This window comes from Chanodichthys erythropterus, chromosome 9 (assembly GCF_024489055.1).
Source record: "Chanodichthys erythropterus isolate Z2021 chromosome 9, ASM2448905v1, whole genome shotgun sequence".
Taxonomy (NCBI): Eukaryota; Metazoa; Chordata; class Actinopteri; order Cypriniformes; family Xenocyprididae; genus Chanodichthys; species Chanodichthys erythropterus.
The window spans coordinates 27,703,043-27,987,092 of record NC_090229.1 but is presented as its reverse complement, the minus strand read 5'-3'; the positions used below and the strand labels follow the sequence as shown (position 1 = coordinate 27,987,092).

The 284,050-nt window shown below is 38.9% G+C and overlaps 5 protein-coding genes across 9 annotated transcripts; 4 read left to right on the top strand and 1 right to left on the bottom strand.

The window, feature by feature from the left end:
- The first annotated feature begins 1,932 nt into the window (after positions 1-1,932).
- LOC137027244 (HLA class II histocompatibility antigen, DP alpha 1 chain-like) lies at positions 1,933-20,241 on the top strand. Its single transcript, XM_067395203.1, has 5 exons — positions 1,933-2,052; positions 6,065-6,310; positions 9,932-10,222; positions 14,430-14,480; positions 20,158-20,241. The coding sequence occupies exons 1-5, from the start codon at positions 1,968-1,970 to the stop codon at positions 20,226-20,228; spliced, it is 744 nt and encodes a 247-aa protein (XP_067251304.1). The 5' UTR covers positions 1,933-1,967; the 3' UTR covers positions 20,229-20,241.
- Positions 20,242-49,860: 29,619 nt separating this feature from the next.
- Positions 49,861-51,266, top strand: LOC137027245 (rano class II histocompatibility antigen, A beta chain-like). Its single transcript, XM_067395204.1, has 5 exons — positions 49,861-49,930; positions 50,145-50,411; positions 50,668-50,949; positions 51,037-51,150; positions 51,244-51,266. Exons 1-5 carry the CDS (start codon positions 49,861-49,863, stop codon positions 51,264-51,266), a joined length of 756 nt encoding a protein of 251 aa, XP_067251305.1.
- A 24,981-nt stretch (positions 51,267-76,247) lies between these two features.
- On the top strand, positions 76,248-158,199 carry LOC137026575 (transmembrane protein 132D). The gene is made up of 9 exons (XM_067393963.1): positions 76,248-76,320; positions 97,550-98,462; positions 115,784-115,921; positions 119,434-119,623; positions 132,396-132,539; positions 150,230-150,435; positions 154,055-154,319; positions 154,442-154,633; positions 156,817-158,199. The coding sequence occupies exons 1-9, from the start codon at positions 76,248-76,250 to the stop codon at positions 158,197-158,199; spliced, it is 3,504 nt and encodes a 1,167-aa protein (XP_067250064.1).
- Positions 158,200-160,091: 1,892 nt separating this feature from the next.
- glt1d1 (glycosyltransferase 1 domain containing 1) lies at positions 160,092-200,175 on the bottom strand. 4 transcript variants are annotated; one of them, XM_067395200.1, is made up of 12 exons: positions 200,064-200,175; positions 198,477-198,628; positions 197,560-197,665; positions 194,005-194,056; positions 190,925-190,958; positions 190,780-190,836; positions 177,926-178,024; positions 177,752-177,801; positions 169,237-169,280; positions 168,811-168,931; positions 167,106-167,204; positions 160,092-161,327 (listed from the first exon to the last, which is right to left on the bottom strand). In XM_067395200.1, the coding sequence occupies exons 2-12, from the start codon at positions 198,544-198,546 to the stop codon at positions 161,181-161,183; spliced, it is 879 nt and encodes a 292-aa protein (XP_067251301.1). In that variant the 5' UTR covers positions 198,547-198,628; positions 200,064-200,175; the 3' UTR covers positions 160,092-161,180. The 4 variants fall into 4 exon arrangements, with proteins under 4 accessions (XP_067251301.1, XP_067251299.1, XP_067251302.1 ...); XM_067395198.1 differs by having other exon boundaries at positions 199,909-200,117; XM_067395201.1 differs by lacking the exon at positions 200,064-200,175 and adding an exon at positions 199,807-199,903.
- A 3,458-nt stretch (positions 200,176-203,633) lies between these two features.
- On the top strand, positions 203,634-276,967 carry slc15a4 (solute carrier family 15 member 4). 2 transcript variants are annotated; one of them, XM_067395196.1, is made up of 9 exons: positions 203,634-203,830; positions 204,092-204,715; positions 208,620-208,912; positions 210,357-210,498; positions 214,150-214,227; positions 227,596-227,776; positions 240,844-241,002; positions 252,940-253,098; positions 273,309-276,967. In XM_067395196.1, the coding sequence occupies exons 2-9, from the start codon at positions 204,143-204,145 to the stop codon at positions 273,458-273,460; spliced, it is 1,737 nt and encodes a 578-aa protein (XP_067251297.1). In that variant the 5' UTR covers positions 203,634-203,830; positions 204,092-204,142; the 3' UTR covers positions 273,461-276,967. The 2 variants fall into 2 exon arrangements, with proteins under 2 accessions (XP_067251297.1, XP_067251298.1); XM_067395197.1 differs by lacking the exons at positions 252,940-253,098; positions 273,309-276,967 and adding an exon at positions 243,867-244,640.
- Positions 276,968-284,050: the final 7,083 nt, after the last annotated feature.

The window sequence follows — 284,050 nt, the reverse complement described above, 5'->3', positions numbered from 1 at the left end:
TCTTACCTCCGAGACTATGTTATGATCTATGACCTTATTATTTTTAAAGTAAGTATTAGGCTTATCATTATTGCTGATCACTGTTGTTGTGCTATGATATTGTAATATTTAACATTATAGGCCTATAATCAGAGGAGCAGAGAAAAGTTTATGAAAGTGTCACTCCACAATACAATAGCAAAATGTATAAATATGTATAGTATTTTTATGTTACATTAATCTAGCACTTCTTAAGAAAAGGATATGGACCAGAAGACATTGCAATTACTAAATTATATTTAGACAGACTTAAAGAAGTTTCAGATTTATACTTGTGCTCTTATTATTTCAGTTATTGCCTTTAATGTAAATAAATGTGCTAACAATATACTTGCTCTTGTGAATTTATTTTGATGTTAATTACATTTACTTACAAATTCCCACAGCAGCATGTGCATCAGTGTGTATACAAAAGTCATTGTGTATGAAATTTGTTATATAAATAAACTTGCAATGAAGCTAAAAATATAAAACTCTTACAACAAACATGTCTTCTAATATCTTCAATTGTTGCGTATACCGAGCTGCAGCGGGCACATTTGTAAACGACTTTACTTGGACCCATTGTGCGAGCTGTCTCTTTAATACTGCGTGGTTTATATATATGTTTCTGCTGATTGGGCTGACATTTTTGACAAACCCACCAAACAAGAGAAAACGCATCTCAAACCCTGTTGTACACCATTTCCAGGAAACATGTTGTTCCCACTATACTGCATAAATGCAAAAGAGAGTAACTGGCCATATGCCTAACAAAATACCAGGAGCTCTTCTGAAAACAACCAGCCAGGGGCGCTCGAGAGCACTTTGGAGGTGCAACGATTTTCCAGATGAGACGCCTTGGTGGCTACAATATGGAACATCCCTGGCAGAATGTGTTTTTAGTATCTGATTTTGCAGATAGTATGTTTTATAAACAATTACTGAATATAAAAATGCAACCAGCAACATTCTTCACATATATCAGATATTTTTCAACAGCAGTTTCTGACAGATGTTAAAAGACCCCAACCTTCCCAGAAAATATAGTCTGCTCTCCCTTTTCCTATAGAGGGAGTCAATGCTTTCAGACCAGTCAAGTCTATCATCATGCAACAGTCCCAGGTATTTATATATAGGTACTCATCTTAACACTGACCCCCTCATTGATATTGGTTGTGAGTGTGGTCCACCACCACCTCTTTGGTCTTGAAGGTGTTCAGATATAGATTAGCCAAGTCACAAATTCCTTCACTAAGCTCTTGTATTCCCCCTCCTGACCATTCCTAATACACACCTCAATTGCAGTATTATCTGAGAACTTTTGCAAGTGGCAGGACTCAGAGTTATATTTAAAGTCTGAAATGTAGGGTGAAAAAAAATACTGAGGTCTCCCTATGAGGTCCATTACCTAGTTCACCATTTTTTTTTGTACTAACATTTTAAAAACATGAACACTTTCATTAATCCAAATTTATGCCAGAGCAGCTTTACAAGCGATTTACTGTACACTAAAAATTTGTTTGGCTCGTGTTTCATTAATGAGGCCATTGTATTGTAGAATCAGTAGTGTTCTCTATTGTATTTCTTTTTTTGACATAGAAGATCCTCCGGGTATGCCATGCATACAAAAAATTGTCAATAGTGAACACTCACATACCTTGTATAGTACAGCCTTCATACTATTGTGCATATCGGAGTAAATTGTTACTGAAAGTTTTTTTTTTTAATGATTTATATTTCTAATCCAAAGTTCCTCAGATTTTTTTTTGTAGTTAAACAACATTTTGTTACTGCGGTTTTGTTAGATAAGATTATGAAAGAGGAAACTTCTGTTCCTCCTAGATACAGTGATGTCACTGTGTTAGTCAAACTCTGAGTGGATGATGCAAAAGCACTAACAGAGGAAAAAATACCTGCTTGTTTGACCTCAGTTAAACATTTCTCAGATGACTGTTCAACACTCATCTATCAAGATGGAGCTGTATATAATCATTTTCACCCTAACCATTGTTCTTTCAACTAGTGCTGAATGTAAGTTGAAGTTTTTAAATTGCTTAGGTACTATATTCATAAAAAATAGCAAATTTGTAAAATCATTTGTAACACCTATCGTTCATTGAAAACCTGTTTTTGTGCTTTTATTAGGGTCGAATGTTTCAATAAATGTTTCTGATACACAGCAATTGTTTAAATATTGTGTAAAGTAATCAGTAGACTTGTTTTTTTTTTTTTGTTTTTTTTTATTGCTTTGGTATTACCGACAAGTAAATTTTAAAACTCAGTACAAAATGTCTGAGAACTATGTAATGAGAACATTTGACTTAATCAGCAAAACCAACTTCACATCAATCCAAATTAATTCATAAGCAATGTAGTAATGTGTTTATATCACCTTTAGAGGTGCTAATAAGAAATTTTAACAGTAAATAAACAAACTGTAAAAAAAAAAAAAAAAAAAAATCCTGTAAAAGTTATGGTAAAAAAAAAAAAAATAAATAAAAAAATCTGCATTGCTAGAACTTTACCATAAAATATACTGTAGCAACATTTTTGGTTTTACAGGACAGAATTTAGTCTACTGTCTATTTTACAGTTTAAAACCATATAATATAAGGTTTATATTGTAATAAGTATGGCTCATTACTTTATTATACACACTGTAAAATAAATAAATAATTCTGTTAAATTTATGGTAAAAAAAAATATATATATATATATATATATATATATATATATATATAAATATATATATATATATATATATATATATATATATATAGCAGCTGTGGTTGCCAGAAATTTACCGTAAAAAATATGGTAGCAACATTTAAGGTTTTACAGATTTAACTTAAATGTACAGTATATATATAAAAAAACATATTTCATTAAGTGATATAATGTTAATTTACCAACCTATTGAAGTACTAATATCTGTTTTGTACATTTTTAATACACTGAAAACCACCAAACACAGTGGTGATGAGAGTCACATTATGAATCAAAATTCATCACAAGCAGCTTTTCCACATGCTGAGAAGGACAATACTAATATATAGAAATATATAGAAGGTGCACACAGTGTCATTCACACAAACACTAAACACCATCATGGTAACACACATGTAATTTTAAAAATGCAATAAACATTAATTTAACAACATTAGATGTAACATAATATTCTAATGTACATATAAGTACATATACACTATATTGCCAAAAGTTTTGGGACGCCTGCCTTTACGTGCACATGAACTTTAAGGACATCCCATTCTTAATCCGTAGGGTTTAATATGGAGTTGGCCCACCCTTTGCAGCTATAACAGCCTCAACTCTTGTGGGAAGGCTTTCCACAAGGTTTAGGAGTGTGTTTATGGGAATCTTTGACCATTTTTCTAGAAGTGCATTTGTGAGGTCAGGCACTGATGTTGGATGAGAAGGCCTGACTCACAGTCTCTGCTCTAATTCATCCGAAAGGTGTTCTATCAGGTTGAGGTCAGGACTCTGTACAGGCCAGTCATCACCAAACTGTTCCCACAAAGTTGGGAGAATGAAATTGTCCAAAATGTCTTGGTATACTGAAGCATTAAGAGTTCCTTTCACTGGAACTAAGAGGCCAAGCTCAACCCCTGAATAACAACCCCACACCATAGTTCTCCCTCCACCAAATTTTACACTTGGCACAATGCAGACAGGCAAGTACCGCTCTCTTGGCAACCACCAAACCCAGATTTTCCAGACAGAGAAGCGTGATTCATCACTCCAGAGAACACATCTCTACTGCTCTAGAGTCCAGTGGCAGTGTGCTTTACACCAGTGCATCCGACGTAAGATGTAAGGCTTGAATGCAGCTGCTCGGCCATGGAAACCCATTCCATATAGCTCTCTACGCACTGTTCTTGAGCTAATCTGAAGGCCACACAAAGTTTGGAGGGCTGTAGCTATTGACTGATGACAGTAGCTCAACAATAGCTATTGACTCGGAATTTAATGACTTCTGCGCACTGTGTGCCTCAGTATGCGTTGACCCCGCTCTGTGATTTTACGTGGCCTACCACTTCATGGCTGAGTTCCTAACAACTAAACTTTTATTTTTCAACTATTATCTGCACTGTACATGACACAGAGGCACATGCGGACTCACTCTGTGTATGCACATTTGTGTGTGAGACAGAGGGAGAGAAAGAAAGAGCATGCACACTATCTGCCACGTGACATAAGAACACAACACTTTTAATAGCATAACTGATGGTCTGCTTTAAAGTCTGCATTAAAACTGAAATTGTGATAGTCTTTTCTTCCCTAGTATTGCGGTCAAGTGGAACAGCTTCTCAAACAAGAACATTTTGGAGGGACTTGATTTAGTCCAGAAGAGAAGAGAAGAGAAGAGAAGAGAAGAGAAGAGAAGAGAAGAGAAGAGAAGAGAAGAGAAGAGAAGAGAGTGTGAGAGGGAGATATTTTGATTAGATTATGAGGGAGAAATAAATAAAAATAAAAAAAAGATGTGCACAGCTAAATCATTCCTAATAAATACTGCAATATTCCATAACAAAATAAGAATTTTCAGTTCATGATTACTTTAAATACAAAATAAAAATGTGTAATTAGTTACTTTAGTTATCGTTCACACAATAATGTAACAAGTTTTTCCATATTCGTGCATAGACGTACAGAGGAAACTGTCTTTACAATGAAAACCACTAGAAACAAGGAACAACAGAAGCCAGGCTATGTGTCAACGACAACCACAAACACAAAAGAAAACACAGGGCTATTTATGCATGAGGGCAATCAAGGAACTAAACGAGACACTGTCAAACCATTACCTGTCCAGCAGAGGGAGACAGGGAGCACAAGACCAAACTCTGGGCCTATACCATGAAGCCGGTTTAGGTGGACAGCTATGAAACTAGGTATGTTTCATTTTAGTTTGTGCCAACCCTGGGTTTTAGGTGTGAATTTGGCTTGGCTTTGAGCAGTGTTCATCACCATACTAACTTATGTTCTGCGGTTAACCTGCTCCAGGGCAGGGTATGTTCAGGGTATGTAAGAGACCTCAAACTGAAATTGGACTAATCAGCTGTAAGCAAAGTGACACATGCCTGACACAATCACTCCCACAGATTCTCTTGCTCTGTCAAGTCTCATGTTGACTGTTTAACAGTTCAGCCCAAGCCTCCGTTACTAATTCTAAAAAATCACTTTAGAACTAACAATGAACCCAGTGAGCAATTGATGTTGAAAAGACATCAAACTGACATCAAACAGTGATGTCAAAAACAGGTAAAATATTCTAATCAAACTGATGTCCTATTCTTGACCAAAATAACAACACAAAATGCTGAAAAGATGTTTAACAAACGTTTCTTTTTTATTTCCTATAATAACAACATTGGCTGACAATCATTCAAAAATAGTGAAAGTTAAAGACAAGTATGGTAACCCATACTTAGAATTTGTCCTCTGCATTTAAGCCATCCAAGGGCACACACATTAGAAGTAGTGAACACACAAGCCGCAAACCATGGACACACACGGAGCAGTGGGCAGCCATTTTGCTGTGGCGCCCAGGGATCGATTGGGGGTTAGGTGCCTTGCTCAAGGGCACCTCAGTCATTTCCTGCCGTTATTGAAAATCGAACCCGCAACCTTCAGGTTACCAGTCTGACTCTCTAACCCTTAGGGCACGACTGCTCACATCCTGTACATGTTTTAAACTTATATCTAAATAGGTTATAGTTTAAAAGAATCTTCCCCCGTCTTCCCCCTAAACCTTTCACCTAGCCTACATCCAAGTCATATGGATCTATGTTATATTTCAGGTGTTTGGTCAGTGTGACCCCCAAATGAACAATACCAGAGGGCTAACTTTTAAATAACATCCTGTTATTGTAGTATTTCAGCCTTGAAAGCTGCACAATATTTACATTGCAATATGGATATGGAAAATCTCTATCGATTGACATCAGCAATAAATAACTAAATTGTTAACCTCAAAAATTAAGCTTATTGTATTTATGTTTTATGATGCTCAATCTTTTTTCAGCTGAACATGAAGCTTTCGAATACGCTGCATGCTCTGATATAGAAGAAGAGTATTACATTGGATATGATGAAGAAGAGGTGGGGCATGTCGACTTTAAACAGAAGAGAGGAGTACCTACATTACCTGATTTTGTGGGAAATATAACATTTCCCGGAATTTATGCAATTGGTGCTGATGCAATAGTAGGATGCAAACGTGACTTGCCACGATTTATTGATACGTTCAAGAGTCTACCACTAGAAATAGGTAAGTCATGAGAATGTGCTATGAACTTTTAAATGTTTAAACTTTAGATGCTATTTCAAAAAAATTGTCCAAACCTCACTGTCACTATCACTAATTTGAAAACATCATGTTAGAAACAGCAATGATGGATTAAGTTGTTTCTAAGAAGTAACAGAAAGCAGAATGTGTTCTAATAAATCAGATATTTGACAAATTCAAATTCAATACAATAGTACTGAATACAGTAGAAGACAATAGTGTCATTATACAGTCAATTCGCTTGTCGCTTCAGTTCAGTTCAAAACTGGGTAAACTGTGTCAACTATATTAAAAATAGCTCTATAGAAAACAATAGTGCCATTACTCACTTTAAGTGAATTCAAAACAGATTCATTTCAGTTTATAACATTTAAACTCATGCAAAATGTGTACAAAAACAAGATAGTCTGTAAGTCTGTAATCTATACTTGGGCTACCAAGTCATATGGATCTATGTTGTTAATAGTCTTTATTTTGTCCAAATACCATTGCTTGGCATTGACACTGGCATTTAGTCCCAGTATAGGGATAAACTAAACATGGAGCAGTCCCTCGAGAGCCACACCTGTGGATTTTTACATTAAGCATGCTGCATTAACTTCCTGGACAGCTGTCTGTGCGTTTTATTATTATTATTATTATTATTATCCCATGCCTTGCACGGAGTGAATGCCAGAGCCCACCACAGATGGAGAGCTCAAGCTTACCAAGATGCACGAGTCAGCGCCAGAAGTAAAGAGGACTAAGCCAAGTAGCCAACTATCGGCCTGGGGCCCAAGCCCCACAAGAGTCAGAGCAGGTGTGTGATCTGGCAAGGAGGAAAGCCCCACCCACACTCCCACAACTGGCCTCTGTAGATATTTATGAGATATCTGCTGCCCTCCATAACTCCATTCCCTCGTCTCGGCCTTCCCTCCAGCTTCACCTCGGTCCTCATTCCCACTGGTTCCACTTCAGTCCTCTGGCACCCTGGCTCCATTAAAATTATAAAAAATATTAGAAGACTACAAAATATTTTTGACCTTTCAAACTGTATTTCTATTCATAAAAGAATCCTGAAAAAATGTATCAGAAAAAAACAACAACAAACAAATAAAAAGGAATATCACAGGAATAAATTACATTTTAAAGTATATTCAAAGAGAACATTTACTTTAAACTGTAATAATATTCTACAATAATCAAGAATAGTGTTGGTTCTGGCAGATCTCAAATCAACTGACCCATGTTTACCTATAGGAAAATGACATTAATCACAACATCCAAGTGTAGTCATTTTTACTTTGTCCATCCAAGGACGCGAAGTAAAATAGGGATTGGTACTCACGTCACCGCTGACGTTGTGATTTTTGGATCACACGTCTCTTAAGGTGTGGTTATGAGTACATCAGATGACCAATTCCCCCTTTTTCCCTAGTTCAGGGCACCAGTCAAGGTCTTTTACCTTGGCAGTATGAGAACACTCCCAACAGGGGCTTTCATTCATTTAGAATTAATGTAAAGTGGTCAGCTGATTTATCTGAAAGATTGGTGATATTGCTAACTTGTAGAACCTCTTCTGTATTATCAGCACAAGGAAGACACAAGTGTAATAAAATAAATGTTATTAACAAAAAGATAAACAAGAATAACTAACACAACTACTAAATGAATACCATGAATGATGAAGGAATAAAGTGCATAAGATACATAGAATACAAGTGATTAAGTTGGGTGTGGCTATGGAAGAGTTACGTTATCTTATGGAAAGATAAACTGTTTCTCTGAAAATAATAAGGTGGAGAACCTTATTATGCACCAAACAAATAAACAAGAGATTATTTGTTATTGACTAACATCAGCTATATTGAATCTAATAGGAATTAGGAAACTATATACTGATAATATACAACAATACCAAGGTCTCTGGAAAGAGGTTTGGTTAAGTGATATTTACGTTCCACTTGGTTGAGTCCGATGACGGTGACGTCTTCCACTGGTTGTGCTGGGTGACAATGCAGTGGGGAGAGGAGCCAGAATCTGTTTCAACAGTCTTGAACACGAAGCTCTGTGGGATGCTGATCTCCTGGAGCACCAAAGGGTCCTAAAATCTGGAACACGCAGATGAGGCCCTGGTGTAGGTGCAGAAGGTCCTTAACAATCTGGAACACGCAGACGAAGGTACCTTGGAGTGAAGGTTTGCTCTCCTGAGCTTAACCTTGTTGCAGATGTCATCACTGTCTCACTGGACGGAAAATCTGGACGTAGTGTTTGTTGATGTCTCTTTCCTCACAAGCTGGAGGCTTAGAATGTGGTCATCTCTGTTGTTGCCTCACAAGCTGTAGACTCAGGTCGTAGGACCTTTTGTTGTCTCTCCGGATGAACCAGAGGCTCAGAACGGTGTTGTATCTGTTAATGTCTATCCCTGTGCAGGACAGACTCAGAACGGTGTCTGTTAATGTCTATCCTCGTGCAGGACAGACTCAGAACCGTGTATCTGTTGTGTCTCAGCTTCGCAAGCCAGGACTCAGAACAATATCTGTTATGTCTCACCCAATGGGAGACTCAGAACAAGGAGTGTCTGTTGAAAGGGTACCTTTATCCCTTTCCGATGAGGAGGAGATTGCATTTTGGCACTTCTCCATTCGAGTGCTGTGATTGGCTGCTGGCATCAGAGGGGACACACAGAGTGTGACCCACCCTTCTTTCTCCTGTGGAACTCATTTGCATAAAGCACAAAGTTGGAAGTCTTTACAGTGTCTTTAAAGTTTACCAATGCATTTCTCACTTTCCAAACCACCACCAGAATACCTTTGGCAATATTCTAAACAAATAGAGACTAAACATGATGGAAAAAGATTGAACTGTCATTCACTTGTACATTAACAGCTGAATTTGTATCAGATGTTGCACTACAAATAGCTGTCAATGAGAATACTTATTTCTGTGAATAAGTATGAAATGGATGTGTAGTTTGCATCAGTTCTAAGGTTTTCAAACATAGTTTTGAATGGATTTGGATGGATCTTTGTGATCTCTCTTTGTTTCACCCATTGCTGCTAAGGTCCCGAGGAATTTTTATGGTGGGTCTGTGGCCAACCTTAGGAAGTAGTCTCTAGATGGGTGAAGGGCCAATGAGGACCAATGAGAAGTCCTGTCCTTGTCAGGCTTGGTACAAGAGGTCTTCTTCTTGCCCTCTAAGAGAGGTCTGTATGTTGTCCTTACATCTTTATCTGATGGCGTTGGACAGTTTGTTTGTGTTAGGCCACCAAGATACAATCAATATGTAGCAAACCTTTGTCCGCTGTTACGACAGAGAGGGGCCCGGCCATAAACTGGGCCCTAGAATGTGCTGTTCACTACACAAGCCATTCGGTATTATCAGCCACATCTTTTCATGTTTCAGTGTTGCACAGGAGCTAACTGAACATCAAATTTCTGCGGAAAATCACTATCTCACTCAATGCTATTGGGGATATCCACATGAGGGACACGTTCCCCATGCTAAATTTGCATCAGAAATTCACAAACTTGTGCCTCAAAAGTTTATATAATGCATAATAAGATATATTTGCTTACTTGACTGAACTAAAAAAATTAACAAATAATGTTATCTGTGTTTAGATCTAGATGCACCCCAGACTTCAATCTATCCAAAGGATGATGTGCAGCTGGGTGTTCAGAACACCCTTATCTGTCATGTGACCGGCTTCTATCCTCCATCTGTCAACATCTCATGGACTAAGAATAATGTTAATGTGACAGAGGGCATGAGTTTAAGTCAGTACCGTCCAAGGACAGACAATAGCTTCAACATCTTTTCCACTCTCAAGTTTACACCTGCTGAAGGAGACATTTACAGCTGCACGGTGAACCACAAAGCCCTCCAAGGGCAACCTCAGACCAAAATATGGGGTGAGTTTGATTTTCAAATAGAATGAAAATTAAACAGTGCTACGGTGGCCGAGAGAGCTCAACGCGCTGCAACTGAAGAAAACACATGCAAATAGAAAAAAACACCAGCAAATAAAGATAACATCTTCACAGTTTGACAACACATTTGCTGCAAAGGTTCACAACACATGCAAATACAGAAACGCGATGGAAAGTTCACAACACATGCAAATACAGACATGCGCTGCAAAAGTTCACAACACAACCAAAATCAGAAATGTGCTGCAAAAGTCCACAACACAACCAAATACAGAAATGTGCTGCAAAAGTTCACAACACAACCAAATACAGAAACGCGTTGTAAATACTCACAACACATGCAAATACAAAAAAAGCGGTGTAAAAGTTCACAACAATATTGTTATGGTATGCTGGTGTAGAGAAGAGGCAGATACGGATTTCCACAATTACACGTAGTATTTAATACATAGAAGGCAAGGAGAACCAAACATACACGTTATACAACATTCAAGACGGACGAGGAGTGAAGGGAGTGAGTGCAATATAAAGGGAGTGCTAACAATAGAGTCCAGGTGCAGGTGATGAGTGTTGATGAGGAGCTGACGAGGGAAGTGAGTGCAGGTGTGGAAACAGGAGGATACTGGGAAATGGAGTCCAGGGGAACAAGGGATCTGTAACAGTACCTCCCCCTCCCGGTAGGCGCGTCCTCGCGCCGTAGATGTAACAACCGGGAGGGGGGCGGGCGCCCTGGAGACCTCATGCCGGTGCAGGGGGAGGAGTAGACTGGAGTGGAGGTCTCCAGGGCAGGTTCAAAAGCCATGGCGGGTCAGGGACTGAAGGCAACCATGGCGGGTCAGGGGCTGAAGGCAGCCATGGCGGGTCAGGGGCTGAAGGCAGCCATGGCGGGTCAGGGGCTGAAGGCAGCCATGGCGGGTCAGGTGCAGCGGGCAGCCATGGCGGGTCAGGTGCAGCGGGCAGCCATGCAGCGGGCAGACATGGCGGGTCAGGTGCAGCGGGCAGACATGGCGGGTCAGGTGCAGCAGGCCGCCATGGCGGGTCAGGGACCGAAGGCTTCATGCCGTTGTGCCCAGGCGGCGCTGAAGGACCGGCGGGAGATGGCGGAACCAGCGGCTCCGCCGACCGAAGCGCAGCCGGGGCTCCAGAAGGCCGCAGTTGAACACAGACGACAGACAACAAAGTGAACACTAGGGGGAGTGAGGAAGCCAACTGGAAGCGAGGGACGGAGGGACGGAGCGGAGACGGAGGAGTGCAGTCCAGAGGGGAAGGCAGGCTGACGAGGGACCAAGGTGTGAACGGGGGCAGGATGGAGACTTGTGAGGCTGGAGGACTGATGGGCAACGGTGGAGCAGAGGGAGGTTGGAGCCAGGGTGTAGGTAATCGCCCAGAGGTCCGAGGTGGAGATCTGGGCGAGGGGGCTTGAGGTGGAGGTTCAGTACAAACACAAATGGATGGAGGTGGGAGAGGGAGGCAGGGAGGGTAAACAGTCTTAGGGCTGTATGTTGTTTCAACCACAAAGTTCATAATAGGGGCTGGCTCGGCGGCGGCTGGAGCGGCTGGCTCGGCGGCGGCTGAGACTGGAGCTGAGGTCTCGGCGGCGGCTGAGACTGGAGATGCTGCTTGCTCGGCGGCTGAGACTGGAGATGCTGCTTGCTCGGCGGCTGAGACTGGAGGCGCTGCTTGCTCGGCGGCTGAGACTGGAGGCGCTGCTTGCTCGGCGGCTGAGACTGGAGGCGCTGCTTGCTCGGCGGCTGAGACTGGAGGCGCTGCTTGCTCGGCGGCTGAGACTGGAGGCGCTGCTTGCTCGGCGGCTGAGACTGGAGGCGCTGCTTGCTCGGCGGCTGAGACTGGAGGCGCTGCTTGCTCGGCGGCTGAGACTGGAGGCGCTGCTTGCTCGGCGGCTGAGACTGGAGGCGCTGCTTGCTCGGAGGCGGAGACTGGAGGCGCTGCTTGCTCGGAGGCGGAGACTGGCGCTGCTTGCTCGGAGGCGGAGACTGGCGCTGCTTGCTCGGAGGCGGAGACTGGCGCTGCTTGCTCGGAGGCGGAGACTGGCGCTGCTTGCTCGGAGGCGGAGACTGGCGCTGCTTGCTCGGAGGCGGAGACTGGCGCTGCTTGCTCGGAGGCGGAGACTGGAGAACTTGGCTCGACGGAGACTGGAGAACTTTGCTCGGAGGAGACTGGAGAACTTGGCTCGGAGGAGACTGGAGAACTTGGCTCGGAGGAGACTGGAGAACTTGGCTCGGAGGAGACTGGAGAACTTGGCTCGGAGGAGACTGGAGAACTTGGCTCGGAGGAGACTGGAGAACTTGGCTCGGAGGAGACTGGAGAACTTGGCTCGGAGGAGACTGGAGAACTTGGCTCGGAGGAGACTGGAGAACTTGGCTCGGCGGAGACTGGTGAGGGCCAGTTCATCCCCTCAAATACAATTAGAATCCCCACAGGCACTGGAGCTGGCTCTGTGGGGACTGGAGCGGGCTCTGGAGATACTGGAGCGAGCTCTGGAGATACTGGAGCGGGCTCTGGAGATACTGAAGCGGGCTCTGGAGACACTGGAGCGGGCTCTGGAGACACTGGAGCGGGCTCTGGAGACACTGGAGCGGGCTCTGGAGACACTGGAGCGGGCTCTGGAGACACTGGAGCGGGCTCTGGAGACACTGGAGCGGGCTCTGGAGACACTGGAGCGGGCTCTGGAGGCACTGGAGCCGCTTTCTTCCTCCTCCTCCGCTTACTGGGCCCAGTAGAGGAATGTGGGTCCAGCATGGGGCAGGCAGGGAGTTTGCTGGAGGGGTATGCGGAGGAAGACGGAGGTTGACTGACTGGCCCGGCCAACCGTGTTTCTGGATGGACTGGACGACAACACTCATCCTGAACCTCATCTACAAAGAATTTGGAGCCATTTAACCACAAAATTAAATTGATAGTTTCACTTAAGGAGAAACAAAAAACAGGTTCATCAAAACGGATAGTGTCATCATCCAATCCATCCAAAAACAGGGAGATCAAAACTGCTTCAGGCCAGTCAGACAAATAAGCGATCTCAACGAACTCCTCCACATACCTCTCCAGCGAACGACCTACCTGCAGGAGCCCGATAAGGCGATCGCTGGCTGTCAGGGTGAGAGGTGTTGGAGGAGCTGGATCCAGGGAGCTGGGGAAAGTCTCCATTTTTTTTTTCTTGTGAAAATCCAACTTCTTTGGTCCGTCTTTCTGTTATGGTATGCTGGTGTAGAGAAGAGGCAGATACGGATTTCCACAATTACACGTAGTATTTAATACATAGAAGGCAAGGAGAACCAAACATACACGTTATACAACATTCAAGACGGACGAGGAGTGAAGGGAGTGAGTGCAATATAAAGGGAGTGCTAACAATAGAGTCCAGGTGCAGGTGATGAGTGTTGATGAGGAGCTGACGAGGGAAGTGAGTGCAGGTGTGGAAACAGGAGGATACTGGGAAATGGAGTCCAGGGGAACAAGGGATCTGTAACAAATATACACATGCTACAAATACTCACAACACAAGTAAATACAGAAACACGCTGCAAATAGCACATACCAGGCCCGGCGATCTCAAGCCCCCCTCTGCAATGATCTGAATGATGATGATGATGAGGCTACTTTTAGAATTAAATTAATATATTAATTTGCGCTGTAATAATTTATAGAGCATCACACATAAACGATACACTGTAATAAGATTAGCTAACTCCTCATTTAAAAACAACAACATGTTTAACACCTACACCTTTTCTCATTTTTTTTTTTTTTTTACTATGTATGGGCCACAAGAGAAATATTAAGAATACATTAAGGTTAAATAGTGTTATCAGAACATGTTAAAGTAGAGTTCTCATCACTGAGTTTATAGTTTCTCTTTCTGCAGTGAATAACTGACTGGGATTTGAGACATAAAATCAAATAAATTATTTAAAAAAGATTATTTATTATTAATAATTTACTAATAATATTTTTTACACAAAATAATAGCACATTTTTGTATTTGCATGTGTTGTGAACTTTTGCAGCGCATGTGTTGTCAAACTAATGAAGATGTTTTCTTTATTTGCTGGTGTTTTTTCTATTTGCATCTGTTTTCTTCATTTGAGCTCTCTCGGCCACCATACAGTACAACCTTTTTTTTTCTGCTACAAAAAATAACCTGTTTTTATCCTATGTATGTATTTTTCAGATGTTGATGTTGCCCTCCCAAGTGTTGGTCCAGCTGTGTTCTGTGGAGTAGGTGTGTCAGGCAATAACACGGATTCAGTTGCAGGTAACAGAAAAGTTTATTTCTGCTCTCACTGAGCGCAAGGGGAAAAAGAAAAACAAACAAAAGAGAGAGAATGTCCAAAACAAGGTCCTAGCGTCGCTTGTGACGCAGCGTGGAAGTCACTCTGCCCAGAGCGTTGACAGTGACGCAGCGTCGAAATCTCACCAATTCTCCAGGAGAGAGCGTTGAGATTGCTGAGAGGGGCTGGAGCGATACATCCAAGTCTCAACTGACATAAAGATAGTCAGGGCAGGGAGAAGAACAAAAATGTCTGGCAGAATGAGAAACAACTGAACAAAACAAAATAAATAAAACAAAGCAGTACTTGGAGTCTAAATACACGATACAGCAAGACTAGACAAACAAGAGAAGGTCAAGAGCGAAGCGTTGGCTCAAACATACAACAACGGTCTGACAAAAGACTGAGCACAAGAGGATCTAATATAGGGGAAAGCTAATGAGGGATAAGTGGCAACAGGTGTGACAGAGAACACAATAGAAGATAAGGTAACGAGTGGGAGGGGAAAAACGCCACACTGACAGCAGAGCACATGGAGAGCTGTCAAAACAACAGATCAGCATGAAGACAACAGGGCACGCAGACACAGGACAAAAACAACAAAACTGGGCAAATCAGACCGAAGTCATGACAGTACCCCCCCCCCCCAGGAGCGCCACCAGGCGCAACCGGGAGGGGCTCACCTCGTCGCCGACGGAAGTCCTCAATCAGAGTCTGGTCCAGAATGTCCCGAGCCGGAATCCAACTCCTCTCATCAGGGCCATAGCCCTCCCAGTCCACCAGATACTGGAAACCCCGACCACGGCGTCTAACGTCCAAAAGCTTTCTCACAGTATAAACTGGGGAGCCATCCACTAGACGAGGGAGGGGGGGTTTAGGGGAAGAAACAACAGGATTAAGAGTAGACCTAAACACAGGCTTGACCCTGGACACATGAAAAATAGGGTGAACCCGACCAAGAGTGTGAGGAAGCTTGAGCTGTACTGCCACCGGACTCAGGACCTTGGTGATGCGATATGGCCCAACGAACCTGGGTGCCAGCTTCCGAGAAGGCACCCGGAGAGGCAGGTCCTTGGTGGATAGCCATACTTTCTGACCGCAAACATACTGGGGAGCCGGAGTCCGGTGACGGTCAGCCGCCTTCTTGGTCCGTCTGGAAGCCCGGGCCAAGGCCTCCTCAGCCCTTCTCCAGGTGCGTCGACACCGACGGACAAAGGCCAAGGCAGACGGGACCGCGGCTTCGGGTTCCTGTGCAGGAAAAAGGGGAGGTTGATAACCCACAGAACATTGAAAAGGAGACATACCCGTAGACGCCACCGGAAGGGAGTTGTGGGAATATTCGACCCACGGTAGCTGCTGACTCCAGGAGCTCGGACTATGTGATGCTAGGCAGCGGAGAGCTCGCTCGAGATCCTGGTTGGCTCGCTCAGCCTGCCCGTTGGTCTGAGGGTGAAAACCTGAAGACAAACTCGTTGAGGCCCCGATCTGTCTACAGAATTCTTTCCAAAACCGGGAGACAAATTGTGGTCCTCTGTCGGAGACCACATCAACCGGAAGACCATGGATCCGGAAGACATGGTCCACCACCACCTGCGCTGTCTCCTTGGCGGAAGGGAGTTTAGGTAAGGGAATAAAATGGGCCGCCTTGGAGAAACGGTCCACCACCGTCAGAATCACGGTGTTACCTCTCGACGGGGGAAGACCAGTGACGAAATCAAGGGCCAGGTGTGACCATGGACGAGAGGGAATGGGTAAAGGCTGTAACAGACCAACAGGAGACTGGTTAGACGTCTTATTTTGAGCGCACACTGAGCAAGCCAACACGAACTGCCTGACATCTTGGGCCATGGATGGCCACCAAAATCGCTGACGGATGGCAGCCAGCGACCTCCGAACCCCAGGATGACAGGCTACTCTGGACTCATGCCCCCACCGAAGGACCTCAGGGCGCAGCGCAGCCGGCACAAACAATCGACCCCCTGGACACCCCCTTGGAACTTCCTCCCTCCGCACGGCCTCCCCCACCCGCCGCTCGACATCCCAGGAAAGGGACCCCACCACCATCTCCCTCGAGAGAATGGCTTTAGGGGCCGCCTCCTCCCCAGGATCCTCGAACAAACGAGAAAGGGCATCAGGCTTGACATTTTTGGAGCCTGGCCGATACGAGAGGGAGAAGTTAAACCGGCCAAAGAAGAGTGCCCAGCGGGCCTGGCGAGCATTCAACCTCTTGGCCGAACGGACGTACTCCAAATTCTTGTGGTCCGTCCAGACCAAGAAGGGCTGCGCTGCTCCCTCCAACCAGTGGCGCCACTCCCCCAGAGCCAGCCTGACTGCCAGCAGCTCCCTGTTACCTATGTCATAATTTCGCTCGGCAGGGCTCAAACGGTGAGAAAAGAAGGCACAAGGGTGCACCTTCCCATCTCTGGGGAACCGCTGGGACAGGACCGCGCCTACCCCGACATCGGAGGCATCCACCTCAACAATGAATTGCCGTTCAGGATCTGGAAGACAAAGAACAGGAGCAGAAATGAAACGGGACTTAAGATCATCAAAGGCCTCCTGAGCCTGGGCATTCCATCTGAACGGTACCTTAGGTGAGGTGAGTGCTGTTAAGGGTGCAGCAACCAGGCTAAAGTTCCGGATGAATCGCCTATAGAAGTTGGCGAACCCCAAGAACCGCTGCAGCGCCTTCCGAGAGTCAGGGGTTGGCCACTCAGCCACGGCCCTTACCTTAGCAGGATCGGCTTTGATCCCCTCCGTTGAGATTATATGCCCCAAGAACGAAACAGACTTAGCATGGAACACGCACTTCTCCGCCTTGACGTAAAGCTGGTTCTCCAGCAGCCGTTGGAGCACCTGACGGACATGTTGAGTGTGTACCTGCAAGGAGGGAGAGAAGATGAGAATATCATCAAGGTACACAAAGACAAATCTGTTCACCATGTCTCTCAACACGTCGTTCACCAGGGCCTGGAAGACAGCTGGGGCGTTGGTGAGCCCAAAGGGTAGAACCCGGTATTCAAAGTGTCCCGTTGGGGTGTTAAATGCTGTCTTCCACTCATCCCCCTCGCGTATGCGGACTAAATGGTAGGCATTGCGGAGGTCTAGCTTGGTAAAGACCCTGGCTCCCTGCAGCAATTCAAAGGCTGATGACATCAGAGGCAGAGGATACCTGTTCTTTATGGTGATGTCATTAAGACCCCGGTAGTCAATGCAGGGTCGCAGGGAGCCATCCTTCTTCTTAACGAAGAAGAACCCAGCCCCAGCGGGTGAGGAAGAGGAACGGATGAGGCCGGCATTTAAGGATTCCTGAATATACTTGTCCATGGCCTCTCTCTCAGGACCAGATAGGGAATACAGACGACCCTTGGGCGGAGAAGTGCCTGGGAGGAGATCGATGGCACAGTCATACGGTCGATGAGGAGGTAAGGATGTGGCCCGGGACCTACTGAAGACCCGACAAAGATCACGGTACTCCTCCGGGACTCCGGTGAGATCGACCTCCTCAACCTGAAAAACAGAAGACACAGAGACAGGAGACAAGGCAGCACCCAAACATGACGCAAGACAAGACTGGCTCCAAGAGAACACAGAATTACCAGACCAATCCACGTGAGGGTTGTGCTGCACCAGCCACGGGTGTCCAAGAACAACGGGAGCGCCCGGGGAATTTAGGAGGTACAGCTCGATCACCTCACGGTGATTGCCAGAAACAATAAGACTTATGGAAGGTGTGGTGTGGGTAATGGAAGAAATGAGGAGACCATTGAGGGAGCGGACAGAGATAGGAGAGGAAAGTGGAATGGCAGGAATACCCCACAACGCCGCAACAGAGACATCCAGGAAGTTGCCTTCGGCGCCCGAGTCGATCAGAGCAGAACAGGAATGGACAGTGTCTTCATACTGAACAGAGACCTTTAACAGTGTATGTGAGATGGGGGAGTCATGACAAGGAGTAGTGCCCACCAGGATCCCCCGGGTTACTGATGGGCTCCGGCTTTTAAAGGACACCGGATAGCTCGATGGCCTGGCTTCCCACAGTAGAGGCACAGGCCTCGAGTCAAACGATCCTGCTTCTCCTTAGGGGTGAGTCGAAGACGCCCCACTTGCATAGGCTCAGGGTCCACTGAAGGAGACGAGGAACAGGAAGCAGCACCGGAGACACCCTCCTCCACCATCCAGGAAGATTGAGTTGTCCACCGCTGGCGTCGACGTTGAAGACGCCCCTCCACACGAAGCGCCAGCTCCACAAGGGTGTCGAAATCATGAGGCAGGTCGTGAGTGACGATCTCATCCAGGATGTCATCATTCAACCCCTCCCGAAACCTTGCACGTAAAGCCGCCTCGTTCCAGTCACAGGCGGCCGCAAGAGTTCTGAACTGGATTGAGTAGTCGGTAACAGAATGTCTGCCCTGACTCAACCGTGCCAACTGGGAGGCTGCCTCATCGCCCTGAGCAGAGCGGTCAAATAGCTTTATCATCTCAGCTCGGAAGTCCTTGAATGTTGCACAAAATGAAGCTCGAGCATCCCACACAGCCGTTGCCCAGTCACGGGCCCTTCCTTTCAAGAGGGTGATAACAAATGCTACCTGGGACTCCTCTGTAACATAACGGCGAGGCTGGAGTGCGAAGACAAGAGAGCACTGGGACAAGAAGGCCCGGCAGGAGTTGGGATCCCCGTCATAGGGTGGCGGATTGTTGGCATGGGGTTCAGGCTCAGCATGAGATGGAGCATGGCTAAAAGTAGCAACTGACCTGCTGGCCAAAGCTTCCCGCTGGAGTTCATGTATCTGTTGATTGAGATCCGCTACTTGAGCTGTCAGGCACTCAACCTCCCTTGAAGTGGCAGTTAACTGACTGGAATGCTGTCCCAGAAGAATTCCCTGTTGACTTACTGCAGTTCGGACTTGGTCTGCACCTGCTGAATCCATCTTTGGTCAGACCGTTCTGTCAGGCAATAACACGGATTCAGTTGCAGGTAACAGAAAAGTTTATTTCTGCTCTCACTGAGCGCAAGGGGAAAAAGAAAACAAACAAAAGAGAGAGAATGTCCAAAACAAGGTCCTAGCGTCGCTTGTGACGCAGCGTGGAAGTCACTCTGCCCAGAGCGTTGACAGTGACGCAGCGTCGAAATCTCACCAATTCTCCAGGAGAGAGCGTTGAGATTGCTGAGAGGGGCTGGAGCGATACATCCAAGTCTCAACTGACATAAAGATAGTCAGGGCAGGGAGAAGAACAAAAATGTCTGGCAGAATGAGAAACAACTGAACAAAACAAAATAAATAAAACAAAGCAGTACTTGGAGTCTAAATACACGATACAGCAAGACTAGACAAACAAGAGAAGGTCAAGAGCGAAGCGTTGGCTCAAACATACAACAACGGTCTGACAAAAGACTGAGCACAAGAGGATCTAATATAGGGGAAAGCTAATGAGGGATAAGTGGCAACAGGTGTGACAGAGAACACAATAGAAGATAAGGTAACGAGTGGGAGGGGAAAAACGCCACACTGACAGCAGAGCACATGGAGAGCTGTCAAAACAACAGATCAGCATGAAGACAACAGGGCACGCAGACACAGGACAAAAACAACAAAACTGGGCAAATCAGACCGAAGTCATGACAAGGTGTGACTCTTGGACTTTTGGGAGTAGCTGTAGGAACGTTTTTCCTCATTAAAGGACACAACTGTAACTGACTATGAAGAAATATGGAAGCAAACTTTGAAAATATCTATTAATTTTTCTATTACTGAGCAATGTGACAAAAATGCTAAGATTAACATAAGTGTCATTCTCCTTGACAGGTTGACCATATTTTAGTTTTCAAAAAAGAGGACGGGGGAGGGGGGGTTGTTTGGGGGGGCTAAATACTTGACAGATGCATTCACAACAAATGTTATTGAACTTTAATATGTTAAGTAATACATTTTTTTTACATTCAACGTGTGGCCCTTAACAATAGAATAGGCTAATAACAAACAAATCGTTAAAACGTTTTTTGCTTTGTTTTTTTTGCGCAAATTTGGAATATCTTATAAAACATTTGCAAATAAAGCAGTGTTTCCATCCAGTGAGTCAAAGAGAACAAAACTGTCACTTCCTGACAAACTGACGATAAATATCAATAAAAAAAAAATGGAAGTTGCTGCAGTAGAAGCCAAAGTATATAATCATTTTCATATATAATATGAAATTTATATGATAAATGATATATTATCCATCATACCATCGTGTTTTCTTGCATTCAGATTCCTGGTGTTTGTGAATGCAATCGTGTGAGATGCTTCTGGTAGGGATATCAAACCACTTTCACTACAGACTTTGCTCAGGCATTACAAAATGACCAAGCATTTCAGATGCTGTGCAACAAGATCGGTTTGCAAAGTCACATTTTTTGATGCGCATCAAGGAATTTATTCTGTAAAAGTGTTTCCATTGTACTTAATGCGCAAGTTTCGCATAATGTCGCATAATACATTTATTTGACTTAGCTGAGCGCGTAAGTTTTTTTTATTATGTGCATTTTTAGATTGTATGCGCATCATGGTCTTCTTGGGGTCCATCCATCATTTTTTGTATGCGATATCCCAAAATGCTTATAAAATAGAAGGATGGTAACATAGCAGGGGCTTCTGTGTACACAATAAAACTTTAAACATATGTCTTGCAAAGACTTTTATGCCTACTTGATTGGTAATCAAGGACTGTTGGGAAAGATTCATAAGATTAATAAGAAGTAATCTAAACTCTTATCACAAAGTCATAGTCAATCTCATTGTGACCTTATGTAGTTTTTTTTTGACAATCTGCCTTATTAGCATAGACACAGCCCTGAGTGAGAAGCACAGAGTTCGTCATTTCTGTATCCTCACTTTAGCAGCTGGAGTTGTACAATGCCTGCACCAAAGAGGCATTACCATAGACTCACAGAGGACATCATGGCTGAATTAATTTTCGAAGGAAATGTCCTGAAGAAAGTTGCTAGTATTATACGTTTGCGCTAATCATTTTTGACTACTTCACAAACAAGGGGCTTTTCAAAGCAGAATTTTCAAAAAGTTTGATTCTAAAAGATGGGTCAATACACTTTGTGTGCAAACTTCAGATCCAGACTATCACATGTCATATATTGTGAGTCCTTCCAAATTGCCTTTCTGGAAGAGCTTGTTGGCACCCTGTATGGCAAATGTGCTAAAACTACAATTGTCTCTGCCTGTTTTCATTAATGCTGCCTGTCATTATAATCATGTGCTATCGGGATTATCTTAAATACAAGTTTCCTAGGTAAAAATTGCACATGAACGCCCTTTGAAGTCTCCCTTGAATGCAACAAGCTCATAATTTTCTGATAGCACGTGAAGGCACCAGGAGACCAGAGCTATGTTGTTATTTTTATCCTGCCATGCTCACCATCAGCATAATTCATAAATATGTATTTATTATGCACAGTACAGTCAGATGACAGATGACTGAACATGTAAGGCTAAAGAACACCGCTACTTACAATTTGTGACATTTTCATTGCATGAGATTGTCCTGTTTTGTTGTTGCCGGTATGCCAGAGCATGAGCTTTTGAAACTCCACCCTCTTCTTGATAGGGGTCCGGGAGCACCAGCTCATTTGCATTTGAAGGGACACACACAAAAATGGCACATTTTTGCCCCCAAAAAGTGGAAATTCTAACATGCTATAAAAATTATCTGTGTGGTATTTTGAGGGAAATCAGAGACTTATTTCACATCTTGTAAAAAGGGACAAAATAGGTCCCCTTTAAATTTTTCATGCAACATGAAAAGAAAAAAAAAAACATATATAAATTAAATTAACAACATATATAAAACATATATAAACATATATATAAAACATATATAAATTAAATTAAATTAAATTCATTTACAACTCATTTAAAAATGAGTTGTAAATGAATTTTCAATCACATTACAGTGTAATTATTGTGATTCTTTGCTGCTGTAAGGGAAAATATGTGTTTTGGTTTGTTTCAGCGCATGGTTTTTATCTGTTTCTATGTTTTTTCATATAGTTTGATTCATTTGCACATTCATTGCATTGATTGGTTAAGAATGTTTATTTAAATTTTGTGTTTTCATCAGTTCATGGTCTGTCTTTAATGTGATACAGTTAGTTGTTCTGTTCCAGTTTTTGAAAGTTTTTTTGTTTGTTTGTTTGTTTGCCATATTGTTTCTTTTCATTTGTTAATAAACATTTTACTGCTGCACTTCACTTCACAGATGCTATTTTCAGAAGCTAATTATTATCCTCTGATAAAAAAAAAAAAAAAAAACCTTTTTAAAAAAAGAAAGATGGGTGTTGAATAACTAAGACAAAATTGACTAAAGAAACAGAGACCTTTTGGAGAATTTGTGCCTTTATTGGATTGAATTGTGTGATGTGTGGCATCAGTGTTTCCGTTATAATTGCTCAAAACATCATAAATCCAAACCTATTTTGAACTGTCTTTAAAAATAAAGGACCCACTTTATATTAAGTGGCCTTAACTACTATGTACTTACATTTAAATTAATCATTTAATACAATGTACTTATTGTGTACATACATGTTATTACATTGTACTTATATTTTAAAAACACCTGCATGTAATTACATCTGTAATTAATTTCTGTAATTACATTTATAATTACACTGTTGACCCATCCCTTACACCTTAAGCCTACCCATACCAGCAAAGCTTTTCCTAACCTTACCCATATCCCACCCCAAAAGCTGCAAAAGTGTTTTGCAATTCAATATGAACCTTACTGTACATTGTACTTATTTTTTGATGTTAGTACATAGTAGTTAAGGCCACTTAATATAAAGTGGGACCAAAATAAATATACTGGAATTCAGATTTTTTGATAAATTAATCTAGGGGCTTATTCTTTGGGTGAACAGCATAAATGATGATGAGGCCAGGTCTGGGAATATAAAATGCTAAATAAATAAATAAAATTGTACTTTGAATTCAGACAGGCTAAATCATTGTTTGGAAGCATCCAAATATGCATGTTATAGCAAACTAAGAAACATTATTGTGAAAAGAGTATAACACAGTATGCTCAGTATCCGCCAATTACTGCTCCTTTTTGCACCACTACCAGGGAATGCTGGATGCTTTATGTGAGACCTTAGGTGATGAACTGACCTCTTTTACTTGTAAGCATACTCAGTCTATCCAATCTTCGACTAACTTTACCTTGACAAACCCCTTCTTAATTAGTGACACAATACAGAAATCCAATTATTCTTCATACTGGTAAGATCCTGCACCCACAGATATTTTTTTCTGACACAGTCTAACTCTGAGATATTGGCATATGTAACTGAGATAAATCAGACACAAATATTTGTTATATTCAACAAATATTATTTAAACCCCTCACTAAATGCTACCCCAAGGTGTCTGACCAACCCCCAATGTAATAGAACTGGTTGCCATGGTTTTACGAGCTGAAACAATGCAGGCCTCTGCATAGTTTAGTCATTGTAAGTCAGACTACATAGGAAAAACTCATAGCCCTCAAAACAGACTTTCCTGCATTCATTTATAGTGAACTGGTCTATAAATGAACATGTGTTTATGATATGACTGTTTTGTGCAGCATCTTTTGTATGGTATTTGTTTTATGCATATTTTATGATAATAACCAATGGTTAATGTAAACTAACCTATGCCAAGTTTGATGCCTATGAGTTCGTATTTCGAAGATTTAAATGTTTGTGGATATGATATGTATACATGATATGTATATACCTGTGCAACATATCAGTATTACAAGAATCTTTAATAGTTTCTTCTTCATCTGACCAACCCCCAAGTTACATGCACATAATCTGCTCAAGACAATGCATCGTGAACATTTCTAACTCATCTACCCTAAAGGTAAAAATGCCATTTATCAGCATTATTTATTAACAAGGCATTGATTTGGGCTGTAAACATAATTCTAAAATGCAAACCATCTGAACATTAACAGATATGTTGTTCATGTTTATATGCACTTTACTATCATTACTTACATTCAACCAAGCATTTATTAATGGAATTTGTGAACCTTATTGTAAAGTGTACACTATTTCATCATTAACTGATGTGTTACCAACATTTGTAGACCCTTTATTAACATGACTTACCATTAACAAAGCATTTATTAATGGAATTTGTAAACCTTATTGTAAAGTGTACACTATTTCAACATTAACTGATGTGTTACTAACATTTGTAGACCTTTTATTAACATGACTTACCATTAACAAAGCATTTAAATGAAAAAAAAAAAAAAATGTCTGTAATTGTTTACCCATTTAGTTTGCTTGCTGTGAGGCATTTTCTCCTATGGAGTGACTGACAATGCCAAAAAGACACACCAAAGCACAACATAAATTCACAAATCACATCAACTTTATTTGTTCGCTGCTCTCCAAATCTTTGTAAGGAACATATCCAAATTCTGCACTTTTTCGGTGATCTTCATCTTCATTCTCAGCAGCGACCGTCATAGTCAAAGTCCGCGCTCGCTATGATTCAAATTTGAAAGTCGTGCCCACGAGAACCGTTACGGCATGGTTTACGGCACTGATATCGAACGATTGGACATGCCATGTTTCAGTGTAGACATTTGAGTGGATTCAATTCTCATCATATTTTCATGGATTAATATCTGAAATTCTGCTCTGTACCCTATAAAAACTATCACCGCCATAGAGGACTGCAACTGCAACTCATCATCATTTGAACTAACATACTTTTGGTACCACTTATAAAAAAATAAAAAAAATAATTGTGATTACACTTGTCTCTTATTCTTTTATTTATAACTAGTTTTAAGAAATTGTTATGGGTATAGGTTTAGGGGTAGGTGTGGATTAGTGGCTCAAAATATCGTTTAATTCCATTAATGGAATTCTGTGGTGCTGTCCATTTCTTCTGATCATCCTTGAGATGGTTCTACACCTTCATTTGAGTCCAGCTTTGTTTGATTATACTGATTGGACTTGATTAGGAAAGCCACACACCTGTCTATATAAGACCTTACAGCTCACAGTGCATGTCAGAGCAAATGAGAATCATGAGGTCAAAGGAACTGCCTGAAGAGCTCAGAGACAGAATTGTGGCGAGGCACAGATCTGGCCAAGGTTACAAATAAATTTCTGCTGCACTTAAGGTTCCTAAGAGCACAGTGGCCTCCATAATCCTTAAATGGAAGACGTTTGGGATGACCAGAAACCTTCCTAGAGCTGGCCGTCCGGCCAAACTGAGCTATCGGGGGAGAAGAGCCTTAGTGAGAGAGGTAAAGAAGAACCCAAAGATCACTGTGGCTGAGCTCCAGAGATGCAGTTGGGAGATGGGAGAAAGTTGTAGAAAGTCAACCATCACTGCAGCTTTATGGCAGAGTGGCCCGACGGAAGCCTCTACTCAGTGCAAGACACATGAAAGCCCGCATGGAGTTTGCTAAAAAAACACCTGAAGGACTCTAAGATGGTGAGAAATAAGATTCTCTGGTCTGATGAAACCAAGATAGAACTTTTTGGCCTTAATTCTAAGCGGTATGTGTGGAGAAACCAGGCACTGCTCATCACCTGTCCAATACAGTCCCAACAGTGAAGCATGGTGGTGGCAGCATCATGCTGTGGGGGTGTTTTTCAGCTGCAGGGACAGGACGACTGGTTTCAATCGAGGAAAAGATGAATGTGGCCAAGTACAGGGATATCCTGGATGAAAACCTTCTCCACAGTGCTCAGGACCTCAGACTGGGCCGAAGGTTTACCTTCCAACAAGACAAGGACCCTAAGCACACAGCTAAAATAACGAAGGAGTGGCTTCACAACAACTTAGCCAGAGCCCTGACTTAAACCCAATTGAGCATCTCTGGAGAGACCTAAAAATGGCTGTCCACCAACATTTACCATCCAACCTGACAGAACTGGAGAGGATCTGCAAGGAGGAATGGCAGAGGATCCCCAAATCCAGGTGTGAAAAACTTGTTGCATCTTTCCCAAAAAGACTCATGGCTGTATTAGATCAAAAGGGTGCTTCTACTAAATACTGAGCAAAGGGTCTGAATACTTAGGACCATGTGATATTTCAGTTTTTCTTTTTTAATAAATCTGCAAAAATGTCAACAATTCTGTGTTTTTCTGTCAATATGGGGTGCTGTGTGTACATTAATGAGGAAAAAAATGAACTTAAAATATTTTAGCAAATGGCTGCAATATAACAAAGAGTGAAAAATGTAAGGGGGTCTGAATACTTTCCGTACCCACTGTATATATATATATATATATATATATATATATATATATATATATATATATAGAAAGAATATATATATATCTATATATATATATATATATATATATATATATATATATATCGCTATATATATAAGAAATAGGCTACATGTGTCTTCTTTGAAACACAGCGTTAATCTGAAGTTAAACCTGCCTCCTGGTAGGTTTAATTTAAGCCTCCGTTTAGTCCTGGAGTAGCTCTAGTCTTCCTCCAGGAAATCAGTTTATTAAACTCTGGACTAGACTAAGTCTAGGACTATTTTAAACCATGACAGAGAAAGCACATTTTTGTTAATCTGGTTTAAAGGGCCATTTTATTCTAGGACTAGGCCTAATCTCTGTCCGGGAAACCGCCCCATTATGTTTTATGTCTTATTTTAAAAAATTAAACATTTTCAATCTTCAATATTTATTTTTAAATAATATTAGAGCCATATCCCAGACGGAGAGACTGAAACTAAATGGGGCCGTGGGGACAACAATATTATAATTTTTTTTTTTTAAATCATCAGTATAAAACTGCACAATGAGAGAAATAAACAGCAGATGTTGGCTATTTCAAAAGTAGCCTCAAATACTTTAACTGATCTCTGTTTTTTTTTTTTTTTAACTAAAGCAAATACTGGTAGTACACATTTAGTTAACAAAATGAAACCATAAACATTTTAATGTTATAAAAGTGTGCACACTGAGAGAAATAAACAGCAGATGCTGGCTATTTCAGACAGTTCACATTGGCAAGTAGTCTATATGGCTAATAATAAACACCACTTTAACACAATGTTATGACAGAGACACCGGAGGCAGAGATGGAAGCAACGTAACAGTTTATTGTAATGATCAGCAGTGAGACAGGTGAGTAGATAGATGAAGGTGAAGATCTTGAAGGTGAATGAGAGGGAATACTGTCCTTTTCTTTATGATGCAGATGGAACTGGAGGGAGACGCTGGAGCTGGCAGACGAACACACTCACACACAGGCAGGTAAGCACACGAGGAGATCCGAAGACGATGGAGACGAAGGAGACAATGGAGACAGGTAAGTATCACTTTGGAGTCCTTGAAGGTAAGCGTACAACTGGTTGTAACACAAACGAGACCGGACGATGAGTGTGTGTGAGTGTGTGGTATTTAACTGTGTGCTGATGACTGCGGTGATGATGTGCAGGTGGCGGTGATTAGTAGACTGGTGATTGAGTGCGTGGATACGGGAGTGAGGTGGAACCTGACGTGTCTGTGACAGTACCCCCCCTCCCACGGCCCGCTCCAGAGGGCCGTGGACCCCGACGTCGTGGTGGTCGTCCTTGAGGTCGTGGGGCAGGTCTGTCTGGGTGGTTGGTGTGGAAGGTCTGTAACAGAGCTGGATCAAGGATATCATTCTTGGGAACCCATGAGCGTTCTTCGGGACCGTAGCCCTCCCAGTCCACCAGATACTCTAAAAGACCACCACGGCGCCGGGAGTGCAGAATCTCACGTACAACGTAGGCTGTTCCATCATCCAGAATGAGTGGAAGGGGGGGCTCGACGGCTGCCACGTCAGGTTCTGTGGGAGGAAGAACAGAAGGGTGGTGAGGCTTTAATAGTGAAACATGGAAAGTTGGGTGAATTCTCTTATATTGTGCTGGGAGTTGTAACCGGTAAGTGACAGGGTTGATCTGTTGGAGGATGGTGAACGGGCCAATGAAGCGGGGACTCAGCTTCTTGCAGGGCAGGCGCATCTTGATGTCTCTGGTGGACAGCCAGACCTTCTGCCCCGGTTGGTAGTTTGGAGCGTGGGAGCGCCGAAGGTCGGCTGTCGTCTTGCGCCTGCGCAGGGCTCTCTGCAGCTGGTGGTGAGCTGAGTCCCATACCCTCTCGCTCTCCCGGAACCAGTAGTCGACAGCAGGAACGTTGGAGGGTTCCCCGTCCCAGGGGAACAGTGGGGGCTGGAAGCCGAGCACGCATTGGAAAGGTGTTAATCCTGTTGTGGCTTGGCGGAGGGAGTTCTGGGCGTACTCGGCCCAGCCCAGGTACTGGTTCCAGGAGTCCTGGTGGCCGTGACAGAAGGTACGCAGGAAGCGGCCAATCTCCTGGATCTTCCGTTCCGTCTGCCCGTTCGACTGAGGATGGTATCCAGACGACAGACTGACGGTCACACCCAGGAGTGAGAAGAAAGCCTTCCATACCCGTGAGACGAATTGTGGTCCTCTGTCTGAGACTATGTCTTCGGGGATTCCGTAGTGACGGAAGACATGGTTGAACATTAATTCTGCTGTGGCCATAGCTGTTGGTAGACCCTCCAGGGGGATTAGACGGCAGGCTTTAGAGAAGCGGTCTACGACGACCAGAATGCAGGTGTTACCATCAGACTCGGGGAGATCTGTGACAAAATCTACTCCCAGGTGTGACCAGGGTCTCTCAGGAACGGGCAGAGGATGGAGCTTGCCTGTGGGAAGATGGCGTGGGCTCTTGGAGATGGCGCACTCCCTGCAGCCCTGCACGTACCTCCTGACATCGTTGGCCATGTTTGGCCACCAGAAGCGCTGTTTGAGCAGCGAGAGGGTTTCATTGACCCCCGGGTGACCAGTGCCAAGTGAAGTGTGAACAGAGTGCAGAAGTGGAGTGCGTCGTGTCCTGGTGATGTAGCGCAAGCCCTGGGGACAACCCGGCGGAGTGCGTGGGGATGCATTGGAGGAGGGTAAGGTCTCTTCTGACCATTCGATGGGGCTGACGAAAATGGATTCAGGTAGGATGGTTTCGGGTTCTTCATTCTTTTCCTCCGGGGCGTGGAGACGAGAGAGAGCATCGGCTTTCAGGTTTTTAGAGCCAGGTCGGTATGAGATGGTGAAATGGAATCTTGAGAAGAATAACGCCCATCGGGCTTGGAGAGGGCTGAGTCGTTTGGCGGCTGTAACACAGTTAAGTTCGTAGTGGGGGAAGGAAGAGGACAGGGTCGACGAGCAACTGCTGACTGAGACTTTTATTAGCTTTCCACAAAGATCAACAGAAAGACTGTGCAGCGCACAACAACGAAAATAAACAATCCACAACGGGCTTCACTCCAGGTTTGGTATACACAATCCACAAGGGCTTCACTCCAGGTAACTCGACACGACTCAGTCAGCAGTTCCCCTCTCTCTCTCACACTCCTGCTTCTCACGGCGTTTTATCCTGTTTCCGCGCCAATCACTGGAATGAGAAACAGGTGTTCGTGATTTGTATTCAACCCACTCACTTACCACGCGTCTCCCGCTATTCTCTCCGGTTGCAGACCTCGCTGAACCACGCCCCCCTCGCCACATACCCCCACCGCCCGACTCAGGCCGGGGAGCCGTCCGGCCTGCAGCCCCCCCCCCCATTTCTGGAGAGGAAATCGGCCACAGCCATCCGAACACCCGGCCTGTGGACCACCTTGAACTTAAAAGGCTGTAGAGCCAGATACCAACGAGTGATCCGCGCGTTGGTATCCTTCATGCGATGGAGCCACTGCAGGGGAGCATGGTCCGAACAGAGAGTGAATTCCCGTCCCAGGAGATAATAGCGGAGGGTGAGGACAGCCCACCTGATAGCCAAACACTCTTTTTCTACGGTACTGTACTTAGCCTCTCTCTTAGAGAGCTTACGGCTAATGTACAGTACCGGCCGCTCCTCACCCTCTACCTCCTGGGACAGGACAGCACCCAGCTCCCTGTCCGACGCGTCAGTCTGCAACAGAAAAGGGAGAGAAAAGTCAGGAGAGTGAAGCAATGGCCCGCCACATAGAGCAGCCTTCACCTGGGTAAAGGCCTGCTGGCACAGCTCCGTCCACTGGACCGTATCTGGAGCATCCTTTTTAGTTAGATCAGTCAACGAGCTGGTGAGGGCCGAATAATTAGGTACAAACCTTCTATAATATCCCGCCAGCCCGAGGAACTGTCTAACCTCCTTTTTGGTCTTGGGGCGCGGACAGGTCGCAATCGCTGCTGTCTTGTCAATTTGGGGACGCACCTGCCCATGCCCCAAGTGGAAGCCCAGATACCTTACCTCCACGCGCCCAATTGCACACTTCTTCGGGTTGGCCGTGAGCCCGGCTCCCCTCAGCGATCTCAGGACGGCCCTCACATGCTGCATATGCCGCTCCCAATCATTACTATAGATAATAATATCATCTAGATAGGCAGCGGCATACGCAGCATGGGACCGGAGAATCTTATCCATGAGTCGCTGAAAGGTAGCCGGCGCCCCGAACAGCCGAACGGAAGCGTAACGAATTGGTGTAATCCAAACGGCGTCGTGAAAGCTGTCTTTTCTTTGGATAAAGGCGACAAGGGGATCTGCCAGTACCCTTTCGTTAAGTCCAGTGTCGAATAAAATCGAGCCGCACCTAGCCAGTCAAGCAATTCGTCCACTGGCATTGGATACGCGTCGAATTTCGACACTGCATTCACCCTGCGATAGTCCACGCAGAAACGGACCGAGCCGTCGGTTTTGGGGACCAAAACTATCGGGCTCGCCCAGTTACTGCTGGACTCTTCTATTACTCCCATTTTCAGCATTGCTTCTAATTCGTCCTGAACTACCTTTTTTTTGTGTTCAGGTAACCTGTACGGCCGGCTGCGAACAACCACGCCCGGCTCCGTCTCGACGTGGTGCTGAATGAGGTTGGTACGTCCCGGCAGGGGAGAAAACACGTCTGCAAATTCTGTTTGCAATTTCGATAAATCAGTGAGCTGGGAGGGCGAGAGGTGATCTCCTCCCGGGACCAGAGCGAAGGATTGCGTTTTTATATTCGCCTCTGGCCCGAGATCATCCTCTCCGCTAATCACCGTCGCCAGCATCACTGATTCTGCCTCATTCCATTTTTTCAGGAGGTTGAGGTGATAAATTTGACGTGCCCCCCTCCTGTCGGACCGTACCACCTCATAATCGAGCTCGCCCACTTGCCGTGTGACCTCAAAGGGTCCTTGCCACTTTGCAAGTAATTTCGAATTTGAAGTAGGGAGCAATACAAGCACTTTCTCTCCCGGTGCAAATTTGCGTAAATTAGACCGTCTGTTATACAGTTGGCTCTGTCTGTGCTGGGCTTGTAACAAATTCTCCATTGATAGCCGCCCCAAAGTGTGGAGTTTTGTTCTCAAGTCCAGCACATACTGAATTTCGTTCTTGGCCTGAGATGGTCCGTCCTCCCAAGCCTCCCTCAGGACATCCAGCACCCCACGGGGCTGGCGTCCAAAGAGAAGCTCGAAGGGGGAAAACCCAGTGGAGGCTTGCGGGACTTCTCGCACTGCGAATAACAGAGGTTCTAACCACTTATCCCAATTTTTGGCGTCCTCTTGAACGAACTTACGAATCATGGATTTAAGCGTGCGATTAAAACGTTCGACCAGCCCGTCCGTTTGTGGGTGAAAGACGCTGGTACGAACCGATTTAATGCCCAATAATTCGTACAGTTCGCGTAATGTGCGTGACATAAACGCCGTGCCTTGATCAGTGAGGATTTCTTTTGGAATCCCCACCCGGGAGATTAAACGAAACAGTGCATCCGCAACACTCTTAGCGGAAATGTTGCGGAGAGCCACAGCTTCAGGATATCGCGTTGCATAATCAACAATGACTAATGCAAAGCGATGTCCTCTGGCTGATCGTTCTAATGGCCCGATGAGGTCCATACCAATTCTCTCGAAGGGAACCTCTATTAATGGAAGTGGGCGCAATGGCGCTTTTGGGGTGGCCGGTGGGTTTACCAACTGGCACTCACGACAAGACGCGCACCACCTGCGTACATTCTCGTGAATGCCCGGCCAGAAAAACCGGGTCATGAGACGATTTAGTGTCGCCGCCTGTCCCAAATGCCCTGCCATCGGATTAGAATGAGCCGCGTGGAAAAGCATTTCCCTGCGGCTCTTTGGCACTAACAACTGGGTTGTATCTTCTTTTGTTTGAGTGTCTTGGGTCACTCGATACAACCTATCTTTTATGACCGCGAAATATGGATAAACAAGCGGACGTCCAGGCTGGAGAGGCTGACCATCAATTACGCAGACCCTTTCAAACGCATGCTTTAGCGTCTCATCGTGAGACTGCTCCAGGGGGAAATCATCGCGTTCCGGAAGAATTAGTCTTCCGGCTTCACTCAGTTCCCCTGCAGCAGAGCTCTCCGGTCTCTGATCAGTCTACCTGCACGCGCGCCTGTTTACCCCGCGTTTCTTTCCCCCAAGAGGCATCCGAGCATAAACATCCCAACAATTGTTTGAACGCAGGCCAATCCGTTCCCAAAATTATCGGATGCCGGAGGTGCGGGTTAACTGCCACCTCAACACTATGCTTTTGTCCCCTAAATTTAATGATGACGGGCAAAAGAGGATATCTCACCACATCCCCGTGCACGCACCGAACCCCAACCATGCGGCCTGTATCCAACGCCCCAGATGAAATCAGGCTTTGATGAACAGAGGTTTGGTTGCAGCCCGAGTCCACCAAAGCCTGATAGGTACCCCCCTTGATACTCACAGGTATTTGGTACCCGCCAGCTTGACCAGGGGCGGCCTGTGGATCGTCGGGGACCCGGATCATTGTCCCGACCTCCATAACCGGACATTTATCCACAAAATGATCCGGATCCCCACACCGCCAACAGGCCGGCCCAGACCTGCCCGCCGCTCCAGTGGCAGAGAGTGGGCTGAATGGTTGGCGCGGAGAAAGGGGAGAAGCAGGAGTGGGGTCCGTCCCGGCAGCAGAGAATCCCGCCCCCCTGGGCGGGGCTCTGGGTCCGTAGGAAGGTGCCTGTCCAGCCCTCGGGGCGGAACACGAGGTAGGCCGGGCGGACGAGACCTGGGAAGAGGTACAGGTCTAGAGAGAGAGGGGGACAAAAGAGAGGGAGAGAGAGAGGCAGCTGGAAGGGGCTGCCGGGGAACCTCCCGGTCAATTCAGCTCCGGAACGCCTCGCGGTCCTCCTGCTGGGTCTGTAAGATGGCTTGAAAACAGCGCTCTTGGTCGCTTCGTAGCTCCAGCAGGGCCTGTTGTTGTTCGCGGTGCAGGACCGCGAGGGACGCGATGATGTCCGCAAATGGGGTGGAGGACGATGCTTGCATGGCGACGTGCTCCCGTCTTCCTTCCCGGGTTTCGGCACCAGTGTAACACAGTTAAGTTCGTAGTGGGGGAAGGAAGAGGACAGGGTCGACGAGCAACTGCTGACTGAGACTTTTATTAGCTTTCCACAAAGATCAACAGAAAGACTGTGCAGCGCACAACAACGAAAATAATCCACAACGGGCTTCACTCCAGGTTTGGTATACACAATCCACAAGGGCTTCACTCCAGGTAACTCGACACGACTCAGTCAGCAGTTCCCCTCTCTCTCTCACACTCCTGCTTCTCACGGCGTTTTATCCTGTCTCCGCGCCAATCACTGGAATGAGAAACAGGTGTTCGTGATTTGTATTCAACCCACTCACTTACCACGCGTCTCCCGCTATTCTCTCCGGTTGCAGACCTCGCTGAACCACGCCCCCCTCGCCACAGCGGCTTTCAGATATTCGAGGTTCTTGTGGTCGGTGAGTACTTGGAAAGGGTGATTGGCCCCCTCCAACCAATGCCTCCATTCCTCAAGGGCGAGTTTTACAGCCAAGAGTTCACGGTCCCCGATGTCATAGTTCACCTCCGCCGGGTTGAGCTTGCGGGAGAAGAAGGCGCATGGATGGAGCCTACTTGGATTCCCCTGCTGCTGTGATAGGACCGCTCCCACTCCTGTGGTGGAGGCATCCACCTCCACGATGAATGGTAGGTCCGGGTTGGGGTGGACGAGGAGGGGAGCGGTGGTGAAGGCCTTCTTGAGCGTCTCAAAAGCTTCGGTGGCAGGTTGGGACCAGGACAGAGACTTGGGCTGCTTACGGAGGAGGTTGGTGAGTGGACTGACGATGGTACTGTAGTTCTTTATGAATCGACGGTAGAAATTGGAGAAACCAAGGAATCGTTGGAGTTCTTTTATGGTGCTTGGAACTGGCCAGTTCTGGATGGCAGATACCTTCCCCTCGTCCGTCCGGATGCCACTGTGATCAATCACATATCCCAGGAAGTGGACAGAGGGTTGGTGGAATGAGCACTTCTCTGCTTTCAGGAACAGATGGTATTGCCGTAAGCGTTGGAGGACCTCCGCAACGTGGTGGCGATGTTCGGCCAAGCTCCGGGAGTAAATCAGGATGTCATCGATATAGACCAACACGAACTTGTGGAGGAACTCCCGGAGCACCTCATGGATGAAATCCTGGAATACGGAGGGGGCGTTGACCAGGCCATACGGCATCACGAGGTATTCGTAGTGACCGGTGGGCGTGACGAAGGCGGTCTTCCACTCGTCCCCCTCGCGTATCCGGATGAGGTTGTACGCGCTGCGGAGGTCCAACTTTGTGAACACAGTGGCACCGCGGAGATGTTCCAGGGCCGCTGGGACGAGGGGAAGTGGGTACCGGAATTTGACGGTGATTTTGTTCAGTGACCGGTAATCGATGCAGGGCCGCAAGCCTCCGTCCTTCTTGGCCACGAAGAAGAAGCTTGAAGCAGCAGGGGAAGTAGACGGGCGGATGTATCCTTGGTTAAGGGCCTCTTTGATGTATTCCTCCATGGCCTTCTCCTCCGGCACTGATAGGGGGTAGATGCGTCCCCTAGGCACTGGCTCACCCGGTAACAGATCAATTGCACAGTCCCATGGCCGGTGTGGAGGAAGCTTGGAGGTGCGTTGCGGGCAGAAGACGTCGCTGAAGGGGGCGTAATCGGGAGGTATGTCGATGGAGCGTTTTTCCACAGGGCTCTCGATGGAGGTAGCATTGATGGAGAGGTTCTTGGATGGAGGAGATCTTGGAACAGGAAGGTCTGGAAAACAGCTGGAGAAACAGTGGTCGCCCCACTTCAGGACTTCGCCCGTGCGCCAGGAGATGGTAGGATGATGGAGTTCCAGCCACGGGCGCCCTAGAACCACGTCAGCGGTGGACTCCTCCAGAACCAGCAGATGGATGAGTTCTTGATGGAAGATACCCACTTGTAATTGAAGGGGTCCAGCGACACGGCGAACCGTCTTACGGCTCAGGGGTTTGCCCGTGATGGAGTTGATTTGATAGTGAGTCGGAGACGGCGAGGTCTTGATCCCGAGGTGTCGACAGAGGGCGCCGGAGATGAAGTTTCCTGCTGACCCTGAATCGAGGAGTGCCACCACTGGAATGGAAACATCAGCAGCAGTAAGGTTTACAATGGTAGTGAGTGGTTTCATGTTCTGGATAGAGGGAATGATAGCACTCACCACGGGTCGAGGAGGACGGGTTGGGCATGCAGAGATGACATGCCCAGGTAATCCACAATACAAGCACAGATTCAGGGTCAGCCTTCTTTGTCTTTCTGTGGGTGACAAACGGGAGTTATCCACTTGCATAGGTTTGGTGGCTGGTTCTGGAGAGCTGACGGGTTCGGACCGACGGAGGAGAGTGCTGGCTAGTGGCTGGCCCTGGTGCTCACGGAGACACGACTGCATACGAGAACCCACTCGGATGGCGAGCTGGATGAAACGTTCGAGTCCTATGGAGTCCTCGTATGCAGCGAGATGCAGCCGCACGTTGGGCTCCAGACCTTGTCGGAAGGTGGTGATGAGGGCTTGTTCGTTCCATCCGCTGGTTGCGGCGAGCGTTCGGAACTGCAGGGCATAATCGTTAACAGTATTGTTACCTTGTTTTAAATTATACAATTTCTCACCAGTGGTAGAATCAGTCAGGGGTTTTCCGAAAACTTCTCTGAAGTGAGAAACGAAAGCAGCATAGGATCTGATAACTGGTCCTTTCTGAGTCCAGAGAGAATCCGCCCATTGGAGGGCCTTACCCTGCAGTTGAGAAATCACGAACGCTATTTTCGCCGTGTCGGTGGGATAGAAGTGCGGCTGCATCTCCAGGACCAACTCACACTGAAGGAGGAATCCGCTGCAGTCCTCCGCCGATCCTGAGAAGGGCGCCGGTTTGGCCATGGGACTGGCGGTGTACATTGGAGAAGCAGCGGTGATGGTGGATGCGGAAGCAGCCGCGGTGGTGGATACAGGTGACGGTGACGGTGGTTGTGGAGTGAGTGCTCGTCGCAGTGCGTCCACGAGCTCTTGAAACGGGTCGTGATGGCTCATGCTGATCGATGGTTGTTATGGTCCGGTCTTCTGTTATGACAGAGACACCGGAGGCAGAGATGGAAGCAACGTAACAGTTTATTGTAATGATCAGCAGTGAGACAGGTGAGTAGATAGATGAAGGTGAAGATCTTGAAGGTGAATGAGAGGGAATACTGTCCTTTTCTTTATGATGCAGATGGAACTGGAGGGAGACGCTGGAGCTGGCAGACGAACACACTCACACACAGGCAGGTAAGCACACGAGGAGATCCGAAGACGATGGAGACGAAGGAGACGAAGGAGACAATGGAGACAGGTAAGTATCCATTTGGAGTCCTTGAAGGTAAGCGTACAACTGGTTGTAACACAAACGAGACCGGACGATGAGTGTGTGTGAGTGTGTGGTATTTAACTGTGTGCTGATGACTGCGGTGATGATGTGCAGGTGGCGGTGATTAGTAGACTGGTGATTGAGTGCGTGGATACGGGAGTGAGGTGGAACCTGACGTGTCTGTGACACACAATCTCTAACTTAAGCAAACGCTTTCAATAAACATTTAGTTAACACAATAAAACCATGCACATTTTAATGCTAGTAAAAGTGTGAATACAAGAAAACGATCCACCATTTCTCTCAGCCGTGGTGCTTTCATCTGTGCTGATCTGGGTCTCGGGCCAATGATGTCACTTGAAGGAGATGTGGCCAGGCCCGCTGAACACGCCCCATGTCAAAACAGTGCCATGAAGTGAAACGCCCAGATAAGTGAAGCGCAGAGGGAAAACAGTTTTGCGAGCACATGCTTGACTGAAATGCAGAATAAAAGAAGCATTGCAAATGAATTATAGGTGTGACTATGGAAAATATGCTGCAGAGATAAAAAAGGATCAATGATTTTTGCAACTAATTATATCTTTATTTTTACACTTTTTACACTTTATTTTTCTTTTGCAATTCTTTATTTTTGTTTGCAAAACGTTTTTCTCTATATATACTTTATTTTTTATTTTTCAATTCTTTATTTTTTACAGAACCCCACACATGACATGCAAGAAAAAAAAATTTAATCGTGTGCACAATTCACTAATTCGTTCCCTCGATTTACTAAATCGTGTGCATGTTTTAGTAAATCGAGGGAACAAAATGCTAAATTGTGCACACGTTTTAGTAAATCGAGGGAACAAATCAATGAATCGTGCGTACGTAATTTCCGTAATACGCCATAATTTTTGATTGTAAAAACTTTTTTTTTTGCTCAATACTTTATTTTCCATTGCAATACTTTATTCTTTTGCAAATATATGTGGCTTTAAACTGACTCCATAGAACTCAATTCTTTCTATATTCTGTGCATCGTGTGTGTGTGAGGACATTCCCAGAGATCGAGTTCTCGATTGGCATGCTTGAATGGTTTAAAAGCCTTTGCATGAATGAGAGGTAAGAGCGTGATCATATATTGTAACGCTCGCCAAAGGACAACAGAAAAAAAAAGAATGCTACGTTAATTGCCTTAAATATTTTTAACACATTAAAGTCCATGTGAACCGGAAGTTGCAAACGACTTTTCTCCAGTGTTGTGACATATTTCCAAGTGAAAGGTCAATTTTGATTTCATGTGTACTTTAAACTGAAAAAAATAAATAAATAATTGCATGCGTTAACGCATTGACAGCACTAATTTTAACTCTATGTGCATTTTTTGTGTAGGTTTTGAAATGATGGTTCTTTCAGCTAGTTAAATGACTCTTTTCATAGCCCCATTCCTCTGTTGTCCTCTGCTTATAAATCAATGTTAATTTAATGATTGCAGCTACATACATCACAGCTACATGTTAAGAAAGAGTTACTATATGTACAGTATATACTGTATGTTTGCTGGACAAACAGATTAGTTGATAGTAATATAAATTCAGCTACATCAAGTTAATTCAATTAACTGATCCAAATATTTATAATTAATTATAACAAGTTAAATAAGTTATTCATATTTCCCTTTTGAGCTAATTTGCTACATCTGTGTCAGTTTCTGGTTTCAGTTGCCAGTGTGTAACGTTTACTATAGCTGACTGAGTGGATCAGGTAGTTGGAGCTGCTGTGATTGAGAGGAGGCAAGAACTCATTTGCATATTTATGGTCAATGATGAGTTTTAAACCTCTGGCCCTCTTAGTTTAGGAGTCACACTTGACTTCTTTACGGTCAAAAGTGACCGAAGCCTTGAAATGTAACTTTTTTTCAGGAAAACCAATGTAATATATTTTTGTTCAGTAATATGTTTTTGATTATTGTATTAAATATTGAGGGTATTTTATGATGCTATGCAATATTTATACAATTTTTATTTGCTATTTTTCCCCATTTAAAATAATTTAAAATAGTAACATTTTTTTCTAATATATTTTTAAAATTATTTTTCAATTAAAACAGTATTTCATGTTAAAATAGAGACAAGGCATTTAAAATCATTTCCCTTTCGAAGGGAATTTCAACTATGCGTTCATGACGCTTTGGGAAATGTCACACGTGACCCGGTGTCTGAAAGCCAACTATCCAACAACTTCAATCCTTATTGGTTGTCACAGTTCCAGTTATTCCCGGACTTCATTTCCCATAATCCTCCCTGGCAATCACCTGCACTCACTCCACCAATCACTAATCACCACACCCAGCTGCAGCACATTACCCGGACTATTTAAGCCATTCACATCCTCACAGTCATTGCGAGGTCTTGTTTACTACGGTTACAATTCTGAGCGTTGATCATTCTGTCTGTCTGCCTGCCTGTTATTGAACCTGTTTGATCTAGTGGTGGGCAGAGCGAGGCTTCGTGAAACAATGAAACAGTTGAAGCAATGTGCCATATTGTGTCGAGGCTTCGAAACTCTACCGACACCCGTCTCCACCTAGTGGTCAATTTCACATGTTATCTGAAACAACCTTGACAAGCCATTTAAAAAATAAAAAAAAATGTGTTTTTGTTAATGTGATGAGTTTTTAACATCTGTCTGATAACTACATGATGTTGGTTATGTAACCCTCATCACTGTGAATAACTAGGTTATTTTGGTCATGAAAAATGAAGAATAATAAAACAAATCAAGCCACAGTGGTCTCACATTTTTACAGATTTTTATTCAAGAATATTAACTGCTCTGCTGTGGAAGGACTTAGCCTACTTCTTTTTTTACAGATAATTTCTCCAGCCTTTGAAAAAATCCTCTCACAAGGGACACTTGTTGCTGGCATACACAGATATTTTTTAGCAAGGACATACAAATGAGGGAAAATTACAGCTCTCTCTTTCCAGTAACTTAGAGGATCATGAGTTCTGGGCAAAAACGCATCTTTGAGGTACTTTTTCACTTCTACTGTGGCATCAGCTGTAGCACTGTGTATCGCCTGGGTTTCACGGATACGATTATCAAAAAGTTCCCATAAACTGTCCTGGGTTTCTGCTGGTGTTGATGGTGATGATGGGCCTGATGTTGACTGTGTTGATGATGATGGGCCTGATGTTGACTGTGGCTCTAAATGAAAATAAAAACAAGAATTAGTTACAAAGCATAAACTGACAGCATATATGAAGTATAAGTCACATCATTTTACAGATGACATAACTCCATAATGTCAGATGAAGACTGAAAGTGCTCACCAGGAGTTGCTGTGTTTGAACGCATCAGTGAAGCACACTCCAGGGTAATGTGCTTTTCATCCTCCTGGGCTTTGGCAGGATTTCCAAAAGCCACATTTTTGAACCTTGGGTCCAGCAGTGTAGCCACTGTCAATGCTCTGAATGACTCATACCCCCCACATCTGGAGTGCAGACCTTCTTGCAGGTGTGTGCCTGTTCAAAACACGAGCAAACCATATTAATTATATTGATAAAAAACAATGTGACAGTTGTGGCCAATTACATGGGTAGTATGGTTATTGTGGCCTACCTAATTGTACAGTTGATTCCTGCGCTGCATGTCCCTTTTTCTGTGCAAGCTTGTGCTGCAACATCCTGTAAAGTGGTATAAGTTTTGAAGCAGACACTCTGTTCCTCTGACATCTCTGTTGTTGCTAATTTAAACGGTTGCAGTAGTGACAATGATTCTTGAATAATGTCATACTCAAAACTTGTCAGCGGAGCAGTATCACTGTTTAAATTGGATAGCGCAGCACCCACTGGCTCTCGTTGCTCATACAAGCGTTGCAGCATGTCGAAAGTGCTGTTCCATCTCGTCTCAATCTCCTGTACCAGTTTCAGAGTTGGTCTGCCCATCAAGCCCTGCATCTCCACAAGCTTGTCCTTTGCTTTGCAGCTGGATCTAAACAACCCCACTATCTTTCTGGCTTTCTGCCGTATTTCATTGATGACTGGGGTTTGATCTAGGGCCTTTTTCACAATTAAATTTAAATTATGTGCAAAACATGGGACATGCCGAAGGTTGAGTAGCTGGGCACTTAGGATCATGTTGGATGCATTGTCAGTCACCATACACTGAACTTTGGAGGTTATTCCCCACTCAGCCATTAGCAAAGCTTTAGCCTCCATGAGATGTTGTGCTGTGTGGGTTTGGTAAACCAGTACAACAGTTGCCAACTTTGCCTCTGGTGTTATGTAGTGGCAAGTTACACCAAGGTATCCGTCCATATTAATGGAATACCACATGTCAGCTGTAAGGCTAACAAAATCTGCCTTTTTTAGGTCCTCCATTGTCTTTTCCTTAGTGTTGCTGTACCTTTCAGTGACCATTGTTTTCAGCACCTTCCGGGATGGGAGGAGATAGCTTGGATCAAGTTTGATCACAAAGGCCATGAAACCCTCATCCTCCACGATGGTGAAGGGCTGCAAATCCTTTACCACCATGTTTACAGGAGCCTCATCCAATTTCCTCTGTCTGCCTTTTAAAAGAAGATAAAGATAAAAGATTAAAACTACTTTCATAAAATTAATTGAAAAAACAATATAGCTTGAAAAATTGCACAGCTATTAAGACTAGACTACTGGTTCATTATTTCTAAACAAACAAGTTTGGAAAAGTTTATGCTCAGTGTGCAAAGACAGATCAAACTGAATATAGAACTACAACAATTAGGAAAACCAAAATGGTGTCTTCAGGTGTATAAAAAATGTATATGTAATACAGTGGCTAACTTTGTGAGATGTTATATTTACATATTCAGAGTGAAGCTTTTTTTAATGATTGGGAGTTGAATTGGACATAGGTTGTAAGGCTGGTTGACACAAGCCTAAGCCTATTTAAAACTATGGACTTTCTAAACAGTGTTATCTGAAGTATATATTATATCAAACAATGTATACCTTGCTTAGATGGCCCAGCAGTGTCAGTAGCAGGCCTAGGTACAGGGGGAATGTTACCATCCTCTGCCCCCCACCAAAATGGCAGGATGAGTGCTCCTCAAATGGCGCATCATGGATGATGTATTGTTGAAGTAGGCTAGCTGCCTATCACAATACATACATCTCACTTTATTAGGGGTTTATTAGCTTTATTAGCGTATACAGATGTACGGCATCTCTTACGTGGAGCCTCCATTTCTATCTGTTCTATTAATGTCTATCTATCTATCTATCTATCTATCTATCTATCTATCTATCTATCTATATATATATATTTAGATAGATAGATAGATAGATAGATAGATAGATAGATAGATAGATAGATAGATAGATATAAGAAGTTTCGTCTGCTCACCAAGGCTACATTTATTTAATTAAAAATACAGTTAAAAAACAGAAATATTGTGAAATATTATTACAATTTAAAATAACTGTTTTCTATTTGAATATATTTGACAAAGTAATTTATTCCTGTGATGGCAAAGCTGAATTTTCAGCATCATTACTCCAGTCTTCAGTGTCACATGATCCTTCAGAAATCATTCTAATATGCTGATCTGCTGTTCAAGAAACATTTAATGTGTACAATTGTACAAAATATTTTTGTACAAAAAATTTTTTCAGGATTATTTGATGAATAGAAAGTTCAAAAGAACAGTGTTTATCTGAAATCTAATCTTTTGTAACATTATAAATGTCTTTACTGCCACTTTTGATTGATTTAATGCATCCTTGCTGAATAAAAGTATTAATTTCTTTAATTTCTTTTCAAAAAAATAAAAATAAAAATTCTTACTGACCCCAAACTTTTGAACGGTAGTGTATAATGCTACAGAAGCTTTTTATTTCAGATCAATGCTGTTCTTTTGAACTTTCTATTCATCAAGGAATCCTGAAAAAAAAGTACACAACTGTTTTCAACATTGAAAATAATCATAAATGTTTATTGAGCAGCAAATCAGCATATTAGAATGATTTCTGAAGGATCATGTGACACTGAAGACTGGAGTAACGATGCTGAAAATTCAGCTTTGCATCACAGGAATAAATTACTTTGTCAAATATATTTAAATAGTACAGTTATTTTAAATTGTAATAATATTTCACAATATTACTGTTTTTTACAGTATTTTTAATTAAATAAATGTAGCCTTGGTGAGCAGATGAAACTTTTTTTAAAAACATTAAAAAGTCTTAGTGGTTCCAAACTTTTGGACTGTACTGTATATATATCTACGAATCTATCTATCTATTTATCTCTCTCTCTCTCTCTCTCTCGCTATATATATATATATATATATATATATATATATATATATATATATATATCTACGAATCTATCTATGAATCTATCTATGTTAATCTATGAATCAATCAATCTATGAATCTATCTATCTATCTCCTATGAAATTCTATAACTTTAACTACTATGCTATCCGTCAATATCTAACTTAGCCTATATGAATGTGTCACTATATCTATCCTAACTATCTGTCACTGTCTCTAGTCTATCACTCAATATATAAATTTAAATCTAGCCTAATTATAACTAACCAAATCGCACTATAAATGTCACTATATCGCAAAAACTATCTCAAAATCTCTCTCCTCTCACAAAAACCCACGAGGTGAAGGTGCATGAACTTCTCTTTTAAACTTTGTGGGAGTTGAGACAGATGTGCGATTGTGTGGTTTGTTCCCACCCATCAATCAAACGCAGACTCGGCAAGCACGCCACCTGTCAAAACACTTGTGAAACGCGCCGAGGCTTCGTTTAGCCATAGTCACGTGACATCGGTGTTTTGAATCACAGTTCGGAGCAGTGTTTCGAAACATCTACGCTTCGGGATCTCGACACTGCGTCGAAACGTCAGTTTTGCGTCAGCCATCCCTAGTTTGATCTTCGTTTATGATTCTCTGCTGCCTGCCCTTGGACTGTGTATTGTTTATTGGACTTGTGAGTGACATCTGCCCGCCCTGACCTATTGCCTGTTCCTCTACTACGATTCTGCCTGCTCTCTGCCATACCTGTTTGCTGTTGTTCTACCACTGCACATGGATCCTACCCTGAGTCCCGCCTCGTTACAGACGTAACAAAGCTACTGTAAGGTAAGCCTGCAACCTTTAGCCAAAAAAGCGTAACGGCTAAAGCTAACGCTCTGCCCCCTGCGATACACAGGGAAGGAGACCAGAGGCTGGTTTTTGAATGAAAGTCAATGGACGAGAGGCTTCACTATGCTGATTCAACAGCTTTTGTGGGGAAATAGCAAAACATTTAATTAATGGACAGCCTGTTTGCCAATCTTCAGAATGTTTAACACTAAACAATACTTTCATTGGGAAATATATGTAGATTTTAGCTTGATAAAAATGTACTTTTTTAAGAGAAGGCAGACTAGGGAATGTTGCGACTGATGTCACTGCCATTACATGATAGGCTGAGAGGCGCCACACGTGATTAAGTTAGCCATTATGCTTTCTCCAATGGCAAGAGATACAGACCCTCTTATCTCCCAATTATATACAATCTCTGGACGTAATATGGTGCGACCCAGAAGTTTAAAAGGAGCGCCTGGAGAAACAAAGTTGATGGTGCTAGCTTTTAGCCTTCGTCCTCTAGGGCTTAGTACAGATTTGAGAATATGTATGGAAAAAATCTTTATCCTCGTTGGAAACAGCATGTAAAAGCATTACCTTTGCTTTGAGTTCTAGACTTTTGCCCTACATTTGTATGTGAGCTTACTTATGCTGCCACAGGTTAGCACCTGTTCTCATAATAGCAGGCTCTTTGATGTTAGCCTCTATTGGAGAGTTTGGTGACTATTATATTCCACGGTTGAGGTTTATTTGTGTCACTGAGTGCATCACTCAGGGTAGTATAGAACCACTTTTTGAAGCTGGTTTCTATTAGCTCCCTTTTGTGATCTTGTTAACAGCTATATTGCATATAACTTTGATTGTAGGCTCTTATGGTTAATTAGCCTCCTTCTAGTTAGCAATTGTATTTCTAACAAGTGCTGTTAGTTTATCATAGTTTGCTCACATAGTTTACACTGCCACAGACTTTTGCTACCGTGTCCATTTGAGGTAGTAGGCCATACAGGCCTCCCTTAGACCAGGTTGGCATTGTTTGGTTCCCTTTAGTCACATATGATTTAGGGTACATTGCCTGCTACTCCTTTTTAGCTGACTTGTTGGCAGGATGCCTGGGAATCCAAGAACCCATACCACCATCGGCCATGCCCCACCTCTGTTGAGTAGGCTGAATGCATGGCCTTTATGCATGGCCTGATGGTTGGTATGGTCCTGGACTGGCTGATACGACGTGTTTACTAGGGTAGGCCCTAATAAGACCTCCTTTTAGTTTACATGTTGGCACAGTTTCTGTTTATATGGACAAACGGGCTGAACGCCACTTGTTGCTGAACTTGAAGGCCCCATAAGGCCTTATGGTTGCCACTAGCTGATGCCATGTGTTTACTAGGGTAGGCTCTATGGGTCTTCTGTGCAGCATGTTGGAGTTCAGTTATGTACTCCTCTCACTTTGAAAGTAAAAAGGTGTTTACTGAGTACTCTTCTAAGTGGCTGACCTCTCAAGGGTGAGTTTTTGTGGTAAAACCGTACTGTGGTGTTTGTTTTTAACTACATCAGCCTCCCTGAGTCTGGGTTTCTACTCTAGTTGAGCTAAATAGCTACCTAGTATCTAGGTTGTCTATTTTTGCTCCTAAAACCCTATTGGCCAGTGGTCTTAAAGGTTTTTAGGCCTGAGAACTATCAGTACCCTACTGAATTCACTTCAGGTTGGCCAAGGCCACAGATGATAATTTAACCTCCTTATGATTTGGTTATTTATCCTTCCTGGTGCTTTAAACACTGCCACAAGCTGATGCCATGTGTCTGCTGAGGTCACAGGCCCATCAAAGGCCTTCCTTAGTGCGTGTTGGTGTACGTTGTACTCCTTGCTTTAAAGAGTAAAAAGGTTCTTTTACCGAGTACACTGCTTGTTGGATTGTGTTAGGTGGATTGTCATGTGGGCACTTTACAGTTTAACTACTGTTACTAAGTCATATGTCCTGCTCCCAGCAAGACAGGGGTTCAAGGTGGCCCTCACAAGCCACCACTGAATATCCTTCTAATATGGCTAAATGCTTTTCATATGTGAGTCATGCTCCATATAAAGCTATTATCATGATGTAGGCCCCTTTCTGGCCTCCATGATTATGTGCCACAGTATGGTCTACCTGTTAGGATGAGCTTTGTACTTCCCTGCTAGTGTTGTCTGTGTAATAGTGCTTAGCTCCCTAAGCTGATCATGGGTTGTAAGCCTTCATGAGGCCTCCTCCTGAGGTTCAGCCCTAGGCTGGTTTGTGCTCCCCTGTAGCAAGGTTTCTAGCGCACAGCCTCCTCAGTGCAAATAATCAAGCGCTGACTAGATCCTAGGATGAGCGGATTATACTCCCCCCAATACAAGGGTTTATAGCACTCAACTGAGTTCTGCTCTCCAGGATGCCCATCTCTATGTGGCCACTAGACTGAAGCCGTATGTTTTACAGGTATAAGGCCCTCTTTTGAACATACTGGTATATGTAATAGTGTACTCCTCTCACTGAGAGAGTTTCAAGTGTTTCATTGAGTACACTTCGAGTTGGCCAGGTCCCAGGTGATAATTTAACCTCCTTATGGTTTGGTTATTTGTCCTTCCTGGTGCTTAAAACACTGCCATGAGCTGACGCCACGTGTCTGCTGAGGTCATAGGCCCATTCTTTGGGGCCTTCCTTAGTGCGTGATGGCGTAAGTTGTACTCCTCTTGCTTTAAAGAGTAAAAAGGGTTCCTTTTTACTGAGTGCACTGCTTGTTGGATTGTGTTAGGTGGACTGTTATGTGGGCACTTCTTATTTTGCTGTATACTGAAGTCATGTATCTTGCTACCAGCAAGACAGGTGTTCAAGGTGGCCTCGCAAGCCACCATTGGATGTCCTACTGTTGTGACAAAGTACTCTAGCTTATGTGAGTCTTACTCCACATAGAACTACTATCATGATGTAGGCCTTTTCTGGCCTCCATGGTTATGTGCCCACAGTATGGTCTACCTGTTAGGTCGAGTTTTGTACTTCCCTGCTAGGGTTGTCTGTGTAATAGTGCTTAGCTCCCTAAGCTGATCATTAGGTGAAGGCTTCCATGAGGCCTCCCATTTAGGATCAGCCTCAGGCTGGTTTGTGCTCCCCTGTATCAATGTTTCTAGTGCACAGTCTCCTCAGTGCAAATAATCAGGCGCCGAGTAGATCCTAGGATGAGCGGATTATACTCCCCTCAATACGAGGGTTCATTGCACTCAGCTGAGTTCTGCTCTCCAGGATGCCCGTCTCTACGCGTGGGTTTGAGTTGATTACTGATTACTGATTACTGCGGTCTTGCAGTCAGTCTTACGTGCTCTCTTCTCTGAAGAATGCATTATGGAGATTCTGTATTCAGACAGTGTTGGCCAAGACTAAGTTTGTCCTACATCAGACCAGGTTGGCCTCCCTGGTAGCATTGGGGGTGACATCGTTCCCCTCTAGTGACTGGCCAGGGCTCCTTTCGGTTCCCTGGCCACATACCCTTTAAGGGACCACTTTTCCTCAGAAAAGTTGGTCCCAGAAGCCTTTAGCGGCCTTGGTTGGCTTTCTATGGTAGGCCTCTTTGAGGCTCAGCTTGGGCAGTTGGCCGTAGGGAATGCTGTCACTGACAGCCTTTGTGTTACCCGAGGGTGAGTTGCTATCTGGCGTTTCATTCGAAGCTGTTTGACGTTTGTCTTGCCATCTTTTGGCATGCATTCAGCTTAAGCATGGCGACCATTTTTACGAACCTTTAACATGTCCGAATCATGTCCTTGATTTGTTTTGTGTGTGTTCATATTACTAATGTGACACAAGTCAAAAATAGTCTATATAGAGCCTATATAGTATAACCTACATCACCAATAAGATGTCTTTTATATCACTGTACGAGTCCATGCTGTGTTAAGCGTTTTATATGTCCTGATGGCAGGGGAATCCTATGACGTATGAGGGAAACCCTATTACAACACAGCGCCACGATATAAAGTTAAGGAAACTAAACAACAGAGAGAAATATATGTCTACCTCAGATTTAACATTTGATCTGTACACCAGCATCGGGCAATAACGTTATAATCTTGTTCACTGGAGAGAAAGCTGTAGCCTACACAGGGAAAGTAACCGTAAAGACACTGAATTAAACATAAATGCAGCTTTTGTGTCTTTATCAGCTTTTCTGCATTTATACTGGCCCTGATAATCATCACACATTCACTTACTCATGCTCCATTTCTGTAAATCCGTTTTTATGAATGAATGATGACTTACTAGCCGTTGCTCATCTTTGTAAACAGCCTCTAGCGGCACCTGCTGGTGAAGTCGACTAACAGCAGATGGAGATCATGCATCGGCACTCCACTGCTTTTCCTGCAGTTCCCCGTATGTGAACTGTTGAATTTTCTGGCGAATTTGAACCACTGAATTTGTGGAAGTGAATTTTTAAAGTGAAATTAAATGGACTGAAAATTGCTAGTCGAATTTGATAGGTTATAGATATAAATATTTTGGAAGTGAAATCTGAAAGGTGAATATAAATTATTGAATTTTTAATAATGAAAATGTGTGTGAAATATTTTTAATTGAAATATTCACATCTTAAATATACGACCATGTTGAATTTCAGCCCATAAAAATGCAAGCTTTAAAAATACAATGCATCTAAATGCAAGCACAGCTAATGTAATGCATTTTTTTTTTTTTCAATTAGTGCAATTCAACAAGCTTTTTATTTCAAAAACATTTGGCATTAATTTACTTCCATACTCTACCATGTGCCATAACGTGGATCTCATGTACCTCAAACCAATCACATAATAGCCTTGAATTCACTGAAATGCTTTAAAAAGTCAGTTACAACAGTCAATCACTGTTTGCGGATACTATTTAAATGAATGTGTAGTGCTGTAAAATGAAACCTGATGCAAAACTGTATGACTTTCTTTATACACAGTGATTTATTGTGACAGTGATTTATTTGATGCAGAATCCAGTCTAAACTGAATGTCATGCAGTCATTTTCCCCACAAAAGCAATTTATTCAGCATACTGAAACATCTGCTCCACTGACATTCATAATTTAAAAAAAAAAAGTTATTGTCTCCTTGCCATTGGCATATTACAGCTCCTTACAATTTGTAGTCATAATGAAAATAAAAAAGAAAGAAATTTGATTCATTTTTGGAAACCTGCTTTGTTAATAACCACTAGTTGAAAAGTCACTGTATACTACCTTAGTATGCTATTATAGTTACTAATGTCATACAGTGTGCAGTTACTGAAGGTTGTTTATTAGGGAAGTTTCTGTAAAAACAAGCAAACCAACAAACAAAACAGTGTTTGTGTTGATAACTGAAAGCAGGATACTACCTAGTAACATCTGATATTTATACGTGGAGTAACTGGTTGGACAGTCATCTTAAAAATCCACCTGACATGAACATAAATCACTGGCAGCAATCAGCTGGGATTCAGTGTAAGTGAAAATGTCATTGCTAAATCACTTGAGTTGTCATCTCATTTTGATATTGTTTGTATTGACTGGAGCAGATTGTGGTAAGTATCAACAATAATTGCATTATCAGTAGTAGTAGTAGATGTATAATTATTTAAATTAAATACTGCAGCATTTTTTAAGAAGGGTGACTTGTTTGACAGTCCTCTGAGGATGAATATTCAATATATTACATTAAAGTTCTTTTTTTTTTCTTTTATGGTTGACATGTTTATCTGAAAAATAACAGTGTACTGCCTCTACATTCTTTTTCAGCTGATGACTATTACATGAGACGGTCAAGATGCATCTACAGCTCTCCTGATTACAGTGACATGGCATATATTGACAGCTTTTACTTAAATAAATTTCTGTTCACACAGTTCAACAGTACTTTGAGTAAGTTTGTGGGGTTTACTGAAATTGGAATGGGAATTGCTGAGCAATGGAACAATAGCCCATTCGTTCTAACAGAGAGAAATGGGGTTAATTTATGCAAATTTATTATCAAGTCTGAAGACACACCAGCCCGTGTTAAAGTAGGTAAGTGGGTCAAAAACTCTTCTCTGATCTTTACTGTTTCTCATGGACATCTTCTTCTTCTTTTTTTTATTTCTACATGAGCATATGCTACTAACTTATTAATGGAAAAAAATGTTTTAATGTTGCCATAAATGATCAAATCTAGCAACTAAGAATTAAATTATAAAAGCCTATTGGATAAAAATAATCTATATGTCTCTGATTTCTTCAAATTTTTGGAAAATGAGTATGTAGGATGTTGCTTTCTTTGATTCAGTGAAACCGAAGGTTAAGCTCAGTTCAGTGACACGGGCTGGTGGCAAACATCTAGCAGTGTTGATGTGCAGCGCATATGAATTTTATCCTCCACACATCAAAGTGTCCTGGCTGAGAGATGGTAAACTGATGACCTCAGATGTGACCTCCACTATGGAGCTGGCTGATGGTGACTGGTTCTACCAGATTCACTCTGAGCTGGAGTACACCCCCAAATCTGGAGAGAAGATCTCGTGTATGGTGGAGCACGCTAGCTTCAATAAACCCATGATTTATGACTGGGGTAAGAGGAGATACTCACCTTCTGTCATATTAAAATTGTGTTTGTGGTCAGCAAAATTTCCCCATGACACATGATTCTACTCCACAGATCCATCTCTCCCTGAGTCTGAGAGGAATAAAATTGCTATTGGAGCTTCTTGTCTGGTGCTGGGAATGATCATAGCAGCTGCTGGACTCATTTATTACAAGAAGAAAATAGCAGGTCAGTGGATATTAGAATCATTCAGAATATTATTAATGTGTACATCATCCCTGTACATGCATGTAACTTGTTATTCTTTTTTTTCTTTGACAGGAAGGATCCTAGTACCTCATTAATGATGATAGATTTTTCACTAAACTTTGATAGCTCACTTGTCAAACTCAGTCACTTGATAAATAATTATCCATTATGACTAAAGGGACTAATAATGAATAATGGACTATGTGTGACAATATCTTTGTGACATGATCACGACATACTAGTATACGGTTATGTATGTTTTCAATGTGCTGTGATCCTGGGGTTCCACCGCTCTGCACTTTTTCTATGACTCTCTTATCTGACACACTTAGGGTATATTTACATGACAATGATGTAGTAAAAATGGGGGGAGAGTGAAATTATTATAAGGGACAGTGCCTTATTAGTACTTGCACTAAGTGCAAATTGTCATAAGCCGTTTATACTATGTTTAAAAAACATGAAATTGTCTTCTAGCAAATAGTGTTATTATACTTAGTGTAAATAGTGGTCAATAATACTACCAGGTATACTTGTTTGAGAACTTACAAGTGTCTTCGTGGAAGAGTAAAGTAACATCTCAAACTCTGTGAGATCTGTGAAATTCGTTTAGTTTATGTCTCAGTTGTTGAATCTTTTTGTGTTTATTTAAATGTTTACACATGACATTTGCTGGAAAAAAACTGTTGAAAGTTATAGGACATTTACATGAGTTAAACTTTAAAAATACAGTGCATGATTGGTGTCTCTGGGGTTTCAAAACTGGTTTAACATGATTGTTGTAAAAATGCAAAACATACAAAAGTTTTTTTATGCAAACTATGAGGAAGTTTTGCTCCAAAACTTCCTCATAATCACAACAATGGCCCCTTTATACAGACTACTTTGTGGTAAAGTGGCACTAATGAACAAAAAACGTCTCGGGTTACAGATGTAACCCTGGTTCCCTGAGTAAGGGAACGAGACGCTGCGTGAAACGCATTGGGAACCTTCTGCGTGATATCGTCATTGAAGCACTCCTGTATCCAACCAATCGTGTAACGAGACGTCAGAGACGGGTGACGTCACGGACCAGGAAACTATAAAGCATGCCCGGATGCAGAGAACACTAGCTTCTGTGGAAAATCTGAAGCAAGCACTCGCAAGCATGCAGGGGTACGGCAAGAGATGCAGCGTCTCGTTCCCTTACTCAGGGAACCAGGGTTACATCCGTAACCCGAGACGTTCCCTTTCGTGGGAACTATCGAAGCTGCGTGAAACGCATTGGGAACGCAATCCCAACTGTGCCGTACTTCAAATGCTTGTTCATGTTAGCTCGAAAGTACGGAGGACCCTGGAGTGGGGCCCACATCAAGGTTATAATATCTGATAAATGTATGCTGGCTTAACCATCCAGCTGCATCACAAACGTCACTCATAGAGACGCCATACATCAAAGCTTTCGATGCCGCCATACCCCTTGTGGAATGAGCGCGGACGTTAAAAGGAGAGGACTGTCTGACCGCTTTATATGCAAGTGAGATGGCCTCAACCACCCACTTGCTCATCCTCTGCTTGGACGCCGGTCCACCTTTATTAGGAGAACCGTAACAGACAAACAGTTGCTCTGTTTTACGCCACAGGGCAGCTCTGTGGACGTAAGCATCCAAAGCCCTTACTGGGCAAAGCAGATTCAGTTTTTCCTGATCCGAAGACATAAATGGAGGAGGATGAAAAGCTTGAAGCACAATAGGACCCGGGACATTGGTGGGGACCTTAGGCACATAGCCGAGTCTAGCATGAAGAAATGCTCTCACCATTCCAGGAGCGAACTCCAGATATGAGGGGGCCACTGAAAGGGCCTGAAGATCTCCAATTCTTTTCAGAGACGTAATAGCAAGTAAAAATATCGTCTTTAGAGTCAGGAACTTTAAAGACACCTCCTCCAGTGGTTCAAAGGGAGCCTCAGCTAACCCACGTAGAACCACTGATGGGTCCCAGACCGGGGTCCTTGTGCGCACTGGAGGCCTCAGCCTCAGTGTACCACGGAGGAAGCGTGACACGAGGGGGTCTCGACCGACCGAGGAATCCCCCCCAACATGATAGGCTGATATAGCCGCAACATAAACCTTCAAGGTTGAATAGGATAAGCCCTCCGAGAATTTTTCTTGGAGAAAAGATAGCACAAAGCTAATAGGAGCACGGACAGGGTCCGTTTCATGTTGTCTACACCAGGTAGAAAATAAATTCCACTTATAAGAGTAAAGCTTCCTCGTGGAGGGAGCCCTGGAGCTAAGTATGGTTTCAACAACCTCAGATGAGAGACCAGCCTCTATGAACCTGTCCCCCTCAGAGGCCAGGCCCATAGTTTCCATAGTTCTGGGCGGGGATGTATTATCGCGCCGCCCGCCTGAGATAGAAGATCCCGTCTCAAGGGGAGCTCCATCGGAGCGCCGTCTATCATTGACACCAAGTCCGAGAACCATATTCGGGTCGGCCAGTATGGGGCCACCAGTATCAGGCTGACCCCTTCCTGGCGTACTTTCTCCAGGACTCGTGGGAGCAGAGCGAACGGGGGAAATGCGTACAGACGTAGCCTCGGCCATGTCTGTACCATGGCATCCAGACCCAGGGGTGCTGGATGCGTGAGGGAGTACCAGAGCGGACACTGGGTTGACTCTCCCGAAGCAAACAGGTCTACTTGTGCCTGACCAAAGTTTTTCCAAATGAGATCCACCACTTCTGGATGGAGTCTCCACTCCCCGGGCCTCGGCCCCTGCCTCGACAGGGCGTCTGCCCCCACATTCTGACTCCCGGGGATATAGGCTGCCTTCAACGAAAGCAGTTTCCCCTGAGACCACAGGAGGATCCGACGGGCCAAGTAATTTAGTTGGCGAGACCGTAGACCCCCCTGATGGTTTATATAAGAGACCACTGACATATTGTCTGTGCGGACCAGCACATGATGGTCTCTCAGGTCTGGGAGAAAGTGTTTTAGTGCTAGAAACACCGCCATCATCTCCAGCCGATTTATATGCCAAGAGAGTTGATGGTCCTCCCAAAGACCCTGAGCTGAGCGACCGCTCATGATCGCTCCCCAGCCCGTGAGGGAAGCGTCTGTCGTAAGCATTGCGCGACGACCAGAGGCTCCCAACGTGGGACCCTGGGACAAGAACCAGGGGTATTTCCACACGGCTAGAGCACGAAGGCATCGCCGTGTGACTTTGATCATTCGAAAAGGGTTCCCCCTCGGGGAAAACCCCCTGGTCCTGAGCCACCACTGTAGGGGTCTCATATGCAGGAGGCCAAAAGGAACTACGTTGGACGCAGCTGCCATTAGACCCAACAGTTTCTGAAACTGTTTCACAGTGAGATACTGGCCTAACTTCACCCCTTTTACGGCTGACAAGACAGAGCTCACACGGGCAGGAGTCAGACGTGCCCGCATTATTGTGGATTCCCACATAACACCTAGATAATTGGTGGTCTGAGCCGGTATCAGCACACTCTTTTTGGCATTGAGCCTCAGCCCAAGCCTTTTCATGTGAGACAGAACAACATCTCGATGTTGAACTGCTTGTTGCTCTGAGCGAGCTAGAATCAACCAATCGTCGATGTAATTCAGTATGCGAATGCCCTGGAGTCTCAAAGGAGCCAGGGCTGCATCCACGCACTTCGTGAATGTGCGGGGTGATAATGATAGGCCAAACGGAAGAACCTTGTACTGGTAAGCTTCGCCCCCGAAAGCAAACCTGAGAAGGGTGGATGGACACATGAAAGTATGCATCTTTCAAGTCTATCGTCACAAACCAGTCCTCGGACCTGATTTGGGGAATGATCTGTTTGAGTGTAAGCATCTTGAATTTCAGTTTTTGTACAGACCGATTTAACACCCGTAAATCTATGATAGGACGAAGTCCCCCATCCTTCTTTGGAACTATGAAGTAGCGGCTGTAAAAGCCTGACAGCTTGCTGGGAGGAGGAACCCTTTCTATAGCTCCTTTTTGCAAAAGTGTCATAACTTCCTGTTCCATAACCAGAGACTGCTCGGGGGTCACCACTGTGGGAAGGACCCCATTGAACCTGGGCGGGCGAGACGCGAACTGGATTCTGCACCCCTTTTCTATCATGAGCAGCACCCAATTTGATATATTCGGTAGAGTTTTCCATTCTTCCAGAAAATCTACTAAGGGAACCAGTCTCTCGAGACTGGCCTCTGGTGTTTTTTGAGCACTTGGCTCGGCGCTCTGAAACGGGGTGCCGGCAGAAGTCAGCCGAATCAAGTGCAGGCCAACCCTCCTCAGAGGATTGGTGGGGACCCAACGCACACTGGATGGTGAAGATAGCGTGGTCCCCGGAGGGCGCTGGATGGAAGCGGGGGCCAGGTGTTTCAACACCACGCTTCCTCCAGACGGGGGCCGCCCTCCTGGGTCCTGATCCACAGATATCAGGACCGCTTTTTAGAAGCCTTCCGCGCCACAATAACAGCCCGCAGGTCTGTCTTGGGCTGAGAAGGCTTCTGTGCAGCCCGCCCCTGTCCCCAGAATCTACGTGGGGGAGCACGGGCGGCCACACTAATGGCGCTCTGTGGTGCGCTGAGGAGCTCGTTGCGGGCCGAGACTGCTCCCGCTCAACAGTCTCGGCGGGGATTTTAGACCGGCGGGGGAGGAACCTCTGAAACGCCGCAGATTGTTTCTTGGTCTCCTGGAACCTCTCGACGACAGTTGTGACTGCGTCGCCGAAGAGGCCCACAGGAGACAGCGGCGCATCCATAAGGGCAGCTTTGTCTCTGTCCCTTATGTCAGAGAGGTTCAGCCACAAGTGCCTCTCCGTGGCCACCAGGGCTGCCATAGAACGGCCCACTTCTTTAGCCGTTTCCTTAGTGGCACGGAGAGCCAGGTCTGTCGCCATGCACAGTTCCTGGATGCACTCGAAAGTGGCCTCCACGCTGGTATCAATTTCCCCCAGCAGGTCAGCCTGATAAGCCTGCAGCAGCGCCATAGTATGGAGACACGCTGCTGCCTGACCTGCCGCCGCATAAGCCTTGCCCACCAAGTTAGATGTAGTTTTAAGGGGCTTGGTGGGCAGCGTCGGTGCTTTTAAGGACGATGCCGATGCAGGCGAGAGATAGCCCGCGAGCGTCTCTTCTACCCGGGGCATCGCCGCATAACCATGCTGTTTCAGCCCCACGATGTTACTGTAGATCGAGGTCTGGGGGCTGAAAACCCGATGCTGAACGGGTCTGTTCCAAGATCTAGACACCTCAGTGTGTAGATCTGGAAAAAATGGTAAGCACCGACGTGGGGGTAGTGACCGCGCGGGGAGAAAGCGTTCATCAAGCTTGCTTTTTGGTTTAACGTCTCCCCGCTCTGCTTCTGGCCAGCTGATATTCAATTTGGCTACAGCTCTGGTCACTACCTCCAAGAGCTCCTCATGTGCGGGGGAAGAGGATGGCGGTTCCTCTTCCCCTGCTTCGACGCTCATCACATCAACCTCCTCAGATGAAGATAGATGAAGCGCCGATGTCTCTCCCCGCGGGGAAGAAACCGCTGAGCGTGCTTCCACCACGGCAGGAGAGACACTGGGTCTGGCGGCTGAAGGGAGAGATAGGGCGGGGCCCGTCTCAACCCCCGCCGCCAGATCCATCTGTGAACCCCACGAATGGAGTCTTCGCTCTGCCTCGGCAGCAGCGGGACCCGATCCGCGGGGAACACCAACCGAAGCACCCTCCTTATTATCAAAGAGTGCCCGGCGAGATCTCAACACTCTCAGGGTGAGCTTCTCACAGTGCACGCAGACAGCCCCCTCGAGAGCTGCCTGCGCGTGCTCAACCCCTAGGCAAACGACACACATATCGTGTGTATCCCCGTCAGGAATATAACGAGTGCAGGGAGAAGCACACTTCCTGAATCGCTTGCCTTCATCCGCCATTTTATATATACATATATATATTGTGTCTAGTGTGTGCATATGTATGTAGTGTTGTGAAACTCTTGTCCTCGGACAAAGAGGGGAGACAAACAAACACTAAATAGGACGCACAAACAGCGATCACAAATATACACACGAGTGTTGCTGAAAACTCTTGTCCTCAGACAAAGAGTGAAACCACAATATTGGGTAGACAGACAAACACTAAATAAGACACACGGGATAACATGGAGCGCTTGCTGAAGATAGCAGAAGCTAGTGTTCTCTGCATCCGGGCATGCTTTATAGTTTCCTGGTCCGTGACGTCACCCGTCTCTGACGTCTCGTTACACGATTGGTTGGATACAGGAGTGCTTCAATGACGATATCACGCAGAAGGTTCCCAATGCGTTTCACGCAGCGTCGATAGTTCCCACGAAAGGGAACTAGTTATTAACAGGCTGAAGGAACAATGGTAAATTTGACAACTTATTCTCCTCTGACTTTTATTTATTTTATTTTATTTTAGCAATTGAAGTAAAAGGAAATGCAAAAAAAATAAAATAAATAAATAAATAAAAATCATATTTGCTGTAGGCACATTACACCACTATAGAGACTTGCCCATCTAGCATGACTTCTGCTTCTGAGAACCATGGAAATGTAAAAAGAGGTCCATAGTTATGCTGTTTTGACGAGCAATTGTGAACCAAAGGTTTGGTTGCACTATGTGCACTTATGCATACTTACCTAAGAAATTAAGTTAATATAAGGTAACTACCGGTGCTACCGGAGTGCTACTGGATATTTTATTCTGAGATTTTTGTAAATGTATTTGATATTGCAAAATGTAAATCTTTCACATAGTAAACCCTTAAATCAAATACCATCTAACTACAAAAATATAATGGACCCACTTTATATTAAGTGGCCTTAACTACTATGTACTTACATTTAAATTAATCATTTGATACAATGCACTTATTGTGTACATACATGTTTTTACATTGCACTTATATTTTAAAAACACCTGCATGTAATTACATCTGTAATTAATTTCTGTAATTACATTTATAATTACACTGTTGACCCATCCCTTACCCCTTACCCCTACCCTTAAACCTACCCATACCACCAAACCTGTCCCTAACCTTACCCGTATCCACCTCAATAGCTGCAAATGTGTTTTGCAATTCAATATGAACCCAATAAGTACATTGTACTTATTTTTTGATGTAAGTACATAGTAGTTAAGGCCACTTAATATAAAGTGGGACCAATATAATTACCAATTTTCATTTATCCAAACTTTAAAGATTCCCCGTCTATATGCATTTTGTAAGATTGCGATACAGCTGGTGTAATACTGTTACCTAGAGGTTGTAAATACAACTGACAGGCCTTTGTCTCTAATGAAGCACAAACACTTCTTACATTTCAAAATTTTGTCAGGAAATCAGCTTATATATTGTTTGTTTTTCTTTTAAAAGTCATTATTTAATTTAAAATTAAACTATGTAGCCATCCAGTTTGCCTAATGTAATAGAACTGAGGGTGACATGATTGACAGTTTTACATTCCAGCATGATCTCCCAGTTGAAAAAAAAAGTACAAACACAACAATGGCAAGGACAAGGCAGAGGTGGTAACAGGGACAGGCAGGGATCAGGGCAGGCGGAAAACAAACACAGTCCAAAGATGGGCAGAGATCAGGGCAGGCAGCAAATGTACAAAGTCCAGGAACAGGCAAAGGTCAGGGCAGGCAACAGAGAATCAAATACGAGGAACAGTCCAATTAAACACAGGTATAACAATCCACAATAAACGCTCAGAAATTATAACAAGGGCAAATCAAGACTTTGCATGGACGTGTGGGTGCAAGCAAAGAATATACACAAACAAGAAGCGACACTCAATAGAACGTTCCATTGCAGCAGCAGCCCTGCGTTTCCACCATTTTGTGGTGAAAGCGAATCGGCAATCCACTACTTTCTATGGCAATATCAGCTGCTTTGTTAAAAAAAAAAAAAAAAAAAGTACATTAAAGCTGAAATCCAACCTGAATGATGACAACACAGAATAAAATACTATCATCATCAATTCCTTTTAACAGTTTATTTTACAGACTTTGTGTTAGCCTGGATGCCAGCCGAACTTAGCCCCACCCACAACATTTTTAGGTCGGGAAGTTCGGTCTGGACTCGATCCGTATAGGAGTAATTATGCCCGAACAGAAACTGTTCGGACTAATCACATTGTCAGGGCGATGATTGAAAGATTATCACCAGAAACGTAATCAGCCACGTAATCAAAGAGCGCTTGGGTTGAATTAGTTTACAACAATGATGGCTGTACCTTACCTTTAACACTTCTCTCAAAAATTAAGCTTGTGTTGGCAAGTATTCCGTGTATACTTAAATTCTTTTTACAACACAGGCAAAGATTGTTTACGCTCATCTTCTACTAGTTCCAACATGTGTGCAGTTGAGTTCTGTTGACAACTATGTGTCGCTCAACATACATCAATTACTCTGTAGCTCTGATTGGTTGTAGGTCTATCCAATTGAGGTCTTTCCTGGATCGGTTGAAATACGCCCCCATAATCAAAGCCCAATGGAGCAGTATCAGACTCATATTCTGACTAGAATTGAATATGACCACGTCAGGCTAACTTTGTGTTTAAGTCTTCCACTTTTTCACAGAACATTTGCTCTCTAGAAACCCAGTCAATTTGGGTTAAAATTATTTGAAGTTCAAGTATTAGCATTATAAATACTGAATTAAAACCAACATATGAAATTAAATTAAGGACATGCATCAGAAAAATTGTGAATGTTGGACAATAAATATATGAATATAACAGCTTGATTTTGCAGTGTTGTCTAATGTCCGTTAGCAAAAGTGTCCAAAAGTGTGAATTATGCGATAACGGACACAGCAATGCAACATGTATTTTAAGATCATTATGTTTGTAGCGTGATTTATTAAAATGTACAATATATATATATATATATATATATATATATTTCAATTCAGACCTATACTATTATTACTATTACTCCACTAGGTCTGAAATATATTGTTCGCTGCAAACATGATGATCTTAAATTTATTAATTATTAGTTTACTATTAATAAATGTGTAAAGTTGCATAAAATGGAAATATTCAATAAATAGGCTAACAACGTTACAGATGGATGAATGGTTGGATTGGAACTGTTAAAATAAAACATATATAAGAAAAAACAACATTTACTGTAGGAGCCATAAAATTTACTGGTGACTTATTTTAAAAAAAACTGTTCTATTGAACTTCTGATTTTGCCGATTTTGGGTGCAGAAGATGTTAAGGATTCAATGGTCCAGTTGGTATTTTCACCCCATAATGGCGACCGTGCTACCAGACTGCCATCTAGTGGCTGTTACCCAAAAATTATCAAAGGTTCTATAGAGGGTATGCATAGACGTTACTTTCCCGTCGGAATGCGCTCCCTCAGCTGGACTGAGTGGCAAAAGAACCTGCTGCATGGATTTAATAGGGGAAACTGTGAAAACGTGAGTAAAACAAACGATTACACTAAAAGTTGGAGAAAAAAGTCTTGGAGAAATTCCAGCACTGAAGCCAGCAGGCAGTTAACTGGGTCAATTTGACTTCTCCTACACCATATAGAAAACAGTCTCCACTTGAGAGTGTATAGTTTCCTCATGGAGGGAGCTCTAGAGTTAAGTCCCTCGGATCGGCAGTCACACCGGCGATACCACCTAGGTTTTTTTTTCTTACCAGTGTGAAAGAGACTCAAAGAACTCTTTCAATGTTGCACATACAATTAAGAGCTATACACCATTTTAATCTGTGGAATATCATCTTTTATTTGTGTACACTCAGAGTAAAAACAAAATGTTGTGCTTTTTACAAAATAAAGAAAACTAACATGATGCGTGATCTCTCATCTCCCTCTGAACGAAGTCCAATCTGATAGTTCTCAGAAAATGAACTGTAACTTAGTCAATACTAATCACAAAAAAATATGGTATGGTATAGCGATATCTGGGCTCTGTTAGTTCCTGGAGAGTCACATGGTTGTTCTTCTTTAGATGAATTTGTTGACTAAAGGTACAGAGCGCCCTCTGGCTGCAAGTATGAATTGAAAACACAGTATCCAGCGTTCATACTGATGACAATAAATATTGAATAAATATTACTCCTCTGTATAGAAAATTTATATAAACATATGAGAATCCATCAATATTTCTCCAAATGTGCATGCTTTTAAGCTAAAAGCCTATATGAAATGCCATAGAGTTAGCATAATTGTTCAGACACTTTGCATCACAGAAATACAATATATTTTAACGTATATAATAGAATACCATTATTTTAAATTGTAATAATATTTCACAGTATTGTTGTTTTTTCTGTATGTTTGATATACACCATGATGAGCTTGAGACATGATCACAGAGGGTTTTTTCACAGCCTACCTGACTGAAAGGCCTCATTATTTATGCAGGTCATTACAACTCATTATGCAATTATTTTGTCTTCTCCGGTGTGAATGACCCATTATTCATGATGATTCACGCCTCCATGCATACTGTGTTTCTTGACAAAAAGTGTCTTACAAAATTTAAATCTCTATATTGTTTTACATGAACTAGTAGGCAGCATAATTTTTACATCATTCTAAAGCAAAAACTCTAGTCTACAACCTCCAATACCCAGAAGTCTTGTGAACACAGATTTAATATTTTTTTTTTTTGCCTTTATTTCAGTGATTTAAGTTTTTTGTTTTTTCAATAAACGCGCATAAACGTTATTCCTTCAAAAATACAAACATGTACATACATGTTCCTCACATATTATGGTAGCCTAGTTTGTGTTGAATACAGTGTAATGACACTTTTTCCATTAATATGTTTATGAACAACTGAAAAAAGCACAAATGTCAGGGCATGTCAAAACTTCTCCAGGGCCCCAAAAATCCTTAGACCCCAGAGGGTTAAAGAATATAATGGAATACCATTATTTTAAATTGTAATAATATTTCACAGTATTGCTGTTTATGATGAGCTGAGACATTTTTACAGAGGGTTTTTTTTCACAGCCTACCTGACTGAAAGGCCTCATTAATATGCAAGTCATTTCAGGTCATTATTATGTGAATCTTTTGTATTATCAGGTGTAAATGACCCATTATTCATGATGATTCACACCTCCACGCATACTGTGTTTCTTGACAAAAAGTGTCTTACAAAAACTAAATCAATATATTGTTTTATATTAAGTAGTAGGCAGCATAATTTTTACATAATTCTGAAGCAAAAACTCTAGTCTACAACCTCCAATACCCAGAAGTCTTGTGAACACAGATTTAATATACTTTTTTAGCCTTATTTCAGTGATTTAAAGGTGCTAAAGAGGATATTGCAATATTACTTGAAACTGTTTTTACTAACTGATAAAAGTCTATTTATTAGGTGCACTGAAAGTAATAATAATAATATACATCATCTGTGCACGAGGTATGGCCTTAAAAACATCAGCCAATCGTTGACGCGATCATCGATCATCGTACTGCCGTGACATTCCTTGTGAGAGACGTGCGCGGATTGGCCCTCTGGCTTGTCAATCACTGCCGTGACGTTCCTTGTGAGAGACGTGCGTGGATTGGCCCTCTGGCTTGTCAATCACTGCCGTGACGTTCCTTGTGAGAGACGAGCGTGGCTACACGCTCCAGTAACTTTCCACACTCCACAGGCACCGCATGCAATGTTTTTGTCAGGTGAAAGGAATAACAACTGCAGATTATGAGTTACCTGCGGTGAGTCCGACATAATGAATCCAAAAAACACGACACAGCGAATGCCGGTGGTAAAAACTTGTGTTCCAATACGAGTGTTTACAAGTTTTGGGAGGCGTTCCTTCGAAGGAGGGGGGCTGTTCTTAGGCATGCGCTCATTTCAAAAACTCAGTAACAGTCTTTGGATTCTCAGTCGACGAAAAAATCCTCTCTATCACCTTTACGTTTTTTGTGTTTTCAATAACCATGCATATACATTATTCCTTCAAAAACACAAACATGTACATACATGTTCCTCACATATTATGGTAGCCTAGTTTGTGCTGAATACAGTGTAATGACACTTTTGTCATTTATATGTTTATGAACAACTGAAAAAAGCACAAAGGTCAGGGCATGTCAAAACTTCTCCATGCCCCAAATCAGCCTCAGACTCCAGAGGGTTAATGTTTATATAGAAACCAACTGATCAATGGTATTCTCTGTGGGTTTTATAAAGGTTTGTATCATTTAAATTGCTTCACATTCCAAAAAACTTAAAAGGGATAGTTCATCCAAAAATGAAAATTATCCCATGATTTACTCACCCTCAAGCCATCCTAGGTATATATGACCATCTTCTTTCTGACGAACACAATCCGAGACATATTTAAAAATAACCAGTTTTATAATGGTTGTGAATGGTAACCAACATTCTGAAGACAGAATGTATATGTTTTATATATGGATATTTTTCTTACAAAAACATCTCTTCGCTTCAAAAGGCCTTAGTCACTAATTAAACTAGTACATGTTCTGTTTGATCATTTGTAAGTGTGAACTAATTAAAACAACTTCCACAGGCAATTGGGCATTATTTATTATATAATATAATATAATATAATATAATATAATATAATATGTATTGCATTTATGAAGAAAAGGTTCAGCACCCAAGGCTCTATCGCTATTGCCTCAATTGTGTAGTGTCTTTTGGTGGATTAGGACTGTTTGTGATTTGGTCATTGTGACTTAGGAGTCCTCTTGACTACTTCTAACGTTTCACAGATTTAGGAGTTAGTTTTAGTGCTAAAATGCTTTGTGAAATACTCTTAGAGCAAAAATGTAGGACTCCTAAAATTAGGACTGACATGCCCATTATTTTTAAGAGTTTCTCCTCAATCGTCAATTTAGGAGCTACTTTTAGCCTTAAGATGTTTTGTGAATACGGCCCCTGATGTTTGAAAAAAAAAAATGTAAAGCATTTTCTTTACTCAAAAAACACTATGTATATAAAGGTTATGTATTTAAAGGGAGCAAGAAGAGTCTTCATCTGATATTTCCCATCTAGTTGTAGCCAATATGCTATGCTATATAAAGGATAAGGTAATTATTATCAAATTAAACATAGCACAATTCGACTTGCTCTGGAAAAAAATAATAGATTAATAAGACCACAGATTGCCAGTTTAATGTACTCAAAAAATGAATTATGTCTCATGTTTAACCACTATAAGAGCCAGCGGCAAATCCCCGAAGCACTGGCTGAGATGAAGTTGTTCTCGGCGCTTACACGAGCACTGAACGGCCGCTGACGCCCTGGAGCTCTCATCTCCGAAAACGTCAAAACAAATTGTAAAATAGGCGCTAAGATTAAATATGAGTCAAATATTTCAGGTCTAAACAACTACATTCTCATCTAAAAAACTATTAAAACAACAGTATGTGGTACAAGAAGTAGTATTAGCGAACTGTTGTATATATGAGCAATATCACACTCGTAGCCATGCCATATGGCCATGCCATATCAGCACACTGTGATAACCTACGGACGAATCACAGCCGTGCTGATATACAGCCATATCGCATGGCTACGAGTGTGATATTGCGTTTATACAACAGTTCGATGGCACAAGTGAGTAAACAAACAAAAACAACAACGGAGTTTCTTTAAAACCCTCTTTTGTGCAGCACTACTTCCTTCCGCCACGGATTCAAATCTCAAGTTGACAGTTGGACCAAGCCTCCGTTACTAATTCTAAAACGTCACTTTAGAACTAGTAATGAAGGAACGTTGAGACCCTCCATTGAAACTCATTGAATTTTGTACAGTATTAGAGAGAGAGAGAGAGAGAGAGAGAGAGAGAGATCGCCTGAGAGATTAGGCTATTACCTGTGTCTGATATATTGCATTACATTCATTCTTCAAGCGATTTCCATAATATTATATCCATTATAAAAGTCCGTTTGAATGTCTGCTGAGGAAAGCAATCTTGTATTTGTCCTTTTTACAGCTCTGGGAATTTTCCAGAACATCCATAACACCAAAGCGCTAAAACAACTTCCTTTGCAAAAGTCTCTTTCAGTTTAAAAGTCTCTTGTGGCTCACTGATTCATTCACCTGTAAAGTGTTGCCGCCATCTAATGGTGTATATAAATTTCACTCAATCCATATTACGCACTAATGGACATATTTATATAAAATAATATTTATTGAACAAATAAACACAATTGTATATTTCAGTCAAACGTAAAGCACTAGTGTACCCGTGACGGTTGTCAAGTGTGCTGTGGATAATTACTAAATGCCAAAAAATAAATAAAATAAAATAAAATAAATGCTACACCTCGTATCTCTATATTTCCAAAGGTTTGTTTTATTTTATTTAAAAAAACAAAACAAAAACAATGAGATAGGTCACCCTTTACGCTTGTATGTGGGTTTTACAAATATTTAATGAATGAAAATGATTTTAAAGAGCTTGTGACAAAACCTCGTAACTCCATTGGATCCTCAAACTGTCAGTCAAACCTCATAAACCTCGTGAATTAAGTCCTGCAGTTTGGTCATCTCGTCTATGCAATGCGAAGGTAAATAAAGATCTGGGCTGGGTTTCCCGATAACGTTGTCTCTTAGCGCGCTACGAAGACTCTAAAGGTAGACCTTAACTGAAGATGTACCGTTTCTAGGCATGTTCCCCGAACTATCCCTTAGGAGGTTGCTTAAGGTATATCTTCTTAAGTGCCACGTTACCAGGTGCTGTCCATGGTGGCGGTGCTGAATTGGTTGATATCGATGGCTCGATAATCGATAATTCACTCTATACAGTCGCTGCTTCACTGTGTTATGTGAGAAATCAGTGTTCTTTATAAAAATAAGCATTTCAGAAGTAGAAATTGCATTTATCAGGACTCATGGTATGTTATAAAAGTAATCTAAATTGCAAACTAAATCTATATTGTAATTTATCTATATTCTGGGGGCGCGGAGCTCCCATCAGCTTGAGTTTAAGGCGACCTTTATTTAGAATAAAGTTTTAATTCCTTGGAGACGCGTCATGCAGCTGACAGACATGTAGGTATCTCGTTTATATCGTTTTTTTTTTTTTTTTTTTAAATATTCACAAACTTGTTAACTATATCATGATTGTAAACTATGTGGAAGTGAATGTGTTTTGTCACGCGATGAGTTTGCAAGGCAGTTAGAGCTGTCGGATAGCCTATACGAAATCTTCCCCGAAATACATAAAAGTATGTGGCCGGTGAACTGGGAGAAGAATGGAGTAAACTTTATTGTTTCATAAACAATGTGTATCTGATATGAATAAAACATATCAAATATGAAAAAAGGGTTATTGTTGCAGCTTCCGTAGACATCAGTGTAATTTGAATTTAACAAACTATAAATGTATTTATGCAGTAGCCTACTTAATTTAAATGTGTATTTAAATGTCTGAAACCTAAAATAAAGCGCGATGAGGTTAAAAACACCGAATAGCTGTGATAAAGTTACATGACAAGCGCAGAGCGCGCGTCTGTCTCTGGATCAGCGCTAAAGCACATTTGAATTTAGCAGTGAATTTTTTTGCATTTTATTCTTTGCCATAATCCTAATCGAACACTGGGTGTATTACAGCTTCAGAATTATATTCGTATTGACTATAAACAGTGACAAGGTATAGCTAAGAGTGGTCCAGACCAACCTTACGAAAGTATGACTTACAGAAGGTATACTTAACTAAGAACGTTTCGGGAAACACGTATTAACGTTAAGGTACAGTTTAAGGTATAATTTAAGAACGACGTAGAGTTAAAAAGGTTTCGGGAAACCCAGCCCTGATGTTTGAAAAAAAAAATGTGCGTTTTCTTTCCTAAAAAAAACTATGTTGACTACAACGTAGCCCAGGAGACAATGGGCCTACAGATCCAGTTCTGGCTGCATCTATAATTCAGATTTTAATCCCCGTATCCGCTTACATATATTTATATATAATCTATTTTTAATCTCTATAATAAAAATGTATTATTCAGATTTTGATCTCCATATCCATTTACATATATGTATCTTCCAAGGGTTTTTTTCCCTCCTAGGACTTTTTTCCCAGTGTTAGCACGCTGGGTTTTTCTCCTAAGGGGTTTTTTCCACCCCTGGAAGTCAGCCGACATTGGCTTAATGTAGCACCATCTTGTATATGTTACATATTACCACGCTTGTTTGTACAGCTCATTTTTAACCACTTCCCTTTTTTTCTGTGCTTCTAATATGTAAAGCTGCTTTGAAACAATTACCAATTGTAAAAGCGCTATATAAATAAATTTGACTTGACTTGACTTGACTATGTCTATAAAGTTTAATGTTTTACATATTTGAAGAGTGGAGACGAGTCTTCGTCTGATATGTCCCGAAGACATATCTTCTAGTTGTAGCCAATAAGCTATGCTACATAAAGGATGTAAGGTAATGTTAATTATTATCAAATTAAACATAGCACAATTCGACTTGCTCTGGAACAAATGAAAGATTAATAAGACCGTTTTGCCCGTTTTATGTACTCAAATTGAATTATGTCTCATGTTTAGTATATGGATACCTTACCTTCCTTACCTTCTTTCCTTTCCTTGCCAAAGACTTGACTGAGCTAATGAAGGTAATTCTAGTACAGCACTCTAATAATGGTAATAATTAATCTGATCATTTTAATTACAATCTTATGAAAGTTTGCATATCTTAAGGGACAAGGGGATGAAGTAAACAAAAAGAACAATACTTCTTACAAAAGCATTCTACAATAGTATTTTCTTTTTGTTGTTGAATGTCAATTAATTAAATAGAAATAAATTAAATGAAGTATTTAGTTAACATTCTTTGTGTGTCTTTTGGCAGAGTTTGCTGAGACGTTTTGTGAAGAAAGAGGAACTCAAGGATGTCAGTCCACTGCAGCTGGTCAGGCTGGATGTCAGTGACAAGCAGAGCTGGGTCAACCTAAAGGAATGAAATGTAGGTTTGGGTGCAGAATCACTCTTTACGGTATTCTTTTTGATGTATTCAGCTCAACTTGATTTTATAATAGGTAATAATAGGATAATAATAGGTTATAATAATAATAGGTTGTTTATATCCTCCCATCAGGAACTACAGAAAAATAGGGGAACTCACAGTCCTGGAATTTAGTAAAGACTGTGTCAAGGTGATGTGTACCATCATCCAGAAAGTACAGGACAAGAGCCCATTAAAGTATCCTGTAGTGAGGCAGGTGGCCTGTTTGGACCCTAGCATGATGATGTCTTACCCTGACTGGTACAAGAGCAGTATGACAAAACCATGCTTGGTGCAGAGGTTTTTGAAAGCCCAACAGTTGTCAGGAGGTGTCTCTGCTGGTAAGAAAGTATAGTTAAATTAAAACCAAAGCGTATTTTAAATCAAGTTATGAAATATGCTTCTAAATGTATTAGTATTAGTTGTATTAGTTTATATGCATATTTTTGTGTTTTGTTTTCTGCAGGTGATGTTATAATTCAGCAGATTAATGACTTTTTATCTGTTTAAAATGAGAGCTTTCTCTCATACTGACCAACAGAAACCAATCTAAACATATTCCTGCATGGACTTCTTGGGCAATGCAATAGTGAGTTATGGAGTTTTTGCAAGAAACTGCTTCTCCTGTCCCATGGGCAGGCAACAGTGGAGAGAGGATTCTCCATTAACAAAGAAGTGGAGACCTGCAATATGCATGACTATGGTCAGCCATCGACTAATTTGTGATTATGTCAGCATCCTCAATGTCCCTATCAGTAAAGAGTTACTGGCCTCTGCTGCATCTGCTAGATCAAGGTACAGAATGCACCTTGATCAGCAGAAGAAAATGCAATGACCAGGCACAGAAGCGCAAAGCTTTGGAAGATGACATCGAGGACCTGAAAAAAAAAAGAGAATTCTGGTCCAGTTATCTACGAGTTATTGGCGTGCAGTGTACATTCTTCTTGTTAGATTGTCAATGTTCTAATAAACCTAATAAGTCAGTGCAAAGACTGTTTTGCAGTTTATTGTTCTTTCACTCTTTCAGTATGTCAATAAACAATGTTAAGGATCGTAATTGGTGGTATTGTTTGCTGTTCACAAATTTGTTGCTATGAAACTGGTCTTAAATGTCATTCTGAATGGTATTAAAAAGGTCTTAAAAAGTCTTAAATCTAACTCTCAGAAACTTGCAGATACCCTGATAAAAATATTTTGTTAGCCACATATGGTAAAAATTAGCTATCAATTATTTTTTCAATCTATCTGAAAGACAATTAAATGTTGTTTAATTGTCATGTCTAGTTTTGGTTGTGTTCATGTTTTACTATGTTTATGTAAACAGCACACTGCAATAAGGGGACATGTGTTAAGAGATGAGCAAACACGTTGAGTTTCCTTAGATCAGTGTATTGTTCTGTGATCTTCAAAAAAACACATATGCAAAACATGTAAATGCACATTAAAGTACATAGCAATTACATTTTGTTTCCACTGATAACTTATTTACTGCTGTAACAAATTAATAAATTAACTGCTGTAACCATTGTATACATCCTTTTATATGCAGCAAAACACTTTGTAAAAGGTTACAATTAATATGACAAGCAACTGAATATAATTCAATAAATGCCATGTTTCTTCACTGAATATTCATATAAATAGATGTAATTTCTCTCTCATAAACTCACACGCAGCATATACTCAGAAGTAGCAAATGCAACTATTCTCTCATTGAAACATACATAAACAAATGCAATATAATGCATATTAGTAGCACACATATGTGTACCATTTATATCATGAGCAGTGACTTTCAGTTAATCACTTATATGGACGTGTATGACGATCGGATTCACATCAAAAATTGCTCGTTTCTTGTGTGCCAGTCACTTAACACACTAGCTAATAATGTGAACACGAACTATAAATACTGTTAAATACATGTTAACACTGCATCATCGTAACTTTAATATAAACAGATATAAATGGTAATTTAAATGACAACCTTATTCTAAAGTTAAGAGTCAGATGGGGGAGGGGTACTCACGCGCGCCATGCGTGACTTACTTTTCATCAAACACAATTTAACATTACTTTTTAAACAATAAAGTGCATAAAACAACCCATAATAATCTCACAACAGTCACCGACACATTTTGGCAATAAATAATAGGTTTTGTAGAGTTTTTACCTGCAATAAGGGGACATGTGTTAAGAGATGAGCAAACACGTTGAGTTTCCTTAGATCAGTGTATTGTTCTGTGATGCTAAAGGAATGCGTGCTTTGCACCGATAACCTGTCCACGCCCCCTAATGGGATCTTCCAGTATTGCAGTCACTACATTCCTATATAACTCAAAATAAAGCTGCAATTTATAGCACTAATTCTAACCTGTTACATTTATGCTTCTTGTTTCTTGTTAATAGGGGTGTTCGACATCGGCTGCGGCTGGATGTAACAGATCGGCGAGATTAGCCGCGTGCAGGCGGGGAGGAGCTGAAAACGGAGACGTGAAGTCGGACACTTTCTGCTTCCCATAGTGACGCTCGTGCTGCGTTTGCATCGGTTTGCATACTTTATCACAGCTGAAGTTAAATAAATGTAATATTTGACTAATACACTGATGTTTCAGAGACCTTTTCATTCAAAACTTTATGTACTGCTTACAGCGTCTGTTTTTACAATAATAAAGTTCAACATAAGCATATGTTATTTAAATAACAATGTAGTGGGGTCTTTGTTTTTTATCCGTTTTATTTTGATAAACATGACACAATACAACATCGCGACTACATGAAAAGAGCTTTAACTGTTATAAAAACACAGATTTTTGAGCATTAGTGGAGCTGAAGGCGACAATAAACACGAAACACACGTGATCGTTGTCATGCGGTAAATCCAGCCAATCATGAAACAGCTGTGTCGTCATCAGCGCTCGTGCAGCTCCTCTTGAGAAACTGCGCTGGCTAACTCAGGCGGCTGATCTCGAATCGCTCTCGCGGTACTTTAAAGCCATACGTCACAGTCACATGACATCAGCGCTGTCTCAAGTCGGACAACATTTCTTACCGGCATGCACTGCTTCAAGTCAGCCGCCGATCGGTCTTTGCGGCGCTGCATCAAGTCGAACAAGCCTTATGTTTTGCCAAGGCTCTCATGTTTTGTGATTCCCTTGTCATGTGATCCTGCCATGTGCTCCCTGGTCATGTGTCCTATGTTGTCATTGGTTTATTGGTTGATTGTTCACAGGTGTCCCTTGTTATGTCATTGCCCTTGTGTATTTAATGAGGTTGCCCTCAAGAACATTTTTAGAGTGGGCCTCAATGAACCAATCTGTTCTTTGATGCCAGGGTGAAAAAGCCTATCTTTCCTTGGCTCAATATATTGACAATGCCCTTTTGTTGAGCAGCTCATCTTTTATTGTGGGAATTGTGGATGAGGGGCTCCACACTCCCTCAGCGCACACCGCAGCCACCACACCAAAGAGTCTCCACGCCACGCCTGCCCAGCCACAGACTGTTCTCATCATGCCTGCCTAGCCACAGACTGTTCACGCCACAACTGCCATGCCAAGGCCTGTTCACTCCATGCCAGCCAGCCCTGCCATTCCAGAGCCTGGTCCCAATAAGGCCACCATTCCAGAGCCTAGTCCAAAGGTGGCCACCATTCCAGAGCCTTGTCCCAAGATGGCTGCCATGCCTGAGCCCTCAGTAAAGATGGCTGCCACGCTTGAGCCCTCAGCAAAGATGACTGCCATGCTTGAGCCCACAGCCAAGACGGAGAATACAGTGCTGACCATTATGGCCACGGCCATTTTATGTGTGTGGGCTGCACACACATCAGCTCCAGCCCCTGACCAGCGTCCAGAGGGGACTCCTGCCCCTTGGATCTTGCCCAACTCTGATCACAAATGAAGAATCTATTGCTATTTATCTATTGATCTATAATTTCTTTTGAAAATCAGTCACCGAACTTGAAAACTAGAGTCTGAAAGCTTTCAAATGCTATAGTTTGTCAAGATTACTCTAGGTTTAGACTAAGATGTTATTGTTATAAATATATAATGACAAGTGCCCCACAGGTGCGGGGAGGGGCAGTCTTAAAAATAATAGTTAAAAACATTTTTACAAATCATAAATCCAGATATTTATTCTTTGTAATATGTGATATGATTTTAAAAGTCATATAATTGTCACTCCTCTGCATTTTATACATGTCCGAAGGCTTGTCAGTATTTGCATATTCGTGACAATTGTCCAGTTTTTTCACTGGCATTATCCTATAAGGTTTCAGGAATTTCTATGAAGGGGAAGAGTTCCCACTGCGTAGTAGGATATGCAATGTCTTGTTCCCCTCTCTCAGGGAACCAAGGTTACAACAGTAACCAGAGATTATTTGTGCTTGCATTACATTGATGCACTCTTGACATTTGTCATTAAAATTACCATAGAAAGCGTCTCAAGTTAACTATTAAAATAAGAATACATTTTTGTCTGAAAGCTGATATCAATTTTTTTTGGTTAAAATGAATGGAGAATATGTTGAATGGAGAATATGTTTTTCTGTGGTTGCTTGGTACCTGTGGTTTTATAAACAAGGCCCAGTTTGACACTAGATTTGCACATTGTTTGAAACTGAAAGATGGAGAGGTCCCAGCGATAAAAGATCCTGATCATGAGTTGGAACCGCAGGTGGTAAGTAAAACTGCATCAAATGTCTGTGTTTTGTTCGCAATCGGTACATAAGTACATATAATGTAAACAAAATGAATAATGGCATGCCTCCAGGAGCTTGGCTGTTTTTGGAAAGACTCTGTACAGCGTATCTGTCTTTTACAAATATGATAAAACTACCCCCGTGCGTCATGTGCAAACAACCTATTAGGCCTACTACAATCAGTGAAGAAATAGCCAGTGAGCTTTCATACTTTTTTCTTGTATGAAACTGGATTTTTGTTATTTCAAATTATATCATTCTAAAGAATGTTATTTAGACATTATTGGTTTGTTTTATTTTATTTGGACATTATTGGGCTGAATTGTTGGTAGTAGAGGGTTTAGTCTATGTGGCTATGTGGAGGGTTTAGTCACAGGGTTTAGAAGCACATTTGTGAGGTCAGGCAGTGATGTTGGCGAGAAGGCCTGGCTCACTGTCTCCGCTCTAATTCATCCCAAAGGTGTTCTATCAGGTTAAGGTCAGACCAAACCTGCTCATCCATGTCTTTATGGACCTTGCTTTGTGCACTGGTGCGCAGTCATGTTGGAACAGGAAGGGGCCATCCCCAAACTGTTCCTACAAAGTTGGGAGCATGAAATTGTCCAAAATGTCTTGGTATGCTGAAGCATTAAGAGTTCCTTTCACTTGAACTAAGGGGTCAAGCCCAACCCCTGAAAAACAACCCCACACTATAATCTCTCCTCCACCAAACTTTACACTTGGCACAATGCAGTCAGGCAAGTACCGTTCTCCTGGCAACCACCAAACCCAGACTTGCCAGACAGAGAAGTGTGATTCGTCACTTCAGAGAACACGTCTCTACTGCTCTAGAGTCCAGTGGTGGCGTGGTTTACACCACTGCATCCGACGCTTTGCATTGCACTTGGTGATGTAAGGCTTGGATGCAGCTGCTCAGCTATGGAAACCTATTCCATGAAGCTCTCTATGCACTGTTCTTGAGCTAATCTGAAGGCCACACAAAGTTTGGAGGTCTGTAGCTATTGACTCTGCAGAAAGTTGGCGACTTCTGCGCACTGTGTGCCTCAGTATGTGCGGACCCCGCTCTGTGATTTTACGTGGCCTACCACTTTGTGGCTGAGTTGCTGTTGTTCCCAATTGCTTCCACTTTGTTATGATTCCACTAACAGTTGACCGTGGAATTTTTAGTAGTGAGGACATTTCACAAATGGACTTATTGCACAGGTGGCAACTATCACGGTATCACACTTGAATTCACTGAGCTCCTAAGAGCGACCCATTCTTACACAAATGTTTGTAGAAGCAGTCAGCACGCTTAGGTGCTTGATTTTATACACCTGTGGCCATGGGAGTGATTGGAACACCTAAATTCAATGATTTGGAGGGTGTCCCAATGCTTTTGGCAATATAGTGTATATTCAGATAAAAATAAAAGGCAAATGTTTAAAATCATTAAATCATCAAAATTAAGAACAAAAAATAGTGTATTTACTGTATAAATGTTTGAATATCTGCCGCCTACTTACATGGTCTTCTTTGTGTTAATTTAAAATCAAGCATTTAAATCCTGTGTGCGCTAAATCCTGTTTCACGAGTTTGTTTCCTCATAAATTCTTTAAGCAAATAAGGTTAAGCGTATTTGGCTTGCTGTCCGCTGTGGAGGGGTTTGAGGAAGCAGCTTCAACTCGAGCTTGGATATACCCCCCTAGGACTACTAGTGCCTGGAAGAGGAGTACGATGGATGAGATGCTTAAATTATGTGGTGGAGTTGGGGAGGTGGAGGGATATCGAAACAACTGATGCCAGAGCAGGGTGAGTAGCTGCTTATATGCTCTGGTCATAACTGAAAGATTAGGGTTCCCTCCTCTTGAAATTATGTTTGAATTTCATTAATTGAAAGATTAGATGGGTTCACTCCTTCCGAAATTACGTTGTGAACTTCACTTTGTACTTGACTGCATCTACTTGTGCTCTTAAAGTGATGTTTGTATTTGTTTAATGGTTTTCATCTGACTGACTGAATCACACTTTCTAAATAAAAAAAAAAGGAAAAAAGGCGAAAGTGTGATCAATGAGTTGAGAAGTCCAGTTGATTTCTTCTCATAGTGGGCCATCTTTTGGTTGAGTTCTGCACACTGAGAATCTTGCAAAATATTGAAGAATCACTTGACAATAACATAAATTTGACATTTGAGAGCTGCAGCAGGAGAAGGATTTTCATGGAATAACATTTAATTTTTCTCTGTTCATCACGATACTGTTGTATTGCTTCTAAAAATCTATATAGTAAGTATATGGCTTCCATCCACATTCACTTTTGATTAGTGAACAACATTTGATCTTAACCCTTATTTCTGAAAATCACCACATTATAGCACCTTGTCTAACATTATCAATGAATATCTCATAAACTGTCAATTAAATTAGATATACAGTAGGTAGGTAAAGAGGACAAAATTGAACAAAACACAAGTCCAAGATACAATTTCACACAGAAAAGATCTGTCCAGAAATTTGCATGTGGTGCTGGTTCTGTAATTCAATGTCAACTTTATCAGACTATTAGGACTAATTTCAAATTGCCAGCACAGGGCTGTAAAATGTTTTTGTAAACCTCATAAAAAAACACACACAAAAAAAACTGAACAAAATGTAGTCTCAAACATGACCACTGGATGTCACTGTCATTCTACAACCACAGCACAGGCTGCCTTAATGAGAGATTTGGTGATTTAAGAGAAACTTTTGGTGTTTTTACGTGTACAATTTTACACTGTTACACTACACATTTTGTCATGTAATATGATATGAATAACAAAAACATATTTAACCTCTTTCAGGTTGTAGACGCACTTGTGTTGAGCAGTTAATCGCATGACTGTCACTGCCTGTCTCGTGTTTAATTCACTGTTAGCGGTAAATCCTGTCGCTCGTGCTCTGAACTGCTGAGGATCTAGAGCTCGCAATTGGTGACTGGTGGACAGATTACTGGAGTGTTTCGCGCTGTCAGGACACTAGTTTCTACACGGACGAGACCACAACAGGATGTATGAAGTCAGCGACAGTTTTCAAACAAGAGAAAACTGAAATGTTACCTTTCTTTCATTGGATTATAACGGAAAGCTGTGCATTAATTTAGAGAAGATCAACAAAATGTGTTCTAAACTAATACATCTCGCTAAAGATACCGAGTTAGGTTTTGACACACGTGCCGCCCTTCCAACTGGAATGAATCTTTCAGAAGTGTGAAGCTCTTCATAGTCTGTGGAGCGCGTGCACAGGTGAAGATTCCACAGGTAAAACAGCATCATGATGCCGACGGACCAAATGCGCTCCTCTGTCTCTCCTGTGTAGGGTTCATAAATGTCAGAAACGTTAATGGGACATATCATAGATAACCCCTGTGGCCAAAATGAGCGTCTATTCTCACCTATGGCGGATTCTGCAGATATTATTGGCAACGATAATCACGGCTGTCACTCAAGGTATGTAGATTTCTAGTCAAGTTGGAAGAGGTCAATCATGTTTTTGTCATTGTAAATAGTATTATACTGTATTTAGGAAGTGAAAGGGGTTTGTAATTCTTGAAAATGAATTTAGGAGCATTCAGAATCTTTACATAGAAGAACAAATGGGTGACGAGTTTCGTTTTAGACAGGCTATTTAAATCTAATCATTCTATTAATGGCCAGATTCCAGAAAAGGAATTTTAGCCTATACTTTAAGAGTTAATTGTGTTCCATTCCACCTTTTTCCTTTTTTTTTTTTTTTTGTGAGACTTATTACTGTATAGTTATCATAAAATTACTGTAGCATGACAAGTTGATGGTTAAAACAAATCGAATGTAAAATCAAATGTTTGGCCCAAGCACTTTAAAACCTTCTTACAGTATCAGTATACAGATTCTAACAGTACAGTATAAAGTTTGTTTGATTAAAATTGTACAACATTGTAGTAGATTGGTCAAAATTATATTAAATTACCTGAGTAAAAACTATTTCCCATGCATTATTATATGCTGGCACACACTATGTTATGAATTGGCATGATCCTTCTGACATACATTAATCTATCTGTATCTGTAAGGTAGGCCTACCTATCTGCAGAAACTATTTTTAAAACCTTAAACATTCTGGATAAAAGCATGATGAAGTTTACATCCCTATAAAACTGATTTTTCAAACAAGTTTTAAGGGCATTATTGGATACAGAACCATATCCAACCTTTCCTCAAAGGTATTTGCTCACTTCTCATTCTTTAGATTCTCATTTCTCTCATCTGTCTCAATCCTTTCTGTACTTTTTTTTTTTTTTGTAGTGAGTGCTTGTTTCTCAAGGCATGGTCTGTATAGGATTAGTGCTCATCCTGTCCCAGAAACAGTGTTTCTACAGCTTCACTCATTCACAGGGGCTGAGACATCTGTGCTGTGTGTGTTCTCTCTCTTTAATGGTGTTTTAAGACATTTTAGGATCACTTCTATGTTGTTGCACATGAAAAGATATAAATGGAAACAGTGTCACACAAGAAATTGTGCTATTATTGTACTGATTAAATATATATATGCTTTTATACAACAACTTTAACAAAGTTAATATTGAGTAACTTTTCTGACAAAATTTGTCAAGTTAGTTTATATATTTTATTTCTCTACCAACAAAACTTGTTCCAAAAGAAGCAAAATAATCAAGCCCTTTCAGAAAAGCACTTGGCCAATCAAATTTTCAGTGTTACAGTGGATTTGTTCAACTCAGTATCTACGATGGTGAGGTGCAGTGTAACAGCTTTGCGTTAAGGGTGTATTATAAAGGTTGGTGCTGAAAAAAAGTAGCATGCAAGCTTGCTTGTTGACAATGTGATAATGTAGTATAATCACAGAAAGTATCTGCTATATACTAACAGCTGTCATAACATTATATTTATGTCATCAGACAGTACCAAATCTTTCAGCATTAAGGCCCCAATTGGTCAGTGTGAATGGTCTCTGCTCTGCCATCTGTCCTTGCAAATCCTGGAGCGTAAATGGTGCTATAACTGCTGCACTGAATTATTTTGTAATTAATTGCATTTGCTTAATCAAAAGATAAACAAAACATTATATATTAAAAATTTCTCAAATACCTCTAAACTTTGGAAAATGTAAATATGAATTAAGGCAATTCACACCAAGGACAAAAAAATAAAGTGATAGAACAATTTTTAGAACCATCTCTTTATTGTTAAGTATAAAAGAATAGCAGAGTCCACACCACAACTATAAAGACAACAGCACAGAGAAACTATATGGTTGGAATCACTTTCAGAACTTGTTTTTTTTTTTTTTTTTCAGCTGATGAGCAGTTTTTTTACCACATGTAATAGAAAGGTCATTTAACAGAAATAATGTAATGCCAATTTACTAAACTTACACATTTCTTATACAGTAAGTGAATGTGTCAAACTTTTAATTAAAAAAATATAATAAGTTACATTGTTTTAATCCTTTTTTAGACTTAAAGTGAGGTGTTAAGGTGTCATAGCAAGACAAAGTGTCATCTCCAGTTTTACTCGAGGAAGTTTGAGGTATTTGTAAGAAGAAACAACTGTTGATGTGTCTCAAGGGGAAACACATCTGTGCTGTCAGCTCTTGTTAGTCTTTTTACTGTATTCTCACAGCATGGTGGTGAAACCCACTGCTTTTTTCAGTGTTATCAAATCTACTTAAGAGTCTTCTTGTTTTAAAAAATTGTTTTCACATTTCAGGTTGGTCCAAACGTCTATAATTAGGGCCCGAGCACTGATGGTGTGAGGATTTTTGCATCGCATTGAATCGCATTTTTGAGGGCCTAAACATGCTTGAAAACTCATGAAACTTTGCACATGTGTCAGAAGTGGTGAAAATTTATGTCTGATATGGGTTTCAGAATTAGGTGTGGCAAAATGGCTTGATAGCGCCACCTACAAAATTTTAATTAAGCGCCCTTCACGCTACACTCTTAAAAAAAAAGGTGCCAGGAAGAACCAAAAAGGGGGTTTCACAGCGATGCCATAGAAGAACCTTTTTTGGTTCCCTAAAGAACCGTTTTGTGAAAGGTTCTTTAAAGAACCATTTTTTCCTTGGTGCCATAAAGAACCTTTTCTGGTACTACAAAGAACTCTTTTTAAAGGTTCTACAAAGAACCACTGATGAAAAGGTTCTTTATGGCCCTATTTCTTCCAGATCAATATCCTCACATTTATCATACTATAAATTTTCTTTAATAGTTCATATAATAGAAGAAAATCCAAAAGTAACAACACTTGACAAAAAAAAAATAAAGTTTATGATTAAAATATTTATTGCATTTACATTATACATCATTGCAGTATACATCATACCTTGATACAGTGTGTGTGCGTTTAATAGGGGTGTGCACAAGTACTGGAGTATTAATACCTGACACTGTCTGAGACTCGATCACTGCAAACATCTTCAATGTCATCCGTTAATGTCAAGTCTGAGTACTCAATGGTCACAGTGAATTTAAAATATATATATACACTATAGTGTGTAATACAGTGAATACAACGTTAATATCAGTACCCCCCTCATCCACAACTATCCTGTGGAAACCGCCACTGGTGGTTTAAACAGTTCCCGCTTTCACAGTCCTTCTGATGAATGGTTGGGGCTGGGTAGGATCCTGTAACAGGAAGAAAAGAAAAAAAGAAAGAAAAAGAAAATTGAATTAGTTTCTCAATTTACATAGATTTAGCACAAGTATGATGCAACATGACAAAAAAAGAGAAAAAACTGAACAGCAGTAAGAAGAGAAACAAAATTCATCAATCCATTCACTCTCCAAACCACTTTTTGTCACAGAGTCGCAGCCATCTCAGACCACAAATCAACCCATCGTCACCAGATCAGCACGCTCCGCCCACTTGTTCACTCTCCCCGAAATTCTGATTCACCGCACCTGCACCCCCTCATCAGTGCACACCATAAATACCCTCACAACCTGTACTCCTTTGTCTGGTCTCGTCTTTACGTAAACTAACAGACTCCTTAATGACACTCACCTGTGTACTTACCTGCCATTGTGGATTCCCGTCCTTTGTCTTCTGTCGTCTGCTTCCCAGTTCCCAGTCTTCACAGTCACTCATGCAAAGAGACATTATCATTACCAGTCAGCTAAGTCATCTTTACATCTCTGAACTGTTATACTCACCAGTGTGCATCCCCGTCCAATTCCGTGCCATGATCTTTACTCCCATTCAATGGTCCATCAATGAAGAAATCGCCCAAGCTACATGCTCCGATGCTGCTCTGCTGGGAGGTCCTGAGGGGCTACTCTACCTACCACCAGCCTATCGTCTGTCCCTCATGGACTCAGCTCACGCTTCTCCTGGACACCCAGGTAGTCAACATACCCTCTCGTTCTTACGTCATCGCTACTGGTGGCCCACCATGGCTCAAGATGTCTCTTGATACATCAGGGGATGCTCAGTCTTTGCTATTACCAACACTCCCTGCAAACTGCCACAGGGGAAGCTGGTTCATCTGCCTATTCCACATCGTCCATGGTCACACCTGGGGATTGACTTTATGACCGACCTTCCATCATTTGATAATACCTGTGTTCTTCATCATTGATTGCTTCTCCGAAGCTTCTAAACTCATCCCTCTGAAAGGTCTACCTACTGCATTTGAAGCCCTCTTCCAAAATGTGTTCTTCCACTTCGGCCTACCAGAGGACACTGTATCAGATCGCAGTCCCCAATTCATCTCAGGTATGGCAAGCATTCTTCAAACTCCTGGGAGTTTCTGTGAGCCTCTCCTCCGGTTACCACCCGCAAACTAACGGGCAGACTGAACGGAAAATCCAGGAGATTGGGAGGTACCTGAGGTCCTCACCCCATTCCAGTGCATCCTTGGATACCAGCCTCCCTTATTCCCCTGGTCTGGTGAGCCCTTGGAGGTTCCAACTGTCAACCACTGGTTCCAGCAGAGCGAGAGGGTGTGGGACACAAGAGGCAGGCTGACACTCGAAGAACACAGACCCCTTGCTACCAACCAGGTCAGAAGGTGTGGCTCTCGACATGGGACATCCGTCTCCACCTGCCCTGCCGTAAGCTGAGTCCCTGTTACATAGGTCCGTTCACTGTGCAGAGGCAGATCAACGAGGTCACCTACAGGCTCAATCTTCCACCACACTACCGCATTTCACCATCATTCCATGTGCCACTACTCAAACCTGACTCTGAACCTTTGTTGTCTCCCTTCACACAATCTGGTGGCGATAAGGTTCTTCCTCTTCCTGAGCTCGCAAACCAGAAAGTTATCTACAGGATCAGGGCTGCCCTCGACACACGGTGGCAGGGCCAGAGTACCTCATTGAATTGGATCCAGCTGTTCTTCACAACGAACACCTAGATTGCCCAGCTCCTAGAGGTTGAGGTAGGCCCCGTCGTCACACCATCCGGCCGTCAGGAGCCGCCCGTGGCGGAGGGGTAGGAGTTGTAGCCATCTCAGACCACAATTAACCCATCGTCACCAGATCAGCAAGCGCCGCCCACTTGTTCACTCTCCCCGGAAGTATGATTCACCGCACCTGCACCTCTTCATCAATGCATACCATAAAGACACTCACAACCTGCACTTCTTTGTCTGGTCTCATCTCTACGTACACAAACGGACTCCTTCACGATACTAACCTGTGTACCTACCTGCCTTTGTGAATTCTTGTCATCTGTCTTCCGTCATCTGTCGTCTGCTTCATCCCAATTCCTGGTCATCACCGTCACTCCTACAAATATTATCATCACCAGTCAGCCAAGTCATCCATCTCTGAATTGTTATACTCACTAGTCTGCATTCTCATCCAGTTCCGTGCCACTGTTATAAATAAAATCTGTGTTTCAACTTACTTGTCTGTCACCTACTGTTGTGTGACACTTGTCTGTAGGGTCATGGGGTGGAAGCCTATCAGAGCATCTTGAACCACATATCCATCTAATTAATGGTATTTAAGCAATAAAAGCACTAGGTAGCAATGTTATATGGTACCTTGAAAAAAAATAAAATCTTCTGCTTACTAAGTCTGCATTTATTTAATCAAGAATACAAAACAGTAATACAACACAAAAGAACTATTGTCTATTTTAATATATTATACATATATAATTTATTCCTGTGATCAAAGCTGAATTTTCAGCATCATTACTCCAGCCTTCAGTGTCACATGATCCTTCAGAAATCATTCTGATATGCTGATTTATTAAACAGTTGAAAACAGTTTTTGCTTCTTAACATTTTTTTGTGGAAATGGTGATACCTTCTTCAGGATTCTTTGATGAAAGTTCAATGAACAGCATTTACTAAATTTAAAACTTTAAAAAATATAAATCTTTTCCAACGTAAATGTCTTCACTGTTACGTTTGATAAATTTAATGCACCCCTGATTAATAAAGTAAATTCTCTTTTTTTTTCTTAATTAAAAATCTTAATATTCAAATGTTTGAATAGTATCACTGTTTCCAAAAATCTGGATCAGCACTGTTTTCAACATTGATAACAATCATAAATGTTTCTTGAGCATCAAATCATCATATTAGAATGATTTCTGAAGGATCATGTGGCACTGAAGACTGGAGTAATGATGCTGAAAATTTAGCTTTGATCACAGGAATAAATTACACTTTACTATATATTCACATAGAAAACGGGTATTTTTAAAATTGTGATAATATTTTACAATATTTATTTTCTGATTGTATTTTTAATCAAATAAACGCAGCAGTGGTGAGACTTCTTTTTTAAAAAAAATAAATAAATAAATTGCACCAACCTTAGACTTTTAAACATTAGTGTATGATTGAGATCTGCTCCTAATCTGCTTCACGGCCATCAGCATGGAAGAATCTAGAAACATAACATGCAATTTGTCATATAATATTTAGCATGCAGTGCCAGGTTTATTAAAAGAAAACAGAGCAGAAAATATATATATATATATATAATTTCTTTATAATTTCTTAAGATATCAGTATTTATGTTTTTAAATTTACTTATTTAATATTGCTCATAGTAGTGTCACTCATGTTTGGATGCCAAAGCCTTCCTAAACTGTAATATAACAGATGCATGGTCATAAGCAAATATGTTGTGAGAAAAAGCTAATTTAAAAAAAGCAAAAAAAAAAAAAAAAAAGCAAATTTTCACGCTGCGCGTATTAAGTGACGTCACTGATTAACGGTAGGGTACGTTACAGCGTATATTTTAAGCTAAATAAATACGTTAATTAGCCAACTTCAAATAAACCATTGACAAACTGCCGGCAAACCCTTTACAAAGCTATCAAAACCACTCACCTACACATAAAGATGTGGTTAAAAGCCCAAACTTAAACAAGAGTTTAGCCTAACTGTTACCTTAAGTTACCTCTTCAGAAAACGGTTGAGATGCTAACGGACTTTTTCGAAGACTCCGGTATGGGATCAGATTCCCGCCAATAGTATTGCGGTCACGGATCAAAAAATAATACCACATGTATAACACATGTAAAAATATATAGCACAAACTTAAAAAAAAATAATGCAAAATGATCGGAATGGCAAAGAACATGGTCACGGATCAAAATATAATAAGCGTAAATCGAAAAATCAAAAGCACATTTAAAAAAATAACAAGCATGAATCAAAACTTTAAACACATTAAAAATGATATTGCACAAATCTTAAACTTGTGTTTATGCGTTCTTAAAAGTTGTTTTCCTTGCTTTTATTACTCTTTTCTTTCTGCTCTCTTTACATTTTCTGCTTATATTTTACTCTTTTGTGCGCTTGTGCAGTTTTTCTCTTTGCTCTTCTTTCTACGTTCTGCTCTTGCTTTTCCAAATGTTCCAAAACTTCTCGTTCAAATCAGGAATTCATTAATGAAACACTGCTGTGTTGCTCAGAGACGAGCGAAGCTGTTCTGCTGTGACTTTGTTTGATACTCCTTTCATTAAAATAGTGCAAAAACACATTCAAAATTAACTTATAGCTATATTGATTTATACAACAGCTCAATAAACATTTGCAATTGCTCTAATTTTGGGGAAAACACTGATGTGAAGGCTATTGCTTAACTTTATAATTTTATAATCTCAGTGTTAAAATGTGATCAAATTTATAAACCAACACCCGTGTCAATGACATACTGTACATGGAAGACAAAATCTATAAATCTGTTTACAGGAAAACAAAACATGACAAAATATGCACAGTTTACTATTACGAGCAACATACAATGATCTAAACCAGTGGTTCCCAAACTTTTCAGAGTGGAGTACCCCCTGAGACACTTACCATCCTTCTGCGTACCCCCTCTCTTCCACTTAGATTGTAAATTTTCCAGTAAGGGACAATATTTGCCCCCTAAATTGACTTTCTAGTGCAGTTTTTGATCTTTATGAATACCTTTACAACAATAATAATGTTTTAAATTAAAAAAAATGTTCAATAGAGAAATATGCAATGCTAAAAACGTGAAAAGTGATTATTTTAAATACTAAAACCGCCAGTAGATGGCGGTAAGTCACTGTCTTAATGCCTGAGTCATCGAGTCATTCATTCAAAGAAGCAAGTGGCTGTATTTATGAATGAATCATGACTTTCACGAACAATTCATTCAAAGTTGCAGATTCGTTCTCGAAGCACTGCTGTGTTGTAATCCTGCTGTTGTTTTCGTTGCAAAATAGAGCAAATACTGACAATACTGTGAAGAATAACACTAAATATTACCCCTTTGTTTGTTGAACTGCTGTGTGGATATTTGGATTTGCATTCTTGCTCATATAATATTATCAACATTAAAAACAAGAACTCACAAAAGGTAGGCTATGTTTTGTATCAAGAGTTTGAATCTTAAATTGATATTTAAGCCCGAGAGACAACAAGCAAGCATATTATTATTAATATTATTGTATGAATACTAAAAATATCTAACAGTAACATAACAGGTATAGACGAGCCAGGCACACATAAGAGTGATGTTGTGAGGCAGCTGCATGGTGGACGCTGCGTTTCACGGTGCCAAGTCCAGTTGTAGGTGCATTAAAGATTAATATAACAATGATAGATCGTTAGACAGGCACAACTGTGACAGGTTGTCGTTAGGATGGTAAATTTAACAATAAAAGATTGTCCAGGTAGAAGTAGCCTATATACCAGTGACAGGTCGAGTTGCAGGTACATATGTATGAAGGTACATATGTACATTTTTTATAATGTATATATATACATTATAACAGTGTCCTGCAACAGAAAGAGTTTACCACAGCTCGGAAATTGCCAGCTGTGATGGTTATCTTCTCCTGTATGAGTGTGAGCATCAGTAGCCATGAGTCGCATTGAAGTGATGTCATCTCCCTCCCTTCGATTGATTGGCTAGAGGAGGAGCTGTCAATCTAGAACTAGTGGACCAATGGTGGCGCTTAAGCCCAGCCTAATTTACATGAAACTCGAACTGCAACATTTGGAAAAGCAAGAGCAGAACGTAGAAAGAAGAGCAAAGAGAAAAACTGCACAAGCGCACAAAAGAGCAAAATATAAGCAGAAAATGTAAAGAGAGCAGAAAGAAAAGAGTAATAAAAGCAAGGAAAACAACTTTTAAGAACGCATAAACACAAGTTTAAGATTTGTGCAATATCATTTTTAATGTGTTTAAAGTTTTGATTCATGCTTGTTATTTTTTTAAATGTGCTTTTGATTTTTCGATTTACGATTATTATATTTTGATCCGTGACCATGTTCTTTGCCATTCCGATCATTTTGCATTATTTTTTTTAAGTTTGTGCTATATATTTTTACATGTGTTTTTAATTTTGTGATTCACGTTTATTATTTTTTGATCCGTGACTGCAATACAATTGGCGGGAATCTGACCCCATACTCCGGAACCATTTCTGTGAAGTAAATATTCAACAGAAGCGTGTCAATTACATGTAACAAAGTGTCAACAACAGTTGTGTGTATTTCTCGTGTGATTTTAGGGGTTAAACTCACCTGAAAGCAGTGAAAATAACAGTGAGAGACGGAGTTCTTAAACTTGTCAGTTGGTGTTGCTGGCCGGTTTCTATGGCAACTCAGCGCGCACGCCCATTAAAACACGTTACGCAGCACTTAAATAAGCATCTTGAATTAAAACACTACATAAACAATTTAAAATGTCATTAAATTATATTACATTATATTACATTATTATTCAATCGCGAATTTGAAACTCATTTTGTAGTTCTACGAACCATTCATATAGGCAAGGCAAGGCAAACCCTTTACAAAGGGTTTAAAACAATTTATAAAACATTACTGCAGGATTTTTATACTAAACGTTGCTTTTAGTTAAATAATAAATTAATCAGCAACGCCTTCGAAGTCACATAATTATATTTTTAAAGATTTTCAGTGAGCCTTGAGTCATGCAAAACATTAAAATATATAAAAGGATTGATCTACTGTTTTTCAATTGATAAACACCACAACTCTATTTATATAACTCAAAATCAAGAATTTATATTGCATTATTTATATTAATTTGAGTCTGAATAAAATGAGTCTGAATTAGTTCTGGACCAGACAGGAGAATAAATAATAATAATAATAAATATGATACACACACACACACACACACACACACACACACACACACACACAACATGAGACTGAGTGTGAAGAACCATTTTATAGTCTAAAGAACCTTTCTGTGCTACAAAGAACCTTTTGTGCAATGGAAAGGTTCTTTGGATAGTAAAGGTTCTTCATGGAACCATACACCCTGCCAAAGAACCATTTAAGAACCTTTATTTTTAAGAGTGTATGTTTCATGTACAGGTATGAAATTTCGTAGACGTGTAACAGCCCAATACCTACAAAACAGTCCCTGGGTGCAAAATCTGTAAAAACAACAGGAAATCAGAGGGCTGTATTCACAAAACATTTTATCTTACCACTAAGATTTCTCCTAAATAGCAGTAAAAGTTCCTAGCTAAGAGTTTTCTCTTAAAACCTATTCACAAAGCTGCTGAGACCAACTTTTACTAAGGAATAGAGAGAAGACTTAAGCTAAGAGAAAGGGTGGGGTTGACCTCGTTACTATGGAGTAAACACACAGTGATTGACTGGGGGAGGAGTGAGCGATTTAATCATAGAAATATTGTAGAATGAGGTGTCATGTTTCCATATTAAAATAAAGGTTTCAAAATACAAATGTTGCCCTATTCAAATAAAGGTTTTAAAATGTAGGCTAAGTGTCACTAATTATTTTAGTATATACAGTTAATTGTGGACCACCTCTTGGATGTCTGCATCTCAAGAGAATGTAAAATGCAAGCAACATATTATGTTTTATAAACAAAGTTTGGGAGGAACACATTGAAACGGTAGCAGAATATATACACAGACGAGAGCCGACATCCCTCCGCCACCCCGTCCCTCACTCTCGGCTGGGGATATAGGGAGAACTTTGGGTTTGGGCTAAATTCCAAGCACGGAGCCCTCAATCCCCTTGGACAGCACACCAAATATGCTTATTATATATTTTTTTACTCTATTTAATCATTTGTAAATGTGAACTCATGAAAACCACTGCCACAGGTAATCGGCAATATTTATTTATTTCTTAAAGATTTTATTTTTGGCATCTCATCGTAGATTCAAATCTATAAATCAAAATGTATTGCATTTATGAAGAAAAGGTTCAGCACCCAAGGCTCTATCACTATTGCCTCAATGGTGTACAGTGTCTTTGGGTGGATTAGGATTGTTTGTGATTTGGTCTTAGTGACTTAGGAGTCCTCTTGACTACTCCTAATGTTTCACAGATTTAGGAGCTAGTTTTAGTGCTAAAATGCTTTGTGAAATACTCTTAGAGCAAAAATGTATGATTCCTAAAATTAGGACTGACACACCCATTATTTTTAAGAGTTTCTCCTAAATCGGCAATTTAGGAGCTACTTTTAGCCTTAAGATGTTTTTTGAATACGGCCCCCAATATTTAGAATTTTCTCTGCAAAATTTTTGCAGTTTTTGCCATTTCCAGACGTTGTATTTTAACGAACTCCTCCTAGAGATTTAACCAGATCAACATCATATTTGGACAGTCTAGGCCTTTGCGATGTTCACTGAAGGGCGTGTCCGTGGTGGCCTGACAAAGTTTGAAGTTTCGCTATGAAACAGGAAGTTGTTGTAACTTGGGCATACAATGTCCGATCTGCCCCAAACTTCACATGTCATGAAGAAACATCATAGGCAGTCCTAGCCTGAACACATCTACTTGGCAATATTCTGTTACAGTCATAGCGTCACCCACGGGTAACAGGAAATGGCATGTTTTACACTGTGATTAACTCCTCGTAGAGGAGTTCAAATTTGGTCAGTCTAATCTTAAGGCATTGGTGATGTTAAATTGCGAAGATCTTGAGTTTTCGTTGAAGGGTGTGTCTGTGATGGCCTGACAAAATCTGATGTTTCGCCATGAAACAGGAAGCTGTTGTATTATTAGCTTTATTAATATTATAATCTTATATTAAATATAATATATTTCAAGGGCAATTTAAGGACATTTTTGTTGCAATTTTGGTGTTGCTATGGGTCACCAATTGATTGCAAATATATGCTGCTGAGCACATACAGACAGCAGAATGCTTTCTTAGGGTGGACTGATGGATGATGCATGGATGGATAGAATCTGAGTGATTTATATATTTTCAAGAATATTTGTGGAGGGTGAAATCAAAATAGTTTTATTTATATCTGCTCTCAAACCTGCTATCGATGTTTCATTAGTACTACAATTAGGTCCCATTTAACTAACATTGATTAACAATGAGCAGTTTGTTACAGTACATAATATCTTTGTTAACCTTAGTTAATAAAAATACAGCTGTAAATTGTTAGATTAAATTATCCCTGGTCCATTAAATAATAATAAAGTACCCCTATTTTGCTAATTAAAAGGGATAGTTAATCTAAAAATGAAAATTCTGTCACCGTTTACTCACCCTCAAGTTGTTCCAAACCTGTATACATTTCTTTGTTCTGCTGCACAGAAAGGAAGATATTTGGAAGAATGCTTGTAAACAAGCAGATCACACACCCCACTGACTACCATAGTAGGAAAAAAATACTATGGTAGTCAATGGGAAGCAAAATCTGCTTGGTTACAACTTTAAAGAGCATTTAAAGATATTGTCTCTCAAAAGTAAGTGTCAACTCTGAGTCAATAAAACAAGTCATTTGTGAAACAAATCCCAGGTGTGACGTCACAACAAAACATTAGCATATTGCCTGCCGACTAATTTTTTCAACATTACCACAGCAGTAGAATCTTTTCCCGTCCCGTGTTCCCGTCATTTTACTGACAACTGCTTCTCAAACCTCAGGGAGTTTAACGCAGGATTCACAAAACACTTGGTCTTAAAATATGGATCCGTGCCCAGTTTATTCGGACCAGCTTGCTCCTCTGAATCTCTCGAAGTATGATTAATAATTGATGTTTATATTTTCTAGCATTCATTCAAAAATCATAGTTTTTTTATGTTATGTTGTGTAAAATACACCCAATAGTCTGTATGTCTCCTACTAACCGGCTAACTCATGTTTCTGTAGTTCTGCTATTCAGATGTGGGTCCAATATTGTCAAAAAATGTGTTGATTAATGCAGCTTGCTTGTCTTATTACTTGGAGTAATGATCAAGGAAGGAGCACGACTTTTGTTTACAGAGTCTAATGCATTATCAGCTGTTCACGTTTGTGCTCGGCTAATGTGGGAGTTTACAACATAGCTGTGGGCCCGGTTCACTTACATAACTGTAAAACAAATAGTTTTTTTTTGTGTGTTTTTATTATTACAGTAGAGTGGAGCTCTATCTGTATTCTAATAGGATGTTGAGATGCATTTAAATATCAAACAATGATATTTTTTTATGACAAAAATGTCTGTGTACACATCTGGCCTAAATGTTTATCTTATGTTAGAGGTTTTCAGCTTCACTTGGCATTCTGATACAGTTCCCACAGGTGTACCTACATAAAGTATAACAGTGACACTGCTATCATGTCTTATAAATGACGCAAACTAAGGCGACACTTACCATAGAGAAACGTCCTACTCCAGTTCTGATTGCAAATCAGTTTCTGGTTAATCGACAACTTCAGATGTTTCATCATCGGACTTGGGCTCGAATTGAAATGGTAAAGTCGACCCTATCTTTTCTGTCCATAGATTGTATACAATGTCTTGCGAATTGATAGCTGTCATTCAGTTACGGCAATGGGCGCGCAGTGTGCACAGTAGACCAATCACAAAAGACTGGGCCATCTGACCAATCTGAGCAGTGTAGGCTCACGGAAAGGAGGGGTTTAGAGAGTCTGATTCTTTGAACTGCTTCTAAAGGCCCCGGTATACTTCAAACGAAATCAAAGAACGAACTGATGTGACGTCATTTCAAACAAAATCAGGCCAAAACAAAGTTAATTTTGTCTCTGTGTCTCTGACTCATTTGGTGTGTTTGAGTTCGTTGAGGTAAGCTCTCCGTGGGTGAAAACATGAACACACAGGATAGCTGTTTTACAGTATAAAATGAAATTGTGCTTCTGATAAAATGAGGCACTAACGCTGTTTTTCATATTTGATACTGTAAAGCTGCTTGATTTCAAGCAATCTATTGAATAAAGTGCTATATGAAGATGTGACGTGACTGGAGTGCTAATTTGCAGAGCTTTTGCTAACATACCCATGTTGTTATGATCAGACACTTTTCTGATGCTTTCTATAATAAATGCTTGCTGTTTTCTCAGTTTGTTGTGTTTATTTTGTTACTGAGAAGAAAGTGCACAGCACATATTTACATTTTCATCTAAACGTCGATCTCAGCAGTGTGGGTGGCGTCAGATGTTCGTTTACAGTATATCGCTGATCATGCATTTCGAACTTCGTTTTACCCCTAAACGAAGAACGAAAAAGAACTTCGTTTGAAGTATACCGGGGCCTTAAGGGTGCTTTCACACCTGCCTTATTAGCCCATCATACTTACGGATTTAGAGCTGAATCCAGCCAGATGTTATCTATGTCATTTGCTGAAATGGAGTGTATATAGAATGGATGTTGACCTAATGAACTGCTAATGCTGATGCATCCAGTCCTGCTGATGGGTAGCAGAGAGAACTTTATATTAACTCAAAGCCAAATACTCAGAACTAAAGAACCACACACAAATTTAAAACATCTGAAACAAACAACTCTCTACACATAAATTCTCTAACAAATTCTCTAACAAATATACACATTATCTGCTCAGATATTTTGACATGAACAAAGCATTTAACTTAAAACACTACAGAAACCATCTCAGGTTATGTATGTAACCATGGTTCCCTGAGAGGGACAATGACGCTGCGTCGAAGAAGCTGTGGAAACGCCTCCTCATGATTGCGTCATGAAGCACATTTGAAATCAGTCCAAGGGCATGAAGAAACATCATAGGCAGGTAATGTCATGTACAGGAAACTTTAAGCACACCTGAACCAATTTGTGCTAGCTTCTGATAGGATTAAGCAAGTCAGTCACTGGCATTCCCTCTCACAGAACCATGGTTACATACGTAACCTGAGACGTTCCCTTTCAAGGGAACTCACACTGCGTCAAAGATGCTGTGGGAACCTCAATACCCTCACCGCCATAGTAACACAAGTGCCTGTCTGTGTGAAATGTCAGCGCACACTAAGACGAGAGCACCCCTGACCTCTGGGTTGAGGCCAGATCCAGGTTGTGAAGCCTCACAAATGTGTGCGGCAAGGGCCATACTGTCGCATCACACACTTCTTGTAGGGAAACTCCTGAGAACAAAAAAACTTTAGCGGCCATTCTCAGAGTTGAGTGGTCCCCGAACATAAGAGGTGAAGGTTGGCCCGGCTGACTCATAAGCAAGTGATATAGCTTCAACTATCCACTTGTTCATCGTCTGCTTAGATGCAGGGTACCCTTTCTGAGGCGACCAGAAACAAACACGGAGTTGATCTGGTTTACGCCACAGGACAGCTCTGTGGATGTAAGCATCTAACGCCCTAACTGGGCAGAGTAGATTTAGCTTCTCCTGGTCTGGGGTTTTAAAAGGACATGGACAAAAGGCCTGCAGCATCTTAGGGCTTGCCACATTAGTGGGAACCTTAGGAACATAACCTTGCTTAGGAAATAAAAAGTCTTTCACCATGCCAGGTGCAAACTCAATAAATATCCCTTGATATTTTATATATGAGACCACTGCTGTGTTGTCTGTGCGGACCACACATCATGTCTGGGAGGAAGTGTTTCAGTGCCAGGAACACGCACCCAAAACATTTGCATCCATCCTAAGAATTACATGAAGACAAGGAGCTCCCAAAACTGGCCCTTGGGAAAGAAACCAAGGTTTATTCCACATGATACAAGCATGAAGGAATCGCCATGTGACCTTGATCATGCAAAATGGGTTTCCCCTCGAGGAGAACCCCTTGGTTTTGAGCCAATACTGCAAGGGTCTCATGTACCGCAGGCCAAAAGGTATAGTATTTATAGTATTTTTGACTTTGAGCCATATGGCAAACTTGTTTGGTGAGTGAATTTCAGTTCACACCTCAGGTCTTGGGACTGAGGGACTGGGTTGAATAATGGGGAAAATTGTGATAGGATTAGCCTGCTTAATGACATGCTAATGCTATTATTCTTCCTTTGCACAAATGGTCAGGGTGATTGTCTTGATAGGCTTATCTGCTAGCCTATCTATTTCCTTGTTTGCTTCCCTTGGAGGTGTGAGTTTTAGAGTCCTGTCTTTTGCTTTTTTTTATCATGGCAGATGAGGGGATGAGGGGAGTCTTCCCTCATGTCTTTCTGCTGATCACTACAGTCCTCACTTTGATAGCAAAACAAACCTGTGCATGGCTTAAAAATGCAAAAAAAAATTCAATCGTTCCACTCCGAGCAGAATCTGTATTTTAACGTTTCTGTTCCAGCATTCCTTCGTATTATAAACGCTCCGAAACCGGTTTGATTAGAAAAAATAACGGTTAATAACGTTATTTTTATTTTATTTTTTTATTTTTGCATGTAGCCTACTTAATAATAATAATAATAATAATAATAATATTTTATTTATTAAAGAACAAAGAGAGTGTATTTGTCGTCTTAGCCAATAGGTCTACAATTAGGCTAACTTTTATAACAAGATTCTGTCCAAATGTAAACCTATTAAACAAAAGGAAAAACAATGGTTTATAAATTAAAGTATTTTTTCAAGATATTTTAATGTTTGCTGCATGGTTAAAAATACAGACGCTATTCCTGAGAGGAAAAAAGTCGCATAGGCCTTTAGTATTACAGAAATAATGATAATAAAGTTATCGGTAAATAAAGTAAAATGTTTACAAATAGCCTAGCCTACATAGCCTAGCTTTGTTTATAATGTTTGTAAACATAAATTATGAACAAAACTGCCCTATATTATTTTACCAATCCACTTATGTACTCCACAACAAAACACAACTGTTTTCATTTTCGAGACAAATGCTAAACTATTATATATTATATGAGCTTTGTACTTCACTCGCATTATCGACGTAAAACATCATCCTTCCCATATAACAGCACAGTGAGGCGGTGGTCACGGGTGGTAAACAGCAGATTGTATTACAGAATTGAATTGAGCAGTGTAACGTTTGGTTAAATTTATTTTATTTTAATATTTAACAGGCTGTGATATCAAGTAAGCAATGCAAGAATTTGTGTGCACGCGCGTGAGGCACGAAACTGTCTCCGTAATTTATGGTAATACAGGTAAAAGCAAGACATAATTCATACATTTACAAAAGACACTCAAATAACGAAAACAAGCAGAATGTCCGATTCCTTTCCTAGATCTTTGGACTGCGCCACGATGAACCACTTTTGTTTTGTTAATCTGTAGACCTAATTTTTTAGCCTATAGGCCTAAATATTCTCTTTTATTTTATATGTGTTATGTAGGCAGGCATAGTTTTCTCCGTTCACAGAAGCGCTGCAGATGCGTGATGTGGCGTTGAAAATTGTACTATCCTGCAATTTTTGCTGGTTTCAAAACGCACAACAAGCTGCATATTACTTGACATTCATTTTCACTTAAATGTAGGCCTAATACTTGACGGCTGGTGACATATATCATCGGAAAAACTAATGTCAGGGCATTGCCATTGTGACTTACCTATGATGACTTGACAGCTGAGCCTGAGTTCGTGAGCGCGGGCATTTCACTCACGTTGGATGCGTTAGCGTCACATTTGCATAGGCTGTACTATTTGAATTTGTGATTGCTTTACTGCCAAATCAAAATATTAAACGGAACGATAAAATAACATTATTAACCGGTTAATGGCCATTTCAAATTAGCGTTTCTGTTGAGAACGATTAAATTTGATTTTGCTTCCATTTCTGGTTACGTTCCGGTCAAAATTTCGTTCGTTTCTGGTTTTCGTTTTACGTTCCTTGAACCGCTTCAGAGCCCTGAACCTGTTTGTATGTGTGTGTTCTGCAGGAAAAAAAAGTGTTCCCATACTTTTACCTGCACTATGAATGTTTTGAATGTGGAATGCTATGAATGTTTTTGTTTGTTTGGAACTATGTTTGTAAGATCATACACCATTTGTGTAGAAATCCAGTCCAAAAGGTTCACTTACCCCCCCAGAAAAATAATAATTTTAATGACAATATCAGTCAGGCAGAATTTTATCCAATTCTGATTAATCTTTTCTCTTTGCATGTTCTGTCACTGCTTCAGCTGTAAATGACTGCATGACCCCACGACTCAATCTGCTTTTTTAAAAATATTTCCAGGAATTTTGGACTGTCTCTTTTGAGCTCATCCATGTTATTGGAGTTGACTTTTTTTCTTTTTACTGGCATATAATACACAATGATGGATCTCAGACTTCTCTGAGTTTACCAATCCGCAGGAGTTTTTCATGGACATACTAGAATATTGAATTGATATTATGCCTATAAGATGAAAGTGGCTGAAGCTTTGGTGGATTAAGGCTGCATTGGATGCAATATTGCAGATTTACATTTGGTATTTGGTTTCAATCTTAGTAAATATAATATTCATTTTCCATATCTGGTAACAGACCAGGGCATAAATAGAGCTCTCTTTATTTTATATTTGACAAAAATGCCTTTCATTCTCAAGTTGAGTCTAGTTGGTTAATGAATCAGAAATCATAAAGACAGTATTGCCTTTCAAAATCATCATCATACAACTGGTGTTCATACAGTGCATACAGTTATTTTATTTTATTTAACTATCTCTATTGCAAAAATATGAAAGTTCAAGAAAATCTCCACAATGCTTTTTATTTTAGCTGTTCTATGTTTGAAGCCCAATCTTGCAGTGGAAATGTCACTCTACTAATAGTTTTCTTGTGAACATATGATAAGATGTTTTTAATGAAATCACTTTATGAATTACTGAGGCAAGCTAGCATTAATTGGCTGCAAAAAAAAAAAAAAAAAGAAAAGAAAAGTAGGCCTTCTAAAGTGAAGCAATGCATTTTTGTAAGAAAAATATGCATATTTAAAACTTTTAAAAAGTGTAATCTCTAGCTTCTGCTAACTGTCCTAGACACGAGAGAGTTGCGTCCCAGCTTATAATGTAGGACGCAGGCGCAGTGTGAGCTCCGGTGAGAATATGCTAGTCTCACGAGAACCAAGTTATGTACAGCAAAGGAAATCAATGTGAAAAAGCGTATTGTTTGAGCTATACTCTACTTTTTATTAGTGTTAAAATGCTGATTTCTTGTGAATATCTGGGTTGCTTCAACAAAGCTATAGTCTTGAGGTTTTCTGTCTTTAGAATTTGGGCCACCATCCACTCCCTTTATAAAGCATGGATTAGCCTTGACATTATTTAATATAACTCAGACTGTATTCATCTGAAAGGATGGTGAAGGTGAGTAAATCATGGGGTAATTTTCTAATTTTTGGGTGAACTATCCCTTTAACTATGTTACTGATACACATCACCAAATTTATTAGGCTTGACATTGCAACAAATTGTTATAAATTGAACAAAACATCACATTTCATAATTATAAATTACTATAAGTAATTATACTACTGTACGTATGTCAAACCTTACAGAGATACATACAGTACACTCACGTTAATATATGTACTACTATATAACAAATCTAAACAGCTTGAATGTTATACAGTCAAAAAATATAATAGATCCTACTTTACCTGTTAGTGTACTCATGTAAAGCAGTATACTGTATATACCTATACAGAAAATCTCAGCTGCTGTCACAAAATCGTAAACTATATTAGCACAGCTTTATTTATAAAGATGGATATATATCCCATCCAACTTTATTCGCATGCACACAGTACACTTGTGTAAAGACATATAGTCACTATTATATATAAGGTATATTCACTATTTATAGAGAGAGAGAGCAAATCCAACCACATTGCAAACATTAATGTCACGATTTTCTGTAAAGCTGCTTTGTGCAATGTGTATTATGAAAAGCGATATACAAATAAAATGGACTTGACTTGACTGAAAATTGCTTAGCTTCCGAGATCAGTTTCTATGGTTATATGGTTGTAAGCAACATCCAAAACAATTACACCAAAAAATCAAATAAAGCTACTGAGAGACATTTTGGTGGTGCACACACAGGACTATGTAGACACACTATATGGAATGAAGACAACATTACACATCTCTCTTAAAGGTGCCCTAAAACCAGTTTTTACAAGATGTAATATAAGTCTAAGGTGTTCCCTGAATGTGTCTGTGAAGTTTCAGCTCAAAATATCCCATATTTTTTTTTAAATTAATTTTTTTAACTGCCTATTTTGAAGCATCATTAACTATGCACCGATTAAGCGAGTGTGGCCCCTTTAAATCCTCTCGCTCCCTGCCCCTCGAGCTCTCGACTATTATACAGTGCATTTACAAAGTTCGCACAGCTAATATAACCCTCAAATGGATCTTTACCAAATGTTCCTCATGCATACTGCATGCATGCATTGGATCATGTGAGTATTGTATTTATTTGGATGTTTACATTTAATTCTGAATGAGTTTGAGGCTGTGCTCCGTGGCTAAAGGCTAATGCTACACTGTTGGAGAGATTTATAAAGAATGAAGTTGTGTTTATGAATTATACAGACTGCAAGTGTTTAAAAATGAAAATAGCGATGGCTCTACAGTAAGAAACGATGGTAACTTTAACCACATTTAACAGTACATTAGCAACATGCTAACGAAACATTTAGAAAGACAATTTACAAATATCACTAAAAATATCATGATATCGTGGATCATGTCAGTTATTATTGCTCCATCTGCCATTTTTCGCTATTGTCCTTGCTTGCCTACCTAGTCTGATGATTCAGCTGTGCACATCCAGACGTCCTGCCTTGAACATGGGCTGGCATATGCAAATATTGGTGATACATACATATTAATGATCCCGACTGTTACGTAACAGTCGGTGTTATGTTGAGATTTGCCTGTTCTTCGGAGGTCTTTTAAACAAATGAGATTTATATAAGAAGGAGGAAGCAATGGTGTTTGAGACTCACTGTATGTCATTTCCATCTACTGAACTCTTGTTATTCAACTATGCCAAGGTAAATTCAATTTTTCATTCAATGGCACCTTTAAACTAAATTCTTTCCTTTTTCCTTTTTTGCAGAGCTGGACAGTCAGGAGATCTCCGATGCCACCAAATCCTCCACCCCATATCCATTGTTTCTTCCCGTAACTTATCAGGTATGGGATGCTGAATACTTCCTACTAAAAGAAGCAGGACAGGACATCATGCGTAATTCCAGCATGCAGAGCCACACACAGCCATTTGTCATGCTCCAAGCAGGACGTCTCCCAGTTATCAATGCCAGCTACGGCCCACTCTCAACCAAACAGGAGATCCCCCTGGACTTAGTGCAGTCGGTGCAGTTATTCCGGCCCTCACCACCAGTTTTCACCCTCAATTGGAGAGTCCAGTCCTTCATCCTGACCCGGTGGGTCTATTCATCTTCTCCCAAAGTGCGAGTCCTGTTCTATGTGGCTGGGAGAGACTGGGACAGAGGAGAGAAGGAAAAAGAAATAAAAGATGAGCTGCCATGCATAACTGTGTATGCCTTCTGGCAGACTCAGGAGGTCCGTGGCTCCTGTGTCATTCAAAATGAACATGGGACCTGCATGGCAGAAGTTGACCCACCTGCGAGCTGGTTCAGCCCAGTTGAGGACAGTTCCAGTCGTGAAAGACAAAGGCCAACCCAGGGGATCCCTGTGGAACTGTATTACCAGGCCCGACCCAGTGCTTATGGCCCGTGTACAGCCAGTGGGGAGGAGGGCAAGAGGTGGGATTTGGGTGGTGGAAATGCTGGGCAGCCTCAGGCTGAGTACATGCCCGTGACCCCCATGCAGAGAATCGGAAGTGTTCGACTCCAGCAGGTCAAACAAGGTTCCATGCCAGTGTCCGTGCTCAGACTGAGAGAGTCTGTGGTCATCCAGACCTCCTCTAAACCCCTTAAGAAGACTGATATTGCTTCCTTTTATGTCTACGTGAGGAGCTCAGCCAACCTGGACACCTTCTCCTTAAGGTAAGTTCTGAAAAAAGACATTTATGCATTTAGTAACTTTTCCTGGGAATCAAACCAAAAACTTTGCTGATGCCATACTCTTTAAACTACTAAACAGAAATGCCTTACCAGAGTCCTAATGCATTATGAAAAATATACCAATACATTTGGAACACGATTTTAATGGATTATGCCTTTTTCCTGAAAATACCAGTAAATTTAGCATCCTTTCTGCAGATTATAAGTGCAGAGAGGAAAAATACATGTAATGATGATAACACATAATGATATTTTGAGCTGTTATTCTGACTGCAGAACTCTGGGGTCAAGTCTGGGAACTTAGTCTGGAAAGCTCATTGTGCAGATTTGATCATCTAGCTATATGACTGAAAAAAGACATGCACGTTTAATCTCTCAGATTATATGCTGTGCCACAAACACATTCTTTTTGCTTCTCTCGCTCTCTGAATGCTTTGGCTGCTCATTCATTGTCATGCTGTTCTTTAAAAAGCATGTCTAAATAAAGAGTCTCTGCTTGTTTAGAGAAGGTGAGCATCATTTAGGAGCCAGGAAGGGTTTAGCCATAACCTTTATTCAAGGATAAATGACTAGTTTAAAATAAATATGCAGAGTATATAGAATACATTTTTTATTGTGCTTTATAGTATTTTTTATAATATTTTGAACAAAATGTTTGATTTAATGATTCTAAACATAAATAAACACTACAATGTGAAGTGGTACAGTATAAGCACCAATTTAAAAAGTAGCTCCACCCCTTACCCATTTTTTGCAGGCATGTTCTGTCTGACAGAGTTTAGACCAGAAACCCCTATGCCATTCTATAAAAAAATAAAATAAAACAAAGGTTCAAAGCATTATGTGGTAACAAAGCTTTGTTGAAAATCACATGCTTTGGTGAGTTTGAAGATTTGTAAATGTTTTGAAGCTTCATGAATCTGTTTACCAGCCATGTCTTGCCTTCCCTATGTTAACATTTCTCAAATGTTCTTTGGGTGTGAAAGTAAAATTTGGTGGTTGATTTAACACTTTTTTGTAAGGACCTTTTGACAACCTGAACTAAATTTGCCATCTAGTAAAAACAAAATAATCTGATATTTTCTAGAAACACTGATCTGATTACCTTGACTTCAATTTGTCAGACAAATATTTTTCAAATATTAGTGTCTTAAAACAATAGTATTATAGTATTTTTAAGACTTTGTCTTTTTAATAAGCCTTTAAACAATTTATTATATATTATATCTTTGATATTCTGACTTTTTGCCCTTATTTTAAAGTTTTATTTTAATTCAAAAATTCTAAAATGTGTTCCTTATAGACAAGGATGGGCAGTATTTATGAGACATGTATTTCAAATTGTCAGGTTTGGTGGGTGGTGGAAGGAGCGAGGACTCAATTGCAGGAAAGGAAGGGCTTTATTGATAATAAAAATAAAAACAAAAACAACCCCGAGGGGGAAAACAGACTATAACTAAAACTTGACTTGACAGGGACTAGACTTGACTAGGCTTGATGACACACAAGGAGAAATACGACAACGAACCAGCACAGGACTGCAAACACAAGGAGAGTAAATAGGAGAGCAAACAAGGCAGGTAACGAGGGAGGACAGGTGGGGCAAATCAACCAATAATGAGGTAACAAGGTGGGCAGGGTCAAGACAATAGACATGAGAGCACATGGTACAAAGACACACATGACAAGCCATGTGCTCACACCAAACAAAACAAAGACACAAGCACACGGCCAATGAAGACAAATCACAAGCCATGTGCTTACACAAGACGAGACATGAACACGTGACTATGAAAACTCATAAGCCACGTGTTCACACAAAACAAGACAACATGAGAGCACGCAGCCCGTGAAACACAGACTGCGTGCTACACAACACAAGACAAAAACAACATGAAAGCACGCGGCAGGTGGAAATAACTGCGTGCTACACAACATGACAATACAAGAGACAAAACAGGAGACAAGAACGCACGGCAAGTGAAAGAACACTCGACCGTGCGCTCACAACAAAGACAGGACTGGGAGCGCGAGTGTCCGAATCCCGACACGAAACCGAAACCAAACTAGACACGAGTGCCGGGCAAGAGAGCGCACAGCCCCGAGAACCCTCGAGACCGTACACTCACACAAAAACACAACAAGAACGGGAGTGTCAGAGCTCTGTCACAAAACCAAGAAATAAACAAGACTGAAGTGACAGAACCCTGACACTACCCCCCCTCTAAAGGGACGCCACCTGGCGTCCCTACGAGGGACACAAGACAAACATGACAACATACACGACACAAGACAAAAAACACACCAACAAGACAACATGACCGACATCAGAACACAAAGACAAAGAGGGGAGGGAGGGAGGGGAGCCAAGTCAGTCAGCAAAACAAAAACAGAATGTCTTTAAGGAAACCAGGGAGGGACGGGAGGGTTGAGCCAGGGAGGCTCAGGCCGGTATGGGGACCGGCGGGACAGACCAGGGCGGCACCGGCGGGACAGACCAGGGCGGCTTCAGCTGGTCTGGGGTCCTGGCTGAGGGCCAGGGCGGTACTGGAGGGACCATCCAGGCAGGCTCCAGCAGGGCAGACAGCTTGGCAGGCGGCGGCAGGGCAAGGCGCTCGGGTGCCGGGACAGACCAGGGCGGCACCGGCGGGACAGACCAGGGCGGCACCGGTGGGACAGACCAGGGCGGCACCGGCGGGACAGACCAGGGCGGCTTCAGCTGGTCTGGGGTCCTGGCTGAGGGCCAGGGCGGTACTGGAGGGACCATCCAGGCAGGCTCCAGCAGGGCAGACCGCTTGGCAGGCGGCGGCAGGGCAAGGCGCTCGGGTGCCGGGACAGACCAGGGCGGCACCGGCGGGACAGACCAGGGCGGCACCGGCGGGACAGACCAGGGCGGCACTGGCGGGACAGACCAGGGCGGCTTCAGCTGGTCTGGGGTCCTGGCTGAGGGCCAGGGCGGTACTGGAGGGACCATCCAGGCAGGCTCCAGCAGGGCAGACAGCTTGGCAGGCGGCGGCAGGGCAAGGCGCTCGGGTGGCGGCGGCAGGGCAGACCGCTTGGCTGGCGCCGGCAGGGCAAGGCGCTGGGGTGGCGCCGGCAGGGCAAGGCGCTCGGGTGGCGCCGGCAGGGCAAGGCGCTGGGGTGGCGCCGGAAGGGCAAAAATGTCACGCTCCCAACATGAAACAAGGCACGCAGACAAGAGAGCGCACAGCCCCGAGAACCCTCGAGACCGTACGCTCACACAAAAACACGACAAGAACGGGAGTGTCAGAGCTCTGTCACAAAACCAAGAAATAAACAAGACTGAAGTGACAGAACCCTGACACAAATATGTATTTCAAATACAAAATACAAAATAGTATTTTGTAATTTGTATTTGATTGGGTTGATGAAAATGGCTTTGTATTTTGTATCAAAGTGTTTTGTATTTTTGTAGTTTTAAAATACTGTAAAATACTTTGTAAGAAGTCTACATGATGACATCATAAAAATGTGGCCTCTGATTGGTGCTTACTCAGTAGTTTGCCCAGACTTGTTGAGTTCAGAACAGATGTTAAGTTTTGGTGTTCCTTTTAGTAGCGTATGCTACTATAGGCTATATAGTTTACCAATTTACATAATGTTCTTGACAACTATTATACCGAGCAGCAGCCCCCTATATTTATTATTAACAATTAATTGATTAATTAGTTAGATACTAGTTGCTATGAATACAGGAGCCATCAGTTGTCTTCTTATGAATGACTTGTTTGTCATTGTTTGTCATTGAGTCAGTGTTGCTGATGCAAAGTAGGCCCTTCATTACCAGACACCAAGTAACTAAATTAAGATACAATTATAAGTAATTGGCAAACTGTTAAAAATTAAACTGTTGGTTAATTTAAAACTAACCTTCATCTGGGAGATTGAGGTCGCTTATTCAGTCGCTTATCCTTGATTTTGTGGAATCATGGGATGTGTTGTTTTCATGTCTACCACCAGTGGAAAAGAATCAGGATGGGACTCGGGCAGGAATCATGTTCATAGATGAGATTATTAACGTTACTGTAGTATGAAGCAGAGCAAGGCGAGTGATGTTAGAGCTGAACAAGACATCTGGAGAGATTGCTAATGAGAGACGAACACGACATGTCTTGAGAGCAGCAGAACTTTTATTATGCCTCAGTCGCCGCTTCTGCTTTTTTTGGTCTAGTGTATGTGGGGAAATGCGGCGCTCTTTATCATATTAGATACATTTGTGTTTTGAAAGATGTTGTAGTGCTACTCTGCATTCTCTTGGCAGCTGCTATTAGACACTTATTGCACACTGCAGTAAGCTAGATCGATATTAGGCATGGTAAAAAATGGTACTCGCGGTAAATCAAGAAAACAAAATTAAAAACAAAAAGGTATATAACATGATTAGCAGTGTTGGGGAGTAGTTAACTACTTGTAGCGGCACTACTAGTTTAACTACATTTTTCAGTAGCTTGTATGTAGTTTAGCTACTTTTAAAACAGTGTAGCTTTTCCAGTAGTTAACTACATCTTCCAGCAAGTAGCGGTGTAGCGCGACCAAAAGCTACAAGCTACATTCCGTTTCGCGTTCTGACGAGCTCGTTTTCAGTGTCTTCAGATCACGAACTAGCATCGTGCATTACCGCCATCTATTGTTATATAACGCATCTTGCGGCTTTAACGGTTCATCGGCAGTTCATCGAGAAGAGATCGTCTGATGATTATGTAACGGACAAAGCATCCGTCAATTGAACTGAAAACAAAATAGCGATATAGTTTAGTGCGCTTATCACACGTCAAAGGCTTATCTAATAAAATCGGTTGCTCGGGTATAAGAATGTTCACGCGAGAAGTGCATGATTCGCGTCTCAAAGCTTTATAACTGCATGTGCTGTGAGTTTACCCTGCATCTAAGCTCCGGTTCGGTTTAACTGCAGGTCCGGTTCCAGAATCAAATCATTGAGGGTGCTTCTGAAATAAGTGAGGGTGCTATAGTAATGTGCAGATGTAATGTGTAAACAACGGCTCCACCATAATAAGAATAGCAATGTATAGTGAGACATTTAGGATTTTAAGTCGTTTTACAAATAAGTGGAATAGAATTTAAAAAATATAGACACAGCAATTCTAATATTTTTTCTAGTCTGCATTTATATTTCTTAATATTATTCTTATTATTGCATATTTTTGTCCCATGTTTTGGTTATGGTAGCAATTTTTAGTGTGAATCCTGCATTTATATCACTTTTGAAACTGCAGAGTGCAGTTGGTCGTCGGTCCTCTCATAGCATGATAAACAAAACTTATATTAAAATTCTGAATGTATTATTTATAAAGCGTGCAAAGAGAGTCAGTGTGAGATATAGACTACATTTGAGTATTGTATCTTTTGATATAGTTTACAAAATAAAAATAAAAAGTTTTGAAATCATACTTGTAGTGCATTGCTTTGTTTTAAACCCCCAACATCTTAACATTCTTCATTAACAGGTATTCAGTAATTAGTAATAAGCTGTCATTTAAAAAAAAAAAAATAATAATAATCAAAGTAGTTTCAATGTAGCTAGCTACTTTTTGATAGTAACTTGTAGTGTAGCTAACTACTTTTTCAAAAGGGTAGCTTGACTGTAGTTTAACTACTTTAATTTATGAGTAGCTTGTAGCTTGTCAAACTACAGTTTCAGAGTAGCTTCCCCAACACTGATGATTAGTTTTTAGTCGATGAATGAATCCAAATAGTTCCTCATCTGTCTAATAAAACATGTTTTTTTTTGACAGATGAGGAATATAATGCATCTTTGGTGTTTCCATGGTTTCTACAAGAAAACAGAAATTGAGGGTATGATGTCATTGATAGGCGATGCACGGACACAGCCCATGTCCTGGTTAAAATTACTTATTTCTCTGGATTTAAACATTCTTGGAAACATTTGGGATAATGTAAGTACACAAGTCAATGAAATATATAACACTGTTCTAGTGGTTTTTGGATATTTTAATCAAAAAATCCTACATATTGTGCCTTTAACTGATTGCATATGTCAGATTTATTGCATGACTCAGGCAGAGAAAAGCTGTTGCTATCAAACATTAATCAACTGAGTCAGTGTAATGGTAAAGGGATAGATCAAATAGGCCAATTGATGGAAGGTTAGTGAAGAAATTTCATGCTCCCTTGTAAAATGATTTTTTAGTATTTTTAAAATACAAAAATACAGTAGTTTATTTTGATACATGGTGTGGCTGCTGTATTTTGTAGTTTATTTTGATACACTTAAAATTAAGGTATTTGGTATTTTATTTTAAAATACATTTTGATGTATTTTTGCCCAACCCTGCTTATAGAAAAGTACACAAAAATGAATGTCACTTATCATTGATGATCACTGATGCCTACACATCAATTCATTCTCTTCAAAGAATATAACTGAGATGTGGATGATCCTTGTGATGCAGTGGATTTCAGCACTGAGGAAAATAGAAAAATCTCAGAAAATTAAATTAAGAAGCTTATAAGACTGAGGAGATTTGAGATGCCAATTGTAGACATAGTTGTGTGTCCATCATGATGGAGAAAAACACCCATTTCCTATGCTTTCTGAAAGCATGGTCTACATGTAAAGCTGCTCTTTTTTATGAGTATATATGTTGACTTTTGTCATGTGTGGACCATTTTATATTCACATGCCAGGTTGTTTCTGTGTTATTGGGGTCTTAAGAGGACAGCTGGACCTGTTGTCCTTGCCTACTCCTCCCCCTAATCCCCTTCATTCTTAACATCCATCTCTGCTGTCTCAGGCTTCCCTGGTGAAGTTTGTTCCTCTCTGAAGCACGTTTCTTCATCTACCCCTGTGTGTTAGCTTTTGCTGCTGAAATACCATCTCTCTCTTTCTCTAAGGCCTGTTGCTCTTGCCACTTAATCACTGTCACCTTAAATCTCCATCAGTCCACGGCCAGCTCTCTTCTATACAGCTCACATCAGTCACTGTGAGGACTGTCCCAAGAGACTTCTCTTCTCTTCTCTTCTCTTCTCTTCTCTTCTCTTCTCTTCTCTTCTCTTCTCTTCTCTAATTTAATATGTGATCTAAAAACATTTAAAGGTGCCATAGAATTGAAAATTGAATTTATCTTGGCATAGTTGAATAACAAGAGTTCAGTACATGGAAATGACATATAGTAAATCTCAAACACCATTGTTTCCTCCTTCTTATGTAAATATGATTTGTGCAAAAGACCTCCGAAGAACAGCCAAATCTCAACATAACACTTACTGTGACGCAACAGTCGGGATCATTAATATGTACGCCCCCAACTTTTGCATATGCCAGCCCATGTTCATGGCATTAGACAAGGGCAGGCAGTATTAACATATGGATCTGTGCAGGATCTGTGCTAGGTAAGCAAGCAAGAACAACAGCGAAAAATGGCAGATGGAGCAATAATAACTGACATGATCCATGATAACATGATATTTTTAGTGATATTTGTAAATTGTCTTTCTAAATGTTTTGTTAGCATGTTGTTAATGTACTGTTAAATGTGGTTAAAGTTACCATTGTTTCTTACTGTATTCATGAAGACAAGAGCTGTCATTATTTTCATTATTAAAAACTTGCAGTCTGTATAATTCATAAACACAACTTCATTCTTTATAAATCTCTCCAACAGTGTGTAATGTTAGCTTTAGCCACGGAGCATAGCTTCAAACTCATTCAGAATCAAATGTAAACATCCAAATAAATACCATACTTACATAATATGCTGCATGACGAACACTTTGTAAAGATCCATTTTGAGGGTTTTATTAGCTGTGTGAACTTTGTTTATGCAATGTATTATTGTCACAAGCTTGGGGTGGGGAGTGCAAGGATTTAAAGGGGAAGCATGCTGAATCGGCGCATATTTAATGATGCCCCAAAATAGGCAGTTAAAAAAATGAATTAAAAAAATATCTATGGGGTATTTTTAGCTGAAACTTCACAGAAACATTCAGGGGACACCATAGACTTATATTGCATCTTGTGAAAAAGCATTCTATGGCACCTTTAAACTGCACGCAAACATAATTACACTTCTGAATGAAATACATTAATCAATTTGAAAATGGTTCCAGATGGCCAATATATACTTTTCATTAACTGATACTATAATGAACAATTGCTCAGTTGCCCTTGAAGCATTGAGCTGTTAACAGATGTGAGCTTTAGTGAGGTTTGATATGTCGTGCTGTGATATCACTTTGGTGGCTTCAAATGGTCATGAAACTATAGCAGAAATGGGAAATATACCATTCGTATTGGGCTTAATGAATTTGTTTTAATGTTGTTGTTAAAGACTGGACCACTGACTGGTGCAATAGCAGTAGAGAATTGTTAGGGCATTATAGAGGATTGTTATTGAAAGGACACATAAAACATAAACATTATGCATGCATACAGATTGTGTTATAGTGTGGTTTATTACTGTTATTAGTGGTGTATTTATTTTAAAGTATACATTTTACATTTACATTTAGTCATTTAGCAGACGCTTTTATCCAAAGCGACTTACAAATGAGAGTAGTGGAATCAATCAAATCAACATGAGAACAACAGTATGTAAGTGCTGAGTGAATTTTTTTTTAAATAAATACACAGATAGGAGAAGAATATTAGTCAAGGTAAGTGCTACTACTACTGGGTCAAGTGCTGACGAAAAAGATACGTCTTTAGCATTTTTTTGAAAAATGGCTAGAGACTCAGCTGCTCGGATAGAGCGTGGTAGGTCATTCCACCAGCCAGGAACAGTCCCGGAGAAGGTCCGTGAGAGTGATTTTGTGCCCCTATGTGATGGCACCACAAGGCGCCGTTCACTTGCAGAACGCAGGTTTCTGGAGGGCGCGTTAGTCTGAAGTAGTGAGTTAAGGTATAGCGGTGCAGAGCCAGCGGTCGTTCTGTAGGCATGTATATGCTTTGTTGATTCTACTCAAAAATCTGCCTAATATGCGGTTGGTCCTCTGCATGCTGCCAAAACAGCACTGACCCGTATAGTCATGGACTCTACAAGTCCCCTGAAGGTGTATCTGGTAACAAGACTTTAGCAACAGCTCCTTCATGTCCTGAACGTTGTGAGGTGAAGCCACTGTGGATTGAACTTGTAGGTCCAGCACATCCCACAGATGCTCAACTGGATTGAGATCTGGGGAATTTGGAAGCCAAGGCAACACCTTGAACTCTTCATCATGTTCCTCAAACCATCCTTGAACAATGTGTGCTGTGTGCATTATCCTGCTGAAAGAGTTCACTTCCTCCAGAGAACACCATTGTCATGAAGGGGTGTATCTGGTCTGCAACAATGTTTAGGTAGGTGGCATGTGTCAAAGTTTTGTCCACATGAATGGCCGGACCCAGGGTTTCCGAGCAGAACATTCCCCAGAACATCACACTTCTGTGAATGTAACAACACACGCTGTCCTGGCTAGGGGTGTAAGAAAATATCAATACATGTGAATACTGTGATATTATGTTTGGCGATACTGTATCGATTCTCAAAAACACTGTTTCGATATTTACATCCAAGATTTGTGGCTTTGTGTTCGGTTTAAACCACAGACTATATAAAACCCAACCGCTAGAAGGCAGTGTTATCTCAGAGCGTAAACTGACGTGGAGCTGGAGAAGCGTGAGGTGAAGGTGCGTGCATCGCTAGTGTTAGCATTAGCAAACCCAGCTCACAAGATGATTATTCCGCTCCCACGGTATACAGAGCTGAAGTGTGGACTCATTTTGGCTTCAGCTATAAAGAAGCCACTAAGGAAATCGACAAGAGTCATGTTAAAATCCAATACTCGCATTGAATCTGAGAGTTCGCTTAACATCCCGACGCATCCGCGCTGCTGAGAAACGTTTTGATAGAATATGTGATATGTACTGCACACTTTCTTCTCAGTAACAAAATAAACACAACAAAATTGACTGCGGTGGCAGCAGAGAGAAAGCATCTATCATAGCGATGTGGATATGGTCTTCAGTTCAGTACTTTAAATAGCACTTTATACAATAGACTGCTTTCAAACAAACAGCCTTACAGTATTAAATATAAAACAAACAATCATTCAGTCATGGAATGAACTTGCACTTTCTGTTGTTAAATAGTTTAGAAATTAAAAACTGCTATACTGTGAACCTTTAAAACATGCACCTAAATAATCCTGCAGTTACTTTACTACTTCCCCTTTAATTAGATTGCACAAAATAGTGATTAGTGATAAAAATGCAAATTATACTGTATTGATTAAATGAAATAAAGTTGCTTGTTAGGTTTTATGCATATGGTTGTGTGTTCTTATTACTTTTTTAAAATCAGATCTTTCAAAAAAAAAAAAAACTGCAATATATCATCTTTCTTACAGTATCGCAATGTATCACAATATATCGTATTGTAACCCCTGTTTCGAGATACGTATTGTATCGTCAGATTCTTGGCAATATCCAGCCCTAGTCCTGGCACCATCACTTTCCCAGGTAAAATGGTGTAAAAGAAAACTTTCTTCCACTGCTCCAAGGTCCAGTTCATATACTCTCATACCCAGGCCTGGACTGGTAATCTGGCATACCGGGCAAATGCCCGGTGGGCCGACGCACTTGAGGGCGGGGCCGCTATATGATATGATTTTTTTTAATAAACATAAAATTGGCCAACGACCGGCCCATAAAGCAGGGACAGCGGCCCATTGGTTCATTTTCCATACTGACACTGGGCTGGCCCAATCACATCTCTTAACAGGAGTAAGTTGCGGGCAAAAAAATCTAAAAATTTAGAGGTTGATGCCTCAACGTGCAAAAATTACTGGCATGTTTAGTGCGGTTACTGTAGCTTCAGTTTCCAAACTTACAGTACCTGACGTGCAAAAACAGGTGAACATAGAAGAACATGGAGGAGACCTGTAAGGCAGAGGAGCAGCAGGTGTCTGACAGTGAAGCCAATGAGGGACAGAGTAAGCAGGAGAGTATAATAGAAGCGGTAAGCAGGGTAGTTACATGATTAACAGCGAGGGACTCATGAGGCGACGACGACGATGATGCTTAAATGAATGAATATTATAAGACAACATAATCGTCGTCGTTATTATAAAGTCAGACTGTCACCTACTGCACTGGTCACTCAGTCAGCTAAAGTCAAATAGCACAGCAAAAGTTGTTTTGCACTGTTTTTTGTAGTTAGCAGTTCCCTTGTAGTAGCTATCAGAGTTCACTTTTGCAGTAACGGCCCTTCTCATAGAAAAACCTGAAATGATGCAATTTGATTTTTCAAAAAAAAAAAAAAAAAATCAGGTTATTATTATAATGTAATATTACTGATGATGTGTTTATTTCACAACGAGACTATAGGTGTCTATTTATAGCTGTTAGTCGTGATGATTGTCTACTAGATCTCACTTTTCAGCTATAAAAAGTTGTTTTGTAGCTCTTGTACCCTATTACTCTGGTGTGAACACTTGGTTGTTTATGGCAAGTGAATAACATGAATATCATTTTATTAGGACGTTTTTTGTGAGTAATTTGGTAGTATAGTTTTCTTTTTCATTGTTTTTAATGGGGAGTAATGAGAGGTAAATGTTTGACACTTGAACAGGGGTTTGTGCTCTTTAAAACAAAGTATATTTGTAATTGTAAATTATAGTTTTTCTGCTGTCTGTTTCATTGAAAAAAATAAATAAAAAAAAATCTTTATAGAATTATCAGTATTCTACATCCACGTTCTAAGGGTTAGCTTTTATATCATGGAGCACATTGTCCATCTAGAAATCCTACTCTTACTAAGTGTACTTTTAATAACTCTACCAATTAAATGTAATACTCTGGTGGGTGGTGTCCGACCGATTGTGGTGGGCCGGTCTGAGCAAAAATGCCAGGGCCATTTTTTTGTCCCAGTCCAGCCCTGCTCATACCCAATCTAGACATTTTTGATGGTGGACAGGGGTCATACACAGCCCCATACTCCGCAGAGTGTGATTCACTGTGTTGTCATACATTCCTCCCAAAACCTTCATTAAAATTTTGTGTGACTTGTACCACAGTAGACCTTCTGTTGGCTCGGACCAGACAGATGTATTGATGAATGTTGGTTGCCCAACACTCAGTACTGCAGGTACTGTATGTGTTTTGTCCCTCCTCAGACCACTGTTGGTAAATTCTCTCCACTACTGACTGTGAGCAACCCACAAGCCTTGCCGTTACAGATATACTCTTACACAGTCACCTTGCCATAACAGTTTGGCCCTTGTCAAAGTCGCTCAGATCTTTATTCCTGCCCCTTTCTCCTGTATCAAATACACTGATTGTTAGTTTACCATCTTATCTACCCAAACATTAGTATATGGCCTTGTAAGGAGATTATCAATGATAGTCGCTTCACTTCTAACTGAATGTTCGGTTCATCATTGAATTTTAAATGTGTAAATGTGTAATTACAAATATTTAAATACATAACATGCGAGTTTCAAAATAAATGGCATTAAATCAAATTTAGTTGCCATAAATGCTTGTCAGTATATTCAGTAGTTCATTTTAACCACTAAATCACACAGGGATCAATCAACGCTTCACCCAATCAAGCCTTGTAAAAAATAGCTCCTGCTCATCTGAATTTCATCACATATAAATCTGTCAGAAGGCCCGTTAGGAATCACCATGATAAATTTAACCTGTAGTCACACTCATGTTTTTTAACAGAAAGTGACGTGTCACAGTGGTCATAAATTAGGAGGTTGTGAGGCAGGAAATATAAACTGTTGCTCAGTGATTGTTTTGCTTAAAGACCCCTTGTGGTGAAAATCAAGTTTTAATCTTGTTTATATGTCTATGTAGTGTTTTTAATATGCTTTAAGACAAACCATGTGCAAATTCATAAGTCAGCACCATTGCTGAGTATTTTATGTTTAAATCTGCAGTAAACCAAAAACCCGCGGTTTGAAATTGGTGGTGTTTGTGACGTCACAGATTACCGTGTAACTAATCACAATAACGTGCCGGCGGGATTTAGCATATCATTAACTATGAATGCTCTGAAGCTGGAAAGTCTCGAGAGAAGCAAGGTTATCTCGGTAAATTTTCTGTTGATATGAAAAATTGTGTAGATTTATCAATATAGCGAGTCTATTACGATGTTATGATGAACTATATGTCTTTCTCCATGTTCTGAGTTGTTCAAAGCGTTCGTAAGGATACTGATTGTTAGAAGGCAGCTTGTCAGGATACTGTTAGAAGGCAGCTGTCTGGCTCTCAGATAAAAAAACAAGAACGGTGTGTGTAACATTAGCAACACATTATTAGCTGTTTGATAACGTAGTCAAGCAAAAGGTTAATTATATTAATTCATATTAATTAATGACAGAACCATTGCAAGGGCTGTGCCAAGAGTATGAGTGCATATGGGGCTTGCACTAAGTAAAGTGTCAGCTGACTTGAAGTGGGCTAAAGCCAATAAAGTTCACGTTTTTGTCCTTCGAAATATTTTAATACTATAAAACATAGCTAAAACAATATGCGACCGTGATTCATGTGCACATTCAGTCAGTGTGTCCTCGCACATCAAGTTCTGAGAGAGCTATTCAGTCCATTATAAATTTTAGCCTACCTGATAAGTTCAAGTAAATATGATGGAAGTCCGCACTTATTCAAGGATTTGTATCATGTACAGAGAAGGCACGGGCGCTTGCAGGATTTCGTCTGAATGTTTTTTAAATCTGAAAATTAAAAGCAACGAAATTGTCAAACATCCATTTCCAGAAGAAAACGGCTGAGCGAGTGGAGGTGGGGCTAATTCGCATATTCATAGATCCGTGTATATTAAATGAGTCAAGGGTGTACAAGCTATTTTAAGCCATGAAGAATTTTTTTTCACTTGAATTTATTTTTTAAATATGTCATTTTGGTGATCAATGATGAGTTTTAAGGGAAAAAATAATTTACTACAGGGGGACTTAAAAATTAGTAAATTTTCATAATTTAGTCTTTTCATAATTAAAATCTTCATTTGGGTTTCTCATCTGATTGTCTCACTAAATGCAATGGTAGAGATTTTAAAATCAGGAAGAGTTTGTTAGAAAATGCAGAAAAGGAACCAGTTTTGAGAATTTGAGAATTGAGAACTTCTGAGCATGTGCACAATCAATCGAGAACATTTTCAGGCATAAATATTTCTTACAGTCATGAAACCTTTTTCTTTTTTAGTAGACCTTTTGAATCTTTGATTCACACTATAATTCCCACATTGACTAGTCACAAGTCAATATTCTAACCCTAAAGCATATTTTAACACTGTTATAGAAAGCCACTCTCTCAATTATGATGCAGAAAGATCAAATCATTATTTCCAAGCAGGCAAGAGGTAAGCAAAATCAGCATTTTCTCTGAAATGCAAATACAAATGGACCACGAATGGCACCATTATCTGATAATAAGCCAATCCCATTTTGCTTATCCCATTGTTCCTCACATTTGGCAGTTGGTGAGTGTTAATTTTTGGCCCTGGGTGTTTTCCTAACCACTTGGTCATTTAATATTCTCAATATGGTGCTTTGGCATTTTCTGTACCTGTTTGAGTATGTGCATGACATTTCAAAGCCTACATTCATTATGTGAAATGTCAGTGATGTTTGACGGATAATAGAAAAAGGGCTTACAAATTCGTGATATCAGATGTCGAGCTCGCTCTTATACCCTCTACCATAATACTGTGAGGCTGTCAACAGTGACAGACAGAAGATGATTTGGGATGGATGTTTCACAAGTTGTTTGGTCTCCATAGGTCAAATAGATTGATTTGGTTAGCAGTGTTAAATGTCTTGGACAGATGTTTCCCAGGATTGTCAATGTCAGAGAAGGGGAAGTGTGGACTTAACGTACTGGGAAGGGACATCTTTCATCATTTTTATTTTTAATTTTTTTGCAGCCTTTAAAAAAAAAATAAAATAAAAAAATAATGATAACATAGGCAAAGTTTCACTTTTAGGGGTGGGGTCACACAATATGCATCTTACATGGAATTAATATCATGAAAATGTGTGTTTACAAAGACATTTTAATGCACAAACACAAATATAATGCAAGCATAATGTTTTAAAATAGGAATTAGAGAGAGCAGTTTATAGTTGCACCATTCTAATTGCAAATAACATTATGAAATACACTGCTCACTTGATGCTTCTGGTACTGGAAGTGAAAATGCACATTCGGAAACTTGCAGCAGAAAGATGACAAAAGACAAAAAGATTTAACATTTTCAAGAAAAGGAGGGCAGATTGTGATCTTATGACTGAACAGTCCCAGAATCATCTCTGTCAATGCCAAGATTAGTGCTCCCATGAGCCCTTCATTCAAGACAGTGATTACATCTTAAAAGAACAGAGAGCACAGATGCCCCCCCTAACCCCCCCCCCCACACACACACACACGTTAAACACAAAAGGATCACATCTTTTGAAACATGACCTTAACCCTGTATTACATGCACAAAACACACAAATCTTACTGTTTTCATTAAAAAATCAACATAATGCAATCTTCCCTGTGCTTATTTGTTTGCAAACATGATTATGTGTGTATGTTCAACTGTCCTTTAACAAATCTGGCCCGATTATCAAGCAGTTAAGCAGCTAGGGTCTTACAATACAGCCCCTGTGAGACTAATATCATGCCCTATGGCTTTTTATAACCCTAATATTTATGACAGACACTCATGGAGAAAAAAGACCCTTCAGCAACAATGAAAACACTATGGCTTTGAGATTACAAAAGATATAGAGGGTCCTGGAATCTGTAAGGTGCATATTTTTAACAATCCTTATCCATTATGCTCATATTGATATCCTGTATGCCACTTTGTTTGGCTATATTGGTTCTTGGGAAGCTTTTAGATTCTGTTCCAAGAGCTGTAATGGTCCCTTGGGCTAAACAGAGTTTTGACACTATTGAGCTGCTGAACTTCCTCTCTCCTGTGGGTACATAATGTTGCAGTTGAATGTTCAATTATATTGATATATTATTCTGATAATAGTGTGATATAGGGTCAGTGTGACAGTTTGTAAAAAGAGGAACAGGAACTCTAGTTGTAGTCATTTGACTCACAGGAACTCAAGAGAGCAGCTTCAGGTGACCAGTGGAGCATCTGCACCATGCAATATATGTGTCTCATTACAGTTATTTGTTTCTTTGACAGAGCTTTTAAACAATGAATGTTTCAAATGAAGGTTGTTAGGGTTTTGTGTGCGTGTGTGTGGCTGTGTGTAGGTCGGGGTTGTCATGACCGCTTAGGCTTGGCTAACTGGGTCTAATGTGGATGTCATTGATTTCCTGTCCTCTGTAAGAGAATGGAGACTACCATACTTTTCTTCACCCCTCTATTGGAAACCACACTGCAGCCTCAGCTTTACACTTCTTGAACAGAGCATCATTGGCCTTATCTTCCCCTGCGATACACGTGCATCCACACATGCAAACCTGCTATGTATAGAAACATGAGCATTACTTCCAATGCGCATGGAACCAGTAATAAATGAAAAAGAAAAAGTATAATAGAGTTATCTACAAAACAGTGATAAACATTTTAAAACATACATAAGGATAAGCAAATCTGCATTTAAAATCTGTGGTACTTTAAAAGGGATAAATGTAAAGACTTACCTTTTCCAAGATGATTTTACCATGCAAACTGTCTGACAGGTGTTTCTGTACCTCAAACAACAGATCATGGTGCTAGCAACACTAAAGTCAAGGGTTTGATTTCTTGAGAATGGACACTGATGAGCCAAAACATTATGACCAGTGGTCATACCTTTCATGTGGACGTAAATTTGACACATGCCAAGTACCTAAACGTCGCAGACCAGATACACCCCTTCATGACAATGGTGTTCTCTGGTGGAAGTGGCCTCTTTCAGCAGGATAATGCACCCAGCCACAGTGTACACATTGTTCAGGAATGGTTTGAGGAACATGATAGGCAAGAGGATAGGCAAATCATTTCTAAATTGATTTGTGGGCATATGTCTAATTGCAAAAAAAGGACATTGATTAATTACACAAGTGGAAACCTATATAAGTTAAACAATAAAGGACCCAGAATCAAGCCTCACGTTATCACAGTATACCAGTATATTGTTTGAATTTTTTTTTTTTTTTATTCAACTTTATTTGTCATAACAGTCTATGAGATGAGCTGAATGTCCTGTTGTGTTACTAGTTTAACTAGTATTATTCTGCTTACTAATAAAGACTATCTATTCATAATTAATGCTTTTGCATTTTTCTTTTTTACACTTAACAGAGCCATGGTAAAAAAGGGTGTGTCCTTCCGTACAGCCACACCAACCAACACATTACTATGGGACATTACCCTAGACACAGGTCCAGATGGAAGTGTTGGAGTGATCTGTCAGAGAAAGACAACTGCAAATGTGAAAAGGTGAGTGTGTCTGTTAAGGAAAATTTAATTAATTACTTTTTAATCAGATGATTAGATGGTTTTTAACCAACTCTCACCGGTGCCTCTGATTAGACATTGCCAGGCTGGAAATATTGTCCATGGAAAGATTAAGTCTACATGCTAAATCAGATTGGTCAAAGTGGATTTCTGTTATTATTCCCATAATTGGTTCATTAGTCCTCTGTTTAATAAAAGAGCTTACTCTGCTTTTATGCTTTCAATTTCAAGTGAATTAACCACAGAAAAACCTGAGAATTTCTATCAGACCTCACTACACACATACACATGTATGATTTACTATACATGCATTAGATGGGAGCACAAAGGTCAGGGTTGTACCGTGGTGTGTGTCAGAATCCTATTAGTGAAAGCCTGACCTGAAGTCTCCTCACTATTTATGGTTGACGGCAGGAACGATTTTAGGATTTCAGCCTTTGATTTGAGCATTAGATGATGTGGCATTTAATGCCTTTAGTCGGTAACACTTTGGTTCACTGTTTTTTTCTAAGCTTGATTGTGTTTATGGGAAGCAGTTTAACATGTCTTAATGCTTTGTTTTTTTAAAAACGCCATGTTTTTCATATAGTTTACCTTTATTCTACACCACTGTTTCCATTGTCATTCGAACTGCAGGTTGACTTCCTGCTTCTGTGATACCACTCCCTCCGAAATTCGCAATGTGCTCAGATTGGTTTGCTGGACCTGTGTATTGTGATTCCCTGAAACGTCCAGAAACACCACGCCCCTTACCATTAGTTGTTGCATGTGCTTCTGTGGAAATGGCGTCTATATTGCTGTATCAAATTGAGACAGAATCAGACCCAGATAGCAGTAATGATGAAGAGGGTCAAGCAGAACTTCTGCAAGCACGTTTTTTAAAATACGTTTATAAATGGTAAGTATTTCCATTTGTACTTTTGTCAAAGTGTAGATATGCTGTCACTTATAAATGTCACTGCTGTTTAAATTCGCTTTTAATATATGGTTTTATCCTGATTAAGGCTTTACTGTAGCCAAATACATGACTGAGTAGTAGCATTTTTGTAAAGGTATCGTTTAATTTATAGCATGAACAACTGTTTGTCTATGAACATAGAAGTTTGTTGGTGTTTGTTGGAGAAGTATGCAATAGAATTTAGCTAACTGGCCAGTAAAGCCAAACCGCTTTGGTTTTTGTTTACGTCCTTGATGCAACCAAAAAATAGCAACAGAACTATACATTTAAAAGACATGTACAAACAATAAAACGTACTTACAGTTTGGGACCCATAAACAGCAGCTTCTGCTTTTAAAGTGGGAACTGCTTCATCTTTCAGTAATAGCCTTTGTGCAAATCCAGCATTGAACTTGTGTAGATTCTGGAAGCTGTCTTCAGCGCCACATCCAGTGTAGACAATATCACTGATTAAAATATGTTCTATTATCTTTGATCGCGTGCATCCCGTGTAGACAACTCTCCATGGCAGTGTTTATGTGAATTTCAGGGTTCAAACCAGTCGTTTTTGTAGGCTTTAAACTGCCATAACTTTAAAAGACAATATCTCCGTTTGCATCTGCAAAGTTACAGCTTTTAGAGCTGTAACTTTGCAGATACAGTTTATGCTCAAGCAGCAACATTACACACTAAAGTTAAAAAAGTGAAATTGCAATGAACCACCCCTTTAAGTAATTTATAAGTTATTAGTTAATGAAGAACTAAGCATTACAAAACATAACTATATGTTCATAAACATGTTGTAAAACTGTTGTACCATTATCTCAATAAACAATGGTAAATCATGAACAAACAATGAACAAACCATTACTGAATAAACATTTATAAACGATTAACAGTCAAGGGCATCCTGTGGGTTATATTACGTACTTTCACTCATCAATACAGACTTGGGTCCTCTGTGGAGTGTGTGGGATCTAGTGATGATGTGAACTGGTTTTACCTTCCAATGAAGCTCATGTGCAATGTTGTGATGTTGATGTTGGTGACTCAGTGGACAAAAAGAAAAGTACACCTGGATGCAACATATTCCTTAAAGGAACAGTGCACCTAAAACTAAAAAAATGCTTTTTTACTCACCCTTATGTCGTTCCAAACCTGTATGGCCTGTATGATACAAAACCAGATATTTTAAAGAATGCTTTCAACACAGCTCAGTAAAAGCCTTTATTATCTACTTCTTTTAGAGAGAATGCAATTTATCCTCATTTTGTATTTTCTTCCCCTAAGGATTGGGATCAAATTCACATCTTAGAACAAATCTTATCTTAGAACTAATACATAATATGCTCAAGCAACCCTACAGCAATCACCTAATGTTAGAACAATACAGGGATTTTTATATCCCTTACAGGGATTGTATTCCAATAAGCAAGAGATTTCTTGTTACGTGTGCCCTGGGTCTGTGTTAATCAACTTGGTTATATGGACTCCACTTCCCACAATTCCCCATCTAGGAACTCATCACACACTCACGCCTGTTTCCCATCAGTGACACTTTATAAGCTGCACTCTAACACACACACACACACACACACACACACACACACACACACACACACACACACACACACACACACACACACACACACACACACACACACACACACACACACACACACACACACACACACACACACACACACACACACACACCTACACACACACCTACACCTACACACACACACACACACACACATACACACACACATTGCTAAGTATTGTTTAGTCATATGTTATCCTGCCTTGCCTGTGTTTTTTGACCCTGGACTGCTTATTTGTTTTTGATCATTTGCTTCCTGCCTTGACCATTGCCTGTGTTTTGGATTACTCTCTTGTCTTGCCTTCTTGTTACTGTTTGCTAGTCAGTCACTAATTGATATCCAATGTACATGTTGTTTGTTTTACTTTGTTTCATGTGTGATAAATTATGGTCCTGTGAAATAAATGTAGGTCCCACTAGCCACTGGATTATTATATCAGGGATTTCTTCAAAAGTCATTTCTATGTCAATCCTGGTTTTTGAAATAATTGCCTTTTTGGTTGTACAAACAGATCCATGCATGCATCTATAAACATATGCTGTTCACTCAAAATAGCCATCTGAACTCTTTGGTTCATCCTCAGAGCTTGAAAGCTGTGCATTTTAAAGCTAAGATTTGAGACAGATGCATCAGATTAGGGGTGATCACATGTTCTATTGAAAGCATTATGCAGGGCATTGATGGGATTGCACTACTAAGAGGTTAAAATGATATGGCTTGCTGATTGCTGAAAGGTTGGTACCACAAGCCATGTATCTTTTAAATTTAAATGTGGGTTGTTAGTGGCAATGACGGTATAATCAATATACAATTATTGACTTAAAGTCAATAGTTGCACTCAGTTTTTTAGAATCAAACAGAGCAACTTGCAAATGCAGTTCATTTGACAATTTCATCACAAAAGATTAAGAGGTTTTATTGGTTGAGGTGTTTAATGGCATTTTTTCTTTCAGATTAAGCAAACTCCAAGCAGTTCTTCAGATGGATTTTGAAGTGGAAGATGTCAGCAGTCAATCAGAGATTCAGGTGATTAAGTGGGAGTTGACTCTTCCAGATGAAGTCAAAATGATGGGGGCGTCTGAAGGCACCATGAGGATCTACACCACTCAGAGGGACTTTGTAGGCCTGGCTCCTCTAGTTATGGTTGGTAATTCATTAAAGTCTTCACTAATATGTTTTTTTTTAAAAATACTGGTAACACTTTATTTTAGGGTCTTTTAACTAGTTGCTTATTAGCATGCATATTACTAGAATATTGGCTGTTTATTACTACTTATTAAGCACATATTAATGCCTTATTCTACATGACTTTATTCTACATTCTTAATCCTTCCCAATACCTAAACTTAACAACTAACTTTCTAACTATTAATAAGCAGTAAAATAGGCCATTTCCACCATTACTCCTTTTCACTATTACCTTTGGATTGCTTAGTTGAGGACACTTAACTAAGCCACAATTATCTAGCCATTTTAGCTGATCCAGTTATTAAACTGAATTGAATCACTGAACTGACTCAAGCTGAACAACAACCCGAATTCCGGAAATGTTGGGACTTTTATTAAATTTAACACTCTGAGGTCTGACGGTATCGCCGGCGATACCACCGTGGTTTTTTTCTTATCAGTGTGAAAGAGACTCAAAATACTCCGTCAATGTTGCACATACAATTAAGAGTTATACACCATTTTAATCTGTGGAATATCTTCTTTCATTTGTGTACACTCAGAGTAAAAACAGAATTTTGTGCTTTTTGTAAAATAAAGAAAACTAACATGATGCGTGATTTCTCCTCTCCCTCTGAACGAACTCCAATCTGATAGTTCTCAGAAAATGAACTGTAACTTAGTGAATACTAATGACAAAAAAATTACACTTATGTCTAAAAAAACGTTAAGATGTCAGGTTTTAAATCATGTAAGTCAAATCGAAAACAAACCTTCTTTGTTAATGTAATCTGTATGAAAAGAGAGCCATGTCAGAAATCCGTGATTCAGCTCATTATCTGCTAATGCGGCCACGCCCACGGAGCCAGCGCTATTCAGACGCTAATTCAGTCAATACATGCATTTATTATCTCAATCGTGTATTTATTGTCTTGAAAAGTGTTTATCTGGATGTAAAAGTCATGGTTAGCGATCTCTAGAAGACATGCAGTTACTTCCTGTTTACTTGTCTTCTACAGATGAAGTTTAGATGAGTTTTTGTTTCTTTAGCGCCCTCCTGCTGCTGTATGTATTGGAAACTCCATTCATGGAATAGCCTCTTCTTCTTTTAGATGAATTTGTGGACTAAAATGCACAGAGCGCCCTCCGACTTCAAGGATGAATTGAAAACACCAGCGCTCATAGTAATGACAGTGAATATTAAATAAAAATAACTCCTCTGTATAGAAAATTGACATAAGCATATGAGAATCCAATATTTCTCCAAATGTGCATGCTTTTAAACTAAAAGCCTATATTCAGACTCTTTGCATCACAGAAATACATTATATTTTAAAGTATAATATAAAACCATTACTTTATATTGTAATAATATTTTTCTGTATGTTTCATATATCATAATGAGCTTGAGACATCACAGAAGGTTTTTTTTTCACAGCCTACCTGACTGAAATGCCTCATTAATATGCAAGTCATTTCAGCTCATTACTATCCAATTCTTTTGTCTTCTCAGGTGAGAATGGCCCATTTTCAGTGGTGATTCACGCCTCCTTGCATACTGTGTTTCTTGGCAAAAAGTGTCTTACAAAAACTAAATCAATATATTGTTAAATATGAAGGAGTAGGCAGCATAATTTTTACATAATTTTGAAGCAAAAACTCTAGTCTACAACCTCCAATACCCTAAAGTCTTATGAACACAGATTTATTATACTTTTTTTGGCCTTATTTCAGTGACTTAAGTTTTTTGTTTTTTCAACAACCACGCATAAATGTTATTCCTTCAAAAACACAAACATGTACATACATGTTCCTCACATATTATTGTAGCCTAGTTTGTGCTGAATACAGTGTAATGACACTTTTTCCATTAATATGTTTATGAACAACTGAAAAAAGCACAAATGTCAGGGCATGTCAAAAGTTCTCCAGGCCCCAAATCAGCCTCAGACTCCAGAGGGTTAAATAAAATGAAAACTAAAAGACTTTCAAATTACACAAGCCAATATTTTATTCACAATAGAACATAAATAACTTAACGAATGTTTAAAGGGAGAAATTTTACACTTTTATTCACTAAATGAGCTCCTTTTAAATTTGATGCCTGCTACAGGTCTCAAAAAAGTTGGCATGCATGGGGCAACAAATGGCTAAAAAAGTAAGAAATTTTGAAAAGATTCAGCTGAGAGAACATCTAACTACTAATTAGTTAATTGATATCAGATCTGTAACATGATTAGCTATAAAAGGGATGTCTTAGAGAGGCAGAGTCTCTCAGAAGTAAAGATGGGCAGAGGTTCTCCAATCTGTAAAAGAGTGCATAAAAAGATTGTGAAATACTTTAAAAACAATGTTTTTCAATGTCAAATTGCAAAGGCTTTGCAAATCTCATCATCTACAGTGCATAACATCATCAAGAGATTCAGAGAAACTGGAGAAATCTCTGTGTTTAAGGGAAAAGGCCAAAGACCATTATGTCATCGGCATGATTGTGTCAATGACATTACTAAATGTGCCCAGGAATACTTCCAGAAACCACTGTCGGTAAACACAATCCGGCATGCCATCTGCAGATGCCAACTAAAACTGTATCATGCTAAAAGGAAGCCATATGTGAACATGGTCCAGAAGCGCCATCGTGTCCTGTGAGCCAAGGCTCATTAACTGTTTTAAAGTGAAAAAGTGTTCTATGGTCAGACAGTCCAAGAGTCCAAATTTGACAATCTTGTTGGAAATCATGGACACCGTGTCCTCCGGGCTAAAGAGGAGGGAGACCTTCCAGGGTGTTATCAGTGTTCAGTTCAGTTAAGTCACCTTTATTTATATAGCGCTTTTTACAATGCAGATTGTATCAAAACCGCTTTACATTGATAACTGGTACATCATTTTTGCTGCACAGCAGCTCTTCAAGAATAGTGTCAATGCAGGCAGATCAAAGCACTGTTGAATAAATATCAAGAATACTGTTGAATATCAAATGTCAAGTGTCGCCAACTAAGCAAGCCAAAGGCGACAGCGGCAAGGAACCCAAACTCCAACAGGTGACATCAGGTGGCAAAAGTTCAAAAGCCAGCATCTCTGATGGTATGGGGGTGCATTAGTGCATACGGTATGGGCAGCTATTACAACAGCATGGCTTTGTCGTAGAAGAGTCCAGGTGATGAATTGGCCTGCCTGCAGTCCAGATCTTTCACCTATAGAGAACATTTGGTGCATCATTAAAAGAAAGATGACCACAAACTCTTCAGCAGCCCATATCAGGCAAGAATGGAACCAAATTCCAACACCAAAACTCCAGAAACTCAAAACCTGGATGCCCAGACGTCTTCAAATTGTTTTGAAAAGAAGAGGAGATGCTACACAATGGTAAACATGCCACTGTCCCGATTATTTTGCGGCTTGTAGCAGGCATCACATTTGAAATTAGCTCATTTTGTGCATAAAATTCTAAAATTTCTTAGTTAAAACATTTATGTTATCTATGTTCTATTGTGAATAAAAAAAATGGCTTGTGTGATTTGAAAGTCTTTTAGTTTTTATTTTATTCAAATTTAAAAAAAAAAAAAAAAAAAAAAAAAAAAACATCCCAACATTTCGGGAATACAGTTTGTACATTACTGTCTTCAGTAGAGCTGCTTATACTGAATTGAACTCATTCATAATGAATGAACAGTTATTGAACAGAACTGAATCAAGGCTGCACTAAATTGAGCTGAATAATCACACTATTATCTCTCTTTCTCTTTAATATTTGATGAAATTTGCATCATTAATTCTATTGAAAATGTTTTATATTAAATGCAAATAGCTTTAGAGGCATTTACAGTGGGTTTTTTTTTACATATAAATATGTATTTAAGTACACTCAAGTTGGACAAATATTTATATGCAATTTCATAATTATGTTTATTGTGTTCTGCTGAATGTACAGACGAGCATCTATGGTAAACTAAAATATACTTCAGTATCATTTCTATTGTTTGTCATTTAATAATATATTTGTAATTAACTTCTTTATAGCACATCTAACAATTAAAACAATGATTTAAAATGTAGTTTAAAGTAAAACTTTTAATTTGAGATCACAAATATACAAAATGCCCTTTTTATAACTGTACTTAAGTATAAACATATTATGAAAGTTTATTCTCTTTAAAGGGATATTTCACCCAAAAATGAAAATTCTGTCATCATTTACTCAGAATGTCAGTAACCAAAATATCTTCAAAAATATCTCCTTTTGTGCTCAGCAGAAGAAAGAAATTCATACAAGTTTAGAGGTTTAGAACAACTTGACCATGAGTAAATAATGACAGAGTTTTCGTTATTGGGTGAACTATCCCTTTAAGTTAACTTAAATGGCCTTTTATTTCATTAATATTATCCTATCAGCAACTACAGTTTTTTTTTTAAATACTTGTAAGATTTGAAGTACACTACAAGTGCGTATTCAATACAACGAAGCACACTTCTTTTTCACAAGGGGTGAAATATCTGATTGGCCTGTTACATTGAAATAAAACACAACACCATTTAAAGATGAAGAGCATCCAGTTTACCTGTTTACTTACCAAATTATTAAATGTTCAAATATTTGCAGTGTGTCAAAAGGCATGGCAGACAACTGTTTAACAAAATCAGCATTTCTATCTGAGACAGTAAAGCATCTTCATGTCTTATTCAGTGGCATTTTGAAAGACAGAATTGATCCAGCAGGGTTCCAGGGGTCGGTGCTGTGACAGAGCTTGTAAATGTGACAAGCTTCATCTGCAAGTCCGATCATGTTGACCTTTGGATTGTGTCCAAACATGAGCAGATTTAGGCATAATCAATCAGATTTTCTGTAGCAGCTGTAATATACAGCTGGACAAGGTCCCAGAAATCTGAAAACAGCACAGGACGTAGAATGGCCAAAAAGTCCATAATATGTAGACTGATCCTTTACGGAAAAAAAAAAAAAAAGTTTATTGTGCTATTAGTATATTTTAAAAAATAAAAAATAAAATAGAAGCATATACATTCAGTCTATATTTTATGTACTTAAGATATGGACAAAATTAAACTTTGCTTATACAGCAATTATACAAAAAAAAAAAGTATTTGCTCTAAATTTGTACTTAATCTTCTAAGTATACTTGGATTGCAGTTATCTGTATTTGTAGAGTAGCCTATTGTCACGTTCCCGTTCATTCCGGACTCCAATTCCCATAATCCTCCCTGCCAGTCACATGCACACTCCACACCAATCACCCATACAGCTAAGCACATTCTCTGGACTATTTAAGACTCACTCACACACTACCTCATTGCGAGGTCTTGTTTACTCTGTAGCATTTCCAAGCGTTATTTACCCTGTCTGCCTGCCTGCCTGTTTCTGATCCTGTCTGTTCCCCGTGTATGATTCTTGCTGCCTGCCCCTTGGACCTTTTGGACTGTTTATCGTTTCCTGGTTTTATGAATGATATCTGCCTGTCCCGATTCCCTGCCTGTTCAACGATCATGATTCTGCCTGCTTTCTGCCATACCTGTTTGCTACTGTTTACTGTATGCCTGTTTAACTACGAACTCTGCTTTAATAAAGCTTGCACATGGATCCAATCCTGAGTCCAGCCTCGTTACACCTATAGAGTAGTGTAGAGTAGCCTGTAGAGTAGCCTGTACTTTTTCACACATTTTGGCTGCTTTGAGATAGTACTCCAGCATGATTTACATACTGTGTTCAGGTGATAAATGTTATTTGTTTAAGTTTATAGTAACAAGTCAGCTTTGAGTTGGAATAGATTAAATAGTAAATTGTTGGTGAATTAAACAAATCATTAATTTGGCAGATATAAATGGAAGAACAACAACAGACTTGATTGAATGGGATTTTATTATAAGCCATTACCAGAAGATATAGTTTTAAATGTCATCACAAAACTTAAAGTCAAATAGGAAAAGATATAAATCTGGTAGTGTAGAGAGGAGTATATTTTATATAAAAGGTATATTTTTATTAAAAATAACTACTTAAATAGGAGTTTTTTAAAAGGTCAATTTACAGTACTTTCAAAAACTCAGACATGTGCTAGAAGTATATAGGTAGTGTAACGGAGCACAGCTGGCAAGAGTTGTGCTGGTAAACCTCACTTACCACCTCCCATCTCAGCTGTCGCCAGTTTGATCAGCCCAATCAGAATACGTTGCACTAGTAAACAGTAACATTATACTTATAATTTTACTTGTAGTATAGTTCACAGATAATAGTTGCAATACAGAAAAACGTTTATATTTGTATTTTTATGTGTATTTTATGACTATGTGGGTCAGTTGACCCTTCGCCAGGAGTTTGGCTTGTTGGACGTAGCAACAGTAACTAAAGGGGATGGGTCTTTGCGAATGGTCAGTTTAGTCCTGAGAAGTACTTAAATGGTAAACTTACAAATAATACTACAGTGATATTAGTATACGACATATTATTGTCATGGGTAGCTCCAATGAAGATGAAAACAAAAATCGAACACTCAAAGATAATCCAAAAGCATAACGGAGTGACATAACACAAGCAATACCAGACAAATGAAGAGTGCAAATGAAGCAACTTAAATACAGGGTGAAAGAGGGAACTAATAAGGAACACCTGTGATGATCAAATGAATCTCCATGACAACTAAAAGGTGGCGGGAAAACTGTACAAAGGAAGACATGTGACATATTAAAACAAACTAAATGTCCATGAAAACTAAAATGAACTGAACATGACTGTGACATAATGGCCCTTCCAAGTAGGCGTGACCTCGCGCCATGACAAAAACAGAATAAATGAGAGATGCAGGACGACCAACGGAGACTGAGCTGATCTCAGGGGATCCCAAGGCGATGATGGAGAGCTGATAGGATCGAGTGGCGCTGCTGGAACTGAAGGCCTTGACAAAGCCGTGGTGACGAACACCCGAGGTGACGTCAGAGCTCCCGAGACCTGAAGCGGAGTCAGTGTGACTGTGGACCTAGGCGAGGAAGTCAAGTCAAGTCAAGTCAAATTTATTTATATAGCGCTTTTTACAATTGGTTATTGTTTCAAAGCAGCTTTACATATTAGAAGCACAGAAAAAAGAGAAGTGTTTAAAAATAAGCTGTACAAGCAGGCGTGGTAATATGTAACATATACAAGATGGAGCTACAGTAAGCCAATGTCGGTTGACTCCCAGGGGTGGAAAAAAAAACCCTAGGAGAAAAACCCAGCATGCTAGCACTGGGTAAAAAGTCCTAGGAGGGAAAAAAACCCTTGGAAGATATATATAATATATGTAAATGGATATGGAGATCAAAATCTGAATTATACATTTTTATTATAGAGATTAAAAATAGATTATATATAAATATATGTAAGCGGATACGGAGATTAAAAATCTGAATTATAGATGCAGCCAGAACTGGATCTGTAGGCCCATTGGCTCCTGGGCTACGTTGTAGTCAGGTCCAGACACAGGTTCTCCATCTGATCTGGATACGGCCTGGATCCAGCACCCGGCAAACCTCAGGATAAGCAGAGAGATTGATATTAGCGTAGATGCCATTCTTATTCTGATGTACAGGTATATCTAGTGTTATAAGAAATGTTCTCGGTTCTGGCCGACCTAATTATTGCAGCGTAACAATCCTTTAACGGATTTGAAAAATGTTAATGTATTGATAATGTGTTATGTGTATGCAAGAGCAAAGAGATGTGTTTTTAGTCTAGATTTAAACTGACAGAGTGTGTCTGCTTCCCGAACAATGCTAGGAAGATTGTTCCAGAGTTTAGGTGCTAAATAGGAAAAGGATCTGCCGCCTTCAGTTGATTTTGATATTCTGGGTATTATGAACTGGCCTGAATTCTGAGATCGCAATAAACGTGAAGGACTATAATGCACCAAGAGCTCGCTTAGATACTGGGGAGCTAAACCATTTAGAGCTTTATAAGTAAGTAGCAAGATTTTAAAATCTATACGATGTTTAATAGGGAGCCAATGTAATGTTGACAGAACTGGGCTAATATGGTCATACTTTCTGGTTCTAGTAAGAACTCTAGCTGCCGCATTTTGGACCAACTGTAGTCTGTTTAAAAGCCGAGTAGAACAACCACCCAGTAGAGCGTTACAGTAATCTAGTCTTGAGGTCATGAATGCATGAGCCAACTGTTCCGCATTTGTCATTGTGTCGTAATGTGGCGTAATTTAGATATGTTTTTTAGATGGAAGAAAGTGATTTTACAGATACTAGAAACATGACTTTCAAATGAAAGATTGGTATCAAAGAGCACACCCAGGTTCCAAACTGAGGACGAAGGTTTAATGGAGCACCCGTCAAGTGTTAGAGAGTATTCAAGGTTTTTTTGTGAGGAAGTTTTTCGTCCAAAGATTAGGATATCAGTTTTTCCTGAATTTAATAATAAGAAATTTCTTGTCATCCAGTTTTTAATGTCAGCTATGCATTCTGTTAGTTTTGTGAATTTGTAGGTTTCGTCAGGGCGCGAGGAAATATAGAGCTGAGTATCGTCAGCGTAGCAGTGAAAACTAACACCATGCTTCCTAATTATCTCTCCAGCATGTACAGAGTGAAAAGCAACGGTCCTAGTACTGAGCCTTGTGGTACTCCATATTGAACTTGTGATCGATACGACAGCTCTTCATTAACTACTACAGATTGATAACGGTCAGATAAGTAAGATTTGAACCATGCCAAAGCAATTCCACTAATGCCAATATAGTTTTTTTTAAAGAATGTAGTGATCGATAGTGTCAAAAGCAGCACTGAGATCTAATAACACTAATGGAGAAATACAGCCACGATCGGATGATAAGAGTAGATCGTTTGTAACTCTAACGAGAGCAGTCTCCGTGCTATGGTATGGTCTAAATCCTGACTGGAAATCCTCACAGATATTATTTCTTTCTAAAAAGGAACACAGTTGTGTTGAACCTTTGACAGAAAAGGTAGATTCGAGATTGGCCTGTAATTTACTAAATCTCTCAGATCTAGTTGAGGTTTAATAATAGCATTCTTAAAAGTTTTTGGCACATATCCTAGTGTTAAAGGTGAATTAATTATATCAAGAAGTGGACCTACGACCTCTGGAAGCATTTCTTTCAGTAGTTTAGTCGGCATTGGGTCTAACATACATGTTGTTGATTTTGATGATTTGATAAGTTTAGATAATTCTTCCTCTCCTATAGCGACGAATGATTCTAGTTTTACCTCAGGGACACTACAGTGCACTGTCTGAAGCGAAACTGTAGACGGTTGCATGTTTATAATTTTCTCTCTAATATTGTCAATCTTGCAAGTAAAGAAGTTCATAAAGTCATTACTGCTGTGCTCTTTTGAAACGTCAGCGGTTGAATCTCTGTTTCTAGTTAATTTAGCCACTGTATCAAATAAATACCTAGGATTATGTTTGTTTTCTATTAAGAGATTTGAAAAATAAGTAGATCTAGCATTTCTTATAGCCGTTTTGTACTCAATAATTTTTTCTTTCCACGAAAGGCGAAAAACTTCTAGTTTTGTTTTCTTTCAACTACGTTCAGCTTTTCTCACAGCTCGTTTTAGAGCCCGAGTGTGCTCATCATACCACGGCATTGGATTAGTTTCCTTAATCTTCTTTAGACGTAAAAGGAGCGACTGCATCTAATGTGCTGGAAAAGAGAGAGACAATAGTTTCTGTTGCAGCATCGAGTTCTTCTAAGTTGCCGCTTTGAAGTCAGAGGAAGGAGGATCCCACTGCAGCCGTAAGGGTGGAGAGCCGAAGCGCAGCGTGAGGCTCGGAAGTCCGTGGTGCAAGGGTGACGACTGACCAAGGAGGAGCCGACAGGACAAGGGAGCCTGGTGCAGCTTCATGGTCGAGGGTCTCTGGTGGAGCCGAGGGTGGTAGGAGACAAGGTGAAGCCAACCGGTCAACAGTCCAAGGTGGTACAAGAGGATCAGAGGCCTGAGGTTGAGCCACAGGATCCACTTGATCTGCCGATGCTGGTGAGTGCAGACACTGAGACTTCACCTTACTGCCAGTTAACACAGGGGAAGACAAGGGGCTGCAGAAGATAGCTGAGGCAAACTGGCAGAACTGGCAGTGCTCAATGGTGGATGTGAGAGAGGAAGATTATGGTCAGGGGCAGGGTGGGAAGCAGTACCTCTGAATTCCAGTCTATAAGCCAACCTTCCCCAGTGTCGAACTCCATTAATATCCCCACCAGGATGGCTGTTGCCGGCTCACACCCCTGGTCAGACTCACATGAGAACTTTGGCTCCGGGGCTTTAGTGGGCACTGTCATCGCAGGCTCTGTGCTAGCGGCGGGCGGAAGCTGCCACTGTGAACGCGGATCCATTCGTCCACAGCACAAAGTTGATGTAGCTTACTAGGGTCCAGCAGGGATCACCATGGGGCATGACAAAGCGGAGATCTTCGTCCAGACCGCACCAAAATCCCTCCATTAGACAGATGTCATCGCAGGTGGCTTGATGGCAGATGTTAAGGAACTCCTCCACGTACAGCTCCAAGTCTCTGCCGCTTTGAAAAACAAAATGGTTCCTCCCTCCAAAAATAGTTTGTTGCCCCTCATCGGGGCAACATTAATAGAATCAATGTTCTTTTCCTTTAATGTGGTCTGTTATTCTCTCAAAGGTAGCTCTAAAGAAGATGAAGATGAACTTAAGATCATCTTAAGATCAACTTAAATACAGGGTGAATGAGGAAACTAATAAGGATCACCTGTGATGATCAAATGAATCTCCATGACAACTAAAAGGTGGCGGAAAAAATGAGGAAAGGAATACATGTGACATATGAAAACAAACTGAATGTCCATAAAAACTAAAATGAACTGAACATAACTGTGACAATTATACTGCTTAAAATGAACTTAAAGGTTTAGTTCAATCAAAAAATAAATTTCTGTCATTAAGTACTCACCTTCATGTCGTCCTAAACCCCTAAGACATTCGTTTGTCTTCGGAACACACATTAAAGGGATAGATCACCCAAAAATGAAAATTTGATGTTTATTTGCTTACCCCCAGCGCATCCAAGATGTAGGTGACTTTGTTTCTTCAGTAGAACACAAGTGATGATTTTTAACTCCAACCATTGCGGTCTGTCAGTCTTATAATGCGAGTGAATGGGAACAAAATCAATAACAGTAAAAAAAAAAAACTTCTAAAATCTAAATTAAACCCTGCGGCTTGTGACGACACATTGATGTCCTAAGACATGAAACGATCGGTTTGTTTGAGAAACTGAACAGTATTTATATCATTATATACCTCTAATACACCACTATGTCCAACTGCGTTCAGCACTTGGTTAGTGAGGTCTGAATGCGCTCTGACAACGGCAGTGATGTCTCACGATTATACTTCAATGAGTGCTAGAAATTACTTCTGTTGTCAGAGCGCGATCAGACCTCACTAACCGAGTGCTGAACGCAGTTGGACATAGTGGTGTATTAGAGGTAAAAAATTATATAAATACTGTTCGGTTTCTCACACAAACCGATTGTTTCATGTCTTAGGACATCAATGTGTCGTCACGAGCCACAGGGTTTAATTAGGATTTGTCTATGCAAGTTTTTCGACTCTTATTGATTGTGTTCCCATTCACTCGCATTATAAGACTGAATAAGATTTTTGGGTGAACTATCCCTTTAAGATATTTTTGATGAAATCCAAGGGTATCTGATCCACACATAGGCAGCAACAACATTGCTTCATAATATTAAGGTTGAACCACTGCAGTCACGTCAACAGTTTTTTAACAATGTCTCTAGTATCTTTCTGGACCTCAAAAGGTGCAATAACGGTGGTGCCTATGTGTGGATCAGATATAAAAATATCTTAATTTGTGTTCCAAAGACAAACAAAGGTCTTACGAGTTTGGAACGACATGAGGGTGAGTACTTAATGACGAGAATTATTTTTTGGGTGAACTAACCATTTAAAGTATACTGCACTTCTTTTTTTGTAAGGGATCTTGTTTTTGTATTTGTTTTGTTTTTAGTAATAGCACATAGAGAAGCTAAGAGGACATTCTCACTAAGGCCCTTGCAACTAAAGAACTCATGAAATGCTTATTCAAATAGAATGTAAATGTCATTTGCTTTTTTTAAAATTATACTTTAATTCATGAAAAAACAGTACTGTTTGATCAAACTAATAGTAATGGCAAATCCTTATTTAATTTTTAGTAAAACAAAATTGATTTTTATTGAATTGTGTAAAGCTAATTGACCTTTGTTTCCTGAAAACCTGTTTCATTTATGTAAGCAGGCATTTTGCATCTGTCAGGATCTTTAAAGTTCAGAGGTTTGCCCTACTAAGCTGTTGCTTCCCATTCACTGTATAGAAAATATTTGAAAATGGGGTTTTGTCCCATAAAATAATCCGTCTTCGCTTTTCACAAATGACATTGATTACATAAAGTTATATCAGTCCAGGTATAGTGCATCTCTGGCCTAGATTATCTAAATAGATTGACACAGTCTATTCCAACCTAAAATCCGCTTTTGTGTCCCTGAACATACTATTTTTATGTATAAAATGTGTTTAAAAAGGCGCTGATATTATTACATTAAATTCATCACTAGCTTGCAGTGTTACTGTATCTTGTTAAATCTCTGACCTTCATTTGTAGTTGTTAAATCTCTGACAAACCTTTTAAATCTCTGACCTCCACTGCTAAAGTTGAAGCTTAGCTCAGTATCAAGATCTAAAATTTAACTTTGATCTCTGTCCCGTGTAGGACACCGAGCTGTTGAACACTGCCGTGCTGACTGGTAAGAGGGTTACGGTGGCTGTACGAACCATTGCTGTGGAACAGGATGGTTCTGTAACAGATGTCTCTGAATTTGCTGACTGCAGCTCCACAGATGAAGATGTTCTGAAGGTACAGTCACTATACAGTCACAAGATGCATATCATATGCACGTGAAAAACTGCGTACCATATGCATGCCAAAACTTATTTTGGCGTATACATTCCACAACATTGCACACCTATTATTGATACGCATTTTCGTGTGATCGGGCTCCACACACACACGCACACACGTTGGGTTTCCATGTTTTTATGACAAGGCAAGTTTAGTTCAGACTGAAAACATCATGTGGTGCAACTTTCTAAATTTTGAATGGTTTATGAATAAATAATGATGAATTTAACTTGGAAAGTATATTTAATAGTGAAAATAATGATTAAGATATGTACATTAAAATGTATTCAAAGTATGTTTTTATCTGTTTCTTGAAGGCTACACCTCATGATATTTTTGGCAATAAATTTGAAATTTTCTTGAATGCTATATCTTGAGGAGTTTTGTTTTTTTTTTTTGTTTTTTTTTTTCAAAATCACATGGCACCTACAGTACTGTGACAAAGTCTTAGACACATTAGTATTATTACCAAAAAAAGAAGTGTATGCATGTAATGAACCCCTTTCACACATTACCCGGTAAAAAGTAACAGGCATAAGGGGATGATCACATAAAACGTATTTTTGATCTTAACTTTTTCCACCATTTGATGGAATTTTTCTGGCAAGCCATGTTTTCAAAATTATACTGTAGGGGGCATTATTATGCATCTTCTGAAATAGTACAGAAACGCTGGATTCAAAAACAAGCAAAGAAGAAGCAGAAACAAACAATAGAATCTTTGCTTGCACACATGCATAGATATATACACTAGATGTCGCCTTGGCTACGGCAGTTCATTGGAACGAATGCGTCAACAGAGCCGCCATCTTAGAACAGGGGAGCCCCTCCTCTTTAATGCATCAGCGTCAATGTAGGCAAAGGTCTAACGGAAATAAAATCACCATAAATCATCATGAATGCAATTTTCTAGTTTTTTTTTGTTTTTTGGGTTCGTTCCAACGGTCGAGTCCAGAGAAAATGTAAGGTTTTGATATTAAGATAATCTACTTTTTAAAAATATAATGCATAGTGCTAGTTGGCCTAAGTTTATTAGTTACATTCTTCCACTTGAGTAAACTTCAAATTGCTACTTACATATAATTATTAAAGAATAAAACATGAAGATAAACAACATGAAAATCACCACAGTGGTACTTGGGGAGATGTAGAACAAGAGTCAGGTGGAGTGTGTAGAAAACAATTTGATTTCCTATTTTTATGAATTTTTAAAATATGTCTGTATAGCGAGGTAGTCTATGACTTTGACATATAATTATTAAAAAATAAAACAGTAAAACAACATGATAGTCACCACAGTGGTACTTAATTGGGAACATGTATAACAAGAATCAGGTCAAGTCTGTTTCATTTTATTTATTTTTTATGAATTTTAAAAATATTTCTACCAACACTTAACACCTACCACGCAACCTCATGTAGACGTGCAATACATTTTAAACATAGATGGCGTGACCGCATACAGGTCGTGGGGCAGGCGGGTATAGCCGTGGCAGGTCGACTGACAGGTGCGTTTATCCGTGGCAAGTCGAATGACAGGCGCGTATATCTGTGACAGGTCGAGTGGCAACGGTGGCAGGTCATGGGGCAGGAGCATATAGCAGTCACAGGTCGAGTGGCAGGTCTCAGTGGCAGCTGCCCCTGCCACGCAAAGATTTTACCCCTACTGCGGTTCTCCTAACTGTCAAAAACTAATGGGTAACTAGTAGGGATGCCACAATTCTCAATATAATATTGAACCATTCGGTATGGCATCCACGGTTCAATACGCGCTTGTGAATTGCATTTTTTTTCTCGGTTTTACGTTTAAATAATTTATGTGCGTTTTATTTCCCTGAATTGACTGTTTGTGTGTGCCTGTAAGTCTACGAGCTGAGATGAGGAAACTCCTCCCCACAAGTAAATATTCAATCACTATGCTCTAAAGTTAGGGGGCGCTGAACCATTATTCCACACTTTAACATTGTGAGCGGCAGTGAAGTGAGGTTACAGTACGAGGAAGCACCGGTTTCGGTTTTGCCGTTGAGTATAATGCCGAGGAAGAAAAAAACGTAAAAAATAGACAGTAAAGACTGTCTGCAAGCATTGTTTTACACGTGTAGCCTACTCAAATGGAAACACTTCCAACATGACTGCACATCTGCGGTGCCATCACCCAGCAATATCACTGTCTGAAGGCAGGATAGCAGAGCAGGTAATAAAGTCCTCCAAAAAACAACAGTTCCTACAGTCCCTCGCTGAATCCTTCCAGCATACATACCCAACTGGTTCCGAGAGACACATAAAATAACAAAGACAATGGGGGTGTTCATTGCCAAAGATTTGCAGCCGTTTTTGGTGATTGGAGATGTGGGCTTTTGTCATCTTATAAAAACACTCGATCAGCGTTACAGACTACTGTCTTGCAGTCGCACTTTTTTCAGCACCGAGATAATTCCCAACCTCTATGAAAAGGCATGCAACAGTGTACGAATTGGCTAAATTATTTTCTATTATACAATACACTAGGAACTGGTGGACTTTTCTTTGCTTTTAAGTAAAATAAAGGAGTATTGCAATAAATCGTTTTTATTTTTTCTTCTTAACCTCTTACTGTTCCTATTGCCTACACATAGAATAACAAACAAAAAACACTCTTATGTGTCAAGCCATCAGAACCGAACCAAACCGAAAACCGTGGTTAAAAAACCGAGGTATGTATTGAACCGTGGGCTAACTGTATTGTTGCATCCCTAGTAACTAGCATGGATTAGCTGCGCTCGTTAACCAAGGACTGAAACAAACCAACGTAACCAGAAATATAATTTCGTAACATTCAATATCATAAAACACATTTTCACTTGTGAAATGTTTTTTAGATTTCTTTCGTTTGAACATCCATACGCAGCACAAAAGTCCAGCATTGTCCATGAATTCAAAGTATAGGCGGAGATAGCAGCGTTACCTAGCTACTTCCTATGACAAGACCCCTGTTCCAAGATGGCGGCGGTTTTGCTGCATGCTTAGAACCCCAAGGTGACATCTAGTGTATATATCTATGGCACACATGTATGCTAACACGACCATCAGGCATGAAACAGCATATAAATAAAACCTTCCTAATGTTACAGAATGAAAAGAGTTTTGATCATCATTCTGAATCTGATCCAGATAAAGTCTGACAAAAATACAAATAGCTCAGCTTTTTGTTTAAAAAATGTTTTTTTTTTTTTTTTTCTATAAAATTAAACAAACTTTTTTTTTTTTTTAAATCAGACATTCCGTTCTTTCTTTTGATATATTGACTGTTTACATATTAATTCAACAAAATATTCTGGGGTCCATGAAAGTTTTGTGAATATAATTTAAAATCCTGCCACTGGTAAATGGTAGCAAGGAAAGGAAGAGTTAATAGTTGCTATAATGCTGCAATAATATGCAGTTATCATAGTATGCAGTAGTAACCACAGAGCCACAGTGTTGATGAATAGAAGGCACGGTCTTGAGTGTGGTCAGACGTCACAACGGTCTGAGTTTGTCTAGTGCATGTTTACAGAAAAATTAAACGCAGCGGAGCTTACTGTAAACACCTCCGACAGAGCTTTATAATTGGCCCTTTATAATTTATAATAAGCAAATTTCTCATGGCAGCTTGTTCTGAACTCATACATGCTCATACTGGTAATCTTATGCTTTGATCACATATAGCATCAAAATGGCAAGTTAATGGTAAATTACAACCTCTCATACCAGAAAATTGCCACAGCTGATTTACAGGTATTTTTGAAAAGGTCCTGTTCACACACAATCAGTGATTTAACAGTAAAGACTTTGTGTTAAAGGGGTTTCTGTCAGACATGCAGTGATAGGTCTCAAAAGAACATCTCAAAGTCTTCTCTTGTGTATGCAACCTCTGCCACTTTCAGAGTGTTCTTGTGACAGTCCTCTCAAAGTCATTAAGCCGCGCTCTGACCTCACTCAGGAGGTCTGTATCCTCTTTGTTGAGGATTTAATCTGAAAGGACAGCTCAGCACCATAATGTGACTACAGCCAAGATGAGAGACTTAAAAGAACTTCAGCTGTCTCATTCAAGGACAACACCACTTTCTGGCCTCATTTCTTAGAATTACACAGAAATGCATTTACTTTGATGTCCTCAATAAAAAAATATATATCCAAACTTAAAACAAGATTAATAGATTATACATGAGCAACAAACATGATGTCACTCATGTTTGGAATAGTTCCCCAAAAATGAAAATTCTGCCATAATATACTCATATTCATGTTGTTCCAAACCAATGTGCTGTTATTTGTCCAGAGAAACACCCGCTGAAAGCTAACATAATATGGCTTCAGAAGATTTTGTCACACAGATTGTATGGATCGCTTTTATTTTATCATTTTCTTTTCTTCACAAAGTTATGACAGTAGGAATTGTATGAAAAAGATTTGTGTGAATCTTTAAAACTGTATTTTTCTACTTTTGTGAATTTCAATGGGGGAAAAAAATAATAACATTTAATATTGCTTTACATTTTTATTTAATTTATATCAAGACAGGTTAGTAAATATATATATATTTTTTTTTTCAACACTGTCTTTATTGATTTTGAAACATTACCACCATAAACAAACACACACAAAAAAATAAAATAAAATAAAATAAAATAAAATAAAATAATAATAAAAAAATTCAATATAATGGTACATTAATATCATAACACATGATGCACGTTAAGCCAGGTTACACAGGAAACAGACTATTAGGATCGGTTTCCTTCAAAAATTCCATAAAAGGATTCTATACTTTGACAATATATGTACGTTTTTCCAAAGCCAAACAGTTAGACAATTCCTGTAACCATTGCTTAAAACTAAGGCTTTCTATATTTTTCCAATGATGTGCTACTGTGAGTTTTGCTTGTAATAAACAGAAAATCAACATTTTCTTACCAGAACTGGATAAAGTGCAAGTTACTGGGACAATATTTAGTATACAAATTTTAGGACATTTAGGAACATTTTGTTTCAAAACCAGTGATAAAAAGTCTAAAACCCTTTTCCCAAATATTTTGAACTTGAGGACACTTCCATAAGCAATGGTATAATGTTCCTATCTCTAGGTTGCATTTTATACATTGATTTGGAATATTTGGATTAAATTTATATAGTAATTCTGGAGTTATGTACACTCTCATAATCCACTTGTATTGTATAGGTTTAAACCTTGTATTAACTGTCTGGGCCTTAAGACAGATACTCTGCCATTCATCCTCAGTTATATTCTCATTTGTCTTGGCACCAAGCCAAACGCTTGTTGTCTGTATTTTCCCTGCAGTTAGTGGAGATTAGTCTGTAAAACATGGAAATTTGCTTACCACACTTAAGGTGGTTTAAAGTATTTTTTTAATTTATTTTTTTCTAAAGGGGACAGATCCGTTAAGGTAGGAGAGTGATTCTGTGCTTTATTAATAAAATTCCTCATTTGAAGATATGAAAAAAAAATAGTTTTAGGTACTTTTGTCTTAAATCCTGAAAACTGAGCATAGCTTTATTGTTGAATAAATCTACCACCTTATTCAATAGCCCAAATTTTAAAACCAGCATCATGCGTTCCTAGTGTAAAAGAAGTGCTTCCCCAAATAGGGGTAAACTGTAATAATTGTGGAATCTCTCCAAGATGCTTAAACACTTCATACCATACCGCGATAGTATTTTTAACAAAAGGATTAGAAGTGGCTTTTTTCAATTTGGGCAGGGGAGCGGAGTACAAATACAAATTTAGTGGTAAAGGAGCAGTTGTATTCGCCTCAATCTGCAACCAAGGGGTAGTATTTTCATTTGTAAACCAAAACATTGCTGCTCTAAATTGAGCTGCCCAGTAATACCACTTAAGATTAGGCAACTGCAACCCTCCCCTTTCATATGGTAAATGCAAAATAGAGAGCCTCAGCCTAGGATGCTGATTCGCCCAGATGAAATTTGTGAAAATCTTCCTCATATTACTGAAAAAATTATGTGGAGGGGGTGGGGAATTGATTGAAATAAGTATACAAATTTCAGGAGAACATTCATTTTTAATATACTGATATGTCCAATCTGAGAAATTGGTAAAGATGACCATTTATTGATTGATTCAATGATTAATTTAGTTATATAATTATAATTACAGGAAACCAAATTGTTTAGGTCTGGGGTAATATTAATACCAAGATATCTAAAACTTTTCTGAGCATTTTTAAAGGGGGACTGGATGGGAGGTGTAAGACGCTCTGATTCTTTAAGAAATAAGATCATGGATTTTGGACTCATTCACTTTATAACCTGAAAAAAATTCCAAAAGTTTTAATTAGGCTCAGTAAAGAAGGGACAGAGGTGCTTAATGTCACAGACACGTCAGGTTCCACCTCACTCCCTTACCCGCGCACTCAATCACCGGAATTCTAATCACCGCCACCTGCAGCTCATCACCACAGTCATCAGCCTCACTATAAGAACCCCACACTCACACACACACATTGTCCGGTCTCGTTCGTGATACACCCCGTTGTTCACTTACCACAAGGACTCTCTAAACGATCTTTACCTGTATGCATCATCTCCTTCGTCTCCATTGTCTCCAGTACTCCTCGTGTTCCTACCTGCTTGTGTGTGTGAGTGTTCCTGTCAACCATCTCCAGCGTCTCCTTCCACCATCACCTGCAATATAAAGAATAAGGACAGTATTACCTCTCATTCACCTCCAAGACTTTCGTTATCACCATTCACTTACCTGTTTGCTCTGCTGATTGTCTCAATAAACAACCCAACTGCTTTTATCTCTGCTTCCGGTGTCTCTGTTGTAACAGAAGACCGGACCCTAACAGCCTTACATCAGCATGAGCCATCATGACCCATTTCAAGAGCTCGTGGACGCTTTGCGACGAGCACTCACCCCTCAACCACAGTCACCATCGCCAGGACCCCTCACCGCTGCCACTTCCGCATCCACTGTCACCGCTGCTTCACCTGTTTACACCGCCAGTCCCATGGCCAAACCAGCGCCCTACTCAGGATCGGCGGAGGATTGCAGCGGATTCCTTCTTCAGTGTGAGTTGGTCCTGGAGATGCAGCCGCACCTCTATCCCACCGAAACGGCGAAGATAGCGTTCATAATCTCCCAACTGCAAGGTAAGGCCCTTCAATGGGCGGATTCCCTCTGGACTCAAAAAGGCTCTGTCGTTAAATCCTATCCAGCGTTCGTCTCCCACTTCAGAGAAGTCTTCGGAAGACCTTTGGCTGACTCTTCTACTGGTGAGAAACTGTACAATTTAAAACAAGGAAACCAGACTGTTAACGATTATGCCTTGCAGTTCAGAACGCTCGCCGCAACCAGCGGCTGGAATGAACAAGCCCTCATCACCACCTTTCGACAAGGTTTGGAGCCTAATGTGCGGTTGCATCTCGCTGCATACGAGGACTCCATGGGACTCGAACAATTCATCCAACTCGCCATCCGTGTGGGTTCTCGTATGCAGTCGTGTCTCCTTGAGCACCAGGGCCAACCACTGACCACCACCCTCCTCCGTCGGTCCGAACCCGTCAGCTCTCCAGAACCAGCCACCGAACCCATGCTAGTGGATAACTCACGTTTGTCTCCAGCAGAAAGGCGGAGAAGGCTGACCCTGAATCTTTGCTTGTACTGTGGATCCCCTGGGCATGTCATCTCCACATGCCCAACCCGTCCTCCTCGACCTGTGGTGAGTGCTATCATTCCTTCAATCCAAAAGATGAAACCACTCACTACTATCGTAAACCTTACTGCTGCTAATGCTTCCGTTCCAGTGGTGGCGCTCCTCGATTCAGGGTCAGCAGGAAACTTCATCTCCGGCGCCCTCTGTCGACACCTCGGGCTCAAGACCTCGCCTTCTCCGGTTAACTACCAGGTCCACTCCATCACGGGCAAACCCCTAAGCCGAAAGATGGTTCGTCGCGTCACTGGTCCTCTTCTACTGCAAGTGGGTATCTTCCACTCTGAGACCATCCATCTGCTGGTTCTGGAGGAATCCACCGCTGACGTGGTTCTAGGGCGCCCGTGGTTGGAACTCCACAATCCCACCATCTCCTGGAGCACGGGCGAAGTCCTGAAGTGGGGCGACCACTGCTTCTCCAGCTGTTTCCCAGAACTTCCTGTTCCAAGATCTCCTCTCTCCAAGAATATCTCCGTGAACACTACCTCCATCGAAAGTCCTGTGGAAAAACGCTCCGTCGATGTTCCACCCGACTACGCCCCCTTCAGTGACGTCTTCTGCCCGCAACGCGCCTCCAAGCTTCCTCCACACCGGCCATGGGACTGCGCCATCGATCTGTTACCGGGTGAGCCAGTGCCTAGGGGACGCATTTACCCCCTATCAGTACCGGAGGAGAAGGCCATGGAGGAATATATTCAAGAGGCCCTTAACCAAGGATACATCCGCCCGTCTACTTCCCCTGCTGCTTCAAGCTTCTTCTTCGTGGCCAAGAAGGACGGAGGCTTGCGGCCCTGTATCGATTATCGCTCACTGAACAAGATTACCGTGAAGTTTAGGTATCCACTTCCCCTCGTCCCAGCGGCCCTGGAACATCTCCGCGGTGCCACTGTGTTCACCAAGCTGGACCTCCGCAGCGCGTATAACCTCATCCGGATACGCGAGGGGGACGAGTGGAAGACCGCCTTCGTCACGCCCACCGGCCACTATGAATATCTTGTGATGCCGTATGGCCTGGTCAACGCCCCCTCCGTATTCCAGGATTTCATCCATGAGGTGCTCCGGGAGTTCCTCCACAAGTTCGTTCTGGTGTATATTGATGACATCCTCATCTACTCCCGGAGCTTGGCCGAACATCGCCACCACGTTGCGGAGGTCCTCAAGCACTTACGGCAGTTCCAACTCTTTCTAAAAGCAGAGAAGTGTTCCTTCCATCAGTCCTCTGTCCACTTCCTGGGATATGTGATTGACCACAGTGGCATCAGGATGGACGAGGGGAAGGTTTCCGCCATCCAGAACTGGCCAACTCCCACTACCATTAAAGAACTCCAACGTTTCCTCGGCTTCTCCAATTTCTACCGTCGCTTCATCAAAAACTACAGCACCATCGTCAGCCCACTCACCAACCTGCTCCGTAAACAGCCCAAGTCTCTGTCCTGGTCCCAACCTGCCTCTGAAGCTTTTGAGACCCTCAAGAAAGCCTTCACCACCGCTCCCCTCCTCGTCCACCCCAATCCAGAATTACCATTCGTCGTGGAGGTGGACGCCTCCACCACCGGAGTGGGAGCGGTCCTCTCTCAGCAGCAGGGGAATCCAAGTAGGCTCCATCCATGCGCCTTCTTCTCCCGCAAGCTCAACCCGGCGGAAGTGAACTCCTGGCTGTCAAGCTCGCCCTTGAGGAGTGGAGGCATTGGTTGGAGGGAGCTAACCACCCTTTCCAAGTTCTTACTGACCATAAAAACCTTGAGTATCTGAAAGCTGCCAAACGACTCAACCCACGTCAAGCCAGATGGGCAATGTTCTTCTCAAGATTTAATTTCACCATCTCATACCGCCCTGGATCAAAGAACCTCAAGGCCGATGCTCTCTCACGTCTCCACGCTCCCGAGGAGAAGAATGATGACCCTGAAACTATCCTGCCCGAGTCTCTCTTCATGAGCCCCATCGAATGGTCGGAAGAGACCTTACCCTCCTCCAATGCCTCCTCACGCACTCCGCCGGGTTGTCCCCCAGGCTTGCGCTACATCACCAGGACACGACGCACTCCACTCCTGCACTCCGTACACTCATCACTTGGCACTGGTCACCCGGGGGTCAATGAGACCCTCTCGCTGCTCAAACAGCGCTTCTGGTGGCCAAACATGGCCAGCGACGTCAGAAGGTACGTGCAGGGCTGCAGGGAGTGCGCCATCTCCAAGAGCCCACGCCATCTTCCAACCGGCAAGCTCAATCCTCTGCCCGTTCCTGAGAGACCCTGGTCACACCTGGGAGTAGACTTCGTTACCGACCTCCCAGAATCTGATGGTCACACCTGTATTCTAGTAGTCGTAGACCGTTTCTCCAAAGCCTGCCGTCTGATCCCCCTGGAAGGTCTACCCACTGCCATGGCCACAGCAGAATTAATGTTCAACCATGTCTTCCGTCATTATGGAATCCCCGAAGACATAGTCTCTGATAGAGGACCCCAATTCATCTCTCGAGTCTGGAAGGCGTTCTTCTCCCTCCTGGGTGTGACCGTCAGCCTATCGTCTGGATACCATCCTCAGTCGAACGGGCAGACGGAACGGAAGATCCAGGAGATTGGGCGCTTCCTGCGTACCTTCTGTCATGGCCACCAGGACTCCTGGAACCAGTACCTGGGCTGGGCCGAGTACGCCCAGAACTCCCTCCGTCAAGCTACAACAGGATTAACACCTTTTCAATGCGTGCTCGGCTTCCAGCCCCCACTGTTCCCCTGGGACGGGGAACCCTCCAACGTGCCAGCGGTCGACTACTGGTTCCGGGAGAGCGAGAGGGTATGGGACTCAGCTCATCACCAGCTGCAGAGAGCCCTGCGCAGGCGCAGGATGACAGCCGACCTTCGGCGCTCCCACGCTCCTAACTACCAACCGGGGCAGAAGGTCTGGCTGTCCACCAGAGACATCAGGATGCGCCTGCCCTGCAAGAAGCTGAGTCCCCGCTTCATTGGCCCATTCACCATCCTCCGACAGATCAACCCCGTCACCTACCGGTTACAACTTCCTGCACAATATAAAAGAATTCATCCAACCTTCCATGTGTCACTCCTAAAACCTCACCACCCTTCTGTTCTTCCTTCCACAGAACCTGACGTGGCAGCCGTCGAGCCCCCCCTTCCACTCATCCTGGACGATGGGACTGCCTACGAGGTTCGAGAGATCCTGGACTCCCGGCGCCGTGGTGGTCTGTTAGAATATCTGGTGGATTGGGAAGGCTACGGTCCCGAAGAACGCTCATGGGTCCCTAAGAATGATATCCTTGATCCTACTCTGTTACAGACTTTCCACACCAACCACCCGGACAGACCTGCCCCACGACCTCGAGGACGACCACCACGACGTCGGGGTCCTCGGCCCTCAGGAGCGGGCCGTGGGAGGGGGGGTACTGTCACAGACACGTCAGGTTCCACCTCACTCCCTTACCCGCGCACTCAATCACCGGAATTCTAATCACCGCCACCTGCAGCTCATCACCACAGTCATCAGCCTCACTATAAGAACCCCACACTCACACACACACATTGTCCGGTCTCGTTCGTGATACACCCCGTTGTTCACTTACCACAAGGACTCTCTAAACGATCATTACCTGTATGCATCATCTCCTTCGTCTCCATTGTCTCCAGTACTCCTCGTGTTCCTACCTGCTTGTGTGTGTGAGTGTTCCTGTCAACCATCTCCAGCGTCTCCTTCCACCATCACCTGCAATATAAAGAATAAGGACAGTATTACCTCTCATTCACCTCCAAGACTTTCGTTATCACCATTCACTTACCTGTTTGCTCTGCTGATTGTCTCAATAAACAACCCAACTGCTTTTATCTCTGCTTCCGGTGTCTCTGTTGTAACACTTAAGTTAGATAAAAATAATATAATATTGTCAGCATATAATGCCAGGTTATTTTCAAGACTGACAATTGTAATCCCTGATATATCATTATTTCTTCATACTGCAATAGCTAAAGGTTTAATAGCCAATGTAAAAATGAGCGGCAAAAGAGGGCAACTGTGACGTGTACTTCGATAAAGCAGAAATGCTTTAGAGATTGTATTATTAGTCAATACCTCTGCTGTGGGATTTGAATATAGAATTTTAATCCATTTTCTAAAGTAAGGACCAATACCAAAGGTTGTCAAAAAGATAGGCCCACTCCACCCTATCAAAAGCCTTCTCTGCATCTAGGGAAAGTAAGGCTGTATCCGAGGCTCCTTTTATAACGACATATATTATGAAAGGCTTGTCTACCCTTTACAAAGCCATTTTGATCAGGATCAATCAATAATGGTAAAAACGTATCAAGTCTGCTGGTTAAAACTTTTTGCAATTATCTTGGAGTCTGAATTCAAAAGACTAATAGGTCTGTAGGAGGCACATTTTGTAGAATCTTTCCCTAGCTTAAAAATTAAAGTTATAAGGGCTGAACGCAAGGAAAAGGGAAGTTCTTCATTGTTGAAAGATTCATTAATCATATCAATAATTGGGATTATTAATTTGTAATGAAAAATCTTGTAGATGTCTATAGGCAGGCCATCTGGGCCTGGAGCTTTCCCACCATTCATACAATTAATGGCTGCACTCAAGTCTGCCTCTTCAATTGGTTGATCCAGTGTTTTGGAATCTTCCTCAGATAGCGGAAATAACTGAATTTCATCCATACATGTTTTATAGAGATATGTATTCACAGGAGGTGTCGATTTATAAAGATCTTGATAATAGTTTCTAAAAGCATTATTCATTTCAGTTGGAATCATGGTCTTTTGTCCATCTATAGTTTCTATTTCATTAATCACTTTTTCATTTTGTTGAGCCTTAATTCTCCATGCCAATAGCCTACCAGCCTTTTTTCCTTGGTCATAATACGATTGTTTAAGCCTAGTTAAATTAGCCACAGCTGTATTAGTAAAGAGCTCATTCAATTCTGCTTTAAGTAGTAAAATTTTATGTCTCAGATCAGGAGTATCTTGTTTGAAACTTTCTTTTTCCAAGTCCTTAATATTCTGTTCTAATCATTTTAAGGGTAGATCTGTTCGTATTAGAACTAGTGAAGCTGATCATTTGTCCCCTGATGTAGGCCTTGAATGCATCCCATCTTATTGAGGCAGACATCTGGTTTGTGTTACATTAAAAAAATGTCAATATGTTTACCTACAAAATCAAGAAACTCAGGGTTATGTAACCATTTTGTGTTCGGACGCCATCTAGGTGGGTTTTTAATTATCGTTTTAAGAGTATGATTCATCGATAATGATGCATGATCACATACAAAAAAAAATACTACTATAAATACAATCAGATATAAGCTTTTTGAAATAAGAAAATAGTCTATTCTGGAATAAGTATGAAAGGATGCGGAATAGCAAGAACATTTTTTTTGTTGGATTTTGAAACCTCCAGATATCACTTAAATTAAGGTCTTTGATGTATTGATTAATTATGTTCCTGCTTTGAGAATGTGAGGTATCAATTCCTGTGGAGTGGTCCAAGTTAGGCTCTAAAGTAAAAAATTAAAGTCACCTGCGACTATTAAGCTGCCTTGAAGAGAGGACAGAATTAAGAAAAGATTATGAAAAAACATTGGTTCATCTGTATTAGGGCCATAAATACTTAAAAGATTGCAATATTCATTGAGCATCCTACCACTTATAATAACATATCTACCCATTGGATTGCAAATAGTTTTAAGAATATGAAATGGTACCAATTCATGTACCAGCACAGCTACCCCCCTTGAGTGTGAGCCATATGAAGCTGCTATAACTCTGACCTGGCCATCTTCTGCACAGTTTAATGACTTCGTCAGACAGTAGATGTGTTTCCTGCAGGAATAATATTTTGGAGTCCATATAAGACTAGAAGAAATAGACATTTGTTACAAAATTTAATATGCAATATATTTTGGTAGTTTAAACATCAAAATGACCTGTTCCAACATACACCATATAACAGCTTTGGATCATACAAAAATGTACCAGGAAATTTAAATGTGTGTATATATATATATATATATATATATATATATATTATATATCCACAAGACAAAAAAAATAGCTAATGTAGTTAATGTTGTCTTCGGCTTGGCTGATTCGGCTCTCAGCTTTGGTAAGTCTCTCAGTAAAGGTTCAGAAATCCTCTCTAACTTCTTTCACCACTGCCAAAACCACCTTGTATTGTGACAAAAACTCACTTTTCAGATAGTTTATAGCTGAAAGTATTACAGTGTTATCTGGTTGAGTTTCTGCCTCAGAGTTAGCATTGGCGCCAAACTGTGTGACATCTTCAGAAGTGGAACCTTCGTCAACAGCAGTATCCATATTATCTTTTTAATCGCTTTTTCTCTGCGGTCACGAAGACATGTTGAATGCTTTGCAGAGCGAAAAACAGAAAAGAGAGTGTAGCTTTGGGTTATCAGGTCTAAATAAAATATTTTAAAAATGGATAATCAGAGAGCGTTCAGAAGCCTTCAGAAGCCACACTTCTACTCAATGTGTTCTATAATCATTCCACTCCAGATCCACTGTGGGTTTTGCTTTACTTCACTGATGACAAGAGAAACCTACTCTGGCAGGTGTTTTTCTCTACAGCGACATACCTCGCTCCTACCATAGTATGATGCATTGTTGGAGAAATTAACTAGCTAGTCACAACTGTTTCACAAAATCCTAGAAACTTTGAATGACATCCTTCTTTTGAATCATCAACAACAGAAATCAAGCGTATAGGGTTAGTTCTGGCAGGTCACACTAGTCAAGCTCGCATCAGCTGACACTCACTGACCTATAGGAATATGATGCCTATCACCGCATTCATATATATATATATATATATATATATATATATATATATATATATATATATATATATATATATATGGTCCATTCAGTATTATCAGCAGCTTTATCGCATTGCTCAGGAGCTACAATCCGAATTCGAGAAATGTTGGGACGTTTTTTAAATTTGAATAAAATGAAAACTAAAAGAATTCCAAATCACATGAGGCAATATTTTATCCACAATAGAACATACATAACATAACAAATTTTACACCTTTATACACTAAATGAGCTCATTTCAAGTTTGATGCCTGCTACAGGTCTCAAAAAATTTGGCACAGAGGGGAAAAAATGGCTGAAATGCAAGATATTTCGAAAATATTCAGCTGGGAGAACATCTAGCAACTAATTCAAGTTAATTGATATCAGGTCTGTAACAAGATTAGCTATAAAAGGGATGTCTTAGGCCCCGTCCACACGGAGATGCGTTTTTGTGAATACGCAGCAAAAAACAGCAACAACAACAACAATAGCAGACTCTAGATGCTTGTGTTAGTGTTGCAGAAACTACTGAGCCAAAATAAAGCGTTATTTCTAAGCTTTACTATAGTTTGTATACAGCGCGCAAGGTTTATGCTCATGCTCCAAGTCTTATTTGCGGCTTTAAAGTATTCCACGATCTTTATTTCATCTTTATATCATCTTTATTTCTGAAAGACTCTGCCTCTCTAAGGCTACGTCCACACGAATCCGGAGCTTACCCTATCCGATCTTTTTCCCCCCTCGTCTCAAGAAATATCTGCGTCCACACGAAACCACTGAAACGATGTAGTATACTTGCCAGTCCATTATGTGGCGCTTTAATTCTGGCACAGAGATACACTTAAAAACAATGTTCCTCAATGTCAAATTGCAAAGGCTTTGCAAATCTCATCATCTACAGTGCATTACTTAATGGGCCCAGGAACACTTCCAAAAACCACTGTCAGTAAACACAATCCACTGTGCCATCTGCAGATGCCAACTAAAGCTCTATCATGGATAAAGGAAGCCATATGTGAACATGGTCCAGAAGCGCCGTCATGTCCTCTCATTTAAAATGGACTCTTTCAAATAGGAAAAATGTTCTACGCTCAGATGAGTCAAAATTTGACATTCTTGTTGGAAATCACGGACACCGTGTCCTTTGGGCTAAAGAGGAGGGAGACCTTCCAGCTTGTTATCAACGTTCAGTTCAAAAGCCAGCATGGCTTGATGGTATGGGGGTGCATAAGTGTATACGGTATGGACAGCTTGCATGTTTAGGAAGGCACTATGAATGATGAAAGGTATATAAAGGTTTTAGAGCAACATATGCTCCCCTCCAGATGATGTCTATTTCAGGGAAGGCCTTGTGTATTTCAGCAGGACAATGCAAAACCACATACTGTGTTTTTTCTGCAAACTACTTCCTCTCCCTGCTGTTTCATGCTGCTGCCTGTCATTTTGAAACACTAGTTTATAGAGAGCTTCTGAGGTGTATGTGCTGTACTGTGCTTCACACCAGAGTGAATGTATCAGGCATAAACAAAGGCTTCACTTGCTGTCTAGCACACACTTACATTCTAGACAGCATCCAACTGTTCATTTTATTTTTAAAGCAAAATACTCTCATGAAAACATGACACAAACAATTCTTAAAGTATATTACATTCAATATTTATGTTACATTCAGCATACAATGATTGCTAGAAATACTGCCAATTATTCATTTGTTTGCTAACTTAGGCCGTTTATGTTTGTGTCAAACCGATAATAAGTGGACGACGCTAAATATAGGTGATTTCTAACATACTCACCATGTACAGTGTGGTCTTGAGCAGAAACAAAAGCTGCTGCTCTCTGTGTTTCGTCATCTGCTTTCACATTTATATGCAACTTGCACAAGCTTATTTCATCCATTAGATCAAAAGACCTGAAAAAGCATACATTTACCCACACAAAGACCCCTCCCCTCAAAGAAATCAGGACAGAAGTGGTTGAAACTGGACAAGAGACGGATTAAAACACCAGGTGTAAACGGGTATCCCTCATCTATTTGTGATCCGATTGACCGAAACATGACTTAATACCAGGTGTAAATCATGTTGTTCCCTTTCATTGCAACTACAAATGCCCAGATGGAATCTACTTATATTTTTAGAATTTTCTACATTTATTTTGAGGGAAAATGTATTCTGCTGGATGGATCTTAACATCTTGTTTATACAGAGCTGAAACTAGTACATTATTTGAATGATCGTACAATCAAATTAGGGGAAAAAAAAACAAAATGAACATGCTACACATTGAAGGACTTAAATAACGGAAATTCATATTCTGAAATCTGAAGCATTAGATTCCATGTGACCCGACTAATAGGATAAAAACCATAAATACAGTATTATGGATTATGACCTCTTATGTATCCATAAACTTGTCATTTGATATCCATGTAAACCCTGTATATGTAAGTAATCATGGTGTTTATAGCTGTGCATGTGTAAAACTGCCAATCAGCACAAGCCATAGTGACACAAATATTATACACATTAACTCATAAATACAGTACATAGTCTAGGTTAACTTGCTTTTCCACACCAGGATGTTGGTCAAAGTCACCCCTGTATGCCTTCCTAAACCTTGTTAAAATTTAATTGCATCATAAATTATACATTTGATTTAATCATGTGGCGGCATGCATTTGGTAATTCCATGTTGAAGGGTTAAGTGTCTTTGAGACTCCCAGTGCCATGCATTATATTTCAAAAAATGACAGTAAACATCTAAAGGTGACATCAAAAATGCAGTGTAAGGACCATGAAGTTAGCCAAGATCAACCACTAATTCTTTATTTTGTTATAAATTTCTAACTTTTAAGTTCATTAATAGAGGAAATAAATAACTACTATAGCAATTCAATCTCAAGTAGTTAAAAAACTGTAAATGCTAATCTAAAATAAGTTATATTTGGTCCCAAAAATGCTTATTTGTACTGGGGCTAAGCACCAACAAATCCTCTTACATAGTCGAAAGTTCATTCAAATCCAGCAAAACATGAAAACTGCAGTGTGAACAGCCTGCACACTATGAGTTATAAATAACATAAAACATTTTTGGATGCCCTCAGGTGTCTGACAGATGCGACTTTGTGTATGTGAATGGAAAAGAAACCCAGGGGCGCCTGCGGATGCTGGTGAACTTCACCTACAGTTACCTGAGCGCCCAGCTGGAGATGAAGGTTTGGTTCCCTCATCTGCCGCTGGATATAGAGGTGTCTGATACAGAGCTGAGTCAGATCAAGAACTGGAGGATCCCTATCATGTCCACCAAGAGGTACAAACACACAATGACATCATTAGCATGAATATTTTCTAATTAACATCTTTAAAAATGAATCAACTTTTTGTGCATTATGGCAATATTTATTTATACAGTATGTAAAATACAGTATGTATGTACCTAAATTTGGGGTCATGGTCTGATACGAGTTTGGTACATTTACATGTCCAGCCCCCCAGATTCCTTAAAATAAAACATAAAACAAGGAATTTTTGATTTGCTACTCTAATGGATAGATTGACCAATGCTGTGTGGTAAAATGCAACGGCTGTTTCAAACTTATTGTTTATTCATTTTCTTTGCTCGTGAGAGTTCATTAACATGTGATGACAATATTAAGTTCAATATTACGCATTTTCGAGAAATTACGGAAAGATTAGCAAAAAGAAGAAAAGTGCCATCTAGTAAGCCTACTTCACCTTTCCACAAGGAGACAGCGAGTCTGAAGCTTCATAGACAAGCATATTTAATCACAGGACTGTAGTGGTGAGACTTCAACACAAATCTGCATGATGCCAAATGATTTTGTCTCATTATAACGTCTGAAACTACTTAAAATACTCTGTGACAATAACACCACCAGCCTCGTGCCATTCTCTCATGGCTCTCCCTGCCCTGCTTGTCATATACACATTTATGAAATTTAATTTACTCATTCAAAAAAATTATTTATGGTCATACAGATAAGAGAGTAAGACATCATTCAAAACTGTAAAGGGTCTATTTTTATTTGTGTGCACACAATAAAAACAAAACATTGTGCTTTTGTAAAATAAAGAAAACAAACAGAATGCCGCTTTCTGCTGTCCCAGTTTCCTTTCTGTTGAGTTTGTATGGCATGTCAAAAAAATTAATCGAAACTCAGGGTATAGTCTACAAGCAAGCTCTTACGTGCCATCTAAACTCTTGTTTTGTGCTGGTGCATAGATTGTCTCTTCATCTTCTGCTCTTTGCTGTTGTGGCAGTTAGCAAAAAGCATTGCATTACAGCACACATCCCATTCTGGATTGGAGTGTGGATCGTCTGTAACTGACTATGCACTTAATCGTGATGTCCGTACCATGATGGTTTGGGATGAATATATGTACTGTTACACCCCTACTATGCAACCTTTGGCCCTCTAGCAGTAAAAAAATAAACTACATGCATTTTATGAGAACATTATTTTGGTTGTGCTTTGGCTCTGAATGACTATGTAAATGAATATGGTTCTTTCTCATAACTGTAAAAGAGAGAGAGAGAGAGATTATCCTACTGCTCATAAAACATTCACTACTAAGCTTAAGAGATATAAACAGTTTAGATGGAAAAGATCTCGAGACTAGCTGAAGATGTTACTGTAGCTATTCCCATTAAAGGAGACTAGCAATAGCAAGCTAGCTTTGAAAGCATTACACTCTCTCCAAAGCCTCCTTCAAAACATATGAACACGCACAGCCATATCCGAGTCTGCAAAACGTCACAAGAGATGAAGTTAATTTACCTCATGTCTCAAAGCACATAACATTACAATAATAATGTATGTAAACAACTTTGAGCACTCTGACTTATAACACCTGACTCAAGCAGATTCATTTCGGTGTTGATAGTGTTGCCATAGAAACGAGGATGTGAACAGCTCTGGATAGAACGTCACAGATTGACATCTCGTAATTACAGTTAAGACATGGCATGAATGCAGCATAAGCTTGTTGTTTTGGTTCAGGAGGAAATGTAGAAGATAAATATGAAGAGTTGAGATGCAAAACCCGCTAAACGCCATCTCTGTCAAAAATGAGATAATGACATTGAACGAATGCTTACGGCACATAGTACACGTTCAACAAATCACGTGCTTCAAATCCTCTAAATCGCAGCGTCAGCCCATTCAGAAATATCGATTTGTTGGCAAAAGCCTCTAGACGCCACTTCCCTTTGGCAGCAAAAGCCGCTATATTCCGAGAACCAATCAGAAGGCGCAAATCGAATCATATGATTTTGAGCGGTTTCAATATAGCGGCGCGCTGAGGAGATTTTTTTAGATTCAGATTCAGATTGAGATTTTTAAAATAAAAGATGGAGTACGATGAAATGGATCAGCCTGTCCTACTAACATTGAATGGCAGAAGAAAACGTTATTTACCTCAAAACTCTGCCTGTCATAAGGCAAAATAGCCTACAGTGGAAATAGCTTGGTCGCAATTGTATCATGCACTCATAACAGTTATTCGCGCAGTGACGTTACTTTGAAGGAATCGGATTTATTATACATCAAACAGCTCTATTTCGCCAAAGACAAAGAAGATGCTATTCTTCTGTCTCATATGGAAGCTGTGCCATGTAAACGGAGGAGGCAAAAAGTGGAGGCTGAATAGAAGAGATGTGTTAGATCCCTGTGTAAAGAGGTTTGTCTACTGTTTAGTTTAAGTGATAAGTGCTCTCATCTTTTTCAGGGTTTCTAGTTGCATCTTTAGTGATTTTTCAACTATTTACTATGTCTTTCCACAAATAGGTGGATTTCTAGGTTTTTGCAAAATAAGCACAAGTGGATTTAGCTGGTTTTGACGCAAAAGAAAATCTAACTCGTTAAAAAACAATAAATTGTCTAGAGTGACATTTTTGAAAAAAAGTTATTTTATTCACTAGCTAATAACCTTATCATTACCTTTTAAATGAAACTCCTGAACTTGATTGTAAAAGCCTGGTAAAAAATGCTCATTTAAAAGAAAAGATGTCTGATGGATTTAGAGGGTTTTGCATCTGAACTCTTTATATGTTGACAGGCAGGTAGACAACCATGTTATTGCATTCGAACAAATGCAATGATTTGGACTAACATTTTGTTCCACAGAAGATACATGTACACTTTATATATATATATATATATATATATATATATATATATATATTTAGACCACTTCTATTATTGATTGCAATCATGATGTGAAGAGAGTTTCAACCAGAATAACAAAAAGTGTTAAAAAAAAGAAGCCTACCCTACTTTTAATAGATGCGGTATTTTCTTGAAAATAAATTATAGCACAGTGCTACAATAAAATGACCCTTCACAATAGATAATGCTTTACAATGTACCACATAGAAAGTTACATATGGCAACTTATCCATTCAATAAAATACCTTACTCACCTGTACTCACCACAATGATTATGTAATATAAAAGTGGTTGTAATGATTCTAAAGACCTCTGAAGAGAGAAAATAACATTAATACAATCTAATTGTGAGAGTTAGAACATTATAGTCGGAAAAGGCTTTCAAACTGTAAATCCATTTTCAGACCGGGTCAAGTGGATTATGAGTTGTGGAAAAATTGTGAATAATATTGTGTAAGGTTATGAGTAGGTTAAATACTGTTGCATAATGGATTACATTGGGCGGAAACATCCCCTCATTAATTCACAGTTTGATCCAATCAAGTGATTGTCTGATACATGCTCACCACTGTTTTTCTGAAGGCATTTTGAACATTATTTGAATTACATAAATGTGTGCATGTGGTTTATTTTCCAAATGAGGCCTTATCTAAGCTGTTATGAAAACAATGAAAGGTGACAGATGGAGTTACATGACTATGAATAAGTGTGTTATCAGTAACTTGTGTATGTCCATGACAGCAAACCAGGCTGGAACAGTGAGGAAGAGCGTAAGGGCCGGGGCTGTATGCTGCAGTACCAGCATGCTTTGGTTCGAGTATTCACCTACTTTGTGGCAGAGCAATCAGACCCCCGGGAGCCACAAGCCTTCTTCCTGGGCTCTGACTGGCAGGTGGATGTGACCAGGCTGGTGCGGTACTTCCTGAAGGTCGAGGATCCTAATATTGCCCATCTGCAGGCAGGCAGGGTGCTGTCAGGACAAGATGTGGGCACCACATCTATAAAGGTAAAATTCAATTGGATCTGTTGAGTTTGGTCTACATGTGACAAGAGTAATGGACCAAGCTACATAGAAATTGGTATTGATTTCATGCAGGCCTTATTATCCAGGTGTCTCCCTTTGTTCAGGTCCTTTCCCCGCTGTCAGACTCTATCCTGGCAGAGAAGACTGTGAGGGTTGTGGATGATCGAGTGACCATCACTGAACTGGGGCTGCAGTTGGTCAGTGGTCTCACACTCAGCCTGCAGCTCAGCACAGGAAGTAACAGAGTCATCAGCGCCACAGCAACCACACAGGAAGTGCTCAGCAATCCTAAACAGGTCATTCAACATCACTTTCGTTTGCAACCTTAACCAAAATTTGGGTGGAAATGCAGTTAAAAAATGCTGATTTGTCTGATTTTATAACTTTCAAGCAATAAACATTCAATAAAATTTAAATTGATAAATTTGTTTTATTTACATTTAAAGGTGCCCTAGAACTTTTTAAAAAAAATATGTAATATAAGACACATTCATGTCCCCTGAATGTGTCTGTGAAGTTTCAGCTCAAAATACCCCATAGATTTTTTTTTTTAATTCATTTGTTTAACTGCCTATTTTGGGGCATCATTATAAATGAGCCGATTCAGGGCTACTGGCCCTTTAATTCTCCTGCTCCATGCCCACGGAGCTCGCGCTTGCCTTGAACAGTGCATAAACAAAGTTTACACAGCTAATATAACCCTCAAATGGATCTTTACAAAGTGTTTGTCATGCATGCGTCGGATTATGTGAGTATTGTATACTGTTATATTGTTTACATTGATTCTGAATGAGTTTGAGGCTGTGCTCCGTGGCTAATGGCTAATGCTACACTGTTGGAGAGATTTATAAAGAATGAAGTTGTGTTTATGCATTATACAGACTGCAAGTGTTTAATAATGAAAATAGCGACGGCTCTTGTCTCCGTGAACACAGTAAGAAACAATGGTAACTTTAACCACATTTAACAGTACATTAGCAACATGCTACGAAACATTTAGAATGACAGTTTACAAATATCACTAAAAATATCATGATATCATGGATCATGGCAGTTATTATGCTCCATCTGCCATTTTTCGCTGTTGTTCTTGCTTGCTTACCTAGTCTGTTGATTCAGCTGTGCAGATCCAGACTTTACTGGCTGCCCTTGTCTAATGCCTTTCATAATGTTGGGAACATGGGCTGGCATATGCAAATATTGGGGGCATACATCCCAACTGTTACGTAACAGTCGGTGTTATGTTGAGATTCGCCTGTTCTTCGGAGGTCTTTTAAACAAATGAGATCTATATAAGAAGGAGGAAACAATGGAGTTTGAGACTCACTGTATGTCATTTCCATGTACTGAACTCTTGTTATTTGACTATGCCAAGATAAATTCAATTTTTCATTCGAGGGCACCTTTAAAAACTACACTAGAATTAGTAGAATTAGAATTAGTAACCAGTTTGAAGTAAAAGGATTGCAGTTTTATCCAAAATGATACTTTCCTTTTGGAGCTAGCCATTTTGTAAATAATACATTTATATTTTGCATATACATTATTGTTGTCACAATACCATAATTTCAGCAGTAGGTACAAATACCAGTAATCATCACCATTTCCAATTCAATCCTGCATTTAAATACGTTTGCCAATCCTGAAACTTTGCAGTGTGTACTTATAGGATTAGTTCACTTTCAAATGAAAATTAGCCCAAGCTTTACTAACCCTCAAGTCATTTTATGTGTATGACTTTCTTCTTTCTGATGAACACAATCGGAGGAATATTATTAAATATCCTGACACATCCAAGATTTATAATGGCAGTAAGTGTTACCAAACGAGTATGAGCTGAAGAAAGTGTCTCCATCCACATCCATTCATCGTAAATATATTCCACATGGCTACGGGGGGTTAATAAAGGCCTTCTGAAGTGAAGCGATGCATTTTTGAAAAAAATATATACATATTTAACAAGTTATGAAGTAAAATATCTGGCTTCTGCCAGACCGCCTTCCATATTCAAATTACAAAAAACAAACAAAACAACAACAACAAACAAAAAAAAAACGGTCAGTTCCATAAGCTGAATACAGAAGGTGTAGGATGTAGCGTAAGCTTTTTGAACTGCTAGATATTTACACGTTCTTCATCAGTAGAATAAGGAAGGTGGTCTGGCGGAAGTTAGATATTTGACTTCATAACTTGTTAAATATGTTTTTTTTTTTAAAACAAACGCATCGCTTCGCTTCAGAAGGCCTTCATTAACCCTACGGAGCAGTGTGGAATATGTCTATGATGGATGTATGTGGAAGGAGACACTTTCTTCAGCTCACACTCATTTGGTAACGCTTAACGCTGATCCTTTAACAGCATGGAAAATAACACTTTTAATCAATTTGTAAAAAAAAAAGGTTTGAAAGCAGCACCTATCATCAGGAATCACACTGACCTACTACTTAGTATGCAAAATTCAATTTTATTCTGATTGCAGGAGGCAGTGTTGAGCTCCTGGCTACAATTTAGTGATGGCTCCCTCACTCCTCTGGACATCTATGACCCTACTCACTATCGCCTGGCTTTGACATCGTTGGATGTGAGTGTGATCTCTGTGCAGGAGTCGTCTATGACTATTCTGGCAGAAGGTGAAGGCCAAGGAACGCTGGTGAGAGCCGAGATGACCATTTGCGAGGTCTGTCAGAAATCAAAGCGTAAAAGCACTTTAGCTGTAGGCAGTGGGAGCTTAACTGTAAAGTTCCAGACAAACAGCAGACGTCCTGATAACAGCAGCATCGATAATAATGACACGGGAAACAGCACAGGACTATTTGCTGGTGTCACAGAGAAAGATAATAGCAGTGAGCGAGGTGATGAAGGAGAAGAAGCAGGCACTGAGAAGAAGCTGCAGCAGCCAGAACAGGTTTCGAGCAGAAATTCAGAGTCAGAGCGAGAGGAAAGTGCCTTGATGAAAATCACCACCACAGCCAAGTCGACAGCACGAGACTCGACCATTGGGAGCATCGCAAATGATTTGGGAATGGGACGGGCTAATGATGCCTCGGCTGGAGTCAGTAAACCTGGGAATATTTTGAACAGTGGAAATTTCTTTAGTACGGGAAAAGCTGGCAGCGATGATCGCCCAGGAATTTCCTGGAGTAGTAATGAAGTTGCTGAGGGTTCAATGTTAAGCACTGGGAAGGCTTCTGGGAACTTGCTGAACTACAATAACTACCCTCCCCAAGTTGAAACCCCCAATCAGGAGCCAAAAAATGACTATGGAGATGATGATGATGATGATGACGACATTGAGGGTCCACTATCAAACCGTCCACTTACAGATCTGGAGATCGGGATGTATGCATTGCTGGGAGTCTTCTGCTTGGCTATTATAGTATTTTTGGTAAACTGTGTATCATACTTGGTTAAATTTCGCCACAAGCAGACACCTGCTCAAGTTTCTGAGCAGACTGGTCACCGGCATGACTGGGTATGGCTGGGATCAGATGCTGAGCTGGTTATGAACGTCACTGGAAATCCGTTACAGCAAGATGCTCACAACACGTCTGTAATCGACATAGGACCCAATACAGAGCCCTGTGGCACTCTCACTCGAAGGACCTCTTGCCAGGTGTCTTCTGTGTCAAATGACTCCAATGTTGGGTGTGTAGGATCCCTTAAACCAGTCCGAAGCGAGTCCCTACACTCACCCACTAGTAAGAGGAAAAGGGTACAGTTCACCACCTTCACATCCTTGGATCGACAAACTTCTCCCCAAACTCTACCACAAGAGAATGGACATGGCATTAACTGGGTGGGAAAGGAGGACAATTGTATGACACCTGAGGTGTCAGCTGCTGAGTCTTTGCAACAAATATGATCGTGGGCTCACATGCAGCCTGATTTATGCACCCACAGTGCATATCTCTATTACAGGGGTTCGCAACTCGGGCCCTCAAGGTCCACTGTCCTAACTCTTATAAAACCCACCTGCCTGTAATTTTAAAGTTTTTCTAAAGCTTTTGGTTAGACTTTTCAAGTGTGTTTGATAGACTTTAAGTGGGTTGGAGCTAAACTCTGCAGGATAATGGACCTCAAGGTCCAAAGTTGCCCATCCCTGCTCTATACAATCACCCAAATGCCTTCTTTCTTTGGGAAAGTTGTTCTGTTGGTCTGGCTACACTGGATTATGGTCAAGATAACCAGTACAGTTTTATGGCTTTCATATGGCCAAGGTGTGACTTAAAAGACTTCTGCCTCAGTGACTGATCATTGTAAAAGGGAGAAAACACACTCTTGCTATTATTATTATTTATTATTATTATTTTTTGAATTCCTTAATGGGTTTTCACTGGAAAATTTAAAGATTTAAGATAAATTGTTGATCTTTGTCTAGAGCCAAACACTGAGTCACTATTTTCTCTGTGTTTGTTACTCTGCATCCTTCCATTTTTTTATACAAAATTGCATGTGATTATTGTATAGATAAAAGTTCACTTTGATATTTTACCACCCTGCATTTGTATGTACAGTCAATTGTTTCATTTTCCATTAAAAAGCCACATGATAAAGCCATGTGTTCAGTGCTTGCTGCTATGACAAGAAATAGAAACAATTTCATTTCATTATAAATGAATGGTAGTTTTTATCTTTTGTAATCCATGATCTTTTGATACTTAAATATATGGTAGCATTTGTAGGCTTTAATACTGGTAAAAACATTTGTGATAAATCCAGATGTGAAGGTAAATGAAAATTGTGGTCATAATAAAAACTACATACCACCACAAAGTTTGATTTGACCCCACAGGCCAAACATGTCCAGAGCACCACTAATGTACAATACTGGTCAATAGTTTGGACACATTACTATTTTTAATGTTTTTGAAAGAAGTTTCTTATGCTCATCAAGCCTGCAGTAATAAAAAACACTAATGTTGTGAAATATTACAATTTAAAATAATGGTTTTCTATTTGAATATACTTTAAATATAATTTATTTGCTGAATTTTCATCAGCCATTACTCCAGTCTTCATTCTTCAGAAATCATTCTAATATGCTGATTTGATACTTATTATCAATATTGGAAACAGTTGTGGTCCTTAATATTTTTTTGGAACTTGTGTTACTTTTTTTCAGGATCCGTTGATGAATAAATAGTTAAAAAGAACAGCATTTATAAAAAATAGAAATCTTTTCTAACAATAGTCTTCAAAGTCTTTACTGACAATCAACAAATCCTTGGTGAATAAAAGTATTAATTTCTTAAAAAAAAAACAAAAAAAAAAACCTTTTGAACGGTAGTGTATATTGTTAGATTTTAACAATATTAAAATATAAACATTATTTTTATATTTATATTAAAAGATCTCCTAAAAGATATCACAGGTTAGAAAAAAAATAATAAAATAAATTAAGCAGCACAACTGTTTCCAAGATTGATATTAAATCAGCATATTAGCATGATTTCTGAATGATCATGTGACACTGCAGACTGGAGTAATGGCTGATGAAAATTCATCTTTGCATCACAAAAAATAAATTTTATATAAAAGTACATTAAAACAGGAAAACATTATTTTAAATAGGAATAATATTTCACAATTTTACTGTTTTATTTCTGTATTTTTGATCAAATAAATGCAGCCTCGATGAGCAAAAGACTTCTTTCAAAAACAATAAAAAAATAGTCATGTCCAAACATTTGACCAGTAGTGTAAGTTATCCCTATAGCTGAACAGAAAATCAACAGATATTTGTATACAAATGTTTTTATTTCATTTTATTGTGCTATATATGACATTTGTAAATGTAGATACAATCATACAATGTCATGGATTAAGATATGAAATGTACAGTCTTAGTTACACAATAAATATTTTATGTTTAGCAAACCCTTCAAACACAAACCGTAATCCCTGAACTAAGATACTTTCATGAATAAATTAAAAATCCTACCAAGAGTAAAATGTGCCCATCAGAACAATCTTGTTTTATTTATTGTAAATAAAACATCACTGTTCTTCATTCAAGCTTTAGAGATGTATCAGTTTGGCAGTTTATGGCTGACAGAAAATGGTCTCTGGAGTTTCTTTAGCCTGCAAATCTTGGCCTTGACAATTTAAAAGTTTCAATGTTTACTACAGTTAAAAGCAGTGCATAATTTGTGCCAGAACAAGCTGGATGCATCTATTTTAGTGGATCTCCCACAAGTCTCCGGAAAATGATATTCCTTTTACTTTTGTTTAGAGAAATCAAGTATAGTAAATTTTAGACATTTTTAGTTTGTCATGTCTAGTCTGTCCCTTCCTATCACATATGCACACATGAATGCAAGCTGTCTGTTTAACTTAAGCTGAGATCCTCTTAAGAGGACTTTTTCTTGCTAGCAAAATAATGTCAGCAGATCTTTTAGCCCAGAAAACTGTAGAAACTGTAGAAACACTGGCACTGCACTTTTATACCCAATCTTCACTATAAACAAGCATCACGATACAACAAAAGAAAAACGCAAACACCCTGCAAACATAGCTGTCTGTGCGCACAGCAAGAGTGCATGATTTAAAAAGAAAAAAACTGCCAGATCCATCACCAGTCCTTGTTCCAAGACCTCATAAATTTCAATTTATGCACCAAGTATATGTATAGTAAAATGTGTGTCCCTTTAATACTTAATGAAACATAAGAAGTCAACATTTCCTATAAATATACATACAATATTTTCTGGTTTATCCTATTCCAGAAAAAAATCATCCCTACAGTCATGGGAGAGGCTTCCATTTCCAACTGAAATATAAAAATACAGACTCCAAAGCTCTAGATATGGCACCTTTTTAAAAGTTCTTAAAGACCTGAGACAATCAATGAAGAGTCTCCACCAGCTTCTGATAGGTTATTCTCTCCTTCATTGAGTTGTGGCATGTTGTAATGTAATTCTTTCCATTTCTCACCAGTCTTTCCTGGAGCTCACGGTCATCCAGAAGTTTTCTGGACATGCTTACAAATTCCTGCGAAAACAAGAACATTAAAATTCTTGTGAAGGTCAGATGCCACGGCTCTTTTTTTGGATTCACACTGGACTTAAGCAAAGAATTTAAAACTTTTGTCATCCATGAAAATCCATAAAATTAAGTTTATTTGATGATACATACACACACACACATTGCTACAGCTATCATTATGAGGATATTGCATATACATAATTGTTTTATACTGAGCTTATGTCATTTTCTAGCCCCAACCCCTAAACCTACCCATCACAGAAAACTTTCTATATTTTTACATTTTTAGTAAAAAAAATAAAAATAATAATACAAATGTTTAGTATGTTTATAGTGATTTGTATTATGAGGACATTTGGGGTCAGCATATTTTTTTTTTTTTGACATCAATACTTTTATTCAGCATGGATGCATTGAATTGATCAAAAGTGACAGTAAAGTGTTTTGAAAATATTTCAAATGAATGCTGTTCTTATGTCTAGTCATTAAAGAATTCTGAAAAAACAAACAAACAAACAAACAAAAACATCACAAATTAATAATAAGTTATTATAAGACAGTATTGTTTCTTGTGCACCAAATTAGTAGCCTGACTTCGTCATACTCATATTCTAGGCAGAATGTGAGTCTGATACTGCTCCATTGCACTTGAATTATGGGGCGTGTCTTAACCGAACCAGTAAAAAAAAAAACCTCTGCACTCAATTGGATAGACCTACAACCAATCAGAGCAACGCAGTAAGTGACGCATGTTGAACTTGTACTTAAACTTTTGCCGAATCCCGTTGGAAGGACGGCAAACACATCTTTCCCATCGACAAATGCCTTGATTGCGGTTCTTTGTTCGTCTTTTAAAATTAATGCGCTGTCGATTTCTTTTATTACAGACGTGATAGCGGAATCTAAACATCTTACTTCTCCAGCTGCAGTCATCGTTGGTGAAAACCAATTCAACCCAAGCGCTCTTTGATGCCGTGGGTGGTTACGTAACCGCAGATAGCCTGTCCATCATCGATTAAAGCCCGCCCTGGCAATTTGATTGGCTCGGCCTTCTTTGAGCCGAGCATAATTACTCCACAATGGATCGAGTCCAGACCGAACTTCCCGTCCAAAAAATTTTGTTTTCGGGCTGGCACCCAGGCTACCAAATCAGCATATTAGAGTGATTTCTGAAGAATCATGTGACACTGAAGAATGGAGTAATGATACTGAAAACTCATAGATAAAACAGAAAACAGTTATTTTAAGTTGAAATAATATTTCATAATATATATATTTATGGTAAAAAACTGTTGTCTGTCCAAATTATAAAAATATAAGTCTTATTCTTTGAGAACAGTGAAATTACTCATTGTCAACTGCCCATGTTGCAACTTTGTCTTTCAACCTGACTTAAAACACCTTCAGCTTCCAGTGACCCCTGCTATTTACTTTTATCCATGGGTATCATGGGAGACTCATGTTGGCTTTACTCTGAAAGGATAGGCAGCTTATAAACCTCTCTTTCAGCTCAGCTGGGTAACAGAAGCCATGAGGAAAAGGGAAACATTTTTTTTGTGTCATATAAAAGAGTCGGCCACAACATGAGGCATCTGCCTTTGACACAACACCATGATGAAACCAGAGTGTAAATCAGTGCATTTGACAGAGATGTGGCCTGATGGGAAGTGCCTGGGCTCTTTAGAAGGGCAACTTAAGTTTGGTTGTATATCGAGTCAAGTTATTTTGTATAAACATATACAGGATATTGGAGTCAGTTGATCATTGTTACCTTTCTTTTTTGAAAGAAGTCTCTTATGCTCACCAAGGCTGCATGTATTTGATCAAAAATACATTAAAAATAGTATATTCCTATAATGGTAAAGCAGGCAAATTTCATTACTCCAGTCTTCAGTGTCACACGATCATTCAGAAAACATTCCAATATACTGATTTGGTGTTCAAGTAACATTATTTTGTTGATAACAGTTGTGCTGCTCAATATTTTTGTAGAAATTGTGATACTTTTTTTGTTTGTTTTTTGGATGGATTCATTGATGAATAGAAAGTTAAAAAACAGCATTTATTTCAAATTGAAATCATTTGTAACATTCTATTGTAATGTCTTTACTGTCACTTTTGATTAATTTAATGCATGCAGAGAGCTTTTATTTCTGACATTGTTGGTGTAGGGAAGCTACTAACTAATCATCAGAAATCTTTGAAGACTCAACGAGAATTCCACAATATATAGTCCAGTCTTGTACCTCTCATTTATCTACTTACTAAGGCAGAGGTCAAGGCTTAGCACAGCGGACAGATGTGACTCTTGCTGCACATGGTTAAACAAATCTTTGGCACTAAGAAATCACAGTGGAAGAATGCTTCTAGGCTTATTTAAAGTGACAAGAAATTTTGGCAGATTTTGTAAACTGGGTCCATATGTATTAAACTTCTAATGCTCTTAAGAATAATCTTAGTCTTAATCTTTGACTTAAGTGTCAAAAAAAGTAAAAAAAAAACAAAAAAAACAAATAAATAAATAAATGAAAATAAGTAAAAAGCAGCACTTGTCAAAGAGCAGGAGACTTTTATAAAAAAATCTAAAAGCAACTTATAAGCAAAATCTAAGACCGACTAACTGAATTGGCACTTTAGTGTTGTGAACTAAGGACTACAATGATGTCAACCCAAAATAGCCACCTTCAACCTCCGAATCAACCAATAGTGAGCCTGCAAGGGTGAAGTCACAGCAGCATGACTCTGCTTACTGTGGACTGAAGGGCCCAAGTCATCACTGGTGCTGCATTTTTCTAGTCACCAAAAATGAAATTATTACTTTAATTTTTGCAGTTAGTGCATTGACTTGTAGAGTGGGAGGAGACATCATATAACTCCAATACATTATATCTTTGTTGGAAAATGTGTGGTCTGCATGTGTTTTTTTTTTGTTTTTTTTTATATTCAAAGTATCCTGAAAAAATGGGCATGGACAAAAACATTAAGCATCACAACTCAGTTTTCAACACTGAAAATAAAAAGAAATATTTCATAAAAAGCAAATCAGCATATTAGAATGATTTCTGAAGGATCATGAGACACTGACGACTGGAGTAATGATGCTGAAAATTCAGTTTTGCCATCACAGGAATAAATTATTTATTTTTTTAAATACACTATATTGGCAAAAGTTTTGGGATGCCTGCCTTTATGAGCACATCAACTTTAATGACATCCCATTCCTAATCCGTAGGGTTTAATATGGAGTTGGCCCACCCTTTGCAGCTGTAACAGCTTCAACTCTTCTGGGAAGGCTTTCCACAAGGTTTAGGAGTGTGTTTATGGCAATTTTTGATAATTCTTAGAAGTGCATTTGTGAGGTCTGGCAGTGATTTTGGTGAGAAGGCCTGGCTCGCAGTCTCCGCTCTAATTCATCCCAAAGATGTTCTATCGGGTTGAGGTCAGGACTCAAAGACTGGTTCAGGCCAGTCAAGTTCCTCCACACCAAACTCTCTCATCCATGTCTTTATGGACCTTGCTTTGTGCACTGGTGTGCAGTCAAGTTGGAACAGGAAGGGGCCATCCCCAAACTGTTCCCACGTTGGGAGCATTAAATTGTTCAAAATGTCTTGGTATACTGAAGCATTAAGAGTTCCTTTCACTGGAACTAAGGGGCCAAGACTCATCCATTGGACTGCCAGACAGAGAAGCGTGATTTGTCACTACAGAGAACACGCCACTGCTCTAGAGTCCAGTGGAGACTGCGAGCCAGGCGTTCTCTGGGTTCTATCACTGTGGGACAACATTAAGTGCATTTCACCACTATAGTAATGCGTTTAATCCTCCAAATGGCATCATGCAAATCACAAAGCAAGTGGTTTGAACTGTAGCACACTGACCTAGTCATTAAGAGTCTAATGAGAAGAAGAGAAGCTTGCACTTTGTCATGGAACAGCTCTTTGATCTAGGCGATAAAGCTTAGCATAGGTCACAAATGTACAGAGGGGCACATGGTCACAATCAACCTGACTTGCAAACAAACATCAATGCTTTGTGTATATACAATTTAGTGTGCTTCTCCAGAGGCATGAGATTTTCAGATCCGCTATTGCTTTTAATACATTTGAGATAAGCATGATAAATGGATGGTTGGAAATTGCTCAGAGGAGCAGATTGGTTTAGGGATAGAAGTTTTGCCCTTTGACATTTTAAGCTGCCTTGGGCTCCTCTCAGCCATTTAGCACGGCGGTACAATGAACACTAAGTCTGTCTGTTCCCCCTAAAGACCCAAAACAGGTTTAAGCTTAGTCACCAGCTGATAGACACGGCGCTAAGAAGAGGAAGTCAATATGACTCTTTTACAGCAGCGTTTTAGTGCCAAAAAAGATTCCAAGAATAAAGTAACATTACAAGATTAAAGTATTAATATTTTGAAGAACATGAATAATAAGACTATAAAGTCATAGCATTACAAGATGAAAATTCGTTAATAATTACAAACAGTCACTCGCCCTCATATCATTCCAAACCTATACAACTTTCTTTTCATATATTCCAAGTCATATAAAAGCTGTATGTGACTAACAGACTGAAATTTAGGTTGTTTTTCACTGTACCGTACCATACCATACCATACCATACCATACCATACCATACCATACCATACCATACCATACCATACCATACCATACCATAGGGTTTAGTGAAAACAAACCGAAATGTAATGTTTTATTTAACCCTTTCACATGCAAGTTTAAAATATTCTAGCTGTGTGAGTTTTTCAGGTGACTATTATTTTAGAATGTATAGCCTTATTATTTACATGGCAATGCGTCAAGCTTTTCATGTGGCAAACTATAGCCACAATGGTGCTGTATGACAGATGTATCGCTTTGATTTCGCGTTTCCGTTTTTTATTTAAAATATTTTCAAACGTCTTAACTATCTCATGAACTATCTGACATTCCTATTCTCAAATATGTGTAAGTGAATGTGTTTTATTGTTTAAAAACCTTTAAAATGATCGTGTTATTTGATCAATATACACAATAGGGCACCGCCATGTTAGTTTGTGCTGCAATTCAGAGAATCGGATCAGTCAGATTAACATCAAGTAAATTCACCCACTTCTCTGAAATACATGTAAGTGACGGATGAAGATGGAGAACAATAGAGTAAATTATATAGTTACCTATACAATATTGTATCTGATATGCATAAAATTAAAAAAGGACTATTTATTGACGTTTCCATAGACGACAATGTGTATTAAACAAACTTTAAATGTATTTTCTGCTAGTAATTATGTGTATTTAAATGTCTGGAACATCTTTTGTGAACCATAAAAGAAAGGAGGACATACGGCATTAGAACAACACCAAAGTAACCATTTTTATTTTAGGGTGAACTATCTCTTTAACCTATCATATGTCTTCAGAAGACTTGGAATATGTCATATAGATTACTTATAAATACTTTTATCACAATCACTTTCATTCTATGGAAAAGAGCAGTGTGAACATTTTGATAACTCCTTTTATGGTCTACAACAGAAAGTATTTGTAACAACAAGAGGGTGAGTAAATGATGACAGAATGTTCTTTTTATCATGAACTAACCCAAAAGAGAAACCTTAAATGCATCGGATTTCACTGTGATCTTGCACAATCACATTCTTTTTTCATTACTTTTTGCGATTAACTCCTAACATGGAGCAAAGACATGTGGATGAAAAAACACTCTGATATGATTTCATTTGATTAAAAATAAACTCTGCCTAATAATCCAAACCTTTGTAAATCTTACCTGAGGGCTTGAGTACAGCAGTCCTGTGACCTTATGCTCAACTATGGCAGCATTTCCAGGAATATCCCTCGCTAAAACAGGCAAACCTAAATCCATTGCCTAAAATACAACAGATTGCAATACATTAACTCTGTTTGGCTTTGTGCACAATGCATTTACATTTATTCATTTTCCAGGTGCTTTTATCCGAAATGACTTAAGAGCATTCAAGGTATTCCATCAGTATATGTGCTCACTGAAAATATTACTGTGACATTGTGAGTGTCATTTCAGCTCCAGAAACATTCACTGTTAGATAGCAATCAAGCATTATGGGCTAGTTGATTGCATTCACAATGCTTTTCCTTTTACATTTTTGTAAATGGCAACAACCTTTTTCACTTCAATTCTCTGTAGACACATTGGCTATTTCAATCTAGGCTTGTTCACATATATGGGATAATGAAAAGATATGGAACTATTGAGGAAAATATGATAACAGCTACTTAACACATTAATCCCACTGTGGGCTGAACTAATCTGTCAGTTTGAACACAGATTAACTAGATCCCCATAATGATATTGTGGTCATAATATCCTATCTAATAACGGGCAAAACAAACAGTTTCAAAGCCGCTAGAAATGATTCCTGCACTAGCAATCACATAAAATGAATAGCAAAAATAATTATTGTTTCAGACATGTTTCACTTGGTCAAACCAAATACTAAGGATACATCTACACTAATCTGGATACATTTTTCTATACATTGTGGCTTTCTATCCATACTGAGACTACAAAAGCGGTCCTGTGAAAACGATGACACATTGTGCGTCATGTGACATATTGATGCATATTAGGGCTGACCGATATATCGCATGCGATTGTCACGCGCATTTAGTAAAGCCGGTTCCCTGATTACCGCTAAATCGGCATCACCTGCTTTCAAATGGAGCGGCATTTAATAGACAGAACCGTAGTTCACTGACAAGCCACGCAATATCGTCTTCATTATCGAAGGCCATTCATCTGCGATATGAATGCGATATTGCGTAGCTTGTCAGTGAACTATGGCTCTGTCTATTAAATGCCGCTCCATTTGAAGGCAGGTGATGGCGATTTAGCGGCAATCAGGGAACCGGCTACTGACGAAATGCGCGTGACAATCACATGCGATATATCGCCCAGCCCTAATGCATATTGTATCCATGGATACCTATAGCCAGTTTTCCACTGTCGGGTCAAACCGTTCTTGTTGCTTAACCATTCTATTCCATGTCAATCCGGCCCAGCTGTTACAGAAATGGTTTCATTTTCCACTGTGGAGAAGTAGCCAGGTAATAAACAGATGACCAATCCTAAGTGCCGCCGGCACTAAACTCATTCTAGCAGCACGGTTAGCTAATGGTGCTGAGAATTTCGGGCCGAGAACGGTTTGTTATTGTGCTGTGTTGAACCAAGCTCCAGTAGAAACCATTCACTCTTAAAACCACTCAGCCCAATGGTGGAAAAGCGGCTTATGTTTATACCGGTGTGTGCCTGCTATGTGCAATTCACTTTCACAGTGTTGCTCAAGATACATGTTACTTTGTACAATCTTCATATTACTATTAATATTAATATCAACATTCATATTAAAGTTAATATAGTTAATATTGACGTTTCACTCAGATTTCCAGAATTTGTTATATAACAAATTTTATTAAATTAGCTCTCCATGACAAACCTCTAAGATGGCAGCAGACATTCCCTCTGAAAGAGACGAGTTGACCAGGGCAAATGATTTCTGCATGGCAGCATGCAGCTCCTCCTGACTCAAGTCAGCCGCCAGAAACACTCCAACAGATCTACACACACACTGAACTTCATGAATATATTTCAAAACATCCAGGAACAGTTTACAATGAGTACAATTTCATTATTTGAAAAATTATTCCTTATAAAAAAGGGAATTTAAACAAAAACATACTGGAAAGATTAATGATACATTAAAAAAAGCAGATGAATGTGTCTGTGCATATGTGTGGGTCTTTAGTGGCAATAATAAGCAACTGAGACTTTGAAGATCAAGTACCAAAGACCGAAGGAGGGAGACGAAAGTAAAAAAAGAGCAGATCAAGGAAAGAGGATGAAGATGTGAGATGATATTTACCTCTTGACACTCTCCTCAACCTCTGCGGTAAACACTGGATCTATCTAAAATGAAATATCACATATTTAATAAAATACATTTACACAGAAAAATATTCACCCAAATGCCGAAATACTAGTTTATTTGGCAAGGTTTACGGAATATTTACAAAGAAATTATTTGAAATGTCATTCAACTTTAAATAAAACAAAATCGAAAACAAAAAGGTCTCCAAGCAATATTACACAGAAGAATAGCTCTTCATGAATATTTGGTTTTGAATAAAAATAGACTAGAAATAATCAAAAGTTAAGTATCAAGTTTGGATTTTTATTTTTTTAAAGAAGTCTCTTATTTTCACCAAAGTGGTAAAAAATACAGTAAAAACATAAATACTGTGAAATACAGTAAAAATGGTAATATTGAGTTTTGTGATGTCAAAGCTAAATTTTCAGCAGCCATTACTCCAGTCTTTGGTGTCACTGTCACATGATACATAAGAAAACATTCAAATAAAATAATAATATAATATAATATAATATAATATAATATAATATAATATAATATAATATAATATAATATAATATAATATAATATAATATAATATAATATAATATAATATAATATAATATAATATAATATAATATAATATAATATAATATAATATATGGATGGATCATTATTACAGGGATTATTATTTTTCTAGCATGTTATATGTTATATTAAGATGCATCATGGCCATTTTCCAGGATGACAATAAGATTCATCAGGCTCAAACTGTGGAAGAATTGTTGGGAGGGGGCATGAAGAATCATTTTAACACATGAATTGGCACCGACCTTAACCTCAGTGTAAGTCTTTGGGATGTGCTGGAGGAGACTTTACAGAGTGCTCACCTCTTGCACTGTCAATAAAAGATCTTGAGCAAAAAAAATGATGCATCTCTTGATGGAAATAAATATTATGAGGTGCATCAATTTTTGCTCAAGATCTAGAATAATATTATTTTATTATTCATTTTATTACTGGTAAAAATTTAAATACCTAAAAACACAACAAAAAACAAACAATATGTATCTAAAATTGTAGCAACATTGTGACTAAGTTTTAGTTCACATTTTTTTTCACACAAGATACATTTGCGTAGAAGTAACATAAAAAGTGACTTAAGGTCACATTGTGATGAAGTTCCTATGCAGAAGTTCCTATGGCTTATCTTTGCTTATAAGCAATAAAGAGCACAAATCCCATGTTGCTGTTTTTTCCCTCTTGCTCTCTTTTCCTGTCTGTAAAATCCTGTCAATAATACCAAATCATGGCCTGTGGACAAGACAACGCTTCATACTGATCATAATTTCCTACATGGCCAGTTGTCCTGGGGAAAAAAAAAAAAAAATGAATTTGAAAATCCCAAAGATTTCCAGAGATTAGGGTCAGGGCGGGGTTGTTGCTCAATCTGATTCATTATGATGAAGGCTTTGCGTGTATTAGCTGGCCAGGGAGGCTTTAGCAGCCGAAGCACATGCAATTTGGGTCAAAGATGAAATGAGCGTGTGAGCGTGGCACAGCCTCTCTACAAATCCTGTTTGTTTTGATTCCACTATCTGCCTATTCATTATTTCTAAGTGAAATGTGATATTTGATGCACATTTGAATCCAATAGTGATAGCAAAATTAGAGATTATTGCTTCAACTAAAGCTCCTCGCTAAGAGCAAACCGTGTGATCAGTCCTTCCCACAGGAGATGCTGTTTAATCGTTCCCCAAAGGAGCGCAGTATATAAGGTCAAGCAAAGAATCAAGCTATTAAATGATCTTTATATTAGATTTTAGATGACACAAGAACAAATCCCTATCAAAGATCCTTAAAGATATATGAAAAATATGTTTGCAATGTTTATATTTCATATGGATTAGTTTTACGATCTGGTACAAAATGGTAGTTGCAGTGACTGTCAATGGAGGAACAGAAATCTCAAATTTAAATAAAAAATCTGCTCATTTGTTTCAAAGATTAACAAAAAAGTCTTAAGGGCAGAACTGTGTACTCATAATGCATATTATTTTTTCATTGTTGTACTTGTTTAAAAAGGTAAAAGAAAAAATATTCTCAATATTGGTTATCTTACACTAACACTGACTCTGAAAATCAGTATTGGGAGCCTTTAATATATTAAAAAGTTTGCGTATTTGTTAACATTTTGAATCACGCATTTAAAATAATTAACTCACTGGAAATGAGAAACCACTAATAAAAAAGCACCAATAAAACCCAATTTGAATGAAACGTTTTAGTTGTGGTTAATTAGAAGCAGCTACAAACAGATACAGTAATTAAAGAGGCACGTTTCAGCATGTTTTAGGAATGCAGCTTTAAATATTATTTTCACATCAAACGAAAAGGCGGCGGAAAAGACACAAGACATCTGGGATCCATTTGATGTCATCAACATGAACCCCGCCTCCCCAAAGAAACAATGAGTCTTACCACTCTCCAGATATTCTTATCAAACAAAAACACACCACAGCTTACAAGAACATGTAAGAAACTGGCAGTGTCATCGGTTTGCCCGGAGCCAACCACACTCAAACAAGAAAGCCTTTGAACATCACTGGAGACGCAAATAGACAAGAAAAAGGAAAATGTGTCTCCACCTGATGTGCGAATCTCAAAGAAACATCACAGCACAAAAACAAAAGTCACTTTGTGGCAGAAGGAAGCATCGCGTTGTTGTGGTGAAATCGCTGGGGCTCGAGGATGGGTGGCTGCAGAAATAAGCCACATTCAAACACTCAAGGTACTGAAGTTCAGGAAGAAATGAAGGAGCAGTGAAGCCACCATGATTTAGTAGACAGGATCTGTCGGCAGGCGCTGGGTATGAATGCAAGCAAATCGTGTGGGAATTGGTTAATGTTTTATTTATTTACTTATTTTGGTGCTCATATTGTGCAAAAAGTTTGGCTGTTTAGAGAATTTCAGATGAGAATTTTATGTGAAGTCTTTCCAATGGATGGAAAGAGAAAATATTTATAGATGGGAATAACAAAGCTGCAGTGACAAATATTGTCATTGTATGATCCTCTGACAACATTTATTTCCTTTTATAGTTTATGTTATATATATATATATATATATATATAAAAATTCTTGACTAACGATTTTTCTAGTCGACTAGTAGTCGCTCATTTAAGAGAATAGTCAACTAGTCACACGTCTATTAATTTAATTACTTAAAGACTGGGGGGTATGTAACATTGCTAACTTCTACTTCTAACTTCTACTACAGAGAAATACTAAACCATAATAATGAGACACTAAAAGTGCATAAAGCTTGCGCACAGGTAAAAGTAATGATTATAAATGTGTCTGCAAAAACAGCAAGGAGATTTACTGAACATTTTAATAATTTATTGTTAAACTAGTGATTTCTCAGTCAGTGTCAACTGCAAAGATGAATTTGATGATGCTGACTCGCCATCTAGCCTATAGAGAGACATGCATGTTTCATACGGAGAACATATTCAGAGAATAATTAAATTGGTTCATTTAATTATAGAGATTTCAAGCTGACTACAGACATAGAGAATATGCCTGTGAGCTAAATATATGCTTGAATGAGTATGAGTTTCAATTCACTTTTGTGACACGCTCCAGACAGTAGTTCAAGGAGACGCAGAAAGCGTACCCTCATTGTTTCCTTTATTTTATAAAAGAATGAGTTTTGTTGTTATTGTGAGTGCACCCAAATACAAAAGTAGACCCTTTAAAGTTACGAATGATATAATTACTATTGTTTGTTTGACCAAAAATGCTGGAATATTTTATGTTATTTTTGCTGTTATCAGGAAAAAATTTAAGTGATCTCTGCATGAACACTTGGATATGCGCCAAGTAATAGGGCACATTTATCCAGGTTTCCAGGTTAACATTAGAGCAAGCGAGCATGTAAATTGGATAACGTAGACTACTACTTATATGTTACAAATGATAAGCCATATTTGAGGTCGGTGAATGTAGGCAAAGATTTGGATTTCCTGCTCGACATACTGTAGTTGTCACATGGACCAGCCATCCATGTTAACGATCTGTCTATCATGGACTGAGTGACTTTGCCACTTCCTGTGGGGTTTTTTTCTATGACTACCCAACTAATTAAAATTTGGTCGACTAAGCCTCTTCATGTCGACTACGGTTTAGTGGACTATTAGGCGTCAGCCCTAGAAAAGTCACTTCAATAACTCTGATAAAAATACACTTCAAGCTACACTTCAGAGTTTGCATTTGAAATCACATAGTGTCTGAGAAGACAATACATTTGAAGAAGAACAAACTTTGTGACCATTGAAAAGTATGTTCAATATAGTATGAATGTGTGTAGTATGAACAACTCAGTTTACAACACATAAAAAAAAAAAAAAAAAAAAAATCAAAAACACATGATGCACATTCTTTTTCTTGTTTTGACAAAGTAGAGTTAAAGTCACAATGAAATGGAAGTAGCGGTAGATTTTTTTTATTTCGTATTGTGAAGTACATCTGAGTGAAACCAATAATAAAATAAGAAGAAATGTAGGACGGGAAATTGGTTCTATGTATCGGTTATTTATTGGGCTTTGAGATGTGGCGTTCCATTAAAAAATGGAGGCAGATGAATGTGAGCTTGCAAAGGTAGGGCAGACTAAAGGATCGGAGTCCTTTATACATCACCAGAAATAAGGCTGACATTTTCAGTGGAAGGTCCAATTGACAAAAATAGAGATGCAGAGATGTATCGCCACCAATATTTATCGTCTGATTTTTTAATCAATTTAAAACCAACGGCTATAGCATGAAAAACGCAGATATAACAAACCAATGTTTTTTTTTTAATTAACTGAGGCATGGAGTTGCATAATGTAAATCTTTTTCTCTGGGTAAAATAATTACATACTTGCTAACACAAATTGAAATCTCTACAAAATATAGCAAGGCTCGACAATACGTACTGTCAGCACAAATGGCGCTCGAACGACAATTAATGGAACTGTCCTGATGAAGCCAGTGCTGCATCTTCACAAAAGTTTATCCTTTACATGTGTATTTAAGCCTTGCGAATTGAAATATTCAAGCACAAGAAGACATGAAAACTCAATTGTACTCACTGTTAGAGAAGTTTTTCATTTCATGCCTGCTGTATTTTTTGCTGGAACATGGCCATCTTGCTATGGCCAAAATTATCTGAATGCACCTGACATCGTAATTATGACTTCCCAACTTTTAAATACAAACTTCACAGAACACCTTGAACACACCATTAGACCCCGCCCAATCAGTGTGCCAAATTTCACAACTTTTTACCATATGGTTGCATGGGCTGTCATAGACACACAGCCAGAAAAGACCCTAATACAAATATGGTGGAACGAAAACAGATCCCAAATGAAGCAGAACATATGCAGTCAGATTTCTATATTAAAACTTTCATGGTTGAGAAAGGAAGTAATTTGGGTTTAAGGTCTTGTGTTGACTTGCTCTGTTCCTGTTTCTCTTCTAACCTTTTCCCCAGACACACTTAGGGAAGCAAACATTTTTTTTTTGTTGCCTTGGGCTTGTTTGTTTCCTCCTCCCTTTTTCAATCTTTTAAAATCTCTTTATTTCTAAAAATATTTGACCATGTTTGTGACTAGTCTTGATTCTACCCAGAGGGGGAGGGTGACCCCTCTACGGGGTTAGCGGAATGGCAGCACCTAGGCTTGGCACATAATCTGGAGTGGCAGATGGCCTGCCACAGGCTAGCCATTAGCTGCTAGCAGCTAACAAGCCTCCCCTAGCACCATATAGCACTGCAGGCCTACTAATAGTCCACAGCTTATGCTAGTCCCCCGCAGTCCCAATCCTTTCCATGATTCCACTGCTCTAGCTCGAGTGAGCCTCTAAATGCCTCTGATAATTCCAGCTTAATGCACGCTGATGTTGTTATCTTTGCTACATCCAATTAGCACTACCTTGGAATCTACCGAAACATGTTGCTCACATGCGCAAAAACTGATACAGCTTCTTTGAAAAGGATGTTAGGATGTGTCATGGGCTTTTGGAGATGTTAACTAGTCACGAGAGGATATACAACACGTGTGGATCCGTTTCACAGTTTTACCTGTGGTGATGGCAGCAGGAATGGGTGTTGTTAACTGTAATAATTAGACCAGGGCTTGTCAGCTAGTTTCTTTCGAGGAATAGATTATCTAGGGAATTTACTACAATGTACACAATGTATTTAGTGGAGGACAAACAAAAAGGTAGCAATGTTACTAAAACACATTTTTCAGTAACCACAGGTTTTCAAAGAAGAGTAGCTCTACACGTCAATGAACAGGTGAGTAAACATGATAATCAAACATACTAATATAATAAAACAAACATACATAGGCTACATTATAAAACTTTTTTGTAATAGGTCATTTGTACTACGAGATATAACTAAACTTCTGTTCAAAAGTTTTGGGTCGGTAAGATATGTTGTTAATGGTATATAAGGATATACGGTATGTTTAATGGTAAGGTTTTTAAAAGAAGGCTGTATGTATTTAATAAAAAATGCAATTAAACAGTAAATTATGTTTTATTAATAAAGTTCAGGAGGAGTACGTTCAAATGATCTATGCAATCAGCATGGAGGGGAAGCCTTTATATACACATTGCCAACTCACCTATGTTCCTCATCAGTTTTCTGCATCCATCTGCCACCTGACTCCTAATTTTTGCTTAGTTCCTATCCCAGCCAGGGATATGGGGGTAGTACTCTGGGTTCGGGCCAAATTCACAGCTCAGAGCTCTCCCCCGGACAGCATGCCGAATATGCACACTTTTTTACCCTATCTAATTATTTGTAAGTGTAAACTTGTGAATATTGTGTAACTTAAAGCTGCAGTCCGCAACTTTTTTTGTGTTAAAAATTTACAAAAATTATATAATGAGAATATACAACATGAATCCATTTTCCAAACCGTGTTTTTGTCTCATCCTGAATCATTATGGTATGCTTATAATAAGTGTTTATATTCAGACTATTTCAGACCGGACTGGTAGGACTCGCCGCAGAGTATCACAGTAACTGCATGACTCGCCATAGACATAGAAAAGTAGCTCCGGCTAGAATGTTCCTCCGCAAGACGCGTGCAGTTCTGTTTATTAACTGCTAGAGGGCCAAAAAACGTGGACAGCAGCTTTAAAATAACCGTTTTCTATTTTAATATATTTTAAAATGTAATTTTTTCCAGTGATGGTAAAGCTGAATTTTCAGCAGCCATTACTCCAGTCTTCAGTGTCACATGATATTTCAGAAATCATTCTAATATGTTGATTTGGTGCTTAATTAACATTTCCTATTATAATCAATGATGAAAACAGTTGTGCTGCTTAAAGGGTTAGTTCACCCAAATATGAAAATTCTCTCATTTATTACTCACCCTCATGCTGTTCCACACCCGTAAGACCTTCATTAATCTTTGGAACACAAATTAAGATATTTTAGTGGGAATCTGCATAGGGAGTAATGACATTTCCTCTATCAAGATCCATAAAGGTACTAAAAACATACTAAATCGGTTCATGTGAGCACAGTGGCTCAATATTAATATTATAAAGTGACGAGAATATTTTTGGTGCGCCAAAAAAACAATATAATGACTTATAAAGTGATGTCCGATTTCAAACCAATGCTTCAGGAAGCATCAGAACACAATCAATCTGTGTATCGAATCTGCTGTTCGGAACGCCAAAGTCACGTGATTTCAGCTGATGGCAGTTTGACACGCGATCCGAATCATGATTCGATACACTGATTCATTAATGTTCCGAATCTTCATGAAGCAGTGTTTTGAAATCGGCCATCATTAAATAAGTCGCTATTTTGTTTTTTTGGCGCACCAAAAATATTCTCGTCGCTTTATAATATTAATATTGAACCACTGTACTCACATGAACTGATTTAGATGTGTTTTAGTACCTTTATGGATCTTGAGAGAGGAAATGTAGGCCTAAGTAGGCCTCACGGAGCCATCGATTTCAACTAAAATATCTTAATTTGTGTTCCGAAAATTAACGAAGGTCTTACGGGTGTGGAACGGCATGAGGTTAAGTAATAAATGACAGAATTTTAATTTTTGAGTGAACTAACCCTTAATTTTTTTTTTATTTTTTTTTTGGATACTGTTTTTAAAGTTCAAAATAAGACATTTAAAAAAAAAAAGAAATAGAAATCATTGGAAACATTATAAATGTCACTTTTGATCAATTTAATGCATGTGGTATAGAAGTTCTCTTTTCTTTTTTAAGTATTCATGTTTTCAAAAAACAAACAAAATCTTACGGACCCCAAACTTTTGAACAGTAGTGTGCATTTGGTTTGATAAGATGCCATCAAATATGTGTGGCTGAAGAGGGTTGTTAAAAATAAATAATAATGTAAAACAAACTGACAAGCTAGATCTGGCCTGTGGACCACTAGTTATCACCCTGAACTAGACACTTGTTTTAATAAAGTCACTTTCTTTCTTACCACTGGACCAATGATGATGAGGACCACTAGTGGGTTCTGACTGTGCCATTCTGTAAGAGAGAAGATCAACAAATTTGATTGAACACACATAATGTCTATAAACAATAAAAGAATCCTAATGATACAGTTTATATTTCATGAAGAATGAGTAATGATTTTATAGAAAAGCAATACCTTCAAAAGCTTCTAAAAGATACAGAGGATCCTTAACTCGTCTGAGTCCACATACCAGCAGAAACACATGTAGATTTTCCACATGCTTGGTATGCACACCTAAAACACAAGATAAAGAATTTCACATCAAGATGTCATGGAATCTTTGTACATTGTATCATGATTTATTTATTGGTACTTTTCAAATGCCTTTTATGTATAGATTTTACTGTTTTACCCATAAGTTACATGACTTTCAATTTTAAAGGGGTCATGCCATGAGAAATTAAATAGGTCTTTTGACATATTAGGAGGTCTTTGTACCATTAAAACATCCTGCAAGTTTCATAGCTTAAAATGTCCTCCTCATTATAAACAGCATTCATTTAAATCAAGCTCTAAAAAATGGCTTGTTTTAATATTGCAGGATTTGTGTTGTCACAAGAGCAAATATACACTATATTGCCAAAAGTATTGGGACACCTCCAAATCATTGAATTCAGGTGTTTAAATCACTTCCATGGCCACAGGTGTATAAAATCAAGCACCTAGGCATGCAGACTGCTTCTTCAAACATTTGTGTAAGAATGGGTCGCTCTCAGGAGCTCAGTGAATTCAAGCGTGGTACTGTGATAGGTTGCCACCTGTGCAAGTCCATTCGTGAAATTTCCTCACTACTAAATATTCCACGGTCAACTGTTAGTGGTATCACAAGCAATTGGGAACAACAGCAACTCAGCCATGAAGTGGTAGGCTACGTAAAATCACAGAGCGGGGTAAGCGCATGCTGAGGCGCACAGTGCGCAGAAGTCACCAACTTTCTGCAGAGTCAAAAACTACAGAACTCCAAACTTCATGTGGCCTTCAGATTAGCTCAAGAACAGTGCGTAGAGAGCTTCATGGAATGGGTTTCCATGGCCGAGCAGCTGCATCCAAGCCTTACGTCAAGTGTAAAGTTATAATAGTGATTTATAAACAAAAAAATACATTTCTAATTAATTTATATTTGGTCAAATTATGTGGAAACTATTATTTAGTTGTGTGTGTTTAAGATACATAAAATCATATGCTATGAAACTAGCCTTGGCTGAATAAATGAGTCTGGCAATTTATTCCAAAAATGTCATTTCCACCACTGAATGCTAGTCCACAGTGTTAAAAGTGCTCGTAGTTTGAGAAAACACCTAACTATATGTGGAGAGAAACTGCTGATCCTGAATCAGATGTTTAAGCATTTTTGAGCACTGAAATGTAATGTGACATAAATCAATGCATACATGCAGTACCTCCATTCATAATGAGGCTAATCCATCAAACAAGGTCACAGAGATGTCAGAGAAGCAATGAATGCAAAACTGATTGCATGCTCAAAGTAGAGTATGTGAGTACTTTATCAATATGGCATACATAAATAGTAAGTATGTCATGTATATATGGCATGGATCACAGCATACACAAAGAATAACAACCATCTTTATGTATATTATTTAGTTGAATGCAGAAAATCTGGACCATAGAGCAATCACTTGATTCTTGAGAATTCTTGAGAAGGATTAGGAAAAACTAAGGCCGTCAATATGACACATTAACTTCTTATATATATATATATATATATATATATATATATATATATATATATATATATATATATAAAAATTCCCCTGATTATTATGTAAATGTGCTACAGAAGTTCCCTACTATTGGAGCAAATTCCTCGCAAAGCTACCATTCACACAAGAAATGTTTTTGAATTCAAATACATGGAGTGCAACAGATTAATTATTATTAATAATTAATGATTAATTATTCATTTAATTTAAATTATTACTTTTTTTTTTAAATTGATTAACAGTCTTGAAAAAACACAAAGGCACCTATATGTTCATGATGATGCTCCATGTACATGTGACACAGTCCTCTCTGTTTTGTCAGTAGCTGGTATCTGTGGGAATGTTCAGTTTAAATCTGTGATTTACCCCAGATCATCCCTCGTTTAAATCCCAACAATTCCAGATTATCCACAAAAATATGAGCGCTAGTGTATGCATGAGTGCATACGTGTGTCGTTTACTCAGTGCAGGCTTGAACAATAACATATTCATATAAACTTTCTTCTAATTCTTCAAATACTAACAGTGCAGAAATACTTTAATTTAGAAAAAAACAAATTGTAATTTCTGTCACCAAACAAAAATTACACATACTATTTTTCATACACAGTATAAATAGGTTTCTATACATGAAAATACTGTATTTTGCTGGTTTGAAATTGTAAGCAGTCGCTTCCTCAATAAATGGGATCATCATATTTGAGGCTCTTTAGCTGTAACCTCTAGGTTATAGCACTACCTAACTTTTGGAAACCATATCTTTATACATACAGTGCTTTATGTAGTCTGTTTTGGGCACTAGAGCACAGTTTGCCTGAGGACAAGAGTGATAAATGAAATGAACTGTGTTATGCTTTTGGCTACAAACAATCCACACACAAGCAGCTTAAAGTTGAGCATTGTTGCTTTTAGCAGAAATTGCTCCCTATTTCTGATCTGGAATCAGTTTAGCTTTAGTTTTCATCAATGATGTTACTTACGGCAAGGCTAAAGCTGGACAGAGGTCAGTACGAGGACAGTTTCTACTCTTAAACATAGTAAGGGAAGGTCATTAAGGTACGTGATGTGAGGTAAAGCTCTGGGATTAGATGACTGATCTAAGGGTACATGCTTACAATGGTTTAACTCATGGACAGGGGCTTTGAGTGAATTTTTACCTGGAAAGTGAAAGACATTGATGGTTTCACCTCATATACCCCATAGCTGGATAAGCTGCTATATGTGAACTTACAAAAGCCCTACTGTATATAAAGCTTTTTCTAAAAAGGGTAGTCAACATTCACACCTATGGTTTCTCTAATTGGTTTTTTTTTATTTTTAAAAGTTCAGCTTTCAGACCCTCATTTTAGCATGTATACTAAATATAGTAATACATTTTTGGCAAGCTCCAAATAAAAATGTTAATATTTTATTATATTATAGTAGATGTTTTATTAGGGCCTGATTATTATCCATTTCTGAATTGAATTTTGAAAATTTAATTTGAAATCAGGAAGCAGACTTGCATTTCAAATTTAAATGCAAGGAAGTAGAATTGTATTGAAATTCAAAGAAATTCATATGAATACTTCTTCACTGTTAGTGTTATGGTTCTGTGTATTTTGTATCCTTGTTTTATTTGGACTTCTGTGTTTTCAGTTTGTTGGATGTATCAGTGGTTTTCTTTGTTTTTTGTTTTTTTTTTTGTTTCCCAAGATTCCAAGAAGTTACTTTGTATTTTTACTTATTTTGTAATAATTTAGCTGCACAGGTATACAACAGTTCACTTTTGCAACCTATTCATTTTAAGCCGCTAAACTCTGGGAAAGTTTTCAGTCCAATGATCCAGTAAGCAAATTCTTTCAAACAATCACTCCAAAACAGCGTTACTGTAAAGACCTGGGGCCTGTACCATGATGGTAGATGAACAAATTCAGGGTTATAGGATTAGTTTTGAGTTGACAAAACCTAACCACTCCAATCCGGCTTTGTTGGTACCATGATGCTGATCATCAACTTTCTCTGTCAACTCAGGCTTTGATCCTGAGTTTGTGGAGCGCGTGCACGTGAATGTGTGACATCAGTGGTGAACAGCCAATCACATGCCTTGCAACAGAAATAAACTGTGATTCACTTCTCGCGAGAGAGCCAGCGTGATTCAAAACTCTTTCGCTGAAAATGAAGAATTTAAATGCATTTACACTAATGGAAAATACTTGTCTGTGAAAGAGGACAAATAAAAGAAATGATCTTTCTCTATCAGTGCAAGTGAAAGTTGTGAAGTTAGTTTATATAGTTGATAACATATAGTGATAGAGACTTAAACATACAAAGTCACATGTAGTCATTTTTAAAGAGTATATTTACTCCTTATTTAGGCCTATATTACATATGATCTATATATATATTAATATTCATCGAAAATAAGTGCTTAATAACAACTGTTACACTAAACTTGCGTGTGTATAATGGATTAATAAAAATATAGATACTTATACAAATCATATATAAATTATATTATCATTAAAACCAGACAATTTCATCGTTAAATATTTGTTTTTACTATATAATGACCTTTAATTTGGAGGAGGATAAACTGGGGGAGTGACTTTATTGTGTTGGGTGTGTCATTGTCACTTAGCTTAAGTCTGATTGGTCCAATTTCAGTTTGAGACCTCTAACCCAGAACATATCCTGCCCCGGAGCAGGTTAGCCGTGGAGTGTAAGTTACTATGGCAATGAACACCGCTAAAAGTCAAGTAACATTAATGGTACCTAAAACCCAGGACTGTCGCAAACTAATCTGAAACTTGCCTGGCTAGCCAGCTAAACGGGCTTCATGGTACAGGCCCCAGGTTAATCAGAGATGGCAGAGAGAATATATGTATGTTGCTGTGTTTAGTAATTCTGAATTGATCAGTGAACTGTAGTAGTTATATGCAGTCAGGTCAAGGCGGTTGGTGGTTTAGGGGTTTATTGGCATTTCCATGTGGTCCTGTTCGGTTTTGCAACTTGTCTAAAATGTAAAAAAGCTCTTTGCTGTTGCACTGTACACATACTATACACTGTATTTTTTTTTTTCTGTATTTTTCTTTCCATGGGTACAGTGGTGTGCATAAATTCTGAATTATATATACTTATATCATTTGGTATTTGGTTTCCTTTTTTTGGAAAGACACCTAAATTTACCTTATACCAAATACAGTTGAGAGAATCAGCATTCAATCTGATAGTTTGCTGTATTATAGCAAATGATGACAAAATTAACGCGTTAAACAAGATAAATTATGTATAATAAGGGTGTGATTAATCACGATTTCTATTGACAGCCACAGTATATTTGTATTAAACATTTTTAAATTATTGCAGGTTTGCACAATATTCTGAGTTTGCATTTTACTGTTTTTATATCATTTAGTTCACCCAAAAGAAAATTATGTCATTTATTACTCACCCTCATGTCGTTCCACACCCGTAAGACCTTCGTTCATCTTCAGAACACAAATCAAGATATTTTTGATAAAATCTGATGGCTCAGTGAGACTTTGACAGCAAAATAATTAACACATTCAAATGCCCAGAAAGGTACTAAAGACATATTTAAAACAATTAATGTGACTACAGTGGTTAAACCTTAATGTTAAGAAGCGACAAGAATACTTTTTGTGCACCAAAAAACAAACAAACAAACAAAAAAAATATCTAACAATATCAATATCTAGTGATGGGTGATTTCAAAACACTGCTTCATGAAGCTTCGAAGCTTTACAAGTCTTGTTTCGAATCAGTGGTTCGGAGCGTGTATCAAACTGCCAAAGTCACGTGGACCATTGAAATTTCCGAAATTTTGAAACACTTATGACATAATGAAGCCTTGTTTATTGAAATCATGTGACTTTGACAGTTTGATACATGCTCTGAACCACTGTACGTCAGTCTGTGGTTCATTTCTGGGGGAACTAACCCTTTAAGGAATTTGTTTCTCATTATGGGGACAGCTGTCAGTCAAACAGGACAACAAAGTAACTTGCATTACTTATTTGAAAAAGTAACTTTGTAAATTTAAAAGTAATGCATTACTTGGAAAAAGTAATCTAGCTATATACCTTGTGTTACTTGTAATGCATTACCTCCAACACTGCTTATAACTGATTACATAGTATAAAAGTTAGTACGTTTATTCAGTTTTGAATACGAGGCAACAGTTTAGAACAAACATTCATATTTTGCAAAGTGGTTCTCTGCAATGCAGCACTATGTAACACTGTAGAGCTGTTCCATTTAAACATCTCTTATTCATAAAGACCTACACAAGACACAAAAAACTTCACAATGTCTGTTTTAGCTCTTAGCTGTGGGTTTAATCTCACTCTTGGAGAAGTTACTTAAGACAAAAACAGACTTAAAGTAGTTTTAAGGTTTTCAAAAATGAAAGTGCACTTGATATCACATCCTGTTGACGGGTGTATCATGAACAGAGAACCTCTACTAAAGATTTGGGTCAGTTCATATGCGTCATGGGTAAAACATTTCCAAATATCCAAATCCAAATCTAAACTAACGGATATAAATCATTCAAAAAAAGAGGGTTCATCAAAGGTTCATCAAAACAAACACAAGCCAAAATAAACAGCATAAATCATAAATGCAACATAATAAATGAAGTTTATCTGAAGTAAATCTGCAGTTATTCTCAAGTTGGTTAGTTCTTGACTACAACATATAAACTTGTGTCATCTGAGAGTTCGGATGCACATCAAACATCATGTAAGTGGCTGCTTAGGTACGGCACAGCTCACCGTTACTGCTATTCTGATCAGACATATGAGGAGCAGATGAGTGAGAAGAATAAACTGGAATCCTGAAATCCTGGAATCAATTAATCTTTTCTGCTTTGAACTGTATTCATTTATCCGCAAGAGGCACCGACATGCTTTATTATGGATCTAAAAGAGCATGCATGTCAGCCTGAAACAGGGCACTGTCACTGCAACAGTATTTGAATGTGAACAGATGATCAAACACATACAGCTGAAGATAAAGTGTGATGTCTGATTTCAAAGGCTCTGCTACAATCTAAATGTTTACCCAAAGAAAGTAACGGCATGACTTATAACCACTCTAAAAGTAGTTCAGCAGTGAGATTAGTCTTCACTGCCAGAGACTGCAAATACTTCACTCCGCCATGTGGCTGCAGGGGAAATAGGCTTCACTACATTCTAGAAACTCTAAATACACAAGAAAATGAAATATTTAAAGGGCTTGCATTGGTGATGACAAATTCAAATGAACTAGTAATGATACACTGATTAAGACCTAAATATAAAGCTGTCAGGTTTATTAATTCTTTGACTATAGTCAATATTTAATACTTACTTAATATCTATGGATCTTTAAATATAAAAATGTATTATTTTATTATCATTATTTATATTTTTTAAAGGTTTTTGCCTAAAATTTTAACTCTTTTTGTATAGTTCACTTTAAATAGCCCTATATTTGTCCCTTAATATGTGGTCATAAAAACATCATTATGAATCAGTGTCTCTGTGTTTAATGTTTAACTACCCATATACCATTTTGGACACTGCATATGACAGCTATAATTGTATTAAATCTGTCCTTTTTATTGACTCTTTGTATATAAAAACATGTCTGATGTCTAAAACATTTCCAAACAAGCTGTGAATTTGCAAACTCTTTCCCACAGTAACTTTAACTTTGAAGTGCGTCCACGAATGCCTTTGGTCGTGTACTCTAATCTAGTGTTAGAGGATTTGTGCACGAGAGTGGTTTACGGCGGATTACAGCCATCCTTAAACAAGAAAGCAGGGGAAATATTTCCTCCACTTCACTTTAAAGAGCCACCATCCATTTCACTCCTGTCCAATTTTGTAGACTCGTGATGGATGGATGGACTGATATATGGAAGGTCTGTCTATCTATTCTTTTATCATTCTTCTGCCTTCAAGCAGAGGCTGAGCCATAGACAAGCTTGCCAGTTTTTTTGCCGTGTCTCCGTAGGATCAGTTAAGAATGCTCTGACAACTTGAGAGGGAAATATAATTACTGTATAGGATGAATTACACCTCAAAGGCTTAAAAAAATAAAGACAACCTAGTGGGTTTGCCCATATCTGTGAGTGCAGTGGTAGACAAGTGTCTTTTCTACAGTTTTAGATCTAAGCATTCACATGAAAGAAAAAGAGGAGGATATAAACAAACAGGCCTGTCACTGAAGTTGGGGGGAAAAACTAAAGGCAAATAAAGGCAAAAGCAGCACATCTCTCCAGAGGGAGGAGAATATTCATCTTCACATTGCACCAAAACAGATTTGGACAAACCAATAGTTGTGCTCAACATGTTTTTCCCAGTACATGTCTTAGAAAGGTCTTTTTTTTCCCTTTTTTTCTAGCCTGCCTTTGATCAGAAGGAGCGACTTTAACATGAATGTTGGTGTGTATGTTTTTAGTGGGTGATTCATACCACTAAAAAAAAAAACACATAGGTTTATCTCTTCCTCTTAAAAAAAAAAAAAAGCCATCATTTAAAATTATTTGCCTTAAAATGATAAAATAAATTTTAAGCATTGTGAACCCTGGGTTAAAAGTTTAATTGTGAGGTTAATAACAATGATTGTAAATCTGAAGAAATGTCATCAAGTTTCACTCTTTATTCACTCAGATAGAGACAAAACACAACATGAATGTCTAGCACATGTATATTTAATGAGGTAAGCATCAAGGCAGTTACAATTGGTTGACTATTGCTAAATTATCTGCTGTAACATTTTAGCACCACATTGTTTCAGACGGTTTCAAACTGACTTGTGATGTTTAAACTCCAACTTGTGATGCCAAAGGTTTATCTCCCAAAAGCAGTGCTGGAGAACAGATTCATAACCTAGAGTTAAAAGCAGTGCTAACGGCATTTCAAGATTTTTTGTGAGATGCACTGCCTCTAGTTGAAGATGAGATTTCTAAACTGATCCAAAAATGGAATCAGAAACATTTTTAAAGCAGTATGTAGCAACTTTTGAATAATGGCATAAGACTAATAGTTAAGTGTAGTTCACTTAATCAGTCCTCTTAAAAAGAAAGAGACAGTCTTACAAAAATGTAATCTGACTAATCAGTTTATTTTGATATGGAAAACATTAAGCCAAATGAAATGAAATGCAAATTATTGTTCTTTAAGTGGCCAAAATAAGGTTTGCTGTGCTTGTTTGCAGGGTTACACAATGTGGCCAAAGATTTTGTGATTATATATCAATATGATTATAAAATAATAATGTTTAGACATCTGGTGGCAAACAGGTGGAAAATAGGTGTTAAAATGGAGAAAAAAACCTTGGGAGAAACCAGGCTTAGTCAGGGGGCCAATTCTCCTCTGGATTCAGGTTGCTATCATAAAAATAACATTAAAATGTACCGTTATTCACCATATATACTACGGAAACTTTCTGTAAACAAATTAACTGTTTTTCACCATAGCATTTCTACAGTCTTACCTTTCTGATATGGATTTCAGAATTAAGTGCCAAAATGGCTCGATAGTGCCACCTACAAAGTTTCAAAGAAGTGCTCCTTGCACCGAGTTTCATGTACATCTATGAAAATTGGTAGGCACATGTAACATCCCAATACCTACATACAAGTCAAAACCCTACAGCCAAACCCTAAACCCGACAGAAAGTAAGCTGTTTTTAATTTCCTTTGCATTTTTTGTGCAGTTTTTGCCATTTCCAGGTGTCGTACTTAAACTCCTCCTACAGTTTTAATAAGATCAAGGCCTATAGGCCTATATAATTATTTAATTTTACAGTACATCTCTAAAATTACAGTACTAACATTTATGGCCGTCTTTTCTTCAAATCTTAAACAATCAAACTTTTATTTTGAAGGAAAACATCAGGGATGCCTATCAGTTTTATAAGCTCTTCTCATTACAAGTATGGAAAGGCACACTGCGTTCCCAAATGTACATTATAAACAACTCAAACTCAGAGCAGATATAAAGAGTTCATGTGGAGCAGCATTTACTGAGAACTGCTCCAAAACACTGAAAACACCAGCTCATGAGCTGTACACGTGTAAAAGAACACAGTGCCATGTTTCACAACGAAACACAAAGTGGATATATTTAGACACAACCTTTCAAAACCTTTAAAATTCATTATCACAAAAAATCATATTGTGATTTCATTTATTTCAATTAATCACACAGACTTAATGTGAACTACGTGTATAATTAGTCAAAGGTTGCAACTTAATACTTTCATAACATCTTCAAAAAGTGCTTCCAATAACAACTAAAGTGCCCCTATCATGCTTTGTAGGGTATTATTTTTCATGTAGTGTATAATATAGCTGTTTGTGAATGTACATTTCAAAGATCAAAGTGCCCGATAAATGGAGTTATCTCTCCAAAAGAAAAAAAAATTATTCTGAAGAGCCTGAAACGAGTCGTGAGTAATGCCCGTCTTACTTCCTATGTACGCTTGTAACAAATCCTATGGTCTTCACTGGCTGCTCACAAACAACATCTACTCTGACCCACCTTGAAACACTGTAGTTGTAACTGAGGTCTGAAAGAGTTTGGTTTATGTTGTCGAAATGCGAGAAGGCCCTGTTTTCAGCACTGCAAAAGCAAATCCACTTTGCATGCACTTCCAAAGGATGAGGACAAGGGCTCAAATTGATACGGTAAAACTGATGCCATCCTTACTGTTAATATCACTGTCTATACAAGAACTGTGGAAGCCTGCTGAGCTGAAATTCAGATCTGGTGATCAGCGTTTCATTTCTGACACGCAATGTAAGTGGTCGACCAATCACAACAGACTGGGCCATCTGTCCAATCAGAGCAAAGTAGGCTCTGGGAAAGGAGCCTACTTTTTTTTATTTTTTTTTTTACCTTGGATAAAGGTAAATCTACTGTAGAAGATCTCCACAAAATTAGGAAACTTTAAAATAGCATAATAGGGGCACTTTAACTTATTTAAAATTAAATGTCACAGTAAAAATGTGATTTGTAGCAGAAAACACAGTCTCATTGAGGAGCTCAATGACCTAGTGAGAAGTTCCTCTGAATTCTGTTTTCCCACTACCGTCAACCCCTCCAGCAATACTTACACCTCCAGACAGCTCAAAGCCTCAGAAGAATAAAAGAAACAAAACTTCACTCTTGCCACTCACATCCCTGAGAACACTAAACCATCTCTGCATCAAGACCTCATTTCCCATGAGCCCCTGCAGGCGTGACTCTCATCATCACCAGTGCAATGAGGGGGTCTATACTGCACAATCCCAGAGGACCACCCAGATCTTCTCTGTCATGTGAAAACTCGCTCCACCTAAAAAACTCCTACACAACTAGACCTCCAACCTGGTTGTGATGCAGGGATGACATCTCAGCTATCCCATCATCCACTTCAGCATGCACTCAACGTGGTAGGAGGTCAGAGCACCTGCTTTGATAGAGCTGCTGAGGCTTGTGTCGACTGATCTCAGAGTGGTGGCACCAGCCCCAGGGGTCTCCACAAACAAGCATGGGCTTATGTAGAGATCAATCTTCAATGCGGAGCAGCAGGCGCACTGGAGCAGATTACTCCGACATGCCAGCAAATGAGCTCAGGAGAATGGATTAGATATTCTGGGCCTAGAACCAGTCTTTGCACATGTAGCTTTTTATAGCATAAAGCAGCATGTTCCTAGGAATTGGGTCTTTTCATTAGTGATGGGCCGATATACAGCAGCCCCAAAGGTATTTGGACCCTTTTGGACACTTTAAGTCACACTTGAATGCCACTGCATTACATACAAAATATTAAATCAAGTTGCATTTGAGACAAATGAGACAGCAGTTTTTCTGAGAATTAACCACTTTGACAACAACTTTTTTCTTTTTTCACTTTTTTTGTGAAATATTTTTGTGGAATATCATGGTTGTTTGGTTGCACAGTCTAATAAATAAACAAAAAGCCATTTGGTTTGATTTGAGTTTTGCCATAACATTTTAAATATAGTAAAATAGAAAACAGTTACTTCAAATTGTAATATTTCACAACATTACTGGTTTATTGTATTATGCTGCCTTGGTGAGCATAAGAGACTTTTTTCAAAAAAATTTGTAGAGACAAATTTTTAAAAAGGTATAGCCTATCTATGGCCTTGTTTAAACCGGACATTGAGAACCGTTTTCATCAATCTGTTTCCTAAATCGATTTGAGTTTGTCCACTTTTGGCCACTTCCAGAGGTAGACGAAAATTCTGATCGGATTGCTTTCGTAGTGTAAACGTAGTTTGCTGGCTGAAGATGAAAAATGTACCAAACACAATTTTCTCTCACCATTCCTGATTTCTAACTCACCGCCTTCATCGTGGTCTTGCGACTATCAGAGCAGAAAGCTGCTGCTCTCTGTATTTCTGTTGTCTCCGGTCACGTTCATACTGTATGTAAATAGCACAAGCTTATTTCACTAGATTGAAAGATCTGAAAAAGCCCATAAATTTAACCACCTAACCTATCCCACCCCTGGAAGAAATAAGAACAAAAATGAACAAAAATAAGGACAATAATTTTGAAATGAGGATAAAAATGTCAAAAGAGGACAAAAAAATTACACTTTCTTCGTAACTTGCATGCGGAAATTAGCACATTGTTAGCTAACTGCATGATTTGAATATGTACATTTCTAAAATTAAATAATTTGGACTCAGTCCCCTCTGATAACAGATCACTCTAAATTGTATAATGAATTTACACCTGGGATGGCTTGAGAGTGAGTAAAGCTTGTGGTTATTTTCATTTGAAGGTGAACCTATCCTTTAAATCACAAAACAGGCAAACAATGTAAGAGATATCACAAATATAAATACATCTTTGTTTTTTCTAAAGTTGTCTTTCTTTACCGTGTTGTCACATCTCCAAATAATTATGCATGTTATGCATGTATAGACTCACTCAAATGCACAACCTCTTCACTCCTGGCAGGCACTCAGGTTGCCTCTAATCAAGTTTTGAGTGCTCTTGAGCCTATTTGAGTTCAAGTGTGTTGAGGCCTGAACACCACATGTATATGTAATAGGGTGACGTCTGTTGCTTATCAAAATTATCACAGAGCGTTTGAGAGGGATGATGATGAATGCACATGTCAAGGTATTAATCAAACACTGTCTGAAAATGTATCTAAATACTGTTCTATACTGATCTATATGTATATTGTATATTTAATGGTGTAGGCTATTAAGTGGAGGGGAGAAGAGTATTGGTGAAGGTGTTGCACCTGTGCAGTGTAAGAAGTCGCTCCAGCTGAAATTTAATGCCACTTTGGTCTCAATTCCTGAAAACATATGCAGACATTTCAAAAATTATATCATACACCTTTAATGTAATGCCATCAGAAAACATGCAGTATTAATAAACTCTACCTTGAGGCTGAACATAGATCTTGCTCTCACATACCTGGAAAAAATGGTCAAGAAAGAAATGTTAGCCCCCTACTGGAGATTATTATTAGTGTACGATAAGGGTTCCCAACCTTCTGACAAATTAATTTCCATGACTTCTCCACTGGTTCATGACTACTGATTTCTAAAAATAATAATAATCATAACATTATTTTCTATAAAACCAAAATAAAGTGTAAACATTTTGGAAAGAAATGATTACACTTTACAATAAGGTTTCATTTATTAACATTAGTTAACATGAACTAATGATGAACAATACTTCTACAGCATTTATTAATCTTAATTAATGTTAATCTCAAAATGTACTAATACATTTTGCATTTTGTTAACATTAGTTAATGCAGTGTGAACTAACATGAACATTTTAACCATCATTAAAAAAAGTTAATAAATGCAGTAAGAATGTATTTCTCACTGTTAATAGTAATGTAAACAATTACAATATATTTTTTTCTATTTTCACTATATTAGATTAGCATTTTTTTCTACACAATTTTTACATGTCCTGATATTTTATAGGGTTTTGTGACCCTGGAAGCCTTGCAGATGACAATAAAACTAAATGTCAACCATTAGAATTTCTCTTTTTATGATAATAGAGTTATTCGTGTTAAAAGTTCATGCCCGAAACATGTCCTTGGCTAATAGCAGAAAATATCCATCTCTATGATTTGCCCAAAACAAATGGAGGAAAAAAAACAAACAAAAAAAAAACAAACAATATAGCAGAAGGAAGGTAATAAAAGAATAATATGTAAATGGCTGGATAATTCCACACAGATGGAGGGGAAATTGGCTGGATGTTATCAGTCCAGGGAGAGGGAGACCCCTGGTGTGTGTGTGACAGAGACATCCTGTCTGCCTTGACATTTCACATGTGTGCATGTGTGTCTGGGGTTTCATTTGAGGATAAAACATGATGAAAATAGTGATTTTAATGCTGTGCTATTATAGGATGCAAAGCAGGATATTGCATTTGTAGCCGTTAAATCCTTCTGTTGTATTTATAGCATCAGCTAGCGCAGTAGCTGTCTCTCTTATTTTTTCCCTCCTCTAGAATCCCATTAGAAATGAACACTAGCACATATTTAACATATTTGTTTCTACATTTACTCAATATCCTTTCAATGTGCAAGCTTAATTAGGGCATTTCCCTACTACTACTGTTCAAAAGATTGGGGTCTTGGAGTCTCTTATGTCCACCAAGTCTGGTAAAAACAGCATTATAATTATTACAATTTAAATTAACTTTATTTTATTTAATTCCTAAATTTATTCCTGTGATGTCAAAGCTGGATTTTCAGCAATTACTCCAGTCTTTATTGTCACGTGATCCTTCAGAAATCATTTTAATATGTTGATTTGGCACTAGGGGTGTAACGGTTCAAATTACTCATGGTTCGGTTTTTAATCACGGTTTTACGGTCATGGTTTCGGTATGGTTCTGTATTTGCTATGTTCAGGGAAAAGGACTAATGTTAAATAAAAATAAAGAAAATTAGAACAAATAATCAAACTACTGTACAAGCAACAACGCAAACCTTTTCAGGTTTTTCAGGTATCTAATGGTAGCTTTCAGGTCAAGCAATCAAATGTAAAACAACATTGCATATAATCTTCACTGTATAAATTAAATAAAGATTAATCATTATTAATTATGTTACAAAAGCTATCAAGTCAAGAGCAGTGAGTGATTTCCTTGTCTTTTGTTGTTTGATTAACAATAAAAACACATGCAGACAGAAGGAATATTAGGCCGCTGTCACTTTAAGACAATGAACAGATCAGTACATGAACTGAACAAGTGTTTAAGTTCACCTCATAACCCATTATGTTTGCTAGGATACTTGCAAAAACGGGCATTTTGACAGTTTTTTTTTTTTTTTGTGAATTTGTTCAAGTGCAAGACTTGAAAGAGAACTCAGTATTTGCACGCTGTACACGCGCTTCCACGTGAGCTTCAGATGAGCGCACAAATCTTCTCACAGCGTGAGCATGAGTTCTCTTTCGCGTCTTGTGCTCGGATGTTTAAACTGGCAAGGCTTAAATGAGTTTAGTTTAAACAGATAGCAACGTGCTGTTCAGGTCTCACCAGGGTTATGACAGCTTAAAGGTGCTACAGAGGATGTTTTCAACGACTGAGAAACCAAAGACTGTTAGTGAGTTTCCAAAATGAGCGCATGCGTAAGAACAACCCCCTCCTTCACAGCTCATTTCGAGGGAACGCCTCCCAAAACTCGTGCATGAGTATTGGAACGTGAGTGTTTACCACCGGCATTCGCTGTGTCGTGTTAGTGGATTCATTATGTCGGACTCACCGCAGGTAACTCATAATCTGCAGTTGTTACTCCTGACAAAAACATTGCATGCGGCGCCTGTGGAAAGTTACTGGAGCACGCACTTCTCTCAAAAGGAACGTAATGGCAGTGATTGACAAGCCATGATGCATGTCCATCGACAGAAACATACATTTGCCTAACTCTGTCTGTCTGTTTTACTTATTTTCAACAAATCATATTATAGATGCGTATGCTTCATCAGATATGACATGAACTGCGGTGCAAGTGCGTGCCGAACAGTATGGAGAACAGTTTTTTAAAAGAGAACCATTATACCCCTATTTGGCACTAATGTCAATACATTTTTCAGGATCTATTTGAAAAATAAATGTATTTTTAAATGTTTGTCACTTTTCATCAATCTAATTCATCCTTGCTGAAAGTATCAATTTCTAAAACTTTTGAACAGTAGTGTACATCTTTCTTATAACAACATTTACAAAAAAGTACTAAAAATTACCACACCATTCCTTGTTTTAAGACCAGGACAGTCTACCTTGTACATTAAAAGGTGAAATACTATCAATTATGATTTCATATTAACTTCCAAGTGTTCAAGCACTTTTCACTGCACTCAGAACTGCAGTTCATATATATTAAGTGAAAGGTTAGGGTTTCTGACACTAGCAGAGAGTTTGTTCTGACATGTTAACAACAGCATTCTTATGAACCTGGAGCTGTAAACCAAACATTTCTTACCAGGAGCGCCTCAGCCTGTTCTTTCAGTGCATCAGTGAACGCTACAGCAAACCTGTATGCGAGACAGAGATGAAGCAAGTGAGTTGACACGTTTAACATGTAAAGAAACATGAAAAGTCAGATTTCTTCACAGGGTTGTGATAGTGATGTACACCCCAGTGACTGTGTTCAACCGCTTTCATTTCGCCGCAATTCCACACTTTCTCAGACATCAAAGCTGTCAGCGCTCACCAAAAATCTGGAAATCAAACAAGTCAAGCCACGCAAATAAAAGCACCGCAACGCAATCCCTGAGAATTGCTTAAAGTCAGGATGATGAGGAGGAGGAAGATTTTTTTTAAATCAAAAACCTATTTTCATAACCAATTATGTTGTCAGTGTAAAAATTATGAAAATACATTTTTGTAAAAAAAAAAAAAAAAAAAAAAAAAACTGAATTTCAGAAATGCTTTTTATTTTAAAAGTGACCTAGAAAATGACAATGTATTCCATTTTTTGTTTTACATTTCTCAAAACATTGTTTATTTCTATTTTAAATAGCATTTTATATCCCCGATTTTCAATGAGGTCTTTTGAAGCTCCCTGTATTAGTATATATTCGAGAAACAAAAATTCATAAGGTTTGGTCTTATGCCTCCGTCTTGCTGTCAAGCCTCATCCTAAAGCTTCCTTTATTCAAACTCAAAACAAATACACACACGCACACATACATAAGACATAAGGTCCCTTTTTGATTTTTCATGGGTTGAATAAAGAAAAAGCAGACAGAGTGTTGTGTTTTTTTTTGCCAAATGACTGCAACTAAACCCCATGGGTTTCCCTACATCTCCTCTTCATCATCTCTTGTCCCTCATCTCTCCCTTTCAGGAGATGTGAAGGTTAGTCAGTAACGGCAGCAGCAGCAGGGGGTCTTCTCTGAGAGATGTGTTTGAAGTGGCAGGGCTCTTATGCTCCCTAGTGACAATTATTCCCACAAGACTGTCAAAAGGGTGTGAATCTGTCTGTACTAATCAAACAGACCACAAGAATCTATAACACCTGGCTAATGAATTGAAACTATAGCTGGCAGGCTCTGGGTACAGATGTATTATTGATAAAAAGGAGGAGAATGCCACATAATGATACCTGATCCTATCAAACTTTTAGGCCAAAGGCCCACTAGAGGATGAAAAGAGAGCATTAAATAGAGAGAGCATAAAGAGAGCATAAAAATAATACCGTTCAAAAGTTTGGTGAAAAAAAGTTCTCTTTCTTTTTTTTTTTTTGTGAGAGTAAAAACCAATTACCTGTATAATATTATAATAAATATAATAAATAAATAAATAATGTTCTTTTAAACTTTCTATTAATCAAAGAATCCTGGAAAAATATCAATTAAGCAGCACAACTGTTTTGAACATCGATAATAAGAAGAAATGTTTCTTGAGCAGCAAAACAGCATATTAGAATGATTTCTGAAGGATCATGTGGCACTGAAGACTGAAGTAATGATGCTGAAAATTCAGCTTTACCAACACAGAATTATATTAAATTTGAAAATATATTGAAACAGAACAGTTAATTTAAATTGTAAAAATATTTCAAAATATTTCTGTTTTTACTGTATTTTTGATTAAAAAAAAAAAAACAACCTAAAATAAGAAATATTTTAAAAATCATACAGACCCCAAACTTTTGAACAGCAGTGTAGTTTTGGACATAAACAATAATTTGAGATTAAATACTAATCAACAACCCCCTCTCAAAGAGCCTTGATCTATTCTGACAAAAACACAAAGCTCATGGAGGAGACATTCAGACATACAAATACACCGATCAGGCATAACATTATGACCACCTTCCTAATATTGTGTCTCCATTTTGCTGCCAAAACAGCCCTGACCCATCGAGGCATGGACTCCACAAGACCCCTGAAGGTGTGCTGTGGTATCTGACACCAAGATGTTAGCAGCAGATCACTTAAGTCCTGTAAGTTTTGAGGTGGAGCCTCATGGATCTTGTTTGCTCAGTACATCCCACAGATGCTCGATTGGATTGAGATCTGGGGGATTTGGAGGCCAAGACAACACTTCAAACTCATTGCTGTGCCCCTCAAACTATTCCAGAACCATTTTTGCTTTGTAGCAGGGCACATTATCCTGCTGAAAGAGGTCACAGCCACCAGGGAATATCGTTTCAATCTTTCCATGGTCTGCAACAATGCTTAGGTAGGTGGTACGTGTCAAAGTAACATCCACATGGATGGCAAGACCCAAGGTTTTCCAGCAGAACATTGCCCAAAGCATCACACTGCCTCTGCCGGCTTGCCTTCTTCCCATAGTGCATCCTGGTGCCATGTGTTCCCCAGGTAAGTGACGCACACGCACCCGGCCATCCACGTGATGTAAAAGAAAACATGATTCATCAGACATGGCCACCTTCTTCCATTGCCCCATGGTCCAGTTCTGATGCTCACTGTTGGCACTTTCAGCGGTGGACAGGGGTCAGCATGGGCACCCTGTCTGGTCTGCGGCTATGCAGCCCCATACGCAACAAACTGTGACGCACTGTGTGTTCTGACACCTTTCTATCAGAACCAGCATTAACTTCTTGAGCAATTTGAGCTACAGTATCTGTTGGATCGGACCACACGGGCCAGCCTTCGCTCCCCATGAGCATCAATGAGCCTCAGCCGCCCATGACCCCATCACCGATTCACCACTGTTCCTTCCTTGGACCACCTTTGATAGATCCTTACCACTCCAGACCGGGAAGACCCCATAAGAGCTGCAGTTTTGGAGATGCTCTGATCCAGTCATCTAGCCATCACAATTTGGGCCTGGTTAAACTCGCTCAAATCCTTACATTTTTCCTGCTTCTAACACATCAATGTTGAGGACAAAATGTTCACTTGCTGCCTAATATATCCCACCCACTAACAGGTGCCAAGATGAAGAGATAATCAGTGTTATTCACTTCAACTGCCAGTGCTCATAATGTTAAGCCTAACCAGTGTATACACACACACACACACACACAATATAGATCAATCAGGACTACAACCTAGTTAAGATCAAAACCCTTTTAAGTACATCATGGATGATTGTCTCCAATATTTAAAAGATCATTAGACTACTAATTAAAGACTAATTTCAGATGCAGAGATTAACAATACACTTGTAATCTTACATAATCCTTTTTATATAGTTCACCACCAGTTAAAAATAATTTACTCACCCCTCGCTCCAAACTTGTATGACATTCTTTATCTTGTTGCATTAAAAAAAAAAAAAAAAAAAACTACTAGAGTACTAGAGATTTCAAGTATCAAACAAGATGCAAATGCACCATTTGACTTGTGGACTATAGTCACATACTATATAATATATTGTATTTATGAGAAGAACAACCTGTACATTCTTTAAAAACTCTTCTTTTGTGTTCCACATAAAGGAAGTTATAGAGGATTGAAATGGATCATAAATTATGACAGAAATTTAATTATTAATTATAGCTGACTAGAGCAGGGAAGCAGGATAAAATGGCAGCTTTCATCAGGGACAGAGTAAATTTGACCTGGCCTTGCGCAAAACTTCCTCCATCACAGCTCGCTTGTGCTCATCCTTTACGTCCTCGTTGACATCCGTCCCTCCAAACACCACTCCAAACGGCACTCCAAGATCTGCAGAGAAATGAAAATTCACAACAAAGACGTAAATCCCTTAGTTTATTTATTCACCTCCACTGAAGTTCAACTTTTTAAATCCTTAGAGTGCGGAAAGTCTTTGAGGCATGAAACAGTGTGTTTATCTTGCCAGAGGGGAGAGTAGTCATCCATAGAGTGGACACTTAAGCAATGACTCAAAAAACTGCCATATCTTAGGGAAGTGAGGGAGAAGAAGCCTTCAGTCTGAATAAGACATTCTGTTAGTAAGCTTGCATAATACATCAGTCAACATACTACAGTTTTTTTTTTAATTAATGCCATAAATTGATAACAGAAGTGGTTAACATGAATTATATGAATGGCTACTATGGTACAGCGATGAAATCAGATGGTAATACCACAGTACTCTGATATATACTATGGTAATAGTATATATCTACATTGCTACATATAAAATTAAGCTATTAGTGTTATTAAATATTACCTTTGTTGTGGACTAGATGACTACAAAGGTAATCTGATTGTTAATATCAGCAGAAATGAGCATGAACAATTCAATATCTATCAATAGTCACTCACATAAAAAAAAAAAAATATTTTTTTTACCTTATAGAAGGTATTTCCAATATATCTATCATCGGTGAAATCAAAAATTGTGTGATAGATGTGGATAGTAACACTAATGAGACAAGCCAGATGTGTGTACAGTGTGTGCGTGTGTGTGTAGGTTAGGCTGTGGTGCACAACCTCTGCATAAAATCAATTGCATGTGCAAGTTGTTCTCACTAATAGTGAAAACAAAGAGAGAGGCCGGGGGACATGTCACCTAAAAGAAGCCTGCCTCCTTTGAAAAGATGAATGGCCAGTGCAGCCTCGAACCGTGGCTCTTGCGTCATCAGGGATGATACATCAGAGGCAGAATTGAACTCTCTTGTATCATACAGTACACAAGTATGTCCTGCAGCCACAATGTGATTTCTGCAATCCAAACACGCACACAGTATATATCAGCATTTCATTCTCTGTAATAATGTGGTTCTGTTCTTTAATAACACTCTCTACAAAACTTACTATGGCAGTATCATGATACAATGATGGTAATACCATGGTACTATAGCAAGCTGTTTTGACTTTTAGTCATTTCCAGGATATGAATTGCTGATATCAAGAATTCAAGTTTTACTAGTTAAAATGATAATTCTTGATAGGGAAAGATTTTTGATATCAGGAATTAGATTTCCAATAGCAAAAAAAAAAAAAAAAAAAGTTTTTTTCCAAGTTAAAATTGCATTTTTTTAATATCAAGATGTCTTAATATCAACAATTCAATTTTTAATATCAGGAATTAAATTTACACTAATAACAATGTTAATTCTTGATATCAACAATTAAATTTTCACTAGTTAAAAAGCTAATTTTTGATACCAAAAATTGCATTTCCACTAGTGAAAAACTATAATTATTGTAACTGTACTTTCACTAGTGAAATGTCACCATAGACTGCCATTCAAATTCAGTTGTTGATATCAATAATTCCAGTTTCGCATATCAGAGATACAATTCTTACTAGTAAAAATAATAATTGTTTATATCATAAATCACTTTGTTACTAGTGCAAATATCTATTCTTGATATCAACAATTGAATTGGTACAAGTAACAATGTCAATTTTTGATATCAATAACTTGATTGTCACTATAGTATGAGAGTTTGATATTGTATGTGCGAGTAAAGTTTGAAATATGTCTTGAATGGCCTCTCATATGCTTTCTTACTTGTAACAATCACATTCATGATATCAGAAACTAACATATAAAAGTCAAAATGGCTTGCCATATTTTTTTACTAGTGGAAATTCCATTCCTAATATCAACAATTTATATCATGGGAATGATTAAAAGTCAAAACAACATACCATGGTACTTTCATATAAACCATGGCATTTGCATAGTAGCCTATTTCAAAGAATACTATGATATTACCATTGTACAGTAGGCTACATGTCCAAAAAACATGGTAACGTTACTTATTTGTACAACACGTCAACGGAAAATATCTTCACAATGGTGTTGAACACGTATTACGCAGATATATAATGTACTACAGGTTGATTTAAGACGTAAAATTTCGCTTCACTTGAAAAATGATCGCCTTACAGGATTAACAGTACCAGGATAAGCTGTGTTGTCAGAGCTGAGGATTAATGGAGGACTGTGATACTTCCTGGTTTCGCTAATCAAACAGCGATGTTACTGTACCTTATTCTTTCGGCAGTGGTACAGTTCCCTGTTTTAGGACTTAAGCAGGCTAGGAAGAGCACGCGCATTTCAGCGTGTGGTCAGAAAATGCTGACGCTAAACAAAGCGAGAGCGCCTGCCAGCAGACGGACAATGTGCTCCTCTCTTGACCTGACCTGTTAATCTCATGCTGTCACGTCAGAGACCAGCCTCCTCCTGACCGACACGCGTGGAGTTTATTTTAGCACAGGTCCGTTTGAAAAGAAGACCCTCCGGAAACACGGAACTATAGTGGGTGCAACGGTAAAAAGAAAAAAATGAGGCACCAATCATATCTAAAAATATATATGAATATATTTACTAATAATTTCGAGTGTACATGATCCGTGTGGATTGTGGACCAAGCCTTGGAAATGTTAGCTATAAAATATAGTCTAAAATGCTGTATCATGTCCCTTTTTTTTTTTTTTTAAATAATAAAAATTATTAATAAATAAATTAATTAATTAAAATAAAGTAAGTAAATAAGTGCAATGGTAAATGAAATGCCATGTTTTTTTATCAAATTATCACAACAATATCACATTCTGTTTTCTTTTCTGTAAAAACTTCCTTTCCCTGAAACAGTATAAAATTATTTAAAGGGTTAGTTCACCCAAAAATGAAAATAATGCCATTTATTACTCACCCTCATGTCTTTCTACACCTTCGTTCATCTTCTGAACACAAATTAAGATATCTTTGATGAAATCTGATGGCTCAGTGAGGCCTCCATAGACAGCAAGTTACACTTTCAAATGCCCAGAAATGTACTAACATATTTAAAACAGTTTATGTGAGTTCAGTGGTTCTACCTTGATATTATAAAGTGACAAGAATACTTTTTGTGTGCCAAAAAAAACTAAATAACGACTTTTCAACCATATCTGATGGGCGATTTCAAAACACTGCTTCGAATCTTTTGTTTTGAATCAGTGGTTCGGAGCACCAAAGTCACGATATTTCAGCAGTGTGGCAGTTTGACACGCGATCCGAATCACTGATTCAAAACAAAAGATTAGATAGATATTGTTGAAAAGTCGAGTATTCTCATCGCGAACAAAGGTCTTACAGGAGTAGAATGACATGAGGGTGAGTAATAAATGGCACACACACACACACACAAAAACACATTATACCGGTCAAATAGTCTATATGCTCAAAAGGGCTGCATCAATAATATCAAATTTGATAAAAAAAAACAGTAAAAAGAGAAGAATTTTCTCAGTCAATCTGTGTTCAGTTTCATTTTTATTGTGTTTAGTTTCTAGTCATGGTTTTCTTTGTCACTGTTTTGTCTGTGTTATTAGTTGGTTTATGATTAGTCCTCACCAGTTCCCTGTTTCGTTAATGATCTTCCTCTGTGTGTTTAAGCCCTCAGTTTTCCTCAGTTCATTGTCTTGTTTTAACAGTTGGCAAATGTGTAATTTTCTCACTCTCTCTGTTTAAGAAATATTGTATTTTATTCTGTCATTTTGAGTCACATATCATCTTTGTTGGAAGAACCACAGAGTGCACTGAAACTATTGAGAAAGTAATATAGAGTATATAGAGTATATATATATATATATATATATATATATATATATATATATATATATATAGAGAGAGAGAGAGAGAGAGAGAGAGAGAGAGAGAGAGTTTGCTTATTAATCAACAGCAAACACATAACTGGTATGTTCAATAGTCTTGTAGTCAGTTCTCATGAGGGAGAGGAGCTGTGAATGAGGGACGTGCTGACTTTCATATAGTGTTATCATACCACAGCAAATTGCCACTGGCACTTCCTTATAGTACAGACCGTTTGAAATTGAGTTCATGAATTTCATACATTTTAATGGGTATGAATAAGAAAAGAAGGCTAAAGTTGGGAAAGTTTTATTCACCTCTTGATCCTTAAAAGTCTGTCAGCTACATGAAGCCGAGCAGCTCTAGTTCTGTTCTAAGGGATCCTGTCCGTGTGATCTGTCAGTCTACATGACTGACACTCAAACACTTTTACATTTGATCAACTTAATTTATGAGTTCAGCAGTTCACTATTCATGAGAATAATACAAAATGAGCAAGGACATCATAACCTTAATGACTAATAAAGGAAACATTACTAAATCACAGAGCTACACTTCCAGCACACAGACCCATATATTATTATCAAAGGGTTAGTTCACCCAAAAATGAAAATTCTCTCATTTATTACTCACCTTCATGCCGTTCCACACCCGTAAGACCTTTGTTAATCTTCAGAACACAAATTAAGATATTTTAATTGAAATCCGATGGCTCTGTGAGGCCTTCAAAGGGAGCAATGACATTTCCTCTCTCAAGATCCATAAAGGTAGTAAAAACATATTTAAATCGGTTCATGTGAGTACAGTGGTTCAATATTAATATTATAAAGTGACGAGAATATTTTTGGTGCGCCAAAAAAAAAAAAACGACTTATATAGTGATGACCGATTTAAAAACACCGCTTCATGAAGCATCGGAGCATAAATTAATCAGCGTATCGAATCATGATTAGGATCACGTGTCAAACCGCTAAACTGCTGAAATCATGTGACTTTGGCACTCCGAACAGCAGATTCGATACACCGATTCATTTATGCTCCGAAGCTTCATGAATCAGTGTTTTGAAATCGGCCATCACTTTGTAAGGCATTTTTTTTTTTTTTTGTGCACCAAAAATATTCTCGTCGCTTTATAATAATAATATTGAACCACTGTACTCACATGACCTGATTTAAATATGTTTTAGTACATTAATGGATCTTGAGAGAGGAAATGTCATTGCTCCCTATGGAGGCCTCACGGAGCCATCGGATTTCAACTAAAATATCTTAATTTGTGTTCCGAAGATGAACGAAGGTCTTACGGGTGTGGAACGGCATGAGGGTGAGTAATAAATGACAGAATTTTCATTTTTGGGTGAACTAACCCTTTGATAATAATAATTTAATTGTCAAAGTTGGCCTATTAGGAGTAACTGACAAAGAAAATACTGTGATAATAATGGATGTACAGAAGATTCATAAAACATATTGTTGCCCAGCAATAATAGAGGTGTATGTGTAAATTAACTAAAAATGTTTTAACAAATCACAAAAGGTTGTGGAAATCAATAAACAATACATTTACAATAAATAGTTAATAGCTAAATTATGAATCTAAATAGATTCTTTATAAATGTAGGAGTAGAATATAATTATGTATATAATGTACTTTTATGTATAAAATTATGTAGGCTAAAAAAAACATTCCAGAATAATAAGCAAACTGATAATATGCTAAATACCTGAATAAATGAGTTTGAAGACAAAAAATTATACTAGTGGGGTCAATATTATTTTTTCTCAGTTTACAAATTATTCAAAACATTTTAACAAAAACACACACACACACCACGAAAGTATATTAATAATAACCATAAACAAACCGTATTTCAAATGTGTAGCCTACATGACAGGCAAGGCACCACCAGGAAGTTTATGTGCAGAATTGATTGGCAGCAATACCAGCCAATAGAAAAAAGACTTTCTTTCCCCTTTATCCAATCAGCAATGGCCGTTGGCTCTCTGCTAGCTGAGCGATGCTTTTCCTCACGCCCTGTACACAAAATGATCAACCTGATCCTCCTCACAGGACACATGCTAAGCACATCCACATCTTGTGTAGATCTGATAATTGCGCTGTGGGCGGGTCACTTTGACGTTTATGAGTTAACCGGTGTCACGCGGTAGTATTGTGACTGGCTGTTTACTCTCAGATCCGATTGCTAAACTTCATATCGTCAGACTTTTAGAAATTTTAAGATAATATTTTTAATAACATGTATCCCGAGGACATTAGTAAACACGTCGCGGGCTGAACAGCTAAATGCGGAGAAGAGCTAAGTGTACAAGAACGGTATGTTTACGCCTGTTTATGCAAATATTGTTAGCTTGTTTACTGAGTAAAATATAGAAGTTGCTGACAGCGTGTCAGCGGCATTTCATGTTGTTTTATTGTCGGTTGAAATACTCAAATAAGTCTAAGAATTAGAAGTATTTTAAATGGACCCTGTTGTGATTTATTTCCTCAATTTCAGTTATTGCGTCATGTGTATTTTTTGGTATCACGTGCTTTTAAAATAATTACTATCGTTTTGTTGTTGTTTGTGTCCTTTAGGTTTGGATTTTGGTCAGCTGACCACCTCTTGAGAAACGGGAATATCAGGCCATGGCTGGCAGAGATGTAAACGAGAGCACTCCTCTTTTAGACAACTCTGTGGCTTCAGCCAGATCAGAGTCAGTGTTCAATGGCAGGAGACTGGCATGTGCTGCCATCCTGCTGGCTGAGTCTTTAGAGAGAATGGCTTTCTATGGGATCACCTCAAACCTGGTGCTCTTCCTCAACGGTAGCCCCTTCTATTGGGAGGGCACTTTGGCCAGCCAGGCCCCCTTGATTTTCATGGGAGTCACTTATTTGATATCGCCCTTTGGTGGCTGGCTGGCAGATGCGTTCCTTGGCAAGTTCTTAACCATAGCCTTGAGTTTAGTCCTTTATCTGTTAGGGATGCTGCTTTTCCCTTTTGTGGCCAGCGATAAAACCAGGAATTATCTGTGTGGAGAAGAGATGGCGTTCCCAGTGCAGCCTGCAGAATGTTTTCCTGAAAACGGGACAGTGCCCGCCAATGTGACCTGCGTCAATCGGACGTCGTACTGCGGGCCTGCGATCTACAGTGGTCTGGTGCTGGTGGCCATTGGCGTGGGAGCTGTGAAGTCTAACATCACTCCATTCGGGGCAGATCAGGTAATACAGGTGTTTTCAGAATAGGGTCCGGGGATGCCTGGGTGTGCAAGGGAGTTCTAGGAGGTCCATGGGAAAGTTTAGAAAAAATGTGGAAATAAATAAATAAAATTATAATATATTTATAATAATGTTTAATTAGTCATAATAAACAAAATCATTTGAATAAAATAAAACAATTATTAAAGTAAATAAATGGATTTAACAAAATAAACAATGCATCCAACAGTACAGTACATTTGTGTAAAAAAAAAAAAAAAAATGTAATTATGTAAAATGAAGAAAAATATTTTTCAAAAAAATGTTTTAGACATATTTGTATTATCCATTTTTCACAGTAAAATTTGGTCTATACTTGAAAATACATAGCTTAAATTTTAGGATGGGCACAGGATTTGGGGATCTGTGGCATCTAAAAGATTGAAAACACTTGAAGTAATGAACAGACATCACTACATCTGGAGAGTTGTCTAAACTTTGAGTAGGTTCAGATCTCAGGGGCGCAACCTTGGATTGATTTTCAGAGCAATATTTTCTTCTGTGTCTGGATTTTATGAAACTATAAATGATATTAAGACCTTTGACATGGTTGCTGGTGCTTGTTCAATAACATCTTTCGGATGCTTCAGGTTAACCTTGACTGATTCTTTCTGTGGATACAATGACTCCATACTTTTGTGGTGGAGAGAGTTTGTTTTTCTGTGGTTTTTAGGGATCTGGTATAGATTTTCTTGCTTTTTTTCTGTTTTTGGAGCACAAAAGGAGATGTTTTGAATAATGTGCTGGTTACCCTTGTCCATTTACATTGGGGGCTGGTAATGTTAAACTTTACTTTTTTTTTTTTATTTTTTTTTTTTACTTAATCTATACAACTCATAAACCATATTCCTAGCTTTGTGTTACAATGTTTACTTATAATCTTTTTGATAATCTGTAAAGTTGAAATGGAGAATGGGTCTATTTGATTTCTTTCAAACAGCTACAGTGAATGGGATCAGTGAATTTCTGAAAAGATCAAATGAGCGATTTGTTCTCAAATCGGACATCGCTAAGACAGAACATGGCGCATAAGTCATATGCACACATAATATTTGACACATTCACACAAAGGTGCTTTTTGGAGCTCCACAGTCCTAGTCCTTATTCACTTTTGATATTCCACATGTATTCCACAGAATAGTTTCATATGAAAATAATGGTGAATAAACATTTTTAATTTAAGGGTTTACTTTTCAAGTTTAATTTTACTCATCATTGTCATGTCTAAAAGTGCAAGCATTCTGTTTGTGCTTGAATAAAATGTAGGTCAGTTTCTGGGACTTTAAGCTGTATTTTTAACACACTGACACCACTCACCTGACAGTCATAAAATGAGCTTTAAATTGACAAGCGCAATAATGTGAGGTTTTTCTTGAAAATAAGGTTACTGATATTGTGTTCTACATTTTGTGACTTGAACCCTCAGTAACCTTCTTCATATATACTAAATTTAATATACTACATTACACTGTGGATTTTGCCTAAAACAAATTCAGAATTTCATATTTAAAAAAAAAAAAAAGTAGCAATGTGAGAAATTTTAGATTTCAAAATAATCGGTTGCTTCATTACTTAACTGTTTAATTAGAATGTTTCTGTATTTCAGTAAGTGTTAATGTGCTTTTTTGGCAACATTTTGTAAGGCTTCCTCATATTTGGACACACGTTTGGGCACTTTCGCTTCACTTTTAAAAAAGACAAGGCAAATACCACACATTTCTGATGTACTTTGAGTGTAATTTTGCCTTGTGACACAAGCCGTTTTGCAGCCCACAAGATCGAAATTATGCCTTTTGTTGAAGTGGCTTCTATGGTTAAGGTCTGTTTCTCAGATTCGGTTATAACTAAATTTGTATATGCAAGTTTATTTGTTATAGTGATGAGGAGAACGGAAGGTTTTTAGTGATATAGTGTAGATTATTTCACACAAAGTACAAAGAATGCAAAAACAGTGCAGAAACATTTGTGCAATAAAATATGCCTGCCATGCTTTAGCCATGCTTTTTCACATGCTTCAGAATACTCAACACATTTTTAGACACCAATTACCTCAAATTTAAGTTAAGCAACTAAAATTTTTGAAGAGAACAATAATTAAAAAATATAAATAACAATCAAGTCAAACTGAAAAATGTTAATTTTATTTAATGTTTAAGTTCACTGTACTTAAAACTATTGTTTATATTTCGTAATGTTTCTCATATTTCAATTATTTTGATGCAGTGGTTGTAAAACCCAGTAAGTTCAGAATACTCAAAAAATGTAAGTAAACAACTCAAAGGTCATTTTACTAGAACTTAAAAAAAAAAAAAAAGAACTTTGTACTACACAAACTGGCTAATTACAGTTAAATAGAAATATTGAATAAACTAACACCTAAACTTTACGGTTAAGTGTCAGCAACAGCATACCAGCATGCGCTAATGTAACTAAAGAGACTATCATTTGCATGAACTGTTAATCAACATATATATAGACTTGAAGTTCCATAGCCCATTTTCAACGTAACCACAGGCACTACTCTTTACCACGATGGTAACCTTAAAAACTTCAACATCACAGAAACACATTTAAATGCCAAAATAACAGGACATTGAACAATAACAAATCTTTCCCTGTATTAATCTTGTGCAAAAACACACACAATAACATTCAATTTGAACATTTATTCTCCTTACACAGTGTGACGCAAAGCATGCTGGGAACTTGAAATGTGCTGCAACTGGATTGAATGGATTCTTCTGATAACATCGGTTAGAACTACAACGTGACGTGCATGGATGAAGTCACTTTATGTCGCTCAGTAAACTTAAAAATAATAATTTAAATATAAGGGTCTCTTAAAAAATGTTGAGCTGCACAAAAATAAAACTAAACTCCTTGTTCAGAAAATGTAATTATTTTGGGTTACAATGATTTAACAGACTTTAATTGCAGTGTACTCAATCTTTATGCATTTGTAGTACTGTTCAGGTTTACAGTGCATGCATTAGCACCCCTTTCACCCTGTTACATGACCTCTTAGTAACATGAAACTGTACAGTAGCCCAGTACAGTGGGGGCGGGGAGGGAGTGTCCCTGCTCAGTGACTAAATGATTAATTAAAAACTCCATATGATAATGAGCAAGAATCTTCTGCAATGTGCTGCTATCAAACTAGACATTACATACAAAACGAAACTAGAAACTTAGGAAGTAAAACTGACATCTGTCTTCGTTGGCTTGTTTATAACAGATTTTTTTATCCAGATAATTTTTGTACTGGATTATTTGACATGCTTTTTTGTTGACCAAACCTTGTTTTGCGATGCAAGTCTTTAAATGGGTATGACTTGGATTAAGCCAGTGTTGATGTCTGTTGAATTGCTGTCTCTTCATGTGATCGTCATGTGATTTTTAGATTCAATAAAGAGATGAACCGCAGGCTGTACCATCTGGGTGTCATTGGGGCATAGATCTGATTTAAATATTGAGGAAGTGGGTCAATGAATTGAAAATTCTTTCAATATATTGTCACTTTTTACTCAGATTGTTGGGGATCTTTGTCTCTGATTGTATGGTTACATCTGCATGTATTTTGAGCGAATGTGTATTGATTGTTGATATGGTTATTGAAGGTGCAACTTTGTAACCACAAGCAAGTCAAAAAATAAATGTTTTTTCAGCTGGAAATTATGTTAATGTTACTGTTGCCCTTGTTTGACACAGAAACAGATATAGAATTAGTTATTATGGATTTAAAAGTGATTTGATTGCTAAATTAAAAAGTCAGTCATTCAGTTATTTCATTGAGCTTAACAGTTTATAAATGAATGGAAGCTCACAAGCAAGTGTATTGAATTTGTATTTTTGATGTATGTCCTTATAGGTGAAGGATCGAGGTCCGGAGGCAACACGGCGGTTCTTTAACTGGTTCTACTGGTGCATTAATCTGGGAGCGATCTTCTCACTGGGTGGAGTAGCTTATATTCAGCAGAACATTAGCTTCTCTATTGGCTACATCATCCCTGCCGTCTGCCTCGGGGTGTCCCTCATCATCTTTATTCTGGGCAGAGCGGTTTTTATTTCCAAGACTGCAGACGGCAGCGCCTTCAGCGACATGTTCCGGATCCTGGCCTCGGCCCTGTGTGGACGTGGGCCAAAGGAACCCAGTCTGCTCAGGTGAGGGCTAAACTTATATTAGTGAATAGTTCACATGAAATCAACTTTATTAATACACACTCATGGTTTTATTGTGAACACTGGTTTAATTTTCACTTCCTTATAAAGAAAATACCACAAGTGCAGACAAATGTAGAGTATATATGATGCATAATTAGTTGCAAATGATGCTTTATCTATGTATTTAAGTCTGTCGCTCTAAATAAATAAGCAAATTGTGCATTGAGCATTTAACATATTTAAAACTTAATATATATTTTTTTTGTTCATCCTGTTTCAAAAATAATAAAATAGGTAGCAAACACAGTTTCTTGATAAATTATAGGGATAGTTCACCCAAAATTGAAAATTCTGTCATTAATTACTCACCCTCATCTTTGAAACACAAACTAAGATCTTTTTGATGAAATCTGCTTTTTTTTAAGCTTTCTGCCAATCTATTTACACTTTGACGGTTCAAAAAGTTCATAAAGAGATTGTAAAACTAATCCATATGAATTGTGCAATTTAGTCAAATTTTTCTGAGGAGACTTGACCGCTTTATATGATGAACAGATTTGTTTAGGCTTATATTCACATATAAACATTCATCAACGCACACATCAGTCATGGTAAACGGAAGCTCAAGCATATTTTCTTGACGTGCAAGAACCAATGAGGTTCAATCTTGTGTGTTACACAGCACGTTTGAGCTTCCGCAAGAGGTTTGTTTGCATAAAGCAAAAGAGCTATTTATGAATTTTTATATGTGAATAAAAGCCTAAATGTAATCTTTTCATCGTATAAGCAATTGAGTCCCTTTAAAAAATGTGGACCAAACCGCTCAATTCATATGGATTAGTTTTACAATCTCTTTATGCACTTTTTGAAACGTCAAAGTGTCAGTTGCATAGCTGTTAATGGAGGGGCCGAAATCTCACAGATTTTTATCAAAAAGATTTTCATTTGTGTTCTGAAGATGCATGAAAGAAAGGAACAATATGAGGGTGAGTCATTGTCATTTTTGGGTGAACTATCCCTTTAAGATGGGATTTATCAGTTGTTGAATATTCAGAAATTGGAATTATTTATTCTTACACTTAAAAATGGATGTGCCTATTACACATTCAATACTGTTTAAATGTTTTAAGTGTGTTAGATTGAAAAAACGGCATAAATTTACATGGGAACCTCCACTCCAGTTTAGATGACTCTATTAGTCTGTAATGTTATCCCTCATCTTCCTCTTTGATCCAGCTCTCCTGTCTGTCTCGTCCGTGGCTGTGCTATTCATCGTGTCTCTGTGGCAGTAGTTACTGTCAAGTGCCGTGCCCTTTCTCTAAATCAAAGAAGAACAATCACTTCACACACACACACACAAAAAAAACCCTTACATTTTTTTTAAGTTGGTAAAAAAGACCAAATCCTTGCTCTTTTCTTGTTAAAAACCATGTTCTCCCACCAGGCCAAAGCCAACTCTACTGGATGGTGCTAAGGTGACGTACGGTGGGCGATTTTCAGAGGAGAAGGTGGAGGAAGTGAAAGCGCTGGTCAAAATACTTCCTGTTTTCCTGGCCCTCATTCCGTACTGGATGGTCTATTTCCAGGTAAAGTTTTATGAGTGGGTTTCTCAAGTTCGTCTGTCAGTTATAGGTCCTTAAAAAAGAGGTAAATGTACAGGCTATGTATATTTAACCTTAATTTACTGTAGTTGTGACAGGATGAATAGGGGATTGCACAGGTATTTTATTTGCTTGAAGTCTCAAGGTGTCTCAGGGAAAAAGAGAGGCATAGTGGTGATGAAAGGTGTCGTTGACATGTCAAATACAGTTGATTGATGTTCATAAGCAGAGATTTTGTCTCTGACATATTAAGAGTTTGTGCCTTTTGGAGCCTTTATGGGACAAGTGGACATAAAGCCCTTGAGCAGACAGGTGCTTCCTTGAAGAACTTTATATGTCTTGCTCAAGGTAATGCAGAAAGGACAAGCAATAAAGTCTGGGACATCTATACTACTAAAGCAGCGTCCCTTCAGCAGCTGGTGTGGGGCCTGTAACCACTGAATTAATGTCACCTTACCACAGAAAAAAAGGTTATGTGTCAAACCACTCGTAAAGTGTTTTTGAAGATGTTTAAAATCAGTTTGTCAACATTGCCATGTTTAAACATTTTCAAGGCGTGTCTCTGTCATTTCTGCATTTTACAATCACCCAGGTGAAATTTCCAGCCACTTTTGTTTTCTTACTTCCCCCACAGAGCACACATATGCGGAATGTGCTTGTAAAGATCTGGTCTTATGAACATTAAAGGCTTAGTTCACCCAAAAATAAATGTCATTACTCACCCTCATATCATTCCAAACCCATAAGACTTTCATTCATCTTTGAAACACAAATAAAGATATTTAATGAAATCTGAGAGATTTCTGTCCCTCCATTGACAGTCTACACATCTACCACTTTCCTTAGTAGAACAACATGCACAGTCTGCACGAGAACCACTGAGGTTAATTCTCGTTTGTTACGCACTTAGTACATTAGAGCTTCCACAAGAACAACTGAGGTTTGTTCTCGCACGTCAAGCTTGTATGGTTGAGCTTCTGTTTATGTTGACTGATCAATGTTTAAATGTGAATAAAAGCCTAAATTCAGTCTGTTCATCATATAAAGCGATCAAGTCTCTTTAGAAAATTTGGACTAAAGCCCTCAATTGATATGGATTAGTTTTACAGTCTTTATATGAATTTTTTTTGGAGTGTTAAAGTGTAAGGCTGTCAACGGAGGAACAGAAATATCTCAGATTTCATTTAAAATATCTTCATTTGTGTTTCGAGATGAATGAAAGTCTGATGGGTTTGGAATAGCATTAGGGTGGGTATTTGATGACAATTTGATGACAATGAACTGACCCTTTTAAAGCTTTCAAGTAGTTTTAATTCATAACAGTTTATGAAGAGAATAAAGAAACGGTTCTTGTTGAAAATGGATCCAACGTTTGGACATTATTGAAATCTAAGTGTAGTTCACATTTTATTTTTTCTTTCAGATTTGGTTTGATCCAAACAACCTCTGTTGTGTTTGCTCTGTTAGTGAATTTCATTTGAATAAGTGTGAACGTTGACATCTGAAGTTACAAACCTTGGTGTGCACCAAACAATTAGATAGAGACCCAGATTTTCAGTATTGAAATATAAACCCAACACAGACCAAAGACATCTAAACATACCAAACACAAGACGTGATGTCACAAGATGCGGCCCTAAAAAAGGACAGGATGCTCAAGCATACCTGGTTCTTCTCTTCATAGGAGCTACATAACCCATTAAAGTTCGGTCTAAGCGTTGGAATTGCCCTCTCCGTGTGGCAGATCTTCATTTGCATGTGCAGCGGAGGAGTTCCTGCCACTGTTTTGACTCCTTTACAAAATTTATGAACTCTCCGTGAGTTCTCAGCTGGTAAAAATACCCTCATATGTACACTCATACAACTAGCACACAGCATTATTTGAATGTTTCTCAAGTTTTGTCATAAAATGTACTCATAAAAGCTGTTTTTTGGTTTGGTTTTGATATTTAGGTTTGGTGTTAAATAACAGTGTAAATGCTAAGCGAATGGGCATAATGTATCATTTTATTTGTTGGTCTGGACCAAAAGAACCAAGAGAACTGAAATACAAGTGTGAACACAAAGCAAGGTTAGCAAGATGACTGGTAACCAAAAGAGTTTGTCAGATTTACAAAAGTGAGTAGGTTTGTTTTTAAAGGTGCCGTAGAACTTTTTTTTACAAGATGTAATATAAGTCTAAGGTGTCCCCTGAATGTGTCTGTGAAGTTTCAGCTCAAAATACCCCATAGATTTTTTTTTAATTCATTGTTTTAACTGCCTATTTTGGCCAATTCAGGGTGTGTGGCCCTTTAATTTTCGTGCTCCACGCCCCAAGAGCTTGCTATTGTCCTTGCTTGCTTACCTAGTCTGTTTATTCAGCTGTGCACATCCAGATGTTCTACCCTTGTCTAATGCCTTTCATATTGTTGGGAACATGGGCTGGCATATGCAAATATTGGGGGCGTATACCCCAACTGTTACGTAACAGTCAGTGTTATGCTGAGATTCGCCTGTTCTTCGGAGGTCTTTTAAACAAATGAAATATATATATATATATATATATATATATATATATATATATATATATATATATATATATATATATATATATATATATATATATATATATATATATATATATATATATATATATATATATAAGAAGGAGGAAACAATTGAGTTTGAGACTCACTGTATGTCATTTCCTGTACTGAACTCTTGTTATTTAACTATGCCGAGGTAAATTCAATTTTTGAATCTAGGGCACCATTAAATTACTTGTTGAAATTAGGCATTTATTTGTTCCACCATTTCCCCTACAATATTTTAAGGCAAAAGCAACAGTTTGTTCATTCAGTTTATTTTGTGTGCTTACATAAATGCATAAATGAATCAATTAAACTGTAGATTAGTCTGATTATCAGGACAAATGGCATCCTGACTGTAACTCCATTGGGATGTGGGATGTGGCTCATAAAAATCAACACTGTTCCAATTTTATCAGGATGTGTGGTCACCCTTCCTTTTCCAGACAGTGATCTCTAAAGATCAGACCGGTGTTAACATTAAAAATCGTTCTCTGTATATTTACAGTATAAAATTCACCATTCTTAGGAGGAATTGGGTAATTTCCTGCTGTGAATGCAGGTTTTGTAGGAATGTTAAATTGCTGTGGGTCTGTCGGGATAAGGATCATTGTGTCATAGACAATCTCACGTGAAAACAAGATTCTCTTCCTCCAATTATGGATAAAGGTCATCTTTTGAGGCCCTGTCATCCCATATGTTTTGTCTGCTGAGACGCTTGCCAACTGTTAGAAAGGTTACCCGGCATTGTTAGTCCTCGGGGCCTTAAATTAAGGTTCGAGTAAAGGACAACGTCTCTAACTTTTAGAAAAAAATGCTTAATGACTTTCTGCACGAGCAGATATTTTAGAATGTTCCCATGAAGCACCAAACTGCTTTTAAAGGCTGAAATATTGCCACTTGCTATTTTCTTCCTCTGCCCTATTTCAAGTTTAAATCAATAGCAATATTCAGAAACAGTGTCTACTCAAGTGCTAAATGGATCATAGCACTGAAAGCTGGTCAGTAGCGCTGAATGAGATGTGAGTGCAGCCAGCATGTTTATGTGTGCTGCTGTCTTCTCTTGCAGATGCAGACCACATATTATCTCCAGAGTCTCCATCTGACAATTCCTGGAGCCGATCCCAACTCCACAGACTCCCACCCGGTAAGAGAACCGTTATTTCAGTGCCAATTATGTCAGATCACTTCCAAATTGGCCTGAAAGAAAAATATAATTGCTTTGTTAATGAAGAGTTCAATTATTAAAGCAGTTGGCCTCCTTTTTTGCCTGTGCTCTGGTCACTTTCCTCATCAGTTATCGCATATTTCTCATCTGCTGTGCTATTAGGAAGCAACATTTTCAATGCCACAGATGTTTCCATTAATGATACATGTTTCTATAAATGAATTATGTCTTTATAAACTTGATTTGCATTGCTCTTTTAAATATTGATATAGAATATAGAAAGAATCAAGAACAAAAGAAAGGTGTATATTAATGTTCAAATGTTTGGGTCAGTTTTTTTCATCAAAGAAACCTGAAATTGATCTAAAATGACACTAAATGCATTCACAATGTTACAAAAGATTATCATTTTAAATATATTTATCTTTGCAATCACAGGAATAATTTACATTTCAAATTATTTTATTTTTTTCAAAATTAACAATGTAAACAAGTCAACTATCAATCCTTCTTCCAAAAAGTATTTCTACCTGACAAGATGGTTTTTGCGAAAAATTGTGTACATGCATCTCTTGCCTGTGTGTGTTTCATCTTATCTTTTGCTCTGGCTGCTTTGATGTGTGTATGGCGTGGGAGTGGCATAGGTTAGTTGTCACAAGGTCGACATAGAGCATGCTAAATCTTCAACCCCTGGCAAAAAGAGAGTGCTTCAGAGCTTGTAATAAAATGAGACTGAACATTGGCTTGGCTTTTCGGAGATGGCGAGAACTGAGAATTTGAAATGTTGTAAAAGCGACATAAAGGTGTTTTTTTTTTATTATTATTATTATTCAACAGGTGAATAAACTATTTCATTTAACAGATAAATTGCCATATGTAGCTCTAAAAAAGTTCAGTGTAATTAATTGTCTATTGTGAATGGTTAATTTAAATATAGTTGTTGTAGCACTGTGCTGGAATTTATTTTCAAGGAAGTACCATGTCTGTTAATGGGTATAGCCACAGTGAAGTCTTCAGCTAGTCAGCTTGAGATCCTTTCCATCTAAACTTGTTATATTACTAAAGCTTAGTAGTGAATGTTTTAATAGAAATCAGGATAATCATATTCATCCGCACAGTCACACAGAGCCGAAGCACAACCAAAACAATGTTCTTACCAAAAATAAAGCTTTTTTTTTTTTTTTTTTTTTTTTTTTAAGTGCTAGGGCGCCAAAAGTTGCATAGTGTACCTTTTTAAAAGAATATATTTCACAATATTACCATTTTTACTGTATTTTTTATCAAATAAATGCAGCCTTGGTTTGAATATTTTTTATTTATTTATTTATTTTTTTAAAAGAGTTTTTTGGATGTTAAAAGCTTCTACAGAGTGACAACTATAAGTAGATAATTTGCCAACTCCTCAAAAACTTCAAAACTTTCAAAACATCGATTTAGCTTAACATGAAAAGTTGAGCTCAGCCAATGGTTTTGGGCTGGACTATCTGTTTGTCCAACCAGTGGCAATCCTTTGAAAACTTTATGTTTGGTAACAAGAATTAAATCAGATTGGTGGCAAAGTTTGGAATCGGAAGCATTGATCTACATGGCTGAAGCTCCTCCCATTATCAGGCCACAGCTTTGACTATAATGATAAAGATATAGTTCTAAAAATTGTTTTAAATATAAAACAGAGTCCAAACCATGACAATAATGGCTCAGAGCTCAGAGAAACTATATCATTTGAATCACTGACAGAACGATTTTTTCCCTTGGCTTATAAACCATAAAGCCAATCAGAATCCACCAGACTTTTGTCACGTAAATAATGACGGATGCAATAGCAAGTTAATCTCTTTTATTAAGAGCTTCACACACAGATGGTCAGTCACAGATAACACAACGAACACAGCAGGAGAGTGGTGACGCAGGGACCTCGATGGGCGCTGAGAGTCCAGATGAATGGTGACTGGTGAAGTGCGTCCGTGAACCAGTGCCGTGTAATCCGTGGGTGAAATCCAGAGAACAATCCAACGATGAAACAGGAAACAGGAAACAACAACGAGAAATCCAGTCCAAGGAACAAACAACACGAGCAAACACGAGACAACAACACCAGGACTCCAAACAACGATCTGACAAACATGAGACGAAAAACAAGGCGTTATATAGGCAGGTGTGATTGCAAACAGCTGCCGCTGATCAGATAATCAGCGGCGACGCCCACACGAACAATCAGGTGACACACTACAGAACACACAGACACCAGAATGAGACAGCGGATTCATGAACCGTGACAGTACCCTCCCTCCTAGGAACGCCTCACGGCGTTCCCAGAGCTCCTTACCTGTCGATTGTAATCATCGATGAGGGAGTGATCCAGGATGTCCCTGGCAGGAACCCAACTTCTCTCCTCCGGACCGTAACCTTCCCAGTCCACCAAGTACTGGAATCCGCGTCCCCTCCGCCTAGAGTCCAGAATGCGATTGACCGAATAAGTAGGTTCCCCATCTACGAGTCGCGGCGGTGGAGGAACCGGAGTAGGCGGATTAAGATGAGAGTGAAAAACGGGTTTAATTTTGGAAACATGAAAGGCGGGATGAATCCTCCTGTACGCTGGAGGTAATTTAAGTCGGACTGCCACCGGACTAATGATCTTGGTGACAGGGAACGGGCCGATAAATTTAGGAGCTAATTTATTGGCAACGGAGCGGAGCGGAATGTTCTTAGTAGAAAGCCACACTTTTTGACCAACGACGTATACGGGAGGCTTCGACCGGTGGCGATCAGTCTTAGCCTTGGTGCGCGCCCTCACCTGCAGCAGAGTCTCACGGGCTCTGCTCCAAGTGCGGTGGCACCTCTGGACAAAGGCGTGAGCGGAGGGGACCGCGACTTCAGATTCCAGACTGGGAAACACAGGTGGCTGGTAACCTATACTACATTCAAACGGAGAGAGGCCCGTAGAAGACACTGGTAATGAATTATGTGCGTACTCAATCATAGAGAGTTGTTGGCTCCAGGAGGAAGGATTCTTGGACGCCAAACATCGCAACATTCGCTCCAAATCCTGGTTGGCTCTCTCGGTCTGCCCATTGGTCTGGGGATGGAACCCAGAGGAAAGACTGACAGTCGCGCCCAGCAGTCTACAAAACTCTTGCCAAAATTTGGACACAAATTGGGGACCCCTGTCGGACACCACATCTATCGGGAGGCCATGTAACCGAAAAATGTGGTCTACGACGGTAACCGCTGTCTCCTTAGCAGAAGGTTATTTGGTTAAGGGAACAAAATGAGTCGCCTTCGAGAACCGGTCCACCACGGTCAAAACGACAGTGTACCCCTGGGAGGGTGGGAGGGCGGTAACGAAATCTAGCGCAATGTGGGACCAAGGTCTCGAAGGGACAGACAGCGGTTGGAGTAACCCATCTGGAGGTCGATTGGAAGTCTTACCAGTGGCGCAAACCGAGCAAGCCAAAACAAAACTGTGAATGTCACGAGCCATAGCTGGCCACCAGAATCGTTGCTTAACCAAAAACCTGGTCCGATTAACCCCTGGATGACAAGCCACGTTGGAACAATGACCCCATTTGATAACACAGGACCTTAACTTCTCCGGCACAAACAAACGGTTTCGTGGACCTCCGGGCGGAGGCGTTACCCCTTCTAAGGCCGACAGGACCTTCGATTCGACCTCCCATGTAAGAGTGGAGACCACTAATGTCTCGGGAAGAATACACTCGGGAGTAGACGGGCGTTCGGAAGGATCAAAAATGCGAGATAAAGAATCGGGCTTGATGTTTTTGGAGCCCGGGCGGTACGATAGAGAAAAATCAAAACGTCCGAAAAAAAGTGCCCACCGAGCCTGCCTGGAGTTAAGTCTTTTAGCCGATCGAATATACTCAAGGTTCTTATGATCTGTCCATACGATAAAAGGTACCCCCGAACTCCTCCAACGCTAATTTGACTGCCAACAACTCTCTATTACCAATGTCATAGTTGCGTTCGGCTGGAGATAAACGATGGGAAAAATACGCGCAAGGATGCATCTTATCGTCCGTGGGAGAACGCTGGGATAGAACTGCGACTACCCCCACCTCTGACGCGTCGACCTCCACCACGAACTGACGCAAAGGATCAGGGGCAATGAGGATGGGAGCCGAAACGAAGCGACTCTTCAGTTTAGCAAATGCAGCTTCCGCTGCATCTGACCACCTGAAGGTTGTCCTAGGGGAGGTCAAGGCGGTCAGAGGTGCGGCTAGTTGGCTGAAATTGCGAATAAAACGCCGGTAAAAATTGGCGAACCCCAGAAACCTCTGTAGGGCCTTACGGGAATCTGGACTTGGCCAATCCACCACAGCCTTAACCTTGTCAGGATCCATGCGAACTCCCTCAGACGAGACGATGTACCCTAGAAAAGAAACAGACTGTGCATGAAACTCGCATTTCTCCGCCTTGACAAAAAGCCCATTCTCTAACAGACGCTGAAGCACTCGTCTGACGTGTTGAACATGTTCCTGGAGAGACGAGGAAAATATCAATATGTCATCCAGGTAGACATAAATGAACTGATCCACCATGTCCCTCAACACGTCATTGACGAGTGCCTGGAAGACCGCTGGACTGTTGGACAGCCCGAAGGGCATGACCAAGTATTCAAAGTGTCCTCTGGGGGTGTTAAACGCGGTCTTCCATTCATCCCCCTTCCTGATGCGAACCAAATGATAAGCGTTCCTTAAGTCCAATTTAGTGAAAACGGATGCTCCCTGCAACCTCTCAAAGGCTGAAGACATCAACGGCAAAGGATAAGTATTCTTTACCGTGATGTTGTTCAGCCCTCGGTAATCAATGCAAGGTCGCAGAGACCCATCCTTCTTCCCCACAAAAAAGAACCCCGCCCCCGCTGGAGAAGAGGAAGGGCGGATGAATTTCGCTGCCAGAGAATCAGAAATATATTTCTCCATGGCCTCCCTCTCGGGAGCGGACAGAGAGTATAATTTGCCTTTAGGCGGAGACTTACCGGGTACTAAATCTATGGCACAGTCATAGGGACGATGCGGAGGGAGAGAAGCAGCCCGGGACTTACTGAACACTTCCCTCAGGTCTTGATACTCTGCGGGCACGTTAGACAAATCCACCGCCTTCTCCTGTAACACAGAAACAGACACAGTGGGACAAGCAGACAACAGACAAGACCTGTGACAAAGAGTGCTCCACTCGGTGATGGTGTGCTGCTGCCAGTCAATCCGAGGGTTGTGTTTGGTGAGCCAGGGGTGTCAGAGAACGACAGGTGCCTGAGGTGAGTCCATGAGGAGGAACTGAATGTCTTCATTGTGATTGCCAGAGGAGATGAGAGTAACGTAGTCCGTAGAGTGAGAGATGCTGGGAAGTCGCTGTCCATTGAGTGCGTCGACAGTGATCAGGCGGGTGAGTGGGATGATGGGTAAACTGTTAAGTTGTGCAAAGTTGGTGTCCATGAAGTTCCCCTCAGCCCCGGAGTCGATAAGTGCCTGGCAGGTGATGTTGTGAGTCGCCCATCTCAGTCTTACCGGGAGGAGGGTGGATGGTGAGGACTTCTCGGCGGAGATCCCACCCGATAGTAGCCTCAGATTTACTACCGGACTAGATCTTTTTACTGGGCAAGACCTGAGGAAGTGAGCTGATGCTCCGCAGTAGAGGCATAAGCCTTGGGATCTCCGCCTTTCTCTCTCCTCCTGGGAAAGCCGAGCTCTCCCTACCTGCATGGGTTCGGGATCTAAAGAGGAACCGACCGTGTCCGCTGTGTTGGCCAACTGGCCCTCCTCTCCATGAGGCTTAGCGTTAGCAGATTCTAGACGTTCCAGTCTCTGAAGTCGAGCATCCACTCGCAGCGCGAGATCGATGAGTCCGTTGAGTGTCTGAGGAAGATCCAAGACATAGATCTCTCGATTGACAAGGTCGGCCAACCCATGCAGGAACACATCCCACTGCGCCTCCTCATTCCAGCGGCACTCCGCCGCGAGAGTGCAAAACTCGATGGAATATTCTGCGACCGTGCGGTTACCCTGCTTGAGTTCGGTGAGTAGTCGGGCAGCGTCCTTGCCAGCCACCGCACGGTCGAACACTCTCCTCATCTCGGTGGCGAGTGCCTGGAACGAGGTGCAGCATGGATCCTGGTTCTCCCACACCGCCGTTCCCCACAATGCTGCCTTCCCTGTCAGGAGCGTGATCACAAAAGCCACCTTGGATTCTTCCCTCTTGAAGGTGCGTGGCTGCAACGAGAAATGCAAGGAACACTTGTTCAAGAACGCTCTACAAAAGTTCGGCTCACCGGCATAAATCTGAGGAACAGGAAGGCGTGGTTCTGGCTGATCCCACCGCTCCAGCGGCGTGGGGGGAATCGGCGGTGGGGGTGGCGCAGTGGGAGTTCGAAGCTGTTGAAGTTGCTGGGAGAGCTCAGACACCTGCGTCACCAGCGCTTGAACTGCGCGTCCGGTGGAAGAGATACTCTCCTGCTGTTGGTCCATGCGGGAAATGCTGTGGTTGATGAACTCCGTCAAAGCTGCTGAGCTTGCTGCATCCATAGTTGGTCAGATCGTTCTGTCACGTAAATAATGACGGATGCAATAGCAAGTTAATCTCTTTTATTAAGAGCTTCACACACAGATGGTCAGTCACAGATAACACAACGAACACAGCAGGAGAGTGGTGACGCAGGGACCTCGATGGGCGCTGAGAGTCCAGATGAATGGTGACTGGTGAAGTGCGTCCGTGAACCAGTGCCGTGTAATCCGTGGGTGAAATCCAGAGAACAATCCAACGATGAAACAGGAAACAGGAAACGACAACGAGAAATCCAGTCCAAGGAACAAACAACACGAGTAAACACGAGACAACAACACCAGGACTCCAAACAACGATCTGACAAACATGAGACGAAAAACAAGGCGTTATATAGGCAGGTGTGATTGCAAACAGCTGCCGCTGATCAGATAATCAGCGGCGACGCCCACACGAACAATCAGGTGACACACTACAGAACACACAGACACCAGAATGAGACAGCGGATTCATGAACCGTGACAACTTTAAAGTGGCAGTCGACAAAACACCAGCGCTTGTTTATAATAAAGCAAGCATTATTGTCCACCAGTGTGGATGCTAATATAGTTATCGTTATATTTATAGTTATCGCTAGTGTGAACCAACGATATGTGGTATAGTTATTCTTGGTATAAACAGACTTTAAGGGTTAGTGAAAGAGTTTAGAGAGTTTAAATAATTTTTAATGTTTTGGTACAAGAAATCTTGAGTAACATCATAAGTGGTCTTCAGGGAAAAAACATTAAACACATCAGTGTAAAATACGGTATATTTAAATGATTTAATTCTTCGGTGTTAATTTTAGAGCAAACAGGATGCCTGTGGTGATGCCAGGTGCTTGGGATGTTTGTCTGGCTGTAGAGTAGAGGCTGTTTAGGATACTCTCTGGAGACTCTGGCACGCATGAGCTAGAGAAATCCTTTGAAAACCAGGGTATTAACTTCAAAACCATGACCCTCACTAATCGCAGATTAGCACCCAGCACCCGCTTTCTCATCTAAAGTTGCTGCGTATTTGTTTTTGTGCGAATGTGCGTGTGGGTGTACATGTATACGCTCTACTAGGTAAGTGTGTCAGAACCTTCGCCTTGAATTAAATCCCTTCAGAACAGTTTCACAGTTACTAATCCAAAATCACGACTCCGAGGCTGTCTGATCAGCAATGACAATGCAGTCACATGTTGCTCTCTGACCATGAAAATGCCTAGACACAAATGTGACTGGATGAGCAACTTGTGTGTATGTGCAGTTGCACGGATGTCTAAAACAGAGTTTTCCAGAATTAGGTTCAGAGTCACATGGTAAGGACAGAGGAACTGCAGAATGACAATGGGGAAGTGAAAAAGACGTAATTGGCTGTGTTAAATAACACATTGCTTGAGAGTGTGACTGCAGGGTCATATTGAAGAGATGGTTGTAAAGCACCTCATGCTCTTTAAATATAATTTTACAGAGCACTTTCATGGTGGTTATGCCATTTTCTGCTAACATTTAAAAATATGACATTGGCAAATCATGTAGTGTGCAAGCTTATGTAATCATATGAAAGTATTTGGAGGATTGAGCTTGTTTTAACAGGTCAGATAGTCAGAATGTGTAGACTACAACTTCTTCTGTGATCAATGAATAAACAGTCCAGCATCTTCAAGTTTTTTTTTTGCTCACCACTGAATTATCAATCAAAGGAGAAGCGTTCCTCTTTCAGACTGGTTCAGGAGGAAGAAAAGTGTTGAGGTTGAAGAAGAGAAGTGAAAGTTTTTCTGTAACTATATACAACTAAAGAAAATATAAGTGCTACTTGCCTGTGAAAACAAATTGCTGCCACCTTATTAGGGTGTTATACAGTAGGTGGTTGCCAGAGTATGTTATATATGTTAAAATCTGGGATTTTTTATTTGTATTTTTTTTTTTTGTGTGTGTGTGTGTGAAGATAATTATGTTCACCAAGGCTGCAGTTATTTGATCAAAAATACAGTAAAATGGTAATACTGTGAAATTTTATTAGTATTTAAAATAACTGATATTAGCTATTTTTAAATATTTTAAAAAGTTTTTTTTTTTTTTTTTCTTGTGATATCAAAGCTCAATTTATTTTTCATGAACTGTGGAAATCGTAATAGGATTTTCAGGATTCTTTGACAAATAGAAAGTTCAAAAGAACAGCATTTTTAAAAAAAAAATCTTTTGTAAAAATTTTTTGTAAGATTTTTATTACATGTCAAACACACGCCTCCCTTCATTTATCCACCCCAAAAAGCATGAACGCGCAATACAAGACTGGATGTCTCTTTATCATAGCTGAAGCAAAGCAAAATAATGCAGCAAAAAAATAAAAAATAAAGCGAAGATAACAAACGACAATGAAGAAGGTCAATCGGCACACAGAAGCCGATTTTCACTGTCAGGTCACAAGGTAAGGAACAGTTCCAGTTGTATTTCCACTTAAGTTTGGTTCGGCACAGCACGGTTTAAGGCCCCAATATACTCACGGCGAATTTCTTTTTCTTTCTTCGTTTAGGGGTAAAGCGAAATTCGAAATACGCAAGCTGTTTAGATGAATATGTAAATATGTGCTGCACGTTTTCCTCTCAATAACAAAATAAACCCATAACAAAATTGATAATTGTTAGTGTCCCATTTCATCAGAAGAACAAATTCATGTTTTCACTTGCAGACTTCTCACTCATTTGTATTACATTCCAAAGATCTTTGTTATCAGCACCATAGTTGAAAATGAAACCATATCCGTACCAGCTAGGCCAGATTGGCACGGAATAGAACTGTTAAGCAACAAGTTTGGCCCGATGGTGGAAAAGTGGCTATACATATTTGCCGGTTACCATGATTTCATTCTGAAATCTCCTAAGAAAACAGAACAAAAAATATTGATGACTCAAATGTAGGTTCCACCCCAACTTCCTGTTTCAGTAGGAATCAAGTATTGTCACATTCTGTCCTGAGTATGATAGTGTTTCTCTGATGTACATTCTCAAGTGTGCTAATCCCCATCTGTCGCTTGTTCTCCCTCACACAAGGGCTTCCCCTTCTAAATGAACATGTGCTGCCGTAGATTTGTCTCGATGGACTGCACAGCCTAAAGGGAATCCAGTGCACAGACTTAACAAGGCCAAATTGTGAGCTCTTAATTAGGAGATACCCATAGAGAGAAACAGACATGAGTAGTAATGTGGGTGAAAATTATATGATGATAGAATGATGCAAACTGGCAATTTCGAATGGAGAAAAAAGTATTTAAAAGTGCACGATGATGAAGGGGAGACCGAGCGCTCGGAGGGACATGTATAAATTACCAATGCTTAGTCAAAGAAATGTAAATGTAATGAGGGAGTAAGCTGGAGAATTAAAAGTGTTAAAAGCACCAGTAGATTGGAGACTGCATGTTTGAATTTAATTCTACAGCTTCAGTCAGAGTGAGGTACGTTCTCCACTTAACTGCCTAATACTCTACTAGAGGTGTAAATGTGTGTGTGATATGCCTATGCACACGTGCAGGCGTGGATGCGTAATAAAGCTCTTTTTGAGCTCCGGGCATGTAGTCCTCTGGTGTTGCATTTCACAGGCGTTATTTGATTAACGTCAATTAAACGTACAGATGGTGAAATATTGTGCAGTGTGTTCGAATTAATTACAACCAATCAGAGCAAGACAAGAATGGATTGGGCTGTTTTTAACTTTTGCTACGTGCGTACAGCATATACCCACATCTGTTCATTCAGATCATCAAGCCCTGTCTGTGCTGGAAATGAGGACAGATGGTTTCCTGTGGTGGCCAAAGTGAAAATACTGATAATCAGGGTTAAAATTGGTAAATCCTTCATTTTTGTCTGGCACCTGCTACGTACTGTACATGAACTCTGGATATAGAATGACAATGAATAGCAACCAGCATCAAGCTTTTAAAAAGATGCAGAAGTATCATAGAATGGTCCCACGCAACACTTGTCATATATTATAAGTGTTCTGGGGGTGTATGATAGGGTTTGGTGAAAAAACAAACTGAAATTGAACATATTATTTAACAAAAATCCAGAGCTTGGTCATTGGTTTTCTGTGCATGGCTGCACATTCATGAGAGTCTGTTAGCGTCACATTTCACTCCAACTTGCCAAGAAAAAACAAACAAGTCATGTGAAATCAAGATTAATAAAAATGCAACATGAAATACAACACCTGAAAATCCCCAAAAATATCTGTGTATGTTCACTGAGTTGAATATCTCTGGATTGGAACTCCGGTTGTCAGATGACAGTCAGGATGACAGTTGACATGAACACAACAGATATATTCACCTCAGAGAACAAAGTACATGGATCATATTTCATGTCGCATTTTTATTAATCTTAATTTCTTACAACTTGTGTGCTTCTTTCTGGGTGAGTTGGAATGAAATGTGATGCTAATAGAGTCTCAGGAATGTGTATCCGTGCACAGAAGACCAACAGCCAAAGTTAGAATTTCGTTAATAAATACATAAAATTTCATTTTAGAATATGTCATGTCGCATGGGATCATTCTGTGATACTTTTGTGTCTTTTTTAAAGGTGCCCTAGATTGTTTTTTTTTTTTTTACAAGATGTAATATAAGTCATAGGTGTCCCCTGAATGTGTCTGTGAAGTTTCCGCTCAAAATACCCCATAGATTTTTTTTTATTAATTTTTTTAACTGCCTATTTTGGGGCATCATTAACTATGCACTGATTTTTTTTTCAGCACGGCCCCTTTAAGAGATGCGTTCCCTCTGCCACACGAGCTCTCGACTATATACATCGCATAAACAAAGTTCACACAGCTAATATAACCCTCAAATGGATCTTTACAAGATGTTTGTCATGCATGCTGTATGCATGCTTCAAATTATGTGAGTAAAGTATTTATTTAGATGGTTACGTTTGATTCTGTGTGAGTTTGAGGCTGTGCTCTGTGGCTAAAGCTAACATTACACACTGTTGGAGAGCTTTATAAAGAATGAAGTTGTGTTTATGCATTATACAGATTGCACATGTTTAAAAATGAATAATAGCAACGACTCTCGTCTCCGTGAATACAGTAAGAAACAATGGTAACTTTAACCACATTTAACAGTACATTAGCAACATGCTAATGAAACATTTAGAAAGACAATTTATAAATATCACTAAAAATATCATGATATTATGGATCATGTCAGTTATTATTGCTCCATTTGCCATTTTTCCCTGTTGTTCTTGCTTGCTTACCTTGTCTGTGCACAGATCCAGCCATTAATACTGCCTTTCCTTGTCTAATGCGTCGAATGGGCTGGCATTATGTTATGTTGAGATCCGAGTGTTTTCCGGAAGTCTTTTAAACAAATGAGATTTACGTAAGAAGGAGGAAACAATGGGGTTTGAAACTCAATGTATGTCTTTTCCATGTACTGAACTCTTGTTATTCAACTATGCCGAGGTAAATTCAAATTCTGATTCTAGGGCACCTTTAAAAGCTTGATGCTGGTCGCTATGCACTGCCATTATATGGACGAGCGCGAGTGGGACTTTTTTTAATTCCCCTTTTAATATTAGATGTTTTTATTTATTTATTTATTTTTTATGTAACCATAATCTTGATGGATTGTAACTGTTACATTGCACACACTTTTTTTTTTTTTTTTTTTTTTCTGCTTCTTCTCCAAACAACCACATACAACACCTGGGGCTAATTAAACTCTATAATAACACTGGCCGCTCATCACCAAGGTTATTATTTTATTCGAACATACTGATGCACAATGAATTAATGGGTAAATTTCCCTCTCCACTTGATGTGTCAGTGTTCCCCTATTCCCCATGCTGTTTGCAGTACCCTTCGAACTGAACTTGTTCACTCCCTTCAAATTGGAATCTCACATTTAATGGCAGAATACCCTGCGAAGTAGACTTTACAGGGAATGGAAAGTATAGCACCTATAGTGACGTACTTTACTTAAAAAAACACCTAGAAGACCTTAGCAAGCGCAAAGCAATGTGCTTGAAACTGCTCGGAACACCTAAGCAACCACTTAGCAACCTCCTGGCAGCCACCTGAGTGGCAGAAAGTTTTGCATAAGCAAATCCCACTCATTTACTTTTTCTTCAGAAATGTAAAATCGAGTTCCTTAAGGCATATGTTTTTTTTTTCTGTCAAAATAGCCCTAATTTCTAAATCTATCACTATTCCCAAATCATCCTAAGTTTTGCATAGGCAAACTTGTTCATTTTCTTTTTCCTCAGAAATGTAAAAATCTAGTTGCTTATTTATGCAAACATTTTGTTAAAACAGTCCTAAATTCCCAAATCTGTCACTATTTCCAAATAGTCCTACTGTAGGTGATCAACATTTTTTTTTCTTTCCCTCTGCTGAGTTTTTCATCACTCATCACCAGTGGCATGTGAGGAGAGCAATCAGCCATTCATTATGAAACAGGTGCTCTGACGCATTCAATCCCCATGTGATATTAAAGTACTTAACAATTGATTAATGATTTTATGGGCTATTAAGAGACCTGTCCCTCTCTCTGTTACTGGGTGGGTTTTACATCCATAGACCAGCAGTGGCCACATGAGGGCGCTAAGGTTGCTGAAATGATTCGCTTTCTCTCTCTCTTTCTCATATGCCCTCCCAGAATTCACATTTAGGCTTGTACTTACTTTCTCTATGGAGGACTAATGGAGAAGAACGGAGCACCTGAGTGTTATGAGTGACCTACACACACCCTGCTTCTTGTTTGTTCATCCTCTAGTGTAGACTCATTATTTTCCCCTTTTGTTTCCAGCAAACCTTCCGCTTCCCAGCGGCTTGGCTAACCATGTTTGATGCCGTGCTGATCCTCATGTTGATCCCCCTCAAGGATAAAGTGGTAGACCCCATCCTCAAACGCAAAGGCCTGCTGCCCTCCTCTCTAAAGAGAATCGCTGTGGGCATGTTCTTTGTCATGTGCTCGGCAGTGGCGGCTGGTGAGTCAACAACAAATGCACTAAATGACACGTTTTTAGTGTATTATCAACACACAACAAAGATTTATGGCTGAGTCTGTGAACCTGTGGGTTTTGTTCTTCAGCCTTCACACTTGCCACATGAACTGTGTGTGTGTTGGCTGATAGGGTGGGTGTATCAAGTTTCTTTGTACATATTCACAAACCGAGCCTCATGTAAGAGGATGTGCGTGTTTGAGTGTGATAGCAGACATTTACATATACATTTTAAGTATATGTGTTCATTATTGTCAAAAGGCCCGTCACGGTAGTGAACTTTCATTTCAGACTTCATAAGGTTCATATGCTGTGTGTTCTGTTATATGTGACATACTGTAACACACGATTCAGACCTAAATTATGCAACAATATATATATTTGTAACTCTAAGGCGGGGTATAGGCAACTACTTCATGATATGATACACTTCACGATTCAGTACATCGCAACATCATAAATATGATAATCTTGAGTGAAACGCCAGCAAACATGTGAGGGAGATTCACTGCGAGTGAGTGAATTTGTGGAGTCAATCCATGTTCCCTTCAATTTTGTCTAGTAGTGTGCTTTAAGAAATGATCGACTGATATAATAATTATAATTAACATTTTTATGAATTCATTTATCATTTTGACACCATGACAACTAAATAAATAATCATTCGATTACAATCATGCTTAAAATGATGTACACTGACATGATATATCAGTCTTGTAGAAAAAGAAATTGTACATGGAGCGGGTCGCCCACACTCTAAAAAATGCTGGGTTAAAAACAACCCAAGTTGGGTTGAAAATGGACAAACCCAGCGATTGGGTTGTTTTAACCCAGCGGTTGGGTTAAATGTTTGCCCAACCTGCTGGGTAGTTTTATTTAAACCAGCTATTATTTAAAAATTGCTATATGGCTAGCTTAAAATGAACCCAAAGTAGTTGGGAAATTAAAAACCAGATGCAATTAGAGGCAACAATAATAGACAAAAGGTGAATGTTTATTAATAAGCTTTAATATTTTATGAATATATATTTAATAGCTTAATAGTTTATTAATATGAATTTATGAATAAGCAATTTAATAAATGTTTATTGTTTAATAATTATTCATTGAACATTAATAAATGTTCATTTACAACATACTTTGGGTTACATTTAATTAAGCAATACAGTAATTTTTAAACAATAGTTGAGTTAAATAAAACTAACCAGCAGGTTGGGCAAACATTTAACCCAACCGCTGGGTTAAAACAACCCAATTGCTGGGTTTGTCCATTTTCAACCCAACTTGGGTTGTTTTTAACCAAGCATTTTTTAGAATGCATGCAAGGGCTCTGCCATGTTGACTAGTTGTGACTAGTTGCCAATAATACTGTTGACTTTTTATAACACTTAGCTTATTATAACCAATGCTCATGTCTGTTTACAAAGCATAAACATAAAACTACCATTCAAAAGTCAGTAAGATTTATGTAATGTTTTTGAAAGAGGTGCTCCAAGTCTGTATTTATTTGATCAAAAACACAGTAAAATAATATTGTGAAACATTATTACAATTATCAATATCTTTTTTAATACTTTTTTTTTTATTTTATTTTTTTTATATATATTTTAAAATGTAATTTATTCCTATGATGGCAAAGCTGAATTTTAAGCAGCCATTACTCCAGTCTTCAGTCACATGATCCTTCAGAAACCATTCTAATATGCTAATTTGGTGCTCAAGAAACCTTTTTTTATTGTTATCAATAGCTACGTTTACATGGACACATTTTGTTTCAATTGGAATGAAATCATTTAGGTTCCGAGTGATCAGGTTGATGTGCGTATTTATATGTCACAAGCTTCAAATGGTTTTTGATCTTTTTGACATTTGCACACTGGACGAATATACAGTTTCCCGCTGTTGGCACATACTATCATTGCTTATTTTTTTTGTTTTAAATAGCAGACTTAATATTTTTTTGGGTCCTTATTAGGAGACAACAAGCACAAGAAGCTTTGTGCCATACTGGTTATGTTTATCAGCATAATAAACGCAATTATGCGATTGCCTGATTTAATGCATAATCAGCCAAAGTCCGAATATTTATGCGGGGGTCACATTTTTTCAAATACGCCGCACTTTCGCCACATAAATTGCCGTCTGTGGATGAGAGTCCGAAGCAAGGACTGGTAGGACACCATTGTCCAGCAGCACTTCACAGATGATGAGTGGAAGGAGAACGACTACAGTAAGGCCTCAGTCAACATATTCCAGAGTGGTGTATGGATCCATCATCATGTGTCAAGTCCAAACAGAATGAATGTACAAAATAGAATGTCCAAATGAATAGTCCCTAGTGAAATACTTTGAGACGACCCACATCACAGATCAAGCTGATAAACGTTGTGACATCAAAATGCTAAGCCAATATTAGGAGAAAGATTTCTGAGAGATGCATGGACAATTGAGTCAAATGGTGTTTTCTTAGTATTGTTCACCTTAAACTAAGGAATGAGTTCATCTCAGAGAGGTTATGGCATTTCCATCCGTCAGATAAGGTACAGTGACTCCAAGATGGCAGAGATTCGATGTAGAATGACTCACCCACAAACACCCACACGCTCTTGACACATTCACACAGACCACTGATCTCTCCTCTGAATTCTGTCACTCCTGTCCAACCTTGAGCCAGCTCTATTGAACCCTGCAGAAGGTGGATCGATATCCCCGCTTGTTCTGACAGTTAATATTCATACAGCCCAGCGTCCTGGAAAATACCAACCTGAATCAGCGCTTTTCCACTTTTCATTATTCTCACCTTCCCTTTTAACATATTTTTGCAGAGAAACTTTAAATATCTTCTCATTTTTTGTTTCTTCAAAGTCCCATTAAAAAATAAGAATCTCAAAATTCCTTGTGCACCTTGACAAAATTGTTTGGCCTTTTTGATGTTCCCTAAAATTTTGGCTGAAATTAGGTATCTTAATGGCTCAACTATAAGACTAGCCCAGATCCAGTGTGACAGTGTCAAATTAGTTGACAGAACTGTTGCTACATCTTACATTTTTATCATTTTTGTGTTTTTATGCCTTAAAAACATCACTGATTTAAATTGTCATAAAGTTATTTAGCTGGTTTGACTGGGTTATGATTTGTTTATAGTTCAAGAATTATTTGTGATAGGATGGAGTGTTCAAAATTATTAACAAATCATACTACATTGTCTTAGAGTTAATGAATTTATAGCTTTCACAGTGTTACTATTTAACTGTATAATGTTGACGTATTCTTGCAAATTAAAGGTGCCCTAGAATTTAAAATTGAATTTACCTTGGCATAAGAGTTCTGTACATGGAAATGACATACAGTGAGTCTCAAACACCATTGTTTCCTCCTTCATATGTAAATCTCGTGCATGAAAAACACCACGGAAAAACAGGCGAATCTCAACATAACACAGACTGTGACACAACAGTTGGGATCATTAATATGTACAACCCCAACTTTTGCATATACCAGCCCATGTTCAAGGCAAGGCAGTATTAATGTCTGGAGCTGCACAGCCGAATCATCAGATGTTCTGCAGGTATTGTGAAGCATACAAGCAGTGACAATAGCGAAAATGGCAGATTGATGCATAATAACTGTTCATGATCCATGATATCATGATATATTTAGTGATACTTGTAAACTGTCTTTCTAAATGTTTCATTAGCATTTTGGTAATGTGCTGTTAAATGTGGTTAAAGTTACCATTGTTTCTTACTGTATTCACGGAGACCAGAGCCATGTCGTTATTTTAATTTTTAAACGCTTGTAGTCTGTATAATTCATAAACGCATCTTCATTCTTTATAAATCTCTCCAACAGTGTAGCATTAGCCACAGATCACCATCAAACTCATTTGGAATCAAATGTAAACATCCATAAAAAATTATTAACATACTTACGTGATCTGATATGCTGCATTACAAACACTTTGTAAAGATCCATTTTGAGAGTTATATTAGCTGTGTGAACTTATTCTATTGTTTATGCTATGTATTATAGAATTGCAACTCTTGTGAGCTTGGGGGCGGGGAGCATGAGCATTTAAAGGTACACGCACTGAGTCGGCACATGTTTAATTACACCCCAAAATAGGCAGATATAACATTGTATAATAAAAAATCTATGACGTATTTTGAGCTGGAACTTCACAGACACATTCTGGGGACACCTTAGACTCATATTACATCTTGTGAAATAGTGTTCTCGGGCACCTTTAAGAACCTAATAATTGGACTCCCACAGACCTGGAATTCCTGAAACTATCAGAGAATTTCAAAAGTGTGATTTCCAGTCCTGGAAAAGCAAGATCTTAGAAAAGAAACAGGATTAATAAAAGTTTAAAATTAATGTTAATGGGAACGCCATTGAAATTTAATCAATTAAATTTTTCGACCTATAGATGCTCAGTTCTAAAGGGTTTTGTATAATATTTAATAGAAAGTATTTCTCTCTGCAACCACAGTAATACATTTTGTTTTTGCAGTGCCACGAAATTTTGGCAGTACAAAGCTGCATTACTGTCCTGACTGAACAAACAGAAAAGAAAAGAAAAAAGAAAAACTTAATGTTGAGCCTTGATCTTAGATAGTAACATAATCTTGCTAACTACAGTTTTGAGATGACCTTCACATCAGAAGTTCAAACAAAGCGCATTGAGTAGGCGGCTCACTAGAGGCCCAGTATTCTCTCCAAAACTTCAGCACTTTCCTTCCAAGTGTTTTTGGCTTGCTTGTCTGTCTGAAGTTCTGAACACAACTGATGCCTTGTTACGAAGACAACACTTTTTGAGATTGTGTCCACACATACACAAATGTTCGAGTCACATGTTGAGAGTGTCGTGAAGTGCCTGTTCGGAGGTTGTAGAGGAAGACACCGTTGACAGGTCGTAGTATCTCATTGTTCGGATTGACTGCGCCCAGCACTCCAGTCAGTCCCCAGTCCAATTCCAGCTCTGCCCAGTGGATTAAACCGAGCTTAGTCAGCTTGACAGTGTGCGCTGTATCCAGACATTGACATATTTCAGACTAAAGCGCTTTTTGAGTGAGATGAGTTTTGGGAGATGCACTCTGGAGTGTGAGGAAAGTATGATTTTTTTTTTTTTTTTTTTCTTTCTATCCCACCCTGTCTGTCTTTCTTTGACTCTCCCTCAGTCTTTTAAACCACTGTCAAACTTCACGGTGAGGGAGAGCAAGGTTTAGACTTTTTTTTTTTTTTTTTTTTTAAATTCGTCATCTGTCTAAGCTGCCATCAAACTGAATAAATGTGTGTTTGTAGTCATCACGAGGGATTCTTTAAGCAGTAAACACCCCAAAATTCAGAAAAATTCAAAACAGTCAACATAATAAGAGACTGACATCAAGTGATTTGCTGCATGATTGCAGCTTTTAGGTGTTTACCTCACTTGATTTGTTTCCACTTTAATATACTGATACCTGTTGGCTAACATGACTGATGTCTGATACAACATAAAGCGTAGTCCACATTGCACATTATTCAGGCCGACGACCACCCACTTGGACAGGAAAAGACTATCTGAATGATGTTAAACCACATACCGTTGTTAATTTTATTTTATAAAACTAATGTAACTCAGAACAAAACATAACTGATGTGATCTTACGCACTGTCAGTTGTATACAACGTAATCGGTATGAGGCTGTAAACTTGTTCAAAGATTCAGTGCTACAAACTTTTCCAAATCCCTTTCCTCAGGAGCACTCATTCTAACAGTCTGAGATCTTGTAAACAATATTTCCTGGTTCACTGATAAAAACCTGTGCACCCCGAAGCACCCCTGGAAATTGAGTAAAGCCAATCAATCAGATTGGAGGTTGCTGTTTTGAGATTGCCCTTGTCAGTTTTGTGTGCACTTGACAATGTACCAACATACGGTTCAAGGACTGTCTGATTCATAAGACTAATAACAGACCAGCTACTTGAAGACATAAATACAAGTGGCTTTTAGTCCATGTTTGTTAGTTTTAAGGTCATTACAGACTAGAGTACTTCTAAAAGCTGACAAAGTACAATTTTTTTGCATGTGTGTGTACCTTTTTCTTAGAAATCAGAGCAAAACATAGGAATGCATGTATCTTGTTTACAGGAAAATTTTGTCTAAGAAAATGGTTCTGATAATTCCACTTGCATCTGACATGCAATTGCAAGTAGAAAAGTTTTGTTTTTGCCAGGTTGTGACTAAAGAAAGTCTATTTAAAAAGTTCACGTCCCACTTCAGTTGTCTGTTTCAATAGTAAATACATCAACAAAAGAAATGCTAGTGCAAATACTAAACTACAACTTAACCATTTAATTTAACTATTTAATTTGTAGTTAAAAGGAAAACACTTTCCACATCAGAGACATTCACTAAATTTACAGTATTTTGACACAAAATGTGTCCATCGGTGATAGAAGGAAGATAGAAGTGATAGACGTGGACAGTTTGTGTGACAACCTAATACTAAAAAAAAAAAAAAAAAAAAAACTACTTAAACAAAAAGTTTGCACAAAAAGGAAAATTCTGTCATGATTCAATCACTCAAATCAATAAGATTGTTGTTCATCTTCGAAATCAATGCAAAAGATTCTGTCCATCCATTGAAAGTCCATTCCACCATAACTTTGACACATAATCCATGTGAATTGAGCAGTTTAATCCAAGTCTTCAGATGATAAACATATTTAATTTAGGCTTTTACTCACATATATGTTTCATCAACACACATAGATAATAAATATTAAATATAGTAAATGGAAGTTCAAATGTGCTTGCTTGACACACAAGAACAAACCTCATTGGTTCTCATGAGAACACTTTAGAAGGCTGCTCAAATCATAGGAATTCTGTTTACTTACGTTTTTATTCTTTTTGAAGCATGAAAGTTTTGGTTGAATGACTTTCAATGGAGAGACTGAAATCTCTCAGGTTTTATTAAAAATCTTCAATTGTGTTTCAAACGTGAATGCAAATCTTGTGGATTTAGAATGACATGAGCATGAATAAATGATGACTGAATTTTCATTTTCAGGGGAACTAACCCTGTAAGTTAATATAAAATGTGAATGAAAGTATGAAACCACTAATATTTCAAGCAGCTTTTAACAATAAATTAATTAATACATTTAAGAATTTGATATTAAGGGCAATTTTGGGTCATCACTCCATGTCCAGTGTGAAAAGTGGGTCCTGAAGCAAAACTAGCTAAGAACCACTGTTTTAAAATGATGCACAAGAAAATGACCTTGGTATTGCATGACAAAGCCTGAACATGCAGTAAGTCTAGTATGCGGTGCACAATACAGATGTTATCTAATAATAACCATTGCTTTGATGTAGCCAAGAGCGGGGGGAACTCGTTGGCACACTCTTGCGAAATCAGTATGTGCAAACTACGTTCATATCACACTCTTTGTGTGTGCGTGTGTGTGTATGTTGTAGAGATCAAACTAATGAGAACCTTTGGGACTCGTGCTCTCCTTCTTGAGAGAGAAAGAGAGCGTCCCATCCTTTGTACTCCCACTCAATGACACAGACCGACTCATTAATAAACTGCTACCTGATACAAGCATGGTTTAAGGATGCTTACTGTGTGTGAAAGGATTCTGTAAAAGTGTGTATGTGTCTGAGAGAGAACTTAGAGACTTGTGTGTATTAAGATACATGGAGTGGTGAGTGTGTGCCTGTGCCATAGTGAGTCCCACTAATGAGACTTATTATATAGATGAGATATCTTGGGAAATTAGTCTTTTTGTGCCCTTCATTAATACCAAAAGTATAGTAATCACACAGTTCTTTATTTTCTATACCCCTTCGCTCTTCTTTTTCTTTCTTTCTCAGCCATGCTCGGTTTCACTTTCTAGAGTACAGTAATATTCGCAAACACACGCAAATGTCACCTGTTGGCACATACAACATAAAGGTAAATTGCAGGAAATTATTCAGAGAGTCAAGGATGTGCATGAAATGAAATACCAACAAATAATGACAAATAATTGCAACTTTTATCTGAATCTCTGAAAGAGATTTGTGACACATTGCTCGGAATAAAACCTCGGCAGCACGAACAACAAAGAGTTGTGTCTCTTGAAAGGTATTTATTTTTTGTTTGTAATGTGACATACAATTGAGGGCATAGATTGGGAAAATGTTTATTATTTCATAAAGTAATTTAAATGTTGTCATGTCAGACCTCATCACACCTTTTGTCTTTGCAGCAAGTCTGTCTCAGATTTACCAATACTTTCCCCCCACTCTGTTTTCCGATCTGAGGGCTTGAAAGTATGGGCATTCTTCTTCTGGATTCCTTTCTGTCTGGATTGTGTGAATATTTTGTAACATTATGAACGGTAGATGGTGAAATCCCTGAGTTTTAAATTATAATTTGTTGAGAGATTTTGATCACCCATTTTTTCGAAGTTTGAACCATTCAACATTTTGAATGGTTTGAAGTTTGAACCTTGAACCATTGTTGTTTGTATACTGCAGAGCATGTCAAGAATGCCCATTTTATTCTATACATATTTACTTGTAGAATTTTCTAAACGGGTGTTTCTGAACATTCCTCAATCTTACATTACCCAGTCTTCCATTGCCCTTGTCCCAACTTTTTTTGAGCATGTTGCAGTCATTAAGCTGAAAATGAGTACTGATATATGGGACAACAAATTTAATTAGTAAAAACATTAAATTATTGTGTCTTTTGTACTGTTTTTGGTAGAATTTTCTGGAGTATCTATTTAAAGGTGCTCTATGTAGGAATGACACCCAGTGGTCGAAATGGGTACTGCACTCCAAATTCAAAATATTGTTGGCCACCCGCATCTTTGAACGAGGGGGCGGGGCAAAGGACAAGAGAGTGCGCAATTGACAATGAAAGCTGAGGAGACTTACACACTGTAAGCTGATGAGTTGATTTATCTGTGTTTTAATATGCTGTCATTTATAGAGATATTTAGATGGATGCAGAGGCAGTTTGTTTGCTGGTTTCCATGGCTGCAGTACGCGGTGTTTTCTGCCAACTGGCAACCTGTGATGTCAAAATACTATTGGATAAACTGGCAGCACACGGTTTTGAACAGACCAAAACAAAGACAGACATTCCGACATTGAACGCACATTTCAAAGTAGAATATCTGGCTGTAGCATTGTTTTTCAGAGAAACAAGTAGGTGAACTTAGCATGTTTCCTAAATATCTGCAAATATATTGGGGTATTTTTATGCTTTGTTAAAGTAAAAGTCTTACACATAGCCCCTTTAAACAAAGTGCAAATAGCCCTTTGTTGGCAAAGCTATTTACATTAACTCCACTCACCATTGTCCTGTTGAGCCAGACACAATTACAAAAGAAAGCGGAACTGATAGAATTGCAGTTTCTTTCAGTTGTTCCCCTCCATTTGGAATAAAATTGTTTGTAGTCATCCAGTATGAAATGTGGACTACAAAAAATATTTTTTTAGACTTCCTGTCATGGCATTCTCTCCGTATTTAAGATTATTTGCAGCCCTTAGCCACTGTCTACAATGAGCTGGATCCTGGAAACCGAAAGTAACTCACTCGCACTAAATTTTTACTTCTTAAATTCTTGCTCTTGGGAACTATACATGTTGACACCATTATGACTAAAAGTTTGCCAAGAAGTATTTCATACTAAAGCAAGGCGGTATTTGACTCTGGTTGAGTATATCCATAGCACACTGGTGGGATGATAACAGCCTTTTTCCTTTGTTTTATCAGATAGCACAGATTAAAAAAACAAACAAACAAAAAAACACCATAGGTAGCCAAGCTTTATTAAAAGCCTGTTTTGCCAGCTGTAATAGGAGCAGTGGGGAGAGTAAGGATTTAACATTTGACACAACCGACCGAACTTCGAAGACAACTTTTTCCGATCCCATTCTTCGTGGCTCCCTTTCTAATCCCTCGAGGACACCTTTACTGATTAGCAGGTTAAATATGGTTAGGGATAGGTGCAGGGATGAGCTTAGGGAATAGGGAAAAGTAATTCCATTTTTGTTGTTATTAAAATTATTATATACACTGAATGTTATTATTGCATACTGTTTTGTAATGTCCTACAATACTCTGAGTAGGCTGGGACAATACATCATTTCTCGATTCGCAATACAAAGAATCTGGAACGATTCTGATATTTTCTGATATTTTCTCAAAACGATTCTGAGCTTAGTTTTTAACAGCAGATGGCACTGCTTCAGAAACACTCTTCCAGTTCCTTTACACACACCACTTGAACCTAAAATAATCATTCATAAAGAAAAGCAATGCCAGAGAAATGCTGCATGGGGTGTAAGTTCCATCTCTGTGCTCTTTGGATGCAAGGGAAAATGAAACTTGCAAACTAGTGGATAATACAAGGCACTCGAATCAAATTTCATCTTGGCTTATTCTTAAAACAGGTGACACATACAGACTGCACATCTATGCGTTGGGGCTGGTATTGCCTTCGTCAGGGTGTGAGTAACAAACACATTGAGCTACACAGGAAAAACAGAAGTGAGAAAGTTTTGAGGATTACATATCAAATGATATCAAACACTGTATAATCAAAATATTTGTAAAAAAAAAAAAAAAAAAATTATGATAATAATCATTCATAAGGTTTGAAAAGATTGAAGCGAATTACAAGGGTGTTCGCAGTGGGCTGTGTTTACGTTAATCTTGTGTCATAAAAGCCTGAGCCGAGGTGCGAGTATATTTTTAGTACTTACATGACTCAGGCAAACAAACGAGTGCTGTCCAGCAGTCTTCTTTGTGAGCATTTGTGTGCAGATTTTTCTCAAAATTGACTTTTCTGACTCTGTCGACTTCAAACAGGTGTAGCACAGTCATTTTTTGTCAGGCTAGGTCTAGTATGTAAAGTGATGAGCAAAAGTAATTCCAAGTCTAATAGGATATTCACTGAGGGAAAAAAAAGAAACATAGGCCTTTTACTTCAGTGGTTTTGCCACTGAGCACAGATTCATGTGTGTACATTTATGTGCTATCACACAAGGCCTGTGCCTCTTTACTCAAGTGTATTGAAGCACTTTTAATCTGTGTCTCTACCCAGTAGCTGAACCCAGCAGGGCTTAGGTGGGTTTTAAAATACCAATGCCAGAACCTCCACACAACATTTACACAACGTTTTCCAAACAGATGGGTGCTTGGCAGTGGCATAGCTCTGAAGCCAGCCTTACCCGCAGGCACAGATGATGCCCACACACCTGGACACACTTGTTGTCCTGCACTCAGGAAGCAGCCATTTCCACAGCAAGCTGTGCCGACAACAAAGCTGCAAACACACGCTACTGCCACACAGCAGACGATGCCTTGGGGCAGTTCCACTTCTGTTAAATTTTCATAGAAATAAAAGTAGATTTTTTTGATTTATTAATTATTATTTTTTTCAATCTGGGTTTAGAATCTCTTGGAAGTGCAGAAGTGAGGACTGTAATCTGCAGCGGGTCACACTTTTAGCCAAAGAGTGTTTTATTCTAGGCATCATTTGTATTCCGATCTAAATCTGAAGCCACAACCACAGATGAGAGCGGAACGCTTCTGGTGTTTGGATGAGGGGTGGAGGGGGGATGAAAGATGAGAGGGAAGAGAGGGAAAAAAAAGTTACTGTTTTGTTAACTGAAGCACTTTGTGTTAGTGGCATGCTATATATGCATCACACTTTGCTATTTTAAGCATATAAAATACAAGGTCATACCATTTCACAAATGGAAATGTGTGCATATCTGTGTGATTGGGGATCCCACGAGGAGTTATCTGAATAGCACCTGCAACATTGTTATTATTGGATCAAGCTTCTAGATAGACCAGACTGACAATCTCTGCTCCATTCCAATTACCTGCTAAACCTGGCCTGGTATAATTTTGTGTGAGCGACATGTTTTTATGTGTGGGAGATAAGCTGTTTGTGACCTGTGTGAAGCGCTGGCATTGACCTGACACTTAATCCATTAATGGACTGTTCATACTTTTTTCATTCACTATTACATGCACTTTCCCTCCAGACGTGCACACGTGTATCTGATCTAGCACAGGGCTCCAGACTGGTTGCAACCATTTTTTGAGAATGTGCGAGCAAAAATTTGATGTGGTAGCTTTTATGCGAGTGCATGATAATTCACGCGTGCGCAACAGAATGGCGTTGTATCAGCAGCTGCAGTTCGTAGTCACTGCGTGACTTACATAGACAAAAACAGAGAGAAGTAGCTCCGGCTACAATATTCTTCCGCAAGACTCATGCTGTTTTTAAAGTGTAAAACTCACGCAGTTCAAAATGCTTATTCAACCCTATTCACCTTGCAAAAAAAACCCTAACTGATGTGATGCCAGTTTACACTTTCTTAGTACTTAATTTGTCTTCCGGCAATAAAAATTTGGACATCTTCATCCTGTTCATACATTTTCACCTTAATGCAGCATATTTCTTTCTGGAGCGTCAGTGAATGTTTGAACCCTTTTTTAACAGTTGAGTCCCTCAATTGTCCTCAGTGTGAAAAGATGGATCTCAAAATCATACAGTCACTGCTGGAAAGGGTTCAAAAAATCCTTAAAAACTGAAGAATCTGCAGGACCTGGTGGATTTTTCTGAACAAACAAGGGACTCATGAACAACCATCACAAAAAAAAAAAAACAACAACATTATATCGTAGATCATCCAGGTATCCACACACAGTATTAAGAACCAATGGTTCCCAAACTTTTGAACGGGGTTATGTTAATAAATTCAGCTTTTTTTTTTTTTTTTTTTTTGTCTTGTGGACTATATGTACAGTAAACATACTCAGGACAGTACTAAATAAAAAAAAAAACAAAAAAAAACATGCGTTTTGTATGATCTCTCTTATTTTGTTAAAATTATTCACATTTTCACAGATTCTGCAAGTGGTTCCCATACTTTTTTATGTAACTGTGATATCCATGATATCCATACCATATGGTTCTGAAATGTTTTGTGGTATTTATTAGTCATTTTCATCTTATAGTCTCTTTCTTGCTACTTTCAGGCATCTTAGAGACAAAGAGGCTGGATATCATCCACACACGAGATCCCATCCCGCAGTCACTCGGTGGAGTTATATACTATGCAGCCGATCTACCCATATGGTGGCAAGTGCCTCAATACGTCCTCATTGGTGTCAGCGAAATCTTTGCTAGTATTGCAGGTAGGTGGTCCTTTGCAAAACTCTTCTGAACACACACACACACACGTTGGGTTTTCATGTTTTATGGCTATATTCCATAGACAATGATTTTTATAGTGTACAGACTGTATATTCTATCCCCTAACCCTAACACTTAGTATGATTTTATAAGCTGTCTCCCTCATGAGAACTTTAATATGTTCATAATTCTGATGTCAGTATGATTTGATGACTCGTTTTTGCAGCAGTATTTCATACATAAATATAATCGATGTTTTAAAACGGATGTTTTCCATGAAATGGCCCTTTTAACTTTTAGTGGTTCATGAGGTGAGTGAGCCTGGAAAGACATTTGTGAGACAAGGACCATGATGAGAAACACCTCTGATTCTGATTGTAGAATTTATTTTCTCATTAATTTAGATGCATATAATCAATAATTTTTTGGATGAGTATATAAACAGCATTGTTTTAAGCTTGATTTAAGTAAGTGTGTTTTTGTGTCCTTCCAGTTCTCGTCCTCTTCTGTGCACTGTAGAGTTTTTCCGTAGGATCATTCATCTGTCCTAATGACCATGCTAATCAATGCGTGTCCTTTTAAAAACTGCAGTAAACTCTTCTCTGCCTTGCCTTTGTGTAGTAGCTCTTGTCTGAGCCGTTGCTGAAATTGCTTGCTAAGGAATCCATGGCTGTATCAATCAGGACCGATCGATCGGGGCTTGGCGATACATTATTGCAGTTGCGCAGTTAAGACGGCCAGGGAAAACATCTCGCTCCTGCTGGAATACACTAAGAAAATATCAAGAAAGTCTCTAGCAAGTGGGCTTGAGATTAATGAGACAATAGATGAAAGGAAACTAAATCCCCTAACACAGCGTTTGTAAGAAAAAAAAACTGTGTGGGAGCGGTTCCTATTACCACCTTCACTGCTGAGATCTACAGTAATTACAGCAATTTCTGTCATGATTAGAACTGTAAGGAATTTCATTTGGGTTTCACTTAACAAATCCAGTTACTTAATGATTCCATGAAGATTTTATATAATATATATATATAGATATATAGATATATATATATATATATATATATATATATATATATATATATATATATATATATATATATATATATATATATATATATATATATATATATATATAGATATATATAGATATATATAGATATATAGAGATATATAGATATAGATATATATAGATATATATAGATATATATAGATATATAGATATAGATATATATAGATATATATATATAGATATAGATATATATATAGATATATATATAGATATAGATATATATATATATATATAGATATAGATATATATATAGATATATATATAGATATAGATATATATATATATATATATATATATATATATATATATATATATAGATATAGATATAGATATATAGATATAGATATATATATAGATATATATGTGTGTATCGTCACTTTCTGGCAGAAACCTTGTATGTCCAAAACCATTCTTTTCAGGAAATTGAAAAAACAGAACAGTTTGTGGTCATAGTTGATATTTTGACTTTATATGTGGTCAGACACTTGCATGTGTCATTATATTATTAACATTTTATGAGAATCAAGCTCAAATGGTTAAAAGGATTTTGACCAGCAAATGTCGTATTTTGTCCATTATTAGAATGGCCGCATCTGAAGCAGTAAATGCATTGCATTAAAGGATTAGTTCACTTTAAAATGAAAATTACCCCATGATTTACTCACCCTCAAGCCATCCTAGATGTCTATGTGACTTTCTTTCACACGAATACAGAGTTATATTAATAATCACCCTGATGCTCCAAAGCTTTATGATGGTAGTGCACGGAAACCACCTTTCTGAAACTCAAAAAGTGCATCCATCCATCATAAACGTACTTCACACAGCTCCGGGGGGGTTAATAAAGGTCTTCTGAAGCAAAGTGATGTGTTTGTGTAAGAAAATTATATATATTTAACATGTTGTGAAGTAAATAACTAGCTTATTAGCCGTCAGACCGCCTTCTGTATTCAACTTACAAAGAAAGTGTAATGCTTACGCTACATCCTACACCTTCCGTATTCAACCTTGATCTTTTGACATATAAGAGATCCTTGTACTATAAAAAAAAGTGAATAAAAGCCTAAATTCAATCTGTTCATCATATATACTGTAAAGCAATTGTCTCTTCAGAAAATTTGGACTAAAACACTCAATTCAAATGGATTAGTTTTACGATCTCTTTATGAACTTTGTAAAGCACCAAAGTGATGGTTGCAAAGTTGTCAATGAAGTGACAAAAATCTCTCAGATTTTATCAAAAATATCTTCATTTGTGTTTTGAAGATGAACGAAAGCCTTGTGGGTTTGGAACGACATGAGGGTGAGTAATTAATGACAGAACTTCCATTTTTGGGTGAACTATTAATTTAAAAAGAACCAGTTCACAAGTATCATTCATTCACAGATAGAGCTCACACAGGTTAGCAGTGTTTCTCTCTCCCCAAACACATTGCTGTGTTCTTTTCAACTCTTCAGCCTCTCTTCCAAGGTCATGTTCAAATATGCTTGTTTTCTTCTTAGACACATGCCACACCGGTAATTTCACACCCATTTCACGCACAGAGTAAATCAAAGGCTGCACGTCCCGCCTCTTAGCCTTTATGAACCAACAAGATTAACAAGTAGCATTTGGCAAAGGCAGGGGAAAACACTCTCCCTTCATTCTGAATTGAAGAGAGCACAGTACTGATTACTGGATTTCTCCTCTACCCCCTTAGAAGAGGTGTTTTAAATCAGATTGTTGCTCATAGCTTATGGACCTTCAAAACACAGTGTTTTTCTTTTTCTTTTTTTTTTGTTTTCTTTCAGTCAGGATGACTACAAGGACTTTCACGGTCTTTTAAAAGAAGATATTGGCAGCAGAAAACGTTTCCAGTCCAGTCCTGTGTTTTTTTTTTTTTGTTTTTTTTTGTTTTGTTTTTTGTTTTTTTGTCTGGATTAGTGTTAATTTCGTCAGACGAGACTAGACGAAATATGTTCGTCAACCACCTTTTTTTTTCATGACTAAGACGAGACGATGACAAGACTGCACCACTGTCCAAAAACGCTGACTAAGTCTAAATTAACATGCATTATTGTTGACGAAAAAAGACGAGACGAAAATGTTTTGTATAAAATAAAAACTAAGATAAAATCTCTCTTCATTTTCGTCTACAGCTGTTAAGCCTTTAAAATATTCAGAACGAGTTCGCGGCTTCGCGCTGTTGCTCAAGTTAAGCCTCGTTGAAGCCTTGTTTACACTGCATGCGTGTGCGGCTCGTTACGGCTCCGGCTAGGTGTTGTTCCGTCCTCTGCGCGATGTCAACTCAAAGAAATTTCAAGTTTTTCAACTTCGAATCTCTTGTCGTCAGTTTCTAGTGATGTAAAATTATGAGCGGGAGTTTACACAGGGTGATTACACGTGTGCAGTGTAAACGAGGCTTTACAGGTTTTATACGCCTGTGGCTGCAACACGAAACTGCTGAACACACAACACCCAAAGCGAACACAGGTGATAAGCGACAACGACATGCTAGCTTTTGAATTGTTTTGGTTAAAATAAAATACTCTTCATAACAGGTTAATCATTTGTGAATGTGTCTCCTAAATCAGAAATTGAAAACCAGACATGTTTAACATTTGCATTCAACAAAAATCTTTCAACAAGTGTGTTTTTTGTCAGGTAATTATGACATTTAACCAATGTTTGAGATATGTGAAACACTTTTTTTTACTGAAATGTTTCAGTAATAATCTCAGTAATAATGTGTTATTTTAAAAAAAAGACTACAATTTTTTGACTAAAACTAGACTAAAATTAAAAGACTTTTAGTCGACTAAAACTTGACTAAGATACCTTGTTTTCTTTTGACTAAAACTAGACTAAAATGATGAGACGTTAAGTCGACTAAAACTTGACTAACAAGGACATTTGGCACAAGACTAAGACTAAATTAAAAATAGGTGACAAAATTAACACTAGTCTGGATCTAATTATTCAATAATTTAGTCTGTTAAATATCAGATAATTTGACCTTTTTATGGCAAGGCAAGGTTAGTTTGATTGTATAATAGTAGTAAGATTGTATAATATCATGTGGTGCGACTCTCCAAAAATTAATATATAATTCCTGGTGCAATGTTGTTTTTACCAAAAAAATAAATAAATAAATAATAAAAATTAAAGTTAAATGGTGGGAACTCGGAAAATAGTTGTGTAGGATTCAAAAACCAAAACAAAAAAGTAAAAGATACTGAATCATAAAAAGGAAACAGAACTAAGTGCAACAACAATACAACCAAGAGAGGACAAGATCGAATGTAAGGTTGTAAGTTATTCTAATGTTTCTCTAATTCTAAGGTAGTGACAATTTTCCGTGTAATGTTTGCATGATGGTAATTTAGTGTTTATATGATGGTTGTTTTGCAGTGCCAGTGTTAATATGTTATTGATTTGAATGTAGTATTCATTTAATGGTACTGTAATTGTTGTCAGTGTTAATGTAATGTTTCTTTTATGAAATTCTAGACCAGCAAAACAGTTTTAAACAATCCCGGGAAGAAAAAAAAAAAAAAAAAAAAACGTTTTTGTTACATCACATGACATTTTTTGAATAATTACATTTAAATTTCTCTTAAAAGGAATATAAAAGTTGTATAAAAGTTTTTTTTTTTTTTTTTTTTTTTTTTTTTTTAAACCATATGAAACCAGCATCATTCTAATAACTTGATTTTTAAAATATTTTTCTTTTTTTGACATTCTTTTTTTTCATTTGGCAGGTTGCCAATCCCAAACACCGATGTAATGAATGTAGCCTAAATTAAGTACCTGTCTGTTTTGTACTTTTTACACCCAAAGGAAACTTCTCCCCTTTGAGACCCTTGTTCTTAGAAACATTTTTTCCCCCTCACTGCACACTTCTCTTGAACATGATTTCAAGCAGGAACACAAGTTAAAAGCAGCATTTTATCCTTTTTTTTTTTTTTTTTTTGTTAACACCACAGCCCACTCCAAAAGAAACAAGCGACATCTTTTGTTTTTCCTTTTTTCTTTCTTCTACTTTCTTGTGGGGATAGTGGCTGTCCCTAACAGTTAACATCTTCATTTCATTTTTTTATCTGCGGACCCGAAAAAATTGAAAGAAAAAAGGCTCAGCGCCGATGGAATAATATGTCCATGGTGGATGTAGCGGCCCCTGATTGAATTTCCAGCAGAATGGGGAGATGGGGAAGGCTAAGTGTAATCTTCCGCTCCTCCATCACGTCTCCAGGGGTTCGAGTATTGTGGAAAGCTATAAGACCCTATCTGCACAGGCGCTTTTTAAACCTGAAGAGAGCCATCAAGCTATGAGAATCAATACAAGAGGCAGCCCGCCGCTTCCTGATCACAGACAGCTGTGAAATGATAGAGAAATTGGAGAGGTGCGAAGACTGCATCAAAAATATTAAGATTAAAGACGCTGAATAGCATGTCACCCGCTGAAATGAAGATAAATTTTGCTTTTCTCATTTTCTTGAATAATCCTTTTATATTTGAACATGATTGGGAAGATGGCCAAGGCCAGAGATGGTTTGACGCAGTGCAAATCATTCTACGAACATCCATAAAATTGCACGATGTAGTTGTGCATATGATTATTCCGTGCAAATTTCAGGAATATATCTTGAATGAAAATTGCTCGGATGGAGCAGAGCTCTAACATGCTAATTCAGAAGATTATCCAGAAGCTCAGCTGCAGGACATTTATCCATCAGTTAGGAAACAACATCTTGGGGGGGGGGGGGGGCCCTCAATTCCTTGGGGCAGCCAGACTAAGATTTAATATGACTGCAACAGCAGCTAAACACAGGTTTGTGTCTGATAACTTCATGTCTGTGCGGCGGTGTGCTGACACACTTTCGTAGTCAACTCTCTCCATCTCACCCCAGGTCTCCAGTGTCCTAGCCCTCCCATGAAATGCAAATGCCTCCTGATAGCACGAAGGACCCTTAAAATAAAGTCTCAATGCTCCATCCTTACCCCTGGGGAACCTCCAGGAAATTGGATGACAAGAAATGTGACAAATGTCTCTGGAAAGTTCCCTCCTCTGGCCCTATTCTGTTTGAATAAATCCTTTTTAATGGACTCCACTGCCAGCTCACTTTGTCGTGGGCTGCCGGATGACAGCGGAAGCTGAGTTGATTCTGATTTTTCACATTTTGGTAGACGAACACTTGCACGTACACACACACACACACACACACACACACACACACACACACACACACACACACACACACACACACACACACACACCACCTGCGGGAGATACTATATGTGTGGACTCAGATTGAGGGGACAGACCTAAAACCTGATTTTTTTTTTTTTTTTTTTTTCTCCACTGGGGATTTTAATTATATATCGTTCTCTCCAAAAAATGTTAAAGGCTAATGTTCTTTCTGAGAAAGAAAAATCACCCACTGCCTGACTCTGCAAGGGGAGAAATAAAACCAGAATATTTCAAGTTAAACTTCTTTTCTTGGTTTTTGAATAATTCAGCTTTGAAGTTAGAAAAGGTCAGGTTTTATATTTTATTTTTCTTCTTGCATGATATTGTGGATGGTCTTGTCATTAGACTCTTGTTTCCATGCTCATGACATTGAGGCACCTTATGGATTTCCTTTTTTTCCCGCTCTTAACCCTTACATTCACTCTGCTACTTAACCAAAGCAAAGCTTTTGCAGTAGAGATCATTTATTAATCAGGTTAGTCAACTTGCATCATGGAAAGGCAGGATTATAAGGTACCAAGAAAGTGGCAATGTATGCAGGAAACAATGAAAATAGTGAAAACAAACTAAAGAGTAAACATTTAAAGGTCAAGGCAAACAGGGTCAAAGCTGAAATTATTTGAACTGAGCACCACATATGCATACACCGATTAGCCAAAATATTATGACCACCTGCCTGATATGCTCTTGGTCCTTCACGTGCTGCCTAAACAGCACCGACCCGCTTTGGCATTGACTCTATAAGACCCCTGAAGGTGTCCTGTTGTATCTGGCACCAAGACGTTGTGCAGCAGATCCTTCAAGCCCTGTAGGTTGTGAGGTGGAGTCATTGTGGATCGAATTTGTTAGTTGCCATGACATTCCACAGATGCTCAATTGGATTGAGATATGGGGAATTTGAAGACTGGAGCAACACCTTGAGCTCTTCATCATGTTCCGCAAGCCATTCCTGATAGGGTGCATTATCTTGCTGAAAGTGGCCACTTACACCAGGTCTGCAACAATGTTTAGGTAGTTGGCATGTGTAAAATTTACGACCACGTGAATGGCCGGACACAGGGCTTCCCAGCAGAACCTTGCCCAGAGCATCACACTCCATCCACCGACTTGTCCCTTATCCTGGTGCCATCAAGTAAACGTTGCACACATACATAGCTGTCCATGTGACGTAAAAGAAGACCAGGGGACCTTTTCCACTGCTACAAGGTTAAGTTCCAATGCTCGCATGCCCATTGTAGGTCATCATAGGCACTCTCATCAGAGTGACACATTCCTCCCATAACCATCATTACCATTTTGTGTGACTTGAGCCACAGTAGACTTTCTTTTGGCTCAGACCAGACGGGGTAGCCTTTGTTGTGCTCATGCAAGGATAAGCCTTGGGCACTCGTTGGGATGTGGTTTGTCCCTCCCCAGACCACTGTTGGTAAATTCTCACCATTGCTGACTGGGAACAACCCATAAGCCTTGCTGTTTCAAAGGTACTCTGACCCAGTTGCCTTGCCATAACAATTTGGACCTTGTCAAAGATGCTTAGGGGCCGTATTCACAAAACATCTGACAGCTAAAAGTAGCTCCTAACTTGCTGAGGGGGAAACTCTTAAACATAATGGGTGTGTCAGTCCTCGTTTTAGGACTCCTATATTTTTGCTCTGAGTATTTCACAAAGCATTTTAACGCTAAAACTAGCTCCTAAATCTGTGAAATGCTAGGAGTAGTCAAGAGGACTCCTAAGTCACTAAGACAAAATCAAAAACAGTCCTAAAATGATTGTTGGTGCCAATCCGCCTTAGCAATCCACCCAAAGACACTGTACGCCATTGAGGTAATAGTGATAGAGCCTTGGGTGCTAAACTTTTCTTCATAAATGCAATACGTGATTTGATTTATAGATTTAAATCTATGATAAAACGGCAAAAATAAATCTTTAAACAAATAAATAATAATGTCTGATTTACCAGGCAGTTGTTTTCACAAATAGAGTAAAATAATAAATAAAAAATAAAAATCAATAAAAATTACATTACATTACATTACATTACATTACATTATACGTGGACGTGCTGTCCAAGCGGATCGAGGGCTCAGAGCTTGGAATTTTGCCCAAAATTTTCCTTGTATCCCTAGCCAGCCGGGAATGAGGAACTAGTTGGCGGAGGGATCCCGAAAACTGTCAAGGTTACTATGTGAGTCGGCTCTCATCTGTGTTTATATACCTCCATTCAAGCTGATTAGATCATTTGAATGTGCTCCTCCAAAATTTTGTATATAAAACATAATTTGTCACTTGAATTGTGCAATCTCTCAAGATGCAAACATGTAAGAGGTGGACACTTAGCCTACATTTTAAAACCTTTAATTGAATATGGCAACATTTTGATTTTTAAACCTGTATTTGTAAATGGCAATGTGACACCTCATTCTACAATATTTCTATGATTAAATTGCTGACAGAGACTCCTCCCCCATCAGCCAATCACTGTGGGCATAGTCCATAGCAAGGAGGTTAACCCGCCCTTACTCTTAGCTTAAGACTTCTCTTTATTCCTTAGTAAAAGTTGTTCTCAGCAGCTTTGTGAATAGGTTTTAAGAGAAAAGTCTTAGCTAAGAACTTTTACTGCCATTTAGGAAAACTCTAGTGGTAAAATAAAATGTTTTGTGAATACGGCCCCAGATCTTTATTCCTGCCCATTTCTCCTGCACCCAACACATTGATTATGACAACTGATTTATTTGCTTATCTAATCTAGCTAGATCTTGTAGCTCCACCCTCTTAGGCTGAGTGCAAGCAGCTCATTTGCATTTAAAGGGCACACACTGAAACAGCACGTTTTTGCTCAACCCCAAAAAGTGGCAATTTTAAAATGCTATAAACATTATCAACAATACTTGCTTCACCTGTGACTGGTGATAATGTTTTGGCTCACCAGTGTGTATATATACAGAACTTTCCCGCAGAACTTTCCGCTTTTATGGGATTGCGGTTTCACGCTAATTTGCCCTGTTTAATTAAGCTAGCCTTGTTGAGCACAAAATACTTCTTTCAATAATATTTAACAGTAGGTGATGCCATTGGTGTTTGTTACTCCATAGAGGTCAATGCATTAGGTATCGTTCACACGAGTCATGTTAAAATCAATTCCAGTTCATTTTAGTATGTAACCCATTAATGTAAATAAAACCATTTTATAAAAAAAAAAAAAAAAAAAAAAAAAGCTCATGGCATTTTCATAGTCTTGATTGATTTTGAACAGTTAGTGTTGTTTTAAGTGTTTCTTGAGCCCAGAGCTTTTCAAACATCTGATCGCTGTCGTCAGACACAGCCTCCATGACACAAACAGCACTTAGAAAAGGTCAACCATGCCTGCAGACAGCTATAAACACTGTAATAGAGCAGCCGCATTCCTTCATCTCTCTCTTTCTCTCTGCCCCTCCTGCCTCCATGTCTCCTAATGTGCATTTGTTTCAGAGCAGCATGAGCGTGGGATTGTGGGACGGGATTAGATGATCTCTTTTGCTCCGTTTGGTGGAATCCCTCCCTTTTCTTTTTAGCTGTTTTACTCCTGTGCTCTCACTCTCTTGCTATCTGTCCATCTATCAGAGAAGATTCATGGCCTAACCAGGCTCAGTAAACGAGTCTGACAGTTGTGCCCACAAGCCATAATTTTAAAAATGACAAGTGTGAGGTGCCATGAAATTATCAATGTCAGCCAGCAGGCAGCCACCACTCAGGGTTAAAAGAGATTTGATCTTCTCTTTCTCTACTTCAGCGTCCTTTCTACATTCTCTGACTTTCCTGAACTATTTCATCTTTTCTTTCCACCACTCAGCATCCTCTGTATATACTACTTTCCTTTTTATCTCTCTCTCTTTCTTTTTCTGTCTCTTTCAGTAAATATTTAGGGATGTGTGCTGATTTTGGCAGTTGAGTAGGTGTTTCTGAGTCATTCTGCTGACAGACCTTTATGAGTGCTGCAGATGTATGGACACACAGTCACCTCCAGACATGTTTTTGCGATTAAATACCAATTTTTGGCTGATTTCTCTGAACACGTTTCTTGTCTATTTTGTAATGGGATGTTGATGATGTAGGAATGCTGGAATAAATGATCAGTTTATTTATTTAAAAGTAAGCATGTAAATAAATCACAAACTGACAAATAAATAGACTTATGTAAAAATATTTTACAATAGACATTAAAAAAACTTTTAAATATAGAAATAAAATAGTACATTAACTATTTTTTAAATGCACCTTTTAAAGGGTTAGTTCACCCAAAAAGGAAAATTCAGTCATTAATTACTCGCCCTCATGTTGGTCCAAACTTGTAAGACCTTCGTTCATCTTCAGAACACAAATTAAGATATTTTTCATAAAATCTGATGGCTCAGTGAGGCCTCCATTGCCAGCAAGATAATGAATACTTTCAATGCCCAGAAAGCTTCTAAAGTCTTATTTATTTATTTAAAAAAAAAAAAAACGACTTTATTCAACAAGATCTAGTAATGGGCGATTTCAAAACACTGCTTCATAAAGCTTTGAAGCTTAACAAATCTTTTATTTTGAATCAGTGGTTCGGAGCAGGTATCAAACAGTAAACGAGGCTTCGTTATGTCATAAGTGTTTAGAAATTTCAATGGTTCACCACTGGGAGGCGTGACTTTAGCAGTTTGATACATGCTCCGAACCACTGATTCGATTTGTTAACTGTAGTCACTGACCACTGAAGTCACATGAACTATTTTAAATACATCTTTAGTAACTTTCTGGAAAAAACAGGTGAGGAACGTGAGAAATTAATGACAGAATTTTCATTTTTGGGTGAACTAACCCTTTAAATAGCTTTTAAAATAAAATAAAAAAAAAAATAAATTAATAAAAAAAAAAAAAAAAAAAAAAAACATTTATAGAGTTTTGCAGAGAATTATAATGGGCTATAGGCTTTTCTTTATCCAGTGCAAATATTGCAACATAGATGAAATAATAATAATAAAAAAAATGTCTTTATATGCCAATATGATACCAATTCTATCATTAAACTCTAGATGGCACTGGCTGATGGGTCCTTAACACAACCTGACGATATTTAAATCATTAAGGGCATAAGCTGGTTGGTTCCTGTCACATATGAAGCCAATAAGCTTGCTGTTTAACATTTAAATAGCTGGTTATCATTCACTATAGCAGTTTGCACTGTATGTTCAGATTTCTTCTGAAACACTCCACCTTCCCCAGCGCCACCTTCATAGATTTGCTACGGATATTTTTTTATTAATTTTTTTGTATGATAATTGTTGCAGAAGCAGTTTGTCTTACATTTTCACAGTTGTATATGTATTGACAGTATCAAGTTCCTGTACTTGCTCTGCAGCAGCAGTAGCAGCAACAAATAAAAAATAAAAATAAATTCAAACCATTTATAATTCATTTCTTTCTCTTTTTTTAAGTAATACATGCACATACTCTTTTAATGCAAAAACTCATCCTATCTATGCAAATAAGGCTCATTATAGATCATGTCTTAAAAGTCAGAACTGTTTGCCTGCAGATTGACACAGTATAGAAAGTATATGAGAATAAATGGCACTTTTTGCAAACTTCAGACTTTCATCATTGATTTCTGTGTTTGTAGGTCTGGAGTTCGCCTACTCTGCAGCCCCACGCTCCATGCAGAGCGCTATAATGGGCCTGTTCTTCTTCTTCTCTGGCATCGGCTCCTTTGTGGGATCTGGACTTCTTGCTATCGTCTCTCTCAAAGCCATCGGCTGGATGTCCTCGCATAAAGACTTCGGTAAGACTTGTGTGAGGGCATTAGAATGTAGAACAAGATATGTGAATAGCACTGCACAGCATAAGGTCTGGGATGAAACAGATGTAGCTTGCCTAGCTTTTGAATAGTGTGTCTGCTGGAATGAGTGTGTGCATGAATATAAATGTGAGTATGTGTGGGTCAGGCTTTCCCTGCATCGAGGGGACCAAATGTTCCTATAATGATCGTTAAACCTAAAATTAGCTACATTGTGAGGACCTGTGAGGAAAAGGGCTTGATAAGCATACTTAATTATGACTTAATGAAAATGTAAAATGCAGAAAGGTTTGTGAAAGGGTTAGAGGGTATAGAAAATATACTTAGCTCAGTATAAACAAAATTAAAGTCAATATAAAGTCCTATTTCAGCAGCTTGGATTTTTAAGGGACACGGCTTTGATGCAATCATCATTTGTAAGCTAAATATCCTGAAAATCAATGACTTTTATGTTCCATCTTGATGAATGAAATCGATGATGAAAGATGGTCCCTGATCAGCATTCTGTGTAAATGTGATTTATTGTAATTATGCCAAAAGGAAGAGAGGTCGTACCTTTCAGCTCACAGTTGTGTCAGAGATGAAGTGACGAGGTGAGCACATGTGCTTGATGGATGGTGTGTGTTTTATGAGTGCGTGTCCACATACAAAGGCTTGAGCATATTCATTAGTAGGAGTGTGTAGGGGAATCAGATACAGAGTATCAGTTTATTTCTGCTTCCATCTTTTTAGAAGGCCATCCTAAACTAGTTCACACAGCAGTTATTGTGATATATATACAGTGACATACATTATTAACTGAAAATATTGCTTAGCCTGCCATAATGCTACTTCAAGATTACGATTTCTCTGTATTGGACCAGTTTCCATCTTCAAATTGGTTTTAAATTCTGAAACTTTATCATGCATGGAGATGAAATGAAAATTGTTGGACCCATGATTTTTTTTAAATGAATGTCCCTAGTTTTGCTGTGCATTCATCGTCAATACATGTTGTTATTTTGTAGAAAAATTGTTTTCATAATCTTTCATCAAAATGTAACTATATAGTACCTCTGAAAGGTGAACAAGAAATATCAATCAATAATATGTTTCACTCCCACCCTCTTTTCAGCATCCAGTCAAATCCAGATGAAGTAAATCAAGTCCTGTCCTACATTTTCCACTGAATAGTCTATTTCACTCATAAATGTGTCACATTATGTTACGTGTTGCATGTTACATGCAGTTTTATGTTGTCTTGGCACATTTGAGTAAAGTAAACTCCGAAGTAGAGAAAGAAAGCCATACCTAAGTGCCAGGTCTGGTATTATGAATGTGCATGCTAATTGATGGTCATGTCAGGCTTACACCAGAATCGGTTTGTAAATCTGTCACCGCGAGGACGATGAATAGCACAAAGGAGACAGTAGATGGATGTGATTTCCATCGCAATGACAGTTCAATGGTCCAGATGTACTCCCACCGATTCTGTGTATCTGAGGCAAATGAACAATTTACCCACAAACTACTTCAGCACCAATTAATACAGAACACCCAGACAGGTGTGAGGCATTTCTGCTAATGGCAGCAGTGAGAGTGCATGTACTTCAAATCTGTCCCTCTTTGCTCTTTTTGTTTGGCAAGCATCACTGAGATATTAGAGTGGGCTTTAATATGAATTAAATGACACATTGCTATTTTTTCTTTTTCTCACGACAGTTATAGTAGAGAGAGGAAACGATGAGAAGTTGAAGAAACAGAACTAACTGTGAAAGAACAGTCAGATTCAAACCTGCAATGTCCTTATGAGTGCCACATGCTTTAATATGAATAAGTGGTGCATTCATGCCATGTCGTAATTATCGTAATTTCGAGATGACAACATGTGACATTCTACTCTGAGCTGTTCACATCCTCAGACTGGGCATTATGCGTTTCTATGGCAACACTATCAATGCCCAAATGAATCTGCCACAGTCACATGGAACAAGTCAGCAGCCATATCACACTGTGGCTCATTGAAGCTAAGCAGGGCTGAGCCTGGTTAGTACCTGGATGGGAGACCTCCTGGGAAAACTAAGTTGCTGCTGGAAGAGGTATTAGTGAGGCCAGCAGGGGGTACTCACCTTGTGGTCTGTGTGGGTCCTAATGATGGGGACACTATACTGTCAAGAAGCACCGTCCTTTGGATGAGACGTTAAACTGAGGTCCTGACTCTCTGTGGTCGTTAAAAATCCCAGGATGTCCTTTGAAAAGAGTAGGGGTGTAACCCCGACATCCTGACCAAATTTGCCCATTGGCCTCTGTCCATCATGGCCTCCTAATCATCTACATATACTGATTGGCTTCATCACTCTGTCTCCTCTCCACCAATTAGCTGGTGTGCGGTGGGCTTCTGGCTGCCGTTGCATCATCCAGGTGGATGGTGCACATTGGTTGTGGTTGAGGATATTCCCCCTTCCATATGTAAAGCACTTTGAGTACCCGGAAAAGTGTTATATAAATGTCAGAAATTATTATTATTATTATTATTAAGTCGGAGCTCTCAGAAAATTCCCAGTGTACAACAAGGACGTGGATGTTTTTTACAAGTTGGAATCTCAGAATTACAATAATTACGACATGCCGTGGATGTAGCTAATGGCCACATTCATACAGCAGCAGAATACGGTTGTGAGTCCTGTATTTAGGTCCTTAATATGTTTACATTCACACACAGTTCAGTTATTTATTGTAATGACAACAACATTCTATAGCCAGTGCTTGAAATGGGCTGGTATGCGCCGGTACACAGTACCAGCACTTGTCTATTTTTACCTTTAGTGAAACACCAGTTTTACTTCCGACACGTTGCATGTACAGACGCCTGCCGTGCCTTCCCTTCTTTAGGAGCTTGTTTTGAACTGAGCATCGGGAGTACCAGCGCTTCTATTTTTCAAGCACCGTCTATATCTGAATTTACGCCTGCACATTTTCAGGACTTGCAGTACAACTCCAAAAACCCACTGTGTGAACGGAACCACACTGGACAACTTGTTTTCTGTCATATCACACAGTGTGAGAGAGCTGTTCTGTGCTGCACAAATGTGTGTCTACCATGTGTTGCGGATCTTCGTGTGTGGTGTCGCTTTCAGTAACTGTGTGTCATTTGAAGGATTTAGATCTTGTCACTATTCTCCACCGCAGCTGCTCCCATCAGTTTTGTGTTCTGGGTGCTCTCCTCCCAGATATAAAAGCTGTTGTCAGTTAATGAAGATTTGACAGATGAACTCATGACACAATTGGACTCTTATATCAAAAGTGACTTTTCAGTTTTATGGATGCTATCTTAGATATTACTTTGGTCATTGTCGCTATGGTTACTGGTAAGAGAATATGGGCTTGACCGTCATACAGACCATATTTGAGATACTACTGTAAGTTGCTGTTGGAAGTAACATTTTGACATTTTGAGACTCACATTCACACTCACACTTGCATTGCTTTTTTTCTTTTTTCCTATTCACCACTCTTAGTGGTTATTAGTGAGAGAACAGGAAATTATATGAAGAGAGGTGTTCCTTCAGACTCTATTCTTTCCTGCAAGACCTGAACCAGCAATGTCCATTTGAGCACCACAGACCTTTTTGCCACTTTTGGGGGTTATAGAGACAAGAGAGAGGACAGGAAATTACTGTAAATGGAGAAATGGAAATGGCAGAATCGGAATATAACACGTTAGGCTCTAGTCTAAAATGTCCAGAGCACCACATGCTTTAATATAAATTATAGAACCCATTGGCATTATTTTCGGTTTTGCCACTTTTTGTGATTGTAGAAAGAGGACAGTTATGAGAAATAGTAGGAGGAACAAAACTGGGATATGATGCAGTCAGAGTCAAACCTGCAATGTCCAATTGAGCACCACAGGCCTAAATATCAATTACTGTATATTACACGGTGATATTATTTTTTTCTCTTTGTAGACACTTATATTTAGAGTAGAGAGAGGACTGAAGTGATGTGAGGATGTGAAGGTGGAATGGAATGGAATTTATTTTTCGAAAATGACAGATCATTTCGCTAGATAAGACACTTATTCCTCGTCTGGTATCATTTAAAGCCCTTTGAAGCTGCACTGAAACTGTACTTTTGACCTTCAACCGTTTGGGGCCAATTGAAGTCCACTATAAGGAGAATAATCCTGGAATGTTTTCATGAAAAATCTTAATTTCTTTTTGACTGAAGAAAGATGGACATGGAATACTTGGATGACATGGGGGTGAGTAAATTATCAGGAAATTTTAATTTCAAAGTGGACTAATCCTTTAACCCTGGGTAATTCTAATACCAGGGTAAACTTAATCCTGGGTTCAACTTGTTTCATGTTTCACACTGCTCATACTGGGTAAACAAATAATCCTAGGTGTACATTCTTAAACCATGGGTCAACATTCTTATTTTCATATTTGTGGATAGTGTGTCATTGATTAGATGAATGCAGCACTCGACCTGTGTAAATAAAGGCTCTAGCATTATGCATTCTCGTATTATATATTGCCCTGTACTATCAAGTTTTTTGTGAAAAATAAAACTTCTCAACTCCAATTGACGCATTTTCTGTAACCATTTTACAATTCTCCCCCTTAAAACGCTGATACTGCTGTTTATACAACAGGCTGTGTTTCTATGACTTCTCTGACGATTGGGTGTCTGTTGCTAAGCATCTAGCCGAAATATTCTAACACCACATTGTTTCGAAAACATTACACTTTTGCCACTGCAATAGGGTTAACACAGCAAAAGTGGCGCTAACTCTGCTCCGAAGCAGGGTTTCATAACCCCAAGCAAAAATCAGTGCTACCCACCTTCTAAATTACATGTGTAAAATGTTTCTCTACCCAGGGTTAAAAGCAGTGTTTAGAACAACAGTAACGGGGTTAAGCGCAGTGTGAAAAGTCCTATAGTCAGCACGGCTATCCAGCCTGTGCGTTAGCTGCTAGACTCCACCATAATCAAATTCTTTCTATCTGTTCTCTCTTCCCCAAACTGAAGAAGAAAAGACACCTGCAGACCATCACACACTTGTAAAATCTGAATTAGATGCCCAGGATGACTTTGTGTCTAAACAACAGGAAGCATCGGTCCGGGTTTCACGTTGTTGTTTTTTTTATTTTTGGCCAGCAGCATAATGTTATTCTTTATCTCTGCTGGTTACTCCATTACTGTTCTCTCTCCCCGTTTCCTGTGGTGTTGGACTCTGCAGGAAATGAAGAGAGAGGGGGAATTATGCAGCGTTGAGTAGAGAACTTTCAAAGTGTATGTACATATAGACGCTATCCAAGCCTGTGGCGCGCCTGCGGATGCATATACAGACTCCAACTTTTATAGGATCGGACGCCCAGGTATTAATCACTAGCTGCAGGGCCTGATTACCCAGCATTCAGCTCTGTAACACACTCTCTAGCACTTATTTTCACAAATTTGAGCTTCTTCCCAGAACACCATTTAGCAGATCAAACTTACCTCTCAGGTTGCTTCCAAGGGTGAGTTTGGCACGCTCTCTTACTTAAAATCTTACAACACTTGATGATAACCTTTGTAAAAGTGGAGGCAGTCGGCCCACAGAGCTATTGGCTACCACTCAGACAGCGTTACTGGATCACTTATCACACTGATCACCAGAGAGCTTCTATGGTCCACATAGGCTAGCAGGTGTAAATCTGCAGCTCGACGCACATCCATGCTAATCCTTTGCTTTATTTGGAATGGTGCAGGCAAAGGAAAGGCACCCTCCACTTTCTTTCATCAGTGTTTTTTTTTTTTCTTTATTTTTTGTAACGTTGGTACTTTACATACTATACTGACACAGTTCTAGCTGTTAGACAGTTTGCATGATAAGACAATTCCAAGATGTTTTATTTTTTTGATTCATGCATTTTTCATGCAGCACAACTTGTTCTGCTTTCTTTAAGTGTCTTTGGCCATGTGTACTGTTTTTTTTTTTTTTTTTTTTTTTTTTTTTTATAAATGTAAAGCTAAAATAACTTTTTTAAAAACACATCTCAAGACCCTTCAGTTCTGTCCAATTCTGTTGTTCTCCTTCTTGCATCTTATGTAAAATTCCTTTAAGAAACCCAATCTGATTGTGGCCAAGTGAACCTGAAACCAGCATAACAATAGAAGACTTCCTAAAGACCAATGAATCAACTAGCCATTCATGTAAACCACCTATTCATTTTTGATAATGTCTAGTTGATGTAAACCTATTTATATCTAAAAGTGAAGGAAAATGGGCTAGATACACGGAATAAGAGAAACAAATGTCTTGTTGTGCCTTTTGGATGTCAGAATCAGAATGTAAAAAAAAAAAAGAGATGTGGTGTGTCTCAATCAGCTCTCTAGATCCCAAACTTGTGAATCAGTATATCATGTACACAAATTCGGGCAATGGTAAGGAGAGTAAAGGACACTGGCTCACCACACATTGGGACACTTATGACTCTTTTTCTGGCGACATGACAATGTCCTCGATGTACAACATCACTACTGGTATTATGAACAACAGCAGAGCTGATATCTTTCTGACATTACTTGTAATGTTATTTTAAGTACATTATGATAAATTATTTGCTTTTTATAAATAAATAAATTATAAATGTTAGCTAGGTTATGTTCATTGCCTGTCTTGAACCTTCCATTAAGGGAGCATAGTAATCATCGATGCTCCCTGGTTTTCAGTGCATTGTGAGACTCTTTGGGGAGTGAACATTTCAGTGCCCTGGAAGGATTCATGTGATTGAGACCGCCATTAAAATGGCCAACTCCCTGATTTGTACCCTGACTATTGAACTAGGGAGCTGACTGAGACGCACCCATGATCTTCATTTTTACGAAATATCATCATCGAAGGTGACCTTTTAAGCCAAACGCAGACATTTATGGTTGCAAGCTATTAAACTGATAGACTGGACTAATGGAACCTTCAATGATTAGTCTACTATTAAAGCATGAATTTGATGTAAGCAACAGATCTACAGTACATAATACTATATGCAGTTCATAGGGGGCATAATGTATTAGACCTACATTTACAGCATGAAATGACATTTAAACATTTAACATTTTTATCTCACAATTCTGACTTTTTTCTTGTAATTGAGAGTTTATACAATTGTGGGATATAAATTTGTGAGTGTAAAAAAAAAAAAAAAAAAAAAAAACAGTATATATTCAATAATAAATATTCAAAATATTCCTAAATTTTCAAATCTATCACTATTCCCAGGTAGTCGAAAGTTTTGCACTGGCAATCACTACAACACTACTAATTTCCTTTTCTTTAAAAAAATGTAAAAATCTAGTTCTTTATTAATGCAGATGCATTTTTTTCATTCTTGTATTGTGTGATTTGACAACAGAAGTGTCGACTGGGATTTTGCTCTACATGTAGTTAAAAAGTTACAAAATGTTGTGTTGTAGATGTGCCCTTTTCAACAAACTTCTATAACAGGACTTTTGCTCCATTTCCCAGAAGTTTTATTACTTTTTTCCAACCGATGATGCAGGCTTTGATAAGTATTTTCAAAGACATTTTACTCTCATCCTTTATGACTGCAGGTGTCACCAGGCACAGCTTTGCCTCACGGTATTGGTAAAATGAATTCTTTCAAATCTTTTCTCTGGACACCCAGGGAGCTCCTTCGTTTTTTTTTTTTTTTTTTTTTTCCATGAGGTGAACCTCGATGTGCGAGTCTGTCAGATCTCAGGTCAGCGTAAAAACATGCAAAGAACCACAGGGCCTGCAGACATGACCCTCTCTTCCTGGTCTAGAATCTGTATCTGCCACTTACAGAAATGTCAATGTTTTAATCGAGGCCAAGAGTCTCAGGGAAGGAGAAAGTGTGTTCACTGAATATGACAAAAGGAAAGAAAGGTGTCTTTCAAAGGAGTGCGTACAAAGGAATATGAGTGCGAACAAGATGATAGTGAAACATGTTTGTGTCAGCTTTATTCTGTACCTTGGCCTCAAGTCAGTTAACAAAGAACTTATATACACTACCAATCAAATGTTTGGGGTTGGTAGGATTTTTTAATGTTTTTTAAAGAAGCCTCTTGAAGTAATACCGATCACTCAATTTATTTAATCAAAAATACATTAAAATGTTGATAATCTGAAATATCATTACAATGTAAAATTATTTAAAATGTAATTTATTTCTGTGATGGCAAAGCTAGATTTTCAGCAGCTATTACTCCAATCTTCAGTGTCACATGATCCTTCAGAAATCATACTGATTTGGTGATTTGTCTTTCAAGAAAAGGCTAATTTACACCGCATCGACAGACGCTGACCAACACGGACAATCACCAGATTACAATACGTCATTTCTCAGACATTCAGCATGTTCAATTGCTGAAAACATGCTCTGACAGACGCTAACAGACACGGACATAACACATTGATCTGACAAAACCTGACGAAGTGTCTGTTGCCATCTGTCGCCTTCTGTTGGTGTAGTGTGTATTGGCCTAAACATTCTTATTATTGCAGTATCAACATTGAGAACGGTTACTTACAATATTTGTGAAAACCATAATACTTTTTTCAGGATTCTTTGATGAAAAAGATTGAAAGATCAAAAGAACAGCATTTATTTGAAAAAAATAAAAATAAAAAAAATCTTACTAACATTTTTGATCAATATAATGTAGCCTTATACTATAGTATTCATGTTACTATTTGACTTGGATGACAAAGCCATTTTGTTTGTTTACATTACGCAAGTACCATTTATTCACATTTATTCATTGCTCCCAGAGATCCCCCTAGACAAGAGAGCCATAGAATATGAACATCTCTGTGTTTGCAGACCCTGACAAATGGCATTGAACTCTGTGTGCTGACTCGTGTAATCTCCTGTAGAAAAGCCGTCAAGGCATTAGGACGAGAAGCCCTGAAATATTGTTGCTGGGATTGACAGACTAAAATAGAGCCAAGAGGTGAAAGGGCTGCTGTGATGTGAGCATCATGATTATTTGTTAGGACATGTTTCCATGTGTCAAAAGCAAAGATGTTTGCTCTGACCTCAGTCTGTCTCCCTGTCTCTAATCTGTTCTTGTCTGAGGGACGCACTTATCACAGAGATTTACTTAAAAAAAATAAACTGCTCAAAATTCAGCTTTGCCATCACAAGTATAAATATATATTTTAATATATATATATATATATATATATATATATATATATATATATATATATATATATATATATATATATATATATATATATATATATTATTGCCTACTTTTGATCAAATAATTGCAGCATTGCTGATAATAAGAGACTTTAATTAACTGACTAAGGCTACATTCAGACTGTCAGTCCAAATCTGATTTTTGTGCATATCAGATCATATTGAAATCAGATCAGATTTAGCTAGTGTGAATGGCCAAAAATCACATGCAATGCAAAAACATGATATTTTTACATTCATTTCGAGCTACATTGGTTTGCAATCCTAATCAAATTGAATTTCTGGAAATTCATTTTAATTCTGACTTCTCTGATCAGGTTTTTGCATGGTTTATGTTACTTTCTCACGTCACGTAAAACATAAATGTCAGAAGTTGTTGTAAGAAACATACTGAAAGTCACTGCAGAAACAAGGTTGTGTTGTTGCAAAATGCCTGATGAGCAGAATGACAATATAACGGAGACATGTTTTGAAACCAGCGGAGACGACAGCGTGGAATAAAGCATATTTTTGGCATATGCCTACCAATGTCATTGAAACCAATAAAGATATTCCAGAAAACGAAAGAGTGGCAGGCAAATCGGATCTGAACAGTTGTGATACAATATGGATATCAATAATTTTAGATCAGATTCCAATCAAATACACAAAAAAATCTGATTTGGACTAACAGTATAATCGTAGCCTAAATTACCATATTGTATTTCTACTAGAAGTCTTTTTTCAGTGTAACAAACGTGATGCATCAATAAGGTTTAGCATACAAAACAGCCAATCAATTGCAACTGAAAATGTAAAGTAAATATGTTCTTGTTTTCTTCTCTAGTGTCTCCTTCCATGATTCCACCAAAATAAATCAAGCTGCACTTTTTCAATCTCTACATTTCTCTCTCAGACTGCCAAACATTTATGTGGCCGGTTAATGTCTTTTATGGGCAGCTCTTGTTTTGTCTTTTTTGGACGTAATTGGAAAGTATTTGGCAGCCAGTTGTGTCTCTAATGTGGAGTGTGTGGCCAGCAAAAGCTTTGAGAAATAAATTAAGACAAATCACAACAAAACTAACTAGGCACTTCCATTACTGTACTTCCAAAAGAAAAAAAAATGTATGGACTTTTGAGTGTTTTTGCTGTTTGCGATAATCTGAAATGATTTATGATCTGTGTGCTCATGATCAGGGGTGAGGGGTGAGCTGTCCTTTTAAATACTAGAAGAGTTAAAACTACTAAAAGTTTCTAAAACTAAAATGTCTAAAAGTTAATCACAATTAAAATTTTCTAACAAATATTCCTTTCCTTTCTTCCTGTCTCTATCCATGCCTCTACCTTAATTAAACCAACATCTGTCCCCTCAGTCTGCTGTGTAGCAATGTGTTTGTAGAGTTTATTGATCAGCAGACACACTTCCTCCTCTAAGCTTATGGCTGCCCTGCTGAGCACATTGTTTCACTTCTGCAGTATGTATTATTCAGCAGGAGTGAGGAAGCACAGCAGACAATCCCTGAACCCTCAGGTCAAGTGCAGCACAAGTCTGTCTGTGTGCTGGCCAATCTGTGTTGGACAATAGAAAGTAATTGTGGTAGTGTTTTGAGTGGAAGAGCTTTTTCTGTGTCTAAGAGAGAAACCGAGTAATGAGGGACAAAGCAGTGGAAATGGATGGTTAAAAGTATAGGTTTAGGCTGAGACTTTTTTTTTTTTTGAGCTATGAGGTTTTTAATCAATGGTATGCGATTTTGTTGAAGGCATCATGCTTTATTATTTCAGATTACTTTTTAAATAATTGTGTTTAACAGTTATTTTCTACATCACTAGAAATTTCCTCCAATGAGAGGCCCTGTTTCCACCTGGTACCTATCCGTTTTGGCGATCGAATCACAAGTGAATGATGCTAAATACAGGTGTAGATGGAGTGTGAATCGTTTTGAGCTTGTCAGAAAATATCAACCTGATATGAATCAATGAATGTCTATACAATTTCCTCGCTAATATAGTGAAACAAATGTGTGTATGTTTGTGTATAGTTAACACATATAGTGGGTACGGAAAGTATTCAGACCCCCTTACATTTTTCACTCTTTGTTATATTGCAGCCATTTGCTAAAATCATTTAAGTTCTTTTTATAACAAGTTTTTCGGACAGCCAGCTCTAGGAAGGGTTCTGGTCATCCCAAACGTCTTCCATTTAAGGATTATGGAGGCCACTGTGCTCTTAGGAACCTTAAGTGCAGCAGAATTTTTTTTTGTAACCTTGGCCAGATTTGTGCCTTGCCACAATTCTGTCTCTGAGCTCTTCAGGCAGTTCCTTTGACCTCATGATTCTCATTTGCTCTGACAGGCACTGTGAGCTGTAAGGTTTTATATAGACAGGTGTGTGGCTTTCCTAATCAAGTCCAATCAGTATAATCAAACACAGCTGGACTCAAATGAAGGTGTAGAACCATCAAGGATGATCAGAAGAAATGGACAGCACCTGAGTTAAATATATGAGTGTCACCGCAAAGGGTCTGAATACTTAGGCCCATGTGATATTTCAGTTTTTCTTTTTTAATAAATCTGCAAAAATGTCAACAATTCTGTGTTTTTCTCTCAATATGGGGTGCTGTGTGTACATTAATGAGGGAAAAAAAATGAACTTAAATGATTTTAGCAAATGGCTGCAATATAACAAAGAGTGAAAAATTTAAGGGGGTCTGAATACTTTCCTTGCACACTGTATACAATCAACATTTAAATCAATAGTTTTATATTTCTCCATCATTTTAAATTTTTATTGTCGATTACATTATTCAAATGCTTCATGGGATTGTAATTCTTTCCCTCAGTAAAGTTAAGTACACAGTCTTGAACTTTTGTCTTTTAGTAGGATTTTCAAATACCTTTTTGCTTTAAATCAAAGTTTTTAATATGAATTACTTCATAGCTGGTTGGTTTGGTTTATGGCTTATAAATCTTTAACAAACACTTTTTAAAAATCCCTTGAGAAAAAAAAAAACAAATGGGAATAAAACTTAGGTTGCACTTTATGGCTGACACATCGTGTTGGAAAAACCTGTTTGGAAGCAGTCATTGTTTTTTCAGGTCTTTTTCTTTTTTCTTTTTCAATGCAGAATGAAAAGGTGTGGCAGTTGGGTTTTACTCACTAATAAAATTATATCAGACTTTTCATGGTTATAGTGCCTAAAATAATTCACAATGTGTGTGTAATATAAATATATTATATATATATATATATATATATATATATATATATATATATATATATTATATATTGATATATATATATATATATATATATATATATATATGAGAGAGAGAGAGAAAGAGAGATAGATATAGATATATAGATAGTGATATCTATAGAAATCTTGAAAAAAATAAATAAATTATGCTATAGTAGAAATGAAAATTTGAAATGGAAATGTCAGTTGGCATTGCATTATAAATATACATTATCCTTATTAAAATAGCGAAGATGGCTTGAATAACACAGATAAACCATAATGCTGTCGCAGTGGTGTGTGGTGTGTTCTTTTCATGTTTAATCAGCCAAAATGTTTCTATCTGCATTTTATTCGTCTATTACAATGATCAATGATCGCTGGATGTCTTTGTCCATATAAGGGATTTCTTGGAACTTATTACTCATGAGTTTCACTTGTGGACTTTCTGCATGAGGGTGCCCTCTGGCGTTGAGTATGAATAAAACATAAATTACATAATGCTCACATCGTCCTATTTTGGGTAAAAATTTAAAAATAAATAATTAAATAAATAAAAACACTGCTCTCTAAAGATATTTGAAGCAAGCATACTTTTGGAGCCCCAAGAGATTTTCCAAAAAACACTAATGGTTTCCACGGTTCACATATCTGTGCCCCTTGCATCTCCTTACTTCCTCCACTTTTTTAAATGGGATAAAAGGTTTTCAAGTTGATTAATTTGAAAAACTGGTTTGGCCTGGTGACTTAATGAAGCTGCCACACTTAGTGTTGTGCTGGCTAGGTTTATTCCCTTACATCCCCCTTTACTCCTCCATCTTTAATTCTCCTGCTTCACCAATTACCCCTGATAAGCCCTCACATGTGACAGGTCTACCCTTTTGAAGCACACATGATAAATACCAATATTTGTTAAATGAACACAAAGAGCATCATGTAAGTCATACGGGATGACATGCCAAGGAAAGGTTAATAAAATCGTTACATGATGGACTGCAGAGGGCCTGCAGCAAGACAAATACAGTTGCCGGCCCTCATAGAGTGAGACTTCCAGGTGCCTGCTGTTATCTTGGTGTAGCTGCCATATACGACTGAATGTGCAATGTATCGTGAAATGAGAGCATGTAGACCTTAACGTTGGAGAGCAAATGAAACAACTGTGTTGGGGCTACAGTATGGCAAATGGAAAATACATGACTACCAGTCAAAGGTTTGGATATGCCCACTCAAAGTGTTATTTTAAAATAAGTCATCAGAGGATTTTATGAGGATTTGACAGGATGAGTTTGATCAGTGTTTAACTTTCTTCTTGGGGCAAGATCTACAACATTTTGTATCCTACAACTGAACTTTCTCTGATCCTTCCTTTCCTTACTTCTTTTCCTGTTTGAGATTCACATCAGGAACATGCAGTTGTGCTCCAGTAATGTTTATTTTTTCCATTACTGCCCAAACGCCACCAAATCTGAGACAGCTGCCACTTTCCTGTGGGAAGTGCTAGCAATCTCCCCCAAGTGTGTCGCAGTGATATATCTCCTACTCTGTCCTTTGACTGAGTATTCTTTATGGCCTTGTCTTTCAGGGAGCACCTCCATATTCTGCCAAGCGCTGCTGTTAAATCATGTCATCTCCCAGAAGAATAGGAAGAACAGGCGCGTCACCCGCCAACGCAAAGCACTGTGGATGTAATGGGGTGGGGGAGGGGGGACCAAACTTAACACAATAGCACTCAATATTTTACTCTTCTTATTTCCATGAATTGGGATAGCCTCTGGTGTAAATGGGGACCATTTGTGTGTATTGATTGTTGGTTTGCTCTTAGCTCTACTTTGGCATGTGGGTATTGTAAATGCAGCATTTTTCGCAGACAGAGGCATTAGTTTCCCCTTGCTGGAGGGCAGTAAGATCCTGAGCTCTATTGCTCTCTCAGTCAAACTGTCCACCTGCTTGTAACACTTGTTGTCATTGGGGAGCGCCTGCTGTTATAGAGTATATTAAAGGAGCAGAGAAATTGATCAAGAGGTTGTTGTAGCCATAACACGGCTTGCTACTTTTATTGGATTGAGAGATTGAAGAAGGAGGAGGGGACTTATTGGGGATTGAGACAGGGATGGGATAGGGTCTGGTTGGATTCAAACCTTTGTGAACATCCCAACATTTGCAGTAAACACTTACTACTTTGCTACAACAGGCACTGTCAAACAAGACTTCAGACCATCCAAGACTGGTGCCCTTTCCCAAATTCTGCATTCCATGTGTCTTGCAGTTGCCCAGTTTAATAGCATAGTGATGTTGGGTTGGGGTGTAACAAAATACATGTAACTTAGTTACGCATTTAAAATACAAAAGTTTGAGTAACTGTATTTTATTAGTTATATTTTAAATGGGTGGTAATCAAATTAAATCCAAAAAAGTATTTTGGATTACCAAAGTGTTTACTTTGAATTTTAATGTTATTTATTTCATTTAAATATTAACATAAACTGTGACAGCAGTTGGTGATTTTCCGACTCTGACAGTTGGTGCAAAAGCATCCTAAGCTACATTTTTGGTCATAAGTTTCAAACCCCTTGCAGAATATGTAACATTTTAATAATTTTAACAAAATAAGAGGGATCATAAAAAAATTGCATGCCATTTTTTATTTAGTACTGTCCTGAATAAGCTATTTCAAATAACAGATGTTTACATACACTCCACAAGACAAAATTGAATCTTAATTGCCCTGTCATTAACTGGATGACCCACGCCTGTTTTTATGTTTTGCAATAGTTGTTTGTGAGTTTTTATCTGATAGTTCTGCCTTTTTCCCCTCAGAATTGCACGATTTAAGCTCACAATTGCATTTTATAAAGTCAGAATTGTGTGATTGAAAACTTGCAATTCTGACTTCTGATTTGTTCTAAAAATTGTTTATATCTCAGAATTCTGACTTCCTTTCTCAATATTGCGAGTTGATATCTCACAATTCTCACAATTTTATATCTAACAGTTGCAACTTTATATCATGCAATTCTGAGAAAAAAAAAAGTCAGAATTGTGAGATGAGATAACTCGCAATTACCTTTTTTTTTGTGTTACATACTTTTCCCAAAGTATTCCAAAGCGTTCTATTTAGATTAAGTTACAAACTTTGGTAATCTAACAAAATATGTTACAAATTACTTTTTAAAGCATTTATTTTATAAAATGTAGTGAAATACATTATTAAAAGTAACCTACTTAGCCCTAGATGTAATGCAGTTTAGAAATTGACCACCCTAGTGAGCTGACAGGACACTAGTGATGATCAAACCTGCACAGTTTGGATGTCTACTTTATCTAACTCATTCAACTAACTCATCAGCTCATTTGTAGAAATTGCAAGACTCAAATTGTGTTTGCAATGAGGAAGACATACAAAATGTGCAGTGGTGGGGGATCCCCAGGACAGGTTTGAGAAGCCCTGCTCTATAGCAAGGGTGCAGGATGGACACCCGTACCACATACTTACAGTATTCATGAACTTGCTTGAGTTGAAGGGACGAGATCTCTTGAGAGCATCTGAAATCTTTCAGCCTTTGCTCTGTACATGATTAATCAAATGTTGTCTTCTGGATCTTCATTTTCATTTGGGATGGCAATGCATTGCATCTCCATAGTGTTATGAATCAGCGTATATGTCTTCAACTGCCTCATCTCAAGCAGCTCTTATCTTCTGCCAGTAATGTTCTTTAAGGCCATGGATAATTATATTGCATGGAGTTGTTCACGGTGTTCCTCAAGGGTCAGCGGACCTTTTTCTTCTTTCTTTCCTTCAGTTGGTTGCTACGAAAAAGTGCTTTATCTTGTTCGCATCTAATGACATCTTCAAACTAATGTAGAATCCTCTCAAAAGTGTACCGTGTTCTAATCAATGACCCTATTGTGGCAAGATGTGTTCATGTGAATACATCTATTTAAATGCTAATGCATTCCTACAGAAATACGTTTTTAGTCATTGTAATAGGTAATGCTAAGCAGCGCTACAGGGTCCTACTTTAGCAGTTCTGAAACACTCCTGAGAGTTGACAGCCCCTTCGCAGACCTACTTATTAAGAGTTTCTCTTTGATGGTCCTCAACCCTGGAGGTTTGACCACCTCTTCTGAACAGATCATAAGTGTTAAGCAGCTTTTTCCTCAGCTCAGAGAGCGAGAGAGAGAGGCTCAGATTTATGGTTCATAATACAGGAAACATATGTGAACCGATTCTGTGTGTTTGTGTACAGAATTTAGCTCAAGTAGAGGGCTGAATTTAATACTACACACAGTCATCATCCAGGACTATAATGGCCCTGAGCAGTCAGAGGCTTAAACAACAGGAGAGTTAGTTCAGGGCTGAGGGCTCAGCGTCTGTAATGCCAGCAGAATCAGAGCGAGTGTGCTTCACTTAAGCTCCCAAGATGGTGAATTATAGGCTCTTCCTTCATCTTGTGAAGATGTGGCTTTTTGTTTATGGTTCCCCTGTAAGTATTGATGTAAACCCTCTATCTGCTCTCAAGCATTATATAGAGAGGGAAAATGAAAGAGATTGGATGGAAAAGGAATGCTTGTTTAGGTTTTGCTTGAATAAACCAGAGTCAGATGGGTTTGCAGGTTGCAATGGATGCTTACAAGCAGTGCGGACCGACATGCTATCAGTTAAAGCTCTTTGCCGCTGTAGGAGAGTATGAAGGGAGCAGATTGCCTGTTCGCTCTGTTGCTTTCGGGGATCCAACAAGCACAAACATATGCTTTTTGCTTTCTTTTGACATATGAATGCAGCATGTACACAGATGTTCGGTTTCTCTTCATCTACCAGTATACATATGCCTTTATAATTAATCAGAAATCTCTCCACTGATCAACTGGACAAAGGAAGGATGTTAAGTAGTATCAGTTAAAGAAAATAAATTGTGATTATTCATTATTTTGGATGATAACAATACATTATGATATACACCGATCAGGCATAACATTATGACCACTGACAGGTGAAGTGAATAACTCTTCATCACGGCACCTGTTAGTTAGTGGGATATATTAGGCATACATATATTTTGACCACAAAGTTGATGTGTTAGAAGCAGGAAAAATGGGCAAGCTTAAGGATTTGAGCATTTGAGCAAGTTTGACAAGGGCCAAATTGTGATGGCTAGACGACAGGGTCAGAGCATCTCCAAAACTGCAGCTCTTGTGGGGTGTTCCTGGTCTGCAGTGGTCAGTATCTATCAAAGGTGGTCCAATGAAGGAACAGTGGTGAATTGGTGATAGGGTCATGGGCGGCCAAGGCTCATTGATGCACGTGGGGAGCGAAGGCTGGCCTAGCTCAAATTGCTCAAGAAGTTAATTCTGGTTCTGATAGAAAGGTGTCAGAATACACAGTACATCACAGTTTGTTGTGTATGGGGCTGGATAGCTGCAGACCAGTCAGGGTGCCCATGCTGATGTATTCCCTGGTGGCTGTGGCCTCTTTCAGCAGGATAATGCACCCTGCCACAAAGCAAAAATGGGTCAGGAATGGTTTGAGGAGCACAACAAAGAGTCTGAGGTGTTGACTTGACTTCCAAATTCCCCAGATCTCAATCCAATCGAGCATCTGTGGGATGTACTGAACAAATCTCATGTAGGCCCTACCTCAAAAAGATCCACCTCACAACTTACAGGACTTAAATGATCTGCTGCTAACATCTTGGTGTCAGCTACCACAGCACACCTTCAGGGGTCTAGTGGAGTCCATACCTTGATGGGTCAGGGCTGTTTTGGCAGCAAAAGTGGGACCAACACAATATTAGGAAGATGGTCAAAATGTTATGCCTGATCAGTGAACTTCATGATCAATGTTGGGTGTAATACATTACTAAGTAGTTAATTACTGTAAGTAAAGTAGGTGATTACTCTTAATTTTTCTGTAATTTATTTACTTTTGTAAGTGCATTGAATGCTGTATAGACTTATAGAACAGGGGCTGTATTCACAAAACATTTTATCTTACCACTAAGATTTCTCCTAAATAGCAGTAAAAGTTCCAGGCTAAGAGTTTTCTCTTAAAACCTATTCACAAAGCTGCTGAGACAAACTTTTACTAAGGAATAGACGGAAGTCTTAAGCTAAGAGTAAGGGTGGGGTTGACCTTGTTACTATGGAGTAAACACACAGAGATTGGCTGATGGGGGAGGAGTGAGCGATTTAAGAAATTCATAGAAATATTGTAGAATGAGGTGTCATGTTTCCACATTAAAATAAAGGTTTTATAATACAAATGTTGCCCTATTCAAATAAATATTTTTTAATAAAAATGTTGCCATAGTCAAAATAAAATGTTGCCATAAAGGTTTTAAAATGTAGGCTAAGTGTCACTAATTAAACTAGTATATACAGTTAATTGTCCACCTCTTGGATGTCTGCATATCAAGAGAATGCAGAATTCAACAAATTCGACAAATTATGTTTTATAAACAAAGTCTGGGAGAAACACATTCAAATGGTCTTTCATATCAGCTCTAGAGGAGGAATATATACACAGACGAGACCCGACTCGCCTATAGTTACTTCAACAGTTTTCTGCATCCCTCCACCAACCTGCTCCTCACTCTCGGCTGGGGATATGGAGATAAGTTTGAGTTTGGGCTAAATTTCAAGCTCGAGGCCCTCGATCCCCTTGGACAGCACACCAAATACGCATATTATATATATTTTTTACTCTATTCAATCATTTGTAAATGTGAACTCATGAAAACCACTGCCACAGGTAATCAGGCAACATTTATTTATTTGTTAAAGATTTATTTTTGGCGTCTCATCATAGATTCAAATCTATAAATTAAAATGTATTGCATTTTTGAAGAAAAGATTCAGCACCCAAGGCTTTATCACTATTGCCTCAATGGTGTTCAGTGTCTTTGGGTGGATTAGGACTGTTTGTGATTTGGTCTTAGTGACTTAGGAGTCCCCTTGACTACTCCTAATGTTTCACAGATTTAGAAGCTAGTTTTAACGCTAAAATGCTTTGTGAAATGCTCTTAGAGCAAACATTTAGGACTCCTAAAATTAGTACTGACACACCCATTATTTTTAGGGGATTCTCCTAAATCGGCAAGTTAGGGGCTACTTTTAGCCTTAAGAAGTTTTGTGAATACAGCCCCAGGTCTAGATAAAATAATTGTGGATTAAACATCAAAATTTAGTCTAATGACAAAATGTATGTTTTTAATGTAACCTTCTCCCTTTAAATACTTTTGGTTATTTCAAGAAAAATGTAAAGAGGTTAATGTGGGATTTAGAAAGTAATTAGTAATAAATAATGCAATACTATTTAGAGAGAGTAATTAGTACAGTAATGTGTTTAATTATTTTAAAAAAAAAATGTTTTTTTAATGTTTTTTTTTTTTTTTTCTGAAAAGTAGCATTTTGGAGGTTTCTGCCCAACAGTGACTGTATTATTTATTTATTTATTGCATTTATCATCATTAAAAATAATTATAGAAAATAATTAATTTAAAAAAATAATCTGGCCTTGTTTTTGTTGCTTTGTTTGTTATTTTTAAATCCAGTTATAAAGAAAAAAGAGAGACTCAATACTTTATTGATCAAATGAGAATCATTGATCATTTCAACTAGTATACAGACGTTGCATGATCTCTGTGTTCAAAAGCATGCCTGTGGTTGTTATACTGCTGGAATTTTGGTATTGTGAAATTCACATCAAAGTGAGGTTTTTTTTTTTTTTTTACATCCCTTTTCTCACCTTTTCTTCTCTCTGTAGGCAACATCAACGGGTGCACACTGAATTACTACTTCTTCCTCCTGGCCGCCATTCAGGGAGTCACACTCCTCGTCTTCCTCATTGTGTCTGTGAAGTATGACAAACAGAAGCCCAGAGCAGGGAGCCACAGGCCGTCTCTGACCAACTCATGACCCCCATCATCATCAGCCATACTGTCACCTTCACCATTCCTCAACCTCCAAACCATGTGCCAAACTTTAAGCCTCTTAGTATTTTGAAAAATGAGGTAGGAGTTTAAAATATTTGACTCAAAACTTGAAGCCCCCTGTATTTACTACAACTGGCCATCCTGAGAAAATCTGAAGGAAAACAAAACACAAAACTTATGCAATAATCAACTACAATATTTTGTATGAAATGGTTGAAAATGAGGATTGTTCACTCCATCAGCGAACTGGTTTATAAAATGCTTGTTTATTGTAGTGTGTAGTTTGAGCAACACTTATTCACAATTTGGGATTTTTGTTGTTTTGACTGTCAACAATATTACTCAATTCATTTATAAATTGAAGATGGATTTTAGATTGTTTACGATGGGTTGTACAATTAATTGCCAATTTAAATTGAATATTTATTGAACCTTTTATTTTTTATAGTTTATGCTCAACAAGGTTAGACTGTACTCCTGTTCAAATTTATTTAAAATGGTCTCTTTGTGGTTATTGTTTTAAAAACAATTTTAACGAGGAAAAAAAAAAATCAGGCACAATTTGTAGTGCATGGTGTATCTTTGGTCACTTTTTTTCATTTTAAATTATTTATATATACTAATTGGTTGTATTTTGAGATATTGTTGATAATAATTGGCTGATGTCTAAAATGGCAAAAATTGTTGGATACTCCTTTCAAATGTGTAGCCAATGAATCACAAGAAGGTGGAACCCATACAGTTATTGTCTGAACATCAGTAAAGTAGTTGATAAAAGCTGCAGTGCAAAAGACTTGAATTTTGCCCTTAACAGATTGATTAAATTTTTTAACTTTAGTACTAAACCTGTGGCATTACAAGCGTTTCTTACTTTTAGATTATTTTTTTTTTAATCATCAGGCATTAGTTTCCATTTGCTTGTTTTTAATAATTTTGATCATAAGACACTTCATTGCCCTTTATAATGGTTATGATATAAGTGTATCACCTGAGAAATAATGAATTTGCACAAAGAGTGCTGATATCATGATGCACACAGCTCAGCTGACATCTTTTTTCATAAGGAATATCTCTGCAAATGCAAATGAATACACCTGCATCTTGTTTGTAATGATTCATTAACTTTTTTTTAAGATTGTATAAAGTTTTTTTTTTTGATGAACAACAAACCTCAAGCTCAGATTGTTGTCACAATGAGGTTATGTCGTGAAATCACATTTGCACTAATCTCTAGTAAAAAATAACATTAATAATTGAGGATTTAAAATCATGAATGAATTTTACATGCAGGCTTGTGATAGATCCTTCACAAAAATGTATACCTCAGCTTCATAAGATCATCATGCTGTAGAGGGAGTCTTGCCTGATGTAATTTTTATGCACATTTTGCAACGACAACCCTTTTTGCTGCAGTTTTTGCCAACTAATTAACTATGTCTGCTGTCTTCGCTACGATCACAAGCTTAACAAAATAGTAACAACAGGCCAATTATGCTTCTATGCTGGTCCATTTTAATGCGTTTTCACAAACAAGTAGATCTTGCAGTTTGAGTTGCACTTTTTCAGCAGTTACACCTTGTGCCTTTAATACCAAAGTTGCTCCACATGACTGTTGCAACTGATGCATTTTTTGTTTTTGTTCTCATCCTTACATTTTACATCAGGTAGTTCTAAACAAGAGTGATCAAAATCATATTGACAGTATTGACAGTAGAGCAGTTTGAATCTGTGATCAAAAAAAAAAAGTGTGGTTTGAGAAAAGGTCTTCGTTCATTTTAACTTGGCATAATCAAAATACTGTTTTAAAGCTTTTTAAGCATGTAAAATAATTCTGTTTTGCCCAGAGTCTGTTATCATATAATTCAATATTTTCTAAAAACACATTTTGAGTTTGTGCAGTGAAAATATACATTGTGATTTTTTTTTCATGCTTGTTTTAAATTAAATTTTCTTGTTGTTGTTGTTGTTTTTCAATAAAATGCATCCGACCTTTAGTGTTTGCGTCTGAGAGAGCAGTTTGAAAATGAGTCGCCCATTTATTACCGCTTTCATTTTCCTAGCTCATATGCAAACTTTGTGATCTCTCACATTTATCTGCATTTGTCTGATTTTATCAGATGAGCGTGAAATCGGAACATCATCGCTCTTTGCTCAAGCATATCTAGACTGACGAGTCATTTCCTAAGAGTGTGACCATCAGCGAGCTGTTTGAACTCCACAGCTCTTTTTCTTCCTCTCACTCTGAGTCAGACTGTTGACGCGGCCTATATATTTCTACCGCCTCCATGTTTTTTACAGTGTTATGCTCTATTAAAAATCAGAAGAGCTGAAGGTGTAAGCACAGTATATCAATGATGGATGCTTCTGTGATGTGATTCTGTTAAGTAATCTAAGGCCAGTGTTCCTAAATATGTCCCCTCTTGTCTTGTAATAGAGGCAGATGTCTCAAAACAGGATGTACCTTATTTTAAAGGGCTAGTTCACCCAAAAATGAAAATTCATCCATCCATCCATTGATCATAAAATGTATCCTACGCTGCTCCGGGGGGTTAATAAAAGTCTTCTGAAGTGAATCGATGTGTAACGAGCTCCCGGCATGAAGGTCATACACATTCAACTTGCGTCTAAAAAGTGCTAAGATTAGGATTTTCCTTCAGGTCTGTCCTATGCTCATAATAAAAAATCTGTTTAAATGTCCAATGTATTATCTTGTCCTTTTAACAGTTATGGGGTTTTTCCGTGACTGACGGCACTAGTGAAAGTATCTGTCAGTTGCTTCTTATTCCATGTTCACAACAAATCAGTATTTTCAATGTACTGACACACTCATAAAGACCGTATTTGCTGCCATCTAATGATGTTATAATGTAACTTCTGTTGCTGTTCACGGTCAGGGACTATTTTTTTCTGGCAAAGGAAGGCTTTTAGTGAAAGTTTACTTCATGAAAGTTGCATTGATACATATTTTTGGCTTTAATATTTGTATTGTGTGGTAACGTTTTATAAAAGAAGTCGGATCCGTATGTCTGACATACCGGTAGCTCGTTATTTTACTTTATAAAGTTTTGAAAAAGGGATATTTACAAACGCATCGATTAGCTTCAGAAGACATTTATTATCCCCCTGGAGCCACATGGAGTACTTTTTATGATCAATGGATGCACTTTTTTTGCCTTAAAAATCTCATCCTCCAATCCCTTCCATTGTAAAGCTTGGAAGAGCCAGGATATTTTTAATATAACTCTGATTGTGTTTGGCTGAGAGAAGAAAGTCATATACGCCAAGGATGGCTTGAGGGTGTGTAAATTATGGGGTAAATTGTTTTGTTGAATTATCTTCTAATGCAGAGCTCTTACTGTTAATAGCTTGTTTACTGTGCAGTACATTGCTTTTAGCCTTAAAGAATGAATTTGATGAACATTATTGAGTGTTATTTACAAATTAAAGTTTAATTGCAACACATGTAATATGAAATGTAAATAAATCAGGTTGCCATAATGCATAAACTATGTGTCATCAATATGTATACTGTGTGTGTGTGTGTGTATATATATATATATATATATATATATATATATATAATCTATTATTATTAGATATGTATAGAGAGGGATTGCGATGTTAGCATGTTTGACCTGTGCTTCCATTCATAAAGTACATCTGGCATGGTTGACATGCCAGATGTACACATGCTTGTGAACCATGAAGCTGCTCTGTGGGATCCTGTAAATGTGAGTATTGTGCATGTACTGGAAGGTAAGAGCTCAAGAGAAAGTGTCATATTAGCAGGGCTTGAATAAACCTGTCCTCACTTTCTACTGCTGTACAGAGGTGTGTGTGACATGACTGGACATAAACAGGATATTCTAATTGATCCTAAATCAATCCTTACACTTAAATTTATGAGAAATATGATTATCATATTAATAGAATAACTACAATCCAATGGTGGGCAGCAAACTAGCTAGCTCCTACTGAGTGACAGCGTAATTCTGGCTAAATATGCAACCCTGTTATTCATTTTGGCATATTTATATCAGCGGCTCTACCATGGGAGAAAGTGTGGTGGTCAGCTTCACATGTGCCTTGATAACCAGTCATGTTACAGCCTTGACGTCGTCATTGAATTGCTGTCAGTGTTGTAAAACAGTCAATCAGTGTGCTGTCTTATTTCGAATGCTTCAGATTTTAGAAAAGTAACTACCGGTATTTACATATATTTTAGGCCCAGGAGTAAGAGAAAGTTTATAAAGGTTACTTTCCTGAACTGAGACAACCTCAGTATGTGTCCACGATCTCTGAAGGCCACAGCCTTCGAAATGAGACAATGGACCCTCATCACATTTTTGGTTATTCTCTGAAGCAGAAGTCATCATAGTTGAGTGAACATCTAAAGTGGTGAATAAAATCTATGACAAATGTTTTTGCATTCCCATTTGCTTGAATAGAACAGATAATGCACAATTTCCACAATTCCACAATTTCTATGACTTTCCAAAGGGGTATTTAGTGTAGTTTTTTAATATAAATGTACATAATTATAACACTTAAAATGTGAAAAGGGTCCATTGTTTTCAGACACCATTGAAAAAGAATCATATCTGTTGTAAAAATTGCCAGTGGCTTCTCTTAAAAACTAGGCCTATTTGTTCTCTCAGGGGCCTCATTTATAAAACTTTGCGTAGATTTCATCCTAAAAGTACGTACGCGTAAAAGCTAGATTCTGCGTACGCACAAAAAAATCTGATTTACAAAACCATGCGTACGCCAGATCCTGCGCACAAATCCCTTTATAAATCCCAGTCAGCGGAAGATTGTGCGTACGTGCATCTCCACCCTGTCTCCTCCCCGAAATCAAACATATATGGAGCTTGCGACGCCTAGTTTTACTATGCATAACCTCATCTGCATATCATTTCCATACATATTCCCATCCACGTGACATCCACGGTTAACACCGTCAAAGGTACAAGACATTGGAAAATATTAGATATGGACTATAAATGCAATTTGTGTCACACATTATGTTGATAAAGATAATCCAATATCATCTTTGTTTTAGAATAAATATCAAAATATCCATACAAACAAAATTGTATAAAATACTTCAGATAAAGGTTTTAGAATAGAGATGATTCATTCATTTCCACTGGCCAGATAGTATTTTAATAGTTTTAAACAATTCAAATCAAATTTATGCAGTTTTGCTGATATACATATCTTTTAGGAAGTTTATAGGCTATTATTTATAGGCACTTATTTATTGCAGTGTAAATACAATTGTATGAAACGGCGCATTCTTCCGGTTCATTCAGGAACGTCATCGCTGTTTGGCGCGGAGACGCTACGCGGTCGACTGTTCATCTGTGGATTTGTTTGGAACTATATTTGAGTGAGTTACTCAATCGTAACTTTACTGAATATATTCTATTTTCTTCCCAAAGCTGTGTTGTACTCGTAATTAGAGTGTTGGTCTAGCTGAGTAGACACATGATGTAACATTAGGATAGCGCCGCTTTGATTACATGTGCCTCGTGCCCGCGCACTGCCACCAAAGACTGATTCTTGCTCGTGTGATATTGATTCAATATCATAATCAATATTTAACATTTGTCTTTAGTTTGACATCCTAACTTGACCAAAACGCCCTATTTTATCCTTTTGCAAGAGATAGTTTAAGTAGAGCGGTAGCCATACATGCCCAAAGTATGCTTAGATGTATTAAACGTGCATTTATGTTGCAGAGAATACTGAAATATGAACATGAAAATAAATATGTAATATTAAATAAAAGGCCACTTAAGTATACTTAAAGTGAGTGCACTTTCATGACTGTTTCTTAACACACTTAAGTTTTAAAATAAAGCACTGTAATAATGTCAAATTAAAAGTTTTACCTTAGAATACATTCTAAATCATTTAAAATACATTTTAAATGTTGTTTTAGTAATCTTTTTGTCGTTCTTTAAAGAACACTTATTTTGATGTTGACTAACATACAAAAGTAGCCTAGACCCAAGTTGTTCAATATGACATTATAAGTTAATATATTTTAAATGTACTAAATTGCAACTTCATTACAAATGTGTTATGACATGACATAGAAGTTTCAATAGAAATGACATAAGTATAATTCAGTTACCATAAATACTTATCAGTACACAAGACCGTATTTAACCATATTTGAAAGACAATAGAAGAAATTATGATATTTAATATAAGATGTACTTCGGTCCGACTTAAAGGGATAGTTCACCCAAAAATGAAAATGTGCTGTTTATCTGCTTACCCCCAGAGCATCCAAGATGTAGGTGTCTTTGTTTCTTCAGTAGAACACAAATTATGATTTTTAACTCCAACCGTTGCTGTCTGTCAGTCAAATAATGCTAGTGGATGGGAACTTCTACAATAACAGTAAATAAAACGTGCTTAGACAAGTCCAAATTAAACCCTGCAGCTCGTGACGACACATTGATGTCCTAAGACACGAAACGATCAGATGTGCGAGAAACCGAACAGTATTTATATAATTTTTTTACCTCTAATACACCACTATGTCCAACGGCATTCATCACTCTATATGTTTGGTCTGATCGCGCTCTGACAGCGGCAGTGATGTCTCGCTCTCATTGAAGTATCATAGACAGTAAAAGAAATGGACACAGCGACCCCATTGGAACTCAATTGAGACAAGTGAAGCCAATTTTTAGCGATTTTTAGCACTTCCGTTTCTGACGCGCAGACTCAAACTAAGTTTGATGACGTCAGCAACCTGTCTGACAGATGTAAATCTTCTAGTAGCTGTGTGTGCAAACTGCCATCGTTAATCTTGCAGAGACGGCGAGCTTGAGCGGGGAGTTCTTTGGCGTGAGTGAGCAGGAGTAAGTATTCTGATTAATTATTTTGTATAGTATTTTAAAATGTAACGCCAGTACGCCATATTAAGATAATCTCCCCGATTGCCTGCGAGCTTCTCCTCCTGTCTGTACAGTAATTTCTCTACTGTGCGACAGAGAGTCGAGTGGTTATGACGCAATCGTTAGCCTATTTTTACAAAAACTGTTTCTACGGGGCCATAATGTAACATAGAAGGTAATGGAGCCCTTTATACATTGTCGTGTATCTTTAGAAATAAATAATGGACAAATGGAGTCTTTAAACGCCTCAGATGTAAAGTTATTCGCTGTCAAAGTGACGCTAAAATGAATGGGAGTCAATGGGATGCTAACGCAAGTGAAGTTCTGCTACAAGATGGCGGCACGCGGCCGACTTCAACTTCCGGTCGACTTCCTTGGGCACTGTGAAGTATATGCGCGAGACATCACTGCCGCTGTCAGAGCGCGATCAGACCAAACGAATCGAGTGATGAATGCAGTTGGACATAGTGGTGTATTAGAGGTAAAATATTCTGTCACAAGCCGCAGGGTTTAATTTGGATTTGTCTAAGCAAGTTTTATTTACTCTTATAGTCCAAGTTCCCGCTGACTTGCATTATACCACTGACAGACGGCAGCAGTTGCAGTTAAAAATCATCATTTGTGTTCTACTGAAGAAACAAAGACACCTACATCTTGGATGCGCTGGGGGTAAGTAGACAAACATCAAATTTTCATTTTTGGGTGAACTATCCCTTTAAGTGGGTCAAAAAAGCACTCTTAAGTTCAACAAATTACATATAAATTTTAACTGCAATACATTTTCATTTAACGGAAAAAAAAATGTGCGTTTAAAGTATATTATTTATTTAGTGTAATAAGTAGGCTTTTAATAAGTACCACATCTTTTAACTGAGATCATTGATTATATGTCTGAAATTCTTACACCTCATTTAAAAAGTATGAAAGTCTTTACATTCTACATCAAAGAAGTTTGTTTCAGTCTGAATGATAAAACAATAGATATTTAATTCAAATACTCGAGTTAACTCTGTGAACTTGAGGAGAAGTGACTACATCAACTAAATTCAAATGGTCCTAAATCTCACAAACTGTTGTTTACATATTTGATCAGAAAACAGCACATACCATCAGTGGATTAAAATGATTTATGTTGCCAGATGGTGTAGCTACAGCATCAACCTGCAGGGACTAACTTGACCATGCTAACCAAGCAGACCTCGACCCTTTACCATGTGACTGATGATCCCGAGTTCAACATATTCAGCCTGCACCTAGTGAGAGGCAGACAGATGTACATGACAGAAAAGAAAAAAAGGCAGTATATAAATGGAGAACAGGATTTTATGTTACAAGTCATGCTGAAATGAAATGCTCCCCCCTGCTGATGATGCTAGAAAATGAGCAGACGTGATTATAAAAGATGTGTTAATTACAGCCAGAGATCCATCAGTCATTCTCCCTCTCTGTGCCATAGATTATTCCTCCCCTAGTCAGCTCAGCTTGAAGTGCCCTTCACAGATCACAGACTGCACCTCCATTCACAATACCCCTGTGCAACACGCTCCCGATATATCCATCTCGCTGCTGATACAGACGCATTCAAATTTAATGGCAGGGAAACTGAACAAAAATAGAGACAAAATGTAATTTGTCAGGATACTAGAAAACAAAACTGTCTGTGTGCGTCAGGGAAAGACAGAAGGCACGATCATGTCAGGCAGGATACAGGAAAAAAGAGAAGCCTCAGGCTATGAAAGAGGATGTGATTGATATGATGCTTCTGATAAAAGAGAGAAGCGGAACGACAGAGGAGGAGAAACAAGGATTAGAAATGTTGTACACTGACTTTATTCAGTAATGTAGTTTTCATTAGGCTTACACCAGGAGATCAGTAATCCAGCAGCAACTGTAATTGTGTAGACATGAAGCTACTGGTGCGTATTCAACTAATCTGAAAAAAAACAAAAGCAGAATAACTAATAAATAATTACTGAACTCCGTGCAAGACTTGAGTAACAAGTTCTGAAATGTAATATGTCATCTTATTTAGGACTCTGAGCAACTTTGCGGTTGTGGGCTGTTAGTTTACTCGACTGTCTTTAAAAGGTAAGTTGACCCAAAAATGAAACTTTTAGAGTGAACTATCCTTTCATGTCGTTCAAAACCCGTGGAACTTTTCATCGATGGAACACAAAAGCAGATGTTTGGCTGGAAGTGTGCTGCTCTATACGTTGAAAGCGAATGAGGACAGATAGCAAGCTCTAAAATGACAACAAAAAAAAGACTATAAAAGCAGATTTGGAAAATAGCAGAAGTTTGTGTGCTATATTCCAAGTCTGATGCTCTAGCTCCATATCATTAGTGTTCACCTGGTGCATGAAGACGGGTCACACCAGGTTTGTCTTAAAACTGTCACTCACACAAAACTTTTATAGCTTTTACTACAGTAAATTTGTGTATCACTCAGGAAATAATTACAAAGAAATGGCAAGTTTTTTGTTTTTTAACAACAACCTTCAGTGCTTCCCACACATAGACTTTACTTGGGCGGGCCGCCCACGTATAATAACGGCCGCCCAAGTATATTCCGAGACACATTTTTGCTTTTATTATTTTTATCCTCTTATACTTTTATATCCACGCAAGATAATGAAACCATCCACGATCGATTTACTAGTCGTTTCATACCTGCTCATTATGTGTGCGTCAGAACTGTTTACTCCCGCTAACATTCAAACGGGCGCTGCATTTTGCAAAGTCACAAGGGGGCGCTGTTGCGCTTTCTACAGGCTCGCACAACAGCGCTTCAGACTGCTTCAAAGTTATTCTCAAACAATGAAAAGCGCAGATTTATGCCAAGCGATTGCTAATGAACTCAAGTTGATGAATTATTAAAATGTCTACTTTATGGCCTTTATATAAAATGTTTTAGACGATTGTAAGAATCTGAAGGATCAGCCTGCAATAGATCAGACATTTCAAAATAAGAGTCCCGGTGAATTTCGGGCTTGTTTACAATTAAGTCACACGCTAAGTTTTTTCTTTTGGGCATTATTGGTATTTTGGTTACACAATAAATTGTATTTAATTTGATTTCTATTTAATTCATAGTAAATTATTGTAGTCTCCCCCACAGAAAGAAAAGACTAAGAACATTATTTGACACATATATTATTCATTTTATAAATTTTACTAGTAAAATCTGTGTCCCATTCACTGAGAGAGACACTATATGACAGCAAGAAGAACATAGGAAAATGTGAACCATTTAAATGCTGTAATTTTGCATAATTTACAATGCATAATAATGAATACTATTAGTATGTAATTAAATGTAATATGTTATTTAATTAAAATTAATTTCAGTAAATAAAAATACTGTTAAAAATCACACATTGTTTGTTTGTCACATGTAGTAGACCATTTTTGTGCCGTGGGTAATAGGAGGATTTTTCGCTCGGCTACCACCGCAAGTATATTTCAAACCTGTGGGAAGCACTGACCTTACAAACTGTTAATAAGCAATAATTAGGCGTTTGAGACAAAAGTCATAGTTAATAGTCAGTTAAAGGGATAGTTCACCCAAAAATGAAACTTCTGTCATCATTTACTCAGCCTCAAGTTGTTCCAAACCTGTATGAATTTCTTTCTTCTTCTGAACACAAAAGAAGATA

Coding starts and splice junctions, on each gene's coding strand:
- LOC137027245 (XM_067395204.1), top strand. CDS start 49,861: ATGTCATTGCTAAATCACTTGAGTTGTCATCTCATTTTGATATTGTTT. Junction 49,931..50,144: donor ATTGACTGGAGCAGATTGTG/GTAAGTATCAAC, acceptor ATTCTTTTTCAG/CTGATGACTATTACATGAGA. Junction 50,412..50,667: donor ACCAGCCCGTGTTAAAGTAG/GTAAGTGGGTCA, acceptor TCTTTGATTCAG/TGAAACCGAAGGTTAAGCTC.
- slc15a4 (XM_067395196.1), top strand. CDS start 204,143: ATGGCTGGCAGAGATGTAAACGAGAGCACTCCTCTTTTAGACAACTCT. Junction 208,913..210,356: donor AAGGAACCCAGTCTGCTCAG/GTGAGGGCTAAA, acceptor TTCTCCCACCAG/GCCAAAGCCAACTCTACTGG. Junction 227,777..240,843: donor GTGCTCGGCAGTGGCGGCTG/GTGAGTCAACAA, acceptor TGCTACTTTCAG/GCATCTTAGAGACAAAGAGG.
- LOC137026575 (XM_067393963.1), top strand. CDS start 76,248: ATGAGCGTCTATTCTCACCTATGGCGGATTCTGCAGATATTATTGGCA. Junction 132,540..150,229: donor CAGATGAAGATGTTCTGAAG/GTACAGTCACTA, acceptor GGATGCCCTCAG/GTGTCTGACAGATGCGACTT. Junction 154,634..156,816: donor TGCTCAGCAATCCTAAACAG/GTCATTCAACAT, acceptor TTCTGATTGCAG/GAGGCAGTGTTGAGCTCCTG.
- LOC137027244 (XM_067395203.1), top strand. CDS start 1,968: ATGACTGTTCAACACTCATCTATCAAGATGGAGCTGTATATAATCATT. Junction 6,311..9,931: donor GAGTCTACCACTAGAAATAG/GTAAGTCATGAG, acceptor ATCTGTGTTTAG/ATCTAGATGCACCCCAGACT. Junction 10,223..14,429: donor ACCTCAGACCAAAATATGGG/GTGAGTTTGATT, acceptor TGTATTTTTCAG/ATGTTGATGTTGCCCTCCCA.
- glt1d1 (XM_067395198.1), bottom strand. CDS start 199,976: ATGCGCGTGCTCTTCCTAGCCTGCTTAAGTCCTAAAACAGGGAACTGT. Junction 190,959..194,004: donor AACAGGCTGAGGCGCTCCTG/GTAAGAAATGTT, acceptor CATTTTTTCCAG/GTATGTGAGAGCAAGATCTA. Junction 178,025..190,779: donor CGACTTCTTACACTGCACAG/GTGCAACACCTT, acceptor CTTGTGTTTTAG/GTGTGCATACCAAGCATGTG.